General features: G+C 53.3%; 8 protein-coding genes across 12 annotated transcripts; 4 read left to right on the top strand and 4 right to left on the bottom strand.

Annotated features, from left to right (window-relative positions):
* Nucleotides 1-6,040: 6,040 nt before the first annotated feature.
* On the top strand, nt 6,041-51,023 carry LOC144933012 (clathrin heavy chain 1). Of its 2 annotated transcripts, XM_078857439.1 has the most exons (33): nt 6,041-6,211; nt 14,755-14,962; nt 17,066-17,334; nt 18,988-19,149; nt 19,597-19,710; nt 20,327-20,500; nt 21,646-21,843; nt 22,455-22,655; nt 23,355-23,507; nt 27,117-27,239; nt 27,388-27,525; nt 28,221-28,385; nt 29,030-29,210; nt 29,449-29,612; nt 30,725-30,850; nt 31,847-31,989; nt 32,814-33,048; nt 35,215-35,337; nt 35,784-35,929; nt 36,766-36,949; nt 38,238-38,430; nt 39,494-39,651; nt 40,724-40,888; nt 41,648-41,755; nt 42,392-42,559; nt 43,290-43,439; nt 44,094-44,225; nt 44,669-44,779; nt 44,992-45,162; nt 45,931-46,152; nt 47,112-47,132; nt 49,185-49,260; nt 50,547-51,023. In XM_078857439.1, exons 1-33 carry the CDS (start codon nt 6,170-6,172, stop codon nt 50,681-50,683), a joined length of 5,061 nt encoding a protein of 1,686 aa, XP_078713565.1. In that variant the 5' UTR covers nt 6,041-6,169; the 3' UTR covers nt 50,684-51,023. The 2 variants fall into 2 exon arrangements, with proteins under 2 accessions (XP_078713565.1, XP_078713566.1); XM_078857440.1 differs by lacking the exon at nt 47,112-47,132.
* A 6,415-nt stretch (nt 51,024-57,438) lies between these two features.
* LOC144932884 (tricarboxylate transport protein, mitochondrial) lies at nt 57,439-71,491 on the top strand. Its single transcript, XM_078857273.1, has 9 exons — nt 57,439-57,716; nt 61,553-61,660; nt 62,206-62,305; nt 62,784-62,922; nt 66,944-67,028; nt 67,255-67,359; nt 67,818-67,933; nt 69,450-69,523; nt 69,983-71,491. The coding sequence occupies exons 1-9, from the start codon at nt 57,521-57,523 to the stop codon at nt 70,095-70,097; spliced, it is 1,038 nt and encodes a 345-aa protein (XP_078713399.1). The 5' UTR covers nt 57,439-57,520; the 3' UTR covers nt 70,098-71,491.
* A 14,143-nt stretch (nt 71,492-85,634) lies between these two features.
* SNAP29 (synaptosome associated protein 29) lies at nt 85,635-99,472 on the bottom strand. Its single transcript, XM_078857437.1, has 5 exons — nt 99,131-99,472; nt 96,836-97,032; nt 94,779-94,864; nt 94,125-94,238; nt 85,635-90,418 (listed from the first exon to the last, which is right to left on the bottom strand). The coding sequence occupies exons 1-5, from the start codon at nt 99,371-99,373 to the stop codon at nt 90,261-90,263; spliced, it is 798 nt and encodes a 265-aa protein (XP_078713563.1). The 5' UTR covers nt 99,374-99,472; the 3' UTR covers nt 85,635-90,260.
* A 2,240-nt stretch (nt 99,473-101,712) lies between these two features.
* On the bottom strand, nt 101,713-116,941 carry LOC144932883 (replication protein A 70 kDa DNA-binding subunit-like). Its single transcript, XM_078857271.1, has 16 exons — nt 116,909-116,941; nt 113,116-113,166; nt 112,262-112,340; nt 111,896-112,004; nt 111,181-111,257; nt 110,405-110,606; nt 109,239-109,341; nt 108,067-108,135; nt 107,037-107,229; nt 105,990-106,129; nt 105,125-105,273; nt 103,621-103,759; nt 103,106-103,282; nt 102,599-102,709; nt 102,069-102,155; nt 101,713-101,834 (listed from the first exon to the last, which is right to left on the bottom strand). The coding sequence occupies exons 1-16, from the start codon at nt 116,939-116,941 to the stop codon at nt 101,724-101,726; spliced, it is 1,830 nt and encodes a 609-aa protein (XP_078713397.1). The 3' UTR covers nt 101,713-101,723.
* A 5,246-nt stretch (nt 116,942-122,187) lies between these two features.
* Nucleotides 122,188-139,263, top strand: SLC47A1 (solute carrier family 47 member 1). Its single transcript, XM_078857270.1, has 18 exons — nt 122,188-122,277; nt 122,954-123,354; nt 124,995-125,096; nt 125,966-126,034; nt 127,020-127,168; nt 127,400-127,442; nt 128,466-128,510; nt 129,243-129,340; nt 130,171-130,268; nt 130,717-130,830; nt 132,630-132,697; nt 133,527-133,635; nt 134,663-134,738; nt 135,736-135,805; nt 136,749-136,881; nt 137,747-137,841; nt 138,258-138,360; nt 138,962-139,263. The coding sequence occupies exons 2-18, from the start codon at nt 123,238-123,240 to the stop codon at nt 139,261-139,263; spliced, it is 1,791 nt and encodes a 596-aa protein (XP_078713396.1). The 5' UTR covers nt 122,188-122,277; nt 122,954-123,237.
* Nucleotides 139,264-145,195: 5,932 nt separating this feature from the next.
* PRPF8 (pre-mRNA processing factor 8) lies at nt 145,196-172,069 on the top strand. The gene is made up of 43 exons (XM_078857436.1): nt 145,196-145,318; nt 145,933-146,039; nt 146,805-146,973; nt 147,510-147,674; nt 148,255-148,473; nt 148,925-149,137; nt 149,595-149,720; nt 150,245-150,350; nt 150,467-150,657; nt 151,364-151,483; nt 152,242-152,431; nt 152,612-152,731; nt 153,181-153,315; nt 153,858-153,987; nt 154,162-154,358; nt 154,995-155,201; nt 155,731-155,894; nt 156,351-156,477; nt 156,646-156,838; nt 157,364-157,551; nt 158,288-158,526; nt 158,976-159,122; nt 159,628-159,838; nt 160,192-160,308; nt 160,440-160,687; nt 161,223-161,402; nt 161,869-162,004; nt 162,244-162,413; nt 162,559-162,688; nt 162,830-162,976; nt 163,346-163,506; nt 163,965-164,156; nt 164,623-164,860; nt 165,230-165,358; nt 165,729-165,917; nt 166,690-166,788; nt 167,442-167,635; nt 168,472-168,711; nt 168,856-168,997; nt 169,410-169,550; nt 170,049-170,188; nt 170,797-170,999; nt 171,460-172,069. The coding sequence occupies exons 2-43, from the start codon at nt 145,946-145,948 to the stop codon at nt 171,612-171,614; spliced, it is 7,002 nt and encodes a 2,333-aa protein (XP_078713562.1). The 5' UTR covers nt 145,196-145,318; nt 145,933-145,945; the 3' UTR covers nt 171,615-172,069.
* A 9,928-nt stretch (nt 172,070-181,997) lies between these two features.
* Nucleotides 181,998-231,052, bottom strand: LOC144933009 (small G protein signaling modulator 2-like). 4 transcript variants are annotated; one of them, XM_078857432.1, is made up of 25 exons: nt 230,931-231,052; nt 228,471-228,514; nt 214,275-214,350; nt 210,802-211,030; nt 208,964-209,131; nt 207,777-207,844; nt 207,214-207,374; nt 206,605-206,745; nt 205,988-206,112; nt 202,945-203,001; nt 199,412-199,479; nt 198,206-198,369; nt 197,449-197,572; nt 196,898-197,054; nt 196,200-196,264; nt 190,714-190,850; nt 190,260-190,388; nt 189,605-189,787; nt 188,037-189,182; nt 187,221-187,345; nt 186,221-186,303; nt 184,487-184,596; nt 184,206-184,302; nt 183,236-183,403; nt 181,998-182,463 (listed from the first exon to the last, which is right to left on the bottom strand). In XM_078857432.1, exons 1-25 carry the CDS (start codon nt 230,944-230,946, stop codon nt 182,375-182,377), a joined length of 3,930 nt encoding a protein of 1,309 aa, XP_078713558.1. In that variant the 5' UTR covers nt 230,947-231,052; the 3' UTR covers nt 181,998-182,374. The 4 variants fall into 4 exon arrangements, with proteins under 4 accessions (XP_078713558.1, XP_078713560.1, XP_078713559.1 ...); XM_078857434.1 differs by having other exon boundaries at nt 210,871-211,030; nt 230,931-231,051; XM_078857433.1 differs by lacking the exon at nt 202,945-203,001.
* A 12,771-nt stretch (nt 231,053-243,823) lies between these two features.
* LOC144932944 (uncharacterized) lies at nt 243,824-267,374 on the bottom strand. The gene is made up of 23 exons (XM_078857344.1): nt 267,332-267,374; nt 266,790-266,917; nt 264,833-264,897; nt 263,997-264,113; nt 261,927-261,997; nt 261,501-261,587; nt 260,048-260,175; nt 259,798-259,935; nt 259,130-259,342; nt 258,515-258,579; nt 258,021-258,077; nt 256,997-257,370; nt 256,790-256,860; nt 255,197-255,610; nt 254,290-254,340; nt 253,941-254,033; nt 252,845-252,922; nt 252,286-252,315; nt 252,054-252,125; nt 251,149-251,371; nt 250,559-250,741; nt 248,005-248,839; nt 243,824-247,834 (listed from the first exon to the last, which is right to left on the bottom strand). Exons 1-23 carry the CDS (start codon nt 267,372-267,374, stop codon nt 246,154-246,156), a joined length of 5,217 nt encoding a protein of 1,738 aa, XP_078713470.1. The 3' UTR covers nt 243,824-246,153.
* Between the last annotated feature and the right edge of the window lie 19,571 nt (nt 267,375-286,945).

Below are 286,945 nucleotides of genomic sequence, written 5' to 3'. Positions count from 1 at the left end.
ATTTTTTTTCAAATCACAGTGCAATGCCAGCAATAACCTTGTATCGTTTTTGCTCGTGGAATAACGCCACGACGTGTGGGCGTTAGACCTGAGTGTCACGATCCAGTAATGCCCGCTGTGTTGGTACCAAGCTACGAATCGCTGAGCCTCGAGGATATTTTTCGGGAGGATATTGCAATTGAGATGTTTAACCAAGTCCAGTCATAAGAACGGTAGGGCATTCTGAGAAACCTCACCAACGTGTACGAAGAAGTAACACTCAACAAGCTCGGCGCAGAACGATTGAACGATGGATCATCGCCGTACTGACATCTCCTGGCCACCTCAAAGGGATTTTTTCTAATATGACAAATTCGTTGCGCTGAGGATTCAGCAAATATCATAGACATCGGGCTATCGCCCTATGAAACTAGTTGTAATTAAAACTTTATTTGAAGCTTTCGTGACTGCAGGAATTACTCTTTGGTTCTTTCGGGATAGTCACGTAGAAAGAAAATAATTCAATAATAATAAATTATTTTTACGTGACTTTACCGAAAGACCCAAAGAATAGTTGTTATTACCAGCGAAACGTCGTCCTCGAAACGTAAATGTTGTGGGTTTACTCTCCAGCACACCGGTGTGCTGAACTAGTAACGAATTGGTATGTTCTGTTTGCGTGACACACCTTACTAATTGGCTGTGTCGGGTGGTGGTGGGTTTAACGACACATTTATATATTTACGCGATCTAACCCAAAACATCCTCTATTATGTATCATAAGCCTATGATGATGTTTTATATGAACCAGGAGCCAAGGGCTGTGGCCCAACGCGACGTATCTGCTGCCATCTGCTGGAGGGCCCAACATGCTGTGTTAAATAAATTATCTCGTGATGCCGCAGCTGCTGCTGCTGCGTTGTCAGTTGTGTGCACAGGCGCACGTAACAATAAACACAACACACTCATCAATAACAACACCACGTGACCTTGAAAGAAAAACACATATTGTACTAGGTGACGTTTCGCGCAATGGCCCTCCTTCATGGCACACCTACATTTATCTCGGTGAGGCTTTAAGTGCCACGGTGGCTAGGAGATGTTAACTACCTCGCCTGGTATACAGAAAATCATGGGTTCGACCCCGATCCAGACGCGTATATATTTGAAGTTTGCGGTCTCTCTCTCTCTCCCCGTGGTCACGTGGGTTTTTCTCCGCGACCTCTGGTTTTCCTCTCCACATTTAGAATCAACGTCACGCGTGGAAAGTATTTGGCTGCTTTAAATTTCCACGCGATTACCCATTTCGTCGAACTATAATTTGTGTCCAGGTCGCTTCTGCAAAAGAGCTATACAGCTCAGTGGACCCTTACCTGGTAAAGTAACAAGACACATAGTTTAAATAGTAGTTTACATCTTCGCCTGCCCCACCAAAGAGGCGTTAATCATTTTTCGCGTCCTTCATCGTCTTCTTCCCACAAACGGCGACTTTAGAGCTCGTCCTTGGCACGGACGCCATGAGCTGTCGTATTGACCACCCCACTGATTCGCTTGCACGCGTTCGAAAGCATCGACTCCTCTCATCGCCCCGCCGTCGTAACGCCGTCCGATTTGTATGATTATCAGGATCAGAAAGGGTGGTGCATCAGTGGATTGACCCATGTTGACAGAAGCCTAAAAAAGCTTCGCTTGTAACTTGTCGAGGTTTGCAGAGAGGATCATTCACGGCTTCCGGTCACTGTCCATTATGAATGTTTTCTTGTCTGCGGTCACAATGAATTCATGGCCCAGCCTCTGCCTAACCACATCCCGGACAGCCCAGTTGTAACGAATGGCTCATAACCCAGCTTCACACAGTCCAATCCCAACCGCAGACTCTTCTATTTTGTGTTTAATCCCAGTTGCATTCCACTGGAATTACTTGGATCCCACTGGGATTTTTGCACAACGTTGGTGTACGGTGCTTTTTTTCTGGAAGACTTTGCAGTTTTTTTCTGGATTTTTCTGTTTTCGCATAGTCACTTAAAGATATTTTTCTTGTTCATGTTTTTATGTTTTGTTTGTTGCGGTTGCACCCGATTCAAGAGCCGAATGGCTCACAGGGCTATACCAAACCCCATCTCAGAATTGCATTTCATCCCTGTCACATCGCAGATTTCCATACTAGTCCCATGGGAATAATTTTCCAGATTCCCAGCTCATTCTAGTTAGGTATCAAAAACCCGGCTCTGCTCCAAAAGTCTGATCCCAAAATATCACCTTCACCTGAATCACATTCCAATCCCATCGCTTTTCACACTCCCAATAGCAATCCCATTCGACATTCCCATCCAATATCCCAGAATCAGAATCTCTATTTATCCTGGAGAAATCCGCTAAGCTGTGAAGCTCTTTTGCACAGATGTCCAGCGCAATCCCATCCCAACATTGTCAGCTCAACCCTTCACGAGCCCCATCAACAGATGACCCCTTCAGCATGACAGCTCGTCCTTGCGATGTCCCCAGGTCCCCTCCGTACACAATCCCCCCACTCCATTCCCTGCTTGTGTGTGTGCATCGTAATGTTGAACTTCTTTCGCACCGTACATAGCCGACCGCGCTAATCGGAGGTGTGCAATAGAGCATCGGAGTTGGACGGGAATCACAAATCTGATGAGATTGTGCCCGGCGTCTGTGTCGTATTGGTTGATCTGTGCCGTATATTTGTGATTTAGTGGGGGCTGGATCTGCTTCTGCCGCAGTGCGCGTGTGGAGGTGGGGGGGGGGAATGGTGGCGCAGCGGTTAGCGCGCTGCGCTACGAACCCGGTGATCTCGAGTTCGACTCCCGCTCACGGCCAACATCGGTGACGATTATCCGAACCAATCCTGAGCCTTCACTACGCCGACTTAGCCGCAAATGAGTTACCTGGTCAGAGCCGAATGGCTCACAGGGCTATACCTAATCAATGAACTTGAATGTGTAAACATCGCCACCGGCAAGACAAAGGCGGCCGGGCGTGGTCCTGGCCACCCACCCGTGTGCCGTGCCGGCCTTCATAGGTCTCGCTAACAGCACTTGCCCCTTCAGTCTGTGAAGGCTACACGTGTGTTTGGGGTGTCTTTGTCTTTATCTTACGTGTGTGAGAAGCGGCCTAAATAAACTTGAAGAGTGTGGAACTTGAATGACTCGGCAGCCTTTGCGACTCATGGTTCTGCGTTCGGCAGATGTGACCCGCGGTCTCAGGGTGAGCGTCAGAGCGAGTTGTTGAGCCTGCAGTTTGTTAGAACTAAAACAAACAAACAAACGCCGTGCTCGCGTTTCTAGCCGCAGATTGTGGGCAACTTCCACGATCGAGGGGGGGGGCGACGTGAAGGACAAATGAATGACTGGGGAACGACGCGTCGTTCAACATCGAAGGAAGGAGCGAAGATCGCTCGCCGAAGCGAACGAAATGAGCCGCGAAGCCCTCAGAGTTGGGCCCCCCCTAGCAACGACGTCGCCAGTAGCAACCGAGCGGAAGTGACGAGGCGCCGGCAGATGCGGGGGGGGGGGGCCCGCGGGTGTGGCGGAGAGGGGGGGGCGCCCCGGACGTGACGTAGGTTGGTGCAGCGGAAGCGAGCGGCGCGAACCACTCACGCGCCGTGATGTGGCAGGTCGAGGCCTCATCACCGCTTGCGGAAGAAGCGGACGGTTCCGCTGCCGCCGCCTTTACGCCGCCAAAAAAAAATAAACACGCAAATATTACAACGCCGGGAAATTCAGAGATATCTGTTGAACCTTGCCCACGACGTTGCAGATAAACGCTGAAACTACAAAGCTAAAATACCTTAAGGGTGTCGAATCATAAAATGTGCGATCGATGCAGACCGAAAGAAGAAAATAAATAAAAAGTTTGTGATTTTTTGGGATGTAGTAGATAAATATTTAAATAACGCCGGCCGGGGCATCGAGCTGTAACGATTCGCCCTTCCGTGAATCAATGAGCTGTGACGACTCAATTCAACTCGATTCGATTCAAGAATCGATGCCACCACTAATTTTGCAAGCTTAAGCGAAATAAATCGGCGGGCAGGCGTCTTCCTGCACAACATCCACGTCTCCGCATGACGAATGAAACGACCCTTCTTTGCACAAGCCTACGACAAACACGACCTTGTGGGAGGGCATCGTTTAGGCAGCATGGAGTGAGCACGAAGCAACCCTTTTGGAGCCGGTTTCGATGTTCAGTGTAATCATCAGTTGGGCAAGGCTTGCTTGAACCCAGTGCCAAAATTACATAAAATGTTTATTGGCAACGGACACTCTTCGAGGTGTGGGGCCCCGAATTCAGTGCAAAAAAATTGATCGTGCACAACACAAAATCATGTTGCGGATAATTGAGGATGCACTCAATACGTTTCTTAAATACATTGCCGAAAATCAAACGCATAAAGATAAACTAATTGTCATGACGTATCCTTCATATGTCCAACTACTCTATTAATCGTGTTGTGTATTATATATATTTTGGTCAGTCTGTAGGTTCCTATATGTGTGGGTCTCTATGTAAGTCTATGGGTTTCTATGAATATCCTGGACAGTCGTATATGTTGGTATCGTAGGTGTGGGTCTCTGTGAGTCTACGGGCCTCTGTATAAATGCACGGATCTGGCTATAAATATGTGGATCTGTCAAAATCTAACAAGAGAAACACGCAGTCTCAATTTGCCCGGCATACTCTATAGACCATGAGCACACTTTGGTGATTTAAATTCCTCTATGGAGCCAACAACAGTGAATATTGTTATAGCCACTTGAAATTAGCGAGTTCTCCAACAATCCACTGTTATTAGTCATGAAACAGCGAATATAAAGCGGTGTTACTCAAGTTGTGCTTATCTTAGGTGGTACTAATTTCTCTCCTGGTTCATCGTGGACTAATATCAACTTGAAACTCAACACATTCGTCTATGACACTGTGTGTGGCCTTAAAAGGAGAAAAAAATGCATAAACAGCGACGTTTCGGGCAATGGCCCTTCTTAATAGCACATATGTGGGGCAATTTAAGGACGTTATGTGTTGGGTTTTTTGTTAATTGTTGCTTCTGCATCAGTGCCAACGCAGCTGCAGCACCATCACTCGATCATGAGTTTAATTCCTTACTCGGATGATTACACGTCTCCCGAACGAATATGACATCTATATTTATGTTTGGATTGGCTTGCTTAACTTTTCTCTATATTACTCTTGTATAATGTCTCGTGTTGTTTTTGGTTGTTGATGTAACTTGCTGATCCCTAAACCAAATATTGGACATGTATAAAAAAAATCTTTATAGCTCATCAGATTCATTCTCGTGGAGGAGTTCAAATTCTTACAAACGCCCAACTTACGAACATCCGCATTTACGAACGACTTTCCACAAGATATTTATTTTTAACCAATCCAACTTGCAAACGTGAATTCGCAATTGCGAACCGAACGGGAAACTATTTGGTTCGGCAAATGTACAACATCCCTTCTAATTTATGAGTTTAACTATGCGTTCCTTGTTTTTTTAACCGTAACACATTATTATAACACTGACCGTATTGTGCATTTAAATACGGTACCATTATTGTGTCCCGACTTACGAACCGTTCAATTTACGAACGAGCGAGGTTCGTAAGTCCGGGGACTGCCAGTCCTGTATTATTTGTGATCCGACGACTTCTGAAAAAGAGCCACATATCTCAGTGAGCCTCACCTGGTCAAATAAAGAAAAAAAATAAGTTTTTATAAAGAGTTTAACATTATTAAGTTTTGATTTAAAGCTTTCGTGACTGCAGGGATTCATATTATTGGTTCTTTCGGTAAAATCACGTAGAAGGGAGAAAATAAAATAATAAAAATCTAAAACAATAAAAATTCTCACGACGTTTCGACTGCAACACAAACAATCATCATCAGGTGTGAAATCCACAGCATAGTTTACTATGACCAAAACTTCTAGAGTCGATTCGGCGCATCGAATTGCGAATTCTTTACCGCGGAATCGCTCCGCGTGGATCGCTCCGCGTGGAGGTGGGAGGGCTGTGGAGGAGGGGGGTGGGGTGGGGGGTTTTGCGCAGGGACTACTTGACGCGGTCGCCATCTCCGGGACGCGGAGCCGCAGAGCCGCGACCCCGGGCCTCGTCTCATCCCGATCTTTCCTCCTCCATCGCCGCCGCCTTCTCCTCCTCCTCTCGCCATGGCGCAGATCCTGCCCATACGCTTCCAGGAGCACATCCAGGTGAGCCCGTGCTTGCTGATGAGTGACGGTGGTGGTGGTGATTGTAATGAAGACGTGGTTGAGAGTGAGTGACGGCCAAGGTAATGGCGCTTGCTGCCGGGCGCGGTCAGGACTATATTGGCGAACGCCTCGACGCTGGTTTGAGGCATCGTTGTTGCGATGTTATCTGTTTGCGATGGTTATTGCGGTTATAATAGTGGTTGGTTGGTGGTGGTGATGGTGGTGTTGCTACGTTGTTTGAAGTGTTTGGCGTCCGGGTTGTTGAAAGGTTTGTCCGGGGCGGCCTTGCCAGGGCGGGCGGGGTCCGGCCCTCGATCTCTTGAAATAAAATGTTTTAATTAACGATTGTAACGATGAATAACTGATTTATGTTTGTAACGACGATGCTGTGTGTGTGTGTGATTCTGTTTTAATGTTGTGCTGCTCGACGCCACGTACATGCGAGCGCTGTGTTCGCTTGAAGGCGAGAGGCTTGCGAGAGATGAGTGGAGTTCATACAAACCCCGTTTATTTCTCCTCAATAGAACATTAAGTCCATGATGTTTCTTTATGACAACTCAACTAATGTCGCAGTGTTGCCACGTTTAATGTTTCGTTGTGGCTGGTGGTGAGGTGAGTGCGAGGCGAGGTTTGGGAGATTTGATGTGATGGCTCCGAACAGGAAATGAAGGCCCCGGGGCCCAGCTCATTCAGACTTTGACGGGGAAATTATTAATACAAAATTTTAATCTTTGATTCTTGCCTAATGCTGATCCTTCTAAGGTGCCAACGCCTTATAGTGTCTTAACTCGTACGCCAGCCGGTGTCTTGTGAAAGAATTCGCGGGCTTGTCATTGCCCATACGAGTCTGTCATTGAATTATTTTTCTTTCATTTAGAATTTTATTCGCTTAAGCGTCAGTACCTTATCCTGTTTAGTAATTTGACCATCCTCTCTCTCTCTCTTCTTCTGGATCTGAGTTACCACTTTACGGACAGGTAAGCAGAGCTCTGTAATGTGCGGGTTTGCCTCGCCCTTGCCATGACTGGAATTTCCACCAACTGGCTGGCGCTTTCGACGGTGCGTTTGCCATTTCCTTCCAACACTCCGTAGGAGAAATGGGGCCCAAACATCGCAATGCAGCACTGTGGGCAACGTTCCCCCGACTCCTTTACGTCGTTTTTGCACTGTATTGCCACGTTTGGTGGATGTGTAAGGGCAGGTGCGTGTCACCTTGCCACATCTAAGGGTGTGTGTCTTGTAGATGTGTGTATACTACCTACGTGACTTTACCGAAAGAACCAAAGAGTATGGATTCCTGCAGTCACGAAAGCTTCAAATCAAGACGAAAAAGAACAATTTTTATTTGTTAGCAGGTAAGGCCCACCGAGCTACGTATCTCTTATTCGGAAGTGACCTGGCCACGAATGAGATGGCTCAACGAAGTGGCTTATCATTTGGATATGTATTGCGGCCAAATACGCGTGTTTCTAAACGTGGAGGGGACACCCGAAAGAAACCCGGAGAAAAATCTACGCGACCACCGGGAGAGAGACATGCATACTCCACATATACAGCAGGTGTCAGGGTCTAGGTCAAACCCACGACCCCCTGTATACCAGGCGAAGTAGTTAACATCTCGCCACCATGGCACCCGTACGTCTCAGGTTCAATAATTGTTCGTTTTGCTGTGGTTTTTTTCCGGGAGACAATTTCCATTTCATCAGGTTAGTCTGCGATTGTGTGTATTGTGGTTATTCGTGTACCTCAGGTGATTGTGTTATGGTTGTTGTGAGTGTGTGTGTTTCAGATGCTGTGTTTTGTGTACTAGTTTTCCAGATGAGTTGTGGTTGGTGAGAATTTATGTCTTCTCACCTACAAGACGCATTCATTCTCAGCTGGGCAAGGCTCCTCCAACTCACCCCCAACGCACCTGCAGGGCGCGTCGGGTGTCATCATTTAATATTGCCCTTAAGCCGCGATGGCCCCCATTGAAACTGTCGGGAGACCTGACCTAAATACAACAATTTAAGACTATATAAATGAATGGAACAGGTGCCCATTCATAAACTGCCCTAATTGGCAGTGTATATTGTGTACATTCGAGGCTGTATAATATGGTAACTTAACCCTATTTGACATGGTGAGTCAGCTTGTGTCTGTTTGATGGGAGGTCGTGATATACTCGGGCTACGACGGCTTGTGTGCGTGTATACTGTATGTGTTATATTGTACACTTTCAATGCTATATTATCCTGTTCATACTGATATGCACACGTATTATACTCGTTTGTTTGTATTGAATGTGGTCAACATCTTATCATCCCTTGAGGACTGCTAAAGTGAGTACCTTTGGTCAGGGCCTGTATGAGTCATGTATGCAATACACGGTATTCTGTGTGTGTCGTTGGGGGAGATTTGGAAGAGATTAGGAAAACATTCACTCGATTGCAGTCATTTTCAGGACAGTAGCATGAATTGTTATTAATATTTTATGATCACAGTAGTTGGTGCATGGAGATAAGGTTTCAAAGCGCAACAGTACTGGGGGGTACGTTTCTGCAACTTTGTGTGATGACTTTGACAGCCATTGATATATAAACTGCCGAACTACATTACGTACAATATTTTTTTTACACCAGCGCGTGGACAAATTGTGCAGAACATTGATTGAGAGCCTATGGGCCAATAGACCCAAATACCTTTAGCTTTTGAAACTGACTAATCTGTAAAAAAAAAATGTTATGACTATAATAACGCCTACCCAGTATTCTTTGATGGTTATGGTTGCTCCTGTGGAATTTACAGGTTTTGTGCCGCAGTCCCACACCTACCACTGCACGCTGGGTAGAAAGTCATTAGTCGGCCGGATTTACCAGTAGAGTGGCTTGCGTGGCTTGTTCTGTCCCAGGGCACGTGTGCAGCCCTCGTAGTTTGACCGGTCAAGGTACATGCTGTTGAATAATCCACGTGCCCAGAGTGCACCCAGGCTGTAGCCCTGGCTTGACAGACGTGACACAGTAATCTGCTTAACGCTGACGGCGTTAATGTTTCTTAGTTTCCTCGGTGCTCATGGTAAAGGTGGAGGGGGGGGTTAGTTCAAGTCAATTAAAAAAAACAGGTATTGCACGTTTTGTTGAAAAACTATATTCGGAATGAATTTGTGTGGAAAGACTACCGTATATTTGGTGTGGTGGCAGAGTGTAAATCAACCCAATGAAAAACATTTTAACGTTTCACTCGCATATGTGCACACACGAAAAAAATCTACTCGTATTTTGTCTGGGTTAGTTGGAGCACACACGTATGGTGATTTCAGGTCGAAGGCTCACTGTTTCCTATAAAACCCAGAGATTAAAGAACAAGGACAGCCATAATAAAATGTTATTCAATAATCCAGGTGCGTCATCTGACTTGGTGATGGTTTACCAAGTGCATCGGCAGGCCGTAGCTCCCCTCATACTCCCGTGTGCATGTGTCTGTGTGTGTCTGTGCAGTGGGGAGCGGTAGTGTAGTGGTTAGCACACTACGCCATGAACCCGGCGACCCGAGTCGGATTCCCGCTCACGGCCACCAACACAAGTGACGATTATCTGAATCCGTCCTGGGGCCTCTGCTAGGTCGACTCAGTCTCAAATTCGTACCTGGTGTGGTGTGTAAAAACATCGCCAGTGGGGGGGGGACAATGGCAGCCGGGCGTGTGCTGCCCACCCACCCCCCCCATGCTGTGCTGGCCTTAATCGGTGCTGCTCGCTAAAGGCACTTGCCCCAACAGTCTGTTAAGTCGATACTGGGGATCTTTGTCTTTTGTACAAACTGTGTGGCAGGGGCAGTTGTGGTTACTGGTCAGTACGCCCCGCACGCTCTTTAATAACGCCTGTCATCCACGCCACGGTTGTTAACCTTTGACTTGATGCATGACACTGGGGAGGAGACCCCTGGGAACAAGTTGCTCATTGAAACATTAGTCCTGTAAATGATGGAACACGTTGGCCATTCTCTATCTGCTGCTTAATGTAGACCTTGGTTACGTAATAATCATTTATTTTAATAATGGGTACATTGGTGACTTTCATAACCAGGTAAGAGCCAGCGTTATTTAAGGGAGATTATATAATAACATAGTATCAGAGTTTTTACCATTACAGCATAGAAAGGAATAGAATTACAAGTTTTAGATGTTAGAAATCAAACAAACGTTATTTTATTTGTGGATACAATGGCTTAAGAATGGTGACAATGTAACTATATGCACACAAACATAAAGAAAATCGCTGCCTTTTAACGAAACATTTCTTGATTCGCCATTTTAGAGGTTTCACTGATTTATTGATTGGGTATATCGTGACGTGCCAGTGCAATGACTATAAATAGTCGTCCACGGTTTCTGTGATCGGGGCAACCTTTTCTTCCATGGGCACTCTTAATTGCCTGTTGAGATGTTTTACGTGTGTGTGTGTTCTCTGAAGGTTATGTACAATTTTGGCAGTGACCAAAACAAGTGATAGATTATACATTTAAAAAAATGTTCTCCTGCATGCCTCCCCTGCTTTCCAATTTGTTTGTTCTAGCAATTCGGACCCGTGCCAGTTCTCCGATTGTTCTCCGATTAAAATTGAAATGAGGCAGATGGGGCGTAGGTGGTGTTGGGAGGAAAGGCCTGGGCAGTGTGCTGGGTCCCCTGGGGGTGCTTGCTATGCAGTGCAAGCAAGGCTTCATAACCAGCAGCAGCCTCTGGCTCTGCAACCAGTAACATTTGGTGATGCAGATCGTGCTGGGATATGCTGAGATTACCAGCGAGTGGTTGAGCCCGACCGGAGGGTGGATTTTCACGAGTGGACGGTGTCCGCCATTAATCAGTCGAGGAAAGAGTCTCCATAGAGTGCAGCCTTTACCGATGACCTTAATCAAGAACGCGTTGGGATATTACGTGCTGTCATCTTTGTGCCTGACCGTGCTTGCGTGACGCAAGAGCTGGGCGGATTCGTCTTTTATTCTTTTTTTATTTCCTTCCCTCTTTACGCATTTTTTTAAACGTTTGTTTATGACGTTATGTGGTTATTTTTTCTTTGAATGTTTTTTTTTGGCTTGGGGATTTTGGCAAGCACAGCTGAACAACTCAATCTTTTTTACATTAATCTTTGAATCGTGATTTATTTTCTCCTCTCTGCATGCCTAGCGGATGAAATATTATAATTCGGGATATTAATTGGGTTGTTTCACTGTGAGTCTAGGTGGCTTGTGGGGAAACACTGATCTTACACTGACACATTTTAATTGAAGCCATCGGTGTGTGTGTATTTCTGGATTTTCATAATTTAACGTGTAAAACAGCCAAGCACGCCTCATCTCGGATGGGGTACTTTTTGTGCAGCTGTAGCTGAGGGGTGGGTAGGGCTGCGATGACATGTCCGCTTGTGACGTGGATTTCGCAAAGGAGTGGCACTGCCCTCCAGCATTTTTAAATGTCTGCTGGTGCTGAGAGCCTTTGTTTCAAGATGGCAATATAAATATCCCTTAAATAGCCACGTCATTTGTCAATTAAGATTGTTGTGTGTTATCGATTTACTCTTGGTTTAGCATATGGGTGATTGTCAACCGCTGGTTGGTATATCCTTTTAAGGCTGGATGAGTCATGGCGACACAGATCACGTGTCTGGGAAATTAACAGCCAGCACCCACGCAGGGAGGGGAATCGGGTAGCTTTGCCGTTCACCATTTATCGTCGTCTTCGGTGCGTTGCATTCCTGCCGCTCTGCGGAGCTCGCCGCTTTCCCTCCGCCCATTCTATCTGCTCCACTCTCTCTCTCCCCCTGTAGCCGCAAGGCTCTGGGTAAAGAGAACACGAAGTGACCTTGGTGATGCTTGATGCTGGGATGTGTGTGTGTGTTTGTGCACACGCCGAGCGCAAACGCAAACAAGACGTTGACGATTAATGATGGCGGAATGTTCTGGCCAGGGTAGGGAGTGGGTTTGAGTGCTTATATAATTTGCAAATACCACCATTTTATTAAGAAACGTGGATGCAGTGGAGGCATTTGTTTAAGCCACCGGTGATCTGACCTGACTTTAATGTGCAGTGTTGCATCTGAGTGAAATGTGTGATGCTAAATTCAAGGTACATTGGTTACCGCTTACCAGTTGGGATTTACTTACTGCGGTTTAATGTTGGAGATCTATCAAATTATAAATGTGACCATGTATGAAGTAAATTACCTAAATTTCCTCTTAAATGTTAGACCTAACCAAGCTTAATCGCCTGGATCAAGTTGGATCGATTCATTTTTTCTGCATACATTTAATGATTTTTTTTAAATGGGAGAAATAAAGTAACAAAGACACGTAACATTCCTGTAGTTGTTGGGCATGGATGACCCAGAGTTTTTGTTCCAAGCTATCTTGTGTAATTGACAGGCAGTGGCCTCAATTGGATGCCAGTGTCGTGAATTGAACACAATGTGAAACGGATTGTGTTCGCGTCCGTTTTCACCGCTGCGTCCCCTTAATTGGACCGCATCGCACTGCACGAAGGCCTCACTTTTGAGACCTGTTAATTCCAGTGAACAAAAATCCACATTGTGCTTTCTAAATAGTACACGGCGATTCTCCAGTCGGTGACTCGTGTTTCATGTAAGTGTACATAACAGATAGCTGGCTGGCAGAAATCCACAGCAGTGCATGGTTGATGTATTTTTTTCTCGGTGGCAGTAATTTTTCGAAAGCTGGAAATGAGGCAGGAAGCTAGCGTCAGACATTTTCTCTCTTCAGCAGAATTGAAAACCTGCCCTGCGTGCCTTTTTTATTTGTTGCGCTTCCGAAATGTAAAAAAAACCCAACATTCTCATTCTACAAGCTGGCTTTCTGCTGATGTTTTCGTTGGCCGAGCGATAAAGCCCTCTCCGGTGCCATGGAGAGGAAAGTACTTGAGGTGCTGAGGTGGCACGGCGCCGGCACTGCCATGCGGCAGCCAGGGGCCGACTTAAGTGTGTCATGTGAGCGTGCTGCCCTTTCAGCACCGGGGCATTTTTTTACCCTCTGGGTTTCGGAACAAATAACATCGTGCTAAGCCTCGTCCGTCGCCCCTTTCCTGCTCCTTCTCCTGCGTCCCTTCGCCTAAATGAATACTCTTGCCATCAATAATACATGGGGGCCCCAGTAAGCCACCGTCGGCAGTTTTGCTTAACGTCGCTTGGTTTAGAAAGCTGAAACGTCACATCGTTACCCGTTTTTTTCTTCGCGTACCTCCATAAACTTGGAATGCAGCAAAAGGAGGTGGTGGTGGCACACTGCTGCTTACTGTCGCAATCTCCTCCGTCCCTGGCAAACATGTATAGTTTGTTCCTCCGTACAGTGGGCCCGACTTTGCTTTGGATAAGCAGCCGAGCTCAAACGAGAGCCTCATTACCGGCTGCCCTCCTGCGGGGGACTCGGTTGGCTGCGAGGGATTATACAGTGGGTGCAGATGGCTCGTGTGTCTGCACACCCACACCACCCCGGTAAATTATTAATGGTGCTGCACGATACCCGTTGCCAAACATTATTCGGTTTAATGAACCTCTCATTCAGACTGTGCCCATCATCCTTAAGAATGCAACATTTGCAGCGAATATAAATTGGAAATGAAGGCCATGTGACCTTTATCGGAGGGTGAGGTTCTGTAGATGAAAAGGAATTTCATTTAGAATGTATGGAGTAATACCCAATACAATCTCAGGTTTTATAAGTGGAAGTTGCAGGTTTATCTGTTAATTTAACCGGGACCCCCCCCCCCACCAGCCAAAAGACACCTCAACCACATTACCATCTTGGCACAGAAAACCAACGCAATGCTACGATGTGCATTGTTGTGGAGCATATAGGTTAAAGGTGTTATGTGGGTGATATGATGATGGTTGGGTTCTAATGCAAAACCAGTGAACCATTGTTGACAAGTACCTAAGCTGTCTCCCAGGCTGTCCGATAAGAGGTTTGAAGTTTATTTCATGAAAATGGAGCCTTTAAAATCATGGTCAGGTGTGCGCTCATAACTGCCTGTGCTCTTTAAGATATCTGCATTGGCGATACTAAAACTTTACACGTTTTTTCTTTAAATTATTGTTGGACAGACAGCACACAGCCTGGATGCAGATGTATCCATTTGAACCTTATGGTGGGACCCCGGGGTCCCATAAGCCCACCCAGCATTCGCATAAACTGCGTTGTGACGTAATATTATGTCTGAAGGCGAACGATACAGCAATCTATTCCTCTCGACGAGCTCTACACGATGCGCTAATCAAAGTTTTGTTAATGACTACAGCAATTTTGGCAACGACGGGTGCTTGTTGTAGAACGAGAGGATTGATTTCTGGTGGGTCACGGCTTTTATGTACGCGGTGGACGGAGTTGCCAAAAGTAAAGTAATTAATTACGCTTTAGACTTGTGTTTATTCGGGACCCCGGGGTCCCGCCATGAGGTTAATTTGTTTATTTTTTAGATTGCGTCTTGAGCAGAAAACGGTCGTTACGTTTGTTTTAATAGAAGGCCTGCCTGTCTGTCTGCCTGTGTGTGCGTGTGCCGACAGCTCCAAAATGTGGGCATCAACCCGGCGAACATCGGGTTCAGCACCCTCACGATGGAGTCCGACAAGTTCATCTGCGTGCGCGAGAAGGTGGCGGAGCAGGCGCAGGTGGTCATCATCGACATGAACGACACCGCCAACCCCATCCGAAGGCCCATCTCCGCCGACTCGGCCATTATGAACCCCGCCAGCAAGGTCATCGCGCTCAAAGGTGGGCGCCCCGTGTCCGTTCCCGCGTGCGCTCGCCCAGCCGGTCGTTATGCAGACCCATCCCCCGTGTTTTATTTGAAGCCGGGAAATGTAGGAGCAGTTGACTAGTCTTGTTTTGCGAACACCCAGTTTGTTAATTAGTGGAGTAGTTTTTTTAGTTCAGATAAACCACAACAGTTTTTGTTTGGTTGCTGTCGCTGCTTTGCCTTGCCTCTCGCTTCTAAAACCGAGCGTTCTGTTAAGTGAGTGCAGTCGATGGTTCCGCAAGTTTATGCTGCTGCTGCCACCGCTACTGCTCATGCGTGCTCATCCCCTCACCACCTCCCTCCCACACCATGAGTGTGCCTGCACGTGTTCTCTCTGCTGTGTGCATGCTGTCGCTTGTGTATGCGAGCGTGGCCGCTTTGTGTGCTGCGATGCTCTCTTGTGTGCATTTGTGTCGTCTTGGGGCCCCGTGTGCGTGTCGCCATCGTCCGCTGCACTGCCGAGTACGCTCAGGTGCAGGCAAACTTAGAGAGGAGAGATGTTGCACTGCACCTTCGTACGCTACGCTCCTTTAAAAAATGAGTTGGGTCTCATTGCATAGTTGTAGTGGGAGCGCAAGCTGCCTCGGAGGGCATGACAAGCAAAGGGTGCATTGCCAAGTTGCCCGCATATGCATTGCATGGCCCTTGAAAGGTAAGCCCCACTGACAAACCTCTGTTTGCTGTACAGGTAGCACATTTTTTCCAATGAGCTGTATTTATGGCTTTGTTAACCTTCCTGCTTCCACCAGATTGCGATCTGCATCAACGTTCCTCCCTCGGCATGTACAGCCATTGTTGTGCACTTTTTTGCTTTGGAACTTGTTTGGCGTGAAGCCAAAATGTCAGCGCTAGGTTTATCTTATAAACGAGGCAGCAGTCTCCTTGATCCGCTGCTGTTATGCTGTAAACAGTTGTCAATGTGCCTGGAAAAATTGGCCTCCCAAAACTTGCTTTCTTTGTTTTGTGATGTTCATAATTGTCTCTCTCTCTCTCTCCTATATATAACATGACAGCCTGGTAGGAATAAACTGAGAAAGTTAGCAGCCTGTCTGTGCATGCTTGCTCTCCATGTGCATTGCATCTCTTGTGCCGTATACCCAGGGCCAGTAGAACTTGGCAGGGTCTCTAACTAACTAACTAACCCCCCGTTCAAAAAGTTCCTTTTTTGAGCAGGAACAAAGTCTCGGAGCAGGTAAATAGAGCACTGTGGTGTCTTTTTTTTCCTCCCTTCCGCAATTTTACCCAAATACACAGCAACGTGATTTTAATTGATGTTGGCTCTTGGCCAGTTTTTGCTGTTGGCTCTGCGTATATTCTGACCGCAGCCAAAGGTGCTGGTGTGACGTTTTAAGTTTTTTGCCGCTGCCTCCTGTGTGTCACTGACTGTACACTTTCTTTCTTGCTCTCTTTTTGTTTAATTGTATCAGAGGGTGAGTCCTTTATTAAAACATATTCTTCGGTGCTGTGTGTCCTAGCCGGCCTTGCTTTCACACGTGGGTTATAGTATTGATAAAAAACAGAATATGATAATGATTAACGATGTAATTCGTTATTATTCGTCTTGAGAGCCCACTTTTAAAGCATGGCTAGAGGCCCGTTGTGAGCATGTGTGTTGTACGGTGTACCCCCCTTGTCAAGTTTTGTTTTTTGCGCGCAGCTTCACAGTCATTGTAGCTGTTTTTCATAGGAATAAAGATAAGGCTTTTCACTTTTGCTTATCTTTAATTCTATATTAAATGTGTTGGATGGCTTCATGAAATATAATGTGTAGCGTAACATTCTAAGTTCCGACCGAAACGTGAATTTTGTTGAATTTTTGGAAATGCGTAAAGATATTCTGACATCGTCATAATCTGATGCATTACTTAGTTCATTCACTGAAAGCCGTGTTGCTTTAGTGTGAGCGGGGTCAAAAGTAAAATCTAAAAATATTTCACGGGCTCCATTCACGAGGGCATCGCTTTCATCGCGCGGCGTCGCTTCATCGCAAGCGTTGCGTCGCGACCACCAGCGCTGCTGTCCCGCTCTCTTCAACCGGTTTCTCTTCCGCCCCGCTTCCCTCCCCCCGTCGACGACAGCCGGCAAGACTTTGCAGATTTTCAACATCGAGATGAAGAGCAAGATGAAGGCGCACAACATGACGGACGACGTCCTTTTCTGGAAGTGGATCTCCCTCAACACCATCGCCCTGGTCACCGAGACGGCTGTCTACCACTGGAGCATGGAGGGCGACTCGCAGCCCGCCAAGGCCTTTGACCGCCACCCCAGCCTCGCCGGCTGCCAGATCATCAACTACCGCACCGACGTCAAGCAGAAGTGGCTGCTGCTCGTTGGGATTTCCGCGCAGGTTTGTAATTTTTTGCCCCGTAGCATGTATGTATTTTGAACTTCTTTCACACCGTACGTAGCCAACCGTGCTATAATTGGAGGTGCTGCCTCCTTGCGGCGCGGCAGTCGCCAAAGTACCCGCTTGACTTGGAAACGTAAAGTTTCTATCACGGGTTTGGGGATGACCTTTCTTCACAAAGGCCGAACTCGGATGTTCAAACTCCTTTTGCTGACCACGCATTAACTCATGCCTCCTGTTGCTTATGGCGCGGCTAAAGGCCACCGAAGTGACGGAGCGTTGCTAAAATGACTCGTAGTGTTGCCTGGTCACAAAAACAGTCACTTCTGCTAACCCTTTTTAGTGTGGCTAAGATGCTTGCGTTTACTGATAAATATTTCTTCACAGGCTGTTTTGATGTGGAAGGCCTCGTGTCGTTGTAGGCCGTACGAAATCTAAGTCGTGGACCGTATTTCACAGGTCGGCCATTTAGGGTCCCCCTCCCCTGCTCTAAACGAATGATGGCAACCAAAATACTCTTTGTGATGCTAATTGTGGCCTGAATTCATTTGTGCTCATTCGGTTAGCACTTATAATCGTGGCTACTGTGAGTCATTGCCTGCCCTACTCGGATTACAATGATTAATTTGTTAGAAATCGATTCTTAGGCTAACGACACTTGCATTTAATCACTCACGCCTTGTGCAAAAGTCGGGTTTTTCCCCTTCGTACGTTCATTGTGTTTCGTTTGTGGAAACTGCAGCGAAAGGGGTGGAGGCCAGTGTGCTTGTCAAAGCATACAACACAGTAGTAGAAGCGATATAACAATTCGGCGGTTTAAAATATTCTTCACGCTCGCAATGTACGCATCGAATTGTCCATCTAATCTGATCCGTGTACTTTCTTACACATACCTCGGTGAACAAATGGATGAATCGTCATGATGCCGCATCATGATGATTCATCCAAACGTTACATCCCTACACTGTGCCGCTCCACATCCTCCCTTCTAAGCGGCCTCCTGCTGTAGTCTAGCATCAGACGTTAGCTCTATAATTGATGCCTAGTGCGCCCCACTGGGCTCACAGTAGTCAAGCCAATGTATGTTTCCTCTCATTGTTTTATCTTGCCTTTTATGTCAGCTTTTTTTATTCTCCTCCTGAAGCATGGTAATATAATATGCAAATGTTAGTTTCGACGTTTGTGTTGCAGCAGTGATAAGATTGTGTAAAAAAAATTAGCAGTGATTTATAAATTGACTTCTCACCTTTGGCTCCCAGTGTGTGACCAATCTAAGACTGTCGTCCTTAGATTTACGTTGTGGAGTATTGCATTTGGTGGTCACGTGACATGATGCCGATGGCACAATTTGCATTGGTACAATTGGGGAAGAGTGATAAAAGCTGGAGCCTTAAAAATTAAAGATGAGTTCTTGCCCATGAACCAAAACTGCATTGTTAATAATTAACACTTATCAAACTGACGTTGAAAGCGTTCACGCATTAACTCACCGTCTACGACTGGTACGTCTGAAGTGGGGTGCATCTACGGTATGTATCTTTAACTTTTTCACACCCTACCTAGCCAATCATGTTAATCGGGGGTGGAATGCAACACAGATTCTGTGCGTATGTATGATTTTTCTTCCTCGTGTTTTTGTTTTGCCGGGTGCAGCAAAACCGTGTCGTGGGCGCGATGCAGCTCTACTCGGTCGAGCGCAAAGTCTCGCAGCCCATCGAAGGGCACGCTGCTGCCTTCAGCGAGTTCAAGATGGAGGGCAACGCAGAGTCCTCCACCCTCTTCACGTTCGCCGTCCGCAGCCAGGCCGGGGGAAAGGTGCTTGCCCTCTCACCCCCCGGCGCTCTCATCATTGGCCTTCCTCGTTTGCCTCAACTCGAGCGCTGAAAATCTTTCCTTTTCCATCTCTGCAAATGCTTCTCTTTTCTTGTTTACTCCGATGTCCGATGGCAGCTTCTTGGGTCAAAAAGCCCTCCATCCTGCCTAATCTTGAGTTTTGTTCTTAATTTCACTGTACGGCCGCCCCTTCCTTGAAGTATTCAAAGAGCAGCATCTTTCTTTTTCGGCTGCTTTGCCGACATCCTTCGAGAACTTCCTTCGTCAAGCTTTCACCTCTGAATGAGTGCCCCCAATCCACCTCCTCTCGCCTCTTCTGAATCGTCCGGTCATTTCATGGTTGGCTCACGAGTCGACCGCCTGCTGATTGCGGTATTTTTGGGAACACAAAACCTGAAGTTGTTGTTTCTGTATCGATGTCTCCCGCAGCTGCACATCATCGAGGTTGGGCAGCCACCTGCGGGGAACCAGGCGTTCACCAAGAAGGCGGTGGACGTGTTTTTCCCTCCCGAGGCTCAGAACGACTTCCCGGTGGCCATGCAGGTTCGTGTCCCAGCGCACACGTCATGCCCCATCGCTGCCCGCCCCGCCTTGCCCTCTCTCTCTCTTACCACATGCATTGAGCATTTACTAACAGCTAGATTTTATTAGAACTTCTCACCGACAAGGTCAATGCTCGATGGAAAGCCGTTTTAAATGGTTAAGTATATGAGAGGTTAATTTTGAAACAGTTGCACTTTGATTATTAGTGACTTTCCAGGGCATTAACGAGCTGTGAGGTATTAAATTACAAGGCACAATGATGCATTAATTTGCAACTCTTAAGTCGATCTATTTGCCCTCTTTCTGCTCTGAAGAAGGGCTATTGTCTAAAACATTAATCTTTGAAAATGTTCTGTTTTAATCCAGTGTTACAAATGAGCTTAGGTGAATTGTATTTCATAGTTGCACACCGCTGCCAACACACTTTTGTTTTCCACCTCTCCTCCTGCTGCTTGTAAAAAATGATCCGTAAACTGCAAACAAAACTCCTTGTTTTAGCGACTTGACATCATAGTTGACTTTCGAGGCGTCGATCATTATTCCGAGTATGAAACTACTTTTGTTGGCGTGATGTGTATTGTGTTTTAATAATCATTGTAAATTAACCGCTGCTCAGGTGAGCCAGAAGCACGGCGTGATCTACCTGATCACCAAGTACGGCTACATCCACCTGTACGACCTGGAGAGCGGTGTGTGCATCTACATGAACCGCATCAGTGGCGAGACCATCTTCGTCACGGCCGCTCACGAGGCCACCTGCGGCATCATCGGCGTCAACCGCAAGGGGCAGGTGCGTGGCCAAAGCTGTAGGGTAGGGTTTGCACCGTGGGTGGTAGCACTTGCCTTACGGTTACTTAAAACTGTTTTTTTTTTATCTTTTGGCTTCTGCGAAGCTTTAGACTCATGTCGGATAGCCTGGGAGAAACGCAGTCCTAGGTGTGTATCTACATGTCAGTCGACTACGGGATGAGGTTGCCGTTTAGAATTGTGGGGGTTATTTGGCCATGTTTTACCGTGCTGCGTTGATGAAGGCGGAGCATAGATGTGGAAGTATGGAATACAATACAACAGTGGATATTGCTGCAGTCTCCTCTGCTACCAACCACAGAGCACCATGGCCTAGAACGTTGTAATGAGTGGTGGTCGCCCATCCAACCACTATCCAGGCTTAACCCTTCTCAACAGAATTGGTGGTTGACTTATGACCATGGGCCAATGTCTATGCTAGATTTGTCTTGGATTTCATCGACTATTGGGCAAGGCCTCCCACCTCTCTGAATGAATGAGTTAACAAAGCTGCAACTGGTGCGCCAGCAGACACGTATCAAATGTATCAACACAAGTATCATTACTTGCGTTGGCCTTTGTGTGGTTAGGCCCCAAAGCAAGAACATTAAATAACGTCTGTATATTCGTGCGTGGGACAGAAGCCAATTGAATGAATCTTCGGCGGTTGCTCTGCGACATCTACTTCCGCAGACCGTTCTCCTAACATGAACGACCGCGTTACTCTGCGCGTGCATCGAATCGATTCTTCGCCTCGCAGCACAACGCCGACATAGCACGGTCGGGGTTATGTTTAGCGATGTTTAAAAACAAAAATAGTTGGATACTGTCCAAGTGAAGGGGAGCAGGCAAAACGGGGGGGGGCTATTTATTTGTATTGGGGGGACGGGGATGTCGTGAGGGAGAAGAGAGCGATGAGTGTGATAGAGGTACAAAGACATGCAAATGCAGGAATTTATGTATTTATGCAATTTGTACTTGATTTATTTTTACGTATTTATTTTTAGTGACTTGCTTACCTTTCCGTTGTTTTTTTTTTAGCATTGTTGGACATCTACGGTCGGAAGAGCTTTATCGCTCATTGGATTCCTCCTCTAAATAAAGATTCTGATTCTGTTTCCCTGCACGCGCATGTGTCTCCATTCGCAGGTGCTGTCGGTGTGCGTGGAGGAGGAGAATCTCATCCCGTACATCACCAACGTGCTGCAGAACCCCGACCTGGCGCTGCGCCTCGCCGTGCGCAACAACATGGCCGGCGCCGAGGAGCTGTTTGCGCGCAAGTTCAACACGCTCTTTGCGCAGGCCAACTTCTCCGAGGCCGCCAAGGTGGCTGCCAGCGCGCCCAAGGTACGTGCCCGCATACTGCCCGAGTGTGTGCGCTCGCGTGGATGTGCATAAGTAACAATTAATCAAATCGCTATGTGTGAATTGTCATAGGCATACAACATGGAAGGGTTAGCTCGCAGTGAATTAATGCGTTTGTGTTAGTATTGCACGTACCGCAATTTCAACTTTTTGTACCTCCACAATACAATGCAACCACGTATCAACATGTTGTACAGAGGCGGGGGGGGGGGGAAGCGCAAAGAGGCGACTTGGAATATAGGAGGGGTGGGAGAGGTATTTATTATTTAAAGGGAAGAGACTAATGCAGTGCACAGGACAGATGAAGATGGTACGCTAATGTATAAATGAAGATGCTTCATGGGGAAGAGGCAACCGGTCATAAAATCTAACCACGTATCTTTTAAGCCAGAGAAAAAAAAAAGTCGTCTTCCACCCTTTCAACTTGTAGGCCTCGACTAATTTAACCCTGCGCAAATAAACGAAATTCCATCTCGACTCTGCTTTTTCCTGAGTAATAACAAACTGCTTCCCCCCCCCACTGCCTCAACCCCTCCCCGAACCAAAACACCACCCCTCCCCCTGCCTGCCGCCCCCTTCGTCAACTCGCCCAGGGGATCCTGCGCACGCCTGACACGATCCGCAAGTTCCAGTCGGTGCCAGCCCAGCAGGGCCAGACGTCTCCGCTGCTGCAGTACTTTGGCATCCTGCTGGACCAGGGTCAGCTCAATAAGTACGAGTCCCTGGAGTTGTGCCGCCCTGTCCTGCAGCAGGGTCGCAAGCAGCTCCTCGAGAAGTGGCTCAAGGAGGACAAGGTAGGTGTGGCAGTGGGGGTGCCGTCTGCAATTGGCACTGTTGGCTACGTACGGTGGGAAAGAATTTAAATGTACGTACAAATGAACTCTTGGCAAGGGGAAAATGTTGTAGAAGGAACGGTGTACTCGGGGGGGGGGGGGGGGGGGAAATAAGGTCATTCTATTTAATAAAGGTGAATAAAAAGTTGTTACTTGAATTGATGTGTTGAGAACATTTCGTAGCGGAAGATTGAGTCGGTAGTATTTTACAGGCGATTGGCATAGGCAGGTTTATGGGTGCAAGTGACAAATTTCGAATGTTGAAAATCCAGAGAATATCGGCGCATCCATTTTAGATTCTACGAAAACCTCTTTTCACCAGACATGGCTCCCAGTTACTTCCACGTTTCTGTCGTTTCAGAGAAAACAAATTCCTGGTAATATTTGAGTTGCGTGTCCTGTGAAGTAGGGGTTTGAGGAACAAATTAAACAGGTCATTTAGGCCATTTAATATTAAGGTCCTGAGGCTACCACTGGACAATTTGCATTGCATGTGTAGGAAACTGTATGCAATTAGTTTCATGGTTAGTGTACATTCTTTGTCATACCGTAGACTTTGTAATGACCCCCTCACAAGCAGAGCGTCATCCATTTCCAAAACGAGAGGTGTGTTTCGCTGTCACTGAAGCGGAGTTTTTTCCTTTTTTTGTTCGTGATCAGCTGGAGTGCTCTGAGGAGCTGGGAGACCTGGTGCGCACAGCTGACCCCACCTTGGCGCTCAGCGTGTACCTCCGCGCCAACGTGCCCAACAAGGTCATCCAGTGCTTTGCCGAGACCGGGCAGTTCCAGAAAATCGTCCTCTACGCCAAGAAGGTGAGCAAGCGATCACCCATTGTCGTAATCAATCCTCTTGAGATAATGGAACGCATTCGCCCTCTGTCGAGTGAATTCTAGCTTTTCGAGAGATTTTTTACAACATCTGCCGCTGCGGTAACGCCTGCGTTTTTAAGATACATGTTCGTTTAGACCTATTCACAAATGGGTCTTCCCCAGCCAAGGCTTAGTGCAGGGGTCCTCAAACTTTTTAAACAGGGGGCCAGTTCACTGTCCCTCAGACCGTTGGAGGGCCGGACTATAGTTAAAAAAAACTATGAACAAATTCCTATGCACACTGCATATATCTTATTTTGAAGTGAAGAAACAAAACGGGAACAAATACAATATTTAAAATGAAGAACAAGTAAAGTTAAATCAACAAACTTGCCAGTATTTCAATGGGAACTATGGGCCTGCTTTTGGCTAATGAGATGGTCAATGTCCGGTTCCATATTTGTCACTGCTAGTCGTAACAAGTGATGCAAGTGTGCATCCGTTAGTCTAGATCTGGTTGGAGATTTCAAATGTTTCATTCTGGAAAAAGTTTGTTCACAGACATAAGCGCTGCCAAAGATGGTTGCCATTTTGAGTGCATGGTTCCTGAGATGAGGATATGTCTCAGAGGGGAGAAATGCATAGAAATTATGAAGGCTGCTTGACTTGAATGCGTCTTTCAGAGAGTCACAATTCTGCAGTTCAGCCAGTTCTATTTGGTAAATTGTATCCACATTTTCAATGTCAATAGAAAATGGGTTACGGAAAAGCTGTATGTCCTGTTCATGGAGATGAAGCTCTTTAAATCTAAATTGGAACTCCTTTTGCAATTTTTCCAGTGAATCCACACATGTTTTGTTTGGGAATGCAACCAATGGTTTTTCCGCTAACAGATTTTGAGTTGTGGGGAGATGGCAGAAGTTTTCCTCCTTCACTTGTTTGATGAGGAGGCCTAATTTTACTTCAAATGCTTTGACATGTGATTGCATATCACAGATGAGCTTCCCCTTTCCTTGAAGTTGCACATTGAAACTGTTGAGTAGCTCTGTTACATTTGTCAGAAAGGCAAGGTGCCATTTCCATTCTGCATCATTGAGCTCTGGTACTTCTTTGTTTTTTGAAAACAGAAAAGCTGTAATCTGTGGAAGTAATTCATAGAAACGTTTCAAAACTCTCCCTCGACTCAGCCAACGGACGTCTGTGTGGTACAGAACATCTTCATAGTCAACATTTAGCTCAGACAGAAATTCCTGAAATTGTCTGTGGTTTAGTGCATGAGCTCTAATGAGTTAACAGAGTCCCACTTCAGTGATTTACTACACAGCGCTTGTTGGTGGATGAGGCAGTGTATGGCTATTGGATGAGAATGGTTATGTTTGTCCATCTCTTGGTTAATGCGAGCAAGTACTCCTTTCTTAGACCCCACCATGCTAGGAGCACCATCAGTTGTCACACTGGCTAGTTTAGCCCAGTTCAGCTCCAAACCATTCAGTTTGGCAAACCTTTGCATAGATATCCTCTCCTGTAGTTGTTCCTTTGATGCTTTGCAGTGCAGCAAGCTCTTCTGTGACTTTGAAATAGTCATTCGTCCCACGAATAAAAATTAGAAGTTGTGCAGAATCACGAATATCATTGCTTTCGTCGAGTGCCAAGGAAAAATAGGAAAGTTTTTTTTGTGGAGTTTTGCAAATGCTGATGGAAATTGTCTCCCATTTCTTCAATCCTCCGTGTAATTGTAGGTCCTGAAAGACTCACTGTACTAAATAAATCGGCCTTCTCTGGACACATCTCTTTGGCAACAGAAAGAAGGCATTCTTTAACAAATTCTCCCTCAACGAATGGTCTGCCAGTGCACACTATTAGCTTGGCAACTTGAAAACTTGCTCGCAGTGATGAAATATTTAGCTGCTTCTGCTTCACAAAAGTATTTTGCTGAGTTGTTAATGTATTTTTCAGTTTTAATATTTTATCTTTTCTCACTTCTCCGACCAAACAATCATATTTATCTTTATGTTGAGTTTCATAGTGTCGACGTAAATTGTATTCTTTGAACACAGACACTATATTCTGGCATATCAGACACACAGCTCTTTCCTTGTACTGCATGAAAAAGTAATCATAAGTCCACTGTTTTTTTAATATCCTACACTCCGAGTAAATGTTTCTCTTTCTTGACATCATTGTGTCCTAGGGAGTCAAAATTGCTATTAGTAAAATACCAATATATATACAGCGCTACAAAAACAATATACAGTACCAGCAATAACTTTGCCCACACAGAGACATACAGACTGCACTGCCCATCAATGCAGTCTGATTGGGGGAACTCCGCTTTTACCCCAGGCTCACACTGGTGCGGGTGCCATTAAAAAGTTAATTACACCTGCAGATTTGTTCACAGATCGCAGCCCAATGAGTGCTCACCAGTGCAGCCCAACGAGTGCTCACCAGCGCAGCCCATTTAGTGCTCACAAGCGCAGCCCAATGAGTGCTCACCAGCGCAGCCCATTTAGTGCTCACAAGCGCAGCCCAACGAGTGCTCACCAGCGCAGCCCATTTAGTGCTCACCAGCGCAGCCCATTTAGTGCTCACCAGCGCAGCCCATTTAGTGCTCACCAGCGCAGCCCAATGAGTGCTCACCAGCGCAGCCCAATTAGTGCTCACCAGCGCAGCCCAATTAGTGCTCACAAGCGCAGCCCAATTAGTGACCATGGGCCGGATAAATGCCCTCGGTGGGCCGCATGGGGCCCGCGGGCCGTAGTTTGAGGACCCCTGGCTTAGTGTCTCAAAGGTTTTTGAGGTGGCTGGTAGATTGGCGTAGGCACGTGACGTGTAGCCACAGCCTCAGCGAGAGGCATACTTGATGTGGTGTGCCAGGTATCGATACATTTTCTGGATCGTAGACCCGGCTGAAATTAAGCCCCTATTTGGTAAGCTCGCTGAAATTTACTGAGGTTCAAATTCCTTAGAGTCCACTTGTTACTCAAAGTTACTGTTTTAACTGTTTATGGGTTTTCCGGCAGCAGCGCACATACTCATTTCAATGCTGGTATTAGTATTTTCGGCGGTTTCCTAAATTTTTTGTGAGCTTGCCATGGTGCATACTGAGAATGAAATTTGAAACAAGGCCAAGAGCAACTCTGTGTCTGGAAACACGACTCATTTGCATCAGTCGCAGTCTTTATTCAGTTGGTAAAATAATCAAATCAGAATTGTTTCAATATGAATGGACCTCGCAATACTGGTTTAACGCGAGCGGCGTCACCAATCTACCCAGGAGATGACATCAGAGAAATTGGGTTCATAGAGCTGACTGCAGACGTGTAAATATTATTGCCTCTTGTGTGGTGGGGTTTCTACAGGTGCTGCAGTTTCCTCCCATGCAAGAAGTGCTCTTAATAAAAAATAATATTTGCCTTCAAATTTAGAAACATGCGTTTAGAGTTTTTGGCTGCTATACATTTCCACATGGTAAGCCACTTCGTTGAGCTATCATTTGTGGCCAGGTCGCTTCTGAAAAAGAGCTCTAAAGCTCATTGGGCCTTTCCTGGTGAAATAAAAATGGTTTAGTTAGTTTAAGACTTTACGGCGGATCTTTGTCTTTGCGTGCAGGTGGGCTACACCCCGGACTGGGTGTTCCTGCTGCGTAACGTGATGCGCGTCAACCCCGAGCAGGGCACCCAGTTTGCCCAGATGCTTGTGCAGGACGAGGAGCCTCTTGCTGACATCAACCAGGTTGGACTCCCACCACTTCCTTCTCCCTCCACCCCAGCTTCCTTCCTCCCATATCCCCCCCCCCCCCACACCTTTGCCAAGCATTCATTGTTACAGCTCTCCCGCTCTTGGTAACGTGGAAACGTATTATGCTCTCTTGTTGTTGCAGATTGTGGACGTGTTCATGGAGGGCAACCTCATCCAACAGTGCACCTCCTTCCTGCTCGATGCCCTCAAGAACAACCGCCCATCTGAGGGCCACCTGCAAACTCGGCTGCTGGAGATGAACCTGATGCACGCCCCACAGGTGCCTGCCACAGCGCCTGCTGGCAGTCAGACTTTTCAACCGAGCCGCACTCGTCCTAATGATTCTTCTTGAGTCCTTTGCCCAAAGGCAGGGTCGCAGACTCAAGCTCCCTCCATCCTATCAGACCCCCCCCCCCCTTCACCATGAATGACCATACACCAAAGTTTCCTTAATCCTCCCAACAAGCTCCCGATTGAAATAATTGTATTCGTTTTTTTACATTTTCTCTTAAGCCTCTCTTGCTTCTCCCCCTCAATCAGCTGTGACCACCGTGCTGCCTCCTGACCCATGCATCTACCATGCTTCCACCTCCTTGCACCTTCTCACCGTTTCCTCCAGTCGTCTCTCCTTGGCCCCCCGGTCTGCCCCTGGATCTCGTTGGCGCTAGGTCCCGGCGCCCCTGGGACTCGTTGGCGCCGGCCTCCATTGGCACCGATTCCTCTCGGACTCCCCAGGGACTCGTTTGCACCGTGCGTTGTGCTGCTACATTGTCTCCCCCCCTTCTCTCTCCCTCTTCCCCTGCGCCCCCACGCTCACTCCATTCCCTGGGTCACCTTAAAATTCCCCGTAATTTCCACTTTTCAGTGTTCACTCTCCACCGCTCTGTACGGAATCTTGAGGCGCACTTGCGCATGGCTGGATGTCTACATCCAACGTCATTGTCGTCGTTATCGTTTTTATGATACCGCCTCCAGGTGGCGGACGCTATCCTAGGCAACCAGATGTTCTCGCACTACGACCGTGCCCATGTGGCGCAGCTGTGCGAGAAGGCGGGGCTCCTGCAGCGTGCCCTGGAGCACTACACGGACCTGTACGACATCAAGCGCGCCGTGGTGCACACGCACCTGCTCAACCCGGAGGTGAGCGAGTGTCCCCGCTCCGCCCATTGCTCAAACTCGGCAAACGAAATGATGATGGGTGCGTCGTTGGGATGAGACTTTTATTAAGTGAATCAGAATGTGTATTTATACTGGAGGAATCCAATGAGCTATAAAGCTCTTCTTCACAGAAGTTCAGTAGAAGGTCGGAACATTACAACAAAAAATACAAAAACTGATAGGAGTGCAAAGTATAGGCAAGGTAAGGTAAACAAATTACTTAAAAAAAAATCTATACAAATATGTTTATCGTACCAGGTAAAGCCCACTGAGCTATTAGATTCTCTTTCATAAGCGACCTGGCCACAAATGAGCACGAGGGTTCAGGACTACAAATGTAAAGGAGGAAGAATGCACAATAACAAAAGTGGCAGGATGGAGGACTTTTTTTTCAGCCATCCCTTTGCATTGCTAAAGAAAGTCAATCACAAACGATGGTTTTTATTATGTAAATATTTGCAGATGCTCTGTGTCCTGGGCTGACCGACACAAGTTTTAAGCTTCCTTAATGAAAATTAATGTTTTGTAATTTTAAACTCGGGCGGATGCATGTATCGAGAGCGGTGTTACTTTGCCATTTAATAACGTGCCTCTATGTCCCCTCCACCCGTGCTCGCCGTGTGCAGTGGCTCGTGAACTACTTTGGCTCGCTGTCGGTGGAGGACTCGTTGGAGTGCCTGCGAGCCATGCTGTCGGCCAACATCCGCCAGAACCTGCAGATCTGTGTACAGGTGGCCTCCAAGTACCACGAGCAACTGGGCACCCAGGCCCTCATCGACCTCTTTGAGTCTTTCAAGAGCTTCGAAGGTGAGGTCACAGGAAGCTTGCAAGATTGAGGAGGGAGCGGAAGGGAGGGAGGAGGGAGGGAGGAAGGGGGAGGGAAGGAGGTGGGAGGGAAGCTGCTCTACCACATCGACTTCCATTTGAAGGCTTTTGGGCCTAATCTGTGTGCCGCCCACTTTACCGGGGCGACTCTGCGGGAATATCTCAAGATGCGTGGTTGCGTGACACCGGGTATTCTGTGCTCCCCCGCCCCCCACCGCAGGTCTCTTCTACTTCTTGGGCTCCATTGTGAACTTCAGCCAGGATCCTGACGTGCACTTCAAGTACATCCAGGCGGCCTGCAAGACCGGCCAGATCAAGGAGGTGGAGCGAATCTGCCGCGAGAGCAATTGCTACGACCCTGAGCGCGTCAAAAACTTCCTCAAGGTGCGCGCATCGTGTCTCTCTTGGCGGGGTGGGGTTTTTTCCAGAGATGGGAGCTGTCAAGGTTCTTCTGTTAGTTTCGTGGAATGGGCATGGAATAGTGCGGTCTTTTTTTTTTACAGCCTTGAACCGGCGGTGTAAATTATTTGTTCTAATTGCAGGAAGTGGGTCGATCGCATACGAAAACGAAAGGTAAATGTAAAAATATACAAAAAAAAATTGCGCAATAAAAAAAAACCTTGCCGTATTTTGTCGTTAAAACCGTCTTGAAACAGAAAATATATTCAATAGGCTGATTTCACAAATTTTGCTCTTCTCTAATGGCGGGAGGGATGGATACCACAGTCGGTGTGTATGAAGGCAATGAGTTGTATCATTACGTTTTGTCCAGCCACCCTGTAATGTCTCCTAAAAATAACCAAAGCCTAACAACCGCTCTGAAGTGTAGATGAAACAAACCGCACCGCCATCACACGTCCGAGTGTGCTCCATTTTGAAAATTGTAATGCCTAAAATCTCCACTCTGAAAATTACTCTGAACCCAATTGCCTCCGTCTACCGTTATGGACATTTCATTTGCGTAATGGCTCTTAATATTTAATCCAGGCAAGGGAAGGACATTGATTTTTTTATACACATATATACAACCACACTCTGAAGCACACCGCAGCACCCACCCGTGTGTTATGTAGCCGAGTTCTGTTTGGCCAGTCCTCACTGCTGTGCTTTGCCTCGCTTCTCCGACAATCAGGACCTACACAAGGTAAACAGAAACTCCACTGCGGTAGCCTCTTAGAACCTGCTCCCTCTGTCTTCCCTGCATCTAGACGTAGGTGATTATATCCCCCGCGGCGTCTTGCTGGATGGGATATAATGCACGTGTCGATTTTGTCCCGTCTGCGAGAGTTTTGCTGATTTAGTAACCGCAGTTTCCTCCAATTGTGCCCGTCGTTTGAAAAAAATATCTCCCAGCGTGTAGAGTACCTTGCATAGCTCACCGGTAACGTGTGCTCACTTCTTACAGCGCACGCTTGATTTTAAAACGGGACGGGTGGCGGGGCGTCGCTCACCGTGGTTGGGGGTGCCGTGCGCGCGTGGTTGTGTTGTCCCGCCAGGAGGCGAAGCTGACGGATCAGCTGCCGCTCATCATCGTGTGCGACCGCTTCGACTTCGTCCACGACTTGGTCCTCTACCTGTACCGCAACAACCTGCAGAAGTACATTGAGATCTACGTGCAGAAGGTGCGCCCTTTGCTGCACAGGTCGGCGTGTTACGCGCGCGTTCGTGTTTTTGTGTTCCTGTAACGACAGTATTAAAATAACGGCGACTTGTGTAACGCACACCAAATTTCACGTGAGTGGGCGAACATATGGACACGACTCGGGAGGTGCGTTTTGCGTTACACCCTCAGGCTTTTGTGTGAATTAACTGTTTTCTTAAATATATCGTTGCATGCTGAACATCCAAATTTAATTAATATTAACACAGGTATATATAGATATTCATCTTGTGTTTTGGAGAAATATTCTATTAGGGTACCTATGAGATGGTTCAAAAACAAATTTAACCTGATGGATGTTCTATGCAGTCTTTATTGGGTGATTTGAGACCATTAACGGATCACTTTTGAAAACCCAGGATCTCAGTGTTCCAGCTAAATGCTAGGGCATGGTATTTTGCCACCTGAGCTCCCTTGGAAGAAGAGGTTTCTTTTTTATTGGTCATTTGACAATAACTGACATTCTTTGCTGATCATTTCAAAATTGTGTCCCATGTGGGTGAATTAGGCCGCTTTTTTTAATGTGACTTCACAAGAGTTTGTGACGTCACCTTTCGGACGCTATTCCAGGACAATGCGGTGTGCATTGTTCAGCTGTAGCAGTTTCCAAATGCAAACGTCTTCATGCATCACATGACGTTAATATAAAGCATTGGAGGGAGGAAGCAAATGGGGAATAACTAAAACAACTGCACCGGACCGTGACTTTTGAGATTGCGCGAAGCTGCACTTTACGGTAATCCTGTGTGTGTGTGTGTGCATGCGTGGCCCAAGTTAGTGTTCCGCTCACGGCCAACAATCGGTGACGATTATCTGAACTGGTGCTGGGCCTCGCCTAGGTCGACTCGGCCTCAAATGAGTGCCATTACTTCATAGGTGCTCCCAAACAGCACTTGCCTGTAACAGTCTGATAAAAGCTTCTACGGTGGGGGGGGGGGGATCTTTGTCATTGGTTCAGGTGAACCCGAGCCGTCTCCCCGTGGTGATCGGAGGGCTGCTGGATGTCGACTGCTCCGAGGACATCATCAAGAACCTCATCATGGTGGTGCGGGGCCAGTTCTCCACGGACGAGCTCGTGGCCGAGGTGGAGAAGAGAAACAGGTGTGCGGTTTCGCTCGCGGCCGACTCGTTTCTCACCCTCCCCAGGGTCGTTTATAGTTTCCTTGGCATTGAATTAAGCTTTTGCTGTTTTCCACTCTTTATAATGTTAGAGACCTGTAAGTGCCTTGTAATATGTTTGCATGTATATGCGAACTTGTAAAGTTATATAAAGCGGTCGTTGCATTCCTCAAGAATACCGCGCTATGAAGACATCTCGTTATAATGAATAATATAGGGTAAAGCATCGTCTGCCATGACACGTGAGATGCGTATGCAGGCTGAACAAAGACTGAGGCGCGTGGGTAGCATCTAGAAGCGATGCTTTGCCAAGACAGCAACCACTTATTCCCACTCGCGCGACGTAGTTCTGCTCAATCAAACGCTTTATATATATTCACTTTATGAAAACACATTATAGAGGAGAATGGACTGTAATTGAGATCTCAAATGAATGCTATAAATCGGTGAGCAGAGTTTAATTCCCAGTCGTGGTTAATGTCGGTTCGAGTGATATGCTGTTGTAACTTGCTGAACCGCCCATCCTCGGCATCTGTGAAAAGAGCTTCATAGCTGATCGGATTCCTCCAGGCTAAATAAAGATTCTGATTTCTGAACTGATCCTAGGTGCCTCTTTCCCCAACCAGCGTCGTGAAGTATGGTCAAACAGCATCAATGATCGACAGCGTGGGGAATTTTTTAAATATATTATTGGATTGGAAGCTGTAAAAAATTAATGTTTAAGGAGAATACCCCCCTCCACTCAATATGCACCTGCAGTGGGAGCCACCGTTTGACCTCTGTTGTGACGCCACGTTGTGTCGCAGGCTGAAGCTACTGCTGCCCTGGCTGGAGTCGCGCATCCACGAGGGCTGCGACGAGCCGGCGACGCACAACGCCCTCGCCAAGATCTACATCGACAGCAACAACAACCCCGAGCGCTTCCTGCGCGAGAACCCCTTCTACGACAGCCGCGTGGTCGGCAAGTACTGCGAGAAGCGCGACCCGCACCTCGCCTGCGTCGCCTACGAGCGCGGCACCTGCGACCGGGAGCTCATCAACGTACGTGGTTTGCGCGTGTTACGTATGTGTGCGTGTGCGCGTGGCCACCGACACCAGTGACAATCATCTGAACCGGTCTTAGGGCTTCCCCAAGGTCGACACGGCCTCGAATGAGTCCCTGGTGCGCTATGTAAACATCACCACTGGGGAGAGAAAAGCGACCGGGCGTGGCGCCAGCCCGGTTTCTCTAGGTGCCCGCTAACAGCACTATCCCCAAAAGTCTGTTAAACCTAGACGGGGGATATTTGTCTTCATTGTGAAGTAGGTTGTGGGCATAAAACGACAGATCGATTTTAAAACCGATTCTTAGGCTCACAATACATGTGCTGAATATTCCATGTGAGGATTATGATGTATGCAAATGTTATGCTGTTGCTGTCATGTTGGAATGGTTAGCACACTGGCCTTGGGAATCCCGGAGCGGCATGTGAATCGATGGGTTATTTTCTTAACTCCCCCGCCCCCCCCAATCGCCTCTGTCCATCCAGCAGTATAAATGATTACACAGTCGATTGCCAGGTCGCACGTGGTGGGATAAAGTGCGAGTTCTCCTACCTTGCAAGACGTCTAGCCAGCGTGGAAGAGTAGGCCAAGTACCAGCTTAAAGGGGCTCTCTAGAGCTCCCTGTAGTGGAAGCCCTTCCTCAAGCAGTGGTGTGAGCGAGCATTTGCAAGGCTGCATCTTTACATTTAGGCTAATTGAACGTAACGGTACGAATGAGATGAATTACGACAATACCCACGAGATGCTAAAATTGAAACTGTTGCTTACCTTGAATGGTGACCCTGAAATACTTTAACGGGGTCATGGTGAATCTTTGTGTCCCAGTACTTTGTGTGGTGATGTATGTCATGATGGTGTCGGGTGTTGACGTACAAATGTGTATGACGGATTGCCAGATTTTATCCGAGCGTGGCTCATGAACTGGCGTGCGGGTTGCATGCACCTCGGAGACCGTTTGTGGGACTGCGTGTTTGGATGAACAAGGTTAAGACTATGATTATCTCTAATCCTAACGCCAGTGCTGAAAAGTCGCCTTAATCCCGTTTTACAATTTGACCTCTTATTCACTTCACAGGGTTGCCTAACCTCGTTTTTAATGTGTGGAAGCCAACTTCGGCCTTGCCTTAGGAACATCGCTACGTTGTGGATTTTATTCCCAACCAGGGGCGGTTTCTTCATTAGGGCGATTGGGCGACGCACCACCAATGTCATTCAACCACAGAGTCACGCTAGCCGTCACTGTGCCTCTGGATATAGTCCAATCAGCGTCATGCTACGTTCTGTGGAGTACCGCCTCTTTTTGGGCGATTTCCCTCCAGCTGAGAATCGCCCCGAGTGGTCCCATAGACTTACATTCAAAGATGTTTTTTTTCGAACGGGGGCGCTGCAATGCATTCTCTATGGCTTCCGGGAGGGCTCGCCCTAACGTGCTTACGTCATCATACGTGCTTACGTCATCATACGTAAGCACGTTTCATCCAACAATATAATTTGTCGCCACCTAGTGGAATCTTTAATAAAAGAAACTTGAGTGGTTTGTTTTAATAGTGAGTATAGAAACAAACAAGATGTATTGTAAGAGTCACTTTATTTTTCATTAATATTAAAGAAGTGAAGTTGCCTTTACATGCTTAAGCTGTTAATTTATCCATTGCATGGGTGGACCTTATCAATCATCCAGACATTTGCCCCCCCTGAGAGATTTTGCAGGAGCCGCCACTGCTCCCAACTGTTTATTTTTAACGGCTCATTGGTGTAATTCAGCCCAAATAACAAATAACAAACTATATTATAATGCAACCCTACTGCTAAATAAAGGCCTTTCCATACCGTATGCTAGGTCATGGGGTTTATTTGATCGTCGTTCTAGCATGCTTGCCAGAGCAGCGAGCGTGCGAAGGGAGTGCCCACGGCACGGCTGGTTGAGAATATCGCTCGCCGCTGACGCTACCCGTCGATGCTGGGAATCGATCTCCGGCCTCCGGCTTCGTTAGCGCAAGCGTGCGAACCAACGCGCGCCGCTGCTCTTCGTACTCGTTACCACGAAACCGACCTGTCGATCGGACCACAAGTTTCTAGCCGTCGCCTTTTGACCATAGTCGTCCCGCCCGTACCCTGACGGTTCGGTGCCATTCGGTGCTGCCTCCCGCTGATGTTTGACAGGTGTGCAACGAGAACTCGCTGTTCAAGAGCGAGGCGCGCTACCTGGTTCGGCGTAAAGACCCGGACCTGTGGGCCGAGGTGCTCCAGGAGTCCAATCCCTTCCGGCGGCAGCTCATTGATCAGGTTTGCCCCGCGCCGCCACGCCACACACCACCACCACCCACCCCCATTGCTCCGTGCTCCCACTGGCGAATGGTAGCACCTCCAGTGGTCCACAGGGGGGGGGAGGGATCCCACCAACTCTGCTCTACAAACGCTGGATCGACCTCCCCCCCCCCCACACTGACAATGGCTCAAACCCCCCCCCCCCACCGCGCACACACACCCAAAGTGCTTAGTGTGTTTGCGCTAAATGTGATCGCCGTTCATTTTCGCCCCCCATTGAGTTGCGTCTGTGTGATCACAGCAACAACAACAACCGCCGTTCGCCACTAAGTGGTGGTGACATTACCAGGGCGCTTGTGCCACGCTGGGCGCGCACGCACGGTGTCCCTTGCTTGGATTCATTTGTGTGTGCTCACAATGCCGATGGGGCCACCCCCATGGCTCCGCTACTGTGCTCCGATCAGGTGGTGCAGACCGCCCTGTCTGAAACACAAGATCCGGAGGAGGTGTCCGTCACCGTCAAGTCCTTCATGACGGCCGACCTGCCCAACGAGCTGATCGAGCTCCTGGAGAAGATTGTGCTCGACAACTCCGTGTTCAGCGAGCACCGGTTCGTGCCGACCTTGTCCAAGGAGGCGGGGTGGGGGTGGCAGGGAGGGGTTGGTGCGAAAGCTTCGAGCCGAGAGTCGTGTGCTCATGGTGACGTGTGATGCACAAGAGGAGCAGTTTCGTGGTGATCGTTGCCAGCAATCGTCACCGACAAATGGTTGTTTTACCGGTTTCTGTTGGGTATCTGTCTGAGTAAAATAAAAGTGAGTTTCCCATGAGTGGACAAATCTGATCGCTGCTGCCCCCTAGTGGGCAACTGGGATGGCAACTTTTAATCTGTACTCCTAGGTTTTTTCGGTAAAGTCACGTAGGTTAAAAATTTAAATTAATAAAAGTAAAATAAAACAAAATAAAACATTTCACGACGTTTCGGAAGCAACACAAGCCTCCGTCTTCAGGTGGAACCGTCACAGCCACGACAGCTGTATATTTTACTTTTATTAATTTAAATGTTTTACCTACGTGACTTTACCGAAAAAACCTAAGAGTATGAATCCTTGCAGTCACGAAAGCTTCAAATCTAGAACTTTTAATCTGGTCATTGAGAGATCACGTGACGACGCAAGGTTGCATGCCACAAACCAATCGGTGTTCATCAAACGCAAGTAATGCGTGTTATAATGCATAACTTTACAGATGCATTTCTAAAATAATTTCCCTTCAAATCTTGAGGCTAATGCTATAAAGTCACATCGGCTAATGCTGCTCACTAAAGGGCAGGAAGAGATTTACAGTGGCACCTATTCCTCTGCATTGAAAACGGACTTTAAATTCGGTGTCCTCTGGTCGTACGTAAACAAGCAACGCTTTTGTTGTTATTATTTGCAACACTTTCAGAAACCTGCAGAACCTCCTGATCCTGACGGCCATCAAGGCTGACCGCTCGCGTGTCATGGAGTACATCAACCGCCTGGACAACTATGACGCTCCCGACATCGCCAACATCGCCATCAGCAGCGAGCTCTACGAGGAGGCCTTTGCCATCTTCCGCAAGTTCGACGTCAACACCTCTGCCGTGCAGGTGCGGCGGTGTCGGCGTCTCTGTGTGTGTGCTTGTGTACATGTGGGGAGCGGTAGTGCAGCGGTGCACTACGAACCCGGGGACCCGAGTTCGATTCCTGCTCACGGCCAACATGAGTGACGAATATCTGAACTGGTCCTGGGCCTCCCCTAGGTAAATTCAGCCTAGTACCTTGTGCGGTGTGTAAATCTAGCCACTGGGGAAACAAAGGCAAGTTGGGAGTGTGCTGGCCACCCACCCCCACGTGTGCCGTGCCGGCCATCATAGGTGCTCACTTAACAGCACTTGCCCCAACAGTCTGTAAAGGGTAGATGGGAGATCTTTATTTTTGTACATGTGCGCAGCGGTTGTGGCACAGTGGAGAGCACAGGTGGTGAAGTTGCAGATCACCTCATTCGGTTTACCCTCAACACCTGAGTCTCTTCTTTAACCTCCTTTGACACGTCACGTGGCCTCAGTGCATTTAGCATGGCACGCATTAACTTTTAATAGAGCATGGTGGCAGTCGTTGCAATTGTGCATTTGCACATATCTTTATTCATAATTCATTTATATTTTTTGTAACTGCAAAGTGCCATTTTTAATGTAAGCAGAATTATTTATAACCGGATAAATATGGATTTTCATGATGTCCCTTAACGTACATTGTTACTACTGCAGCAATTGTTGCAGTAGTTTGAGTCCTTGGGCCAGAGTGGCAACTGATGGCACCAGTGGTGACAGAGCTTTAGTGACACCAATCTTTTCTATATACAAAGTACTTAAAAAACATGTGAACACTTCTGAAAATTTGCAACAATACCACAAGAAATGTGCCTCCGGGCTCTGGAGACCACCTGGAGAAGATTCCAGACACTTGTTGACAATGATGGCGAACAAGTGGAGACTCTTTGACTTTTTGAAGCTATTAACAAACATTTGTTATCATGTTACAGTATATTATCTGTTCTTTTTACATAAAAAAACGATTGTGCCATCTCAATAAATGTTACAAAAATGTTGAAGCACCCTGTATATAGGGTGGCGACATGGCCTCGTGGTAGCGCCTCCGCCGCCCTTTGCAGGAAGTTAAATGCCCCGTTTAAATTTCTATTTAAAGCTTTCACGACTGCAGGGATTCATCTTCTTGGTTCTTTCGGTAAAGTCATGTAGAAGGGAAATTATAATAAAAATAAAACCTAAAATAAAATTATCTTATTTCCCTTCTATGTGACTTTACCGAAAGAACCAAGAAGATGAACCCCGTTTAAGCTTTGTGATAACCAGAGGTACTTGCCCGCTCGCTCAGGTGCTGATTGACCACATCGGTAACTTGGACCGCGCCTACGAGTTTGCGGAGCGCTGCAACGAGCCGGCGGTCTGGTCCCAGCTGGCGCGCGCACAGCTGCAGAAGGGCCTCATCAAGGAGGCCGTGGACTCGTACATCAAGGCCGATGACCCCTCGGCTTACATGGACGTCGTGCAGGCGGCCAACCAGAGCGGTCCGTCTGCCAACCCGCACATTGCCGACCCCCCCCCACCCTACCCCACCCCCCGTGCCTCTTAGTTATGTTGGGTGCCACAGTGGCGAGATGTTGACGACCTTGCATGGTACGCAGGAGGTTGTGGGTTCGAACCTGACCCTGACATCTGTATATTTGGAGTTTTCATGTTCTCCCCATTGTTGCATGGATGTTTTTCCCCGGGTTCTCCGATTTTCCCCTCCACATTTAGAATCGACGTGCATTCAGTATTTGGCTGCTATATATTTCCGCATGATAAGCCGTTGTTGGGCTATCATTTGTGGTCAGGTCGCTTCTGAAAGAGAGCTATGTAGCTCAAGGGGCCTTATCTGGTAAAAAAAAAGTTAGTTTATCATTTCTCATTTTTAACTTATTTTGCACCATACGTAGCCAACTATGTTAATTGGAGGTGCAGAGGAGAGAGACAACTAACTGAACACAAAGCAGTCCTAAAGAAATTAGTTTTCAATCTGCTAAATTTATAACTGCATACCTCCGGTGGCTTCCTGATATCGGAACGAAGAGCGTTCCAGACGGCCGCCGAAGCGCACCTGAAAGCTCGCGATGATATGGCCGTCTTTGTTCGATGGCTTGGTCCATAAGCCCAAGGCCAGATATTTCATTGGTCGGTACCATCGGAGGTGCCATAACTTTACTGATTCCAATTTCTTTGTGGCCAATAACAGTGAATAATGTGATCACCATTGCAAATGAGTGTGTTATAAAATAATTTGCTCTTATTGGCCATATAGTTTGTTGTTGTAATGTTCTGACCTGCCCCTCCTGGACATCTATGAAAACGAGCTTTGTAGCTCATCGTATTCCTGCAGGATAAATACATATTTAGATTCTTATTCATAAATCTGTATGACTGGGATTTTTGCTACCTGCAGATGGTTCCAGTTTTTGCTTTGACTGCCCCATGTAAAAAGTGTTTTCCGCTGTCTTTAAAAACACCTTGGAACAATCTCTTATTCATACTCGTTCCTTTCCCCCTCTCATCTCCCTACCACTTACACCGTGTGTGCTTGCGCGTGCGAAGATGACTGGGAGGACCTGGTGAAGTACCTGCAGATGGCGCGCAAGAAGGCACGCGAGTCGTACGTGGAGACGGAGCTCATATTCGCGCTCGCCAAGACCAACCGTCTGGCCGAGCTGGAGGAGTTCATCAGCGGACCCAACAATGCGCACATCCAGCAGGTGCGAGCAACGCTCCCAAATACCATTCTTTAATTGCAAGACAACAACAACAACCGCCATTCGTCACTAAGTGGCGGTGACGTCACCACAACGCTTGTGCCAGGCTATGTGCACCTTGAGGCCACGAAGTGTCTAACGCCCGCTGGCATGAGTTCACGGGTCAGACCCAGATGCCACAGGTCGACTGACTGAGACGACTGGCTGATGCGCACCACTTGTGCCCCCTACTGTGCCAGAAGATGGAACCCACAACACAAACAACCCTCATCTTGATCCATATGGATCATTGTCTCCGCTATGAAAACATGAGCTTTAAGTTGACGCTTGTCTTGTAGATAGCTCAGCTGCCTGACGCCCTGTGTTGTCCGACACGACTTTGAAGATCCCTTGGTGAGAACAAAGACTTTATGTCTTACAGCCAAGTGCAGAATTATGGCACTGCAGTGACGCTACTCCGATACAAATGCTTGTGTGTTCACCGCGAGAAATTTTTTTATTATTGTTAACCAAGCCCTAAGCTTATATTGGACAGCCCAGGATGCCGCTTATATGCATGTACACAAGGTAAGATAATTGTTTTTGGATGTGTATATTCCTTTAAATGAAGACCACAGGACAGACCATGGCTCAATGGAAATGGGACCACCTGAGGTGGGAAAACATCAGTGGAACTGATCTCTTTATACGCCGAATCGTAACGAATTATACGGTGTAGTCCATTATTTGAAACTGTCGTTTCAAATGAATTGCCCTTTAATTGAAATTGTGGAACGAAATCTGTAGCGCTACATTTTTCCAACAGGTGGAACAAACAAGCAAAATGTCGTGGACTAGTATAACACTGCCAATTTGTTCATTTAAGCCTCCTCCCTGTTTGGAAATGGTGAAGGATGGGGGGAATAACAACCTCAATAAAAAAACAACCCTACAGCCCAGCTGCAACAAATGTGTGCTTCCACTTGAGGAGCGATAGAGATCGAAGGGAACGTTGCAGTGCTCACGATGACCGTTAGACGAGCAGTCGTTACTCCACCGCTGCTCCTACAGAGCCCCTCTGTGTTTGCGACCACAGGTGGGAGACCGATGCTACGACGAGAAAATGTACGACGCGGCCAAGCTCCTCTACAACAACGTGTCCAACTTCGGGCGGCTGGCCTCCACGCTGGTGCTGCTCGGGGAGTACCAGGCGGCCGTGGACAGTGCACGCAAGGCCAACTCCACGCGCACTTGGAAGGAGGTAGGGTGGTGGTGCTCTGGCCTGCCTCTGCATTGCGATTGTTGTCGTCTGTCGAGAAACGAGGAGGAGAAGAAAGCGGACCCTGCCCGTCGTCGATGCCTTCTGTGATGCACCCAGCCCGTTTTGAAGCAGACTTAAAATTCAAAGCTTGGCATAGTTTCAAAATAAAAATTCCTTCGGAGTTTTCCTTAAGATGAAAGTAAAAGCTGAGGTTTATTTGGTTATTATATACATCTGGTTTAAAATAGGTTAAACATTTCTAAGGACAAAAGCAGGTAACTATTTGGTGGAGTGCTGCACGCCTGTAATCCAGAGCTTTAAAGGCAAAGGTTTGATGAATGCATAATTAGTAAAACCCGCTGGACTACAAGATGGCCAGGAGATGCAGTACAGCAAGTGGGTTCTTGAACCCATCTGTTTACCTTAGTGTTGTCGCCTCATGCCTGGTGAAAATTTCCAGGTATTCTAATTTCCTTCCATGCGTAAAACAGTAATTAAATAGGAATAGGTCACCCATCCCAATCCAGATCCCTAATCCAGGTCTTGTGCCTTTGAGCATTTCCTGGATTACGTTATAATTATCATTATTTATGATAAATAAATTGTCCCAACATTACAACGGTATTAGACCGAATTCCTTTTTCCATTGATAACTTGTCCTTTCACACCTTGCTATGTCTTCCGTGCATTGCCATCGTTCTGATGCGCGCGTGTGTGTGTGCGCGCGCGCGTGCGTGCGCCGACACTTGTCCCCCCCAGGTGTGCTTCAGCTGCGTGGACGGGCGCGAGTTCCGCCTCGCGCAGATGTGCGGCCTGCACATCGTAGTACACGCCGACGAGCTGGAGGAGCTCATCAACTACTACCAGGCAAGGATTCCCATCCGTGCACTCGGCGGTGTCAATCTCGGCGTCGGTCACGAGAAAAATCCCCGTCGGCACAGGGGGAAGGGTCACTGGAAAGCCTTCCCCCGAAACAAACGCACGGGGGCTGGACAGCCTTGCACGTGGCAAATGTGGTGGTCACCCGTAACTTGCACACGCAAGGCTTTGATGGGAGCTATCACGCCTTGATGTGTGTTATTATTATATCCAGCAGTTAAGGGCAGGTACCTGTTTTACTGTCCTCAGAAACTTGTGGAGATTTCACATACCGATGGCGAGCATTAGTTAAACCTTTAAAACAACTACTGGTAACGTCCCACAAACTGGTAGTCCTTTTATACGCCCCCTGCTCCCCTGAAAGGCGTGGGTAATCATTGGGAATTGAAAAGTGCTCAATCTACCGCACCACTCTGCTGAAGTGATACACATCATACAACATATTTATTGTTATGTGTATATAATTGCATCTACTTCAATTTCTCTCCTCCTAGACTCTCAAGTTCATCGTTTGCTTAAGGCGAGCACAAACTTCTTGCCGCTTGGATGCCGGACGCTTTGCTTTGTAACGTATAAAAATGTTGTGCGCCGTGCACATTCGCACACACACACATGTACACGCAGGACCGCGGCTACTTCGAGGAGTTGATCTCCTTGCTGGAGGCCGCGCTGGGCCTGGAGCGCGCTCACATGGGCATGTTCACAGAGCTCGCCATCCTCTACTCCAAGTTCAAGCCGCAGAAGATGCGCGAGCATCTCGAGCTGTTCTGGTCCCGCGTCAACATTCCCAAGGTTCGTGCGAATGAATGCATGTTTGTGTGTACGTTGAACTTCTTTAGCACTGTTCGTAGCCAACCGCGCTAATCGGAGGTGCGGGGGAAGGACAATAAACTGAATGCAACAAAAACGGTGCTTGCTCAGCCGACGGTTCGGGGGAGAACGTGCGACGTTTTCTCAACGTGACGTGAAATTGGGCCGCATTTGCAATTTGTACTTTATTCTAACTTGCTTAACTTTTTTCTCTGCTTTGCACTTCCGTTTTTTTTGTGGTGTTGTAACTCTCTAACCCACCCCGACTGGGACATCTGTGTAAAGGAGCTTCATAGCTCATCGGATTCCTCCTGGATAAATACATATTCTCATTCTGATCGACAATGTGGTGCAGCGTTTGGAAGTGCACTGAGTTCATAGTTTCAGCCCCGATTTGCCAGAGATTATCCCAAAAAAAATCGACGTAAAATTTAGTTTTTTACTGAATTCGACTCATTCCAGCGCCGGGAATAACTCAAATTTTAATGACATGCAATGAACGCTGCTTACAGGGCTTAAAAAGATGTTCCTCTCTTCTGGATAGCGATACCAATTTTCGATGTAGCCACTGGAATGCACTAACTTACCAGATTGTTCACTTCGCCTTGCTACAGACGTCTCCTTGAATCTTGTTTCTCTTTTTGGCTGTGTTGAATTATTGCGTGTGTGTGTGCATCTGCGATTGCTCCCCACCACGTTTGCTTGTCTGCAGGTGCTGCGAGCCGCAGAACAGGCGCACCTGTGGGGCGAGCTGGTGTTCTTGTACGACAAGTACGAAGAGTTTGACAACGCCATCCTCACCATGATGAACCACCCCACCGACGCGTGGAAGGAGAGCCAGTTCAAGGACATCATCACCAAGGTGGGGAAGGGCGCCAGCGGACCAGTCCGCCAAATCCACAGCGATCTTTGAGTTGAACCGCACTGCCGAGATCTCAACGAACCGGTCGCACTGCAAGTCCTGTCTAGTGTTGAACCACGTCTCGTGGGGTTGCTGAAATAGGATGGAAATATCTAACGACCGGAGCATTTGGTTTTAAGGCCCGTTTATCAGTTGTTTGAATGACATGAGCTAGACCTTTTGGGTTACTTTAAATCACCTTAAACATCTTTTGTGTCTAGATCTTTTTCCCCAATAAAGATTGAACGTTTTACTTAATTGTAACTATATATATTTTTTTCAACTTAATTACGTAGTGTCTTTTTTATACTATATCTTATTTTTGTTGTTCGTAGCAAGTTTTTAGAGCGAACAATTTGCACAAGTCCACCGCTAAAGGTACACGATATAATAACACCCTGAACATTAAGACAAACGTGCTTTAAAAGTGCTGACGTTTCTACTATGGCCGTTTCCCGCGTCGACGTTGGCCATCTTCCCCACATCACGCGGTTCTAACACCGCCGCTCAGTCGACGCGGGGTAACCGATGCTGAGTGTGGCACTTGTCACCATGGCGTCGCGTGCCGGTACCGTCGCCGCGTCCTGACTCGTTGGTTTGCACGTCCGGCGGCAGGTGGCCAACGTGGAGCTCTACTACAAAGCGACGCACTTCTACCTGGAGTACAGGCCGCTGCTGCTCAACGACCTGCTCTTGGTGTTGTCGCCACGTCTTGACCACACGCGCTCCGTCGCCTACTTCAGCAAGGTGCGTGTGCGGCTGCTCGGCCACCTGGGGGTGGTGGGTGAGTTGTGGGGGGCAGCGGTGCTAGTAAATGTCTACGGCTGTACGTGCGAGTCTGTCCTGTGTGTTGATGTGGCATTCGCGTCGTTTTAAAAGTGGAAAGAAATGTGTATTATTGGGGGGTTTTAGAGCCTCCATAAGATTTAATTGTTTCAACAAAAAAATCGCCCTTTAGACTTTGCTCATAACGTACAGTTTTTACGTGAGATTACTGTTCAAAATATTGAATTATCTACAGTGTAGCATCACTTCACGATCCTGCACCCAGGTTTTAGAGCGTTGTGTATTTCCGCAACACAAAACGGAAGTGAACGTGAGGATTCATCCTGCTCGCTCCGGGTCACGTGTATAGACTGTCGGTTGTCTTGTCTCTCGCTCAACGATGGCTCCCTGCCATCGTCCCGTAGGTGAACCAGTTGCCGCTGGTCAAGCCATACTTGCGCTCGGTGCAAAACCACAACAACAAGGCTGTGAACGAGGCCCTCAACAACCTGCTCATAGAGGAGGAGGACTACCAGGTAAGGCGGCCACATTCACGTACCTGGGCCCGTTCACCTGTATGCCCCATGTCTCTGTCCGTGCCCCGTGAAAATTAATAATTCGTAATGTGTAAGTTGAACTATTTGCATTGTACAAGTCGGAGGTGCGGGAGTGAAGGACAACGGACTAAACACAAAGTAGTTCTAAAGAAATAAGTTTTCGATCAAGATTTGTGACTTGCCTCTCCCAGGGCCTGCGTGCTTCGATCGACGCGTACGACAACTTCGACAACATCAGCCTGGCTCAGCGCCTGGAGAAGCACGAACTCATCGAGTTCCGCCGCATCGCTGCCTACCTCTACAAGGGCAACAACCGCTGGAAGCAGAGCGTCGACCTGTGCAAGAAGGACCGCCTCTACAAGGTGCTGCTGCGCGTGCCTTCTGCGATTCCCGCAGGATCGTGGGGTGTTGAGGGTGTGCGCAAGGCTTTAGATGGGCGGTTGCCGCTAGTGCCTGAGAAGAGCACGTACGACGTTACTGGATCTGTGTGTGTGTGGGGAGCACTGGTGGAGCGGTTGGCGCGCTGCACTACGAACCCAGCGACCCGAGTTTTGTGCGCCCGTGCCACCGCCCATAGGTTCTCGATAACAGCACTTGCCCCAATAGGCTGTGTGGTCATACGGGGGATATTTATCTTTTAGGTGTCTGTGTGGAGGAGTGTTAAAGTGCGCGTGTTGATTAGAATCTGGGGAGCGGGCGTGCAGTGGTTTGCGCGCTGCGCTACGATTCCGGCGACTCGAGGGTTGATTCCTGCTCACGGCCAACACTAGTGACGATTATCTCAACTGATCCTGGGTCTCCCCTAGGTCGACTCGGCATCAAATGAGTACCTGGTGCGATGCGCTAACATCTCCACTCGGGAGACAAAGGTGGCCGGGCATGGTGCTGGCCACCCACCCCCTCGTGTGCCGTGCCGGCCTTCGTAGGTGCTCACGAACAGCACTTGCCTTCAACAGTCTGTTAAGGCTTTAACGGGGGGGGGAGTCCTTGTCATTTGTGCACCCCACCAGAGTACACACAACGTCACACGTGGGGAGATAACGATGGGCTTACTTGTCGGTACAGCTGTAACGATTCAAACAAACACCTCCGCCACTACCCTTTCCCCGGCCCCGCGTGCGTGCAATCAGGACGCCATGCAGTACGCGGCCGAGTCGAAGGACACGGAGCTGGCGGAGGACCTGCTCGCGTGGTTCCTGGGCGAGGGCAAGCACGAGTGCTTCGCCGGGTGCCTCTTCTCCTGCTACGACCTGCTGCGGCCGGATGTCATTCTGGAGCAGGCGTGGAGGCACAACATCATGGACTTCGCCATGCCCTACTTCATCCAGGTCGTGAGGGAGTACCTGTCAAAGGTGAGCGGGCGGGCGGGCAAGCGAGCGCTCGTGCATGCATGTATTTGTCTGCCCGCATAGTCGCCGGGCAGGCGCCTTAACCAGATAGCCGCACGTGCCGATGATGGCTCCACTGAATGGACGTTGCCTCCGAAGAAAGGGGAATCGTGTGAAGTACTGCTACCCTGAAATGAGTCAATCGATGGCCGCCATAATAACCCTCCAGTCCTGTGTTTGTCTCGTCACGTATGGGCCAGCCCAAGGCCAGTCGACACTCCCAATTGCTCGCCCTGCTGGGCGCGTTCACAAACCTTCACGATTTGTTGCCTGCACTGATTTCTATTCAGAGCGGCAGTATTTTACACCACAGCAGCAACAAGTTCGATTGAATTAGGCCTTTTTCACTGTTGGATTCCTCATGGTCAACCGATTGGACCAATCCGTTGTGAAGTCTTGGAGTCTGAAGCCAACATTCGGTGTTTCGGCATGCATTACTTTTCACTTGCAATCGACACATTAATGTGTACATTACTTTAGTGCGTTGAATAAAGTAGAAAAAGGGGTGATATAATCCTGTGATTAATCATTTCTAGTCTCCACCACACTGACAAAAGCTTTGTTAAAATAACGATCACTTCAGCAACGGATCTAACGAGCATTAACACAGCTTGGAGAGGGCGTCGTCAAATGCTGTTTCCTGAAATAATACCGCCGTGGCAACCCCTAATTCTCACTCGCTCTTTTTCGCTCAATGATTTTGATTGTCATTCACGGGAACTTAAAAATACTTTTTCGCTTGGGTTTTGTTTCTCGGCTTAAATCAGTTTTTACTCTCGGATTGCTTATCCCCCCCCCCCCCCCCCACCTGTACGATGAGAAATCTAGTACACACTTGCTTGTCTTCTACCTGTTTTGCTTTGCACCGTGAAGTCGGGCCCTGCGTTCGATCCTTGAGCATTTCCTCTGGCCTCTCCTTGCAGGTGGATGAGATGAAGGCAAAGGTGAACGGTTTATCTCCCTTTGCTCTGTGTTCTGCCCCCGGCACTGTCCACAACACTCTGCCAAGTTGACCCTTCGCGGCATCTGCCACAAGCGTGAATACACCGCGCCCCCCCTGTTCCCTCCTATTATCCAGTGCTGCAAACGAAAAAAAAAACTGAAAATTGACACGTCGAATGGCAACTTAAGTTTGCGTTTGCATTGCTGAGATCCGTGGCCTTGTGGCTGCTTCAGTGGAATGACTTTTCCCAGCACCCACAAGGCAGGAAGCCATTTTGGTCACGCAAACAAATATCTTTTCCACATTCGCAATAGCAAAAGTCACATTCTGTCGTCTTAGGTTTTTTCGGTAAAGTCACGTAGAAAGTAAAATAAAATAAAAACAAAAAAAAACAAAAATCACAAAAAAAGTGATTTTAGTTTTTTATTTTATTTTACTTTCTACGTGACTTTACCGAAAAAACCTAAGAAGATGATTCCTTGCAGTCACGAAAGCTTCAAATCTAGAATCCTCACATTCTGTCCACGAGTGATTTCGCTTGAATTTGAGTGGGTTAGAGTAGGTGAACGATGCTGCTGATCATTGGTATTCTGGAAGCTTGTATTGTTGTCACCCTTTGGTGGCACTGCCCAAGCAAGGCACATCAGATTGTATAGGACATAACACGGGGTAACAATTGTAGTAGTAATGCAATGGAAGGCTGCAGTGGTAGCGATGTGTATGATGAAGGTGTCACAGTGCTGGGCAGAGTGTTTGGAAACTTGTGCCGGTGGCTACCGTAGCGCCCCTGCATTTTGCCTGGCTGCTTGCCCTTCCCTTGTAGAGGCGGACTAACCCATTAACTCCCCAGGAAGGAGTGATGATGTTGATGACGACGACGATGATGACGACAATTAACCCGGGCATTCTTGCCGCTAACTCCTCCTTTGTGTAGTCTCCTCCCAGATGTAACTTGTTCCGTCTCTACCAGACTGGATCACTGCGCCCTCCTCGCTTTAGATTTCCATACCATTTAGACGTCCAGTAGGTGGATGGCTTCCCATTCAGTCGCAGTTTTTCCAGTAAAAAATGTCCTGAATGGGTTATGCTTAGTGGTGACGGACGTTCTCCCACTGACATTATTAGCCGCACATTTCATCCCAAACAGCAACACTGAATGAGCACATGTGTTGAAAAGAAAAAAAAAAATGCTGTTTCAATTAAGGTCCCTAAATGTTTATTTTATATATATAAACATTGATAATGCCAGTGATTCAACTGAAACTTCTTGCGTTTACAAAGGTGGATTGTGGCCTGTCGGCAATATGCCAGATTTTATCCGTAAAATTTAGAAACAACCGTGAAGCCATCCTTGGATAGTTTGGCGACGGGGTTTTGAGCGCGGTAATCTGAGAGCGGTCTTTGAGCCGCGCCCCGCAGGCATCCTTGGACACGGGGTGGCAGTGCTCGCATCGCGGCACCACCGGTACCGGGGTCCGCCTTCCAGTCGTCGGCAATCGCAAGCCAGCCGGGAGAGGCTTTAGCAGAAATCGCGTGGTACTGTCGTGTTCTCTCTCCCACAGAAGCAGACGGCAAGGAAGCCACTAGTCTGCATCCCTCCCCCCAGATTCACTAGAATCCCTGTCCATTTTTCATATTTGGGGAGGAAATAAAATAAAATAAAATCATACGGGGGGGGAGGGTGGCGAAAAGAAATTGGCGGCCTAAGAATCACGATCTTTAAAAGAGAAAAAAACCTTCCCAGTTAAATAACTTGTTTTTAAAACGTTCATCAAAGTGTTAATTTTAAATGGGGAGACCCTTTTTGTTGTTCTACAGCAGCTCTCCTTGTTGTGACTGGATGGTGTGCGGCCACCAATAGGGGCGTTACACATTCAGGAAGAGGAGCATGTTTGTGGTCTGGGAGGGCTGAGGTTCATCGCACAGAGAATGGCTGTTGGCTGCAAAAGCTGCGCTTTCCCGTTTTTCTCCACGGAGCCCCCCCACCAAGGGTTTTCGTCCACGTGACGGGATGTGTGTGTGCGTACGTGCGCGTGCGTGCCTGACCGAAAAGGTGGACAAGCTGGACGCGTCGGAGAGCGTGCGCAAGGAGGAGGAGCAGGCCGCTGAGGCTACTCCCATTGTATACGGTGAGCACTAACCGCCTGTGTCAGATGCTCATCCTTGATTTGAAGCTTTCGTGACTTCAAGTATTCATATTCTTAGGTTTTTTCGGTAAAGTCACGTAGGTAAAAAATTAAAATTAATAAAAGTAAAATATAAAATAAAAATCACGACGTGATTCTGTTCCTGGCCCATCCCCCCCCCCCCTCAACCAGTATATATACGGGGTAGTATCTCTTGGAATCTCTCATTTACTTGATACAGCAAGCGTGCTGTGACGGTTCCACCTGAAGACGGAAGCTTGTGTTGCCTCCGAAACGTCGTGATTTTTTATTTAATTTTTTATTTTACTTTTATTAATTTTTTTACCTACGTGACTTTACCGAAAAAACCTAAGAATATGCTCATCCTCCCCTCCACGGTGTGCTTCTGCAGTCTATTCATACGCCCTATTTATCCCCTTCCATCTGCGTGGACTCGCGACCGATGGGCGTGCAACGATGACGCTGATTTATTCGGTTCAGATCGACTTGAGCTTGAAGGCACCGAGTTGCGTGTGCAAAGAAAAAAAGTCCGCGCGTCATTGCAAAAGTTAATTGCAATCGTGTAACTCCAAAAGAACAAAGGCTTGTCATGATTCGTCAATCAAAATGTATTCGTATGCTGATGATGCGTGCATTGGGGTCACGTTTCTCACAATCGGTTCTATATTAATTTTGCTAAAATTATAAAAAAAAAATTATATGAACGTTAGCTGTATGCGAACAATAGTCATGATACATTAGAAACTAAAGAAATATGAACAAATGTATCCTTAAATTGTGAACCATTACCCTCTGTCAATTTATTCGGCGGAGATGAGAGGTTGGCGCAGAATCGTTCAATGCTTGACCCTTTCCCGTTCCAAGATATCTCCGAGTTGCAGGATGGGTCCCGTTCACTGCTGAATCTCAGAACGTTCAAGCGCTTCAGCGTTAATTTTATTTAGAGGCATATCGCCATTGTTTTTAAAAGACATTTTTACTCGCCGCAGATTACTGTCGCGTCACGACCGCACTCTACCATAGCTGGCGGCAAACTGTGCCACAAGACCCTCCCGTATGGCCTTGTGGGAGCCTCGGTACGTCTTCCGATCTGAAGGCGTACCGATGAAGTACATGTCCGCCATCCGTATGGGAAAGTGTTAAAATGAACTTGATAATCTTCTCCTCGCCAACAACCCCACACGGGGGTTCCCGTTCACCACGCGTTAACCCCCCCCGGCGTTATAACTCCTGGCCCTCTCTTCCTTTGTCCCTTCCCCTCCCCACAGGTCAGCAGCAGCTGATGATCACCGCCGGCCCCGCCACGGTGGTGCCGCCCCCTCCGCAGGCCGGATTCGGTTATGCCGCATACCCGCCCGGCGCCCCTGGCGCCTACGGCCAACCGCCGTACGGATACGGCATGTGAAGAGGCCCTCCGATCCAGTGCTGCCCCGTCCTATCCCGTCTTGCCCTGCCCAGCCCTGCCCAGCTCGGCCCGGCCCAGCCCTCGACCCCGGGGCCCCCATTCCCCCCCCACCGCCCGCGAGTCTCCTACGACACTACACGAGAGAATTCCCGCGAGGCGGCAGCGGTGGCGTCGTTCGTTCTTGCCCTGGCGACCTCCCCCTCCTCTCCCGCCACCCCCGAGTGTCTCCGTAGCTCCTCCTGTCCACTGGTGGCGACAGCACGGGGGACCACGACCAACCGCCCCAACCCCCACGACCCTCTGCTGGAGCGCGAAATAAACGTGGCCGCGTCGGAGGGGTTCCGCGTTTTTCGTTTGTTTTATTCGTTAAGTGCGACGACGGCGGCTCGGGGATATGTATGCCACACTCCGTTATAAGCTTTCTTTAGTGGGTGGTGTTTTGGGGGAGGGGCAGGTATCGGGGGAGGGGGGGGGGAGAAACGTGTGTCTCGTGTGAGGGCAAATCGGCTGGAGGTTGTGATTCGTGCTTGTTTGGGTTGGGTTGGGGGGCCGGTGGGGGGCAGGGGGGGCGAGGACTATACTGCGGCAGATCCGCCGGTGGGCGACGAGTTACTGCTACACCAGCGCCGCGTGTTTTGTGAAATTTACATTTTCACGTTGCAGACGCGTGGGGGATGCTTGCTCGGCCACGATCTTTCCTACCGTTTTGAGAATGTAATGTTGTAATCTCCCTTTCCTTTTTTTTCCAGTTTCTCAAACCCCTCCTGCCCTAAACCGAAGAAAAGTGTGTGATTGTGTTGATTTTATTTGTTGGCATACATGGGTTTTTTTGTTTGCTTTATTTTTATTGATATTATTATTAGTGGCCTGCTGTGGAAAAATCTGCATTTCAGGCATGCGGAGGGCTTTCACTAAAGTATAACGAGCTGTAATGGGACTCCTCCAACGGGCCCCGTGCTGGCTCCTTCGGCAGACATATCGCCGGCTTGACGGCTCGTCGCCCCTCGCCCTCCGGGGGTGACAAACCGCGAGCAGTCCGACAGACGTGACACCGCCGTCGTCCGGGCGTTCACACGCAGGATGGAGAGTGACAACGAAATGCCAACGGGGGGCGGGGGGGTGGGGGTTCTGTTGTGAACGCGCGTCGTCAGCTACGCTTGGCGTTGTCGCGAACCTCGTGCGTGCTGCCGCGGTGCACCTTGGCTCATTCTTTGCCACCCGTTTTTGTTTTGTGTAAGTCGGCTGCTTGCGCCAGTAAAAGAAGAGGGCCCCCGGCCATGCCACACGTCCTACTGGTTCACCAAACAACTGTACAGCGGGCAGGCGAGTGTGGGGGGGGGGCAGGCCCCCCATTGCGAGCACGAATTCCCAACTTGATCAATTTGACTTCCTGGCCACGGTGCGCTGCTACCGCCGTCTCGCTCGGTTCACCCTGTCCACCCCCCCCCCCCCCCCCCCCAATGCTATTTTATATTTTCTGACTCAGCAGCAGAGCAACGTGTCTGATCCAGCATTATCTGCGATCGCGTCCGGTTTCTGGCGCGTCTGTTAACGGCGCGCTTGTACGAGTTTTGCTCTCTCGATTTTGCTCACGGGAACAATTTTGCCACCGCAAGCGTCGTTGATTTAAGCCTGGAGTGCGGCACAAGCCATGTCCCATTACCAAAAGAAATGATCTAAATAATACAAATTTACAGCAGAAAAATGAATAAAATTAGCAAATTATATATGTACTTAGTACGCTCGGTGTAAGATTTGAGGATTGTTCACAAAATACGGTATAGCTAGTGTAACTGTCTTTGCGCGTTTAATTTGTGCGGACTAGATAATTAATAATAATACTCTCTCGTCGCTGGTGATTTTTTTTATTTCTCTTTTCCTCTCCGTTGCGTGTGTAGTCGATTGCTGTAATCGCCGCCCCCCCCCCCCCCCCCTGTTTTATTGCGTGTAGCTGCCGAGGAATTTTTGGGTGGTCGTGGGGCCTGGCGATAGATCAGTATTGCCATGTCCCGTCCCCCCCCCCCCTTGGGCTCTGATTTGGGACCAGGTGTGTGGTGCGGTGGGTGGTGGGTGGGGGGGAGGGCCCCCCCCCAGCCATGGTAAACGTGGAGTCGGCTTTGAGTTCCTTCAGGTGCCCTCTTGTTTTGTTATCCAAAACACTGAAGCTAATTCATTCCCCAACCCCCTCCCAGCCCTCTTTTGCCACATTTCTTATTACGATTCCCACCTTGATCATAAACCTAACCACAAACCTAGCCGATGCTAGAATTGTTGTTCGGCCAAAGAACGCCGCCGTATTGTAGTGAACACCGCGCAATACCATATTGTGGTTTATTCCACGAACTCTAACCCAGTCTCAGCCTTAACCCCCCCCAGCCCTATTCACAGTTGCAGCCCAATTCCACATGCCTAGCCTTGAGAACATATAACCACCACTGGCCCTGTAGCCAGAATGGTCCTAACCATATCCTAGTTTTAAAATCACTCATCGTCCCGCCCCCCAAACGCCCTCCTACATGATTTCGTGTATGTAAATTTTTACTTCGAGCAGTTGGAAATTTCAGTTTTACTGGACGTTTACCATGATGGCGGATGACGAGCGATGGTACATTCACCACCCCGCGTTGCTGTGGTAGAAAGCGTTCAGCTATGCGGCACACACAATTGCTGAACCCCCCCCTGCCCCCGCTGCTCCCTCCAGCCGTCGGCTCCATTCCCCGCGTGCTGTACATTGAGTCAGTCGTGGCACCAGTGCTGTTTGCTTCTTCACGTGAAAAGAAACGCATATTGGAAGTAAAAAAAAAATAAAGCAAAAAATTATAAAGGACAAAAAAACCCCCAAAACGGCGCCGGCCCCCCCCCCACCCCTTGTCGCTTGCCCCCGCGTATCTGTGACGCTTTGGTCTCAGTTTGGCCACGGCAGTAAAAGGGATCAAAATTCCCTCATCCGAAACACCGCCGACATTTTTGCAACACTTTGGAAGCGCGTGGGCCGCGCTTCCACGCTCGACAAACCCCAAAATCCAGTTCGCCCCCTCGCTTGTCCGCTCTGGCTACTTTACGCTCCTCTGTCCAGGTCGACTGCAGTCGACGTAGAACATATTAAGCGACAAACTTAAGCCCCGCGTATGAACTGCACGTGCAGTCCTCGACCTCGCATTGCCAGGGCATGGAAAGGCTGCACATTTTAGACGTTTGGCCAATTCCGGTTTAAACGGCAAGTGGGAGGAAACTGAATGGATCTGGAGGAAAAACTTGCCCTCAAGAGCGGATAACATTTACAGGTCCACACACACGTGGGTTCATTAAACCACTTGCTGCTGTACCACAATCTGCTGGTTGGCCCGCAGCCACCAGTTTCATAGCTGGGTAATTCCTCTCGGCCCTTTTACCTCTGAATTGCCGGGTCACGAGGCGTGTGCTCACCGCACCTGAGAACGCTTAGTCAGGACCGGTCGCCATTCCACGTGTCCAGGCCCGAGTCCTTTTTGTGACGTCCACCCGAGATGACGCCACAAAAGTCCATAAACTTCGGCGATCGTCACCGGCCGTCCTGGCCCCCACTATTTTACGATCGTAAAGAGGGGCGGGGAGGAGTGTCGGTTTGGACCAATGTCAGTTTAACACGTAGTAGGCTTTCGCGACCCAATATCAATAATATAGGTTGGGTCGCGTAAATGTGTCGTTAAACCCGCCACCACCTGGCCGCCAATTAGTAAGGTTTGTCGCGTGAACATAACGTGCCAATTCGTGACTAGTGTAGTGGGTTCAACTGAGTCGCAGACGTAGACTTTGGAGACGGCGCATTTATTTAGTTCCAACACACGGGGTAACGTCCCCTTAACAGAAAAACAACCTCGGGTGGTTACCACCCGGCTCGCTACACTAGTTACCGCGTGACTGTTACGGCGGACCCGGGACCAACAGCATCTGCCCGGGTCCACATGCTGTGTGTAAGACTCCCAGATCGGAGAGAAGGGTCCTGTTCCCAGGATAAACAACCCCGGTCCCTCTCGGGACTCCACCTTCCAGAACCATCGGGAAGGACCTGGGTCCCAATCACGTGACCCCCCCCCCCAGCCCCCTCTTGGGGGCCCCTCTATCATCTTAACCGGTCACGTGTGCTCCCGGGTCATCCAGAGTGCCATGGCCTCACGACCTTCCCCTTTGGTCGGCACCCACACACCGTGTCCTGTAGGGCCGGCACGGCACTTACAGCCTGGTGCCATCCAGCGCTGTTACTCAACGCACACCGTGCCCCTCTAGGGCCGGTACTGCAACCACAGCATGGTGACATCCAGCGATGTCGAGACACGAGTACAGCAAAGCCACAACATTTACAAGTACTAGGATTGTAAATGTTGTGGCTTTGCTCTTCACACCGATGTGCTATCCTAATAACGAATTGGCATGTTCTGTTTACGTGACGAGCCTTACTAATTGGCTGTGGCGGGTTTAGCGACATTTATGTATGCGATCTAATCCCAAAAACACCTACATTTTGGACAAATGTGATCTCTGCACCTTCCCCCCCACCCCATGAATGTGCAATTGCAACTTTACAATCCTCGCAGGCAAAGGTCGCTCGCACGCATGCAAAATCGAGATTGTGCTGTGCTTTGAGCGGCTGGACACACCTCTGGGTCACTATGCCCAGCGTGTGCCAAACCCCTTTCTCTCCCGGGGCGTTCCCAGCACGGGTCCGTAGAGACGGACACCGCTAATGTTTTACTTTTAAATCGAATTCAAATTGGCACGGAAATAAATAAATAAACTTGTGCGGAAGCAGGAGCGGCCCTTGCCCCGCCCCCCGGCAGCAGAGCCAGACACGAGTACGGCACCTTTCGTGCTTCCGCAGATTTCTAAATGGAAAACTCCACAGCGAACCGGCGGCCGCGTGACCGCCCCAAGTGACCCGGCTGAAGCCCGTGTGACCGACTCTGCCATACCGAATATAATCACCCAGGAATGTCTGTCCTTAACGCTCGTGACGTCACTCCACATCGACCAGCCCCCCCCTCATTAATATTCATGAGCAGGTGACGTCCTCCAAATGGACACCCCCGTTAATCGCTACTATGAGCCAAGAATGTCTGTGCAACGCTCGTGACGTCACTCCACGTCGACCAGCCCCCCTCAATAATTAACAGGTGACGTCATTCCACAAGGAGCACCCTCCCCCCTCATTAATAATCATGAGGTGGCGTCACTCCACATCGACCAGCCCCCCTTATTAATAATGATAAGCACGTAACGTCCTCCAAATGGACACCCCCCCCCCCATTCATAATAATTAGCGGGTGACGTCACTCCACATGGGGGGCAAGGCGCCTCCTCCCCCCTCCTCGGCGTCAACTTACAACCCTCACTACAAAGGCAGAACCCTCACGTCACGTGATCTCTGTAACGCTGTTGAGACATCGAAGTAAAAAGGACGTCATGATGAACAAGGTATTATAACCTTGAAATGAAATAGGTCCGTGTCACCGCGCCCTTACTAATTGCACACGCACTAATGCAATGAATATATCCCGTCGCGCTCTGCTTTTCGCTTGCAAGCTTCAGATTTACTGCAACACACCCGTCCTTGGACGGGCAAAAGGCGAGTGTGTTAATATTTGGGGTCGCAGCTTTTTCGGTCAGAAAGTTTAGCCGGGGACACTGGCCGTAATTGATCACGGTAAACAGTGTGGATTTTTTTGCCGGCGGCAGCTGACAGCAACACTTGAATTTGTGGAATTAATGCCGGTTGCAGCTTTTGCAACGGCCCGAGACAAAGTTTTCGTAAGGGCCATGTGGGGTCGGCCCACGCACATGTAAAGTCAACATTTTTTGCTGAGAAAAAATAACTCTGAAGTCCCCGTCAAGCGTATGTCCTCTGCACTAACGAGCGTGGTGTGGCTCTCACTTACGGTTCACGTCCCCGACTCAACGGCGTCAACTCCACATTCTTATGGCAGGAGGAAATTAGTCCACAGTACAGCGAATGACCCGCGAGCCACTGAACGCGTGACGCGGTCATGACGCCCGCGTGTGTGGATTCCACCTTGACCACTACTACTACTACAAAAACCACCACTACAAAAACCACAATCACGACACCCACAACCGCCACCAACAACAATACGACTTAATTCGCCACCAATTGGCGGTGACGTCACCGTGGCGCTTGTGCCGGTCTCGATGCACATTGACGTCACGTGGAGCGTGGACGGCTCTCGGTCGCGAAGGTCACGGGACGGTTAACCCAGAGCACATGTGTGTGCTGTGGGTTAACATGCGTGTGCTGGGCTCGCATGACGGGCTACTGCTGGTCGAACCACTGCCACCCTCGCCACTTCAAAGACCCCCTCCCACCCCTTATATCCCTTTCCGACTGTTGGGGCAAGTATTGTAAGTGAGCACCTATTAAAGCCGAAATGGCGTACGAAGGGGTGAATGGCCAGCACCACTCACGGCCGCCTTTGTCTCCCCATTGCTCACGTTTTAGACTCCAAGGAGGTTCGCGTCCCGGTTTCAGGGTCATCGTCACCACCCGCGTTGGTTTGACGTGAGCGCGAATCAAACTCGGGGTCGCCGGGTTCGTAGCGCGGCGCGCTAACCGCTGCACTACCGCGCCCCCCCCCCCCACTTCCAACAACCACTACCAACCACCCCCTTCACTACAACCCGGCCCCCATACTGCTGCTGGAATGGAGGCGGGGTCCAGGGAGGGTGGTGTGGGTGGTGGGGGGGAGGCTGATCCGGCCACGCACGCAAAGTCTCGACGGCTTCATCGGCGGCACCGGGCCAGAGAGGGAAGCGCGCGAGACCCCGCGACCCGGAGGAGCGCGCCACATGTCTCGGGAGGCGAGCGGCGCTGTTGGAAGGAGTTTGGAGGCGACGGGGCCCCCGCAGGGAGCGAGGGCTGTCGCGGTCATGGGGGAGGAGGGTGCCCGGCACCGGGACCCCTTCGCGAGGCCGCGGTGTCTGGCGGCGGCGGCTCCCGCTGGGAAAGCGAAGCTCACGCACCCGGGGAAAGCAATTCTTGCAGGTGTGTGTGTGCAGGTGTGTGTATCTGCAGGTGTGTGTATCTGCAGGTGTGTGCAGGTGTGTGAGTGTCTACAGGTGTATGGGTTTCTGCAGATGTGTGTGTATCTGAAGGTGTGTGTCTGCAGTTGTATGAGTGTGCAGGTGTGCGTGTATATGAAGGTGAGTGTGGGTGTCACTGCAGGTGCGCGTGTCTTTGCAGGTGTGCTGTGTGTCTGAAGGTGTGTGTGTCTGCAGGTGTGTGTGTGTCTCTACAGGCTCGTGTGTGAGTGCAGGTGTGTGTGTACCTGAAGGTGAGTGGGTGTTGCTGCAAGTGTGTATGTAGGGGAGCGGTAGTGTAGTTGTTAGCGCGCTGCGCTATGAACCCGGCGACCTGGGTTCGATTCCTGCTCACGGCCAACACCGGTGACGATTATCTGAACCGGTCCTGGGTCTCCCCTAGGTCGACTCAGCCTCAAATGAGTATCTGGTGCGGTGTGTAAACATCGCCACTGGGGAGACAAAGGCGATCGGGTATGGTGCTTGCCACAGCACTTGCCCCTACAGTCTGTTAAGGCTATACGGGGGATCTTTTTTTTGTATGAGTGTCTCTACAGGTGCGTGTGTGAGTGTCTTGCAGGTGTGTGTGTATCTGAAGGTGAGTGTGTCTGTCTATACGTACGTGGCTGTGCATGTCTCTGTGTGTGCCTGACACACATGTGTGTCTCTGCGCCCACGTGTCTGTGTCTATCTTTGTGTGTGTCCGAGTATCTGTGTCCAATGTATGTTCGTGTTTGTGTACTATGAGTCTGAATGTGTCTTTGTATATGTGTGCGTGTCTGTGTCTATAAGTCGAGTGCATGTGCCAGCCATCTCCGGCATTTAACCCATACCACCTAGGCCTGCCCCGTGACGGCCTCAAAGTGCACCTAGCCTGGCACTAGCGCCGCGGTGACGGGACTGCCACACTTAGTGGTTGCTGTTGTGCTGTTTGTGAGGAGCGGTGGCGCAACGGTTAGCGCGCTGCGCTACAAACCCGGCGACGCGAGTACCTGGTGCGATGTGTAAGCATCGCCACAAGGGAGACAAAGACGGCCGTGCCTGGTGTTGGGTACCCCCCCCCCCCCCCCCATCGTGTGCTTTTCCGGACTTCATAGGTGCTGATCGTTAACAGCACTTGCCTGTTAAGTCTAGACGGGGGGTCTTTGTCGTCGGCACAGCAGGTAAACTGCTCGCGCTCAGAGTGAAAGTGTCAGAACAGGTGACGTGACGCACAGGGCCACGTCACGTGGGGTGCTAACCTGTGCCGGTATTTGCATTGATGGGGGTGGAGGGTCGGGGGTTGGAGGGGCGGGATGGAATCTCAGTCGGGGTCGCGTGAGCGTCGCCCGATCGCGGTCAAAGGTCATCAGCGAGAACAAAAACCGCGGACCACATGGGGTGTGCGCGCGAGACGCGACAACCACCAGACCGCCACGCACTCGCAACACCCCAACACGACAACACGCAGGGGCGGTGACGTCACCACAGCGCTTGTGGTGCCAGGCTAGGTGTGCGCTTTTGAGTGCCAAGTGTCGAGGGTGACGGGGACAGACATAGACACACTCATGCACAAACACACCGACACACGCCGCTACACACACAACAAAACATAGATAAAGCCCCCTCCCCCCCCCCCGGTATAGCCTTAAGAGACTGCTGGGACAAGTGCTGTTCGCGAGCACCGGCACGACATACGGGGTGGGGAGGGGGTGGTGGGCAGCACCCGCGTCCCTCCACACACACAGCACCCACACACACACACCCCACAACGCACTCCCCCTGCAGAATAAGACCCACCTCGCCACAGCATACCGAATCACGCAGCCGCTGCTGATTCGACGACGCAGAACCGTCGGCACCCTCCTAATGGCAGCCGCGAAACCACCGCCACAATCCCCCGAAGCACGGAATGTGACCCGCAGAACCTGTCCCGACGGCAGGGGCTCGGCACCGAGTCTGACGCAGCGAATGTAACCCCCAAATCCGCAACCCTTTCCCCACCGCTCCCTATCCCGCCGCGTTTCGGGGGAACTCGCCCGGGGCTCAACGAGCTGAGCTGGCGACACGCGGAGGCGAGGGAGGCAGGGGAGGGAGGGGGAAGGAGGGGGAGGGAACGAGTGAGTTAGGGAGGTGTGGAGGCCGCGGGGAGGGAGGGAGGACAGGAAGAGGGGGGGTGGTGAAGGAGGGGAGTAAAAGATGGGGACATATGAAGGGAGGTTGGGGAGAAAGTGGGCGAGGGAAGATGGAGAGATGGAGGGAGAGATAGGGAAGACGGGAAGGTGATAGGGATAGATGGGAGGCAAGGGAGGGAGTGAGAGAGAGGGCCGAGGGAGGGGAGGGGAGGGGGGGAGGTGATAGGGTCATCCTAGGGCAGCTGCCACACGGAGCCAGAGCCTCCCGGTCTCCGGAGCCGGCGGCCACGGGCGCGAACCGGGACCCCGGCTCCAGTCTCCTTCTCACTCAGGGGTCCAACCGAAGCTGAACTCCCTGCTGGCAGCCCTGAGCTGCGCCACGCCGAGTGAACGAGTTGTGTGCCCGGGCCGACCCACGCAACGGTGGATGATTGACGGGCCAGAAATTGGTTTATTAATCGTATTAGTAAACATTAAATGCACACGCGTGTAAGCCTACAGTTTTACTTTGTGCGCGCGTGTGTGAACGCTCACGGCCAACGCCGATCCTGGGCGCCCCCTAGATCGACTCAGCCTCAAATGAGTACCTGCAGCGGTGTGTAAACATCGCCACTCGGGAGACAAAGGCGGCCGGGCGTGGTACTTGCCGCCCACACACTCGTGTGTCGTGCCGGCCTTCATAGGCGCGCGCTAACAGCACTTGCCTCATCAGTCTGTTAAGGTTATACGTATGATATTTGTCTTTTACATATATCGGGAGCGGTGGCGCAGTGGTTAATGCTCTGCGTTACCAAACCTGCTACCTGAGTTGGATTCCCAGTCACGGCTAGGTTCAGTGGCGAGTGGCCCCTGGATCAGCCTAAAATTAGTACATGGTGTAATGCATAGCCACTGGGGAGACAAAGGCGACCGGGCGTCGTTCTGGCACTTGCCCCCCCCGCCCCTCCCACTTCCTATCCACCCCCCTCCCCCAACAGTTCGAGGCTGTGCGGGGAATATTTGAGGTGCGCTCCAAGTGCAGATGCGAATGTCTTCTGCACTGACTTCAGTTGTAGTTCTACGGTGTCATCTTCCGGGGAAGCTGCTTGACACGACCCTGTGCGCTGCTCGCTCGCCGGGCGCGAGGGCCCCACGTGGCGAATCTCTCCGTCTCGCGAGAAACTCGACGCCGAACAGGAAACTTGGAATTCGCACGTGGGAAAGTAGAGAGAGAGAGAAAAAAAATAAAAAAATTCATTATTTCGTTCGTATCGGTGGGTCACCGTCACTCCCCCTTTACAGACAATTCATTTGGTGGCGTGTCCACTCTGCCTTGCCGCATTGCCCCATACGAGGTCTACGGGACCTTTTTGCCGGTATCAATAGATATGGTCCCACACCGGCGAGCCAAGGCCAAGAAGAAGGCTGTAGGCCAATCAGTTTCAAATACAATGGATATCCGTTATTATAATCAGAGCATGTTTGTTTGCAGACTTGATTCCTTGAAAAAGCTAATTATTTTGTGTCTGAACATCTTATAACGCCTCCTGTGTTATTGCCAGAAAGGATAAACCCTCTTCTTATTTTTCATGCCATACTATGGTTCATTAATTGATTGAAGTCACGTGGCTGACAAGGGTGATGGGGGTTAATCGAGGTCACGTTGTCCCCCCTCCTCCCCTGCCCCGCCACTCCGCTGGCATCGCAGGTGGCCTCGCGGGGGGCATCGAGATCTGCATCACGTTCCCCACGGAGTACGTGAAGACGCAGCTCCAGCTGGACGAGAAGGCGAACCCCCCGCGGTACCGGGGCATCGGTGGGGCCCCACACGCCTTCGCTTAGCGCGCACACTCTTAGCACGGATCGTGCACACCTTGCACTCAACATCACACTGAACGTGCACCGAGAACCCTGGACGGAATCGCACTCGGCGAGTGTGATGCGCTGACGCTTAACGCACGCTTGACGCTGAACGCACACACGTGCGATTAAGCACCGAGAGCGCGTTTTGCACGCGGTCCATTTGCGCTTGGCGCGCGCGCTTGCGCGAGCACTCACCGCGAGCGTTGCGCCTTGTCACTTAACGCGCGCGTTCTTTAAAAACAACAAGAACGCGCGCGCACACTTGACAAGCAACACCGTGACGCACGCGTGCGCTGACCTCAACACGAGGAGTGTGCGCCGTTGAGGGCACGTGTGTGCACTTACGCTGAACACACACGTGCACGTGTCGCACACAAGTGCGCCTACAGGTAAACTCACTTTTACAAGTGCATGAACATACTCCCCCTACCCTGACCCCCGACCCCTCCCCTCCTCTCTATTCCCCCCCCCCCCCACGTCATACATGCTATGCCGCAGGCGACTGCGTGGGTCAGACGGTTCGGGGTCATGGGGTCAAAGGTCTCTACCGGGGGCTCAGCTCCCTCCTCTACGGCTCCATCCCCAAGGCGGCGGTCAGGTGAGTGTCCACGGGGGACCCCCTCCCGCACACCCCCGCGACCCCGAGACCCCCTGAGATCAGGCGCTGGGAAACATTTCCCTGAGGGCCGATCCGCACATTGACGCACACCTGCGGTCTCCGCAAGAAGCCCTGCGGGGGAGGCCTTCATCCAGCAGTAGATAGACCACGGCTAATCGTTGATGATAATGAATCAATATCAGAAGATGGTGATGGTAACGATGAGTCGATATGCATGATGAATCATCACTTGACAACGATGAATCCATATTCAATCACGGACAAATCACGGCCGACGATGATAATGGTGATGACTACGATGATTAAAAGTTTGTGATAATCGATCATCGATACGGGAGGATCACGATGATGACCTCCATGATTGCCACCCTCTCTCCGAACCCTTTCCCTGCATCCCCCCCCTCTCCCCCCCCTCACCGCCCCCCCCCCCCCCCCCCGCTCGACCACCGCCCCCCAGGTTCGGGATGTTCGAGTTCCTGAGCAACCACATGCGGGATGAGAACGGGACCCTGAACAGCACGCGGAGCCTCCTGTGTGGACTCGGGGCCGGCGTGGCCGAGGCCGTGGTGGTCGTGTGCCCCATGGAGACCGTCAAGGTGAGGGCGGGCTCGGTGGCCGCGACGTGGCCAAGGCGCTCGGTGCCAGGCTGGGTGCACCTTGAGACGCGCGTGTAAGCCGTGGCCAGGTGAAGCGTGCCGGGTGGGGCGACGCTAAAGGTGACAGTTCGCAGATTGTCGGGGTGAATTTACGTAACGAAGCACTTCGTTTTGGTGGGTGGGCGGAGAGGGGGGCAGTAGGGGGCTGGCCAGCACCACCCGGCCGCTTTTGTCTTCCCAGCGCTGCTGACGTTGTACCACACCGTGACATGTGTTCATTGGAGGCTGAGCCGACCTAGGGGGAAGGAGGCTTGGGGCTGGCCGTGACTAGGTCAGATACCACTCGCCACTTCGCCCCAGTGCGGTAGGCCCCCTGCGCCACAGCCGCCCTCCAATTTCGCCGAGCCGCCCTCAAGAGGTGCTCGCTAACAGCGCTTGACCCAACAGTTCGTGGTGGCTACACGAGGCCGTCTTTGTGGCCCCCCTCCCCGTGCTAGCGAAAGCATGGGGCTGCCACAGTCCAGCGTCCACGCCTCTGGAATGTCGCCCCCGTGCCAACACTCGGATGAAATTTGACCCCGGCCCTCATCGCATCGCTGATCATTAACGAGTGGCATAAGGACGAGCTCAGTCGTATCTGTTGTGGTTAAAGAACTGATAGTAGAACATAAACTTTTACCCATGGCCACGGCAGCTGAGAAGGGGAGTATTATGTCAAGGATGTAATGTTTGGGGAAAAGAGAAAGGAGAGGGAAAGGGAAGGGATGGCCTGGACGGAAGTCCCCAAGACGGACAAAGATGAGGGCACGGCTCTGGATGAGGAGAGAGGAGGAGGAGAGAACGAGGGAGGGAGGGAGGGATGACCAGGCCAAGATGGCAAAGGGGATGATGAGAGGGGAGGGAAGGAACGAGGATAAAGCAGGAAGGAGCGAGCAGCAGTAAGCAGCACGGAGGAGCAGCGGCGTCTGTTTCCAGAGTGGGCGGGGAGAGGAGGGATTCAGAGTGGGCGTGGCTTGAGCTGTTTTACATATAGATCTATATAGGGGCATATCCAACCGGAGATTAGACGATGTGCTACATTTTCTTGGTTCTTTCGGTAAAGTCACGTAGAAGGGAAGTAATAAAATAATAAAAATAAAACACATTACTTCCCTTCTACGTGACTTTAGCGAATGAACCAAGAAGATGAATCCCTGCAGTCACGAAAGCTTTAAATCGAAAAAGATGTGCTACATTGCTTATGATCCGGGCCAGGGGCTGGCTAATTGGTTAGGGCTGGCGTCTGGCTGGCTGGTCGCGTGGCTGGCACCACTCACGTGCCGTGGGTTTATTTCATTGCCACGTTGGCGTGGCCGCTGTTGACGGCGCCCGGGTCTCACTTTCTGTCCGAGTGACCTCCACGCGCGCTGTGTGGCTCTGATTATCAGGCGGGGGAGGCGGCGGCGGTGGCTTTGTGGGTTGCGCAAGAAGCGGCCGGAGCAAAAACTCCAGAGAGTTGGAGAGAGAGGGGGCGGGGGGGGCTGAGGGGGTGGGGTGATACGTACATTAGCCCCCCCCACCCCTCCCCCCCACGTGGCGCGGCCACTGTTGTGACGTAGGGAGCCGTGCGCCACTCTCTGCCGATTTGGGCGATGAGGTCACCCTCGGGGTCGTCGGTTCAGTTCGTACCGCGCGCCGTGCCGGCAATGATGGAACTTCCCGGATGAGCTCCCCCTAGCACGAGGAGGAGCGAAACGTCGGACATCGTGCCCAACTCTAAATATACCGCGGGCGTCAGGGTCGGGATCGAACCTACGACCTCCTGCATACCAGGCGATGTAGTTAACATCTCCTAGCCACCGTGGTGATGATGATGAGAGAGAGACACGCAAACTCCAAATACACAGCAGGCGTCAGGGTCGGTATCAAACCCACGACCTCCTGTACACCAGGCGAGGTAGTTAACATCTCGACGGCGCGGTGACGACCCGACAAACAAACAACATCGGAGAGCCCACGCGGCGCGGATCCCTTGGTCGTAATTTGTGGGGTTAAATAGGCTCCTGCCCCTTTTGATAAAAGAGAGAAATCGACCAAACATCCCAAATGTTAAGCACCGAGCCTCCTCTAAACCAGACTCGAGACTCGGGAGCGGGGCCTTCCCGCTGATGCTGCTGCTGCTGATAGATGAAAGCCTCCCCGATGCCACACCGGTCACAGGAGGTTGTGTGTCTATACTTCACCACGCCCGTCGTTACGGATTGGTGAAGCTGTTGTGGTGGGGAGTGGACGCGTTCAGGACCCGTTCAGATTTCGCTCGAGCGCCCCTAGGTTTAGCCGGAAATCAAACTCGGGTCGCCGGGTTCACAACGCGGCGCGCTAATCTCTGTAAACCACCAAAAGACAAAGATCCCCCGTGTAGCCTTAACCGACTGTTGGGGCAAGTGCTGTTAGCGAGCACCTATGAAGCCCGGCACTGCACACGAGGGGGTGGCCGGACACCACCACGCCCGGCCGCTTTTATCTCCCTAGCGGCGATGTTTACACACCGCACCAGGTACTCAATTGAGGCCGAGTCGACCTAGGGGAGGCCCAGGACCGGTTCAGATAATCGTCACCGGTGTTGGCCGTGAGCGAGAATCAAACTCCGGTCATAGCCGGGTTCGTAGCGCTAACCGCTACGCCACCGCTCCCCACCGCATCAGCAACCACTCACTCGCTCGCTCCTCCATGGCATAACGATCAGGGCACTGAGGTGGTGCTTAGGGGTGCGACAAGAGCTGAGGCAGAGGTTGAGGAGTCACGGTGCGGTGGCGTTGATAGCTGCGGGACTTTGGATCCTGTGGCGGTGTGAAGCAGTGGAGGCTCTTTGGACCTGGCCACAGTAGGTTCGGTTCTTCATCGCGGGTGTTCTTTTATTTAAAAAAAAAAATGTTATAAAGTCATACTGGCAGGAACCTCTGGTTATTACACCAGCCCACAGGGGATTCTTGTGTCCGCCCGTCCGTCGTGCAGGGAGGAGCTGGGTCGGGAGGGAGGGGCTGGGTGGGGAGGGGAGGGAGGGGTGGGAAGGGGCTGGGTGGGGAGGGTGAGGCTGGGGTGGAGAAGCCCCCCCCCCCCGCTCGGAGCTCGCGAGGGTCGCCACTCGTCCCGTAGAGCGAGCGCCCTCCCCCCCCTCCTCCTGCGCCCCCCCCACCTCCTCCAGCGCCCTCCATCCCTCCTCCTGCGCCCCCCCTCCTCCTCCTGCGCCCTCCCTCTCCCCCTCCTCCCTCCTCCTGCGCCCGCCGCTGCTGAGTGACCTTGCTGCTGTTTTAGCTGACACAGGCCCCCTCCTCCCCCCATCCCTCCTACTCTCCCTGCCCCCCCTATCACCTCCAAATCCTCACTCTCCACACTCCTCCTCCTCCTGTGTCCTCCGTATCGCTCCTCATCGTCATCATCGTCCTTCTCGTTCCTCTTCCTCACACTCGGCACAAATCTCCTCCAAATCCGTTCCTCCTCCTCCTCGCTCCACCTCCTCCTCTTGCACCGCTCGCCATCCCAGTTCCCGCCACCCACCCCGCTCGCACCCCCCCCCCCCCCACCGCTTTCGCTTGACTCCATTCATTCATTCCGTCCGTTCGTTCATTCGTTCGTTCGTTCCCCCGCGACTTCTCGCCGCCGTCACCGCGCAGTCGACGGTCTCGCGTCGTTGGGGTCTCCCCACACAGCTCGAGACGAGGCCGCACATTTGTGCATTCAGAGGCGCGGCAATCCACAGACGAACGCCAACGCAGCCAGAACGCGCGCTACCAACGAGTGCCCAAGCTCTGTACTCCTACACATACATTGTGCTGTTTGCTGCTGATGATGACTAAGATGCTGCAGCTAATGACGATGATGCTGCTGTTAGTGGTGATTGCTCGTAAATCTGTTCTCTGTGTGTGTACACATGCGCGTGCGTCTCTGTTGTATACGTGTGTACACGTGTGTACACATGTGTACACATGCACGGGTCATTGTACACGTGTGTGTACACGTGTGTGTACTTTCCGCCCCGCAGGTCAAATTTATCCACGACCAGTGCTCACCCAACCCCAAGTACAGGGGCTTTTTCCACGGCGTGCGGGAGATCGTGCGCCAAGAGGGTGAGAATACGCTCGCCACTGACCCCCCTCGAGCACACCTGTACACTCACCTGTACGCTCACCTGTACACTCACCTGTGCACTCACCCGTACTCTCACCCGCAGCCCCACCCGTTGGCTACTCTGAGCCTATCTTCTCACCTGTGCACTCACCTGTATATTCGTCTGTATACTCACCTGCGCGCTCACCTGTACCCCCCCCCCCCCCGCACCTGTGTGCTCACCAGGTGTGCGGGGCACCTATCAGGGCCTCACCGCCACGGTGCTCAAGCAGGGCAGCAACCAGGCGATCCGCTTCTACGTCATGACGTCACTACGCAACTGGTACCGAGGTGGGCGGAGCTCGGTGGGGGCGGGGGGGGGGGCCGGGGGGCGGGGGGGTCACTCACGCAGAGACCCGACGACTCTTCAGCCTAACCCCAACATCAACCCCAACACTGATATTGACCCGAATACTGGCCCCAAGTCTAACTATCGCCACAGCTCTAATCCCTCATCCTAACCCGAACCCCAACGATAATTCCAACCTCCAATCCCAAGCAGAACTTTGACCTCAACTCTAGCCATAGGCCGAACTCTCTCCCGAACCCCAACGCCACGTGCAGTTGTTGTTGTTGTTGTTTCTTTGCATCGCTTTCATCATTTTGGGTGGCCCAGGTCACTCGTTCAAAACCGACGACCGCTCCCTCCTCGACCGCTCCACCTCGTTCAACAAAACTCGAACTTCCTCTCCCCCTTTCCCCCTCCCTCTCCTCCCCCCACCCCCGCCCCGCCTCCGAACCCCGTCCAGGTGATGACCCCAATCGCCCCATGAACCCCCTGGTGACGGGGGTCTTCGGGGCCACAGCGGGAGCTGCGAGCGTGTTCGGCAACACCCCCCTCGACGTCGTCAAAACCAGGATGCAGGTGAGGCCCCCCACGCACTCCACCGGGCTCCCCTAGGGGGCTCCCCCGTTACCCCAGACTCCCCCAGGGACCCCCACTTCCCCAGGGTCCCTTAGAATTAGCCATGAATAAAGACTTGCTGCTGCTGATGATGATGGTGGTGCCTATCATGATGATGGTGCTGCTGATGGTGCTGCTGCGGATTAGGATGATGCTGATGATGAGGATGGTACCGATGGTGCTTATAAAGACGCCCAAACTGATGATGGTCACTTCTAGATGTGAAGCTTTCGTGACTGCAAGGATTCTTATTCTTGGGTTTTTTCGGTAAAGTCACCATGTAGGTAAAAAATTTAAATTAAAATTAATGTTATTTTATTTTACTTTTATTAATTTAAATTTTTTTACCTACGTGACTTTACCGAAAAAACCCAAGAATATGATGGTCACGTTGATGATGATGATGATGATAACGATGGTTCTGATGCTGCTGATTATGATAACGGTGATTATAATAGTGCTGTTGATTGCTGCTGATGATGATGACAATGATGCAAATGATGGTGCTTATAATGCTAATGCTGCTGCTGCTGATGATGCTGACGATGGTGCTGATGATGATCATTGACTTCGCGGTGTCGCGGTTACTCCTTTGGCCGCCAGGGGGCCCCGTTGCGCTGCGAGGTGAACCGCGTGGTTGGGGTCGGTTAAGTTTAGGGGTTCGAGATTCAAGGTCAGAGTTTGATGTCCCTTTAGGCGTTAGGGTTAGCGAGTAGGGTTATGGTTTAGAGTTTCGATGTTAGGGTTAAGCGTTAGGTGTACCGTTAGGGCTCGTGGTTAAGGTTAGAGACAGATTAATTATTTAGGATCAAGGTTAAGAAATGGGGTTAGGATTTGAGGTTAGAGTTTAGGATTTTAGACAAGGGTTAGAGGTTATGGCTTCGGGTTAGAATTAGGATTTAGGATTGGGGTCAGAATTCACAGTCAGTTCAGGGTTATTGGTTTAGATTTAGAGCTAAGGTCAGAGTTTGGGGTGCAGCGGGAGACCAAGCCCTTCGCGGCCAGGCGTACATCGCTCGACCGCTGCTGTGGGATCCGGCAGGAGGAAGGAAGCGATGGCCCCGGGGCGTGGTGGTGGAGTGCATCGGTGACATCGGGCACCGCGGTGGCTAGGAGATGTTAACTACCTCGCCTGGTATACAGAAGGGCGTGGCTTCTATCCCGGCCATGACGCATGCTGCTGTATATTTGGAGTCTGTGCGTGTCTCCACGTGGTCGCGTGGATTTTTTTCGGGGTCCCCCAGTTTTTCCCTCTACATTTAGAATCAACGTCACGCGTTCATAGTATTTGCCGGCTCTACATTCCCGCACGATAAGCCACTTCGTTAGCTTGCGGCCAGGTCGCTTCTGAAAAAGAGCCGTGCAGCTCAATGTGCCCTTACTTGGTAAAATTTAAAAAGACATTGTCCGCGGTGACCTGTTGGTGACCTGTTGATGACCTGTTTTTGACCTGTTGGTGACCGTGACCCCTTGGCAGGGCCTGGATGCGCACAAGTACAAGAGCACGTGGGACTGCGCTTACCAGATCGCCACCAAGGAGGGAGCCAAGGCGTGAGTTTACGCATCGCACCCAGGGGGAGTCGTCAGCGGGAACCGACCAATCGATTACGAATCGATCTTCTTGCGCTCACGGTTTACCCGTCGAGTGTTTGCGACTCGTCGCACGAAATTGTCACGCGTCGCGTTCGCACGGGATTCATGAATGGGACGCTTTTGGAAGAGATCTGCGCAGCGGCGAGCGGTCACCACCCCGGAGCGGTTGACGACGCGGCCACCGCCACGGCCTCCGTGGCAGGACAGAGACGCGTGGCCCGCGTGCCCTCCCGGTGAAGGGCGCGTTGGAAGTGTCGAACTTGACATTAGTATGTTGCGGGTTGGAGTTTATGGGTCTAGCCAAGGGTTAGAGGTTATGACTTGAGCTCCTTCCGCCAGCAGTCACACGATCGGGCAATTGCAGGGCTGCGCCTTTAACCCCCCCCTGTCGCGTCCCGCTCTGCCCCCCCCCCCCAGGTTCTACAAGGGCACTGTGCCGCGCCTGGGCCGCGTGTGCTTGGATGTTGCCATCGTCTTCATCATCTACGACGAGGTGGTCAAGGTCCTCAACCGCGTCTGGAAAACCGACTGAGTCCCCGGCACTGGAACGTTCCTTTTCCTCCCTCCCCCTTCCCTACCTCCCCCTCCCACCACAACCCCCGCCCTCCACCGCTCCCGCTTCCAACATGCGAGCCCCACGTCTTCACAGGCATTGCACTTGGATCCTCAGCCTCGCACCCTCCCCACCACCACCACCACCAGGGGGATGTTGGACCCAGCGCGGTGCGCCCGTCCTCGTCCACGGGGTTTCTATGACACGAGACAAAGAGGGGGGGGGGGGGCAACCATTTCGTATGGGGGGCAAGACCCACACACACCCACACACCCACACCCCCACACCCCCACACACACACACCCACAGACCCACACACACCCACACACACACCCACAGACCCACACACACCCACACACACCCACAGACCCACACCCACACACACCCACAGACCCACACACACACCTACACACCCACACACACACCCACAGACCCACACCCACACACACACACACACACCCACAGACCCACACACTCCGTGAGTATTCACTGCTGCAGGATCTGGCAGAAGGAAGGGAGCGATAGCGTGGTGTGTGATGGTGGTGGTCGTGGTGACAGTGGTATTAGCTGGGCTGACCTCTTGACCTTTAACGTGAGTGCCCCCCTCCTCCCCCGAATCACCCGGCAAAGCTGCTTCCGACAGGGGGCAGAGTTCGTGTGTTGAGGCAGAGGGGGGAGGGGGGGTATTTTAAAACCACCGTTGCCGAGCAAAGGCAACAAAACGCCAAGCGGACAGCAACAAACAGCGCGATTGTTAATTCGCCCCCCGCCCCCACCACGCTAAGTCTCATATAAACTCGCCACTGCTCTGTAGCACACCTGGACAGATCCCACAGGTCCAAGCCAGGTCCCCTCGATCCCCCTTCTTGTCCCCCCCAGCCCACCCCCTGGCCCCCAGCTCGAGGGAGGATGTCCCCATGTGATTGATTCGCGAGTCGAGCAGGAGAATGGGGGTGAGGGATTGATGCGGTTCAGCGTGGTGAATGTTTAACCGCACGTGGTGTGGTTTTGGTGCTGGGATTAAACGGGCTGCGACCGTAGGTTAGAAAGAGGCGTGCCAGGATGGGTATTGTCAGGGGCGCAAAGGTAACGGGTACGGGTAACGAGGTGCAAGTAACAGGTAACGAGGTATAAGTAACGGGTGGATGATTTATTTGCATGGTGGGAAATTGAACCAATGCGATTACGCGTGTGCAATGCATGAGTCGAAGACTTTTAAAGATGTTCATCGATTGACACTGAATTTTAATAATTACGCGAATAGAAAATGATGGTGGAGATTATGATGATGGTGGTAATGCTAGTGGTTGTAATTACGTTAATTAATTTGCTTGAAACAGTGGAACATTCGCGTGTTGTACACTATTAAAAACACACGTGGATTTAAAAATCCGCGGAAGTGACCCACCTGCGTGTGCGATGCCGCGTGCTTCCTCCACTTAGGCCACCGATGCATCCGCACATCTCTCATTTCCCAAACACCTCAAGTGATTATCACCACCCCGCCCCTCACATTGATGGGTGGCGCGCTGCTCTTACCACTTCATCGAGCCGAGTTCCATTCCCGACCACGGCTAATCAGCGGCGAGTGATATATCTGCACGGGCTCTGCCCGACCTCCGTCTTCCTCATGAACCCGCAAGAACCGGCGTGGTGAAGTATGGTCACACCCCCCCCCCCGCCCCATGACCGACACCAGCGTGCGCGGGGAGGCCTTCATCCAGCAGTGGAATCGCTCGGGCCTGAACGTTACTCTAGAATCCATGACCCCCCCCTCCACTCCTCTCTACTCTCTCATCCACCGTCCCCATTCACAACAATGATTGACGCTGAGCTTCACCTCCAAGTGGAGCGAGCGGCCCTGCGGGGGGTTAAGTCCGGCGAGGGGCACCCGGGTCAGAGACCCCCACGCGTCCACGTGGTTGACTTTTCACTCTGCGCCCCCTCCACCCCCTGTACACGAGCTGACCCCCCCCTCCTCGCCCTCCTACCGCTGCCCGTAGCCGTCACCTCCCTGGCCACCCACCCAGGCGGGATCGCAGTTTTTTGTTGTTTTGTGTTTTTTGTATTTTTGCGCAAAAAAGTCAAACCGCGCCGCCTCCCTTCCTCCCTCCACTTGCTCCCCCCCCACCCGCCTTGCCTCCTCCCACCCACCCACCCTGCCTCCCCCTCGCACTCACTTCTTACATCAATCTCGTGAAAGTCCACACGCAGGAGCGACCCCGCTTGTCCCGGGGTCCCGCGATCCGTCGCCGGTAAATCTCAGAGCAGCGCAGTGCGCCGAGTCAACATCCACGGCACAATTCTTCAAGATCTTTCTTCCGTCTTCCATCCCTGAAGAGTGACAGCGCCCACCCCAACGCTCCCCCCCCCCCCCCCCAAAGGACCCCGTTTCTCTCCCGGATCTGTGATCGCCGCTCCTCCCTTCGATCCCCTCTCCTCCTTCTTCTGTCCGACTCCGCGCCACACCTCGGCGCCACCGCTCATCTCGAATTGTCGCCTGCATCCGCTCGGCTCGCTCACTTCTCCGGCGTCGCCACGATGCCTGCCAATGTGCTTCGTCCCTCTTCATCCTCCTCTACATTCCCATCATCCTCCTCCTCCTCTGCATCATCCCCATCATCATCATCCCGTCCGCCGACGAGGATGCTGCTGCTGCTTCTGCTGCTGTTGAGCGGTGCGCGTTTCGCCACCGCCGCGGGTTCCTGCCGAGCCCGAGACGCAGCCGCCGCCGCAGCCGCAGCCGCCGCTCTCGACGCCGGGCCGGACGCCGTCGGCCCGCGCTGCTGCCCGGGCCGCGACAACTCGTGCCGCGGCCTCGACGACGACGCGGGGGGTCCTGTCCCGCGAGCCCGCGAGGCGCTCTGCTACTGCGACGCGCACTGCGAGAGGACGGGAGACTGCTGCCCCGACCACGCGCGCGTCTGCCGGGAGAGCGGTGAGCCCCCACCTCTCCCTCACCTGACCCCCCCCCATCTCCCCTACCTGTGACCCCCCCCCTGCCACCTCTCCCCCCCACCTTACCATGTCCACGATGCCCCCCATCCTGTGGTGGTGCGTGGGGTTGAGGAAGGGCGCGTGTGTGGGGAGTCAACTCCGGGCCAAGTTGTTTCGGTAGAATGTGTGGCCTCAACTCTCCCACGTAGGCGTGGAAAGATAGTGGGGGGGGGGCTGACAGTTGCCCCCACCATCAATCCGTGGACAAAGAAGAAGGGGGCAGGCTTGATGTTGTCAGGAGCCCCCCCCCCTCAATATCGCTAGTTACCCAGCTCTCACCGCCCCCCCCCCCCCAAAAAAATCTAATTTCCCAGGGTTCTACTCAACAGTGTCTAAACTGTAGTCTACAAATCGAGTCTCTAACAACCGTGTTGAGGTACATAGATCGAAAGATAGATGATGGCAACGTGAAAGTTATTGATAATGGCCATGTCAGAGCAGCCACCCAGCTGACACGGCCACCCTGTGTGTCCACGCGAACCGGGGGGAGGGCGAGGGGGGGGGGACAGTTCATCAGTGAGCAGCATCGCCTTGCTAAGGCGGGCGGATTCAGCCGACTCCCACGCCCGGGTGTGTGTGAGATGTTGACTACTTCGCCAGGTATACAGGAGGTCATGGGTTCGATCCCGACCCTGACGCCTGCGGTATATTTGGAGTTTGCCCCTTTCATCATCATCACGGTGGCTATGAGATGTTCACTACCTCGCTAGGTGTACAGGAGGTCGTGGATTCGATCCAGATCCTGAAGCCTGCGGTATATTCGGAGTTTGCCTCTATCATCATCACGGTGGCGAGGAGATGTTCACTACCTCGCCAGGTATACAGGAGGTCGTGGGTTCGACCCCGACGGGAGTTTGCGTGTCTCTCTCCCCGCGGCCGTGTGGATTTTTCTCCGGGTCCTCCGGTTTTTCCCGTGCACATTTAGAATCGGCGTGCGTTCAGAGCATTTGGCTGCGATACATTTCCACACGATGATGGTGATGATAATAATAATAAACAGTTTAATAGTTGTAGTTGTTTTTATTCCGATAGATTACAATTCCGAGATTTACAGATTCCTTGCGCTTTGAACGAACGCCTCGATATCGGAGCGAGGTGCAGGGCCACTACCTCGAGTGGTGGTGCAGAGGCCACTGAAGGGGTCGTCAGCAGTCGCGTAACTAGCTTAACTAGCGTAACTAGCTTAACTAGCTTAACTAGCTTAACTAGATTAACTAGCGTAACTAGCTTAACTAGATTAACTAGCGTATCTAGTGTAACTAGTTTAACTATATTAACTCGCTTAACTAGCGTATCTATCTTAACTAGATTAACTAGTGTATCTAGCGTATATAGCTTAACTAAATTAACTAGTGTATCTAGCGTATATAGCTTAACTAGATTAACTAGATTAACTAGCGTATCTAGATTAACTCGCTTAACTAGCTTAACTCGCTTAACTAGCGTAACTAGCTTAACTACACAAGAAGCAACACGCTCACTGTTTCCAAATTAATTGGCCAAACAACTCCAATGTAGCAGGACTCTCCTGAAAACGAGCCTTGGGACTCAGTGAGATTGGACGAGCAATGAATCGTCCCCCTGTGAGTATGTCCTCTCCCTTCAGCAACCGTCTCCACCATCGCTGCATCCTCCCCTCCCCGTTCCAGCCATCCCATCCACCCATGCCATGTGACCCATCCCATCCATCCATCACGTGCACCCATCCCATGTCACCCATCCCATCCACCTATGCCATCCATCCCATCCCACGCCATCCATCCATACCATCCACCCTATCCCATCACGTGCCCCCATCCCATCCACTCATCCCATCCCATCCACCCACGACCACCCCCCTCCCCCTCGCCACTCTCCCCCCAGGGTCTTGGTGTGTGTGGTCGAAGTTTGGTGTTTGGGAGTTCAGTGTTTGTGGACACGGGGACCACAGAGGTCAGGTTTGGGTCTCGCTGACCTCTCCGTGGACCCGGGCTTGAGCGGCGTGTTCCATTGTTGGCCGTGGCTACGCTGCTGCACGTGACTGCCCGTAGGCCCGCGCCGTGGAGGCAGCAGCGAGGGTTGGTGGATCACCGCACGGATGTTGTGAAACTCCCTGGGCATCGAGGAGGTTGCCACATACCCTGGGCTCGCCAGGGGAAGGCGGTACAGCAAGTGGACTGATCGCCACCTATTGCCATCTGTATGGGGATAGAGTGTTGTTTCCGCCTCGTGCAAGCCGTGAGGTTTCTCCGGGTGCTCCGGTTTCCTCGTTCCACGTGGTACAATAATAATAATGCGAGTGTGATAATAAACACAACTCATCATTCATTGGGGGCCGAAAACTTCTTGAAATAAACCACAATGTGGCGGCAGCAGGACCCTCTGAGCGCTGCTGAGCAGGGGCGTCTCTCACTACTGAACCCCTCTCCGTGTCTCTCTCTCCGCGTCTCTCTGTGTCCGCCTGTCTCTCTCTCTCTCTCCGCGTGTCTTTCTCTCCGCGTCTCTCTGTGTCCGCCTGTCTCGCTCTCTCCACGTCTCTCTCTCTCCGCGTCTCTCTGTGTCCGCTTGTCTCTCTCTCTCCACGTCTCTCTCTCTACACGTGTGTCTATGTTCGTTTCTCTCTCAACGTGTCTCTCTCTCTGTTCGTGTCTCTCTGTGTCCGCCTGTCTCTCTGTCCGCGTGTCTCTCCATGTGTCTCTCTGTTCGTGTGTGTGTCTCTCTCTCTCAACGTGTCTCTCTGTCTGCGTGTCTCTCTCTCTGTCTCTCCCCGCGTGTCTCTTGTCCGCGTGTCCCGGCGTCTCCCCCCCCCCCCCCCACAGCGGTGGACTGCGCCGTGGGCCCGTGGGGCGCCTGGTCTCCGTGCGACTCCGCGTGCGCCCAGGGCAAGCAGAGCCGCGCCCGTGACGTCCTCGTGCCCCCGAGGAACGGGGGCCGGGGCTGCCCGGACCTGAGGCAGCGGCGCGGCTGCTACAGCCCCCAGGGCAACGCCTGCCGCGGCGCGGAGGGTAACTAACGTGCGCCCGTAATCGAGGGTTTTTGGGTTAGATCGCGTTATTTATGAATGTGTCGCAACCTTCCACCAGCCGACACGGCCAATCACGTTAACATAACGCCAATTAGTTACTTCTTCAGCCTTAAACGAGTACGTGGTGCGGTGCGTGGACAGCGTCAACACTGATGGGGGGGGGTGGGGGTGCCTGGGTGAGGTGCTGACCCCCGAATTCGCCGTGCCGACCTTAATAGGTGCTCGCTAACCGTCTGATAGAGGCGCCACGTATATCCCGTAGAGTATTTGGCCACTGCTATCATTAATTGTCCACACGTGATAAGCCACTTTGTTGAGCTATCATTTGTAACCAGGTCGCTTCTGATTTTCTTTTTGCTACATAGCTCAGTGGGCCTTACCTGGTAAAATAAAATGTATTTTTTTTATCGTGGTATGCTCTGTCTGTCTGCCCTCTAGAGATGGCCAGCTTGCTACCCGAATTCTACCGGCAGGAGCAGAAGGACCCCTGGAGGAGACCCCACGTGGTGCTCATGGAGGAGGGACCCAGGTGAGTGTGGTCTTGGCGATGGTGGTGATGGTGGAGGCGCGGGGTGATGGTGACGATGATGGTGGTGGTGGAGGCGTCAGGTTGGTAGTATGTATGTTGAACTTCTTTCGCAATCGGACATAGCCAACAGTGCTCGTGGGCTATGCGTGGCGGTCGCCCCATCCAAACGCCGTCCAATCTCAACGCCGCGTTGAGCCTCCCAGATTGAGACGGGGCCCATTCCGCGTGATTCGCGCTCGGCTGTCTCCGCTTGACAGGAGACACACAACGCAGACGCAAGCTTCACCTGATGGTGTGACAATCAAATGGGGAACACCATGCCGACAATACAACCACCCACCCATCCACCCACCACCAACCCCACTCACCTATCCACCAACCACCAACCCCACCCACCCATCCACCCACCAGCAATCCCCCCCACCCATCCACCGACCCATCCACCCACCACCAACCCCACTCACCCATCCACCAACCACCAACCCCACCCACCCATCCACCCACCAGCAATCCCACCCACCCATCCACCGACCCATCCACCCACCACCAACCCCACTCACCCACCACCAACCCCACCCACCCACCACCAACCCCACCCACCCATCCACCCACCAACAACCCCACTCACCAATCCACTAACCCCACCCACCCATTCACCCACCCACCACCAACCCCATCCACCCACCACCAACCCCACCCACCCATCCACCCACCACCCACCCCACCCACCACTAACCCCACCCACCCACCACCACCCCTCCCCTCACCAGGAATTCTCCGTTTCTCTGCCCCCCCCGCCAAACAAACTCCGCACCGCGTGAGTTTTTACAAATTGCACCCCCCCCCCCCCATTCGCTTGGCTCTCTGCAGAGAGACCACGTGGTGAAGCGAAATGCAACAGTGACCACGTGAATCGAGCTGTGTGACCACGTGACCACGCGGGCAAACAGCTCAACCGTCACTGCAGCCTTGCACCCCTTTGGTTCGCAATGGTGTAAACATGTAGCATGTTAATCACTACACTGGGGTTTGATGGAACAAAGCAGTGGTTGTGCGTATGTGCCCGTGCTTAATTTCTGTTTCTGATGATTTACCTTCTAAACAAGATCTGCCCATGTCTCGCACCCCCAGAAAGGGCATCTCGCACCCCCAGGTGCTGCTCGATACGTATAGCTCGGCAATAATAAATGTGCCGATGGACTAAAGCGTCATTGGCCTCGCACTCCCCCATCCCCCCACCTCATCAAATTCATGCCTCTTTCATCATCATCAGCAGCAGCATCAACCATCGCACGTACTGCGGTCACCCTCGCACCGCCGGCTTCTGGCTAACCATCGCACAAAGGCGGTGGTCACCGCGTCGCGCGCTTTCAGACGCGCTTCTGCGGCCGTCTGGAACGCTCTTCCTTCCGATATCAGGAAGCCACATTAGCCATGAACTTTGAAATCATCATATAGATTGACAAACGCATTCCTTTATAACTGCTTTTTGTGTTTAGTTTGCTGACCTTCCCCCGCACCTCCGATTAGCTCGGCTGGCTATGTGCTGTGCTAAAGAAGTTCGGCCTACACACAGCAGCAGCCACGGTAGAGCAAATTCCGCCCGCTACCCCGAGCCTCTCGACAATCTCATGGCACGCGCCGCAACGGTGACATTCTCTCCTCCCTCCTCTCGTTTTTTTACGATCAGAGGAAACAAGAAGATGCTCGGTGTAGTCGGCACTTTGCTTCGTTGATCATTTCGTTTTTTTAATGCTTTGCTTTATGTAAACCCCCCCACCCCCCTTTTTAAATGAAATATTTCACAATCGATTTCACGCTCTGCTCTCCTCCTCCCTCCCTCCTCCTCCTCCAATGCCGCCGTCGTTCTCAGCCACTGCGTCTACTTTCGCGTGGACCACGTGAGCAGCGGCTGTCAACTCCCGGGGCCGGTGTCGAACCAGGCCCTCTCCTACCCGCCACCGCCGGGGCAGGCCGCGGCGCTCTGGGCCAATCGCCTGCGCCGCGGGCACCGCGTGTGCGCCGAGTGCAGGGGCGGGGCGGCGAGGGGCGGGGCTCGCGGGGGGTGTCCGGGGGAGGGGGTGCATGCGATCACGTGAGGAGCCCCCCCCCCCCACACTTCCCCCCCCCACACTCAATGCTTACACTCATCATGTGTGTGTGATGGTTGATGTTGAGGAGTGTGTGGGTTGTTGTCACCCATGATAGAGGTTTTTGTTGGGGAAGATCTCGTAGATATATATAAGATGTGGTGTCGTTAAACCCGCCACCACCAATTCGTAAGGGGTTGTCACGTCAACAGAACGTGACGATTCGTTACCAGTACAGTGTGCCTGTTGTGTGTTGGTGAGTAAACCCACAACATTGACAATTCGAGTACGACGTTTCGCCAGTAAGTACAACTAGCTTCATCAGGCGACAGCCAGGTTTGTGGAGAAATCCTCCGTGTTAAACGGATCATTGTCATGTTGAGAAGATGATTGTGGGATGTTCAGTTCATAGTCATCATTAACATCAGGATCATCATCAGTAGCAGCAGCAGCGGCGGCGGCTTCATCATCAGTTGTATTGTCATCAGTGTCATCATCGTATTAATCGAGACCAGGATGATGATCATGAACACCAGATTACAATCATCATGTCGTCATCATCACAGACAACCGAAACATTATCATCATAACATACTCATCACAAGCGTGAGATCATCATCATCACGAATACCAACCACAGCACGCTACATAATGACAATTTATATCTTTATTTTTTCATCCATAAATCAGAATCAGAATATGTATTTATACTCGAGGAATCCGATGCGCTATAAAGCTCTTTTTTACACAGATGTCCAGTAGGGGCACGGGGTAAGAACGTTACAACAACACAACAACACACACATAATACAACACACACAACACACACAACACAATACAACACACACAATACAACACACACACAATACAACACACACACACAATACAACAACACACACAATACAACACACACACACAATACAACAACACACACAATACAACACACACACACAATACAACAACACACACAATACAACACACACACACAATACAACAACACACACAATACAACACACACAATACAACACACACACACAATACAACACACACACAATACAACACACACACACAATACAACAACACACACAATACAACACACACACACAACACACACAACACAATACAACACACACAATACAACACACACACAATACAACACACACACACAATACAACAACACACACAATACAACACACACACACAATACAACAACACACACAATACAACACACACACACAATACAACAACACACACAATACAACACACACACACAATACAACAACACACACAATACAACACACACAATACAACACACACACACAATACAACACACACACAATACAACACACACACACAATACAACAACACACACAATACAACACACACACACAACACACACAACACAATACAACACACACAATACAACACACACACAATACAACACACACACACAATACAACAACACACACAATACAACACACACACACAATACAACAACACACACAATACAACACACACACACAATACAACAACACACACAATACAACACACACACACAATACAACACACACACAATACAACACACACACACAATACAACAACACACACAATACAACACACACACACAATACAACAACACACACAATACAACACACACACACAATACAACAACACACACAATACAACACACACACACAATACAACACACACACAATACAACACACACACACAATACAACAACACACACAATACAAAAAGTACCCTAACACCGTAAACCATTGACAGGACACAGTGGGGGGGGGGGGGGGAGTTGGCGGTGGGTGGCTTCTCCGTCAACGGGACTCATCAGCAGGGTGCTTGCGCTGCTGCCATTGTCTCCGTGCGCCCCAGGACGTTCTGGGAGGCTGCCTGGGTGCCCGGCTGCCGGGGCTCGTGGGTGCGGGAGGAGCGGCGGGAGCGGTGTCGGTGCCGCGGCGAGAGCCACGCGGCTCTGCTCGTGTGACCCCCCCCCCGGCCCCCCACCACGCACCGGGGGGCCTTGGGAGGACGGAGGGGGTGGGGTGAGGAGGGGTCAAGGAACGCGCTCCGGCCTCACCGCGCTGGTCACTCGCCGACGTCTCCGTGAGACCCACGTGGCCACGCGCGCGTGCGTGGCCACGTGAACGCTCTCTGTTGTGTCGCACCGGGAAGAGATGTACTCTTGGATTTTTATTCGGTAAAGTCACGTAGGTAAATTTTGTAAAAAATAAATTAAATCACGACGTTTCGGGCGCAACACAAGCGTCCTTCTTCAGGTGGGGACAACTTAGCGAAAGCAGACCGCTTAAGTGTGTCACACACACTTAGACACACACACTTAGACACACACACTTAGACACACACACTTAGACACACACACTTAGACACACTTAAGCGGTTGTGCTTTCACTAAGTTGTCCCCACCTGAAGGAGGACGCTGGTGTTGTGCCCGAAACGTCGTGATTTAATTTATTTTTAAAAAATTTACCTACGTGACTTTACCGTAAAAACCAAAGAGTATGAATCCTTGTTGTCACGAAAACTTCAGATCTAGAAGGGAAGAGATGTAAAGCCAGCCTCGGCGGGGGGGGCGTGTTGTTACACAAGATCTCGCTCAGCCTTGTCCACACCGCCAGCTCAAAGGAACTGGATGCGTCTGCCGGGTTGTCCACCAAGACCGAGTCGAAGATTTGATGGGGAAAAAATGTGTCCATCGCAATATTGTCTCGCCCGTCAAGTTTGGTGCTTCTAAACGACATTCTGGCCACACGTGCAGTTCGTTTAACCTGGTGGTTTGGATAAGGCTGAGCGCTCTTGGTGTGTTGTTAAATCTGTTTCCGGACGGCTTTCAAGTTGTTGGGGTCGTTGTTTTTTTGTTGGGTTTTCAGTTACAGATTTGAATTATTGAACCAGGTGTGGGCTGAGCGAGGGAACTGAGGTCACTGTCCATTCATTCTCTCACCTTGACCCGCAATGCCCTCTGTGGGACCACGTGTCGCCTGCGTGGGCACACGACCAGCATCGCTCTTCGTGTCAATTGTTTTGTTTTAATCGAACCACGCGTGAGACGAGTTGGCTCAGCGAGATCGCTACTCATCTCATCATCACCACCACCACCACCACCCACTCACCCTTCACCACCACCCTCCTCCTCACCGCGACCCCGTGCCACATTCCTCACCACGACGCGAGCGGCGGGTGGCGACTGCGTGGGATCGAAACAGCGCGTGGTGGGGACGTGGAGTGAGTACAGTGAGAGGACAGGGAGACACGGGGGGGGGGGGGCTAGGGAGACACGGGGGGGTAGGGAGACACGGAGGGGGGGTATGGAGACATGGGAGGGGGGGTAGGGAGACACGGGGGGGGGTAGGGAGACACGGGGGGGGAGGTGGTTGGGTGGGGGGTCCCTGTACGCCGCTGGGAGCCACGCGCGCCAATTAGCGCCCCCCCACCCCGCGAGTCCCCGCGGGAGCATCCCGGATTATCCCGGGGAGACGACGATGATGGAGGTGGCGGTAATGGAGACAGCTCTGCGTGTGGCGTCAGACGACGTGGGCTGTTCAACCGCGGGGGTGATGATGATGATAATGGTGGTGATGATGATGATGGTGATGATGATAATGGTGATGATGATGGTAATGATGATGATGATAATGGTGATGATGATGGATAGGACGGTAGTAGATATGAGATGATGTTGTTGCTGTTGATGATCATGATGGATGTGATGGTAATGATTTGCGTATTTTTTGCTGCTGTTGATGTGTGTGGCGGGGTGATGCTGATGGAATGTGCCGATGATGATGATGATGATGCTGGTGACATGTTATGCGAATTAATGGAGATTTGCGTTCACGGATGTCGATGTTGTTTGGGGTGATGAGGATGATAAAGCTGAGGGTGATGATTAGGGTGGTGAGGGTAGTGGTGGTGGTAATGGTGGTGGTAGTGATGGTGGTGATGGTGGTGGTGATGGTGGTGATGATGATGGTGATGGTGGTGATGATGATGATGGTGGTGATGATGATGGTGGTGATGGTGGTGATGATGATGGTGGTGGTGATGATGATGATGGTGGTGATGGTGGTGATGATGATGGTGGTGGTGATGATGATGATGATGATGGTGGTGGTGATGATGATGATGGTGGTGATGGTGGTGATGATGATGGTGGTGGTGATGATGATGATGGTGGTGATGGTGGTGATGATGGTGGTGGTGGTGATGATGATGGTGGTGATGATGATGATGATGGTGGTGATGGTGGTGGTGATGGTGGTGATGGTGATGGTGGTGGTGATGGTGGTGGTGATGATGATGGTGGTTGTCTCCTGGGCACTCACTTCGACCTACCTCGACCAGTGGAAGTTTATAAAAAGCAGGTATATATATTTATTGTGATATCCATTACCAACATTGTACCTTTATACCGTGTACCCTTGTGGTGTGATGCTTTGTAAAATCCTTTGTGTGTTTTTATTTCGTGTTTGTAACTTTGTCAGTCCACTGCGGGATGAGGTGGGGGTGTGGGGGTGTGTTTGACCATACTTCACCGCCCTGGTCAATGCGAGTTGGTGAAGGGGTGGGAGCGAGGTGGGCAGACAGCGTTCGGATATCGCCTGCCCAAGGCTCGCCCGGGAATCGAACTCCGCTGGCGGGGGTCCGTAGGTCAGTGTGCTAACCGATGCGCCACCGCTGCCCGTGTGAAACCATGAGACTTGAATGGTAAGGGCTGAATATTTGACAGTGTAGACAAAGATCCCTCGTGTTGCCTTTGAACAGGCTGTTGGGGAAAGTGCTCTGAGCGAGCACCTATTGTTAAGACCGGCACGGCACACGAGGGAGGATCTGTGTGGCCAAACTACGCCCGACCGCCTTTGTCTTCCCCTGGCGATGTCTACACACCGCATCAGTTACTCATTTAAGGCCGAGTCGACCTAGGGGAGGCCCAGAATGGGTTCAGTTCATTATCGTCACTGGTGTTATTGTCCGTGGCCGGGTTCGTAGTGCTGCGCGCAAAACGCTACACTACCGCTCCCCTACACAGGCGCACACAAACCTGCATGTCCACCCGAACCTCCAACCATTCTACCCACACCTGCCCCTCCACCTTCACCCGCACCTGCCCACCCCCCGCCTCCACCTGCATCTTCACCCACCTCTGCATCTCCACCCGCATCACCAACCACTCCCCCACCCACACATGCCCTTCCACCTCCACCCGCATCTCCACTCACACCTCCACCCACAACTGCCCCGCCTCCACCTGCCCCTCCACCCACACCTCCAGCTCCACCTGCCACCCCACACCTGCCCCTCCACCCACACCTGAACAAAAGGCCCCGCCCTCTGAATCCCCCCCCCACCCACGTGTCTCGTGCCACCCCGCCCGACTCTTCACGCGCTCAAGTCTGCGTCGAGAACGTCCGCAGGGAATCGACTCCACCGCCAGTGTGGAGGTACGTGGGGAGGTACGTGCCGGGGCCGTGGGGAGGTACGTGGGGAGGTACGCGGGGAGGTACGTGCCGGGGCCGTGTATATGAATTCACGCGCACAGGGATGGGGGTGCTGGCCTCGGCTCCTCGCTAACACACTTGCCCCCAAAAGTCTGTTAAGGTTCTACAGGGGACCTTTGTCTTGGTGAGCTCGTGACACACACCCATTAGCACGTGGATAGACGGATATGTGAGACATTCTGTGCTTCTCCAGTTTGATGCTTATATTCCATTATTACGTTGTTAAACGGGTAACCGCATGAAAACCGATAAAACCGGTTCGCCACCCATAGAATAGCCTGGCATTGAAGGTACCGTGACATTGGTTGCAGCCATTTAACTTGAGCAACGAAGGCAGCTGCCACAGTGGTGCCGTCTCCCGAACTGGGCTCGCAATCCGGAGGTGGCCGGGTTCAAACCCCGTTCACCGGCGGCGCGGTCACTGACTGAAAAGGGTTATCGGTTCACAACGACATTCACTTCGCATTTCCCTGGAGCGGTGGGTCACCCGGATGGCAAAGCAGCCCCACCGATACTGTGCACGACATCACGTGGTACTTCATACACCGTTTACAACACACATGCACGCCACACACACATACACGCGCCGTCGTTTAAAGATACATTAATGTATTCGATTATAATTCATACCAGCAAAATTTTACACGTCACCCCAAAAGACAAATATCCACAACACACACAATCCACAGCGCGTATGCCGACCATACTTTAAACACGCATACTAATGTGACGTTACGCTGCATACCAGAGACAGAGATCGCCCGTATAGCCTCAACAGACTGTTGGGGCAAGTGCCGTTAGCGAGCACCTATGAAGGTCAGTACGGCGCACAAGGTGGATGGCCAGCACTACGCCCGACCGCCTTTGTCTCCCTAGTGGCGATGTTAACACATAGCACCGGGTACCCATTTGAGGCTGAGTCGACCTAGGTAATACTCAGAACCGATTCAGATAATCGTCACTGGTGTTGGCCGTGAGCGCGAATCGAGCTCGGGTCGCCGGTTTCGGAGCGCAGCGTAGTGCTGACCGTTGCACCACCGCTCCACACCAGCCGTACATACTCCATGCTCGCGTGCGCCAGGAACCCCTTCTCACTGGAACACCCTCGAGGCTCCTCCACACTCACCCCACGCTACACACCTGCCCAGGTATCGGGGCGGGGGGGGGCTCACACGAGCACCTGGCGCGTGGAAGGCGACCCAGCGTCGCCCGCTTTTGTGCCGAGACGGAGAGAGCGGGGGAGATACAAGGACGGACATTCTTTTTTGTACGAGCGTGGAGCTTTGCCGACGAGAGGATTTTAAGCCCCGACAGATCGCAACACATCGCGTGGGAAAGACGAGGCGACCGCATTCGTCAAGATTTTGTCTCTCGGTCTCTTTATTTACATAAATCACAGCTCGTCACTGGAAATCACAAACAAAAAAATAACGTTCACGGCGCGTGAGGTTACTCCGAGTTCGGGTGGTTCAAACGATGAGAGTGAAAAGCAAGGCTTAGACTGGAGGTGGTGACACGTGACTCGTTAGGCACAGCCATAGCGAGCGGTATACATGACGTGGTGTGCCAGGTACAGACATATTTCCCGGGTCGTCCAGCAGGAACCTGTTGTAATTAAGCCCCGGTTAAATCTACCGTGGTTTAAGCAACATTGTCCATTCAGATCGACTTGAGATATTGACGCGTGCTTCTCGCGTGCGGTTTTATTTTCTCGGTGCCATCCGCTCTCCCGTCTCAGTTTTTTGGGAAGAATATGGTGGCGTGTGACGCGTCTTGGATCGATCGATCGTTTAGGGAAGGAGACGTGGCGAGGGTGGGGGAGATTATCAATGTTGAGCTGAATTAACCAGCGTTGTTTATTAAACACGCCAATACGTTTAGTCATTCTCAAGCGTCGATTCGTGCCTTTTAGAGATTCAAGTTCATTTACCGAATTGGAAAGGCACTGCGACCCTAACACCGTGAACGGAAATTAGCACATGGTGAAAAATTATAACCATAATAGATTTGTCTTTCTTGGAATAGCCAAACCTATGGATCAAAAACATAAACATTTACAAGGAAAATGGAACAAAAGCTGAAGGCGCACAAAAATGTAATGTAGCAGTACATGCTTCATGTAGCTGTACAAAATCATGTAGCGGTATACCTCCGATTAGCGTGGTTGGCTACATACGGTGCGAAATAAGTGAAACGTGAAAACAAAACTTGGTCTGCTTGTCGAGTCCAAGGTGGGGGGGGGCGAGCGTTAGAGGTTGGGGGATAGCTTGAACTGAGTGGGCTAATGCCAGAGGCTGATTGACTCTCTAGTCCGTGTTAGCGGTCAACACTAAAGTGAGAATCCAAACTCCTTAATGGAGGCACCGACTGAAATGGGAGTGGGGCACACACCAGCCATACAGTCTATCCCTACCCCTAACCACACGAAGCCAACTAGCTTCCCGTATGTGCAACATCCATCAAGTATTTCCATTGAATATCACGTAAACATGTCTAATAGTTACAAGAAAATTATTCTGGCGTTTTTATGCCATTGGCAATGGACCACAACCCTCTACCGGCACCTCCACCAACGCCGTTTCACTCCCAGAATCCCCCTTTTCACTTTTCGTCCACTTTTGGGGCGCCCACAGCACCAGTCGGTGCAGCGCTGTGCGGCTCCCTCTTCAAAGGCATCGCTGGGGCCGCCGTCTCCCGGCCACTCGTCAAAGTTCCACACAAAGGGCATCCTTGTGAATGCAAATGTGAAACGACAACAACTGTGAGAGAGATTTCGCCCCCACCCCTTGTGGCTCTTCGCAAGCATTCACCTGCTCCATCCAAATCTCACTCCCAACAAAGGGCCACAGTGTGTGGCCGGGTGAATGCCGTGGCCGCACGCTGCCCGCTTCCCCCCCCTCGCCTCGCAAGCCGCTGCCGCGATGGTCCAGAAAACCCAGGGCCTCCTCCCTCCCTTGCTGCAAAAAGAGAGACCCCCTTTCTCATCAATGGAAGGAGTCGCTCACCTGCATTAAAAAATGCACGTGAATAAAGTCGAAGCTGGTTATACACAGGCGCAGTTAATATTTAAGCAACGCGTCATTACGTTAAGCTGGCCTTGTGTGATACAGGTGTGCACTTTGGATAGAAGCACGGTGGGACTTGCCACCAAGCGATGTGCTTGTATCCAGCCTGGCGAGCCACGGGGACAAGCCGATGCTCGCGCGCAACGGAAAGGGCGCGCAACCGCTCACATTAACACTGTCTTGTGAAATTATAAATTACGCTACGGTTTTGGAGAAGTTGCTCAACTTCAGACGAGAAAGAGAGAATCCAGAATATTTTAATATAGTTAGGAAATGTTTGTATGGGCCGTGCTTTGAATAAAACACTGATATCAGTTTTTTTAAGACGATACGTTTCGTAGAGTTGATCAATAGTTTTCTCCGTTGTCAGTTTTAGCGCAACATTCGTGTTTTCGAGAACGTTCAAATCAGTCCGATTTTTTGGCAAAATCTCGCCGACGACCCCACCGCCGACCCCATCGCCGACCCCACCGCCAGCAGCGGGCGACGCATTCACCCCCCACCCCCAGCGAGTTTCGCCAAGCGGGGTGGGTCTGGCCCAAACGTGCAACGGAGCGACTTCAAAACGGCAGAATGAACAATATTTGCAGGCCCTTACTTTAAACACAGCCGCCAAACAATCCCACGGAACACGCACTCGCTCCGGCCCATACCGTTCCCAAGACAGCGAGCGAGCGTGCATGCGGGCTGCATGGCCGCTATTCCACAATGGGGCCCAGCTGTCAGGCAGGGATAACCTCCCCCCCCGCCCCGAGGGCACGTGATGACAACCGGCTGTCATCGGCCTCTCAGCTCGCCGCCGAGGGTCTGTGGTCACCGAGGGCCCATTACGGAGATAGACGGACGCCCCCCCACCCCCCCCATCATGGCTCCGCAAGCGAGGTTCCCGTCAGCGATCGCTTGCATGCCCCCCACCCCGGCATGGTGCAGGTATGCGTCCCTTTATTTCGTCGAGGTGAGGACTCTTGATGAGAAACGGTTTGAATTCAGTTTATTTTCAGCGTGAACGAGCAAAATTATCGTTGAACAGGGATGTTTTTTGCTATACGTCATTTTACGCAATATAGATTAAGCTGCTGCATTTTCGTGATATTTGGTTACTCTTGCAAACTATGGCAGAGGGCCTCTTAAAATCGAATCTATAGAAGAGACTAATTCCCAATAAGAATTCAACGGCATTAGCAGGAATCCAACAATACAATCTGTGCCAAGCGGAAGTCAGTCGTAGGCGCATGACGCATTTACAATAATCGAGTCGCACCCCGGTAACACCTCAACCAGCGCGGCCGTTTCCACCGCGTGAGTTTCCTTCTCGCAAACCCGAGCCGCGCGCGCCGAGCGACGGTGGAATGCTGCGGGTTCGGGTGAAAGGAGAAAGAGCGGCACGAGAGTGAAAGGCGGCACGGGCGGTTACAGCAGCGCGGTCTCAGAGGTGAGTTGTGCTGGTGGGGTGGGGGTCCCGTGGGCTCAAGCCCCCAAATTCCTCGCATTCCCACGAGCCACAGTTTGCACAGGGACCAAAGGCAAGGAGAAGCGAGCGTGAGAGCCCATACATTAAGGTTTCCATAGTGACAAACGACACGGGAGTGCGCCACGGCACGGCCAGAATTAGGTGTTAACGCGCAAATGAGGCGTTTCATTAGTGTAAGGAAAGCGATGGCGGGCTGTGTGATTTAAGGCGGTGAAGGTGTCGAGGTCTTTGTGCGCGCGTGCCATCTTGGAGAGCGGTGGTGTCACGGTTAGCGCGCCGCACTCTGAACGGACAACACCAGCTACAATTATCTGAACTGGTCCTGGGGCCTCCACTAGGTCTACTCGGCCTCAAATCAGTACCCGGTGTGCTGTGTAAACATGACACACTCAGGGAGATAAAGGCAGCCGGACACGGTGCTCGCCACTCGCCCCGTCATCTGCCGTGCCGACCTTCATAGGTCCTCGCTAACAGCACTTGCCCCAACAGTCTAATAACGCCTATATGCGATGGGGGGGGTCCTTGTGTGCCGTCTTGGTGTGCACGTTTGCACATTGCGTGCTTACGCTGCCTCGCTCCCCGTTCGCGCTGCGTTCCATGTGTGGGGAGCATGCACGCACGCACACGCGATGGCGAGCGTATTCGCATGCCTGCGTGCGTCCGTGCCAAGAGCCGATTTCAGGGAAATAAGAAACGCATGGCGGGAGTAGCGGCAGCCCCAGCAGTGCGCGAGTGCGGCACGTGGGCCGAAGGCCGTCACGCATGTGCTGCGCGAGTCTCCTTGCATGCATGCGTGCTTACTTTATATGGCGAGCGTTATTGTTTGACCAGTCAACACACAGGTTGTGTAAACAAAAAAAACACAAAAATACAATCATTTTGCCGGGAAGAGAAACAAGCCGACAAAAAAGGTGAAACGATCCCAGCTCTTGTGGTCGTTCGTCAATACAAGGACACCAGGCATGGAACGATCCGCCATCTCCAATCGATTAATCGTCGAGATGGATAGATTTTTTTGTTGCCACATGGGTGCAATTAGCGTTTAAGGGGTCACGCGAACCCATGCCGTACAACACACGATTCTAAAATAACAAACCCTCTCCAGCCGTGATTCGACGCAAGTATCGGGGGCGTATCGTTACATGCCTCGCACACGGCAACCACAACAACAACATTAGCCGACATTCGCCACTAAGCTGACGGTGACCTCGCCACATTACTTGCGCCAAGCAAGGCGCATGCTTTGAGGTCACGTGACATGTCGGAGACTCGCTGGGAAGACGTTACAAAACAGACCCAGGCGTTAACCTGGGTTAACTGACCGAGGTAAATCGCGCATTTCGCACGACTTCATCCACACGAAGGCCCTCGCGAGTGTCGTTTGCGAGTTGCCGTCCCAGCTGCCACCGCCATTGTCGTCGTCGTCGTCGTCGTCTTCGTCGCTAGCGCTGGCTAGAGCTTGCGGACCTGCTGGTTGGTGCTCCTGACCCGGTTGTCCACCTTGTCGACCCGCGACGCCAAACGGTCGATGACCTCGTCCTGCTCGCCGATCTCCGTCTGCAGTCCCAGCGCCAGGCCCTTGAGGCGTCCGAGGCCCATCCCGATGTCCTCTGTCGGGGTACGGCACAGGCGCACGCGACGCGGCTATGAGCGGGGGTCGCCGTGACATGACGACGCTTTTAATTGGTCGTTAACTGCTTTTGGTGTTCGCTGTATTCTTATAGCGCAAGGCTATTGGTAAGGAAGGGGGCTACGTTTCACGGACAATTGTAGTCGGCAGTATTTTCACAGAAAGGGCGCAATTTTGCGATGTGGCTTTAACCAATTGGGTAATTTGCGAGTAAATTTATAATCAAGTTTTTATCGTGATGCTGGCGCACGTGACTCGGAGACTTGTGGCAGGCTGAGGTTGAGTGATCTGCAGCTTAAAGTAATCTCCGTTCGCAATGGAAGTACAGCAAAGCACAGAAACAAAACAATTTAAGTATAAAAGATACAGGGAAACTGATATCGTGATAATCATCACATCGTGAAAATCGTATCAAAGAGCAAAATCGTATCGAAGAGCAAGTCCGCCCTCCTGCACGTCCCGTAAACACGCACTGCTGCGATCAGGAGACAAACACGGGACTCCCACACGTGTGGCGTCACGGTGTGAAAGTAAATTAATTATCTCAAACATTTTTATGGATGCGAGCAAACTTTCCCAAGTCTAATAGGGTGGAGCGAGGCCCTCCCCACGCCACGCGGGGTCGAGCAGATTGTGTGATCGTACCTCACCACGCAGCTCAGCACGGCCTGGTGAGGGCGAGGAGCGTAGACGTGGGAGCGTAGCGGAGTACAACAAAGGATTTAGCAGTAAGGCTCTTTTGCTGCCCCACAACGTAGCCCTACAGCAGCCTACAATACCTGCTGAATGAACGGTGGTAACTCATCCAAGCACTGTCCAGCTCAAACCTCCGTTTACTTTCTGAGGTCGGGCACATTTGTGGGAGATTTGATCATCAAGTACAAGTTGAAAATCCCTGAATTTCCAGATTTAAATGTATCATTATTCTGCTATATGCGGTGCGTCGTACAGACGCTACGCGCGAAACGCTCCACCATTTAGCCGAGCTCGCGTTCAACGAAGCAAGAAAACATTGTGGGGATGCGGCCGGTCTGACCTGCAGGCCAGAAGATTACCGGCCAGAAACATTTGTGTCGCAAGGTAGAAAAGGGGATTTTTAAAAAATATAATAATTATAGCATTTCCTAGCCGGAGCTGTCACTGGAGGGGCGGCAGACGCGTCGGCGCCCATCAGCTGTGTAAACACGCCGAGCGATTCGGTGGATCGCACCACATAGTTACTCTCTCGCGACGACAACGCAGATGCACTCTGCCTCGGGCCCCACCGTGGGCGTGTGCTGCGCTACACTCGAGCCAGCCTCTCGCCACACGCGTCAGGTGGGCTTTTCAAAATGCATTTCACTTTAAAACCACGAAAAATAAAAATAAAATTGATTGTACGTTTGTAGTCCAAAAGAATTCCGATGACGCGTTCTGCGCCGAGGAATGTCCACCAAAGTAAGTCTGGGCTGCCCTCCACTGTTTTTAAGGCGGTGTGTGTTCAGGAACGTGCCCCCCCCCCCCCCGCTGAGAAGGATTGCTTAAGGGTGCTTTATAATTTAAATTATTATTTTTATTACATCGCAGGATCGTGAGAGGTGGTGGTGGCTTGGGGGGTGGCCTTCATCCAGCAGCGGATTGTCCACGTCTGATGTTGATCAAAAGTTATGAGAATTTACTTTTCGCGGTTGTTTTTTATTTTTTTCTTCTTGTTTTTCTTCTTCCCCATCCCGTGAAGGTTTTTTTTTATCCACGTAGCAGCGCAGGTATTTACGTTGATCAATGAGCTTTTCCCAGGGATAACTCGTAGCACGTGCGATTCTATGCACGCCATAAATTTAATCCACACGCGATGACACGTGCGGGGGGCGGGGGTAGGGTGGGGGTAGGGGGGGGCAGCGGCCCTTAGTGCATTCCCGGGCAGACACACCAAGTAAATCTCAACAGAGTCGATGCTCGTCGCACACCCCTCACTCCCCGCGTGCATTCCATCGCAAATCCCCTGCCATCGGATCCCCCGCGGATCCCCTGCGGATCCCCCGTGCACATACATAAGGGGGTGGTGGGGGTGGGCAATTGCTACCCCATAAAGAAAAAAATGTAAATAAACGACTTGACCTGAAATCCACGCTTGTAAACTCCACTTAAAGGAAATAAAAACACGCAAGGCCGGACCCTGCAAGCGCTCGAACGAAAATATGCGCGACGACAAACGGAACGCGTCTTGTCTTGACAGCGGACGGGAAGGGGGGGGTGACCGCCAAAGGTGCACGGTTTCACAAATGCCGCGACAGGTATGGAGATACGATACGCGTCTCCTGGACCTGCTGGCTGGCGGTAAATAACAGAATCTTTTGAGCTTCGTCCATAGGGTTTCTCCCGGAGAGGGATACTTACATACTTGGTGGGATCACCTCTATTAATTATCTGTATCCCGATTTTCCCCCCATCAACATTATGTATAAATGCAAGGTTTATAGCGGTCATAATCTCGTGACCTCGAGCTGCGACGTGGTAACTCAGTCTCAAAATCCCTTATTTAGAATGGCAGAATGAGAATGCCAAAAGCAGTGCACAAGTTTCACACTACATTGAAATATATTCTGTCATTTCAACGAGTGTGTTTTGCATGTGGTAGAGACCCGAAATCCATTGGCGCACTTCGGGTACAAATGGACATCATCACTCATCAGTTGATAAGTTGCACGTGTGTGAATATTTGCAACGAGCGCACACGCCGAGAGAACTGTGGCTCTTGTGGCGAATTCCTGGTGTAGCCCACGTTGCCCGTCGGCAAGCACAAGCTGGGTGTCACAAACTTCAGTCCTGACGAGCCACCAGGGTACACACGCCCTTACCCACGCCGACCAATTTGCCTCCATTCAAATCGAACCCAAGTGGCCACAAGCTGCACACGCCCGATGACGTCAAAACACGTTCCGCGTGACGTGGATTGCGGTCCTGTGTGTGTGTGCGTGCCTGCGTGTACATGGCACCTGGGTCTGTCCCGTGACCTCCTGTCAGCGAGCCTTCGATACTTCATGTGGCCTCAAAGTGCACCTGGCCTGGCACAGGCGCCGTAGCGACGTCACCGCCACTTAGTGGCGAATGGCAGGTGTTGCCATTGTTGTTGTACGTGCGTGCCACGTGTTTTGCGCAAAGAGCTCGTTCAAATTAAATTAAGATGGGGACCTTGTGATTGAGCGCGTGTTCCAGGCGATGTGTTGCATGCCGATTACGAAACGCTCATGCAGTGCATAACCACTCATTGTATATTATAATTCACTTATATTTGAATGGCAGAGACCGATAGGACTGGAGTTTGGGAAACTAGCATAGAGAACCCTGTACAGCTGCTGCAGTGCCCCCTAGTGCCTCGGTCTTGTGATAGTCAAAGATCCCCCCGTATAGCCTTTAACAGACTGTTGAGGCAAGTGCTGTTCGCGAGTAGCACCTATGAAGGCTGACACGGCACACGAGGGGGTGGGTGACCAGCACCACGACTGGCCGACTTTGTATCCCCAGTGGCGATGTTTACACACCACACCAGCTACACATTTGTGGCCGAGTCAACCTAGGAAAGGCCCAGGACCAGTTCAGATAATCATCACCGGTGTTGGCTCGTAGGGCAATGTGCTAACCACTACACTACCGCTCCCCACTGTGTTGGCGTCACACATACGCACGCACGCACACGCGTGTCTCACCCAGGTCATTGTCCATTTTCTGGTGGTACGCCTGCAGCACCGGGTTTTTCTTGGAACCGTCAACCTTGGCAGCACCACCCGGCACCGTCTCCGATCCGATGTCGTCATAAAAACCTGCGCATGCCATCGCAGCACAGGCGTGGGTCACAACACACGTGCGAATAATGCCACCTCCGTGTGTTCTTTGTCAATCACTAATATGTTTACCGAGCGTAAACTGAATCGCTTTAAACCCCCTGTGTTTTATTACACAGTGGAGTGTATGAGCGGGGCATAAAAAATATATATAAACAAAAACAAAGAGCCCTTTATAGTCATGAAGACTGTTGGGGCCAGTGTTGTTGGTGAGCGCCTATTAAGGCCGGCACAGTGCAAGAGGCGGTTCGGTAGCCAGGACCATGCCCAACCACTTCATCTCGCCAGTGCTGATGTTTATACACCAGCTACTCATTCAATGCTGAAGAGACCTGGCGAGGCCCAGGACTGGTTCAGATACCACCTGCCGGGAATTGAACTCGGGAAACTGCGTTCAGTTGTGCAGTGTACACTAACCACTACTAAAGGATCTTTAACAGTTTGGCCGTCCCTGGATCGGCGAATAAGAGACGCTGGTTTGCGCGGTTTGGAATACTAAACAGGGCGACTGGTCCTTACCAGCCATCTCTTGTTTCCTAAGCACGGGGTGGCGGTCCTCATACTGACTCTGAGTTTCTTTACTTTTGTCTAGCGCCTCCTGCAGCCTGAACAGAGCACGCACAGCAGGGACGTCAACACTCGGCACATCGCGCAAAACAATTTATACAAACACTGCAGCATTATTTTGCATGTTCAGTTTGGTGTCCTTCCCCTGCACCTCCGAGTAGCACGATTGGCTACTTACGGTGCCAAATATGTTCAACATACATACATCTAGTTTCTAAACGCGAGAGCAGTTAGAATGCTGCATTGACCCAATTGATTCAAATAAATTATTACGCTCGCGATAAAATCGTGCGTGTAAAAATCTATTGTTGTAGGCAGTCGTTACATTTAGTTAGGGTAACGGAGCGAACCGAGCTGCTATACAACATGAGCGTGAGAAGCTATGCAAAATGTAATAAAAACAAGGCAAAAAGAATACTGTAGATTCTTGAGTCAAATAATGGCCCTGAATCATGACAATTCATCACATCGATATGGAAGTGACTGCGTTACATGCAAACTGAAAACACACATATTAAACACACTGGCACACTGCAGTCAGTAGCCAGTGGCGTGTATTCATTCCAAAAACTTGTGCCCCCCATCTAATGTACTAAAATGGCATTACTCTCTGCAACAAGAGAATCTTTATAGAGCTACACGTGTTCGTCGCGCTCATTTACATCCAATCCGAGGCACCGTGCTGCGGTCTGCATCAAATTTGTATTTACTCGGGTTTGTAGGGCACTGCCCTACACTCACTAGTGAACAAGTCACATGCCCGTGCTCATGTGACGGGAGGAAACGGATTGAGTGATCGATTGCACAATGCACAGTGTGCAGTACCCATCCTCCTATCAAAGCCTCTCGAGTTAGTGGCTAAATGGTGTCCTTGTGTTGCAGTTTTGAGCTGCCCATAACGACTTCGTATGTATGTTTGTTGAATTTATTTCGCGCCGTACATAGCCAACCATGCTAATCAGAGGTGCGGGGGAAGGACAACAAACTCAACACAAAAAGGAGTTCTAAAGAAATGAGTTTTAATACTAGATTTAAGAGTGGATAGCTCCAGTGGCTTCCTAATATCGGAAGAACGTTCCATATGGCCGCAGAAGCGCATCTGCAAGCGTGCGATGAGGTGACTGTCTTTGTTTGATGGTTAAGCAAAAGACGCTGCGAGGTTGACCGGAGGCTGACCGGAGTTCGCGTGATGGTTTATGCTCCTTGACAAGATCAACAAGGTATCGTGGTTCATTTGTGGCAAGCACTTTGTGTGTAATAAGTGCGACCTTATAATATATTGTTCAGCAACAGGAACGACTTGCATTGTCAGCCAAACTTGTAACAAGAACAATCCATATTACATTTTAGTAGGTCCACCACACCCCCACCACCACTAATTATATAATTGTGTTCACAGTATTATCGTCAGGATATATACATTTCCATTTGGAACGTTTTTAGAAATCGGTATCACGTCACACGATGTGAGCAAATGGGTCTCTGGAAGAGGACATAACAGAGCTACTTCTGAGGTCGTTTCAAATGCCTCTTATCAGCACCAGGCAGTGCAGCATCTCACGTGCCGTGCCCCAGAAATATTCGTGGCATTTAAATGAAACAAAAAATGTTTCATGTTTAGCCTTCAGAGTTGGTATATGCCAAAGTGAACACCCTATTTTTGTAATTACTGGTGACCAGGCTGAGGCCAACAACTCACTACAATTGAGAACCCAGTTTCACCACAAGAAAGCCAAAACCCCCATTTCAAACCAAGGATCTGAGCAGTGCTGGCGGGAAACTACAACCCGATACTAGTGCCCTTTTTAATTTTCTTTCTTTCGTACGGCCGATTTAGATGCAGAGCAACAACTACAATTTGACATTCAGGTGCTACTCCTCGTGCCCTGTGACAATTTTATTCCACACACAGCTTGGTCACAGTCACGGGGGGTGGTTTTCGAGACAGAAATTCCGTACAGAGCTCCGACTCGGTGGGGTTGGTACCCCCCCCCCCCCCTGTTACGTACCTGGCGTTCCCACGGGCGATGTCTTCTACGGGGGGCTCTGCTTTGGGGGGCTCTGGTTTGGAGCGGAAGTAATTGGCCAGGCCCCCGAACACGCTCTTGATGCTGCTGATGTGCCTCTGGCTGATGGAGAGGTCGCCGTCCATTTTGTCCAGGGTCTTTTCGGTGCGCCGCAGAGCCTCGCCCTGGCGAATCAGCTCCTGCATTTGGTCAGGGAGAAGTGGGCACCATGGTGGCGAGATGTTAACAACTTCGCCTGGTATACAGGAGGTCGTGGGTTCGATCCCGACCCCGACGCCTGCTGTATATTTGGAGTTTGTATGTCTCTCTCCCCGTGGTCGTGTGGATTTTACTCCAGGTCCTCCGGTATGTCCCTCCACATTTGGAATCAACATCACGCTGCTCTAAATTTGCACAATGATTAAGCCACTGCACTGAGCCATCATTTGTGGCCAGGTCGATTCTGAAAAAGAGCTATGGAGCTCAGTGGCCTTTATCAATCTAAGGAGCATGGTGCCTTAAGATTGGATGTAAAATTTTAAATAGTTTGTATTTTATTATATAGAACTTATAGAGGCAAAACACAACGTATTTTTAACACAACAATTCCTTCATCTGCCTGCCTTTTCCCACTTTGTCAGCCCAGCCTCCTCCAACCCTCAGGTTCTTCCTCGGCCACGCACCCAGTGTTGCCAAACTTAGCGAATTCGTCGGTAGATCTTGTGGACTTTTTTGGGTCTTCGAAGTGGCTAACATTTCGTCAAGCGGCATACGTAGAGTGGCTTTCTGGGACGAGGATATGAAGCGTAATCAATTGAATCGACGTCTGCGGTAAGGATCCTGTGTCCTTTTAACCATATTTAGCCACTTCATAAATTGGCAAGCCGAAAGCGGCACAAGACGAGTGAGACATTGCGTGAGGTGTTGTTACGCAGCTCCCCTCTGCTACGAAGGAGACAGAAAAAGTCTCCAGGCCCCCTACTCCCCTAGCCTTCCTGTCCATCTGTCCCACAGCTTCTTTGTGACCGTGTCTCTCCCCCTCCCTGACTCCCCATGTCTCTGTGTGTCTCCTCATGTCCCTGTGTGTCTCCCCATGTCCCTGTCTCCCCATGTCTCTGTGTGTCCCCATGTCTCTGTGTGTCTCCCCATCTCCCCATGTCCCTGTGTGTCTCCCCATGTCCCTGTCTCCCCATGTCCCTGTGTGTCTCCCCATGTCCCTGTGTGTCTCCCATGTCCCTGTGTGTCTCCCATGTCCCTGTGTGTCTCCCATGTCCCTGTGTGTCTCCCCATGTCCCTGTGTGTCTCCCCATGTCCCTGTGTGTCTCCCCATGTCCCTGTGTGTCTCCCCATGTCCCTGTGTGTCTCCCCATGTCCCTGTGTGTCTCCCCATGTCCCTGTGTGTCTCCCCATGTCCCTGTGTGTCTCCCCATGTCCCTGTGTGTCTCCCCATGTCCCTGTGTGTCTCCCCATGTCCCTGTGTGTCTCCCCATGTCCCTGTGTGTCTCCCCATGTCCCTGTGTGTCTCCCCATGTCCCTGTGTGTCTCCCCATGTCCCTGTGTGTCTCCCCATGTCCCTGTGTGTCTCCCCATGTCCCTGTGTGTCTCCCCATGTCCCTGTGTGTCTCCCCATGTCCCTGTGTGTCCCCCCATGTCCCTGTGTGTCCCCCCATGTCCCTGTCTCCCCATGTCCCTGTGTGTCTCCCCATGTCCAAATCCGATTGTCACACCGTGTCAACCCGTACGGTTTAGCGCCGTATTCTTGTACAAGGGAAATTGAGTTTTCAGATTCCAAAAAAATGTTTGTCTAATTGTTTACGTTTCTCCCTTGCGATGGGACTTTGTAGGAGGAACGTTGAGATGTATAACGACCACGGGGTGGCCAATAAAGGTCTGGATTGCTCTGTAATAAGCTAGGGCACTAGACAAGCGGTTGACAGCGATGACTTTGTCAGTATCCCAACAAATAAAAGTTCCCGATGCAGTCCACCCCGTGTCTCTCAGTCCACCCCGTGTCTCTCAGTCCACCCCGTGTCTCTCAGTCCACCCCGTGTCTCTCAGTCCACCCCGTGTCTCTCAGTCCACCCCGTGTCTCTCAGTCCACCCCGTGTCTCTCAGTCCACCCCGTGTCTCTCAGTCCACCCCGTGTCTCTCAGTCCACCCCGTGTCTCTCAATCCACCCCGCGTCTCACAGTCCACCCGTCCCCAGCCACTTCACGCCGCTCGTCTCTCGCCGTCGTCCCCCCGATGCTCCCCGTAACCCGCCGGGGTCTCCACGACGGGGTTCTACCCCTCGCGTACCTGAGCCGTCTCCACTCCGACTTTCTCCGAGTCGGCGATGAGGCCCGCGGAGCGGCCCGTGCTTTGCGCCATCGCGCGCTGCCGCCTCAGCACCTCCTGCCTCAGCTCTTCTTGCCGGGTTCGCGGCGCCCCGAACTCCTCCTCATCATCATCCTCATCATCCTCCTTGTCTGCCCTCATCCTCCTCATCGCCGCATCGTCATCGTCGTCGAAGGGGTTGATGCTGCCTGCTCGCGCCGTCATCGCGGAGAAATAAGACGGACGGAGAGACGGAGGTGGTTTTGTAATGGCGGAGCGAGGGGGGGGTGGTGGATTTGATTTCGTAGTCGGGATAAGCGGCACTGGGCGAGGGCAGGGGGGGCCTAGGCCGGGGCGGGGCCGCCCAAGCCACTAGGCCCGGCCCCCAACAGACGCGGCGAGGATTTGTCTGTTCGTCAACGGCGACCGACTGCGAGGTCACGAACTCGAGATTTGAAGCTTTCGTGACTGCAAGGATTCATACTCGTAGGGTTTTTTTCGGTAAAGTCACGTAGGTCAAAATAAAAAAAATAGAAATAAAATAATAAATCAAATAATAATAGAAATAACATAATAAATCACGTCGTGATTTCTTGTTTTATTTCTATTATTATTTTTGTTATTTTTATTATTTATTTTTACCTACGTGACTTTACCGAAAAAAACCTAAGAGTAGGTCACTAACTACTGCTGTATTCGCATGCAAATTTGCAAACTTGTCATCATTAAAACTTTTAGTGCGGTCTCCAGCTCGTATTGGATATCGGTGAAACGATTTATTGGAATTCAGGACGTCTGTGGGAAAGAGCTTTATGGCTTTTCGGGTTTTCTTCGTACAAATAAATACTCTGATTATTATTGCCTGGCCTCTCGTGTTGTGAATGTTGAGGGCTTTCGTTAGAAACGTGGCCTATGACGGTGCAATTTGATATTTTTTTCATTTTAAAGGCCACAGCGTTATTAACGAACGCGTTGAGTTGTTTTTTTTCACACATTGTTGGTTGCATACAACTGAATTGCTTACGTGTGGACGTCTCTGCAACCAGTTGCACGACCAATTTCTTACACGAGAGGGATGAAACCCCGACTGATGTATGATGGAGACGTATTATTGTCTGCGAATTTGTTTCTACATTGAAGTGACGTATCTTCTTAGGTTTTTTCGGTAAAGTCACGTAGAAAGTAAAATAAAATAAAAACAAAAATCACGACGTTTCGGATTTTTGTTTTTATTTTATTTTACTTTCTACGTGACTTTACCGAAAAAACCTAAGAAGATGATTCCTTGCAGTCACGAAAGCTTCAAATCTAGAATGAAGTGACGTATCGTATTGTCGTGTGAACTTATTAGGGCTTGGTCGTTACGATCCTGAGGAATGGCAGGATTGAAGAGTGATCTCGACCGCCCTTAAGTCTCCTCTTAACTTAATATTTTTAATTCACATGGGATGACGTTCCTCAAGAGTTATCTCGCCACCTCGGCATTACACACGGAGAGCGCTCGCGACTTTAGTTGGAAAGCGTTAAAAACTGAGAACGGAGCAAACGAGACGGTGAACAAAACGGGGCGAAGAATCGGAGTTTTTGATTCAAAAATCTCTACCCGAATTGAGTAACGCGGTTCGTGGGTACTAAATATGTGGTCAGAGTAGGTGATACAAACTCAGTCGCTCAAGCACACTCGGCAATATTTTTATTATTCAAAACACCAAACTGCAATAACTCAAATCAACAAACCACTCAAGCCTTAAATATGCCATTGATGTTTACTGTATTTGTCCAGGAAAGGCCAGTCTCACTGATTGTTCATTAGGGCCGTCTAATGGGAGGTGTTGCCAATCCCGTAATAATGAGTGTTTTTGTTCGTGTGGAAAGAAAGCAGAGTAATTGGGAGAAAACCCACTGCACACAGGAGGGGAGAATGCTCAAAAAGGTCCACGCGAATGGCTTCACAAGCCCACTTGCTGCACTGCCACCTCTCAGCACGTCGGAGCCCAAGGAGTTTGGAAGTCTCAAATCTCTTTGTGATCCACCAACCCCGTCCTCCAAAGCGCTGGGGGCCTCAGGTGTGCACCACCACACCTTCAGTAGGTGGCGTGTGACATTTTTGCCTTAAAATCAACACAAAACGATACACGGTGAAACCCAATATTTCCCACTTTGTGTCACGCGGTCGCTCACATTTCGAACGCGTGATCTCAACATTGCCAGCTCAGCGCTCTGACCTCTGAGCCACCCGGGCACCCCACACTCGCCAAAATTAAATCGCCACCAGCTGATTGGAATTGGGGTTGAATACGATTAATCAGTTAATATATTCAAATCGGTCACTAAGTCCAGGTAGCCTGAATCAGATACCGGTGACTTAACGGGTTCTCAAGTGTGATGAGTTGATGGTCTTAACCCAATCACTGCACAAAAAAAACACCTTCATATAAAATTTGTTTCTGGAATTTATTTGGAGAAATGTTATCCCTGAAAATAAAAATGCCAATCCGGAGTGATCTCTACCCACAGTGGCCGGGCCAGACCAGCTGTTGCCTGGGTGGTGAAGGTCCCGCATTGCCACCCATCATCACGCCGTGGTCTGCGTCATGCGACGGATGTCGGCGATGAGTTTGGAGGCGAAGGTGCGGTGGTCGAGAGGTCGCGTGTCCATCATCACGGCCTTGAGGCGCATCTCATCCTGCGAGCGTGTGCACGCGAGGGCAAAGGGGTAGGAGCAGGAGAAAATCAGAGCCACCACAGGCGTCAATTCGATACAATACTGTGCAATTTGAAGATAGAAACACACATAGCGTTTACATGCGAGCACATGTCAATACACTGCATAGAAAACTGGGCGTGTTAATGTCACAGAGGAAGTCGCTATAGAGATACGGATGAGAGGGAGAGGCCGTCGCGATGGTGATGATCTCACGTTGTAGTGCTCGGCCTTGACTCGCAGGCGGAACATGTACGAGCGGAACGTAGCCTCGTGAAAGATGCGGTCGATGGCTTCGTCATCCTGCAAATTCGCGCAGCACACGGGGAGCGCTCTCAGTGCCTGGTGTCGGGGGCGCTCCGGATCGCGCAGAGCAGCGGCAACCCCCTCGCTTCTCTGCTCGCCGAGATCCCTTAAAGCGACCACTGGGTCGCAGGGCAGGGGGCAGCACTTTGCCACCTGAGTCTGCTACGCAGAGTAACGGTCGTCGCGTGACAATGAAATACCTCCGAGGACAAAATGCATGTTGGAGAACTTTATAGAATCGACGCGCACGCGTGACCTTTCCTTCCTGGTTTAAATGCAACCAGCCGCTGGTGTTGTTTTGTGCAGCCCTCGTCCGTTTTCGGACTGTGCCAGACATTCCACCGTACCCCCCCCCCCCCGACCGTGGCCAACGTTGGCCAAACAGTGGCACGTGATGCGGCACAATGGCAGCTTGCGGGCGCTTTGCGTGAGGCTCGCACCCCTTGCGCCTTGAGAGCGCCCAGCCGCTCGGCCGTGTCTCCCAGCAGCACCTCGGACGTCTCGTGGAAGCACGTGACCCACTGGTTGTCCGAGAAGTCTGCCAGGTTGGCCTGCAGGTGGGCACAGATGGGAACAGGTGGACGCAGGTGGGCATGAGTAATGTGCCAGGGGTGGGGAAGCTATAGTGAGCAGGCCGTATCTGACCCACGACTTCATTTCATACGGCCCACGGCCACAGGAAGGGTTACTTTTTCGAAACGGCCCGCAAAACCGAAATGTACCCCTCACTGCAGGCATCTTAGTCGCACTAATCAGCCACTGGAGGGGATTCATTTGAAACCCCGGGTGTACTTTTCGCATGCTCCGTCAATTCCGTTACTGATGGAGCCTCTTGCAGTGGTGTATTTGTTCATGTTTGGCCTGCTAGAGATATTTTAAAGTCCTCTTGGGCACTAAGTGAGGAAAGGGTCTCCCCGAGCCTGAGGCAGGAGAAGCGCGTGCTGCACCTGCAGGAAGAGGCGGAATTTGAAGTTCGTGGTTTCCCGGTCGCAGCGCTCGCACCGGAACTTCCCGCTGCTCATCGTCACCACCTTTTTGCTGCAGTCAGCGGAGGGACACGCCTGGTACAGGTAGTTCTCCTTCTTCACGAAGAGCACGGTGCCCTTCACCGTGAAGTAGTCCGGCTGCCAGATATCAAAGGACAACCAAACACAGCGGACCCGACTCGTGGACTGTAGGCGGCTGTGGCTTCTCATCCGATTTAATTTTTATTTGTTGTTGAAATTTCGGTTGTTGTATTCGTCGCTCACAATGAGGCAAATCGCCACGGTGAGTTGTTATTTCAGCTGTTTTGTAAATCTGGATGAGGAAGAGCTGGGTAGATATTGGATGATGCTTGCATACCACACTCGCTCAATAGCAGAAATGTGCACACCAGTGCACTCTCCACCGTGCAGTCCAACGTCTTCACCTGCTCACCTTATCTCAGATCCTCACCTGCTCACCCTGGCCAGGCCCTCACCTGCTCGCCTTGTCCCAGGTTCTCGTCCTTGCTCTCAGCGAAGGTCTTCCAGGTTGGTGCGGCGCTGCTCCACCCGGACATGGAGCTCCTCCTGTCGGAGATGGACTCGCCCTGCGTGTGCGCGCCCACGCGATCGTACCTGCGACACACACGGGTGGCAATGATTTAAAAAATAGTGGCTTCTCGGGGGGGGGGAGTGGGGAGGGCGGGGAGTGGAGGTTGAAGCATGGGTGGTGGCGAGATGTTAACTACCTCGCCTGGTATACAGGAGGTCGTGGGGTTCGATCCCGACCCTGACACCTGCTGTATATTTGGAGTTTGCATGTCTTTCTCCCCGTGGTTGCATATATTTTTCTCCGGGCCCTCCGATTTTTCCCTCCACATTTAGAAACGTGATTTTTTAGAGTGTTTGGCTGCTATAAATATCCACACGATAAGCCACTTCGTTGAGCAATTATTTGTGACCAGACGCTTTTGAAAAGAGCTACATAGCTCACTGGGCATTCCCAGTTCAAATAAAAACATTGTTTAGTTCACCATTTCTGTTTGACATTAACTGGAGAGAATGATCCGGAAAGTAATCACAACGGGGAGATGGAGCGATGAAATAATCGTGTGTGCGAATGCCGGGTGGATTGTGACATCGCAGGATTATAGAGGATGGTGGACATGTTAGGGACGCCTTCACCCAGCAGTGGATAGATCATGGCCGATGATGATGATTTGCCTTACGTCACATATCCGACTCGGGTCGGTTATGTGAACATCGATAAAAAATATATATCAGGTACATCGTGCACAAACACCACGCTGGGCATGGGCAGTATATTGTCCAGGGCACATTACGTGACATTTCACTGTCATTCATATTTCTCTTCACGCATTAAACAGCCAGCACGCAGCCTATCCGGAGCACTGTCCATGGCACCACGTGGGGCCGAAGGGCTGAAGGATCATCAGGTGGTGGTGCTAATGACTTAGATGACTGAGTCAGTCAACCCATGGCACTTGGGTCTGTTCTGTGACCTCCTGCCAGAGGGCCTTCAACACTTCACGTGGCCTCAAAGTGCACCTTGCATGGCACAAGCCCTGCGGTGACGTCACCGCCACTTTGTGGTCAATGGAAGTTGTTGTTGGTGGTGGTGATGGGAGTGGTGGTGGAGCGGTCAGTGCGCTGCGCCACGAACCCCACGAGCCCGAGTTCGATTCCCACTCACGGCCAACGTCGGTGGCGAATATGTGAACCGGGCCTAGGCCTCCCCTAGGTCTACTCAGCATCAAAATGAGTACCTGGTGCAGTGTGTAAACATCGCCACTAGGGATACAAAGACAGCCGGGCATGGTGTTGGCCATCCACCCCCCCATCGTGTGCCGCCGTTCCGGCCTTCACAGGTGCTCGCTAAAATACCACTTGCCCCGACAGTCTATTAAAGGGCTACACGGGGGATCTTTGTCTTATTTTGGTGGTGATAGTGACGATGGGTGGAGGAGGCAGACTCCGAACCAGGAGCGCAGCTGGAAGGCGGGCGGCATGTCCGGGTTGAGCTGAACGCTGCTAGACGTGAGCACGGAGAGCGAGCAGCCCCCGAAATCCGACACGCGCGCACCCCGGATCGCCACCACGGGCTGCCTGTCTCCAACAAACTTCAGTGCCTGGGGGGGGGGGGTAAGGGGCCGTCCATAAATGACGTCACGCGATTTTGGACGATTTTTGACCCCCCCCCCCCCCTTCGTCACACGTCGTCACAAAAAGTCAGACCCCTCTCAAATATGACGTCACAAAGCTCTGCCCCCCCCCCCAAAAAAATGCTTCAAATCGATTTAAACTATTGTCATTGTAGTGCGTATTTAATGTGGCGCTGCACTCTGATGTTGTAGGAGAAAACATTTATTAAAACGTTTATTTAATTAAGTAGAACGTGTTGTCTATATTTATTTAAAGTTGCGCATTTTGATGTGACGTCACATTTATCAAACCCCCCCCCCTCGTCACACATCGTCACAAATGTCTGAACCCCCCCCCTAGGTGCGTGACGTAATATATGGACGGCCCCGTAAAGGGGACAAATGTCACGATCAATCGGAGGACGAGGGGCGCGGTGGATGGTGGGATGAGTGGACGGAAACGGCGACGGTGCGGCCAATGTATGAACGTTGGACTTCTTTCGCACCGTACGTAGCCGCCCGTGCTAATCGGAGGTGCGAAATGTTACACCGGCGTGGCCGGACTGGCTAATGTGGCTGGGTTGACGGGTCTGACTGGCGTGGCCGATGCCGCTCAGTCCGCTTGTTTGATTCCGAAGTGCGTGGCAACGGTGTACTGGATGTGGTGCGCCGGGAGTTTGGCGTCTGTGCGAGGGTCCACCAACCTCCTGGCCCCACAGGGTGACCGTCACCACCTTCCCCGACGCGTCCACGAGGCGTATGTTGCGCCGAGCCAACTCGCGACTCGAGTTGCGCAGCTGCACCATGGAGACCTCGTCAAGGCTCTGACACACGCCGATCACGTCTGCGCAACACAAAGACAAAGATCCCCCGTGTAGCCTTGACAAGGCAGTTGGGGCAAGTGCTGTAAACGAGCACCTATGAAGGCCGGCACGGCACACGAGGGGGTCGGTGGCCAGCACCACGCCCGGCCGCCTTTGTCTTCCCGGTGGCGATGTTTACACACCGCACCAGCTACTCATTTGAGCCAGCGACAGCACACGGACACACGCACGCGCATTCCTAATACAGAACCCGAGCACGTCAACATTTTGCGTGTGTTTTTAGTATGTGTTGCTGCGGCTGCTGCTACTGCTGCAGATGTAGCTGTGGCTGTGGCTGCTGATACTGCTGCAGATGTAGCTACTGCTGCGGCTGTGGCTGCTGCTACTGCTGCAGATGTAGCTACTGCTGCGGCTGTGGCTGCTGCTACTGCTGCGGCTGCTACTACTGCTGCAGATGTAGCTACTGCTGCGGCTGTGGCTGCTGCTACTGCTGCAGATGTAGCTACTGCTGCGGCTGTGGCTGCTGCTACTGCTGCAGATGTAGCTACTGCTGCGGCTGTGGCTGCTGCTACTGCTGCAGATGTAGCTACTGCTGCGGCTGTGGCTGCTGCTACTGCTGCAGATGTAGCTACTGCTGCGGCTGTGGCTGCTGCTACTGCTGCAGATGTAGCTGCGGCTGTGGCTGCTGCTACTGCTGCAGATGTAGCTGCGGCTGTGGCTGCTGATACTGCTGCAGATGTAGCTACTGCTGCGGCTGTGGCTGCTGCTACTGCTGCAGATGTGGCTACTGCTGCGGCTGTGGCTGCTGCTACTGCTGCAGATGTGGCTACTGCTGCGGCTGTGGCTGCTGATACTGCTGCAGATGTAGCTACTGCTGCGGCTGCGGCTGCTGCTACTGCTGCAGATGTGGCTACTGTTGCTCCGCACCCACGAGCGCGTTCTTGGCGAGGCTGGGCAGCTCGGCGATGGAGGTGTAGGTGGGGATGGTGACGGGGATCTCCACAGCCTCGTCACACGCCCTGATCACCGTGTGCGTCGCGATGGACACCTCGTAGTCGTGGCGCACCGTGCTGAACTGCTTGTTGGCGGCCTTGAGCACTCCCCTGCTCAGGTAGTACACCTGGGCAAGGGCGGATACGCAACATCATCATTCTTCCTTCCTCCCTTAAGGCTCATCTTCTTTCAATAGCATATCCATCCACTACTCCCTGTCCGCATCCGTAAAACCTTGACCATCCTCCCCCTTCTCCCTCTCGTTGCCCTTCCTTGCCAAGCCTTCCCCTCCCCAACAATCATACCCCATCCCTTTTCCCCATCGACCAATAACTAAGGTACCATTTATCATTCTGGTAAAGCGCTTCGAAAAACGCGCTGTATAAAATCCTCGATAAGATAAAGATAAAATCGTCGCTTATCTGATATCGTGCGGGAGAGTAATCCGGTGATCCTCGCTAACAGCAGCAGCAGCGGCTTCTGGCTGGCCATCGAACAAAGGCGGCGGTCACCGCATCATCGCGCGTTTTTCAGATGCGCTTCTGCGGCCGTCTGGAAAGCTCTTCCCTCCGATATTAGGAAGCCACTAAAGCTCTGCACCCATACATCTAGATTTAAAACTCATTTATTTACAACGGTTGACTACGTACGCTGCGAAAGATGTTCAACACCCGTACATCATCATTGTTCTGGTAATTATCGGTGGTGCGGGAAACCGCCTCCGACTGCCCAGAAGCGTCCTTCACGAGCCTCCTCCATCACACCCCCACTCGGAGACCCGCACACGCCCGCCAGTCTATGCACCCGCATATCATGACAACTGCTGCCCTCTCTGTGACCCGAACCGCCGCCAAATCTGCGCCCCGCCATTGCAGCCTGGCTGACCCTCGGCATCTCCCGAGTGCTGAGCGCAGCCTGGAACAAGGTTCAGTGGACGAGGTTCGATGCCGGGATGGGCTCCCACCTGGTTGACCTGGAGCTGCTCGTAGTATTTGTCACATTCCTCGTTGAACGCGATGGCCCGGATCTCCCCCTGCTCGCCGCGCCAGATGATAATTACACAGACATGCGTCAAGGGAGGGTGGGGGGCTATGGGTGGGGGATGAGCTGAATCCGCGTTCCACGTTTCTCATGGTCATATTCGAAAAATGTTGCTACAATATTTAGCAGCCGATTAGCACCGTTGGTCACGTACGGTACGAAAGAAGTTCAACAAACACACATACGCAGGTCGTGAGAGCAGAGCTAGAGCAGAATGCACGATCGACCAATGAAGATTGTATCATTATTACCAATTCTGTGTTCAACACGTGTTTTACAGTTTGGTTAGGCATCATCAGCCCTAACGATGTTTGGAAAGCCGACTGGAGTCCACAAGAAGTCACAAACACCTCCCGCGAAAGATCATTAGTTTATGCGACGGAGGGATCATCATTACAGCGATGATGATGATGCACCACCACCCCGCTACTCCTGACGCAATTATCTGGCTCGTGAACCACCTCGATGTCAAAGTACAGCTGTGGCTCTACGGCAACATTAGCCACGCGACTAATGTGTTTAGCATTGAATGATGGGTTGTGATCCCCCTCCCCCACCAGCCCCTCTGGAGAGAAGGGAGAGAGGGGGGACCATATAAGCGAGGAGAGTCAGGCTCACACACACTCGATTATTCAGAAGTTTAGAAGTGTATGTCCCGAGTAAAGCCCGCAGAGCTAATAATTCCTTGTTCAAGGGGCGACTCAGCCGGCAAACATTAAATCATTCGACAATTACAGATAAAAAAAACAATAATAGCAATTGCGTTGTAAAGTCACATTCACACTTAAACTTTTGTGGGTTTTAATAGAAACAGTTTCAATGAGGACAGAGATAGCAGAATGGAAGATGCCAAGAGGCGAAACTTCTTAGTTGGTTCCTAGACGTTGGGGTCGGCAAAACATCGTATGGTTCTGATCGCAAAATTACGTGCGAAATCTGGGGAAATGTTCACAAACAATCCAGGTGCTTTTGATTGTCTAGTAATGTTGTTATTATTATTATTATTATTTAATTGGCATATCGATTAAACTTGAGTTCTGCGTTTTGTGATTATTGTTGTTGTTGCTGCTATCGGTTCGTTGAGCCGTCTCTCACGCTCTCATCCTGGAGATCGATGCTGAAGAATCGACCCTCCCCGCGGGAGTTGCTCCATCGACGAATGTCCGACTTGGAGGTGATGCGGGCACGGATCGTCCACCTTCAGTGGGGGGGTCAGACAGCGGGGGGGGGGGGGGGGTTAGGGGGCGGGGGGGAGGAGGTCGCGGGGGAGGAGCTTGTCACGTGTAGGCGAGAGAAAGATCGCGGGGTCAGCTCTTGCTCGCCGAGTGAGGTTCACGTTAACATTTAAAGGAAAACGCGACCCAGCAACAAACGCAAGCGAATCATTAACGTCCTTGCGGAGAACGCAAACAACGCAATAGACGCGCAGTCAATGCCTCGCCCTCGTATCTGTCCCTCGTTCTAGAACGTGAAGAATGTTGTACACAGCCCTTTGACCCCACGGCCTTCTGGGGGTGCATCATTTCGGCGGCATTGATTCGGTACAAACAAAAACTCTGTGCCACTTTCAGCGCGCAGCGTCTCATCAGCAGAGTCGAGCTTCGCTTGAATGAGTGCCGATGACCTGCCACATGTAACAGCCGAGGACTCTCTCTCTCTCTCTTAGAGATGTGGCTTCCAGAAATATATTTAACGTCACAAAACAATCACGAGGGTGGTTGTAGAGAACATCAATAGCAACGGATAAGCACAACAATGTCTCCCTCATATACCCGCGTGCAATATATAACATTTATTTTGACTCAACCCAACAGCCCCACGGCCTTTTGGGAGTGCATCTTAATATAAATATCGACCCACTCCGCCTGTGGTGAACAATACACAGGAAGACAATGATCCCCCGTCAAGCCTGTAGCAGACTGTTGGGACAAGTGCTGTGAGCGAGCACGCGTGAAGATCGCGGGTGTTATGGCCAGCACCACGCCGGCCCGCCTGTGGGCTCTGTACTGGCAATGTTTACAAATCGCACCAGGTACTCGTTTGATGCTGAGTCGACCTCGGGGAAACCCAGGACCGTTACAGATAGTTGCCACCGATGTTGTACGTATGTATGCATGTTGAACTTCTTTCGCACCCTACGTAGCCAACCGTGCCAATCGGAGGTGCTGTGAGTGGGCCGGGTTCGTAGCGCAGCGCGCTCACCACTGCGCCACCGCTCCTCCACGCCCCCTCCCCCCCAGACACACGTCGTCGAGACGTACCTGTTCTGGTACGGGTTGAGGTTGGATATGGGGAACGTGCGAGCCGGGGACCCCGTTAAGGGGGTCCCGGGGGTTCCCGTGGGCCCCCGGCCCGAGAACGTCGGACTCCCGATGGCCTCCCTGACCGGGGGACGCGGTTGGGGGGTCGAGGGAGGTGCTGAAGGGGCAGCCAACCCCTCTGTGCTGGATCCGGGCTGACACTCTGCGGAGACACCGCGCGTCAATCACCTGCGACGTGAGTGGCGACTGCTGTATCCCTGCGGATTTGTGTCCAATCCCAGACATCCCTTGCGCGGTATTCACCTATTCGATGAGTTGTGAAGGGGATGGTTCTTTTTGGGGTGGTGTTTTTTGTGTGTAGGACCAGGGGTTTGGGTTCAGGATAGGGGTTAGGGTAACCGGGTTAGAGCTCAGAGCAGGGAAGAATGTATTGAGGGCCGAATGGAACTTTCAGTACCTTTTGACGGGCAGGTTACACATTCACACGCATCTTAGCGATGTCAAAGAATGCAACCCCAATGTGCGTGTCAGCAAGAGTACAGAGGTGACAGAGGGCGTTTAGAATGATAAACCCCGTGTGGCCAGCTGACAGGACGGACGGATAGGCAGATGGAGAGACAGGCGAACGGAAAGATAACCCCACAGACAGGTAGCTGGATAGACATGTGAATGGGCGTACAGGTGCATGGACAGGCTGGTGGGTGGACAGATGGACAGAGATGGACGGACAGGCAAATGGACCGAGAAGCCCCGGGCCTTCGTGGCGGCGGCCTCACCCTGGGTCCCGAAGGGCTCCCCTCCGCCCCCATCCCCCGGGCGCAGAACCTCCAGGGCCAGCAGCAGCACGAGTCGCCTGTGGAGGGACAGGGCGCGTGAGCCTCGCAAGCTCCGGGTGGGGAGCGAAGCGATGAAGTTGGGAGCGGGTGGGTGGGTGCGAAGGGTGGGGGGTGAGTACTCGGGCTGAACGAGTAATCGATTTCAAATCGAAATCGCAATTTGAAACAATGCGATTAGCACATCGCAAAGGCTGCGATTGTTTGCGATTTGAAAAGTCCTATTATTTTCTTATTTGAATTGTTTTATTTTTTATTATTATAACTTTTTTTTAATAATGCTGCTCGCTAACAGCACGGTCTGTGAAGGCCACGTAGTGGATCGTTGTCTTGTTTGCGTGGGTGAGGATAGGTGAGTGGTGCGTGAGGATGGGTGAGTGGTGGGTGAGTGGTGCGTGAGGATGGGTGGGGTGGTGGGTGAGGATGGGTGTGGTGGTGGGTGAGGATGGGTGAGTGGTGGGTGGGGTGGTGGGTGAGGATGGGTGAGTGGTGGGTGAGTGGTGGGTGAGGATGGGTGAGTGGTGGGTGAGTGGTGGGTGAGGATGGGTGAGTGGTGGATGAGTGGTGGGTGAGTGGTGGGTGAGGATGGGTGAGTGGTGGGTGAGTGGTGGGTGAGGATGGGTAAGGGTGGTGGGTGAGTGGTGGGTGAGTGGTGGACCTGCCGTCCCGCAGCTCCGTGCTGCTGTACGAGTCGACCCGCACCACGCAGCCGGCGCTCACGCGGCCATCGCTCACCAGGGAGTTCAGCTGCGTGGCCAGCATCACGGCTGTGACACACGACATGTGACACACGACATGTCACACACGACACGTGAACCACGACACCCTGACACACGACATGAATGTGCGTGATGTCAGCCTTCGTCCCCCTCGTCGCTTTATTTCGGCCCTGGACATCGGGCGCGATACTCGAAGCTTCATCCCTGGAACCCCTCCACCCCGGAACCCCTGTAGGGACCCCTGTAGGGACCCCTGTAGGGACCCCTGTAGGGACCCCTGTAGGGACCCTTGTAGCGACCCTTACACGAGCTCTTGGTGACCCCGTCAGTCAGCATGAGCCGGTATCTCTCACTGCCGCTCTGCGCCTGGAGCAGCCGGTAGCCCTGCAGCACAGGGACAGGCAGAGAGACAGGCAGTGAGACAGAGACAGGCAGAGACACAGGCAGAGAGACAGCCAAGCAGGGAGACAGGCAGAGACACAGGCAGTGAGACAGATACACAGGCAGGGAGACAGAGACACAGGCAGGCAGAGAGACAGAAGGTTAGAAATGCACACAGGCAGAGAGACAGACAGGCAGGGAGACAGGCAAACTGGCGGACAGGCATTTAGACGGACGGGCAGACGGGTAACGTCGAGGGAAAGACGTCGAACCAGGCGAGAGCTGGACTGAACCACGATGGAGTCTCAGCACCGAGCCAAATTAGACATCGGTGCCGAAACGACGGTGCCTCACGAGACATCGAATATAGTGCACGCGCGGACAACGACGTGAAACAACATAGCTGTTGTCGCGTTAGTCGGCTCGGACAGATACATGTTTAGACTGATCATAGCGCAACTACAGACTCAATTTACAGAAACAATACACGGATATCGGGTGACTTGTGCTGATATGTGAACTGAAAAGTACATGTGAGTCAAATGCAAGTGAAGTTATCACAGACAGATGGGCAGCCTCACACCACGTGTTTCCTACTCCCATCGCCACGCAAGCTGGAGTGGAGAGTGTGTGTAGGGGTCACGGGGAGCGTGTGTAGAGGTCACGGGGAGTGAGTGTAGGGGTCACGGGGAGTGTGTGTAGGGGTCACGGGGAGTGTGTGTAGGGGTGGTAATGGAGTGGAGGGAGTTGTGGGTGCGAGGCGAGCAGGGCGTCTCACCTGCACCTGCAGCACGGGTGCAGAGGGCTTCTCTCCCCGCGCGCAGATCGCCTGCAGGGACATTTCACATCGCACAGACGCAAGACGCACAACACACAGGGACGCAGAGCGGTGGCGCAATGGTTAGCGCACTCCACTATCAATTGGGCAATCTGGAATTTCGATTTCCGGCCGTGACCGTAGCGTGAGCTGGCGAGTGACATCTGAACTGGTCCGGGTAATTGGGGGAGGGATGAGCCAGACGATGCTCCCGCTTCTGCAATGCTCGGTTCGGGATTTGCTGATGCTGACGATGATGATGGATGATGATGTTGTAGGGAACTTGAGTGGCACGCGTGGATGATCTCCCATCGCGGTGCTCAGTTGTGCCGTGACCCCACGTGGTCGGGCGCGTGGGTCCTGTTTGTGTCGTGGGTTTGGGGAACATGGGGGAGCACCCACTCCCCTCTGCCCCCCCTTCCCCCTCTCAACCCCCCTCCCTCCCCCCGCACGCCTCGCTTATCTCTCGGTATCGAGGGTATCAGGAGAGGGCGCGAGTCGCGGTTTGCGGTGGCTGCGATCTCCCGCCATCTCCCACCACCACCCCCCCCCTTCCCCCCATAGGGAAGGGACAAGGCCAGGCAGTTGGAGGGTTAATGGAACCGGGAAGGGGTTAGGGTTGGGGTTGGAGTTCGGGGGGGTAGGAATAGAGTGCGGAGAAGGTGGGGGGTGTGGTGTGATGATGGAAAGAGGGCGGTTAGTGGCTACGGTGTCTTTACTGGAATTATAACCGAGAGGTGTTTGACACACACACAGGTGTTTGACACACACACAGTTATTATTTGGGTCTTTCGGTAAAGTCACATAGATAGGTTCAAAGAAAATAACAAAAAATTACGACGTTTCGATCGCAACACAAGCGGTCGTCATCAGGAAAAGGGGGTTAGCTTCTAAAAGCAAACTGTTTATAAAGGTTTAAAATGGGCGTAACCCAAATATCAGCAGCATGGGTGTGAGCAGCCAATGTCAATGTAAGCAGTGGACAGCGACCGCGATTGGCGGTGGGTTTCCACCAATAAAAGGACTGCCAGGTAAAGATTAGCGTGTTAATGTAAGATCGGTTAGCGGCCTCCACGGCGAGCACGCTGAGGTGGCTATGTTAATGTGAGAGATTAGCATGTTAATGTGAGAGATTAGCATGTTAATGTGAGAGATTAGCATGCTAATGGTAGATCGCAGAGCCAACGCTACGTCGAGATACGGCGCGCAAAGGTGGCTGTGTTGGTGTGAGAAATTGAACCTGCATTACTACGTTTGTTTTCTCATTCATTCGTACCTGATGATGATTGCTTGTGTTGCAATCGAAACGTCGTATGCTATTATTTAATTAATTTTCTTTCTACGTGACTTTACCGAAAGAACCAAAGAGTAATTCCTGCAGTCACGAAAGCTCCAAATCAAATTTAACCTGCTAATGTAAAATCGGAGAGCCGAAAATAACAACTAACATTGGAAGTTAATGGTAGGTTTTTACCCTTTTAACTGGTACAAAACTGACACCTTTATTCAAGGCATCATGTTTGCAATGACCACAACACAAGTAGTCAATAAAGCAAACAAAAAGAAGCAACTCTGATAAGGATAATAATATGCACTGTCCTTGAAGTTGATTGGCCCACACCCGAGACGGCTTTCTTTAGAGCCTAGTCCCCATTGGTGTAGGGCCAGATGACACCAGAAGGCGTATGAATAAAGGTGTCAGTTTTGTACCAGTTAAAAGGGTAAAAACCTACCATTATATTTTGCCACTGGTAAAAGAGATCTCATAGTGTAACATTGGAAGGTGTCATGATGGAAACATCACAGCCAGTTATGACTTAAACTGGTTTATAACGTCTTTCCAATTATTGCTAAATTTGTACCCATCTTCTCGGTTGAAATTGTGTCTGTATATATGGATGGCTTCATGAACGAATCTTTGTTGATAGTCCCTTCGTATTCGAGAAATCAATATCGTGTGAGCCCACCGCATTAAAACAATGATCAGCCACGGCCGAGGTATTGGTCCTACAATGTTTCAGATCTGCCTTGTGTTAACGAACACGGTCCGAGACATGTCACTTAGTTTCCCCAATCTAACTACTGCCGCAGACACAGCTTAGTTTGTAGACGCCGGGGTATGGCATGTCAGGGATCACATCGTCTTTTTCTCCGAGTTGACGTTTTTTTTACATCGGCTTGGAGGGGTGGCGCAGCGGTTAGCGCGCTGCGACCGCCCAGTTCTGTTTCCCGGCGAACGCTGACAACAGCGGCGAGTGATATCCGAACGCGGTCCCTGGCTAATTCGCTTCACCAATCCTCACTTACCAGCGCGGTGAAGTATGGTCAAAATTAACCCCCATAACCGACAGGGCATGCGGAGGCCTTCATCCAGCAGTGGATTTATCAAAGGGCTGTGCATACAATTAGGATTACTGTATATACAGGGGTGGGGTCGATTTAGTCTTTCATCCCTACCCGGGGGTCGATAAAAACGAGTACCACTTTGTGGAAAATTCGGCACTGAGTGTCCCACGGAAAGACTCGCCCTCGTCATGAGAATGTGGAATTTCCACGACTGGTTTAAGGCTGCAAACAGTGAAAATTACGGCCACGCGCTCCATTAGCCCGCGCCGGTGATACGCGGTGCCACTCATTTTCTCGATTGAAAATGAATTTCTTTAAGAGCTGCTGTTTGTGTGTTTGTTTATTGTCCTTGCGCCGCACCTCCGTTGGCTATGTACGGTGCGCAAGAAGTTCAACATTCATACATTACTCGTGCCGAGTGACCCCAACGGAGCGAGCGCGATGATGGGGGCGCGCATGTTCCTAACTTGATGGACCGTAACTTTAATGTCTTTATAGACTCTAGATATAGAATCCTTATTTAAGTAGCAGTTACGTGTTGACAACGTTGGTCACTCTCATTAACCCCCCCCCGCAACGCCGATAATCCACTCACACCACCACCACGACGCTCACGCAGTAGCGATAGAGGCCAGATTTTATTTTGTGCATTTTAAATTACGCGCATCGCAAACGCTTGGAAATTTCATCACGAGACGCTACGGGGTCATCGGTTAAACTTTCCGAGCACTTGACCCCGTTTGGGTTCAGCTTTTCTTCTGTTATCACTAACGCTTTTGTTGTTTTAATTACACACTATACTTAACGTTCAAAGGCTGGCCCTTTACCAGGACATTGGCCCTGTAGAAGGGGCATTGTTCGACACGTCAGCCTGCCCTATATAAGTGTCGTGGATTTTTCCTCCGGGTCCTCCGTTTCTTTCCCCTCCACACTTAGAGACACGCGTTTAGAGCATTTTAGCTGCGATAAATGTCCACGCGATAAGCCTCTTCGTTGAGCGATCATTTGTGGCCAGGTCTCGTCTGCGAAATATATATCTGCAGAGCTCACTTGGGCTTCTTTAGCTGCTAAAATAAAACAATAAAATAGTTAAGTTTATCGTCCCCTTGTAAGTGACGATGGTGATGGTGGCCGCGTGACGTCTGCAGTCGGGCAACACTCACAACGCGATCCCCCCGTAAGTTTGTTTGTGTTTACACAGTGGAACTCGGCACCTGCTTGGGGTTGAGCGGGCGATGTTCACCTACCCGCGTTAATCTGCACTGTGTGTGCACGACGCGGACATTAGCGATACGTTAATCTGCACTGTGTGTGCACGAAGCGGACTGTCGCCATACGCGCGCGGCTGCGAGAATAGCGACAGAGAATACGAGATAGAGAGAGCGAGCGAGCGAGACGTCGTTCTCACCTCCAGGGTGCCCTCGGATAGACCCAGGTCCATGTCAGTCTCTGTTCGCTGCTGGCTGAGTGCGACTGAGTTATGGGACTGAGCTTTGGGACTGAGCTATGGGACTGAGTTATGGGACTGAGCCAAATCAGCGCTCTACCCAGACCTCAAGAGCCCAAAACCGCATCAGCTTCCTTGCAGCTGCGCTCGCCTCCCCGTACACGTGCCCATGTCTGCGTCAACAATTGTAATGATGATTATTTTCATAATTGCAATGTCCTTACTTATCCAGGAGGGCAACGCTGAGTCGCTGTGCTCTCTGTGAGGAAGGTCCAGCCACCTTCACTGTTTATTCTAAGATATTTCTTTTATACCTGATGACGATTGCTTGTGTTGCAATCGAAACGTCGTAATATGTTATTTTAATTTATTATTTTATTTTTAGACGTGACTTAACCGAAAAGAACCAAAGAATAATTCCTGCAGTCACGAAAGCTCCTAAATTAAGATTATTCTAAGATGTTTCCAGCCCCAAATTAATGATGAGTTGTGTTTATTGAAAAACGAGATAAAAAAAGAAAAACGGAGCGCCCGGAGAAAACCACCCGCTTTCGAGGGGGCAACACTCGATCCCCCGTACAGATGTCAACAGATTGAGATTAGTCCACACTTTGCTGTGCTCCCTTCTCCTGGCGAGCCTGGGTATGGCACCTCTTCATGTTTCAAAACATCCGTGCGTGATCCACCAACCCTCTTTGCTGCCTGCACGGTGCTGGGTTACAGTCGGCCACGTGGAGCAGCAGAGCCACCACGACCCGGCTAACACTCATGACTGGCTACACATACGGACATAGTAGACTCCCTTTTCACCTCTGACTGTGCAAAGACAAAGATCGTCCATGTAGTCTTTGACAGACTGCTGGGGCAAGTGCTGTTAGCGGCACCTAATGAAGGCCGGCACGGCGCACGAGGGGGTGGGTGACCAGCACCAAGCATCCAGCAGTGGAATGATCACGGCTGCTGATGATGATGATGATTGCCAGATAATTATGGGCCAATATAATGTTTTGCTCAGTGGCCACCGTGGTGCTGGCGCAGCGATGGCATTGATTCAGAAACGATGACCGACTTTCACAACTGACGAGATACATTTAGAGAAGAAGTGATCCTCCCCCCTCCCCCCAATCCCCATATCTCTCGCACAAAGATAAAAATCCCTCGTTTATAAAGCCTTGGAGACTGCTGGGGAAAGTGCCGGCAGCGTGCACCTATTATTACGACAAGGGCACGTCACGCAAAGGGCGTCGGGTGGTGTGTGGCCGCCGACACACCCCCAGCCGCCTTCATCTCCCCACTGCTGACGTTCACAACAACAACAACAATAACAACAACAATAACAACAACAACGCACCAAGTACTCTACTCATTTAAAACCGAGAGTCATCAGCCTCGGGGAGGAGCCGGGGGCAGGCTGAGACCGCCGCACCGCTCGCCACTTGCGACGCTCCCCGCCCCTGGGAATTGAGCCCCGGGTCGGGGAACATTGTCCGTGAACACGCTCATGTGATCGCCATGTGGGCAAGACGCATTTGGGGGCGGAGGGGGAGAGAAGGACTGCTGCTCACAGGGAAGGACATTGTCTTGGGGAACGAGAGTGCAATGGTTAGCGCCACGCTGCGCTACGAACACGGCGGAAACCCGAGTTCGATTCCCGCTCACGGCCAACACCGGTGACGACGATCTTGAACCGGGTCCAAGGGCATCCTTCCCTCGGTCGACTCAGTCTCCAATTAGTACCGTGTGAGATGCGTACACATCGCTAGTGGGGAGACAAAGGGGGCCGGGAGTGGCGTGTGCCACCAACCCCCTCGTGTGGTGTTCCGACCTTCATAGGTGGCTACTCGCTAACAGCACTTGCCCCAACAGTCCGTCACAGGCTACACGGGGGATCTTTGTCTTTATTGTCTTGCGCTCTCCCCCCCCCCACATCGCCAGTTACAAGAGGCCACGTGACGTCCCCCACTAACGGCAGCTGCTGCCCACCCCCCTTCTCGACGCCTAACCGACGTTTAAGACGAGCTACCAACATCAGTGGCCCATGCGCTTCGCGGGCAAACGTGTGCGAGTGGGGGAGGGGCCGCCAGTAGCCCGCGGGCCGAGCAACGGTGTTGAGAATTGTGAACCCACCACCACCCCCCCCAGCCCCCAGCCCTCAGTAAAACATCGCTGCTGCGTTGCGAGGTGGCCAGGAGATGGGAGCACAGCAAGTGGTTCGTCAATTCCTCTGCGCGTGGACCCTCGGAGTGTTATTCGGCGTGGGGGGGGCGGGGAGTCGTGACGTCGGCACGCACGAGCCGGCCCAACGCTGTGACGTCACCGTCGTCCCACGTGCCAGAGCCAGCCAGGCAGCCATGGGACGCGAGCCAGGCAGCCAGCAAAACTTTACATTGTTTTACACGGTGTAAATCCAACCACCCACATCACTGTGTGATGTGGGTGGTTGGATTGCTATCTGGACACCACCGAGCGACAAAACGTGGAAAACCAAATCCAGAATCTGTGTTTATATCGGAGGAATCCCATGAGCTATAAAGCTATTCTTGCACAGATGTACAGTCGGAACGGGTCACATAATAAGAGAACGAAGGTTGTTGAGTGGGCGTGACGACTCAATGTTCGAGATTTATTGACAGCACCGTGGGTCAACGTCTGTAAATGGTGACATATTACAGTGAATGGCATCCTGAGAAAAGCAGAATCAGCATAGGAGGTGTGAGTGGACATGTAATCATCACCAGCACCACCATCATTATCACCAGCGTCATCATCACGACCACAATCATCACCATCGTTATCATCACCCTCACCAACAATATAACCACCATCATTACGATCAGCAACAGCATTATTATCACCACCACCATGACCATTATCACCACAATTATCTCCATCACCAACATCACCACCACCACCATCATTATTATCATCATCATCACCAGAATCGTCACCACCACTACAATCATCACTAACAGCCATTATCGCTTCGTTTAAGATTGAGAATGTTCTTTTCTTACTTATCAACCCAATGCACATACACGATTGTAAGAGTCCATCAGTGTTGGCAGGGAACCGTGAGCGGCATTCGTTAATGACAAACGCGCACACACATTGTGTCACAAAGACAAAGACAGACTGTTAGGGCAAGTGCTGCTGGCGAGTAGCACCCTATGAAGGCCCGCAAGGCACACGAAGGGGGGTTGGGGTGGCCAGCACCACGCACGGCCGCCTTTGTCTCCCCACTAACCATGTTTGCACATCGCACCCAGGTACTCATTTAAGGCTGAGTCGTCACTGCTTATCGCGCGTGAGCGCGGAAATCGAACTCGAGTCGCCGCGCGGATTCGGAGCGCGACGCGCCCTAACCGCTGCGCCACCACTCCCCCCGTATATAAGGCACAGTCCTGGTGTTGCGACATCGCTCAGGTACAAACATCCACGCCGGGTGGGCCGTTGCTGGCTCTTTACGGGCAGACGTCAGTTCACAGCAGAGCACTCACGGTTGGCAGGGTGAACGCTATCGCGGCTCAGCTAATCTCGAGGCTGAAGATGAATCGCCCCTAGGGGTACGGCAAATCGGGGCGACCGCCCTGGGCCCCGCGCTTTGGGGAGGGGGGGTGTGAGGGGGGCACGCTTTCGTCGTCGCGCTGTCAGATGTAACACTTTCCGTTTTAGTTTGAAGTCGTCGGAGGCCCCACACAGGAGGAGAGGGGGGGGGGGTGCCCCGGGCCCCGCACCCCTCCCCCTGTTGACGAACCTGCTCATGCGCTCATGATCTGTCTATCCATGGGTGTCACGGGGCTTCCTTGGGCGCAGATCCATCTTGCTCCGAGCACAGTTTGGCATTCCAATGCTGGATGAGGCGCCACGGTGGCTATGAGATGTTAACTACCTCGCCTGGTATACAGGGGGTCGTGGGCTCGATCCCGACCCTGACGCCTGCTGTATATTGGGAGTTTGCGTGTCTCTCTCCCCGTGGTCGCGTGGATTTTTCTCCGGGTCCTCCGGGTTTTCCCACTCCATATTTAGCAACATCGCCACGCGTTCAGAGTATTCGGCTGCTGTACATGTCCACGTGATGATGATGATGACGACGACGAGCGACTTCGTCGAGCGATCACTTGTGATGGCGAGGTCGCTTCTGAAAAAACAGCCACTTAGCTCAGCGGGGCCTTTCACCTGGTAGCACAATAAGTAGCTTAATGGTTTTAAAGTGAGCTGATGACCTCACAGCTCCATCACTGTCCGCCCGTGGTCACCTCCACGGGGCGGTTCCTTCCATCATTTGGCTGCCATTCCGTCACCAATCGTCCATGGGCCCGTGCACCGAAGGGGATGTGTATCATTAACCGATGCTTATCAATGCACGCACGGACACATATTCGCGTGTAAATTAATTACATCCCATCTTAATTTTATATTGATGTAGAGCGCCGTAGCTCAAGGCGCCCTATAACAACAGAGTTTAAAAGCGGTGAGAAAAAAAAACCAGACAGATTTAGATGGTCAAGGGTCGGTGCAAGGGCCGAGAAATGAGTGAATGAGTGACCGTAACAAGGGGGGGGGGGCACGTGGGGTCACGTTGAGAGCAGGGGGGGCACGTGGGGTCACGTTGATAGCAGGGGGGGGCACGGAGTAGAGGGGCGAGGGGAGGGAAGAGAGTAGAGAGAGATGACGAGGGAAATAGGAACACGTGCGTGAGAGAACAATACTCATCAAGGTTAAAAGGCGATTGGGATTTTGTTGAGAAAGGTAAGAGATGGGGGGGGGGGGTGGCCTTTGGCCGAGACGTCAACCCCCGCAATGGTCAAGGGTCGTGGCGGAGCGGAACCCGCCCGATGAGACGACGGGCCGAGGAATAACATCCCCTCGATTGCAGGCGACACGTGTGTTGTTGCATCACAGAGCCGTGTTGGGAGGGGGGCGTTCATCCAGCAGTAGATTGATGAAGACCGATGATGAGGAGGAAGGGGATGATGTAATGTGCGTCCAACAGCCGCTGCTGTTAAAAAAAAACATAAACCTGAGTCACCCCGAACAGGTTGGGCTCCCAGCCCGGGCGCTCTGCCTGGTCGGCGGTGGTCATTTAAACGGCACCCCCACAACCCCCGCTTTACATGACCCCCACCCCGGGGGAACTTACACAATCGCCCCAAAGCTCCATCCCTCTACACCGCCCCCCAGCCTGGTTGGAGGCCACGCAGATAAAAGCGTGGGGGGGGTGGTGGTGCTGGTGGTGGTTGGGGTTGTGTTCGAGAGGAGCAGAGAGAGAGAGAGTTGGCGCTGCGACGCTCTGGTCCAGCTGCCGGTAACGGCACCGAGGGTGCGTGGAGGTGAGAGCGCGCGCGCGTGTGTGTTCGTGTGTGAGACAGTGTGTTCTGGGCCTCCCCTAGGTCGACTCAGCCTCAAATGAGTACCCGGCGCGGCGTGTAAACATCGCCACTGGGGAGACAAAGGCGGCCGGGCGTGTTACTAGTCACCCCCTCTCGTGTGCCGTGCCGGCCTTCATCGATGTTCGCTAGCAGCACTTGCCCCAACAGTGTGTTAAGGCTATACGGGGGATCCTTGTCTCTATCTGTGTCTATATCTGTGTCTTTGAGTGGGGAGCGGTAGGTCAGTGGTTCGAGCGCTGCACTACGAAGCCGGCGACCCGAGTTTGATTCCCGGCCACAGAAAACATTCGGAGCGAGTGGCATCTCTCTACCTGCCTCGGGCCTCTCTCTTAGCACTGGGGAGACAAAGGCGGCCGGGCGTGTTGCTGGTCACACCACCCTAAGTCGCGCCTCAATGAGTGTTCGCGAACAGCACGTGATCCCATCGTGTCTGCGTGCCACACAGAGGAACTTTGTCTTTCCCTGTGGTTTCCCCAAACTGTATTTGGCCTCTTCTAGGTCTACTCGGCCTAAAATGAGTACAGTACCTAGTACTGCGTGTAAACATCAGCACTGTCGCACTTGCCCCAACAGTCGATACAATGAAAATGGGGGCGGTATCTTTGTCTTTGTGTAGGGCATCCGGTGTGAAGAGAAACGGAGACACGCAGAGAGAGAGAGAGAGACACACACAAGGGGACAAGAGACACGGAGATACAGGGAGAGAGTGACACGCAGAGACACAGAGAAACACATTGCGACACGCGTGGTCTGACACAGAGACACACATTGAGACGCGCGGGGTCTGACACAGAGACACACATTGAGACACGCGGGGTCTGACACAGAGACACACACACGTGGTTTGACACAGAGACACACATTGAGACACGGGAGGGTTTGCTGCTGCTGCTGCTGCCCATGGCTCGCCTCTGCGGGAATCTGTGCGGCGGGGAGAGATGCAGGGCGCTCTCCCAGTTCATTCCCGTCAACTGGAAGAGCGAACTCCGGGAGGTGGCCATGCTCGCCGTGCCAGTGGTAAGAACAATCATCATCAGCAGCAGCATCATCACTTCCACCACCACTGGAATCACCATCATCAGCATCACCACCACCAACACTGCCACTGTAATCACCATCAGCGTTATCATCTTGCGCTTTGCCTACAGAGATCTAAGCCCTGTCGGGAGTTCCATCGAGGTTTAGATTTCTTTATTTTAAAATAATTATCGCGGAATCACGCGGAGAGTCCTTTGGAAGGGATGGACGGGCAGAGAATTCCTCCTCCCCCCCGGAATGAGGAACGAGAGCCGCCCGGTGGAACTCGCGACGCATCGCCCCTGCACGGCCCACGAGATGGCTCGCAGGGGCTGCTGTTTATGAGTGCAAAGTCGGGGCCCGATTTCGTGAGTTTCGTTGCCACCTTGTTCCTCCTCTCTTCCTCCACGTCCATACTTTTGGTGAAATGCCACCGCAGGAAAGGCTTCAATAGAAGCCTAGGGAGGGGGCCCTCCTGGTAACCCCCCCTTCCCCACCGCCACCCCAAGAGAACCCGCTTCGTATCCCCGCGTCCCGACAGCACCACTCAATGTGATGCAGCCACTAGGTTATCCGGCTCACAGGGGCTGGAAGGAGTCAACCGAGCGGGAGGCGAGCACGGTGCCACTGTGCCCAAAAGTTCCCTTCAACAAAGATACCACGATGGACCCCTAGGCCAGCGGGGAGACGAAGGCGGCCGAGCGTGGCGCTGCCGGCATGCATCGGTGCTGCTCGCTAACAGCTGTTGCCCCCACAGGCCGTTGAAGGGGACACGGGGAGGGGATCTTTGTTGCAGGCACTTTGGGCACAGTGGCTGCGCGCTCGCTCTCCCCTCGGTTGACCCCTTCCAGCCCCTGTGAGCCGATAACCTCGTGGCTGGAGGAGGCCGCGGGGGCAGCGAAAGCCTCGTGGCTGCATCACATTGCGTGGTGCTGTTGAGACGCGGGGATACGAAGGGGGTTCTCTTGGCGGGGGAGGGGGGTGGGGCCGGAAGGGAGCCCTAGGAAGGCGGCTCACCTGGGGGGGGGGGGGGTCGGCGTAGTTGCTTGGCGCTCCCACGCCACGTGCCCCCTGACACTTGACCCCGTCGCCAGGACTGGGGCTCGATCCTCAGCGGCGATGCGGTCAGTTCGGGTCGCCCCGAAGCAACAAAGAGTTCGAATTTGGCTCAAAAGTACCGTGGACTTCTTTCGCACTCACCGCGCGTGGCCGACCTCGCTCATCGGAGGCGCGGGCGACGGACAAACAAACTGAACATACTCTTTGGTAAAGTCACGTAGGTAGAAAAAAAAAATTCACGTAGGTAGAAAAAGAAAAGAAAAAATATTATTTTATTTTTCTACCTACGTGACTTTACCGAAAGAACCAAAGAGTATGGATTCCTGCAGTCACGAAAGCTTCAAATCAAAACTAAACACAAAAAAGCAGTTCTCAAGAAAGCATTCCGCGTTGCGGGGTCCTCAACTGCCCAACTTCTGAGCCAGTGGTGGGATGTGTCCACATTGCTATGGGGGTAGAGGGGGGGGGGCCTTGTACGTTCCACAGTACGTCCGCGTGAGCGTGCCGTGGCGCGGATGGCCGGGTTGATGCCACGTGTTGCCCCCCCCCCCCCCCCCGTGTGTTCTCCTCGCCCCTCGGAGACCGTGTCCAGCTTCCTCATCTTCTGCATCAGCATGGTGAGCACCATCTTCTGCGGCCACCTGGGGAAGATCGAGTTGGACTCCGTGATGCTGGCGTCGGCGGTGAGACAATTCACATTTTGTATTATTATTGTTGTTGTTGTTACCGTCGTCGTCATCGGCAGCCTTAGTCTACCTAATGCTGGATGAAGACCTTCGCAATCCTTTGCGATCGGAATATTTTGCCCACCCCATATAAGCGCCTGTGAATTTCTATATAGATTTACGCGTGTGTGTGTGTGTGTGTATACCACCGTGTGTGTGGCCTGAAAATGAAAAAGAGATGACGTTTCGGGCAATGACCCATCTCCATGGCAGACATGATCTGTGTGTGCAATGAAAAAGGGTTCATATTACGAAGCGTGATTTGCACACCAGCGCCAACGCAACAGCGTTTACCAAATCATGTGATGAGTGATACAGACGTAGAGTACATTGCTTCTGAAACGCCCTCGCCAATTGCAGCTTCAAGCAAGGCGATTAAACGAGACAAAAACAATTACAATCTATTTTTGAGATTAAAATGAGGCCCTCAATTGTAAAAGTTCAACAAATCGCCAGGATGGGAGGTTGCACACGTTGTGCAGCACAGAGCATTCCCTTGTTGTGCCGTGTTGATGTGCTCTCCGCCTTCAGCTCCCGCTGACCAGCTCGGTGCAGTACGGTCAGTTGGCCTCCATGACCCGCACGGCGTGGGCAGGCCCTCATCCAGCAGTGGATCGACAGAGCGGCTGCTTGTATAGATGCACCAATGAGCAACAGGTCTCCACATTCAGAGCCGGCTGCGTCTGCTGCGCCAGGCGCTCAAGGTCAAGTTCAAGAGGTCGTCACGGACTACGCCGCCAATGCCACACGCGCACACACGCACGTCGCCATCGCTTCCTTCCCCCTGCCCGTCGCGTTGACCCTCGCTGCGTCCGTTCCGCTCGCAGGTTCTCAACATAACGGCGATCGCCGTGGGCGTTGGGATGTCCCTGGCGTGCGACACGCTCATGTCACAGGTAGGAGGGGGTCACGGGGTCGGTGGCGAGAGGGCACGGGGGTCGCGTCAGCGCTCTGGGGGACGGAAAGCGTGATTTTAGTTGTTTGAACACGCGGCCCTTTGTCCACTCTGGATGTTAACTACCTCCCCTGGTATACAGGAGGTCGTGGGTTCGAACCCGACTCTGACGCCTGTTGTATATTTGGAGTTTGCGTGTCTCTCTCCCCGTGGTCACGTGGATTAATTTGCATTGACCCAGGTCATCCTTGTGAATGACACTTAACCCATAACGGCTCCTCACCTCGGGCGAGATAGAACGAACGAATCAAATGGAGACCACGGGCGTCAGCGATCCACTACTCATTCCTAAGCGGCGAGCTCGCGAGGTTAACCAGTAACCCTCGCCTCGAGGCCGCAACGCGAGCATGGCGCTTTGAACCCCCGTCCGTGGACGATGGTCGAGGGGGGGGCGGTGACTTCGCTCGTGAATTGTCCACGTGCGAGGGTGGTGGTGGGAGTGGTGATCTCGTGAAGGAGCATAAACCACCATCGCCCAAACTCCATGCAACCAGGGGCACTGACAAGGGGTTGACGGGTATGCATTACCATGGGACACGTTGAGTCGGGGAGCCCCGTGCAACGTCCACATTAGCGCTGGGTGCCCCCTGCACTTGTGGCAGTCGTTGCCAGGAGCGGCACCGCACTTGCGTGGCGTGGGTCAGAGCGCGCATGTCGCATGACCAGCAGCTGAAGTTGGAGCGCGAGTGGCCTGACACAGTCGCCTCGCACGCCACACACACAAAGAACCCCATTGTCGCCTACTACACAGACACACACACAGACACACACACACACACAGCGGCGGTCACTCGTCTCCTCGTCGCTATTCTATTGCTGCTTCCACGGTCACTGTTCCCGTGAACTTCGTCGATTCCTCAACCAGAGGGGGACACACAAACCACCACCACCACCACGCCGCCACCCGCTGCGCGTTCTCTCTCCAGGCGTACGGAGCCAAGAACCTGCACGAGGTGGGCGTGATCCTGCAGAGAGGCATCATCATCCTCATGCTCTCCTGCTGCCCCTGCTGGGCCCTCTTCCTCAACATCCGCCCCTTCCTGCTCATCATCGGCCAGGACCCCGAGGTGGCAAGGTGCGTGCCTGCTCCCCGCGCCACGCAGGTGCCGCTTGGCGCCGTGCCCCCCGCACCGTGGGGGGCACGGCCGTCTCGGGCACAGCTGCAACCCGACGGGCGGCGTCGGCGCGTTTCCACTCCCGGCTCAACCAGTTTCCGTCTTGAGTTGGAGGTCGTTCGAAAAAATTCGTGGACGCGGCCCGCGAGGCGACCTCCGTTTAACCCGCCGCTCGTTTGCTTGACCCGCAGGCTCGCGAGCCTCTACGTGCTGATCTGCATCCCGGCTCTGCCCGTGAGTGCACCCCCTCCCCCCCCATCACGCTCCCACGTGCACCGATTTCGCTTAAACGTCGACGATGGCGAAAGCGTTTGGCAACACCGCCGTTGGCAGCGGTGCACAATCAACAGAAACGCAAATTCATCAATGATACGAAATTAATCAATTACACTAACTTCATCAATTACACTGAATTCATCAGTGACATTGCCCTACAAGGAAAACATTCACACTCAATCACGCGCGCATATATAATTGGAAATATTTTGGCCAATGGGACCAGGCCTTCTTTGTAGCCGAGAACCGGAGCGGCCAGAGAGGCAGAGGAAACAGTGGCAGCTTGAGGATGCAGCCTGGGGCCCCGATAGAAATCCTATTCTACAAGTTTCTCGGGTCCTGTGGTGCATGGCGCAGTCTCCGACTGTTATGAAGAGGGCCCATTGCCCTGAAACGTCACCAACCTGTCAGACGTTTTATTTTCTCAGTTTAACACGTAGGCTTTCGCGACCAATATTGTTCATAATCAACGATTTTTGGGTTTAGATCGCGTTATTTATAAATGTGTCGTAACCCTCCACCACCCGACACGGCCAATCAGTAAAAAAAGTGTCACGTTGACAAAAGACAAATAGTTCACTGCTTTAGCCCACCGGTGTGTTGAAGCGTGAAACCAATTGTAAATGTTGTGGTTTCACGCTTCAACACACCGGTGGGCTAAAGCAGTGAACTATTTGTCTTTTGTCAACGTGACACTTTTTTTACTGATTGGCCGTGTCGGGTGGTGGAGGGTTACGACACATTTATAAATAACGCGATCTAAACCCAAAAATCGTTTTATTTTCTCTTTCCCTCATAGGGCCACAGTGGTTCCTGACGAATGTGTATCGATCGCTGCTGTTCAGTGTTAACGGTGTTGCATGTCACGTGATAGTTTCTATTGCACACAGCTTTTGTTTGCTGCTGATTCGGGAGGTTGTTGTGTTGTGTAACAATGTGTGTTTTTGTGTGTGTGTGTGGTGCTGTTTTGATTTCACACAGGCCATATTTTTGCACCAACTGGAGAGCAAGTATCTTCAGAACCAGGTCAGCGCGTTGGTGGCGATTAGGTACACGCACACAAGTGTAACAAAGATGCCCCGTCTTGACTTGGAAGCCTGTGGTGGAAAGTGCTGTTGGCAGGCATCTATTAAGGGTCACGCATACATACATCTGTGCTTGATCATAACGATAACAATGCACCATCTACCAATCTCGTTTTTACTCTTAAAATCAAGGTATTGTACGTGTGTAAGCCAACCGTGCTAACCGGAGGTGCGGGGGAAGGACAGAAAACTAAACACAAAAAGGAGTTCTAAAGAAATTAGATTGTCAATTTAGATGCTTTAAAAGTGCAGAGCTCCCCGTGGCTTTCCAATTTCGGAAAGAAGAGCGTTCCAGACGGCCGCAGAAGCGCAGATGAAGGCGCGCGATGCGGTGACCACCGCCTTTGTTCGATGGTTAGCCAAAGGCCCCTGCGAGGATGAACAGAGTTTGCGAGATGGTTTATGCTCCTTGCCGAGATGAGCAAGGAATTGTTGTGGTCCATTTGTGGCGAGCACTTTGTGCGTCATGAGTGCGACCGTGTGACGTATATTCGTTCCGTTTAACTCCTCGAATCGGACAACTCGGTCTCCATTGCTGTTAAAATCATCCTGAGTAAATTTTACTCGATTCTGCGAGGTTGAGTTCCGCTTGAGAACTCCGATCCCATGCCGAGGCTCGTGGGGCCATCAACTGCGGCACGGCGCGTGTGCGCTGCCTGCGTGTGGAGTGCAGAGCATCACGATGCCACAGGTGTACACGGGCCTGCTGATGAATGGCTTCAACGCACTCTTCAACTACATCTTCATCTACGTTATGGACATGGGTGTACCGTGAGTCACGCGCTCGATTAAAACTATAGCAGCCAAATACTCTTGACTGCAACTTGATTCTAAATACGGAGTGAGGACCCGGATAGAAATCCACGTAACCACGGGGAGAGAGACACGCAAACTCCAAATATACAGCAGGCGTCAGGGTCGGGATCGAGCCCACGACCTCCTGCGTACCAGGCGAGGTAGTGAACATCTCCTAGCCACCGTGGCACACGCGGAGACAGCGAGCCGCCCCCATATACCCCGCGCAGGCTGTTGAGGCGAGCGCTGTCGGCGAGGACCTGTACGAAGGCCGCCACGTCACACGAGGGTGGTGTGGCCGGAAATGCACCCGGCCGTCTTTGTCTCCCCAATGCCGACGTTTGCACACTGCACCAGGTCCTCATTTAAGGCTGAGCCGACCTAGCTGAGGCCCATGACCGGTTCGGATAAACGCCACTGATGTTGGCAGTAGGCAGGAATCGAACTCAGGCCGCCGGGTTCATAGTGCAGTGTGCTAACCACGATGCTACCGCTCCCGCGCACACACACAGGTACGCATGCACACAAGCACACTTGCCGTCTGGCACGCCTTGCCAATCCACAGGCACTCAACCCGTTCATCATGCCAGACTTGGATAGGTCAGAGGTCGGGGTGGTCAGAGTGGTCGCTCAGGATGTAGAGCTGCAATGGGGGTACCTACAGTTCACAGCACGGCATGTTTTTACGTCTCTCTTTCTGTATGTACGTACGTTGAACTTCTTTCGCACCATACACAGCCAACCGCGCTAATCGGAGGTGTGTGCGATCTTGAACGTTCTCGTGCGTGCGTGCGTGCGTGCGACAGGGGCTCGGCGGTGGCGTACGTGATCTCCACCTACAGCCAAACCACCTTGCTCTTCATCTACATCCGAGTGAAAGGCCTGCACCGCAACACCTGGGCAGGTGATGGACACACACGTGCACACGCACACACGTGCAAACACACGCGCGCGCGCGTGCACGAGAAGAATAGCAGTGGGGGCCCATCAATCTAAAGAGATACTTTTCAAGGATGTTTGTATGCATGTTGAATTTCTTTTGCACCGTACATAGCTAGCCGTGCTAATCGGAGGTGCGGACAAAACTCTGGAGGTGAGGGGAGGGAGGGAGGGGAGGGGAGGGAGGGGTAAAAGGATGCTACTGAAAATTTTAAATATTGATCATCGAAAATATAACAGCCAAACGATTTGAAGAGGAAACTCTACCACGGCAGCATTGCAAATCGTAGAGCTGTTTAGACGAGTGATCTATTGGGCAGTGAATTAAAAACTCCAACTTGGAGGACCTTTTAACTTTACACAGCCGACTGTGTAAGCTACATGGGGGATCTTTGCCTTATGTGTGTGTGTAGGTTGGTCCTGGGATTGCCTGCAGAACTGGGGGGTGTTCATGCGTCTGGCTCTGCCCAGCCTCGTCATGGTGTGCATGGAGTGGTGGGCCTACGAGGTCGGCATCTTCCTGACCGGTCAGCCTCCCACCCACCCCTCCCCCTCCCGGCTCCAACCGCCCACCAAAAAACGAAGATGTCACGGCGACCAAAGCCGTTGGTGCCACCGCAACCTCATTACCACCTCCGAGATTGTCCCCTCAGTCTCCAAGCCATTGGCTCCGAGGTCTTCCCCCGTGATCACCGCGCTCGTGGAGACCCACCCTAAGGCCGTGGGAGCGAGATGTTAACTCCCTCGCCTGCTGTGCAGGAGTCTGCGTGTCTCTCTCTCTCCCCATGGTTGCGTGGATTTTTCTTCGGGTCCTCCGGTTTTTCCCTCCACACTTAGAACCAGTCACGTGTTTAGAGTCTTTGGCTGCTGGAAATCCCCACATGACCTGGTCACAAATGACAGCTCAACGAAGATGGCTTATCATGTGGAAATGTACAGCAGCCCAATTCTCTAAACGCGTGATGTTGATTCTTAATGCGGAGGGAAAACCCGGAGGACCCAGAGAAAAATCCGTGCCACCATGGAGAGAGAGAGACATGCAATCTCCAAATATACAGGCGTCAGGGTCAGGATCGAACCCATGACTTCCTGCATACCAAGCAAGGAAGTTAACATCTCGCCACTGCGAGATGTTTCTGAAATGTCTCCCGACCAACATACAACACAAACAGATGAACTACTTCACGGTAGATTAACGATCAGCTCCGCTCGTTACACATCGCAAGCATCCTGCCGATTGGTTAACAATTGAAATCTAAGCGAGGGTCAAAACATGTCTTACATGACGCGTTCGTTGTGTTGTAACAACCTCACCGGGCTGTCAATCAGCACGGGCGTGCACATTCGATATCGCAAACTCTTGAGTGGGAACGATGCGTCGATCCGTCGATCATCGTAGATTATTATGGGCACGATGCAGGTGTAAAGGAGAGCCGACACAAGATTGCAGGGGGTTCGTCTTTTAATACTTTTCTCCCATCCACACCTGTCCCCAGCCGTCCCAATCTCGTTCCCGCCAAAAGGCCCCTTCTTCCCGCCCGTTCTCCCCTTATATCTCCTCGATTACCCCTCCCACTAACCCTCCTATTGGTGGGAATCCTTCCCCTAACACCCCTACACAAGCAAATGGAACCGCGTGCGAAAAAAATCACGTGCGTCAGTGTGCAATGGGTTTGCGTCACCCCTGCAGCCACTAGAGGCGCTACTATTAACGCCACTGTGAATCGGTCCAAACCAAACGTAAACATATGTCTCCATGTGACCGGGTTATCTTGGTTGGAATCCAAGTCCAGACACAGGACTGCCCATCGGTATCAGAACTTGCCCTGGGTCTCGCCTAGCTTGGCCTTAAATGTGTAGTGCCGGGCGCGGTGTGTAAGCATCAGCACTGGGGATACAAAGGGGGCCGGGCGTGACTATATTGTCCACTTCACCTGTCATGAGCCATTCCAGCTTTAATAGGCGCTCGCTAACAGCACCTGGCAGCACGTTGTATAAGGCTGAGAGGTTGCTTGTGTACATGTTATACATGGGGAGCAGTGGTGTTGCACTATGAATGTGGTGACCCGAGGTCGATTCCTGCTCACGGCCAACACCAGTGACAATTATCTGAAATGATGCTGGGCCTTCCCTAGGTCGTCTCAGCCTCAAATGAGTACCTGGTGCGGTGTGTGAACATCGCTACTGGGGAGACAAAGGCGGTCGGGCGTGGTGCTGACCCGTGGCGGCCTTCATAGGTGCTCGCTCAGCAGCACTTGCCCCAACAGTTGGTGAAAGGCTATACGGGGGATCTTTGTCTTTTTGTGTGCTACGCACGTGCGTGCAGGTGTCCTCGGAGTGCTTGAGCAGGCGTCCCAGGCTGTCACCTATCAGCTGATCACCATCACGTACATGGTAAAGCCACGCCCACGTGTGCCCACGTTGTCGTTCAACTTTGCCACGTGTGTCGTTTATTCCCGGCAAGTTAGTCAACTTGCAGACACGGCGAATTGCCCCCCTTCCCGAAAAAGAGTCTTGAGGCTCAGTCAGGCTGTCCTGGGTTAACGAATACAAATAAAAACCTCAGCGCTGTCCCACCGATCCGATCACCCTGCGAAAGAAGCTCAACGTGCATACGTACTTACAATGGGACAGCTCTCTTCTGCAATGACAACGGAGAGCCAGACCCAAGGCTCCTTAAGGATTCTTAGGGTTCAGTGTTTATTGCCCAAGGCTAACAGAGGCATGCGAAGGCACTTTTAGGACTATTTAGGGTAAAATGTTAAATCCTGAAACTCGGAAAGCCAATAAACAAGTTTGACACTGCTGTCGGACACCACCAAGAATCTGTCCACATCAAAGACACAATAACGGTTTAGTCGATGAGCCTTTGGGCCTCCTGGAGCAGTGTTGTCCAGCAGCGTCTACTTCGATCAGAAACGTTCAATTGAGCCGATAATTGTGTTGCCAGTGTACGAACGATTAATGCCAAAACTGTACCGCAGACCATACCTCTTCGTGTGTTTTTTGGGAGTAATTTATTTTTTAGGCCCGAGAATCAAATCATCGTGGCTATTCCAGTTTCCTGCCACATGAAGCCAGACGTGACATTGCCAAACGTTCGAATGCGGGACCCTCCAGACCAAGAGGTTCGAGACTCGCTGATGCTTGCAGTGAAAATAGAGGCCTTATTATTGCTCTTGTTGCTGGTATTTTCTCGTATTTTCTCTCTGCGCCGCCGTAGATTCCCCTGGGGCTCTCTGTGGCGGTGAACGTTCGCGTTGGAAATGCTCTTGGCGCTGGGCGGCCGGAACAAGCCAAAAACTCTGCCAAAGTGGTCATGATCTGCATCGGTCAGTGCTTCTGGGATCGCTTCATAACATCTGCGCTACAAATACACACGCACTAGCAAACCCTCGGCCCTGTACAATGTCCTGTCAGGTACTGCCAGCATTGTGAAGCCACTACACCTCCCGATTTCCTTCCCCCGCACCTCCGATTAGCACGGTTGGCTACGTACGGTGCGAAAGAAGTTTATCGTACGTACATACATACTGGAGATTCTCTGCGGGCCCCTAGCGCGGCTGGGCAAGACCTGCTGGGGTGCAGGGGGTGTGAAATATGCCATGCTTACTAAGGATCAACAGTGCCACCCCCTCGCTCCCAGTCAGGGGCAGCTCCTCGGCATGAGGTCAAGAGGTCATCACCCACAATGCAGTTAGCTGCCACCCACTGTGGTCTATGGACTAAGTGGATTACTACGGCATGTTAGTCTTTGTGTAATATTTATCATTTGTGCATCTATTGTAAAAGCCCGTCGTCCCGTTTGTCCGTCAAATAAATTATGAGAGCCTTTCCAAAGGCCTGAATCTAAAAGTTATAGAAAGTGACCCCCCCCCCCTCCCAGATGTGGGGGTAAATAGTTGATCCAACAGGTTTCCAAAAATTGTAGACCAAATAATTTCACTCCCCACCCCCGGCCCCACAAACGAATCCCTACACAGCCTACATACAACAGGCAGCAGCATCTGCACACCATAACACTCTGTGGCCTAAAAAGACTAGAAATATACGACAGCCGTCGTTGTGGGCACCTTCATTGAACACACATCGTACATTCACGTGTTGAGCACATCGATGTGCTATGGAGGGCAACTTGCTGAAGCCTTGCCTCATGTATGAACGTAACGGGTGTTGTGCTCTTGACGCCACCGCCAAACCGCGGGCACTCTGTGGTGAGCAGAGCTTGTATTGCCCTTCCTCTACGATCGCGGAGGCCGAGTTGAATCGATTCCACGGCAAGATCGTCGGGGGAGGAGAGTGCCACCCAGTGAGCACCGCAGTGTACACGCTCGTGCACGTGCGCTGTTCTCTCCGCAGGCTTCATGGAGTTGCTGAACGCCGTCATCCTGGTGGCGGGCCGTCATGTCGTGTCCTACGTGTTCACCACTGCGCAGTAAGCACCTCGCCACCATGACGTCACCGCCAGTAAGCACGTCGCCACCATGACAACCCCAGTAAGCACGTCGCCCCGTGACGTCACCAGTAAGCACCTCGCCCCCGTGACGTCACCAGTAAACACCTCGCCCCGTGACGTCACCAGTAAGCACATCGCCCCGTCACACCGTCAGTAAGCACGCCGCCCCGTGACGTCACCAGTAAGCACGCCGCCCCGTGACGTCACCAGTAAGCACGTCGCCCCATGACGTCACCAGTAAGCACGTCGCCCCGTGACGTCACCAGTAAGCACGTCGCCCCGTGAGGCCACCAGTAAGCACGCCGCCCCATGACGTCACCAGTAAGCACGTCGCCCCGTGAGGCCACCAGTAAGCACGCCGCCCCATGACGTCACCAGTAAGCACGTCGCCCCGTGACGTCACCAGTAAGCACGCCGCCCCATGACGTCACCAGTAAGCACGTCGCCCCGTGCGGCCGCCGTCGCCGCCTCCGCCAGGTGGATTAAACCACAGCACTTGAAACTTGCCGACCAGGGCTGGAGAACCTTGTTCTCACAGAAGGGCCTTCAAACACCTTTGGCGGGCCACTCGTTATGCAATAATCACGGGAAAGGAATAACTCGGCTCGCTTACCGCACTCAAGCGGCTGCTTTTCTCTCGCTCGGGGCACGATGGGCACTCGTGCGAGCCCCGTGCATACACGCTAAGGGTCTTGCCAGGCCGGAACTATTCCCCTCAAGTACCCGATTAGTGCAGCTAAGATGCTTTCAGTGTTGGATAATCATTGTTTGCCAGCCGTTTTTAAGTGGCAGGCCTCATGGTGCCATGCCTGGTGTGTAGCCCATAGGCTCACCTACACTGCTGCAGGCAAGCAATGAGTGGCAACGTACGTCTGCGCCAGGTGCGAACGATGCCCCCCCTTCTGTGCCCCACTGCCCGCGCCCTCTCCCACTCCCGTCCCTTTCCCGGTCGCCGTTGACGTTTGACCGCGTGCAGCGACGTCATCGACATGGTGGCGGCCATCATACCGGTGTGCGCCGCCTATCAGCTGTTCGAGGGGATTGTGGTGAGTGCCGCGTGGAGCCGACGGGAGAGGGGAGAATGGATTCATGAGAGTGCCCTCCCCCCGTCGCCAGTGAGGGTTTTCTCCGTATGCTTTAGTGTTTTTTTGGGGTCAGTGGACATGTACTCAAAGAGGAATTGATGAAAGCGTCTGAGACTCAATATTTAGCAGACAAATTTTTAAGAATTAAAATGGCTACAGGAATAATAATCGTTTCCCATCGTGTCTGCCTCCCAACAGGTGAATCGTGATTCCAAAGGAAATAAAATTATCTTTAACAATATCATAGTCATAACTTACAGCATTTTATCAATCCACTGCTTGATGAGGGCCACCCTCAGCCATGTCGGTCAACGGGGTTGTTTTGATGATACTTCACCACGTTGTTGGCTGTGGCTTGGTTAAGGGTTGGAGGGGGGCCAGAGTCAATTCAGATATCAATAATAATGTTATTTTATTCTTGTATTCTTGTGCTGTGTTGCCCATACTCAACAAGGGATGTTAACCACTTAATGTGTGCGTCGTGGATACTCTCCTCGCCCACAGGCTGAGACCAGGCAAGGGCCCCATCCTGTTTACTGCACCTCCATCACACACAGCTCCCTCCTTCATACACCGCTCTCTCCTCTCGCCACTCCTCCGACGCCCCCTCTTATCCTCACGGTCCCCTCTCCCGTCACGTCCCGCCTCCCCTCATCCCTGTCACCTCATCCCCAACGACCAATCCGGAATCGTCACCTCGTCTACCGCCACCAGTCACAGATCGTCACAATGCGGAGGTTACGCCAGGTCCACTCGCTGCAGGGATTGACGTCAGATTGTAAGGGGGTAGGGAATGCTGATGTTGTGGGGACCGTTACATGTGGTTGCATTGAAATGTGAAATGAATCAAAATTATATTTCCATCTGTCATTCCACATCGCTCCCTTTCTCCCCCTCCCTTTAGGTTGTGAGCGGCGGGATCCTGCGTGGTGGAGGGAGGCAGAAGGTCGGTGCCGTCGCCAACTTCATGGGTTACAACGTATTCTCCCTTCCCATCGGCATCAGCCTCATGTTCTGCACCTCGCTACGCGTCATCGGTGAGGCAGGCCTAATTTGTGCCGAAGTTTGTTTTTATGAGTTTTTTTGGGCACATCTCGACAGCGCAACTCCTGGTTTACCACAAACGTCGCCAATTGCAACCTGGTGGTAAGTGACTCCGAGCGGTGAAGTACCAGGGCTCCAACCTTCCACGGAAAACTTGGATATACCCTCGACCTCTTGAAGACAGGGGCAGGGAAGATGCGGCCCACTTGCTCCACGAGTGGAGCGTGAGGAGCAGAACAAATGATGACTGGAGCCACCACCCAAGTCAGACGATCGCCCACTCACTGAAGCCGTTGAATGGAGCACTAACCTCGACATGAAACTACAACGGCTTCCCCAGCCATACGAAGAAGTACAGTTGTTTAACACGGTAGTAGTAATAGATGCATTCCTGAAAAGTGCTGCGTTAAGCGAAAACACGTTAAGCGAGGAATTACTAAACATACATACATACAGGGCATGAATAAATAAGTTAACAATGCTATTTTTGTCACATTTTGCACCTCCGATTAGCACGGTTGGCTACATACGGTGCGAAAGAAGTTCAACACACATACGTGCATACAAACCTATCCAAAACCACCCTGCAAGGCAAGAAGGCCTGGGGGGTCCAGCACATCGCAGACTGGATGGGCTTAATCTACGAGCTGCGGATCTGTGAGGGTGAGCACCGGCAAAGGTGGAGGGAGTGCCAGGATGGTGGCCCAAGAGCCGCAGTGACTAGGCCGGTCATGGGGAGATGGAATATATTTCGTAACAGAATCGTTGGTGGATTTTAACGTCCAATGCTGCGGCCTACGGTAAAGGAGACTGCCCAATGGCGTATTCACGAGCCGGAGATGTGGTGGTGTGTGCTAGGTCTCTGGATCGGCATGCTGGTCGGCCTCATGACGCTGTGCATCTTCATGATTTTCTACGTGTGCCGGTTGGACTGGAAGGCCATGGCCAATGAGGTAAGGCTCAAATAATCCATTCTCAGTTCCCTGAACACTTCATTGCTGCACCAATGCATTGATCGTTGCTCTTGGTCATGACTAATGCACACTTGGTTATATTAGCTCGTGGCCCAGGCCTAAGTCTGCCTGCTCCTTAATTACCTTCTCGCCCTTACTGCGTCACCTCAGTGACGTCACCATCGAGCGTGTAGGAAGCACAGCTGCACAGGGGCCCACGGGCCGTAAGGGGGTCCCAAGTGCGGGGCTACGATGGGCATTGGGACGTTGGGGTAGTTGGAGGCCCCATGTCATTCCTGGGACCATGGCCCATGCCAACCGCGCTACCTCCCACCGCTTCAGCTCCCACCAATCCCTTTCCGACATCGCTCTGGTTTAATTCTGCTGGCGCACCTGAATAATTATGCCTGCTGCAGGCCCAAGAGAGATCCGGCATTGGGGTGAAACCACCGAATGTGGAGGAGCAACAGGATGCCGACAAGGATATCATCGGACTCTCCGGGCTACCTGCAGAACACGGTAAGGGTGACTTGACATTGGTGAAAATTGTTAAGTCTCATCCTGCCATTTGCATCGTTTCAGTGATAAATGCCTCTATAGGTAACCAATATCTCTTTTGTGGAGCTGACGAGGGCTCTTGCATATTCCGTAGACAACAATAAAAAACAATAAAAGCATGTTGTCTCACAAGAGACCGAAGAGAGACAGTATACAAAAATTTAAATAAGAGAACACGAATCCTTATTTTCGACACATAGCTAGTGGTGTGACGGGGAAAAACAAGATCAACTATTGCTCTTCGGTGAAATGTAAGGAAGAATTAACAGAACTGGACAGAGGCTAATATGGATAGTTTTGTAAATATAACCAGGATAATAGTTTATCAACGTGTTAGCAAAAGGCCAACATAATAGAGAGTGGAATAGCTTCATCACTGAGGTCACATCCTCAGTGATGAGTAGAAATACAAAGATAGATGGAAGATAATTTATCACCCTTCCCTGGATGTCTTAGAATGCACTGGCCCTGATTCTACTTCATCTCATTGTCTCCTGTTCTATCTGCCCCCCCTCCTCCTCCTCCACACCCGCCGATCGCTCCTGACCGTGCTGCTACTCAGACTCCAGCGAAATGTCACCCGAAGTCATTGTGCTGCCTTTAAACGGCACCGACTCGAACGCGGATATGGAGGGACTCGAGGAGCTGAATGCACCCGGACATCCGCTGTCGACCCTCACCCTGTGCCAGCTGCTGCTGCGCCGTTCCCTGGCCGCGCTGCTGTCGCTGGCGGTCCTGGCGGCCGGCATCACTGTGAGGATGATGACGCAGGTGGAGGACTCGCCGGCGCGGCCGACGCCGACGCTGTTCAACAGCACCGTCAGTAGCGCCGTCACGGAGGGCTCGCGGTTATTACCGGTGTAGCGAACGGGCCAATCGGTCGACCGTTTTGGCCTGGCACGCAACAGTGTGGTCTCATTGGCAGTGCTTGGAGCTGCTGGTGGTGATGACGATGATGGATAGGTACCCATGATGAAGTGGGGCTCCCTAAGAGTGGAGTGGCTCAGACAGCACGACGATGCAGTGCAGTGGGAGGGCTCGCCAGTGCAGGTGACCGACAGTCCCATACAGAGGATGTCCCTGGCCATTTTTGGCCCAAAAATAAGAACTCTTGGATTTCAAGCCAGGTTGAACCTTGCTTTCGTTTGTTTTTTATTCTCTCACTTCAATGACCATTTAGTACCCTGTGAGAGACTCATGCCTGTCCGTGAGTCAGAGCACTAACGGGACTCGAGAAATCTGAGCCCATGACCAAAGTTCAATGGGACCCAGAGGCAGTAAGGTGTAATTTATTTTTCATGAAAGGCACGTTAATTTACGTTTTTTAATTGATTTTTTTTGGACCAAATATATTATCTTGACTTGTAATTCCACTTGAATCTCGAGCCGTGTTCCGGTGTTGAATTATTAAAACGTGCAAGGACGCCTCGTAATGAATAGACGTACGGCGTGCATGAGCATGGGCGCCACTGGGTGATGGAGCGTGCATGAACAAAGCTGTGGTAAGAGAGAGTTCAGTGAAATTCTACGGTGCCCTCGGAATAGCGATCATGAGACGCGTAGTACAGGACATGGGGAGTTTCTGGTTGTCAGCAAAATCACAATGATTTCCATCGGTGCTATGCACAGCGTGCATCTTCTGCCGAGCTATCTTGACATTGCATTATGGTGATGTTTTAGACGTATATACTGTAAAGCCACGTGTGGGAGTGGTGGTGCAGTGGTTAGCATGCTTCGTTATAAACCCGGTGAACAAAGTTCGATTCCCGTCCGTGGCATATGTGGCGAACGATGTATGTACCGGTCCTAGGCTGGCCCCCTTCACAACCCAGCACTGACTACCATGGTGAAGTATGGTCAAACAACCCCCACAAACTGACGGTGTGGGGAAGCCTTCATTCAGCAGTGGATTGACAAAGGGCGATTAATATACTAATCTGATACATACTGTACTGTATATGAATGTGCGACACTGTCGAGGTTTAATTTTACTGTGCTTTAACGTAATTATATACTGTATATGCTGTGTGCAAGACGAGGCATAAAACCTCTGAAGGCTTACAATTAATACAGGTAGGAACAACAGGTTCCACACTGCCCACCAGGGATTATTTGTCTGTCTGTCGTGCATATTTGTCTGTTGTGCACAAATGCGCTGTCCAACCAAGTCCCTACCTGCCCACTCCGAAGGAACGTGTTATATTGCACCTGTGGTGAGCCCACGCATTATGGTCGAGGCAGGCCTCACGTGAGAGTGGCAACATCTTGTCTTCATCGGGCAAAGAGAAAGGTGCAGCCATGCAATATCTTGCTGATGTCCGCTACTGCTGGCTGTAAACGCTGCCCACGTCCTACAATGAATTGGGGGCAGCTGAATGAACGGGGGCAGCGGTCACCATACCTGCTCACCGTTGTATATGTCGGGTCTTGAAAAATTAATACAATTAATAAAAATTAAATGAAAATGGGAAAATCTGTAATTATCCGAAAGCATGCTAATTTATGTAAGTATGGACATAATGTATGCTAATTAGGGAGGTGTACTTGTGCTAAGTTATGCAAGTGTATGTAATTATGCTAATGTGTGCTATTATGATAATTAGGTTCTGCCTCGTTTACTAGGGTCGTATTATCAATCGGGATAATACAATGAATGGTATGAAGTTATGCAAGTTATGCAAGTGTGATGTCAGTATACAACACCACCAATCGGCAGTATTTTTAATCTCACCATTTTTTATATGACAATTTTAAACGGGTAGTTTCATTATATATGAAATATATTACTCTACACTGAGAGGAGAATTCGCAGCAGTGCAAGCCTCTGTCAACTGTCCTGTTCAACTCCAGGGAGCAAAACACGTTGTTATTCATCTGCCTTTGGCTGCCTCTCTCTATTAAATGAATACACCCAACACGTAGGCTTTCGCGACCAATATTATTCATAATAAAGGTTTTTGGGTTAGATCGCGTTATTTATAAATGTGTCGTAACCCTCCACCACCCGACACGGCCAAACAGTAAAAAATGTGTCACGTTTACAAAAGACAAATAATTCACTACTTTAGCCCACCGGTGTGTTGAAGAGTGAATCAACATGATTTAAAATTTGAGTACGACGTTTCGCTGGAAATTACATCCAGCTTCATCGGGCAATTTGCCAGAATGGTGAGGCTCTCCACATTTATAAATCACGCGAACTAACCCAACAACCTTTATTATAAATACACCCAACCACTGCTTTTGCACAGCATCTTAAGGCGCCCTATAAATCCACGTCGCGCCGTAATTTGTGCATGTGTCGCGGCGAATTCCGCTTGACGTGAATCTCCGCATTCGTGTTGGGCCATCGGTGGCCACCTTCGTGAAAGTACCTTCGTTGAAAATTGTTTTTCGTTGATATTTATTTAGATAGAAAACGCAGGGAAATTGTCCACACGGGTTTAACGTGAACGTCGCCGATCGCCACGTGTGTCACGTGTGCGTACGAGTGCACGTACCCAGTAAGTACGGAACGTTGTTCCAACGTCGAGTCAACGTTCTCTCATCAGTTTCAACCACATGCCGACGTTCGCCCAACGTTACATGTTTCCAGGGGGGTCTGTGCATCTGTGCACGTATGTGCTGCACCAAATATCACGGCTACATGCACTGCTCCGTAATTGTGTTGATGAAATTCTATTCAGCCTGGAATAAAGCACCGTAATGCTGAACAATGATATCGTAATGTGTGCAATATCTGGATATATATCGTGGCCAGTAGATGGCAGTCCAGCAAGCCGGTTGTTGAAGCTGGAGCTCTTTGAAAGGGAGTTTCGACATCGCCAATTACTTTTTTAAATGTTATCTCCTCCAATTAGTGGGGTTTCTCCCGATAATCTGGTTTTCTTCAAGTATGCAACATCAAGAAATTGGCTAAATATCACAGGTCCTGGCTGTGTGACCAATTAGTTCGGTATATGAGCCCTAAAACTCTATGTTTCACTTGTTTGAACCACCAGAGGGGGCATATACTTTGAGGGGTTCTAGTTTGTGAATGGCAGGGAGTAACAACTCCAGCCACTAGAGGCCGGTAAATTCGGATTTTTATAAATCGATATTTTTGTAATTAAATCGCGACGCCGAGACGTCAAAAGGCACTGCATATCGAGACGGGGGTATAATCGTCACACGTATAAAATGTAAACCATGATTGTTTCAGCATAAACCTAAGATACATGGAATGGGATTTTTGTTTAGGGGCCGTCCATAAATGACGTCACGCGATTTTGACGATTTTTGACCCCCCCCCCTTCGTCACACGGCGTCACAAAAAGTCAGACCCCCCCCTCAAATATGACGTCACAAATCTCTGCCCCCCCCAAGCGAAAAACATGCTTCAAATCTCTTTAAACTATTGTCATTGTAGTGCGTATTTAATGTGCCGCTGCACTCTGATGTTGTAGGAGAAAACATTTATTAAAAAGTCTATTTAATTAAGTAGAACGTGTTGTCTATATTTATTTAAAGTTTCGCATTTTGATGTGACGTCACATTTATCACCCCCCCCCCTCGTCACACATCGTCACAAATGTCTGACCCCCCCTCCCCTACGTGCGTGACGTCATTTATGGACGGCACCTTAACTTTTTATAGGAGTGGAGTATTTCTCCCCCACCCCCACCCACTTAAATACCAGTCGATAAGACTTCCTGTATTTGTTTACATATATAACTTCGCATTAATTGTATAACGCCCCTTATTTGTCAATCTCGGTTCGGGGTGCGTTTCTAAAAACCAAAAAAACCCCGAAACGCTTCGCGGGCATCTTTGTAAGGGAAGCGGACGGCCAGCTAATGAAGTCCGATCATCATCACGATCCATCTCGCAGGTGTCCACTGCACATCTCGTAAATTGTTTTCCACTTTCTCTGTATTTCGGTGCCAATATGGGCTCCAGTAGTGGCCACATCTTTCTGCCAGGTCCATGCGGAGTACAGCCGTTTCAATACGAACGACACAAAGTCTGTGTCTCACCATGCGATGGGACTTTGTGGGATGAACGTTGAGATTTGTAAGGTGCACGGGGTGATGATCAATAAGGTCTGAATTGGTCTGTAATCAGGTAGGCAGCACTGATAAGGGGTTGACAGATATGTAGAAGACAAACCTGACGATGGCAGGCAGTGATGAGAAGGACACTTGGCACTATTTGGACACATTTTAGGATGAACAACAGGAGCATTTAAAGTGCTGTTCGGGATAATGGAAGGAACTAGATAGAGAGGAAGACTCTGATCATAAGAAGAGATAGGTGGCAGAAAGATGTGGCCACTCGAGCGCATATTGGCACCACAATACAGAGAGAGGAAAGTGGAAAACAATTTACGAGATGCGCAGTGGACACCTGCGAGGTGGATCGTGGTGATGATGATGAGTGGGCTCCATTGGCTGGCCGTCCGCTCCCCTTACAAAGATGCCCGCGGAGCGTTTGGGGTTTTTGTAAACGCACCCCGAGCCGAGATTGACAACTGAAGAGCTTTATACAATTAATGATAAGTTATATTTATTTAAAAATACGGCATTATATAACGATGTACGAACCGGCCCTAGGCGCTCCCCTTCGCAAAACAGCACCGACTACCACGGTGAAGTATGGGCAAACAACCCCCACAACTGACAGTGTGGAAAAGCCTTTTATTCAGCAGTGTATTGACAAATGGGCTATTAATATACCCCATCTCATATAAACATATAGTACTGTATATATTAATGTACACCGCTGTAGAGGTGCACATTTAATCACGGGACCTCAGTATAAAAAACACAAGAATAGGTTTGACCGTTTCTGGCAATAAAACAGTTGTGTTAAAATGTTAACACACCAAACTGAAACATTTTTCGAGGAATCATGTCTGCGTTAACCACAACACTTGTGGTGAACATGCAAACAAAAAAAAAACATGCTTTGGGAGTATATGATGCATTCTCTTTGAAACTGATTGGTCCACACCAGAGACAACTTTTCTTTAGAGCCTAGTCTCTGCTCACCACGAACTCTCAATGTCCTGCTAGTGGCACTGTTTTTGGGCTGTTCGCCATTTGGCGTTGCCCTCTGGTCCAACGCCGTTTGAGACGAGGCTCTAAAGAAAGCTGATGTCTCTGATCAGTTTCAAAGACAATGCAGCAACAGCATCATCATATGCTACCAGAGAATGATTTTTTGTTAGCATGTTCACCACAAGTGTATGTGGTTAATGCAGACATGACTCCTCGCAAAAAGGTTTCAGTTTGGTGTTATAACATCTTAACGCGACCGTTTTATCGCCAGAAAGGGTCAAAACCTATTCTTATGGGTTTAATGTCACTCTACTTTTAGATTTAAAGCTTTCGTGACTGCAGGGATTCATATTCCTGGTTCTTTTGGTAATTTCACGTAGAAGATAAATAATAAAATAATAAATAATAACCTAATTTAACAATACAATTATCACGACGTTTCGATTGCAACACAAGCAGCAATCGTCATCAGGTGTGAAAACCACAGCAAGACAATTTCTCTCTTATTACCGAAATAACCAAGAATATGTCATATATTTTATTACTATTATTATTTCTAATAATATTTTTTTTATTTTTTACCTACGTGACTTTACCGAAAAAAACCTAAGAGTATGAATCCTTGCAGTCACGAAAGCTTCAAATCTAGAAAGAATGTCACTCTACTTATTAAATACCCCTAGGTAAGATGGCCGCCGTCAAGCCGTAGGTCGTCGATGGGAGGGGCGAGAGGGGGTGTCAGGGGGAGGGGCGCTCCTCGCCCCGCCCCCTCCCCCCGCTCGCCATCTTGTATCGCGGTGCCCCACGATGTTGGGCTACTCGACTCGAGTTTGAGCCTCCGTGGCGTCGGAGAGAAGGGAAAGTTCGCCTCTCAACCCCCGGTGAGCGTCTCTGCGAAGCGGCGGCTCCTGCAGAGCTCCCGGTGCGTCCACTTGCCACCAGCAGCGGCTCGGACGGACCCGTCCCGGGGTTGCAAGTGGCCAGGCCTGGGGCCCTCATGGCCCTGGCCCGGGCACGTCGCCCGAGACGTCGGGCCTCCCCCGCTCCGTCTTCATCGGAGCTGCGTGGCAAAGCCGCGGCTTCAAAAGAGACTCAGCGAATGCGTCTGCGGGAGTCGTCCACGTGTTTCGTTTGGTTTTGGGCATCGTTTTATACGCGCCGATTACGCAGGCGAAGCGGAGTTTTATTTTTATTTTTTTGTTCAATTAGCGTTTGTGAAGTTGCGCCTGGCCTCCTCCCGCGCGTTTCCTCTCGACACGCAGAGCTGATCAATGTGCATGGCTCGAAACGTCGCCTATTACAGTATATAACGTGTTTTATACATTGGAAGCAGCGTTATTGACGATTGTTTTTTTGTCATTTGCGCTCGTGCACGGCTGCCAAAGTCGTGCACGGTATTTAATTTAGCGAAGAGAACGCCAGTTTCTCTTTGTGATGTTCTGTTGTTCAGTTTACGAATGTATTGTTGACGTGTTGTTTTATGTTTCTGTGCTAGAGCGGAGGTGACCATGGCGGGTTTCGGTTTCGCCGGAGTGCGAGGCCAAATCCCTGGGCCAGGCAACGCCACAGAGTTCATGAGCGAAGAGCAGCTGCAGGAGAAGGGTGAGCCACTGTTTTCCCCATTTACAGCCCCGAACCACTGGTGGAAATTCCACGTTCCTATGGCGGGGAGCGGGTGGGAGGGCGAGTCTCTAATATGTGACAATCACTGTTGACTAAGCAAACTAGTTATTAATGTATCGACCCCCATGGGGGAGGGGGATTATGTGCTGAGTAAAACCACCCCCCCCCCCCAAACAGGATTTGAATTCGCAACCTTGCGATCGGGAGCCGCTCAGTCTGCCGCTGATTTGATGTAGTTTCAGTCTGAGTTAAAGCAGCATCAGCCACCGCCACAGTAATCGTAGTAGCGGCAACAGCAGTAGAAGCTGTAAGCACGGCAGGCTGCAGCAGTAGCAGCAGAAAGTAGTAGGAGTAGCAGAAGTTTCCGCAGCAGCAGCTCTTGCAACAACAGTTTTGGATGCAACATTTTATAACTGCCCCAATGCAGCAAAAAAACGGGTTTCAAGATTAGGGTTAGCTCCAATGCTGAACTATATTTTATGATGATCCTGAACACTTTATTAAAACTGAGCTAGGTTAGGGTTCTCCTTAACTTGGACATCGGTGCAGTTGGGTTGTGTCATCCAAAAACACGTTTGTCTCGTTTGGTTAAAACATGTAAGGAGGCCTCTGCTTTAGACATGTATAATAAACCACACTCAGCCCCTTGAGCATGTTTGTTTCCCTTGAGCAGTGGGGTGCAACGAAATTGAAGTGTTTCAAACACCCTGCACGTGTCTTTTTCCCCCCCTCGCTTTGTATCAGCCCGAAAATGGCAGCAGCTGCAGACGAAGCGCTACTCGGAGAAGCGAAAGTTCGGCTTCGTTGACATGCAGAAGGAGGACATGCCTCCGGAGCACGTGCGGAAGATCATCCGTGATCACGGCGACATGACCAACCGCAAGTTCCGCCACGACAAGCGCGTGTACCTTGGGTGAGTCCCGAGTGATGACTGGCAAGGAATTGTTGGCCTGCGACGTACACTCAAGGTTGGCCTTATCATGGGACCTTATAAGTCAAAAGCGCAGTCATCCAATGAATGGAGTCCTGTATAAGCAGATGAATGCCCATTGAGAAAAACACCTATCTCTACCAAGATGTTATTAAATAACAAACTACAAAAGAGCAAAGGAAAAATATGAACTGAATATACAAGTTAATTTAAGCACGATTTGAGAAACACAAAATTCTAGCAGACACATAACAATCCACTTCTGCATGAAGGCCTCCTGATATTTTCAGTCAAGGAGGTTTGAGCACTTGATTTTGATCGCTGAGGGTTGATAAAAGGTGGGGATCCCAGACCGGTTGAAATATCACTTGGCACTGATGTTGGCCGTGGCAGGGAATTGTCAAAGGTTTGTCAATTTGTGGAGGGAATTTTTTTTATGGAGTTTGGTTAACGTGGTTAGATGTAAGGGTTGGGATTTTGGAAACCCTACAGTAGTGTGGTGGCGTGTCCTGTTGCAGCGCCCTCAAGTACATGCCTCACGCGGTGCTCAAGCTGCTGGAGAACATGCCCATGCCGTGGGAGCAGCTACGTGACGTGTCGGTGCTCTACCACATCACGGGCGCCATCTCTTTCATCAATGAAATCCCCTGGATCATCGAGCCCGTCTACATCTCACAGTGGGGGTAGGTGAACACACGCCTGCTGATGACCACTGCTCTGAGCACGGCTGAATGAGTTGGCCTCGTGTCGTTAGCAGGACTGCCAAAAATCGTTTTAATTGGGCACATGACGAGTCATTTAAATTTCGATTTAAAGCTTTCGTGACTGCAGGGATTCATCTTCTTGGTTCTTTCGGCAAAGTCACGTAGAATTGAAACAATAAAATAATAAAAATAAAACATAATTCTACGTGACTTTACCGAAAGAACCAAGAAGAGTCGTTTACATTTATATGCTCATGATGTATGCATTGATACGTGCATCAAACAGAATCGATCTCGTTATGATATTTGTAGGCAAGTTTTAACTTTAGCGTAAAGTGTTTACGTACCATGCATTACCTTTACCTGAGAAATATGAACGCCAGAAATCTGAAACATCCGCACTTCAAGTTCCTTGTCCAGAATGGCCAGCAGCGGGCCCCATAATCTCTAGCGGCAGCATATCCACACCGTTCAGACATTAAAATTTGCTCACAGCCGGTTCGGATCGTGGTCTTTTGAACTGCACGTGCGCTGACGTGTTTGCGTGCTCACCGTGCAGCACGATGTGGATCATGATGCGGCGTGAGAAGCGCGATCGACGGCACTTCAAGCGCATGCGCTTCCCGCCGTTCGACGACGAGGAGCCGCCGCTGGACTACGCCGACAACGTGATGGACGTGGAGCCGCTGGAGGCCGTGCAGATGGAGCTGGACATGGAGGAGGACTCTGCCGTGAGGGAGTGGTTCTACGACCATCAGCCACTAAGGGACAGCCGCAAGTATGTCCCGCCGTGCGAGAATGGCACATTAACAGATGGCAAAACACTCATAGCCATTATTTTGTAGGTGCATAGCTAGGCTGTGTCCCATACTATATCGCACAAGTTGTAAGTCCCGTTCGGAAAAATGGAGACTTTAAAACTAAGGGTAAGCATGTGTTAACGTCGCACTAGTAAAGACACTGATTTCACTTGCATATCGTCATGCAGGGATGTCACAAGAAGCCTCTTACACAGTGCATGAGCACGATTTTAAAGGATAAGGAGGCTTCAAACTTTTAAGGGAAGCACAAACACTGCGCTTGATTACAAGATCAGGGCTGTTTTTTTCGTTTCATAGTTTCCCTTGACTGCTCATAGTTGTAGCTGATGTGGAGAAACGTTTGTGTTGTGAATACTTACGTGGCTAAACACTTTCTGTGGTGCTGTGTGTCGTCGTCGTCCCCATCAGGTTTGTGAATGGCACCACGTACCGGCGGTGGCAGTTCACACTCCCCATCATGTCGACGCTGTACCGGCTCGCCAACCAGCTTCTCACCGATCTGGTGGACGGAAACTATTTCTACCTGTTCGACTTGAAGGCATTCTTCACCTCCAAGGCCCTGAACCTGGCCATCCCTGGAGGGCCCAAGTTTGAGCCACTTGTGCGTGACGTCAACCTGCAGTGAGTTGTGGACTCTTTATTAAACTAGTGTTATGGCACTTGCTATGACTTCAAGTTGATTTCAGAATAAAGTTGGATTTTTTTGTAAACATCCGTGTTAACGTGGAGTGAATGAGGAAAGGTCGGGATGAAGGGTTAACACATCGCAGAAAAAGATGTTTCAACAAATTAGGAGGCGTTTCCTGATAAAATGAGCATGGAGCAGTTTTTATCTCATGTTTATAGCTCTGAGCCAGTGGTGTAAATGCCACGTACCTATGATGGGAGCCAATCTGACCACTGGACAGCCACTGTTGGCCTCACACAAAGTTGTACTCTTCATCCCAAATAGAATTTGAATTCTTAACCACCTGCTTGCAGGCCACATGGTGTGGTGAAACCGTGGCGAAGGTTACGTCCGTGTTGTTTGCGCTGTAAGCTCTGACAATTTTTTTCTGATCCCCATTTTTTGTAACAGGGACGAGGATTGGAACGAGTTTAATGACATCAACAAGATCATCATCCGGCAACAGGTCCGCACCGAGTACAAGATCGCGTTCCCCTACCTCTACAACAACCTGCCGCACCACGTGCACCTCACCTGGTACGCTCGGAGATGGAGGCTGCAAACAACTATCTTGTGCCAGTGTCTCATAATTATATTCACGTTCAATTATGTATGAGGTGTGCAATGATGTACGAGTTGTAAATTATTAATCTCTCGATATATGCATGGGAGAGTAGATTTTTTTGTTAATGTATGTGGGGTTTTCTAAATCCCCGTAGTATCGAGAATGTCTTATTTTACCATAAAATATTTTTTTTATTTCGAACTTTGTATACATTATAGTCAATCAACACAAAACAAATATGCACAGAACAATCTGAGCGTCTGTGCTTTGAAAATGGTGGACAGCATATGGAAACAGTGATATATGTTATATTAAAGAGGGGTGTTTCACATTTGCCTTCTGAAGGTATTGTAGAAATCGCAAAGCTAAAACTTTAGTAATACTTGGAAGGAGGCTAGGTGTGTGTTTCTGGCTGATGGAAATATTTTTATAACAGATTGTAGCCCTGCAATGCTTTTAGATTGTGACTGCAGCTCTGTATTCCATTTCCGTGCAGGTACCACACACCTAATGTGGTGTTCATCAAGACGGAAGACCCGGACTTGCCCGCCTTCTACTTTGATCCTCTGATCAACCCGATCTCGCACAGGCATGCTACCAAGGTACCCTGACCGTTCTTTACTCTGTCTCGCGTTCAGCCAGCAGCCCTATTGGTTGACCATCACCAACGTTTACCCCCGGCGGCAGTCACACAACCGTTGTCTTGTCCCGGCCGCAGAACCTAGACCCCGTGCTGGACGACGAAGAGGACTTTGAGTTGCCGGATTATGTGGAGCCGCTGCTGAAGGAGACGCCGCTGTACTCTGACAACACGGCCAACGGCATCGCGCTGCTGTGGGCCCCGCGCCCCTTCAACCTGCGCTCGGGGCGTATGCGCCGCGCCGTGGATGTCCCTCTCGTCAAAACCTGGCACGTTCCCAACCCCCACGTATTGCGTCGTGTCGTTACTGCTCGTTATAGCGCGTCGTCCTGCGGTACTGTTTGCGTGCAGAGTAATCGTTAAGAATAGTCTACGCGGCGATTTGAAATAGATTTTTATGGCCGCATTACATATGGAATCGTGTGCGCGTGTGTGTAAAAATATTTTTTTATTTGTATGTGTTTGTAATTGGTTAACAAACACTATAGTCTAAGAATAGTTTTTTACGCATTTTTCTGGCAACAAAACTGAAACCTTTTTGCAAGGAATCATGTTTGCATTAACCACAATACTTGTGGTCAGAATGCAAACTAAAAACATGCTCTGATAATATATGCGTTGTCCTATGCATTGTTTCAAGGACAATGCATATATTATCAGAGTATGTGGATTGGGTAAATAAGTATGTGCCTAAAGGTTGTGCTGACGTGACTTCTGCTTGGCAAGATTGCATTTTGATATTCCTTTGGTGGATGGAAAACCAAAGTATGCTAATAATACAGGCGTTTTGCACGTACCTTTTTATCTCTGCGTGGGTTTTGCCGTGGCCGTTCATGATGACCAATGTCTAAGTGCTATTCGAATGCACACCATGTGACAAATATTAAATGCCTGAACGATGGCCACGTCGTATCGTGTAGAAGGCCAGTTCGCTGATACGTCGCCGTAAACCATTTCACGTCTGGTTGCCCGCAGGTACCGAGAGCACTGCCCCGCTGGGCAGCCCGTGAAGGTGAGGGTTTCCTACCAGAAGCTTCTCAAGTACTACGTGCTCAACGCACTCAAGCACAAGCCACCCAAAGCTCAGAAGAAGAGGTAAGCAAGTGCGCAATCCGCAAAGTCTAGGGAGTTATTAATTCGTTTTTTGCCGCCACATTCAGTGTAGCAGGTTGTTGTGCTTTTTTTTCTCAACACGGGACTTCATAGTGAAAAAGCAACATGCCAAGGTGCCGAGATAAGAGATTGTTTACTCGCTGTTTACGTGATCTGCTTTGAGATGTGGATTATTGACTAAGAAAACAAGTAGTCTGTAAATAAACGTGGAGAAGTGTGTCTTTAGAATTACTGATATAGATAAAGGGGAACACGTGGATCGTAGAACATGCACAAGATAGAGACATTGTTGAGATATGTGGACTTGGGCAGGATACGTCGCTCGAAGAGAGATTATGGCTTTTGGCCGAGACTAATAACAGTAGCAGCCAAAGGTTGGAACATGTCTGAAAGTATGTCCACCACGGTGATGGGAGGCGATGAAGCCTGCGTGTTGTTTGCAGGTGCTGGATCAGGGGTCGGAAACTAAAATAATAAAAGCCTTTTTTTCGAATTCGGTACAAAACTCAATATTTCAAGAGCCGCAATGCACTGGGAATACATGCATAATGTCACGAAGCAGTCCGTACAGAGCCGCAGGTTGCCAACCCCTGGGCTAGATGGATTGTTACATTGCCAGACCGTGACAAGAAGGCGACGGCTTGAAAGGGAGGCCGTCACCTAGTGATGGATTGATCTTGACCGACGTCGATTCAGGGTATCGCAGGTTTTTTATTTTTTTACTCCCCTTGCTGTTTCAGGTACCTCTTCCGCTCTTTCAAGGCGACCAAGTTTTTCCAGTCGACCAAGCTGGACTGGGTGGAGGTGGGTCTGCAGGTGTGCAGGCAGGGCTACAACATGCTCAACCTGCTCATCCACCGCAAGAACCTCAATTACCTGCATCTGGACTACAACTTCAACCTCAAGCCCGTCAAGACGCTCACCACCAAGGTGCGCACGGGTTCTCTAATCGTCCCACTTCATTATTGCATTCTTCGTTCAGAAAAAAATTACATCCCAAGTAGCTGTTTGTTTAGACGGCTGCACTCGTGTTTAAAGCTTTCACAATCTGCTCGCCGGTCAAGTTTTGGCGTTGCTGATTTTGCCTCGTGCTCCTGTTGTGTTTTACAGGAGAGAAAGAAGTCTCGTTTTGGCAATGCGTTCCATCTGTGCCGTGAGGTCCTGCGTCTCACCAAGCTGATCGTGGACAGCCACGTGCAGTACCGCCTCGGCAACGTGGACGCCTTCCAGGTTCGTTCCTCCTCGCCTAGAGACGCCGCTCCGTACCATTTTGAGTGCGCGTGCAAATAAACCATGTGCATGCCCGTGTGCAGCCTGGTTTGTCAATCTACTGCAACACCGTGTGGGCTGTGAGAGTTATTTGACATTACTTCACGCTTATGGGTGCGGATTGGTGACTGGGGGCAGTACAGAACAACAGTGGATGCTGTTGCACTGCCATCTACTCTCCACAATGCCTCCTGCACCCTATTTATGTCTACGGTTGTCACCTGTTCAAACACTATCCAGGCTCCAGCCTGCTCACCTTCCGAGGACTCGCAGAATCTGGCATGCTTCAGGTGATAAGGGCATAGGCCCACGTATTCCAAAACGTGCCAAATGGACTTTTTCCAACGTGTACTATAAAGAGACGATTGCGTTCCTGTTTAACCCAGAGCCACCACTCCCTTCTCACTCAGCTGGCGGACGGCCTGCAGTACATCTTCGCCCACGTGGGCCAGCTGACCGGCATGTACCGCTACAAGTACAAGCTGATGCGGCAGATCCGCATGTGCAAGGACCTCAAGCACCTCATCTACTACCGCTTCAACACGGTGAGCGCGGGGATGCCTTGTGTGTCCACATGGGCAGGGGATGAGCCGCCCTCTGTGAATGGTGTCAATCTACTGCTGGATGAGTGATGTCCTTCCCCCACGCACCTCTGTTTAGCACGGTTGGCTTCGTACAGAGCGAAAAGTTCTACATACAATGATGGAAATTCATTGTATGTATGGATGTGGCCTTCTGCAAGGCACCAGTGGTGCATTGGCTTTTGTTTCCTTTGGAATTATTCATCAATATGACATTAAAATATCAATAACTATATAGTCTGGACAAAACAACAACCAGTCCTGAGCTGTCACTGAATATTTTCTAGGTAGCTGTTAGACTGGAGTAGATGGCATGTGACTAGTAGCCATAGCCGGACGGACCCGGCTGAAATTAATTGTGCCTTGCACGTAATCGTACATTTTTTTCGATATATCAATGGAAACCAATATCCATTGTGACCTTTGCCTTGCATATTTGTGATAGGTAGTATCCGTAATGGTGTGTGTGTATATCCCTGCGTGTGTCCCTGTGTATGTGTGTTCAGGGTCCAGTGGGAAAGGGCCCTGGATGCGGCTTCTGGGCACCAGGGTGGCGCGTGTGGTTGTTCTTCATGCGCGGCATCACCCCGCTGCTGGAGAGGTGGCTGGGAAACCTGCTCGCCCGACAGTTCGAGGGTAAATATCCTAAAAGTGTCTGTTCGTTCTGCAAAACCAATTATCACACATTCCACCATCGGCGCACAATGTTCAACGCCATTTCGTATGGAATAGTCGTGATTACTACTTTTGTACTTGCACTAACCGGGCGTTAACTTTGCTCGCCGCTTGTTCTCTGCCGGTTGCTCGCAGGGCGGCACTCCAAGGGCGTTGCCAAGACGGTGACGAAACAGCGCGTGGAGTCGCACTTCGACCTGGAGCTGCGTGCCGCGGTCATGCACGACATCCTGGACATGATGCCTGAGGGCATCAAACAGAACAAGGCGCGCACCATCCTGCAGCACCTGGGCGAGGCCTGGCGCTGCTGGAAGGCCAACATCCCGTGGAAGGTAACACTTGCCGTGTGGTATGTGCCGCGCTGTGAGAACGGGCACCGTCCGCTTCTTGTCTTTCTCGATCGCCACGTGATCACGTTCAATCGGCCTCTTCATTCCACCTTGTCGCCGCTTGCTATAAGATGCTCCCGAGACCGATGGCCGTTTGTTGGGCGATTGCACATGAAAATGCAACGTGAGCATACCAAATTGACGATCGTCACACAGCAGTCTTTACTCTGAACCAAAACAATTTTCCTGGCTGCGGTCTATGTACCGTGAAGGGTACTGTAATGATATATTGATTCTTCTATGAAAATCGATTGTTAGACTCAGGATATATATATACATTGAATCGTGTGTGAGAATCAATTTGAAATGTATGCAAATTAACTACCAAGCAGTAGGCTGATGGAATAAACAAAACTACAAATGAGGGATAGAAAAAAAACATCATTTGAAGGAGATAATCAAAACAAGACCATAATATCTATTATTTTAATCGGGACTCCAAATTGTTACGATTCCTGCAATCACTGTAGCGGGAGGCATGGAATTATTGCATGCCAGCCCGTCTCTCGTTCCTCTAGTAGCCAAATAACTTTATCACCCTGTCTCTAATATGCGACCCATCTTTCCTGCCGCCTCCAGGTGCCTGGCCTGCCAGCGCCCATCGAGAGCATGATCCTGCGCTACGTGAAGGCCAAGGCGGACTGGTGGACCAACGCAGCGCACTACAACCGCGAGCGCATCCGTCGCGGCGCCACCGTCGACAAGACCGTCTGCAAGAAGAACCTGGGCCGTCTCACTCGCCTCTACCTCAAGGCCGAGCAGGAGCGGCAGCACAACTACCTCAAGGTGCCTAAAGAGGGATTGGCTTTGCCTACTGTGCCTATATGTGTATGTATGTACAGCCCTTTGGCAATCCTTTTTTGCAGTGTCCTTCATTGCAAGGCCCATGGGCCAATGGCGTTCCCTAGATGGCCTTTAGGGCGGCCCCTGATTTCAGTTCAGTTTCATTTATTTGGTATAGCCCTGTGAGCCATTCGGCTCTTTAATCGGGTGCAACCGCAACAAACAAAAAACATGAACAAGAAAACATCTTAAAGTGACTGCGCAAACAGAAAAATCCAGAAAAAAACTGCAAAATCTTCCAGAAAAAGCACCGTACACCAACACTGATGTGCGGCCCCCGACAATACACAAATGTGAAAACGACATAGTATGACTTTGTCAGAGGCATTAGCTACAGTAGTTGTATACAGAAACAGTTAAATATAGAATACTGGTTGTTAGAGCATGATGTTGTCGACATGAACGAAACGCTGTCCCTGGAGATCGCTAACTTGCACCGCTAACTCTGCTCGCTCTTCGTGTGCGTGGTTAGGATGGACCGTACATCACGGCGGAGGAGGCAGTGGCCATCTACACCACGACGGTGCACTGGCTGGAGAGCCGGCGCTTTTCGCCCATCCCCTTCCCTCCGCTGTCGTACAAGCACGACACCAAGCTGCTCATCCTGGCGCTGGAGCGGCTCAAGGAGGCCTACAGGTAATGGCAGCTGTCCGGCGGTGCGCACGGTGGAGACGTAAACTGCGCCCGGGGCGCTTAGGAACTTCGGAAGACTTAAAACTGGGGGGCTCCACGTTGGCAATATGTTAACCACCTCGCCTGGTAAACAGGAGAGGTTGCGGGCTCGATTTCGACACTGTCACTTGCATGTTCTCCCCGTGGTCTCATAGAATTTTCTCTGGATCCTCCGGTTTTTCCCTCCACATTTAGAAACAAGCGTATAGAGTATTTGGCTGATATAATTTCCACGTGATAAGATACTTCGTTGAACGTTCATTTGTGGCCAGGTCACTTCTGAAAAAGCTGTATAGTTCAGTGGGCCTTACCTGGTAAAAAAAATCGTTTTAGTTTAATGTTGTTATATTGAATGCGGGCATAGAGTAATTTCTGGATGTTTTTGTTCTCGTTGCATTCCTCCCCACTACCCCTGCTCAGCGTGAAGTCGCGTCTGAACCAGTCTCAGCGCGAGGAGTTGGGTCTGATCGAGCAGGCTTACGACAACCCTCACGAGGCTCTGTCTCGCATCAAGCGTCACCTGCTCACACAGCGAGCCTTCAAGGAGGTGAGAATGTGAACTGTTTACGTCGTCTCGGCCGCTCGCCCGTCCTCCCTCGTAACTTTGTACTCGCAGCTCCTGCAGGTGCCTGCGCGCTTGTCTCCTCTCTACCAGTTCTCTTTGGAGACGTCGAGCAGTTTGTGCAGCCTGCGTGTTTAATCTCTCGCGGCGCAGGTGGGCATCGAGTTCATGGACCTCTACTCCCACCTGGTACCCGTGTACGACGTGGAGCCGCTGGAGAAGATCACGGACGCCTACCTGGACCAGTACCTTTGGTACGAGGCCGACAAGCGCCGCCTCTTCCCACCCTGGATCAAGCCGTCCGACTCGGAGCCACCCCCTCTGCTCGTCTACAAGTGGTGCCAGGGTGAGTAGGGAGGGGGTCCCTGCCTCTGTACTTGGGTGATTTTTTTATAATTGTATTTGTGTAATTATTTTATAATTGTCTTCGCAACGTAATTGTAATTTTCATCATCCAAGGTGTGGTTAATTGAGTTGGCCAGGTGGTACGTGTACATGTGCACCCCTACTTTTGTCAGTCCACTGCTGGATGAGGGCTGCCCCATGCGGCTTGGGTAATTAGCATTATTTCACCATACTTCACCGCGCTGGTCAACAGTTTAGGTTGGTGAAGGAATGGGCGTGGAGGAGGGTGTGCCCAGCACCGGGTCAGATATAATTCGCCACTGAAGTTAGCCCTGGCTGGGAACATCACTTGGGCTATCGGATTCAAAGTACACGATGCTAACCGCTGCGCGACCGTTCAGCCCACGATTATACTACAATCAGGGTTAAGGACAAAGCAATCGGCCTGGTAGTTAACTTGCATAGCATTATAATTTTTTTCCTTGCGAGCGTAAAAACTTTCACTCAATGCTGTCGCCCTTCGCAGGCATCAACAACCTGCAGGATGTGTGGGACACGGCAGAAGGGGAGTGCAACGTGATGCTGGAGTCTCGCTTCGAAAAGATGTACGAGAAGATCGACCTGACGCTGCTCAACAGGCTGCTGCGCCTTATCGTGGACCACAACATCGCCGATTACATGACGGCCAAGAACAACGTCGTCATCAACTACAAGGTGCCCTCGCTTTGGTCATCATGAGTGACCCAGGTCACACTTGAAATACGAGACTCTCCTAATCTCTAGAATTCTCTCCTGGCTAATCGAAATAAACGTGAAACCTGAACCAGCCATGACGGGACAACCTTCTTCATTCACCCACTAAGATCGCTGACTGCCGGTGCTTTCGGTTGATTGTAGTGGTGTGCGCATGAATGTCTTGTGACGTGCCTTTGTGACTTGACTTCCTGCTGTTAACGCAGCTTTCTGGCTGACTTGGGACCCTCCTGCACAAATAAATTTGTCAACTCTACATTTGTCATTGGGTTTCCACTTAATAAATAGGAGAAATGCACTGGTGCCTTTGTGAATCCATGCCAGGTTCTGGAGGGGGGAGTGGAGGCAGGATCGCTATGTAATTATAATATCCCACTGCATACATAGTGCAGTGGGCTATTATAATTACTGTGCAACTGCTCCAGTCTCGGAGAAATAACACCATTTGAATTCATGAAAAAAATATTAAATACAGTTTGTTTAAATATACTGAAATTTTAGTTGGGCTATTATAAATATACAAACAAGAAACAAGACGGGGAAATAGGAGATCAGACACCTTTTCAAAAATAATATATTTTTTTAGTTGAATCCTGACTCCAAATTGTGTGCTGAAATCGCTGGCAGAGGTTAAACTGTTTCATGCCGGGTTGTGTTAACCCGTGGTTCTTTCTCTTCCGACTTTTATTCCCGCCAGGACATGAACCACACGAACTCGTACGGCATCATCCGCGGGCTCCAGTTCGCCTCCTTCGTGGTGCAGTACTACGGGCTGGTGCTGGACCTGCTGGTGCTGGGCCTGCACCGCGCCAGCGAGATGACGGGGCCGCCGCAGATGCCCAACGACTTCCTGTCCTTCCAGGACGTGGTCACCGAGTGCGCCCACCCCATCCGCCTCTTCTGCCGATACATCGAGAAGATCCACATATTCTTCCGGTCAGTGCGAGACGTGCGAGCCACACGCATCTCGCTCGCCTCTTACCCGTGCTGCGTTATAGGATTGAGCGCGAGAGGGTTCTGACATTAGCGATATATTTTTTATGTATGTGCCATTCATCCATTCCACACCTCCGATTAGCACGGTTGGCTACGTACGGTGCGAAAGAAGTTCGGCATGAATCAGAATATTTATACTGGAGGCATCCGATGGGCTATGAAGCTCTTTTTCACAGATGTCCAGTAGGGGGGTGCCTAAGAACGTTACAACAACAAACTATAAAAACACGATATCAGTACAAATGGAGTGCAACTGTGGTACGGCAAAAGTAGCAAGGAAGCACTGCAAAATCTAGTCTACAGGATGACTTTGTTTTGTGCTTTGCGAGTTTTTCTGGAGCGTGCGGTGACGATGCGTGCGCGCGTGCTTTTGCCATCGACTCGCGCAGGTTCACAGCGGAAGAGGCGCGCGACCTGATCCAGCGCTACCTCACGGAGCACCCCGACCCCAACAACGAGAACATCGTCGGCTACAACAACAAGAAGTGCTGGCCGCGCGACGCCAGGATGCGTCTCATGAAGCACGACGTCAACCTGTGAGTGTCTGGCCGTCTCGGCGCGTGCGATTTTTAGCGCGGTGCATTGGACCAGGGGACCAGGTTTTTGGTGGCAGGGCTGTTCAGAATGGGTCGAGCCCATGTCCCCCCAACCCTTGGGTTTGTCTTCTTCTTTGGTGACAAAAGCTTTGCTTCACTCATTAAAGTGGTATAAAATAAAATGTATGTACTGCAGGAATGGAAAAATGTGTAAGGCTTAATTCAAATATAAAACATAACCGTTGGCAGTGATTCACCTGCACCGATATAAAATACTTGCCACTCTTCGATTACTACTGCCTTGGAACAGATTAATCTGTAATATACAATATTAAATTCAGACCTTTTCGTTCCCAATTGTAAGAAATTCTTCATGACAATTGTCATAAGTTTATTTTTGTGATGACATTTGTCTCCAATGGTTTTTGTGCCCCAGTTCACGCCGTCGCACTTTGCTGTAATTATCTGCGCCGCTGAGTTTTACCCTCTCTCTGCACCGCGTCAGGGGCCGGGCTGTGTTCTGGGACATCAAGAACCGTCTGCCACGCTCCGTCACCACGGTGCTGTGGGAGAACAGCTTCGTGTCGGTGTACAGCAAGGACAACCCCAACCTGCTGTTCAACATGTGCGGCTTCGAGTGCCGCATCCTGCCCAAGTGCCGCACCTCCTACGAGGAGTTTACGCATCGCGACGGCGTCTGGAACCTGCAAAATGAGGTTCCCCGCCTCACCCCCCCCATGTGATCCACACGTCCCACTGGGTTATAACGTCGCATATACAACACGGCAAATTAACCGTCCTCCACCCAGTGCGGTGTTTGTGCTCTGTATGCGAGTGGCGTTTTCTACAGATGTTAATATATTTGACCATTCCACAGATCCGTCTAAACCTCGGTCCCCGGCGATATGAATAACCTCTCCTTCTGTGGCGTATCGTGTTGTTAACTATTCCTTTTTTTGGATTGTCACAAGTGGTGTGATGAGTCATTGCCTTCCGCGACGAGTCACTCGCACCCTTCGGTAAACTAACCACGTGTCTGCTGCGCGCGTTGCGTGTGTGCTGTGCACAGATCACAAAGGAGCGCACGGCACAATGCTTCCTGCGCGTCGACGACGAGTCGATGCAACGGTTCCACAACCGCGTACGCCAGATCCTCATGGCTTCGGGCTCCACCACCTTCACCAAGGTGCCTGACCGCAACCATTGAGTTTCACGTGCCGCTCTTCTGCCGAGCCCCACTTTTCTCACTTCCTCTTGTTAGCGGAACTTGCGTCAACCTGAGCGCATGTTTCAATCGGACGTTTTTCTCTCTCTCAGATCGTGAACAAGTGGAACACAGCCCTGATCGGGCTGATGACATACTTCCGCGAGGCGGTGGTCAACACGCAGGAGCTGCTCGACCTGCTCGTCAAGTGCGAGAACAAGATCCAGACGCGCATCAAGATCGGCCTCAACTCCAAGATGCCCAGTCGCTTCCCGCCTGTCGTCTTCTACACGCCCAAGGAGCTGGGAGGCCTGGGCATGCTCTCCATGGGGCACGTGCTCATCCCGCAGTCTGATTTGAGGTGCGTAACGTTGGAACGCCCTGGGTTTTGCCGTGGTTCGCGTGAGTCGTGGGACGTGGGTCGGTCTAGCACCTGGACGTGGCAGAATTGGTTGCTCTGCGTGGGGGGATGTGGGGTAGTGTTTTATGTTTCTTTTGGTTAGTGGATTGGATGATGTTAGGGAATGTTTGGTACAGCCTGAAAACGTACAAATTAGACGGTAGGGATGAACGCAGACAATACAGATGGTACAAACAAAACTAAACATGCATTCATAAATTGAACCATGAACCCCTTAATTGTGACACTTCATTAAATTGCACAGTGGCAAGGGTGAATTGTTACTTGCCTAGCACCGAATGGTTACAAGCCCTGCTTCAGCTTTGGCTCAAGCGAAGAGCTTTTGTTGGCCAGCACTCAAAAACAGGTGTGGAGCAGATCTCTTGGTCCGTGCGTGTGTGTATCGGGAGATGGAACGACCGTGGATCGTGTGACTCTGTGGAATTGTGCGGCGATCACGTAACGACGTGCTGGCGGCGTTCTTTGTCCGTGGCAGGTGGTCGAAGCAGACGGACGTGGGCATCACCCATTTCCGCTCGGGCATGAGTCACGAGGAGGACCAACTGATCCCCAACTTGTACCGCTACATCCAGCCGTGGGAAAGCGAGTTCATCGACTCGCAGCGCGTGTGGGCCGAGTACGCCCTCAAGCGACAGGAGGCCATGGCGCAGAACAGGTGCGTTGTTTGTGTCAGTGGAGCGGTAGTGGAGCGGTTAGCGCACTGCGCTACAAACCCGGCGACCCGAGATCGATTCCCGCTCACGACCACTACCTGTGACGATTATTTTAACTGGTCCTGGGCCTCTGCTAGGTCGACTCGGCCTCAAATAAGTACCTGGTGCAGTGTGTAAACATCATCACTAGGGAGACAAAGGCGACCGGGCTTTATACAGGCCACCCACCCCCTTGTGTGCCATTCAGGTCTTCATAGGTGCTCACTAACAGCACTTGCCCCTACAGTCTGTTCAGGCTATACGGGGGATCATTGTCTTTATTTTTGTCGGTGGGTAGAGTTGCGTGTATTTTGACCGCATCGTAGATTTAGCTGTGTACTTGCGAGTTTGCGCGGGTGCGTTGTAATATACCCAGAAATGTTTATGCGAGGGATGTCGTGGTGACGGTGGTGGTGTTACCATGCACAGGCGTCTGACACTGGAAGATCTGGAGGACTCGTGGGACCGCGGCATCCCGCGCATCAACACACTCTTCCAGAAGGACCGGCACACGCTCGCCTATGACAAGGGCTGGAGGGTGCGCACAGACTTCAAGCAGTACCAGGTAATGCTCGTGTGCAGCGTCTGCGGATGCCTATTGATTGCTAGTTATCCAACTCGATGATTATGTCGACGAGTGTAAGAATTAATTTTGAGTCTGAACCGGTGAACACCTTCTGTATGGGATGCAAAGTCTTGGTTCGTATGCAAAGTTATTTTGCTCTTGTTTTTTATTATTATTGTTGAGTGATCTAACCGTACGCTGTTCCACCACTCTGCTCCGCCCGGTGATGGCTAATTCAGGTGCTGAAGCAGAACCCCTTCTGGTGGACGCACCAGCGGCACGACGGCAAGCTGTGGAACCTCAACAACTACCGCACGGACATGATCCAGGCCCTGGGCGGTGTGGAGGGCATCCTGGAGCACACGCTCTTCAAGGGGACATACTTCCCCACCTGGGAGGGTCTCTTCTGGTAAACGCTCGCATTGCCTATGCGCATCCCGCCGCAGCTGCACCACATGCCTGTGCTGCTGCGCGTTTGATCTTTGTGTGTGCGCGTGTGCACCGTTGCGCTCGCCAAGTCGGTGTTAACTCGAGTCGTTTTCGCTGCCGTCCAGGGAGAAGGCGAGCGGCTTTGAGGAGTCGATGAAGTACAAGAAGCTGACCAACGCCCAGCGCTCCGGTCTCAACCAGATCCCCAACCGACGCTTCACTCTCTGGTGGTCACCCACCATCAACCGAGCCAACGTACGTCCATCGGCAGCCGGTGCACGTTTTCGCGTGGGGTTCGATCGTCGCCGTTTGGTGGGATTTGGTTGTGGCGGTAACTTGATCGCACTGCTGGTGTGTGCCCTACATCCCCTCCCGCCCCCCCCCCCCCCCTCCCAGGTGTACGTGGGCTTCCAGGTGCAGCTTGACCTGACCGGCATCTTCATGCACGGCAAGATTCCCACGCTCAAGATCTCGCTCATTCAGATTTTCCGCGCCCATTTGTGGCAGAAGATCCACGAGAGCGTGGTGATGGACCTCTGTCAGGTAACGTGACGACGCGCGTGTTGCAGATGCGTCGTGTTTGCAACGTTTGTCCGCGTGTCTTGTGACCCTTTTTGAGAACTGTCGTGGCTTTTGTGCTTGGATTTTCACGTGAGCGGCGCCTACACAAATTATACATTCGCATACATGAAATCTGACCAGTTGAAACCCCAATGAGTAACCCTTTTGCTAAATATAGCTCCACATTACGTGTTGTAGCACATGCCCCCCAGGCCACATTCCACGTTTACGCAGTATTGTGTTAAAGAGTTCGATATCCGCTATTAGTTATTTTCTTTCCAACAACACGGCACCGTCGGCCTCGCAGCTAGTTCATCGCCGTGCCATGCGTGCGTGCTCCGGTGGAAACAGGTTTTCGACCAGGAGCTGGACGCGCTGGAGATAGAGACGGTGCAGAAGGAGACAATCCACCCGCGCAAGTCCTACAAGATGAACTCGTCGTGCGCCGACATCCTGCTGTTCGCCGCCTACAAGTGGAACGTGTCCCGGCCCTCGCTGCTCGCCGACTCCAAGTGAGGACTGCCGCGCTTCTCAACGAATACGAGAAACACTCTCATCATAGCCGTCAAATTATAGAACAGACATTACCCGTTCTGGCATAAATACGGCAGGTGTTAAGATGCACAAACACCAGTTAGTAGACACCTATTACAAGTCGTGAAGTCTGTATCAACCACATATACTTTTGGTAAAACATGCAAACAAATATGCTTTGATAATGTGTGCACTGTCCTTGAGACTGATTGGCCTACACCAGATATGGCTTTTTTTGGCAGCCTTGAGTCTGGCACTGGTGAGACAAAGCCATCGATACCATTGCCGCTGGGCCTTGCTGAATAATGGGTAAAAATGTTACAATCTATGCGTGAGACTCATTTGAAGAGTTATCAGAAGCCACTGAGACGATGCTGTTGTGACTTCGTCCGTGCCCACCTTGAATAAAAACCCTCTCTTTGTGTGTACCTCGCAGGGACGTGATGGACAGCTCGACCACGCAGAAGTACTGGCTGGACATCCAGTTGCGCTGGGGCGACTACGACTCTCACGACATTGAGCGCTACGCACGCGCCAAGTTCCTGGACTACACCACGGACAACATGAGTATCTACCCGTCCCCCACCGGCCTGCTCATTGCCATCGACCTGGCCTACAACCTGCACAGGTGTGTGGCCGACGCAGCTCGCGCTGGATGCTCCAAACGTTGTCCCCAGTTGAAAAAACTTGCACCCGTCTCCCAACTTCCCACCGATATGCGAGCAGCTCGTGTGCCGGTGTGTGTGTGTCAAGTTGTTCTGCTCTTTGGGAATTGCCCAAGAGAAAACTAGCCGAATTGATCAGGAGGTTACCAAAACCTGGCAATAAAGAAACCGGCCAAGGGACGATATAATTACACGGCCCTCTGCGACGTAATGTACGCGCGACTTCACCTTGCGACGTCACGTGCCGTGCACGCACCTCTCGTCCCTGACTGCATCGTGAGTGCCGACATCTCGCGTGTAACACGCACGTTGGGGGGCAGCGTTACGGGCGTGACTTGTTCCTGCTCGTGTTTTTACGTTTACGTTGTGTGCTGTCGTTACAAAGATCCGCTGCTGCCTGTTCCCCCTCCCCCCCACTCAATTCCGCAGTGGCTACGGCAACTGGTTCCCGGGCAGCAAGCCGCTCATCCAGCAGGCGATGGCCAAGATCATGAAGGCGAACCCGGCCCTGTACGTTCTGCGCGAGCGCATCCGCAAGGGCCTGCAGCTGTACTCGTCCGAGCCCACTGAGCCGTACCTCTCCTCGCAGAACTACGGGGAGCTCTTCTCCAACCAGATCATCTGGTTCGTGGATGATACCAACGTCTACAGAGTCACCATCCACAAGGTAATCGATCGCTCGTAACAAATTCTTTTGTAAAAGGGGGGGAAAGTCTTGTGCCTAGGTGTAGATGCCGTGCGGGATAGATGGGTGACAGTAGTGAAACCAGATATCACTTTCAAGAAAAACCTGGATGAGAGGCCTAGAGTTCATATGCGCATCTCCATTTAGCATGGTTGGCTACATACGGTGCGAAAAAAGTTCAACATACTGATGTTCATTTTATCTTTTGAGTTGCTAGCTTCGATGCTCCATCGCAATCAGTTAATGCTGGCAGGGCAGCGTTATGATCCCTTCGCACTGAGTGACGCTGCTCCACTTTGTATTCTGCGTGTATTGCTGTTGTATTGACGGCTCACACTTGAACCCCCACAGACGTTTGAGGGTAATTTGACCACGAAGCCCATCAACGGAGCCATCTTCATCTTCAACCCGAGAACCGGACAGCTCTTCCTCAAGATCATCCACACGTCCGTGTGGGCCGGACAGAAGCGTCTCGGTCAGGTGAGTGAATCGCATCTAAACATCTCGCAATGTCCATCATGTCCACACTACCTTTTTTTATAGCTGTGGCCAAAAATTCCAGCGTTCAGTTTGCTACCATGCTCATCCAAACCTTTGTAAACACCCGACCTCACCGTGGGAAAGTGCTTCCCGCCACCCCACCCACCCCCCCTCCCCCTAATCTGTGGACCATAGGTCACGTTGAAAGTGATCTCGGAGGTAACTCCCTGATATCCACTTCTGTAGGCTGTCCTCTACCATGAAGGGTTGCTCTGCTCCTCCTGGAGAGATCCGAAAAAATTTGTGGCAGAATTTTTTTCTCAAATAAAACCTAACCATCATTCCCGGTCACTCGTCACTCCCCATGCAGCTGGCCAAGTGGAAGACGGCCGAGGAGGTGGCTGCGTTGATTCGTTCACTGCCCGTGGAGGAGCAGCCGAAGCAGATCATCGTGACGCGCAAGGGCATGCTGGACCCGCTCGAGGTGCATCTCCTCGACTTCCCCAACATCGTCATCAAGGGCTCCGAGCTGCAGCTGCCCTTCCAGGCCTGCCTCAAGGTAGGGCCTCCTGCGCTGGAGTTGCGCTTCGCCATCACGAGCGGTACATTGGCACCCCTGATCGGCATGGATGGCTTCCGTACGATGCCAAAGACGTTCAACGTACATGCGTACGTTAGCGTTGCTGTTGCAACGCTCACATAATGAGATAAGTTTGATCTCATTAAGTTTAGCACATAATAAAAAAGCCTATCCCGCTTGCGACCAGAATAAAAATGCATTGAAATAAATGTGTGTAGGATGCAACAGATAAGACGTATTGATGATATACACGTGTACAATTAGATCCAGTTGCAGGCAGCTATAATGAAGTGAGTATTTAATTTCTTAAGTGAAAACGTAATTTCATCTTTGAAAACTTGCTCCGTGTGTGCAAATGAAAAGAGAGCAACGGTGTTTTTAGTCTCGTTCTCCCGCTTTTGAATTTAAGCGCAGTGGTTTAGAACGTGGGGAGACCTCGAGGGCCTGTCCTTGTGTTTACCATGAGGTGGCGCCTTCTGTGGCAGTGAGCAAATGTTTGTTCGCCTTAAGTGGCGATATCGCCAAGCTGTCTGAAAAGCACTATATTTACTCTAACACGGGCATGAAACATTTAAGATATTACTGCAGCAGGTACCTTTAAGAGCCTAATGAATGTGTGTGTGTGCGTATAGCACATAGAACAATCAGTGCATGAATTATTAATGTGTGTGTCAGTGGCAGCATCGGTAAAACGCCACTGTAAGCGTGCCACGCCATTCTGAACTGCACTGTGAAACTCCTTGCTCTGCAGGTGGAGAAGTTTGGTGACCTCATCCTGAAGGCCACCGAGCCTCAGATGGTTCTGTTCAACCTCTACGACGACTGGCTGAAGACCATCTCGTCGTACACGGTGCGTGTCCTTCGTTACAGCGGCCACGTTCGCACGTCAGCGAATTGACGGAAACGCACAAATACGGAAATTTGCCGTTTTGTTGATGGTGGAGACACGGAAAGGTTTTTTTGGCGAGGAAAGTCTACATTGGTCAAGATGCCTGTCTTGTCCTTTAGGTGGCTGGCTGCCTTTCAGAGCACTCCGCTGGCACCATTGAGATCCTGGGTTCGAATCCCGGCAGCTGTATGTGATTTAAACCAGGTCTTCAAGTGGAGGGAGTTGATGGTCTTGGACCAAATTGCAACTCTGAGAATTAAAAATACGTGACTTGTCATCCAACAAACATTACTCTGTGCAGCAGATTAAGCCAGAGAGTGCTGCCCCCTACTCTGTGAACCAGAGGTCACTTTAAGGTATCTCAGAGTTGGCTCAGTGGTATCCGCTTCATCGGGCTGTTCTCTATCACGTATTGTTGGACTCTTGAGAGGTCCGTATGGATACCATGTCTCTTGACATGGCACTGATAGTAGAGTCCAGATCGAATTGGGGACATTTTTTATTTCATAAGATGTGATTCTGGCCCCAGGAGCACGCGGGTATCTGACCGTGCCATCGACGTTCTGTGGTTGCCGGCTAACTAAGGGTGCGTGTGGTCCCCTTGTCGTGCGCAGGCGTTCTCCCGTCTCATCCTGATCCTGCGCGCGCTGCACGTCAACAACGACCGCACCAAGGTGATCCTGAAGCCGGACAAGACTACGGTCACTGAGCCGCACCACATCTGGCCTACGCTCACAGACGAGGAGTGGATCAAGGTGGAGGTGGCCCTCAAGGACCTCATCCTCGCCGACTACGGAAAGAAAAACAAGTGAGTCGGACGTGGGAGTGGTGGGAGGGTTGGAATGAGAAACTTAACTATTTTACTTTTTTTTATTTTACCAGATGAGGCCCATTGAACTATGTAGCTCCTCTTTTAGAAGCGACCTGGCTATCACAAATGATTGTTCAATGAAGTGGCTTAATATGTGGACATTTATAGCAGCCAAATACTCTAAACGCACGTTTCTAAATGTGGATGGGATAAACCGGAGGACCCGGATAACAATCCACGGTTCTGCTGGTGTTTCGATTGTCTTGGCTTGGCCACATGTTCTCAGCTCTTTTATTTGGTGGGTTAAATTGCAAGATGACCACACATTTGGTTCTTTTGAGCCGGTGGTCTGGATAAAAAAATGTGTGTGTTGTTAAATCTCTCTTGTGGTGTGCTGTTGAAATGGGTGGTTTTAGCATGATCCGGTGTGGATAGTAATTTTATTCTTCACTCCCAGTGCCAAACGTACCAATCGTCTTCTCATCCCTGCGACTTTTACCTACTTCTGCAAAAGTCACCCATCACGGTGTTATAATGCATTTCATCCACATTTACTAGATGGGTAACATTCCTCGTACGTTTGGCCCAATCCAAGCACTCTTGTCGCTAGTTAAAACATTTGAGCTGCAACAGCGAGCCTAATCTCCCCACCTCCTCTAAACACAGCATTTGAGACTTATGTCTATGGAATTTCTGTACCCCCCCCCCACACCACGTTGCGGTTTGTGCTCTGCACTGGGCTCCTGAAATCTAAAATCATAAAAAAAAATTGAGTCGCTGATCACACTCGCATTTTTACCCTCTCCGCCCTCTCCGTTGTCGCCACTGCGCAGCGTGAACGTGGCGTCGCTCACACAGTCGGAAATCCGTGACATCATCTTGGGCATGGAGATCTCGGCGCCGTCTCAGCAGCGGCAGCAGATCGCCGAGATCGAGAAGCAGACGAAGGAGCAGTCGCAGCTCACGGCCACGCAGACGCGCACCGTCAACAAGCACGGCGACGAGATCATCACGTCCACCACAAGCAACTACGAGACGCAGACCTTCGCCTCCAAGACTGAGTGGCGTGTCCGGTCAGTAGCTTCACGACGGAGCACGACGACCCAGACACGTCGGCTTCGTTTACTCGGATGCAAGTGCTGCCCTGCACCCCCCATCTTGCCTTAATCGGCGTAACCGACCCGTGTTCGTTCTCCTGTCCTCGTTTGTTTCGGCAGCGCCATCTCCGCCACGAACTTGCACCTCCGCACGAACCACATCTACGTGTCGTCGGATGACATCAAGGAGACCGGCTTCACCTACATCCTGCCCAAGAACGTCCTCAAGAAGTTCATCTGCATCTCGGACCTGCGCGCCCAGGTGCAGCGAGTGGCACAGTCCCTTTGTCTATCCATAACTTAAATTTACGAGTGTCTTTATATTGGCGTAGCTGGTAACGACTAGGCCTGTAACAATTCATCCATTCAGGTAAATTCTTCATCTTAGAAGAATATATTTACCGTGTATGCATTTTATGAGCTAATGATGCATCTTTAGGGAAATAAAAGCATCGAGGAGGAACAAACAGACGATGCGAGACAAACAAAATTTTTTTATTGAATTCAACTGACAGCCCACATTTTGACAGTTCATCGCATTGCTCGCGTGATAAACCCGTTACAAGCTCGTTGCTTAGGTCGTCTAAAACTGGTCTTGAATCACGAGCAGGAATCTGTCGTCGCCCGTGGCGAGAGACTGACGTAGTCGTGTGTCCGTATGTACGTGTGTGCAGATCGCTGGATACCTGTACGGGACGAGCCCTCCCGACAATCCGCAGGTCAAGGAGATCCGCTGCATCGTCATGGTGCCGCAGTGGGGCACTCATCAGACCGTGCACCTGCCCAACCAGCTCCCACAGCACGAGTACCTCAAGGTGGGCACGTGGCGCCACGTGGTGGCACGTAGTGGCACGCAGTGTGACATACGGTTGCGCGGCGGTACCCAGCAATAGTTTGGGGCTCTGCAGTGGCGAGATGTTAACTGCCTCGCCTGGTATACAGGAGGACGTAGGGTTCGATCCTGACCCTGACGGCTGCTATATCTTTGGCGTTTGCGTGTCTGTTTCCCGTGGTCGCGTGGATTTTTCTCCAGGTCCTTCGTTTTTTTCCTCCACATTTAGAAATGTGCGTTTAGAGTATTTGGCTGCTAAAGATTTCCACATGATAGGTCACTTTATTGAGCTATCATTGGTGGCCAGGTCACTTCTGCAAAAGAGATATATAGCTCAGTGGGGGGGACTTATGAAATAAAAAATTGTTTTAGTTTGTGTGAACAACAGCCGTTAGTTAGAATTCGGTGAAGTTTGCTGTATTGACCGTTCCCTCCTCCCCCCCTTGCGTTTTCTCCTCCATCCTGGTACACCACCCCGCAGGAGATGGAGCCTCTGGGCTGGATCCACACTCAGCCCAACGAGTCGCCACAGCTCTCACCGCAGGACATCACCACGCACGCTAAGATCATGGCCGACAATCCGTCGTGGGACGGCGAGAAGACCATCGTCATCACGTGCAGGTGCCGCCCCTTGTCTCATCTTGAATACCATCAACAATGTTGTGCCTATTGCAAAGGTTATTTCTTCTTGTGGATATCTAACAGGGCTTTGTCCCCAGACTGGTCAACTTGAGTTTGAAGTGTAGTTCGTGAGAAAAAAAATTGCCCTTTTCAGCACTGGTGGCATTGTTTATGTATTGAAATGTACCAAAGTAATGTGGTGTTGACGATGCTACATTGCTGCGACACGTGTGCATGTAACAGTTCTCTGTTCAATCGATTGCTGGATAAAGCCCCTTCCTCACGACATACGGGTCGTAGAGGCGATTTTACCATGCTTCACCCTGCCGGTCAGTGCAGTTGGTGAAGGTGGAGGCACTTTCTCCTGCTGCTGACAATGTGCATCTTGTTAAATGTAGATTGAAAACTCAATTTCTTTAGATTGGAAAGTAGTTATTTTTTCGTCTTTTAGTTTGTTGGCCTTCTCCTGCATCTCCAATTAGCATGGTCAGCTACGTACGGTGCAAAAGAAGTTAAACATACGTACAAAGCAAAATAAGCGTGGGTTTTTTGTTCTACCGACGCTGATCCTTCTGCTCACTCCGGTTTGCGACGTTGTGCGATGGCAGCTTCACGCCGGGCTCCTGCAGCCTCACTGCGTACAAGCTGACGCCCAGTGGCTACGAGTGGGGCCGCTCCAACACGGACAAGGGGAACAACCCAAAGGGATACCTCCCCTCGCACTACGAGCGCGTGCAGATGCTGCTGTCCGACCGCTTTCTCGCATTCTTCATGGTACCGTCGCAGGGCTCCTGGAACTACAACTTTATGGGTGAGTGGTGTCGCGTTGATGCCGGCGGCGTGCCATCGTTGCCCAGAGGGGGGTGGGAGGGGAGCCCAACCGCATGAATAACACGACGCTCGGCTGTCTGCGCCGTGAGTTGGCTCGCCGTGTCAGAGGAGCCAGGCCTCTCGCAACTTGACTGCCCTTGCCCTTGGTGCCAGTGTTCTCATTGCATGATTCGATTGCCCTTATTTGAGTTCACGGTTTTATTTACCAGTTGATTATTGGTTTTTGCTATGTTAATTCATGTCGAATCCATACCGGCTGCTTGCTTTGCATGACCCAGTCACAACACGTGTGAAATGAAACCGATGGATTCTTACACACACGCACACGTCGGTTTAATCTTGAGTTGCTACATCATGGGTCGTGGGGTGGGGGTTGGAGTCTTGCTTTCTTCTATTTAATATCTCGTTTGGTTTTGACGGCGACTGCGTTTCCGTTCCAGGCGTGCGTCACGATGCGAACATGAAGTACGACCTGCAGCTGGCGAACCCTCGCGAGTTCTACCACGAAGTGCACCGTCCCTCCCACTTCCTCAACTTCGCCTCCATCCAGGACGGAGAGACATTCAACGCCGACCGCGAGGACGCCTACGCCTAGTTGGGGGTTGTTGGTGGGCCCCATCTTACCCCAGTTCGCCCAGCCACCTGAAGAGGCGACCGCTCCATGAATTGCTCGGCCAGGTTTTGGCGGTCCGTTTTACCGCATGGGTTGGCCCCGATGGCTGACGGGACGCCACGCGTGATCGTTAAAAATCAGGATGTACATAACCATCAAGTCCACACAGCAATGTGGTGTGGTGCTTTGCTTAGATTAGAACGTTTTGTTATTTCGTTCCATTGTTATTGTTCTCTTATCAGCCGTGGCTTTTCCAAGATCGTAGAGCGGAAGTGAATTAAACTCTGCTTTGGCTCGAGTGTAGTAGTGGTTTCATTTTTACCTAAGGTTGGCGTATCGACGTACGTTTTAAGATGTGAGTACTTGCCGGTGGCTTATTAAAGCGCAACGTGTATTTTCTTCACACAATGACAAATAAAATTATGATAATGAACGTTTCAAGTCTGTTTTATAAAATGTTTAGCTAGTGCACTGAAGATCTGGAAAAAGAGTTGGTGTTGATTGTCATCAAATTAAAATGAATTTTCACGTGATGCTTTTACACAAGTGAGTTCCCTCATTGCATTAGGGCTGAGCATGCTGTAAATGAAAGCAAAAGTGGGACATTTTGCTTGACATTACATGTAATATGTGCAGCAAAAATGGCCAGAATAAATGCAGTTTATTTTTCTATTAAAATTGAGTTCCCTCATCACATTATGGCTTAGGAAGCTGTAAATGAAAGAAAAAGTGGGAAATTTAACCTATAATTTTTACACGAAAAATCTACATACTAGCCTATGTCGATTTTGAGAAAGAAGGGTCAGAAAAAATGGACTTTATTTTTTTATAAAAAGTGAGTTCCCTCATCGCATTAGGGCTTACTCTGCTGTAAATGAAAGAAAAAGTGGGAAATTTCACCTATAATTTTTACGCGAAGAATCGACAGATTTTGAGTAAAAAATGGCCATAAATAACACACTTTGTTTTGCTATAAAAAGTGAATTCCCTCGTCGGATTAGGGCTTACTCTGCTGTAAATGAAAGAAAAAGTGGGAAATTTTACCGAAAATTTTTATACGAAGAACCGACATACCTATGTCGATTTTGAGAAAAAATGGCCAGAAAAGTATGTATTTTTTAAAATAAAAAGTGAGTTCCCTCATCACATTAGGGCTTAGGAAGCGGTAAATGAAAGACAAAGTGGCAAATTTAACCTATAATTTTGACACGAAAAATCGACATACCTACGTCGATTTTGAGAAAAAATGGCCAGAAAATGTATTTTTTAAAATAAAAAGTGAGTTCCCTCATCGCATTAGGGCTTACACTGCTGTAAATGAAAGAAAAAGTGGGAAATTTTACCGAAAATTTTTACACCAAAAACCGACATACTAACCTATGTCAATTTTGAGAAAAAATGGCCAGAAAAACATGTATTTTTTAAAAATAAAAAGTGAGTTCCCTCATCACATTAGGGCTTAGGAAGCTGTAAATGAAAGAAAAAGTGGGAAATTTAACCTATAATTTTTACGCGAAGAATCGACAGATTTTGAGTCAAAATGGCCAGAAATAACACACTTTGTTTTGCTATAAAAAGTGAATTCCCTCGTCGCATTAGGGCTTACTCTGCTGTAAATTAAAGAAAAAGTGGGAAATTTTACCGAAAATTTTTATACGAAAAACCGACATACGAACCTATGTCGATTTTGAGAAAAAATGGCCAGAAAAAAAATATGTATTTTTTTAAAAATAAAAAGCGAGTTCCCTCATCACATTATGGCTTAGGAAGATGTAAATGAAAGAAAAAGTGGGAAATTTAACCTATAATTTTTACACGAAAAATCTACATACTAGCCTATGTCGATTTTGAGAAAGAAGGGTCAGAAAAAATGGACTTTATTTTTTTATACAAAGTGAGTTCACTCATCGCATTAGGGCTTACACTGCTGTAAATGAAAGAAAAAGTGGGAAATTTTACCCAAAAATTTTACACTAAAAACTGACATACTAACCTATGTCAATTTTGAGAAAAAATGGCCAGAAAAAAATCTATTTTTTGTAAAAAAAAGTGAGTTCCCTCATCACATTATGGCTTAGGAAGCTGTAAATGAAAGAAAAAGTGGGAAATTTAACCTATAATTTTTACACGAAAAATCTACATACTAGCCTATGTCGATTTTGAGAAAGAAGGGTCAGAAAAAATTGACTTTATTTTTTTGATTAAAAGTGAGTTCCCTCATCGCATTAGGGCTTACTCTGCTGTAAATGAAAAAAAAAGTGGGAAATTTTACCAAAAATTTTTACATGAAAAACCGACAGATTTTGAGCAAGAATGGCCAGAAATAACACACTTTGTTTTGCTATAAAAAGTGAATTCCCTCGTCGCATTAGGGCTTACTCTGCTGTAAATTAAAGAAAAAGTGGGAAATTTTACCGAAAATTTTTATACGAAAAACCGACATACGAACCTATGTCGATTTTGAGAAAAAATGGCCAGAAAAAATGGACTTTATTTTTTTATAAAAAGTGAGTTCACTCATCGCATTAGGGCTTACACTGCTGTAAATGAAAGAAAAAGTGGGAAATTTTACCCAAAAATTTTACACCAAAAACTGACATACTAACCTATGTCAATTTTGAGAAAAAATGGCCAGAAAAAAATCTATTTTTTGTAAAAAAAAAGTGAGTTCCCTCATCACATTATGGCTTAGGAAGCGGTAAATGAAAGAAAAAGTTGGAAATTTAACCTTTAATTTTTACGCGAAGAATCGACAGATTTTGAGTCAAAATGGCCAGAAATAACACACTTTGTTTTGCGATAAAAAGTGAATTCCCTCGTCGCATTAGGGCTTACTCTGCTATAAATGAAAGAAAAGTGGGAAATTTTACCGAAAATTTTTATACGAAAAACCGACATACCTATGTCGATTTTGAGAAAAAATGGCCAGAAAAGTATGTATTTTTTAAAATAAAAAGCGAGTTCCCCCATCACATTAGGGCTTAGCAAGCGGTAAATGAAAGAAAAAGTGGGAAATTTAACCTATAATTTTTACACGAAAAATCGACATACTAGTTTATGTCGATTTTGAGAAAGAAGGGTCAGAAAAAATGGACTTTATTTTTTTATAAAAAGTGAGTTCACTCATCGCATTAGGGCTTACACTGCTGTAAATGAAAGAAAAAGTAGGATATTTTACCAAAAATTTTTACACGTAAATCCGACATACTAACCTATGTCAATTTTGAGAAAAAATGGCCAGAAAAAAATCTCTTTTTTGTAAAAAAAAAGTGAGTTCCCTCATCACATTATGGCTTAGGAAGCTGTAAATGAAAGAAAAAGTGGGAAATTTAACCTATAATTTTTACACGAAAAATCTACATACTAGCCTATGTCGATTTTGAGAAAGAAGGGTCAGAAAAAATGGACTTTATTTTTTTATAAAAAGTGAGTTCCCTCATCGCATTAGGGCTTACTCTGCTGTAAATGAAAGAAAAAGTGGGAAATTTCACCTATAATTTTTACGCGAAGAATCGACAGATTTTGAGTAAAAAATGGCCATAAATAACACACTTTGTTTTGCTATAAAAAGTGAATTCCCTCGTCGGATTAGGGCTTACTCTGCTGTAAATGAAAGAAAAAGTGGGAAATTTTACCGAAAATTTTTATACGAAGAACCGACATACCTATGTCGATTTTGAGAAAAAATGGCCAGAAAAGTATGTATTTTTTAAAATAAAAAGTGAGTTCCCTCATCACATTAGGGCTTAGGAAGCGGTAAATGAAAGACAAAGTGGCAAATTTAACCTATAATTTTGACACGAAAAATCGACATACCTACGTCGATTTTGAGAAAAAATGGCCAGAAAATGTATTTTTTAAAATAAAAAGTGAGTTCCCTCATCGCATTAGGGCTTACACTGCTGTAAATGAAAGAAAAAGTGGGAAATTTTACCGAAAATTTTTACACCAAAAACCGACATACTAACCTATGTCAATTTTGAGAAAAAATGGCCAGAAAAACATGTATTTTTTAAAAATAAAAAGTGAGTTCCCTCATCACATTAGGGCTTAGGAAGCTGTAAATGAAAGAAAAAGTGGGAAATTTAACCTATAATTTTTACGCGAAGAATCGACAGATTTTGAGTCAAAATGGCCAGAAATAACACACTTTGTTTTGCTATAAAAAGTGAATTCCCTCGTCGCATTAGGGCTTACTCTGCTGTAAATTAAAGAAAAAGTGGGAAATTTTACCGAAAATTTTTATACGAAAAACCGACATACGAACCTATGTCGATTTTGAGAAAAAATGGCCAGAAAAAAAATATGTATTTTTTTAAAAATAAAAAGCGAGTTCCCTCATCACATTATGGCTTAGGAAGATGTAAATGAAAGAAAAAGTGGGAAATTTAACCTATAATTTTTACACGAAAAATCTACATACTAGCCTATGTCGATTTTGAGAAAGAAGGGTCAGAAAAAATGGACTTTATTTTTTTATAAAAAGTGAGTTCACTCATCGCATTAGGGCTTACACTGCTGTAAATGAAAGAAAAAGTGGGAAATTTTACCCAAAAATTTTACACTAAAAACTGACATACTAACCTATGTCAATTTTGAGAAAAAATGGCCAGAAAAAAATCTATTTTTTGTAAAAAAAAGTGAGTTCCCTCATCACATTATGGCTTAGGAAGCTGTAAATGAAAGAAAAAGTGGGAAATTTAACCTATAATTTTTACACGAAAAATCTACATACTAGCCTATGTCGATTTTGAGAAAGAAGGGTCAGAAAAAATTGACTTTATTTTTTTGATTAAAAGTGAGTTCCCTCATCGCATTAGGGCTTACTCTGCTGTAAATGAAAAAAAAAGTGGGAAATTTTACCAAAAATTTTTACATGAAAAACCGACAGATTTTGAGCAAGAATGGCCAGAAATAACACACTTTGTTTTGCTATAAAAAGTTAATTCCCTCGTCGCATTAGGGCTTACTCTGCTGTAAATTAAAGAAAAAGTGGGAAATTTTACCGAAAATTTTTATACGAAAAACCGACATACGAACCTATGTCGATTTTGAGAAAAAATGGCCAGAAAAAATGGACTTTATTTTTTTATAAAAAGTGAGTTCACTCATCGCATTAGGGCTTACACTGCTGTAAATGAAAGAAAAAGTGGGATATTTTACCAAAAATTTTTACACGTAAATCCGACATACTAACCTATGTCAATTTTGAGAAAAAATGGCCAGAAAAAAATCTCTTTTTTTGTAAAAAAAAAGTGAGTTCCCTCATCACATTATGGCTTAGGAAGCTGTAAATGAAAGAAAAAGTGGGAAATTTTACCAAAAATTTTTACACGAAAAACCGACAGATTTTGAGCAAAAATGGCCAGAAATAACACACTTTGTTTTGCTATAAAAAGTGAGTTCCCTCGTCGCATTAGGGCTTAGTATGCTGTAAATGAAAGAAAAAGTGGGAAATGTCACGTTGCATATGGCATAAAAAATCGACTTCCTAACCATTGTCGATTTTGACCAAAAATGTCTGGAAAAATAATCACTATTTTTCTATAGAAAGTGAGTTCCCTCATCGCATTAGGGCATAGTATGCTATAGATGAGAGACAATGTGGAAAATTTCGCATTACATTTTCATGGCCAAATAGAAATCACTTTGCTTTTCTCTAACATTATTTCCTTCATAACGCTTAGGCTTACTTAGGAAGAAGATGTCTCCATGGCCAAAGCCGTTGGTGCCACCACAACCTCATGACCAACAACGCTCTCCACCCTCTGCTGCTGCACGGTGGACACGTGGTCACCTCCGAGATGTCCCCCCTCAACCTCCCGCCATCCACTCTGAGGTCTTCTCCGTGGTCACTAGGCTCGGCCATTGCCCCCCCCCCCCCATCCAGTGCCGGCTTATCCTCGTAGCAAAAGTAGCTACATATGCTACAGACCCCGCACGAGCTTAATCCGGCACTGCCACCATCGTAGCCACGGCTCCCTTCTCAGCGCAAATCTTTCTGTCGCAACCGCATCTCCGGTAGCACTCGCCCTGCCATGTCCTCTTGCCGACTTACCAACCTCGTTCCTGTCCGCACCATGTGTAACCGTGCCATAGCCGCCGTTTTCTTTTCTCTTCCAAATGTCCCTTTGGTTCGGCACCGTGTCAAGGAGGGCTCAAAGATTCGGAGCATTGCCCGATTGTGCTCCGTTACGACGCGTTGAGCATTTATGGACCTCGGAACAGGTTGCTGCCCCATGATGGTCAACGGCAACTGGATTCATTCTCTTAGAGCTTTTATCTCATCTTATATTACATCTTAAATTTACATCCAAGCCGCTTTACACGGGTTATAAATGGTACGATGAGGTTAGCTAAAGGTGATATGGTGGCATATGAGAAGATGAGGGGAAAGAGGGGAGGGGGACAGGGTTGGGTAAGGGGAGAGAGGCATAAGGCAGATTTGAAACACGGTAGGACCAATACTTCTGCCGTGACTGATCATTATTTTAATGCGGCTGGCTCACACGAAATTGATTTCTCTAAGAGGATGGTACTTTGCAAGCCTACTGGCTATCAACAAAGATTAGTTCACGAAGCCATCCATATATACAGACACAGACACAATGTCAACCGGGAGGATGGTTATAAACTCAGCAATCATTGTAAATATGTCATCAACCACTTTGGGTCATGACTTGATTTGTGTTTTTTTTGTCAAACTCCACCGTCAGCAGTGTGGGTGTGTGGAGCGAGGTGCAATGATTGCCGGGCGGCCCTTTGATTGGTGGAGATCCACTGCGTTGGCGTTGCTTCCTCCCACATTAACATTAGCTGCCCCGCCCATGCTGCGGACACACTTGGGCTACGCCCATTTCTAAACCTTTATAAACAGTTTGCCTTTAGAGGCTAACCCCCCTTTTCCTGATGACGACCGCTTGTGTTGCGACCGAAATGTCGTGGTTTTAGTTTTTATTTTCATTTTATTTTATGCAGGTTAAGAACCAGGCTACAGTATACATTATAGATTGCCAGTACGCTCACTCAGTTTAATAACCATTGCCACAGTCTACATCATAGACTGCCAATATGCTCATCATCTTAAAAACCAGGCTACAGTCTACATTATAGACTGCCAGTACACTCACCGAGGTTAGGAAACAGGCTACAGTCTACATTAAGACTACCAGTACGCTCACTTAGTTTAATAACCATTGCTACAGTCTGCATTATAGACTGCTAGTACACTCACCAAACTTAAATACCAGGCTACAGTCTACATTATAGACTGCCAGTACGCTCACCAAGGTTAAGAACCAGGCTACAGTCTACATTATAGACTGCCAGTACACTCACCCAGCTTAATAACCAGGCTACAGTCTACATTATAGACTGCCAGTACACTCACTCCGATTTAGAACTAGGCTACAGTCTACATTAGTTTTTTATTTTTATTCACTTTCTTTTTATTATTTTTCTCTCTACGTGACCTTACCGAATGAACCAAAGCATAACACTTCAAAGAAGACAAGTGCACGGTGGAGGGGAGTGTACATACAGTCATCTGTATTATAATTAACAAAACAAGAGACACTGTTTTAGGTTTGGTTGAGTACAGCATTGACAAAACGACACGAAGAGGGGTGGGAGGGAGAGAGGAGGAGAAAGAGATCGCTGGGAGGAGGAGGAGGAAGAGCGGAACGAGAAGGGGACGTCACGGGAAGAATCCCACAGCTCTCACGCTGGCGAGGGCCGCAATCTGGGCTCGCGTTACACAAACACGACACTGAACGCGCGGAGAATGAGATCGGGGGGAAAGAGAGAGAAATATATCGCCACGTTCGTCTGCGGCGGCGGCGACGAATTCAACGCGTGACCGAAGCTGATGGAATGAGTTACAAATAAAAAAAAACAGCACACACTCAACACACACACACATTGCTCAAGGTATCCACAAGTACCCACGCTCACACACACACACACGAGTCACGGTATCCACAAGTTACACACGCTCACGGCCACTGCCTGTAACGATGATACCAGTGTATTAAATCACCGCACAAACACCATGGCATCAGGGAGCGTCAATAAGCAGAAGCAGCAGCAGCCGCTGATGGCAGCAGTGGACAGCAGCAGCAGCCCCCACAACGTCAGGGGCTCTGCCACCACCCCGCGCATTGTAACCTCAACGTGAACCCCACGGTATCAGGTAAGCTGGGGCTCGCTAAGGTGTCGGACAGAATCACGGGGGCTGGGTGGGGTAACACGGCGGCCTCGTGAAGAAGCGAGGATCCAAGCAAGCCCAGGGAGGATTCTCATCGCCGCTCAACACCGGGTGGACGTGTGCCCGCTACCGTCACGGCTAGCAGTGGAGAAGCCTTACACCCGTGCTGCAGCTGGCCTACTGAACGGGGGGGGAGGGTGTAGGGGCAGAGAACGACCCTCTGCCACCTCGGGAAGCGAATCGCGGCTGTCGGGACCCAAGTGACCCCTTTGCAGCGAAGTCGGGCGGCGCGTCATCGCCCCAGTCTCGTCCCCACGGAGCTTTCGCGCAACGGGGGCGGCAGTGGTTTATGTTTTCAACAATGTTCCACTTAAAAAAAACATCATCTGCTTTGGATCAAAGTATTCAGTCGAAGGACGACAACGGGCGACGATAATAATGACGCGACGATAGGACAGCTTTAAAGGTCGACACAATTTTGATTATAAAGCGGTTGTAATGCCTCGTCAAGGTTTAGAGAATCACAGCAGGACTCACCGCAACCCTCCCCATCCACCACGTCGCACGTGGGCCACGCCACGGGTCAGGGGTCATGGCAGGGTCAGGGGTCATGCCAGGGTCAGGTCATCCATGGCAGGGCTCGACGCACAGCTCCCAGCTCGGCCACAGATGCAGCTCAGAGTCGCTGCTGGTGGCGGCAGCTGGAAGTAGCACGGGACTGCGGATAATTCGCAATTAGGCTCGTCATTACTGCAGCTCGGAGAGTCAATATAACCGTAATTAATTAAATTTGCGGCAAAGGTAAACAATTGTTTTTTTTACCAGAAGCAATTTGTCAGAGCAGTTGCAATTTGACCAAAATACAAATAACTATAATTACCAACTTTTATCATTATTCCGAAACATCGGCATTCCTAATTGAGGTCTCTAATTTAATTACGGGACTGCAAATGAGGTTTGCACCAAAACATGTGGGCCCGGGTATCGGGACTGGTGAAGGGCGACGCGGTTTTGTTGTTTAAATCCACGCAGCGCTGCGTCTTCACCGCTGCTCTGCAAACGTTTTCTTTTTGCAGCCACCAAACTCCGATCTGAAGCCAACAGCTGACACCAACCGAGCCTCCGGTTTCCATCACGCATCGTTCAATTTTGCACCCACTAATATACCCGACGCACGCAGCGCCACAGCGGCTGTTCCATGGCACGGCGGTCGCCCAATCCAAGCACTATCCCGGCTCGATTCCAAGACCATCCCGTGTGAGTTGGGTCACAGACTACGTCGGCGACAGGCAGCGGAGGGCAGCACGGCAACTATCCATTGCTGCACCGTCCGACGACGCGCCAATGTCCGTGCTCCACGCCTTCACCGGACCCGCGCGAACCGGCGCGGTGAAGTACGGTCGAATAACCAGCCACGATCCGTGCGGCACGGGGGAGGCCCTCGTTCGGCAATGGACAGATACAAAGATAGGCCTTGCGCATATTCTTGCAAATACCAAGATTTGCCAGCTCCAAAACGGACTCTGCGCGTGCGTTGGTGGCACAGCGGTGGCTTGGAGGGCGGCCGCGTTCGTCACCGCAGCTGCGCTCCGATCGGCTCCACGCGAATCGGTTACCGGGGTCAGGTGAGGCCGTTCCCCATCTGCCGGCGCCTCGTTTGTGAATATTCGTTCCCTCCGGCGAGCAGAGCCTCCCGACTGCCACCCGACGTCGAGTGCTTGGGGTGCCGACGTGATGGGCCTGTCAGTCGCTGCTGTGATTCGTTATTGGCCGTGGCGTTTTGGCTCGTACGAGCTGTTGTCGCTGGGCGTCACCGCGCGATCACAAATGTAATCACCGGGACTCGAACACCGAGAGCCATCGTGAGCCGAACGAGCCGCAGGTTACAATATGCGTATTGGCTAGGGACATTCAACGACCTTGTCATCAAAGCATCATTTAAAAATCTAAAACTCAAACTCCACTCTTCTAACAATGTACAATAACCTAATAAAGCACTTTGAATTATTTTGAAAAATAAATATGCCATATATATTGTATTATATATAGTATTTATCAACATTTATATAAGTAATTGACAACTGGTTATAATTTACATAAAATACATTCAATCACGGCAAACTCACAGCTTGTTTTTGTGTTTTTTGTGTTCCCCACCGCCCCCCCCCCCTCTCTCCACTTTCTTTCATGGGGGTTTGAAAAAAGTGGAATTACAACGAAAATGAATAAATACGTCTGGAAATCTGACCCGAACACTGCAGGGCACAACACACGCACGCACACGCACTCCTCAGCCACAAGTACACACACGCACTGCTGAGCCACACGCACGCACACACTACTCAGCCACACGTACACACGCACGTGCACGCACGTGCACGCACGCACACGCAGTCCCATCTCCTGTACCGCCGAGGTGCACAAACTTAGAGCTTTAGGGGGGGGGGACTGGACGCTCCCCCCCCCCCGCCCCCCACACCCCACCACTCCCCACAACTCAGCTCCGCGGGTGCCGCCAGGTCGGGAGGTCACCGGGTCACTTGTTGACGACCAGCGTCTGCACCTGGTTGACGAGTTCGCGCGCGGTCCTGAGCACCACCTGCGCGTCGTGGTGCTCGGCCATTTCTGTTTGTGAAACGAGAGCCAAAAGGGGGGGGGGGAGCGGGGGGGGAGCACAGACGGCACGCGGAACAGTGGGGACGGTTACACAGCGGGGGCGGTTGCACAGCGGGGGCGGTTGCACAGCGGGGGCGGTTGCACAGCGGGGGCGGTTGCACAGCGGGGGCGGTTGCACACCGCCGAGGTGACACACCACGGAGGTGACACACCACTGCGACACGCCGAAGGGTCTGCTACTGCGTGGCTCAACACCGGGTAAGCGTCCGGAAGGGGTCAACCACTGCAGGTTGTATTATTGTTGTTATTGTTGTTGTTGTTATTATTGTTAGTGTTGTTATTGTTATGCACGCGGCTGCAGGTGTTGGTAAACAGGCCGTGCGTCTCCAAGACCGAGAATTCACTCTCCTGACAACGTACAGCAACCCAGTAGTGGTCGGCAAGCGGACGATCCAAGTGGCCTTGCAACAACTTCGCGTGTCCGGCATGAGCGAGGGGAGCGAGGGCAAGGTGCAGTACCAATCGATGAGTAACCATCATGACTTCTTGACCTTTGAAGAAGGGCCACGATCCAAAACATGAACATTTAGCGTCACAGAGCATCGTTAACGATGCAGACCGTTACCCACGTACAAATTCGTGCGTGCAGACCACTTCCCTGCGCGACGATCTGCTCAATTATTAATTAAGAGTTTTATTTTTAAACACGGAGGCCGGGCGAGATGGGTGGTGTGAAGGTGGGGGGGAGGGAGCGATTGGCGGGTGGGGAGTGCACGCGCACCGTTGAAGAACTTGATGATGTCAGTGAAGTCCATGCTGTTGTGCAGGATGATGTCGCGGTACAGCTCCACCATGGCCAGCGCGATGAAGAGCACGAAGTGAGCGGAGGAGACGCGGCGCGCCGCCCAGATCACCTCCCACACAGCGAACACGTCGTCGTACAACAGCTCTGCGCACCACCACCGCCACCACCGCGGAGAGACGGAGGGAGGCAGGGTGAGAGGCAGGGAGGGAGCATTAGGTTGAGGGTTACAGGGAAGTTCACGGTTAGCGTTAGCGTGAGCGTTATGCCGAGTGCTCGGGCTATAGGTTAGGGCTTCAGGCTGTAAGTTAGGGTCTAGGTCAGGGGTCAACAGCCTGCGTCTCCGGAGCCGCGTGCGTCTCTTCAAGGACTGATTTCCTGACGTTATTTATTAAGGAACCACCGTCTTGTATTCACCACACAGTGCATTGTGGCTTTTGAAATATTGAGGGTTTCTTTTTTTACCGAATTCGAAAAAAAATGGCTCTTCTTGTTGTTTTGGTTGCCGACCCCTGGGTTAGCGTGAGCATTAGGCCTTGTTCTAGGCCTGTAGGATAGGTCCTCGGACTCTAAATTAGGGTCTAGGGCTAAAGTTTAGAGGTTATAGACATAGGTTATGGGTTAGGGCTATTGGTTAGGAGTTAGGACTAGAGGGTAGGGGTTATGGATATAGGTTATGGGTTACAGCTAAAAATGAGGAGCCTATAAGTCAAACTCCTAACCTATCGCCTACAGGTCAGAGGTGAGGGTTAGGCGCTGTGGGTTTGGATGAAGGTTAGGGATTTAAGTCATGGTTAGGCCTAAATCGGCTCAGGTGCAGAAGCGAGGTGGATGGTCAATGAATTGGTGAGAGACAGCGACAGCTTTGGTAGGCCTGGTGATGGCGACAGGGTGAGTGCTCTGAGCGGGGTGAAGCGTGAGGCTGTGAGTGGACCCGCCAGTTGCTCACCGCGTTTGAAGTCGAGCAGGAACCAGCGGTAGCAGAAGTAGAAGTGCGTGTAGTCACCATTCTGCACCATCAGCTCGAACATCTCGGGGTCCAGGATCTGGGAACGATGTTACCACCATCGACCATCACCGCCATCAACATCAACACCACCACAATCAACACCATCAACATCAACACCACCATCACCACCACTCTCATCATCAACGCCACCATCACCAAACACTCCCGCCATGAACATCACCGCCACCACGAACATCACCATCACGCCCGCTGCTCCGCACCTGGATGAGGGACCTCATGTTGGCGAAGTGCGTGTCCATGACGCCGCCGTGCGGGAAGTTGAGCGTCATTCTCTTCATCATCTCTGTGAAGCAGCTGTAAGCCAGCGCCTCTGTGTGTGTGCATGTGTGTACATGGTGTGTGCGTGTGTGTGTACATGGTGTGTGCGTGTGTGTATACATGGTGTGTGCGTGTGTGTGTACATGGTGTGTGTGTGTACATGGTGCGTGCGTGTACATGGTGTGTGCGTGTGTGTGTACATGATGTGTGCGTGTGTGTATACATGGTGTGTGCGTGTGTGTACATGGTGTGTGCGTGTGTGTGTACATGGTGTGTGTGTGTGTACATGGTGCGTGTGTGTACATGGTGCGTGTGTGTACATGGTGCGTGCGTGTACATGGTGTGTGCGTGTGTGTGTACATGGTGTGTGCGTGTGTGTGTACATGGTGTGTGCGTGTGTGTATACATGGTGTGTGCGTGTGTGTGTACATGGTGTGTGTGTGTACATGGTGCGTGTGTGTACATGGTGCGTGCGTGTACATGGTGTGTGCGTGTGTGTGTACATGGTGTGTGCGTGTGTGTGTACATGGTGTGTGCATGTGTGTGTACATGGTGTGTGCGTGTGTGTGTACATGGTGTGTGCGTGTGTGTGTACATGGTGTGTGTGTGTACATGGTGCGTGTGTGTACATGGTGCGTGCGTGTACATGATGTGTGCGTGTGTGTGTACATGGTGTGTGCGTGTGTGCATGGTGTGTGCATGGTGTGTGCGTGTGTGTGCACGCGTCCGTGTGCGCAGAGGGTAGCGGTCATGCAGTGGTTAGCGTTGCACTGTGCCGAGTTCGATTCCCGCTCACGACCAATAACAGTGGCGAATATATGAACCTGTCCTGAGTCTCCCCTAGGTCGACTCAGCAGTAAATTTACACCTGGTGCGGTGTGTAAAGATCGCCACTGGGGAGACAAAGGTGTCCGGGCGTGGAGCTGGCCAGCGAGCCCTTTGTGTTGCCAGGCCAGCCTTCATAGGCGCTCGCTAGTTGCCACGCGGCCCAAGCAGTCCGTTACAAGTCAGGCCCGTGGTGGAAACATGGCGCAATTAAAGCGAAAGGAGATGAGAGAATTGGGCTCAGACCGGTCGTCTCGTTCTTAAGCAACGACAGCAAAGCAGCAAAACTCCAGTATGAGAAATAAGAAGATGTTTTACACCCTTTCTGGCAATAAAACAGGAGTTGTGTTAAGATGTTCAAACACCAAATAGAAACCTTTTGCAAGGAATCAAATACTGCATTAACCGCACAGACAGTACTTGTGGTGACTGCAAACAAACATGCCTCTGGTGGTTCAATCTTAATTTGAAGCTTTCGTGACCACAGGAATCCATGCTCTTTGGTTCTTTCGGTAAAGTCACGTGGGTATCAAATAAAATAAATCACGACGTTTTCTGGGCGCAACACAAGCGTCCGTCATCAGGTGATTGCGCCCAAAACGTCGTGATATATTCTATTTTATACCTACCTGACCAAAGAAGGGGGGCTGGGGGGGCTCTTCCGATAACCCGGGAGGGGGGGGGGCGCCAACACAGTCGGTGTCAAAGACACTTGGATCTCGGGATGAGTCACGACACGATCCCCTTCTGCCCTTTGTGCATTCTGCCTCCCGCCCTCGCCCCCACCCTCTGACCCCCCGCCCGTCCCCCACAGCCCCGGCAGCGCCACAGGGCCGGCGTGCCGCACGTACCGTCGTCCAGGATGACGAGCAGCGGCGCGAGGATGTCGCACATGCCCTGCACGTAGCCCACCTCCAGGTGCTCCCACACGTAGCTGCAGGCGGCACAGCACACGCCGGGGGGGGGAGGGGGGAGCGGGGAGCAGCGGGGAGTGGGGGGAGCAGGGAGCGGGGTTGGGTTGGGGTCAGCGGGGAGCGACGTTTCTAACGGCAACAACAAAACACTCGCGGGTGATTTTACTTTTCCCCCCAAGCTGATCCCCCCCAATGACCAAGTCGCCTGACCTCGCCTGACCTCGCCTGACCCTCGGAAGCGAAGCAGGGTCGAGCGTGGATGGCCGAGCGCGTGTCTGCGCTACGCGCTGTTGAGCAGAGGGCAGCGCAGCAAAAGCCGCTGTTGTACTGCACTCGTATGCTCCCGTGTCCCAGCCCTCACCGCCCCGCAACGAGCAGTGCGGAGGGGTTTGGTGAAAATACCCCCGTGAGGCCCGCACGGTGTGCGGAGGCCCTCACCCAGCAACGGATCGAGACAAGGGGATGTCCGCGTGCAATCTGTACTTTACAATTTGGCCCCGCGGAAGTTGCTACCACTGAACTTCTTCCGAGGTCCATTTAAGTGGCCTCTTGTTATCCGCACGCACGCACGTAACAAAGATCCCCCGTGTAGCCTTAACAGACTGTTGAAGCAAGTTCTATTAGCGAGTAGCACCTATGAAGGCACCACGCCCGGCCGCCTTTGTCTCCCCAGTGGGGATGTCTACACACCGCACCAGGCACTCATTTGAGGTCGAGTCGACCTAGGGGATGCCCAGGACCGGTTCAGACAATGGTCACCGGCGTTGGTAGCCGTGAGCGGGAATCGAACTCGCGTCGTCGGGTTCGCAGCGCAGCGCGCCGATCGCTGTGCCACCGCTCCCCGCCGCCTCGAGTGGAAACGTGGGGGCGCCTGCGGGCCGAGGCGCCCCCCCTCCCCCTGGGGTTGCTGAGCCGGAAGTGCCCCCCCCCCCCTCACCTGCACATGATGTTGCGGAGCTTGTCGAGGTTGGCGGCCGTGAAGTACCAGAAGTTGCGGTCACAGCGCTGCACGTCCTTCTCAATGCGGTGCAGGTTCAGCGCGTACGTGTCCAGCAGCTCCGTCTGCCGGGGTCACGGGGGGTCACGGGGGGTCGTGATGAGAGCTTTATTGATACGTCGACAGATGGATGGACTTTTATAACAAACTCATTCCTATCGAACTGCTTTTTGTGTTCACACCTCCCGATTTCCTTCCCCCGCACCTCCGACTAGCGCGGTTGGCTACGTACGGTGCGAAAGAAGTTCAACATTCCCCGCACATATTGGACGTCTTTGAAAAAGAGCTTCACGGCTCATCGGATTCCTCCAGTCTCGAGAAAGATTCTGATGATGATTCTGACGCACGACTAGCTTAGAGCCCGTGGGGAGTCCAGGTGACTCTTTTTGACCGAGGTCAAAATAAACGGACCGTTAATCACCAACGCGTTCCGTCGTGTGAACATTTCGCAATGCGGACGCGACAACCAAATGGATCGCCGAGCAGTGGGGACGAACGCCACCTCCCATCGCTCGCTCGAGCACAGAGACGCTTAAACGTTTGACTTTTTGTTTTGTTTCTGGTGCCACCCCCACCGTGACCCAACACCGGGACGAGTCGCCACCGCCGCCCGGCGACGCTGCCGCCGATTGGCGCCTCCAGACGCACCGCGCGGGGAGCCGTGGTACGAGCGACGACTGACAAACGACGATGGCGGTGTGACGATGACGATTTTGGTGGCGCGGTTCGGCACGGCGACGCCGAGGTGGAACCAACCGTGTACGTGGCGCCCGTGGACGACGCCGGTGACACGGCGTCGCACGGCAGCACGCCCGGCGCGTCCAGGTTGTTGGACGTCGAGGCGCCTGCGGCCGGCGCCGGCGCCGCCACGGCCTCTCCCGTCGCCGGCGGCGTCGACGAACCCCCGGCCTCCCCCGCGACCAACTCCACCACGACGACGTCACGGGTGAACGCGTCATCCTGCGGCTCCTCCCGCCCCTCCTCCTCCTCCTCCTCGCCCTGGGACACCTGCCTCTGCAGGCGCGGGACCTCGCCGAGGCCCCTCGCTCTCTGCTCCTCGCCGCCCGATCCCTCCCGGCCTGCGGCCCGGTTCATGGCGTCGCCGGCCGGGGCCGCGCCCGTCGACGCAAGCTCCTCGGTGTCCTCCGCCATGGTTTTGTCCACCGCTGCCGCCAACTCGGAGCCTCCCGCGACGGCCTTCGCCGCCGCGTCGCGCTCCGCCAACGCTTCACCGCCGCCGCTCCCTGCTTCCACCGCACCGACGCCGTCTGCCGCTTCTTCTTCTACCTCTTCGGTCATCGCCTCCATGATGATGTCCTCGATGTCCCTCGACTCGTCCCATCCCGCTACGTTACCGTCGAGGAGCGCGCCACCACCGCCACCGGCGACGGCCTCGCCGCTTGCTCCCCCCGGCGTCTTCGGCGCCGCTTCCTCTCGGTCCGCGCCGGCGCCGTCCCCCGCTCGGAGCGAAGCATCGCCCCCGTCGGCCGCCTCGGCCTCACCCGCCGCTTCCATCGCGCTCTTGGCGTCATCCCGAGCGGCCGCCTCCTCCTCCTCCGTCTTCGCTCCCTCGCGCAGCCGTCCGTCCCCGCCGCTCCCCGCGCCGTCAGCACAGTCGGGCGCAGGCTCCTTGTCTTTGTCGGCGGCCGGGTCCCGGCTTCCTCCTCCCCCTCCGCCGCTCTCAGTGCCGTTGTCGTCCAGGCTGAAGCTGCCGGCCGTGGTGCCGCGGGAGGACGAGGCGAGCGAGAAGTTGCGCGAGGACGGGAGGCCCGAGTCCGGCGAGTCCGGCACCCGCTTCACGCCCAGCTTCACCGCGCCGCCCGCCTTCGTGCCGGCGGCGGCCGCGGCGGCGGCGGCATCACGGCCCGCCGAGCCCTCCACCTCGTCCACCGACTCAAACACCTGCGCGTACACGTGTGTGTGTGCACGTGTGTGTGTGTGCACGTGTGTGTGTGTGCACGTGTGTGTGTACATGTGTGTGTACGTGTGTGTGTGTGCACGTGTGTGTGTACGTGTGTGTGTGTGCACGTGTGTGTGTGTGAACGTGTGTGAACGTGTGTGTGTGCACGTGTGTGAACGTGTGTGTGTGCACGTGTGTGTGTGTGAACGTGTGCGTGGGGAGCGGTGGCATAGCGGTTAGCACGCCGCGCTACGAACCCGGCGACCCGAGTTCGATTCCCGCTCTCGGCCAACATCGGGTGACGATTATCTGAACCGGCTCTGGGCCTCCACTAGGTCGACTCGGCCTCGAACGAGTACCCGGTGCGGCGTGCAAACATCGCCACCGGGGGAGACAAAGTGACGGTGGCGCCGGCGGCGGGCACCTCGTTGCTGATGCTCGAGTCGCGGTGGATGAGCTGGCGCACGTGGCTGTCGATGCTGCTGCCGGAGCTGAGCTTGGCCAGGGCGGCGGCGTGCGACTCGCGCTCGCGCTGCCGCACGATGGCCTCGCACGCCAGCCACTCCGCCATCGTGTGCTCGTAGAGCGCACGCGTCACCTCGTCCGTCTGGGGGGCGGCGGGGGCCGGGGGCAGGGGGTGGGGTCGGGGATTCGAGTTAGAGGGGGAGCAGCGGTGAGAGTAGAAGGGTGAGCAGAGGAGAGAGGGTGGTGGTGAGTGGAGTGATGGATAGTGAGGATACTGGTGAGGGTAGCGGTGAGGATAAGTAGTAAGGGTAACAGTGAGTGTAGTGGTGAGGATGGTGGTGAGGGTAGTGGCGGGGATAGTGGTGAGAGTAGCGATGAGTGTAGTGATGAGGGTAGTGGTGAGGATACTGGTGAGGTAGTGGTGAGGATAAGTAGTAAGGGTAACAATGCGGGTAGTGGTGGGGGTAGTGGTGGGGGTAGTGGCGGGGATAGTGGTGAGGGTAGCGGTGAGTGTACTGATAAGGGTAATGGTGAGTGTCGTGGTGAGTGTAGTGGTGAGGGCAGCGCCGAACCAAAACCCCCGCGAGCGCCGCCCGTCACAGTGGGTACCGCACCTCTCTCCGCTCGCGCTCCGTCATCCCGAACTTGTAGTGGCCGAGCAGGTAGGGCCACACCTGGTGACGCAGGCTGTGGTCCACTCCGCCGTAGTAAACCAGGCGCAGGAGCTCCTCCTCGCTGATGCTCTGTCGAGGGGGTGGTGGTGGTGGTGGTGGCGGGGAAAGAGAGAGGGGGAGGAGAGACGCTGTAGCTGAGTGTGAATGTTTGTTTTCCCATTATTATCCGAACCGGCTTCATTTTGCCGCGTTCAACCCGGGCTGCCTTGTGCCCCTGACCCCCTCGGGTACAGCTCCCCCCACGGTCAGACCAAAGCCACGGTCGAGCCGGGCTGCCCAGCGCCGCCAACGGCGACGTTCGTGCGCCCCTTGAACCTGCGTGGCGCTCGCGACGCCCGGCACGCCGCTGGCCCGTGCCGGCCGCGTCCCTTGGCAGGATCGACGTGAGTGGTACCTTGCTGTCGGACATGTACTGCTGCCACACGAGAGGCGTGAGTCCCTCCCGGGCGCCCGCCGCCGGGATCATGTCGTGGTTGATGAGCGCCGACAGGTGCGTGCGCACCGTGGAAAGGTGGCGGCAGTAGGCCAGCCCTGCGGCACAGGACACGGCAGTCCGGGTCAGCCCGGAGCCGGCGCCGGGGGACGGTGCTCGGTCACCCGCCGCGCTGACGCAACCGTATTCCACGGCTAGCACGGGTGAGCGCGCGTTAATGACTCTAACGATTGTAATATAATTATAGGAATAATCGCGCAGCATTCGCTCGCAGCGAGCGGGAGGACGACTCAGAGGGGCGCGACGAGGAATCGCAGGGAGGCAGCAGCAGCCGGGCGGTGAGTTGTGGCCCAATTGTTCCCCTCTATGTATTAGGATGTTATTGGCCAACTAATGAGTGCTTACATGTGAGAGGAAACCGGAGCGGCCAGAGAAAACCCACGCGTGTGAGGGGGAAACACTCTATCCCATACAGACGGAGCAGGTGGGATCTCATCGATGGGAGGCAGTTTCACAACATCTAACAAAGGCGGTGGTCACCGCATCACGGCGCTTTCAGATGCGCTTTTGCAGCCGTCTGGAACGCTCTTCCTTCCGATATCGGGAAGCCACTGGAGCGATGCACTTTCAAATAATCTCGATTGAAAACTCATTTCATTAGAACTGCTTTTTGTGTTTATTTTGTTGTCCTTCCCCGCACCTCCGAATAGCGCGGTTGGCTACGTACGGTGCGAAAGAAGTTCAACATCCCCGTAAATTCATCTGTGCGATGATTCACCAACCATCGCCTCGACACAGTGCGTGTGTAGCCACCACGTGGCACAGCGTGTAGCCACTACATGGCACAGCGTGTAGCCACCACGTGGCACAGCGTGTAGCCACCACGTGGCACAGCGTGTAGCCACCACGTGGCACAGCGTGTAGCCACCACGTGGCACAGCGTGTAGCCACCACGTGGCACAGCGTGTAGCCACCACGTGGCACAGCGTGTAGCCACCACGTGGCACAGCGTGTAGCCACCACGTGGCACAGCGTGTAGCCACCACGTGGCACAGCGTGTAGCCACCACGTGGCACAGCGTGTAGCCACCACGTGGCACAGCGTGTAGCCACCACGTGGCACAGCGTGTAGCCACCACGTGGCACAGCGTGTAGCCACCACGTGGCACAGCGTGTAGCCACCACGTGGCACAGCGTGTAGCCACCACGTGGCACAGCGTGTCGCCACCACGTGGCACAGCGTGTAGCCACCACGTGGCACAGCGTGTCACCACCACGTGGCACAGTGTGTAGCCACCACGTGGCACAGTGTGTAGCCACCACGTGGCACAGCGTGTCGCCACTAGTGCCCAGCTGAGAGATATCTACGAACTTCCTTGAGGAAGCCAGTTGTGGGGGGGACCGTGCGTGCGTGCATGTGTGAATGCGTGTGTGTGTGAATGCGTGTGTGCGTGCGTGCGTGTGCGTGCATGCATGTGTGAATGCGTGTGTGTGTGAATGCGTGTGTGTGTGAATGCGTGTGTGTGCGTGCGTGCATGTGTGAATGCGTGTGTGTGTGAATGGTCCGGCAAAACAACCTCCTACCTCCTCGCGGTGCCGGACGGGCAACACTGTCGTGGGCAGTGCTGTGGGGGGAGGGCCAATGCCCATTGGCCTCTCCCCTCATGGCGTCTGTGACCACCACAGTGGCTAAACGGGGGCTCTGGACGGGTGCGAGGGGCTGGTAACCCCTCCACCTTCAATTAACCACCACTAAACTACGAATTAAACATAAACCTGTAATTAATAAGCTTGTGCCGGAGGCCCCGGGGGGTCAGGCTTTTATGACGTCTCCTGGCCAAACCCCATTTGGCGGAGCCAGGAGATTGAATTTTAACCCTCGGGGCTCCTCCAGAAACAACGAAAAACCATTGCGGATGGCCACGTGGAATGTTCGAACGCTCACTGCGGAGGAGAGGCTGCCACTCCTCTGTCGGGAGCTGGACCGGTACCGCCTGGATCTCTGTGGCATTCAGGAGGTCCGGTGGACCGGTTCTGGCTCCTGCCACCATGAGGGGTGGACAGTCCTCTACTCGGGGCAGGAGACTGCCAAACAACAGGGTGTGGCTCTTCTTCTGAACAAAAGAATGAAGGGGGCGTGGGAGCGTGGCGGTGAGGTGTGGGAAGCTGTAAGCCCCAGGATACTTTGGGCTCGCCTTCCCATCAACCAGAGGCGAGGAGTGGTGGTCGTGGTTACTTATGCCCCCACCGAAGACGAACATCCGTGGAGGGATGCAGGCAAAGCCGATGAGTCGGACGCTTTCTATGACCTCCTGTCACAGGTGCTGGCTAAAGTGGCCACTCGGGACAGAGTCATCTTGTTGGGTGACTTCAATGCCCGAGTTGGTCATGATGCTGGCACCTGGTCTGGAGTGATTGGAAGGCATGGGCCAGATCAGCTCAATAATAACGGTAGGAGGCTGCTAGATTTCTGTGCAGCCCATGGGCTTGTAATTACCAACACGCTCTTCCGGCATCGGCGCATCCACACAACATCATGAATGCATGCCGGGTCCAAGCAAGAACATCTGCTGGACTACGTAGTGACGGACCAGCGGATGCGAGCCCATGTCCTTGACACCAGGACCTACCGTGGAGCTGATCTGCCCTCTGACCATCGACTAGTCATCTGTAAGATGCGCCTGCCATTCTTCCACTCCGGTGGTGGGTGTACACCCAGGATCCCATTCCAACCAAAAGTGGCCTGGTCTAAGTTAGCTGATGAAAGTTGCAAGCGAGAATTTCATCATCGCTTGCAGCTGGGGTTGGCATCGTCCCCCACTCCACCTGATGTCGAGGGTAAATGGGCGAGGTTTAAGACTGTGACTCATGCAGCTGCAATGGCTGCTTTGGGTACGCGGTCCAGACCTCCCCGGGAACCCTGGCTGACGGAGGAGGTGTTCAGGTTAATTGAGAAAAAGCGACAGGCCCACTCTCATCGCCTACAGCATCCCACGTCAGAGAATGAGGAGGTTTACCGCAGTCTTCGCTCGGAGGTTCGGAGAGCCGTGAGGCGCTGCAAGGATGGGTGGTGGTCGCGGGTTGCTGAGGAGATGGAGTCTGCCTCAGTAGCCCGCGATCACAAATCACTATTTAACTCCATCAAAAAAGTAACCTGCAGCGCCACACCTATTACCATCATTAGAGGAAAAAACGGTGATCCAATCTCCGACCCCCAGGAACAGGTTTGCAGATTTGCTGAGCATTTCTGTGAGGTCCTGGGGGAGGGAAAATCTCTCAGCCAGGAAAACATCATGGCACAAAGTGGGGATAACCCTGCTGAGGCTGCGGTGCCTCAAATATTGGAAGAGGTCACCCCCTGTGAGTGGCTGGCTGAGGTTCCAGCTGTTGAGGAAGTACTGAGGGCGATCCGGAGTCTGAGACCAGGGAAGGCACCGGGCAGAGATGATCTCCCAGGCGAAATGCTGAGGGAGGGTGGCGTTTGTGCACAGACTGCTCTATATGACATCATAACAACAGTCTGGACCACTGGACGGGTTCCGCAGGACTGGAAGGATGCCCTGGTGGTCCCCCTCTTTAAGAAGGGGGACCGTACCGACTGTAACAACTACAGGGGCATCTCACTCCTCAGTGTGCCGGGTAAGGTCCTGGCAAGGATTATTCAACATCGCCTTGCTAGGCATGCTGAGGAGAGGCTTGCGGAGCCCCAATGCGGTTTCAGGAAAGGGCGGTCCTGCACAGATGCCATATTTTCTGTCCGTCTGCTACAGCAGAGGTGTAGGGAATTCCAAAAAGACCTACATCTCTGCTTTATTGACCTGGTCAAGGCCTATGATACCATCAGTAGGACTGGGCTTTGGGTTGTTCTACGTTCTTTCGGAGTCCCTGACCCTCTGCTCACGATCATTAAGGACCTTCATGATGGTGAGCGGGCCCGGGTAAAACTACGTGGCCGGGAGTCGGAGCCTTTCCCTGTACACCTTGGGGTGCGACAGGGATGTCCTCTGGCTCCCACATTATTTAACATCTATTTCGACTGCGTAGTTCGTGAAGCCTTTAATAGCTGTACCGGGGGAATTACCATTTGGTACAGATATAATGGGAGGCTGATCGACGCCCGGGTGCGATCAAGGGATGGCTCCCTATTGGTCAACCACGTTATGTATGCCGATGATTTGGTAATAGCTGCTCATTCAGAAGAGGAGTTGGAGACGCTGCTGCTGAGACTGGAGTGTGCCACTAAGAGGTGGGGCCTTACCATCAGCCCCACCAAAACTAAGCACCTGCCTGGGTATTTTGTACCATCGGGCACTCCACCCCCACAACTCCCAATCGGTGATGGGGCAGTTGTGGAGAGAGTAGAGAGTTTCCCATACCTGGGCAGTGTGCTCATGACCGGCTCCAGTTTATCAGCAGAGGTCTCACTCCGAATCAGTCGAGCGGCAATATCTTTTCATCGGTTGCGTAACGCTGTGTGGAAGCTACCTGGTCTGTCGCTCCGCACGAAGCTTCAGGTCTTCTCGGCCACGGTCATTCCCTCCCTTCTCTACGCTTGCGAAACGTGGACCCCCCTAGTGGAGCATCTTCGCCGGTTGGAAACATTTAGGCTGGCCTGCCTACGATCCATCCTGGGTTTAACCAGGCTGGATTGTGTGAGGAGCTCACAAGTCCTTGAAAGATCTGGGCAAAGTCCCATCAGTGAGCTCCTCCGGCAGGCAAGGCTGCGTTGGCTGGGTCATGTAGCCCGCATGCCCAGCCACCGCATGCCTAAACAGCTTCTGTTCGGCCGGATCGAGGGGGCTAAACGGGCGCGGCACGGGCTAGAGAAGAGATGGAGTGATGTGGTACAGGAGGACGTGGAGCTGAGTGGACTTGCCGATGACTGGTACCAGCGGTGTCAAGATCGGCCTCAGTGGAGGAGGCTCGTGAAGGACGCTACTGGGCAGTTGGAGGCAGTTGCCCTCCAACAACAACGGAGGGCGGAGGAGCGACGCTCACAACAACGAGCGGAGCGCCGGGTGGTTAAAGCACAGCAAGTTGGCACAGTAGGGGGCACAGGTGGTGCATCAGCCAGTCATCTCAGTCATCTCGGTCATCTCGGTCAGTCGACCCTTGGCACCTGGGTCTGCCCCGTGACCTCCTGCCAGCGGGCGTTCGACACTTCACGTGGCCTCAGGGTGCACATGGCCTGGCACAAGCGTCGTGGTGACGTCACCGCCACTTAGTGGCGAATGGCGGTTGTTGTTGTTGTTGTGTGTGAATGCGTGTGTGTGTGAATGCGTGTGTGTGCGTGCGTGCGTGTGCATGCGTGTGCGTGCGTGTACGTGCGTGCATGCGTGTGTGAATGCGTGTCTGTGTGTGCGTGTGTGTGTGCGTGCGTGTGTGTGCGTGTGTGCGTGTGCGTGCTTTCCGGGTGACGACTTGGTGACTTGGTGCCGCCACACTCACATCCGTAGAACGCCCGCGAGAGGATCTGCCTCTTCATGGTCTCGCACAGCAGCTTCAGCGGGGCCCTGCGGGGCGGCACGGGCGGGACGTGCACGTCACGAAGTGGCCGCGACAACAATTTTACTCTGCGGGGAATTTGCCTCGATAATCCCACGATCAGCGTCATCCTCCAGAGAATGCTAAACCGAGTTAAGCGCAGAACCAAGTTTAAATGTAATAAATACATAAATACACACTCCTTGCCCCATCCCCCGCACCTCCGATGAGCACGGTTGGCCTCGCACGGTGCAAAAGACGTTCAACGTACATAGACAGAGATGGTGCGTCAACAATAACCATATGGTCGGTGATGTTTCGCGCAATGGCCCTTCTTTACAGCACATAATATATTTATTATTTTGAGATTCGCATGCTCTGAAAAAGGGCGACCACCCGAAACGTCGCCTATTACACATTCTTCCTTTAAAGGCCACCGCGCCGCGTTATTGACGAGCGTGCCGAGTTTTTGCGTTTGTTGATTTCGTCCGATCGCAGTTGGGCGGCTGAAACCCGGCCTCGGCGGTGCCAGCTCAGCAGTCTGACCTTTGACCCCCTCGCGCGGCAGCCCCTCTGCCCACGAGATACGATTGACCGGCAGTAAGCGTTCGTTGGACGGTAGATACATTTGGTTCAGCCCGGAGTGACCCGCCCCGAGGCACCTGTCGTGAGCGCAGGTGATGAGCGAGGAGGAGCGAGCGTCGGGGGGAGTGGCGGCCGGAGAACACGAACACGACCCCCGCCGAGTCGACCCCTCCAGTTGCCACGACAACACGGCCTGCATGCCGCCCCCATGCAGCTCCAGGAGGTCAGGGGGCACTGTTGGTGGAGTGGTGGGGGGGGGGGGGCGTGATGGGGGTGGATGCGAGAGTAGGCAGTTGGCGGTGGGTTTAAAAGCGTCGTGAAGGCTGGAATTCAATCGGCTGTTGTGTCAGCCACGCGACCGTGGTGTGTGTACGCGTGTGCGCATGTGTGTGTCTAGCGCAGTGTGTAAACATCAGCGCTGGGGAGACAAAGGCGGCCGGGCGTGGTGCTGGCCACACTACGGCTCCATGCACCATGCCAGCCTTCGTAGGTGCTCGTGAACTGCACTTTCCCAACTGCCTGTGGAAGGCTATTTGGGGGACCTTTCTATTTGTGTGTGTGTGTGCGTGTGTACGCGCGCGTGCGTGTGCGTGCGTGTGTACGCGCGCGTGCGTGAGTGTGCGCGTGCCGTTCTCGCTGCGCATGCTCGGGTAGGTGATGCGGAAGACGTAGTCCGTGGCCTCGTCCTCGCCTTCCCCGTCGGGCGGGCGGCCGCGGCACGATCGCCGCTTCAGCTTGGGGAACACCTTGCCCTGCGGGGGGGGGGGAGGGGGGGCGACGCTCGTTAGCCACACAAGCAATCGCATCCGAGCAACGAACGACATCCGAGCAGTTCACCTACGGAGCTCCCGACCCGCCGGGCGGCTGCGAGGTGGCCAGCGAACGGCCATACCGCCCATGAGTCCGTGGGCGCATATCCTAAGGGTGCTGTCCCCTCGTACGCCTGCTGGATATTCTCCCGGGTACTTCTGGTTCTCCCCCCCCCACCCCCCCCCACCCCCCCCACGTGGAGCAGATTTTCCAACGTTGCCACATAGCAGACGTCATTCCTAGATTCGTTATCCACTTTATTCACACCCCAGAAAAATACGAGCACGCCGCTCTCCCAATGTGCAGTTGCGCAAAGGCCGGTACCTGCGACCTGACCTCGGCGCGATTCATTCTACCACCTAAGCGGCAACATACCGCTGCCACGCACGAGTCCCGGGCTCCTCTAACCCCGAGCTCGTTCACCACTCCATTCATTCCCCGAAAGAGACGCTGGCACGGAGGGGCGGGGGTGGCGGGGTCACCGGGCAATCGCAGGACATCTCAGCAGAAACGCCCCGGGGAAGGAACGTGGGAGTGCAGCGTGCGGGCGGTCGGGCAGTCGGGCGGGCGGGCACCTTGCCACGCTGCGACCAGAGTGGCGGGTCGAGTTGCCCGCGGGGCAGGAGGCCGTTCTCCATGCACGAGAGGAAGGCCAGGAGGTGGCCGCCCTGCGGGAAGTGCAGCGGGGGTCTCTGCACGCCGTCCTGGCTCACCAGCACCACCGTGCCGCCGTTGTCGGCTGCGGTCCGGGCCCCGGGGCACAGGAGGATGGGGGGGATGCGGGGGAGTGGGGGGGGGATGCGGGGGAGTGGGGGGGGGGGGGTGCGGGGGGGGGGACAGGGGTGTCAGAGAATGTCAACGTGGGGGGGAGGGGGGGAGAGCAGATGTCCTGGAAGGCCACTGCTGGGACTACCCGTGCCCAGGTGATTCGATGAATTGTCAAGATTTGAGGTTTGCGATTATAATTGAGGAATTGGTCCTCGTCGCAAACATCTCGTTGGCATGTTCCGTTTTCCTTCTGTTTCTGTCTTGTTAGGTCCGTTAGCCAGTAGGCAACCTCCTGCCAGCGGGCATTGGACACTTCACGTGGCCTTAAAGTGTACATAGCCTGGCACAAGCGCCATGGTTACGTCACCGCCACTTAGTGGCGAATGGCGGTTGTTGTTGTTGTTATGGGTGCGTGTGTGCATCCACCCCCAGGTAGTGTCGCGGTTAGCGCTACGCTGCGCTACGAACCTGGCGACCCGGATTTGATTCCCGCTCACGGCCAACACCGGTGATGATTATCTGAACCGGACCTGGGCCTTCTATAGGTATACTCAGCCTAAAATTAGTACCTCGTGTGATGTGTAAGCATCGCCACTGGGGAGACAAAGGCGCCTGGGCGTGGTGCTAGCCACCCACCCCCTCGTGTGCCGTTCCAGCCTTCATAGGTGCTCGCAAACAGCACTTGCCCCTATAGTCTGCTAAAGACTATGCGGGAGATCTTTATCTTTGTGTTTTCTGCACCTTGGTGCTCGCGCTCACCAGCTGAACATTCACAACAGACATCAGCTGCGCTCTCTGGGAGCAAGTCTCAGCGAACGGGGTCAAGAGGAAGCAGAGCGCGAACACGTAGTGACACCTCGTCACACGGCTGCCTCCACGTGCGACGGCCCACACTATTTGCCGTGGGACGGGAGAAGGGTGCCGCTCGTGTGGGTACGTCCCCGTGTGTGTAGGTCCCTGTGTGTGCAGGTCCCCGTGTGTGTAGGTCCCTGTACACTCGCACGAGCACTCACGCTGCTGGTGGCAGTGCAGATACACGATATCCTCCATGTGAACGGTGATGGCATAGTCCCAGTACACACTGCGCACGCACACAGAGACAAAGATCCCACATAGAGTCTCAACAGTGAGCAGCTATGAAGGCCGGCACGGCACACGAGGGGGTCGCCGACCAGTACCACGCCCGTTCTGCCTTTGTCTCCCCAGTGGCGATGTTTACACACCGTACCAGGAACCCACTTGAGGCTGAGTCGACCTCGGGCAGCCCCAGGACCGGTTCAGATAATGGCCACCGGTGTTGGACGGGAGCGGGAATCAAACTCGGGTGGCCGGGTTCGTAGCGCGGCTCGCTAACCACTGCGCCACCGCTCTCCACACGCAAACGGCCGCAGAGGTCACAGAGTGACCTCCTGCTCAAACGAGCGCTGACGCATCGGTGCTCATCCCCTGCTTAAAGCCCTGCAAAGTCAGTGGTGGAAATTCCACATTACCATGACGGGGTTTAGTCTACCCATACGACAACCACCGTTGACGACGCCACAAAGGGGTGGTTATTTTATCGACCCTGGAGGGAAGAATGATCGGTTGAAACAACCCCTCAAGTCGGGATGTGCGACCGTCCGATTGCGAGCCGCTCGCTTCATTCCTCGTGGGGTGGGGGCTGAAACGAATTTTTTTCTATATAATTAAAACTAAAACTTGTAGCGACCAAAATATTGATTTGCGTGTTACAATTTCAATTAACGTCCGAAGACGAGAGAGCTCAAGGTTGTGGCGAGCAGAGCCGGGAGGTGGCCGAACGCGTCCAAGCGCACGGGCTGCCCGGGCCGCGGCCAGCCACGTCGGCCTTCAGGGGGCTCCGCTGGGAAGGCCGCGCCCGGACGCCGTGAGTTCGTCAGTCGCTCTGGCGGGGCCTGTGCCCTCTTAGCCCGAGCCACCTACGACGACGTCGTCAACAACAACATCAGCGGTGGCGTCATCGTCAACAACACGGGCACAAGCAAGCGCAAGCAGGAAGCACAATCACACACAACACGTGGGGGACGGCACAACCGGGCAGCTGACATCCGTAATCCAGGCAGACACGAAGTTCATTGTCAGCCAGCAGACGGTTCACTTTGTGACCCGAACGAGACGGAGCAGTCCCACAAACAACACAGTGCGTGGTCCTCCTCATTACACAAGGGTTGTGGGACTCGGTGAGGCTTTCCTGGATCAATAATTTACGTTGGGATGTTGGGTGCTATCGTCTTTTCAAGGAAATCGGAGTACTCCAGAGGAACCCGACACACACGCGCACACACACGGGGGTACAACCCTCGGTGGCTAACGGTGGTATGTTAGTAAACCGGCACTCTGTAAAGCCACCTCCTGGCCATCTCGCAGCTCAGCGGAGTCTAGGAGTCTCACAGATATCTACGTGATCCACCTACCCTCGTCTCGCCACCACCCTCCCCCCCCCTCCTCAAGCACGGTCCTGGAATCAGGCCGCCGCGCGTTCGACCCGACTCAAGAATCACAGCCGAGCGAGCGCCGGTGGCCCCGACTCCAGCGCCAGCCGGGTCAGCGGCACGCGGCCCGGTAGCGCGGCGGTGAAGTCCGAGCCGGCACGGGGCCCGAGCTCCCGTGGGCAGCGGCCACCCCCCCCCTCCCCCTTCGGCCCCAGCGCCGCCGTGTAAAGTAGAAAATTCATCACCGCCGAGCATCGACCCGCATGCGCCAACGCCGACCCTTGAAGGTCACCGCTGACGCAGGCGTCCCCACCGCCACGGGATTGGGGTGCGGGTGAAGAAGGGGGAAATGGCATCAAACGGAATCCCGGCCCCGTGCAAGAGCCGGTCAAATTAACACGAAATTTACTCCGCGGGGGATCGAGCGAACGTCCCGCGAACCAGGGCCGTCCCAGGAAACCCACAGAGACGAGGGGAAGCCCTAGGAGGGGGCGGAGGGGGACGAGAGCGGCCACGGGAACGCGCGATGAGGAGGGGGTCTCGCGGCAGCGTGAGCCCTGGGGGGTCCGTGGAAGCGAAGCCGCCCCCGAGTCCCCGCAAACTCCCCCCCCCCCTCCCTAACGAGGCCAGTGAACTCGTTAACTCAGGCTGAGGTCATCCCGGCACCCATTAAGGCATCGCTATTCAATTTGTTGACCTTTGTGCTACCGGGTGGAAGTGCGCTGGAAACCAATAATCAGGGCCTCATTGCTCACTGATTTTTTATTTCGGGCCGCTGGTAGACAGCAGTGGGTACGTGACGAGTAGACACAGCCACGGCGATGGGGTATACTCATGGAATTAAGTCCTGCTTACAAACGATGATGATTATGATGGTGTCCCTTATTACTCCAAGAAAGCCTCACAAACTCATTCCTTGTTAAGGGAGTCATCATTGTCATGTTTGGCCCAATTACTTTTTCCAAAACGCATTTATGTGACTGTGGGAGAAAAGCGGAGGGGCTGGTGGCAAGAACTCGAGGGAGATCCGGTGAATGCGCTCACAAGATGGTCCCACGGCAACAGGGGCACGTGTCGCGAGGGCACACTACCTCCTCGCTCGCTCGACCATTTTTGTCGTTAATGCGGCCATTTTCGGCAGGGGGCTTAATTAAATTCCCACGAGCAGGAATGCGAACGGCCATCACGGACGCTGACGCCGACGCTCGTCGCCACCATCGAGGCAACGTCCTGCCCCCCCCCCCATCCCGGGTGACGGCATGGGTTGGGGGGGGGGGGGCACGGGCGCATCGTCGTCACCGACAACGCTACGGCCTGGGGTGGCGACGTTAAATTTCGTCGGCGCACAGCCGCACGTTGCCGCGTGCCGATCAAGAGTCGGGAGGCCCTCGGTAGTGACGGAAGTGGCTGAGCGCCCCTCCAGCATCCGATTAGTATGGCCAAGATGCTTGCGTTCATGGATAAATATGATTTGTAGGCCATTTCGAGGCGGTAGGCTGCACGTGGTACACACCTGCCAATATCACTGATTCAAGGCAGTGTTCTTTCATTGCAAGGCCCGTGGGCCACTGCCGGTCCCAAGTGCCCTTTAGTGCGGCCCCCGACAATACACAAAGAGTGAAAACCCTATGGTGTTTCAAATATGGGGCGGCCCTCACACTGATGATGTCTTATTGGCGAAAGTGGCCACCCTCTGAAAGATTAGTGAAGAACACTGACTTAAGCGGTCGGCTGCCGATGTTGAAATTGTTCGACCGCAAACCCAATTTCAAAGTGAATCGCACCACTTGACGGAATTTTTTGAGAGTACATTATTTTTCTCCCACTCAACAGTTGCGGTGAAGGGTTTGCAAATCGCTGAAATTGGTCGGGTTCGAGATAAGTAACCGAAACACAAAGTTCCGCCGGGTCAAACGCATTCCCCTCTGGTACCCGGTCGGTGCGTCCCACACGCTTGGGCCGCGACGGACCGCAGTCAGCCCTGCGGGCCGGGCCGCGGCCTCCCGGGCCCCGTTCCGAGTGAAGAAATCAAACCCTCCGTCCCCCCCCCCCTCCCCGACAACGAAGGAGCGTCAGGGCCAGACTGGCGTACTCACAGTTTCTGGCAAGGGCTCTTGTCCAGCGACACGCTCCCGGGGGGACCCACGGCGGGGCTGCGAGCGAACGAGCGGTGCCGCCGCCGCCGCAGGATGGAAAACACGGCGCGGAACGGAGCGTGCGGCACGCGGCATGCACGCCACGACGCAGCATGCACGACATGAGGGGGCGGGGGGGCGAGAAGAGCGAGAGGGTGAGAGAGGCGACGGGGCAAGGGGACCCCCCCGCTCGCGGGGTGCACGCGCACTCGTAGACACGCGCCCGCTTCCACACAAAGGCAAAGATCCCCCGGTCCCCGTGGAGCCTGCAACGGGCTGCATGGGCAAGTGCTGTTAGCGAGCGCATATTAAAGCCGGCACGGCGCACGACGGGGCGGTGTCGATCGCACCACGCACGGCCGCTTTCGTCTCGACCAGTGCTGATGTTTACATGGTCACAGCAGGTGCTCATTTTAGGCCGAGTCAACCCAGGTGAGGCCCAGGACAGGTTTAGATGTTTGTCACTGATGTTAGCCGTAGCTGGTAGCTCCTTGCAGGTCGGCAGGTTCATAGCGCAGTGCGCTCACCGCTACGTCGCCGCCGCCGCTGCTGCGCACACACACACACCTCTCCTCCACTCTCACGCCCCAGGGACTCCCCCACCCCCCCACCACTTTGTCTCCGTCCCTCACGCCACCCCCCTCCCGCTCTCTCATCCCCCTCCAGCAGCGAGCGGTCGTGCATCACAATGTCACCCAGCAGACACGGCCACGGAACGACCGCCCGAGGGGCCGGCCGGCCGTCAGCTTCGGAGCGGACCACGGGACGAGCGCACGGCGAGGCGCTCCTGGAGCCGGGCTACTTCCACGCTCGGCTCAACTTGAAAAAAATCCCCGCTTCGATCGGCCGGCGAGGCCATTCGGGCAGAGTGCGGTGCGCGACACGGCGGCTGATTTCCGGGAACGGTACCGGAGAGTTCTAGATTTGAAGTTTTCGTGACTGCAAGGATTCATACTCTTTGGTTTTTCGGTGAAGGCACGTAGGTTACATTTATTTAACATTTTTTACCTACGTGACTTTACCGAAAAAACCAAAGAGTAGGTACCGGAGAGACTGCATGAGCCGGGATGAAAGGGACGGAGAAAGGGAAGGAGGGAGGGTGGGAGGGATGAAAGGGAGGGAGGGAGGGATGGGCGGCCCTCCCCCTCCGTGCCAGCACTCCTCCGTGCCAATTCGCGCCACCAGGCGACGGGTCGCCTCGGGCTCCGTTACTCAGCCACAAGAGAGATGGGTGGCGAGAGGTCTCTTGCCGCCAGTCGCCCGCTCGCCCTGTCGACCTCGGGGCGGGGGGAGGGGGCTGTGAATGACTCAGGCAAACAGAATGACTCAGGCAGAGGGAATTACTCAGGCAGAGGGAATTACTCAGGCAGAGGGAATGACTCAGGCAGAGGGAATGACTCAGGCAGAGGGAATGACTCAGGCAGAAGGAATGACTCAGGCAGAGGGAATGACTCAGGCAGAGGGAATGACTCAGGCAGAAGGAATGACTCAGGCAGACGGAATGGCTCAGGCAGATGGAATGACTCAGGCAGACGGAATGGCTCAGGCAGATGGAATAACTCAGGCTGAAGGAATGACTCAGGCAGAGGGAATGACTCAGGCAGACGGAATGACTCAGGCAGAACGAATGACTCGGGCAGAGAGAATGACTCGGGCAGAGGTAATGACTCTGGCAAAGGGAATGACTCAGGCAGACGGAATGACTCAGGCAGACGGAATGACTCAGACAGAGGGAATGACTCAGGCAGAAGGAATGACTCAGGCAGACGGAATGACTCAGGCAGAAGGAATGACTCAGGCAGAGGGAATGACTCAGGCAAAAGGAATGACTCAGGCAGAAGGAATGACTCAGGCAGAAGGAATGACTCAGGCAGAGGGAATGACTCAGGCAGATGGAATGACTCAGGCAGAGGTAATGACTCTGGCAAAGGGAATGACTCAGGCAGACGGAATGACTCAGGCAGAAGGAATGACTCAGGCAGAGGGAATGACTCAGGACTCAGGCAGAGGGAATGACTCAGGCAGAAGGAATGACTCAGGCAGACGGAATGACTCAGGCAGAAGGAATGACTCAGACAGAGGGAATGACTCAGGCAAAAGGAATGACTCAGGCAGAAGGAATGACTCAGGCAGACGGAATGACTCAGGCTGACGGAATGACTCAGGCAGAAGGAATGACTCAGGCAGAAGGAATGACTCAGGCAGAAGGAATGACTCAGGCAGAGGGAATGACTCAGGCAAAAGGAATGACTCAGGCAGAAGGAATGACTCAGGCAGAAGGAATGACTCAGGCAGACGGAATGACTCAGGCTGACGGAATGACTCAGGCAGAAGGAAGGACTCAGGCAGAAGGAATGACTCAGGCAGACGGAATGACTCAGGCTGACGGAATGACTCAGGCAGAAGGAATGACTCAGGCAGAGGGAATGACTCAGGCAGAAGGAATGACTCAGGCAGAGGGAATGACTCAGGCAGAAGGAATGACTCAGGCAGACGGAATGACTCAGGCAGAAGGAATGACTCAGGCAGACAGAATGACTCAGGCAGAAGGAATGACTCAGGCAGAGGGAATGACTCAGGCAGACGGAATGACTCAGGCATCGCAGGTCAAAGGGCACGTCCCCCTCGTTGGAGCGAGACCGCAATTTTTTAAAATTTTATTTTGACCTTTTTTCAGAGCCGAAACCAACGGAGGCTTCATCTGCGACGGCGCGGATGCGCGTGGGAGAACCACACGGGGAGCGGATGACTCGGAGTAAGGCGACGACCGCCCAGAGCCGGGCATTGTGCGTGCAACGGGACGTTGATGGGGCAGTGGGCGGTGGGGGGATAGGATTCAGTTCACCACGTCGGCTTTCACGACCAATCCCTTACTCGCTGGCCGTGTCGGGTGGTGGAGGGTTACGACGCATTCATACTTACGCGATCTCACCCAGAAACCTTTATCGTAGGGACAGGAGATGTTTGCGAGACGGGAAGGGAAGGGCAGAACTCGGCTCCTCACCTCTTTTCGAGCTCCCCGTCTCCCAGCGAGCCGTTCATCAGCTGGTTGGGCGTCCACTTGAGGGTGAGGTTCTCCGCCGTTTGGTGAAGGGACAGGTAGCCCGGGATCACCTCGGTGTCCTCCTTCTGCACACCGCCACGGCACAGCACCGGCAACATCCACCGCTACCGACGTCTCCACCGTTCGTCACCGGAGCGCTACCGGAGCGCTCGCTCGTCTACACCGACGCCGCCGAAACGTCACCTCTGCTGGCGACGTCGCCGCCATCACGCGTGTCAGCATCGCGAACACTTCACCGCCGTCACCGCACTCCGGATACGCGGAAGCACGTGCGTGCGTGTGTGAGGGTGCGTGTGTATGGGTGCGTGTGTATGGGTGCGTGTGTATGGGTGCGTGTGTGTATGGGTGCGTGTGTGTGGGTGCGTGTGTATGGGTGCGTGTGTGTGTGGGTGCGTGTGTGTGTGGGTGCGTGTGTGTGTGTATTGGCACACCCAGGCAAGCGTTCCGGCTTCTCGCTAACAGCACTTGCCCCAACAGTCTATTGCAGGCTATATGGGGGATCTTTGCCTTTGTTTCCCCCCCCTCAACCCTGCGCTGCCCCCCGCCCCCGCACGTACGGGCTGCACGAGGACGTTGTTCTTGCCGTAGAGGAGGGTCGCGCGCGAGTTCTGGTGGAGCGACTCGACGTAGTCCCGCGCCGACAGCAGCGTGGCGCGCTCGTCCGACACGCTGCCGCTCGAGTGCCGCTTGCGGATTTGCTGCGGGGGGGGGGGGGGCGTGAAACGCGGGGTGGGGGTGGGGAGTGCGGTGAACGCACGCACGCAGCGCACACACGCAGCGCACACACGCAGCGCACGCGTGTGGATAGCCACCGTGGTGCTGCAGCTGATCTCTGACAGTGCGCCAGAGCCAGGATGTTTTATTCATCCTGGAGGAATCCGATGAGCTACGAAGCTCTTCACGGATGTCCACTCTGCATGCCCCCCCCCCATTAAGGTCAGCACACTGGGGTGGCTGGGAAAGCATTAAAGAGGTCATCACGGCCGCACCGATAGATTCAAGGATCCATTGCTGCACTTCCAATCCCCGTGGTCACCCCTCCCCTCCGCGTCTCCCTCTTCACCACGACGCCCGGTGCCGGGCTGGCGCGGGGAGGTCGGTGTGGGGGGGGGGCGGGGGGGGGGTCGGTGCGAGGGGGGCGAGGGGGGCGGTGGCGGCGCCCTCACCTCGGTGAGGCTGATGTTGAGCGCCGGGCGCTTGGAGGGCGACTCGGCGCGGCTGTGCCCGCTGTGGATGCGGTGCCTCTGCACGAGCTCGTCGGCCGACGGGTCCGTCCAGAAGTGGTCGGCGGTCTTCATCTTGGTGTACTCGAGCGCGCACGGCCCCACTGCGCAGGTGGGGGGTGGGGTGGGGGGGGGAGGGGACGACACGGGCGGGTCCAGGCGGTGCCGTCACGTCGCGGAACGACGATCGATCGAGGCTCGAATTTACACGGCGCCCAAAAACGCGAGGAGGAGGAGGAGGGTGGGATTTCGTCGGCGGCCGTGCGTGCACGAGCGACGAACTTCTTTCGCACCGTACGTAGCCGGCCGTGCTAATCGGAGGTGCGGGGGGGGGGGGAAGGACAACAAACTAACACGCACAACACGTGTGCATTTGTGCACGGGCTTGCACACGCGATAAGCGTACAAACGTGAGGGCCCGTTGCGCGCGTGTGTGCTCTCGTACTTGTGCGTGTGTGCGTGCGTGCGTGTGTGCATGTGCGTGTGTGCATGTGCGTGTGCGTCACCGAGCAGCGAGGCAAGGATGGCTCCGTCAACAGGGTCCATGAGCAGCGCCTCCTTCTCGTAGTACTTGCTGTGGGTTCACGCACAGCGGTCACGGCGCAGTCAGGGAGAACGGGGAGAGAGCGCAAGGGGGGGGGGAAGAGAGGGATGGTGAGAAAGAGGGGCCAGAGAAAAAGAGAGAGCGAGAGAGCGAGCGAAAGTGAGATTGAGAGAGTGCGAGAGCATGGGAGAGCAAGAGAGAGAGAGAGCGAAAGTGAGATTGAGAGAGTGCGAGATTTAACGCGGTTAGGAAGCGGTTCGGGTGAGGGGTCCCGTGAGGACTGGCGATGGGTCACTAGCGGCAGCCGGAGGCTAAAGAGTGAAAATCGATTTCATAATTGCCTTATTATTTCTCCCCCCCCCCCCCATTTCAAGAATAACCGATGAAGTGACACGGCACGGCCGGATAATTAACCGAGCTGCTGACAAATGAGCGGGGTGGGATTTTTGTAATAAAAGGAGCGGAGTCCACAAACGCGGCGGTCGTTCGCTCCGCCCAGAGCCTCGCGACGCAGACGGCGCCACGGGCGGGGGATGCGCAAAGAGATCTCCGTGGAATTGAATCGCGGTCAATTTCAACTAAAACTATAAAATAAAATAAAGTGTTTTATTTTGCCAGGCAGGGCCCACTGAGCTATGATAATAGGGGACTGTGCTATGGTGAGTTGATGGTACGTGCAGAGCTGGAAGTCCTGTTCAGACATCGCTTTCCACCGAGAGTAGCGGTGGCCGAGATTCCAACTCACGTGGGCAGGTTAATAGCGCAGTGGGATCACCACAGCAATTAAACGAAATGATTGGACGATTTTTTTTCGTGGCTTTTTTTCAGAAGCGACCAGGCTATCACAAGTGATGGCCCAACGAAGTGGCTTATCATCATCATCATCACCACGTGGAAATCCTATAGCAGCCAAACACTCAAAACACGTGGATGTTGATTCTAAATGTGGACAGCGGTCACACAAAAAACAACCGATCCTCTCATTCAATCTTGATTTGAAGCTTTCGTGACTGCAGGAATCCATACTCTTAGAAATAAATAAAAAGTCTAACTACGCGACTTTACCGAAAGAACCAAATAGTATGGATCCTCTTATTCGTCAATGACGATGATCTCTCCCCTCCACCCCTCCACCCGAGCGGGTCTCACCACGCGTTGTCCACCAGGTACTGCGCGATCTTGTCCAGCACGCGCTCGAACAGCGCCGTGCGCACCCACACGTGCTTCAGCGTCGTCGGGGAGAGGCCCCCCCCGCCGCCCTTGCCGAGCCCCCCTCCCTTCTTCGAGCTGTCCTGGCTCAGGGACTGGTGGCCTCTCCTGCGCACGTTCACGTGGGCACGCAAGCACGCGGGCGGCGCGCGCTTAGACGAGCGGAAGACGAAACGATGGGGGGGGGTGTGGGGGGGGGCGGTCGACTGGCACCCTTCTGGCGTCCCTGACGGGGCTTTGGAGCAGGGGTGGGGAAGCTTTTTTCTGCCAAGGGCCATTTGAATATTTATAACATGATTCGCGGGCCATACAACATTATCAACTTCAAAATTAGCCTGTTATATTTGGTCAAACGTTTAATTAACTCGCCCCTAATTTGATGGCTGGAACCGCTTCTCTTTGGTGAGGCGTGTGATGATGGTAGCTGGTGTTGACGATGTTGCTACTCGCAACTGCTTTTCCAGGTTTGCTCCGAGATGTATTGAATTTCGAGTCCCGCCTGCGGTTGCCTTGGCAGGGCCACACCAAATGATTTTGCGGACCTCGTACGGCCCGCAGGCCGGACGTTCCCCACCCCTGCTTTGGAGGAAAGGGTTAGCGGGTCACGCAGAGAAAGGGGTTAGGGGGGGGCGACTATTTCCTCATCGTGTGGCGGGGGGCAGCGTCACGTTTCAAAGAAGCTCGCTTCATTTCCACAACCGCAAGAAATGCCCCCTATAGTACCGGCCTAGTGTGGCCCAGAGACGCTTTGCGGTGGTGGGATGCACGTTGAACTTCTTTCGCACCGTACGTAGCCAACCGTGCTCAGCGGAGGTGCGGGGGTAAGGCCCCAAGAGGCCGCAACTTCACGGCTCACAAACTCACGGCCCCGCCGGGCTGCGAGGTGGCCAAGCAGCACAGCAAGCAGCGTCACGTGAACCCTCACAGCGAGTGTCACGTGAACCCCCACAGCAAGCAGCACGTGAACCCTCACAGCAAGTGTCATGTGAACCCTCACAGCAAACAGCGTCACGTGAACCCTAACAGCAAGTGTCACGTGAACCCCCACAGCGTCATGTGAACCCTCACAGCAAGTGTCACGTGAACCCTCACAGCAAGTGTCACGTGACCCTCACAGCGAGTGTCACGTGACCCTCACAGCGTCACGTGAACCCTCACAGCAAATGTCACGTGAACCCTCACAGCAAGTGTCACGTGACCCTCACAGCGAGTATCACGTGACCCTCACAGCGTCACATGAACCTTCACAGCGAGTGTCACGTGACCCTCACAGCATCACATGAACCTTCACAGCAAGCGTCACGTGAACCCCCAGGGCCCCCTCCTGAAAGAAGGGTGTTGAGACTCAGTGAGGCTTTCCACGGCAAACAAAGTACTTGTACACGATCATTTTCGTTACGGTTGAATCTGGATATGAGCACACCGCTCGAGAGCAGGGCCAGGTGTGATTATATCCCGAGTGTGCTTGTATCAGAAGTTGTCCGTTGCCTTCCCGCCACCACTGTACACTAAGCACGTGTTGCTTAAATCAGAACGGTGCTTCAACAAGGTGTGCTTATATCCATTATTCTCGAAGGAGGCCCATCGAGAACGGCGGCTGGCAAAGCCGGAGCGAAGGCACACGGCAACTCACGCGCCCATCACGACGGCTGGGAGAGGGCGCCCACCTGGTTACCGGTACCCACGGTGACGGCCGCTAGGCCTACGGGGACAGCCGGCATAACCGCGGGACACCTTGCTCGCATAGCCCACCGTGATGGCTGGGAAGGGGTGCCCACCTGGTTACCAGTACCCACAGGACAGCCGGTACCCACGTCGCACCCGTGGCTGCGATGCCGCACCCGCACCTGTCGTTTCGCGACTCCACCTCGTGCACCTTGCGGCACAGTTCGGCCGCCGGCGGGAAGACCTTGCCCAGCTTGGTGAAGAGCGCCGCCGTCTTGTCGCTGCGCAGGAAGCCAGCGGCGCGGCGGCGCAAGCCGTGCAGGAGGCAGCCCTCCACCGCGCCTGGGCGTCGCGAGGAGGGGGGGCGCACGGGTTAAGGGGTCAAGGGGCCGGGGGCGGGGAGGGGGGGGCACACGGGGCGTAAACCAAAGGGGGGCGGCCGGTTCGTCGATTTAAAATCGATTGCGGTGATCGCGAGATGCGCACGGATTTGTGCGCGTGAGAATCGCTGACGTTGGATCTGCGCGACGCCGTGCCCGCACCGCGGTCGACGTTCCCACGTCGCCCGCCAAAGTAAAACAACAAACCCGCTGGTGGCGACGCGACCTCGGCCATCCAAAATGTAAGGCCGGGTCCCGCTTCTACGGTGACCGTGCCTCCAAGGGTCACGAGAGATTTATATCGGTAAAGCGACGTGACACCAGCAGCATCTCCAGACGCTGCACAGGAACGACCGCTCACATCAAATAATCATCATCATAATGCGGAGGAGACGTCAAATAACAGAGAATATCAACAGTGACCGACCACACACAAAGCGTTAAAGCAGCTTTCAAAATGGATGTGATATTCAAACCCAACAGCACCATTTGGTGGGACATTTCCTAAGAAATGTCATGATGGCAGCAGCAGCAGTGTGCTCAAGAGCTCGATGCCAACGTCAACATCTGCTGCTGCTGCTGCTCGGCACGACGAGAGGGCTCCAGCTCCTCCTTCGCTGAAGGAGCGCAGACTTCCACAGTGGTTCACGATATGGTCCGTGGTTTTTTTTCTCACATAAGACATTTTCATATCGACTGTATATGCAGCAAACTCGGCCATGCTTACAGACACGAAGTCACAAAACCACACGGAGTGGCCTCAAATCAAACGGAGACTCCAGCGCACCAGAGACAAGGGGCGAGGGGGGGGGCAGGAGGGGCTCTGGAGTGTGGATTTAAACTGGGCGCGCTCGCAGCCACGCGAGCGACACGGGGAAATATCTGAGCGAGAAAAACGGAGTCCCCAAACTCCGCCTATCTCTATAAGAAGTATATATATACAGTAGAGAGCACGCACGAGAGTGCACGCGCTGGCTCGCGATGACTCCGCGCGACCAGGGGAGTGGCAGTGTTCGTCCCGCCGCCACCGCCGCCACCGCCGCTGCGTCGTGAGAAGGGTTTGGAGACGCAGCGCGGTGAATGTGAAATCGGCACGGGGAGGCGAGTGGGTCGGAGTGCGGTGCTGGAGGGGGGGGCAGGCAGGGCCAGATCAAGGCGTGGGGGCTTTAGGGGCTGCAGCCCAGGGGCCTCCAGAGATGAAGTGAAAAGTTATTTCACTTGTGAATGCTGAATTTTATTTGTTGTTAGCCTTGTAAAAAAATATATATGTATTTTTCTTTAACTTTGTTTTCCTATTGAAAATATTACTGGGGGCCTCACAGTACCTGTAGTACCAGGGGCCTACACAATCTTAATCCGGCCCTGGGGGCAGGACACCGCGGGATCGTGTGTCGCGAGAGACGGACGCGGTGTTTGGTTGGCGGGGATTTGTTTGTTTTTTCGTAGTTTAATTTAAATTTAAAAGCGAACCTCTCCGCAAATTCCGGAGAATGCTCCACGACAAGCCGGCTCGCGTTATTGGATTTAAAGGCCAAAGGGCATCGCGCGCGTGCCGCTGCACCACAAAGTCGGCGGCGACTCTCGGCTCGGTGTCGACAGCTCAGCTGACGACGCGCGTGGAGGGGCGCGCGTTGTCAAAAAAATGTAAATAAATTTCACGGGGAATTCGCTTTGTCGCGGCGCCGAGCGCAACAAATTAAAAACGCGTTCTGCTCAGGATTAGTTTTTATTTCAAGAATTTTTTTTTTAAGAATTGACTCCGTCTAATTTGGACGCTATATATACACGTACATTCGGAGACACCGGTTGTATCGTACCGACAGTGATTAATACAACGACGAGGGACAAAGCGAACGGGAGCACAGTAACCTCTCTACGCCCGTGTTGTGCGCACACACAGAGACAGACCGCTGACTCCGTGAGCCAGACGAGTACACGTTGGTGCCGCTTGGTGCCACGTGGCTATCGGCCCCGTGGAACCTCGGCTGGGACCGACACGTGTGAGATATTTGGTGTGGGCTGCTCAGGGCAGACAGACAAAGCGAGTTCTCTCTCAAGAGTTCTCGCCGTCTGCTGTCGGGTTGTACCGCGTGTTGTTCAGTACGAACAACACACTGAAGAAAGCCCAATGCCAGAAACGTCAATTTTTTGTATAGTTTTCTGTTGTTAGGCAGAGTTAATGACACGCGGTGGTGAGTGATTTTAATTTGTACTTATCCACCACTGCAAATCAGTTCCATCAAACTACTGGTTTAAGGTTGGTCTACCAGACGTTCAGATTTCTACAGGGATATGTTTATGTGCAAACAAGTCTGTCTAGAATCTAGACGGACAGATACCAATACACATTGCTCTCCCGACGGTAGATCGGGGCTGGGAGTGTTGGTGCAGTGCTCAGCACACCGCGCTACGAACCCAGCGACCCGGGTTGGATTCCCGGCGACGACTAACGTCAGTGGCGAAAGTGATATCAGAGCCTGCCCTGGGCCTCCTCCTCCCCCCAATCCACACTGACCGGGTGAAGTACAACCGCCATCGCTTGGGATGACAAAGGGCTGACGGTTATCATCATTATAATTTAAAATTCACTCTGGACCGACAGGTCACGAGACATGACAGGTCAGTCTATCATCCAGGCAGGTCCCCAGGGAGATGAGCCACTCCGGGCAGCGTATCCGAGCCCCCGGCAGCAGAGAGGATCGCCGTTCCGCGATGGGAAATGCCCTCATTACTGCCGACGTCGGGATGGAGTGGTGTATGTAGGGGGGGGGAGGCCACGGTTATAAATACCGCGGTGAATCACGGCGTCGCGAATAGATGTCGGTGACGCATCAACCGCTGGCTCGCACGCTTCGCCGCCGACTGAGGGGGGGAGTGCCTTGGGGGTCACCGCGGCCACATGGGGGGTATGGGGGGGGGAGGTTGTTTTGGCATTCACACCACGGACTCATGAGAAATACAGAGACACGAGGGCCACGGGGAGACACGTGGGCTACAAGAACACGAACGAAGTCACTACCTTCATGAGTAAGGAGGTGATTAAGCGCTGTGAACCCGAGCCACCCAGCACGCACGACGGAGTCGCGACGCTGCGAGGTGAAGACGTGGCGATGGGATGGGATGGAGGGAGTTTGAGCCATGGGCCTTGCGCAGCAACTTGCGCAGACAACGTTTGTCTCCCTCTTGGGCTGTCCCGGGGCCCTTACCGCACAGCGAGATGATGTGGCTGCTGTCTTCATGCACAAACTTCCGAGTCACCGCCTCCTCCATGATTTGCTTCACCTACACACACATACACACGCACACATAGACACACATACATACACACATACATACACACACACATACACACACACAACGCACGCATTTGCTAAGAACCCACTCGTGAACTCACAGGAACCCACGCGTGTACTCACAGACTACTGCTGACTGTTAGCGAGCACCGATTAAGGCAGCAAGGAGCGCACGAGGCGGCGTCGACGTCAACGTGACAACGCACCACCGCGCACCACGTACTCGTTTTAGGCCGAGTCGACCTAGGGGAGTCCCAAATCATTTCTAAATATCACCCGCCACTGATGTTAGCCGTGACCGGGAATCGGACTCAGGCCACAAGTTACTGGACAGCGAAGAGAAAAGAGCTTGAAAGCTCATCGGATTTCTCCAGGACAAATGTTGGTATGCTAATCAAAGACAAATATCCCCCGTGTAGCCTTAACAGACTTTAGGGGCAAGTGCTGTTAGCGAGCACCTATGAAAGCCGGCACGGCATACGAGGGAGCAACCGATCCATTAGCACCTCGAATTTGGAAAAGCGGCCATTCAATGATGATCGATCAATCACACGCAACGGGCAGCCTTCTACCCCTGTCAACCGCTACATTGCCATGTAATGTTCAAAGAAGTCATTCCTATTCAGGGATATGTTAACACCTATATATATAAATACACCATCAGCTGCCCCTATTCAAATGTTAATTACTAAACGCGTGGACCGTAACAGCAACCGTTAAAACAAACAAATCACAACGTACCAGGGGGAATAACTTTCAACCGGTACATTGCCAAATTTGTAAAACAATGTAACTCCGCTTTAACCTGGAATTCTCCAAACAAAAAAAGCCCGCGACCGCCCACCCATTCCCCTTCCGCCGATATGATTTGCAGAGCGTTCGATCACAGCCATCCGCATTAACCAGAAGACCCAACGCAGAAGATGCCTGGGGTTTGATCTCCACCCTAAACCGCATCCACTGCACAAAGCACGGCGGCAGTGACTGCGGATACCTGGCGATGCCACAAATTGAAAAACTCTCCCAGTGGTGTCGTGGTGCGACTGTGCTCATCCAGAACAGAGGCCGTACGACGTGGAACGACGCAATGCCCCGATCCACAAATACGAAGGAGACATCGCAGCGATGACGATGATCCACTACGACCACTCCGCTTGCTCCTGACGCGGTTGTATCTGAGCTTGACCACATCAATGTGACATCGCAGTTGTTGATGCTCTGCATCTACATCAGCCGCCCTACTAAAGAAGATGAATGCTGTCGCTTGGCTCTCCAACACACTACCGCTGTGCTGGACTAGTGACGAATTGGCACGTTCTGTTTAAGTGACAACCTTACTAGTTGGCTGTGTCGGGTGGTGGCGGGTTTAACGACACATTTATATATTCACGCGATCTAACCCAACAAAACCACGATTATGGAAGATGAAGACCACCACCACCACCACCACCAGAGTGGCCATCGGTTTGTGGGGAGGCTGCAGAGACCCGCGTCTGTGAAGCTGGAGCGGCTTTGGTGGCGACGGTGGCGGCCGCCGACAATGCGGAGACTGCGTTCCGCCCTCTGACCCCGTTCGTTCACGGCCGTGTTCACCGTTTGGGGTGTGGAGGGGCTAGGGGGTGTGGAGGGAGGGGCTCGGGGTGTGGAGGGAGGGGCTAGGGGTGTGGAGGGAGGGGCTCGGGGTGTGGAGGGAGGGGCTAGGGGTGTGGAGGGAGGGGCTAGGGGTGTGGAGGGAGGGGCTAGGGGTGTGGAGGGAGGGGCTAGGGGTGTGTGGAGGGAGGGGCTAGGGGTGTGTGGAGGGAGGGGCTCGGGGTGTGCAGGGAGGGGCTAGGGGGGTGTAGAGGGAGGGGCTAGGGGTGTGGAGGGAGGGGCTAGGGGTGTGTGGAGGGAGGGGCTAGGGGTGTGTGCAGGGAGGGGCTAGGGGGGTGTAGAGGGAGGGGCTAGGGGTGTGGAGGGAGGGGCTAGGGGTGTGTGGAGGGAGGGGCTCGGGGTGTGCAGGGAGGGGCTAGGGAGGTGTAGAGGGAGGGGCTAGGGGTGTGTGGAGGGAGGGGGGTGCCGGCGTTTTGATTTTTCCATCGGCGAGCAAAAATGGGGGGAGACCGCCCCCCCCCAAAGCAGACGCGGGCGTCAAAGTAAAGTCCCTCTTGCGTATCGCGCCATGGACATCGGTCAAATGTCTTAATGGTGGGGGGGGGGGGCGGTGATATTTGAACCGGGTATCGTGCTAAATCTCGTTAATTAAATTACGATTTCACGGCGCCGGATTGTGTGGCGTGCAGACACCAGCGGGGTGAGAGAAGCGATGGGCGGCTGGGTTCGTCTCGAGGCTGTGAATCCATCACTCCTCATCACTCCAAACCAACTCATCACGTAACATCTCACATCCGTAACAATCCAACATCGTAATCGCATTTCTATTCATACCCCCCCCCCCCACCATCACATGTTTGTCCCATTCCCAATCGCTCACACCATACTTTATTTCCATCCCATCTTCGTGCGCATCACATCACGTCCGATTGCATTGTCTCAGCGTCCCGTCCACGTGGTGCATCATCATCATCATGAGCCACGATCGATCCGGCCGTGAGACGCAACGATCCATTCCGCTCCTGCACGCGAGCCGATTTAATCGCTCCATCTCCACACGACGCGCCCTGACATTTCAATCCCCCCCCCCCCCCCCCCGAAATAGTATCCCACCTCCATCACCATCGCAACCCGCCACCATGGCCACTGCAACCCACCTCACGTGAACTCCCACCGTCTAATTCCATCAAATCCTGATTTCCATCTCCTCCCATCACACCCCCACCCCACACCGCGCCCACCCACCCACCCACCCGCACTCCCCCTCTCATCACGTCTTCATCCCCCCCTCTCATCACGTCTCATCGCGCCCCATCTCACCCGAAGGAGCCTCCCCGTAATCCACCGTGAGACTCTCCCTTCACAATAAGGCTCGCGTGGGCGGCCACGTGCAAATTGTGTGTGAGAGAGGGGAGAGAGGGGGGGAGAGAGGGGGGAGAGAGGGGGGAGAGAGAGGGGAGAGAGGGAAGAGAGATGGGGTGGAGAGAGAGGGAGAGAGAGCGGGAGGTGAGAGACAGCTGGAGAGAGAGACGGAGACGGGAGCGGGTACAGATGTCCCAGGGAGTGCTCGGGGGTTATCGTGACTGCTCACAACAACGGCCGTTTCTCCTCATTGCCTCTGAAACTATCGCTCCCTCATCTCCCATCGCTCCCTCATCTCCCATGACTCCATCGTCTCCCATCACTCCATCGTCTCCCATCGCTCCCTCACCTCCCATCACTCCATCGTCTCCCATCACTCCATCGTCTCCCATCACTCCCTCACCTCCCATCCCACCCTCATCTCCCATCACTCCATCGTCTCCCATCACTCCATCGTTTCCCATCACTCCCTCACCTCCCATCCCACCCTCATCTCCCATCACTCCATCGTCTCCCATCACTCCATCATCTCCCATCACTCCCTCACCTCCCATCCCACCCTCATCTCCCATCTCACCCACCCTCACTCCCCCGCCTCGCAAAAAACAACAAAATCTTAATTTTAGAACTTTCGTGACTGCAGGAATTATTATTTGGTTCTTTCGGTTAAGTCACGTCTAAAGATAAAAGAATAAATAATAAATATATATTTAATTATTAATTATTTAATTTAATTAATTATTTTATCTTTAGACGTGACTTAACCGAAAGAACCAAATAATAAAACAACAAAAGACAAAGATCCCCCGTAGAGAGCTTCGGCTGTTGGGGCAAGTGCTGCGATAGCGAACCCCTTACTGAGGCGCACGAGAGCGTGGTTGTGGCCTGAGAACAACCGAGCCCGGCTACCTTTGACTCCCCAATGATGAATGTTTACTCACCGCAGCAGCAGCAGCAGCTACCCATTTGAGGCTGAGTCACACAACACACACGACGCGCGTGAAAGAAGACCGCCTTTAGCCAACAGAAGACCTCTGTTGGAGCTAAACGCCACCTGCAGAGCCTCTTATTCAATTACCCCATCGCCGCTACGCACAGAGTCGATTAACTCGTCCTCGTGTCGCCGGCAGAAGTAGAAAACGGGACGACGACGATGCTAATGAAACTCGCATCATCGCTGCGCTTACACAACACTCCATGCGTCGTGAGTGAGACGAACACGTTGAACACCCCCCCCCCCCCGCGACTCGGTGAGCCGCTCCACCTGCCCGCTGGAGACGCGAGTGAGTCGCATTGAACTCGGGCCGGTCCATTGGGGGGGGGGGGGGGAAGGTAAGGTCGATTTAGTAATTATGGATTTGGTTTTTAAAAGAAAAACACCTTCGGTTGCTGCCCTACCGGTGCGGATTGACCCATTTATATTCATCTCCTGAACGCGCCCACCTTTCAAGTTGAAATAATTCCGAGGAAAGGACGTTATTATATCAGGAAATGTAAAAGCGGGCCAGGGTTAACAGGCAGCTCATCCAATAAGTGATTCACTGGGACGCGAATTAACAGCCGCACGTGCCGCTCCATCAAGCGGCGCGGCTGGGGAATGAGCGGGGAGGTGCGGAGCGCGAATCCGTCTTCGCCGTCTTCGCCGTCTTCGCCGTCTTCGCCGTCTTCGCCGTCTTCGCCGTCTTCGCCGTCTTCGCCGTCTTCGCCGTCTTCGCCGTCTTCGCCGTCTTCGCCGTCTTCGCCGTCTTCGCCGTCTTCGCCGTCTTCGCCGTCTTCGCCGTCTTCGCCGTCTTCGCCGTCTTCGCCGTCTTCGCCGTCTTCGCCGTCTTCGCCGTCTTCGCCGTCTTCGCCGTCTTCGCCGTCTTCGCCGTCTTCGCCGTCTTCGCCGTCTTCGCCGTCTTCGCCGTCTTCGCCGTCTTCGCCGTCTTCGCCGTCTTCGCCGTCTTCGCCGTCTTCGCCGTCTTCGCCGTCTTCGCCGTCTTCGCCGTCTTCGCCGTCTTCGCCGTCTTCGCCGTCTTCGCCGTCTTCGCCGTCTTCGCCGTCTTCGCCGTCTTCGCCGTCTTCGCCGTCTTCGCCGTCTTCGCCGTCTTCGCCGTCTTCGCCGTCTTCGCCGTCTTCGCCGTCTTCGCCGTCTTCGCCGTCTTCGCCGTCTTCGCCGTCTTCGCCGTCTTCGCCGTCTTCGCCGTCTTCGCCGTCTTCGCCGTCTTCGCCGTCTTCGCCGTCTTCGCCGTCTTCGCCGTCTTCGCCGTCTTCGCCGTCTTCGCCGTCTTCGCCGTCTTCGCCGTCTTCGCCGTCTTCGCCGTCTTCGCCGTCTTCGCCGTCTTCGCCGTCTTCGCCGTCTTCGCCGTCTTCGCCGTCTTCGCCGTCTTCGCCGTCTTCGCCGTCTTCGCCGTCTTCGCCGTCTTCGCCGTCTTCGCCGTCTTCGCCGTCTTCGCCGTCTTCGCCGTCTTCGCCGTCTTCGCCGTCTTCGCCGTCTTCGCCGTCTTCGCCGTCTTCGCCGTCTTCGCCGTCTTCGCCGTCTTCGCCGTCTTCGCCGTCTTCGCCGTCTTCGCCGTCTTCGCCGTCTTCGCCGTCTTCGCCGTCTTCGCCGTCTTCGCCGTCTTCGCCGTCTTCGCCGTCTTCGCCGTCTTCGCCGTCTTCGCCGTCTTCGCCGTCTTCGCCGTCTTCGCCGTCTTCGCCGTCTTCGCCGTCTTCGCCGTCTTCGCCGTCTTCGCCGTCTTCGCCGTCTTCGCCGTCTTCGCCGTCTTCGCCGTCTTCGCCGTCTTCGCCGTCTTCGCCGTCTTCGCCGTCTTCGCCGTCTTCGCCGTCTTCGCCGTCTTCGCCGTCTTCGCCGTCTTCGCCGTCTTCGCCGTCTTCGCCGTCTTCGCCGTCTTCGCCGTCTTCGCCGTCTTCGCCGTCTTCGCCGTCTTCGCCGTCTTCGCCGTCTTCGCCGTCTTCGCCGTCTTCGCCGTCTTCGCCGTCTTCGCCGTCTTCGCCGTCTTCGCCGTCTTCGCCGTCTTCGCCGTCTTCGCCGTCTTCGCCGTCTTCGCCGTCTTCGCCGTCTTCGCCGTCTTCGCCGTCTTCGCCGTCTTCGCCGTCTTCGCCGTCTTCGCCGTCTTCGCCGTCTTCGCCGTCTTCGCCGTCTTCGCCGTCTTCGCCGTCTTCGCCGTCTTCGCCGTCTTCGCCGTCTTCGCCGTCTTCGCCGTCTTCGCCGTCTTCGCCGTCTTCGCCGTCTTCGCCGTCTTCGCCGTCTTCGCCGTCTTCGCCGTCTTCGCCGTCTTCGCCGTCTTCGCCGTCTTCGCCGTCTTCGCCGTCTTCGCCGTCTTCGCCGTCTTCGCCGTCTTCGCCGTCTTCGCCGTCTTCGCCGTCTTCGCCGTCTTCGCCGTCTTCGCCGTCTTCGCCGTCTTCGCCGTCTTCGCCGTCAAACAACCTCCAGGGTAGCCCAGCGACAGATGATTGCCGATGGAGGGAGATCGAGGAGAAGGGGAGGGGATGGAGGGAGGGAAGGGGGAGGTGGTGGTGGTGATGGTAGTGGTGGTGGAGGTGGTGGTGGAGGTGGTGGTGGTGGAGGTGGTGGTGGTGGTGGAGGTGGTGTAGGAGGTGGTGGAGGTGGAGGAGGTGGTGGTGGAGGTGGTGGTGGAGGTGGTGGTGGAGGTGGTGGAGGAGGTGGTGGTGGAGGTGGTGGTGGAGGTGGTGGTGGAGGTGGTGGTGGTGGTGAAGGTGGTGGTGGTGGTGGTGAAGGTGTTGGTGGTGGTGGAGGTGGTGGTGGTGGAGGTGGTGGAGGTGGTAAAGGTGGTAGATGGGGTGGAGGGTTGAAGGGAAGAGGGAGGTGGAGGTGGTGGTAGACGGGGTGGGGGATGGAGGAAAGGAGGGAGGGATGGGAATGTGTGCGGGAGAATTGAGGGATGAGTGATGGGGGGGGGGTGTGGAATCTTTGGATGTGCAATGTAAGGGGAGGGAGGGATGACACGGAAGACGGATGGAGGGATTCCATGGGAAAATGGACGGAGGGATGATGATGATGATGATGGATGGAATTGGGAGAGAGCGGAAGGGGGCGAGCGATAACAAAATCAAGTGAGGAATAGACGAAGAGGAGGAACGGTTGAGGTGCGAGGGAGAGAGGGACGAGGTGTAGGGCAGATGAAGATGATGGATGGAAGAGGTGAGGCACATCGGGTGGGATGGGAGGGATGAGAGCGCAGAGGGAGAGGGGGGAGGATGTCGGGCAGAGGAGAAACGGAGAGGGGGGGGGCGGTGCTGCTGTCACCACGGCAACCAGCTGGGCACGCGGTGTGCTCAGTGCAAGTGGAGGACGGTGGTGGGGGGGGGGTCGGAGCAGAAATCTGCGGAAGCCCCAAATGTTGAGACGTGAGCGAGCGGCCGCAGGTGGCGTGGGGAGGACGCGCCCGCGGTGCTGAATTAATAAATAAAAATAAAACATCGATTCATCATCGACCTCGTCACGTGCTCATCAACAATTCGGCACTCGATCCGTGATGATCCAAGCGTGAAGATGGGGATTTAAATAAATAAATATACCAACAAAACCTCCCCCTCACGCTGGGGCGACCGCTGCACATTCAGAATTGTGAGTGCGTGGTTCAGAGCATCGTAACTAAAACATAGAAACCTCACTTAATTACGCATTTAATCGTCTATGAATGATCGTGGGCCTGAACTAGTTTTACGTTTTCTTACCGAGACGACTGTTGCTCTTTGGTTCTTTCGGTAAAGTCACGTAGGAGGAAAAGTAAATAAATAAATAACCGGAATCACGACGTTTCGATTGCGACACAAGCAATCATCATCATCATCAGGTGTGACAACCACAGCAAGAAAATCTAGAACAGACTATTGTTGTTGTTGTTGTTGTCGTCACGGGTCCCCCCCCCCGCCCCCCCCCATTGTATTTTATTTGACGTCACGACCTAACGTCGGCCTAACGTTGGCCCAACCTGCTACTGGGATGCTTGGTGCTCGCTAACCGCGTGTGCAAAACTCTAAACGATTAAACTATAAAAATATATTTTTGTACCAGGTAAGGGCCGCTGAGCGATTGCGACCTGGCCGATCACAAACGATATCTCAACCAAGTGACCCATCATCATCATCACGTGGGAATTGTATAGCAGCCGAATTCTCTAAATCCATGTAAATTCTAAATGTGGAGGGGAAAACCTAGATAAACCGGAGACAAAATCCGCTCGGCCACGGGGAGAAAATGAGAGAGAGAGAGAGACACGCAAACTCCAAATATACAACAAGTGTCAGGGTCGGAATCGAACCCACGACCTCCTGTACACCAGGCGAGGGAGTTAACATCTCCTAGCCACCGCGGCTATACGGGGGAAGATGGAGAGAATTTGGGAATAAAAAAAATCGTTGTTGTTGCGACGAAGCTGACCACTTGCGATACATATCACCGCAACACGCGCCGCTTAAATTCCTCTTTTTACGCAGCTTGGAGAATTCGCGTCCATTATGAATGCCTCCCTCGGCCAGTAATCATCCTCCGTGGATGTCAGCGTCTGCGGGAGGAAATGGCCACTTTCTGCCTCTGCTAAATCGAGCTTTAATTGCCAGACGGGGTCGTGACGCCCGGGTGCCGCCTAAAAGCAGGGTCCGGTCTCGCCTCCGGGTCTATAGAGCAGCAGCAGCGGCATGGCCAAGTGATGTCAGCGAGCACCTATTAAGGAACGGCGAAGTGCATTGGACGATGAGTGGGGTGGCTGGCAACACGCCCCATCGACCGTCTTTGTCTCGCCCCAGTGCTGTTGCTTACACAACCGCACGGACGGAAAGACCCGGGGCATACATCGAGATACAAATGCAGACACCGCACAAAGATGTACAAAAAAACCTCTTATCGCCTTTTAGACTGTGGGGTCGCGAGCACTGTAAGCGTCGTCTATCAAGGCCTGCGCAAGCCGTATGAACCATCACCACGCCCGGCCGCCTTTGTCTTCCCCAGTGCATACGCACACATGCACACAAAGACCCCCCCACCACCCATTATAGCGTGAACAGACTTCTGGGCCAAGTGCTGTTAGCGAGCACTCATGAAGGTCGGCGCGGCAGCACCACACCCGGCCGCCTTTGTCTCCCCAGTGGCGACGTTCACACGCAGCACCAGGCTGACTCGACCTAGGGGAGGCCCAGAGTTCAGATAATCGCCACCGATGTTGTCAGTGAGCGGGAAATCGAACTCGGGTCGCCGGGTTCGTAGCGGCAGCGCGCGAACCACTCCCAATAACGAAAAAAAGACAAAGACCCCCCGTGTAGCCTTAACAGACTTTAGGGGCAAGTGCTGTTAGCGAGCACCTATGAAGGCCAGCACGGCACACGAGGGGGTGGGTGGCCAGCACCACGCCCGGCCGCCTTTGTCGCCCGAGTAGCGATCTTTTTACGCACCACACCAGCTACTAATTTTAGGTTGAGTCGACCCAGGGGAAGCCCAGGACCGGTTCAGATAAATCGTCACTGGTGTTGGCCGTGAGTGGGAATTGAACCCGTGTCGCCGGGTTCATAGCGTAGCGCGCTACCGCTCCCCCACTAATAACGAAACACACAGTCGCACGCCACTCATTACCCGTCTATTTGTTCTGCCCTGCCTCGTTTGCTTTGGGGCACAGCAGCAGCCCGTACCGCTCATTCAACCCGACAGAGGCGTTCCTCTGGCCACGCGCTCCAAGTGGCGTGCGAATGTATTGGGCATCGCCACGCATCAGCGGCTTTTGTAATGGGCCAGGGGGGTCCCAGGTCTCTCTCTTTGCAAGAGAGAGACCTGGGACCGAGATAGGAGGGTGGGAGAACACGATACAATATAGGACAACAAATACGCGATTTTTACCGCGGAAAACCAACCAAGAAAACCACCTTCCTCCTGTCCCATTGTCCCCACGCACGAATCAAGACGTCGACAAGATATTGGCCAAACGCCCCTGATAATTGAGCAGGACGCTCCTGAAAATGAGTCTTGAGACTCAAATGAGGCGTTCCTGGGCAAACAAAGGGCACGTCTTGCTCTGTCAAAGGCGGCATCGGTGTGTCAAGGAACGCGAGCAATCTAATTTGCCCAAGTTAAAACCCGGTCACGGACGGGAAGTTACAGAAATCCCTCGGATGACAGCGAAGGTCAGAGGCAGTGACGGATTAAGCTAGTGCGGGGCCTGTAGCATATGTTATAAAGGGGCCCTAAATGAAAATAAAACACTTAAATATTAAAACACACAATTTTTAACTTGCATAGTAAAGTAATTGTATGTTTTCATTGCCTATACAGCCAGATAATACGACAAATCTCTAACCTTAAACACCAAATCCTTCATAAAAGTTGAAGGTGGTATAGTACTATAGTAATAGAGCAAGTGCAGAATCACAGAACCGGAATTGATAGCTTGAAAGCATTTAGTGCGGGGCCCTTGAAAGTGCGGGGCCCATAGCTACTACATATGTAGCTACTTTTGCTACGAGGATAATACGGCACTGGTCAGATTTTAAAAAAACAATATCACGAGGAGTCGAAGAAGCCTGCCAATCCACTACACGGGAGTACAGCCCCGTTTGTCAATCCACTGCTGGATGAGGCTCCCCCATTGCCATGCGGGTTCTGGGGGTTATTGGACCACGGGGAAAGGAGGGAGAGGTCCAGGACCGGTTCAGACATCACTAGCCACTGATGTTAGCCGTGGGTGGGAATGGCATTCACGGTGGCCGGGTTCACAGCGCAGGGCACTCATCAAATGTGCCACCACTTGTGACATATTGGTATTAACTCTGATTTTACGATCTGTTGAGTGCATTCTGGGCATGAGGTTGACCTGCATCTGGTGGTGGTGGTGGTGGGGGTCACCCAAAACAACACTGGGAGGGAAAGCCACGGGAAGCCACCTCAGCAACCCGACCCAGTCGTAGACTCGCCGGAACCCCACAATACGGAGCGCGGTGATGCAAGGTGACCAGGGGGGGGGGGAGGGGAGTGAGATCAGCTTTATTCCTGCCCTTGATCTAACCATGACATGCCCCATTCGTATAGTTCGGTGTTCTTCATTGCAAGGTCACTTGGGGCCACGAGCGGCCCCTGGTGGCCTGTCGTACGGTCTCTGACGTGACGGCCCCCGACAACAGACAAACAGTGAAAACACCGCCCCCCATCATCACCATCATCATCATCGTTGTCCTGCTGCTGTCAACCCCCCAATGGTTTCAAATGTGTGGCGGCCCTCACACTGATGATGTCTTATCGGCGAAAGTGCCCCCCCACCCACCCCACTCTGAAAATGTGTGAAAACACTGGTAGATATTTATTATTTATTTAACCAATGTGACCATGTTTTCATGTCCACTACCCCAGGTCACTCGACCAAATGCGACTCTACGCTGGCTTCTTGGGGAGTTCTCACCACGTTGAAACAAAATGAACGTCAACACTTGAACCGACTCACCCCATCATCTCACCCAATCGTGTGCCCACTCACCCACCATATCAACCGACCCGCTCACTCATTCCCTCGCCCATTCATTCACTCGCCCGTTCACTCTCACGAATGATTCTACCCGGGTCTCTTGAGCAGTCCTCGCTTTGGTTCAACAAAATCAGAGTGGCTTTCACCCACCCGATAAAGCATTATTGAGATGTGTTGCTGTCGCAACATCCTGAATTGTATCGTTGATATATCGCTGTGATGCATGCTCCCGGCGTGTGCGTGCGCTCTCGCCCAGAGAGATGCATCACGGAATATTTGTCAATTACCTTTACTTAAGCATGCAAGGGACATCGGATTTCACGACGAAGTTAATGTCCTTTATTTAAGTGGTGAATGCAGAGGTGACCGGTTCAATTATATTTTCCGGCACGGCAGTCAGTTACAATCTACTCGGATGCCAACACAGATGCCACTTTTGCATTCGAAAGATGTACGTGCACTATACAGTCGGAGTATTATTATCATTCCACGAGTAAAGCCATGGGCTGCACGTTTGTACACAGGCTGCGTGCATACATCACTCATGTTACGTGCTGTGAGGAAGGGACATTGCCCAAAACGTCGCCTATTATATAGAGTGTTACGTTAATGGCACGGAACGTGCTGAGTTTGCATTAATTGTGCTTGTGGACAATTGCCAATGTAGCAGCAGCAGCATCATCATCACCCAATAAAGTATTTACCGGCTGTTTTTGTACACAGATGATTTGTCTTGGTGTGTACAAAGCTGTTCCTGATTACGGGCTGTTTGTGTATACGAGCTAACGTTGTGTACCGTACATGTTTGTGTGTACACAGGCTGTGATTATGTGCATGTTTGTGTGTGTACACAGGCTGTGATTATGTACATGTTTGTGTGTGCACACAGGCTGTGATTATGTGCATGTTTGTGTGTACACACGCTGTGATTATGTACATGTTTGTGTGTGTACACAGGCTGTGATGCTGTACATGTTTGTGTGTACATAGGCTGTGATTATGTGCATGTCTGTGTGTGTACACAGGCTGTGATGCTGCACATGTTTGTGTGTGTACACAGGCTGTGATGCTGTACATGTTTGTGTGTGTACACACGCTGTGATGCTGCACATGTTTGTGTGTACACAGGCTGCGATTATGTACATGTTTGTGTGTGTACACAGGCTGCGATTATGTACATGTTTGTGTGTGTACACAGGCTGTGATTATGTACATGTTTGTGTGTGTACACAGGCTGCGATTATGTACATGTTTGTGTGTGTACACAGGCTGTGATTATGTACATGTTTGTGTGTGTACACAGGCTGCGATTATGTACATGTTTGTGTGTGCACACAGGCTGTGATTATGTGCATGTTTGTGTGTGTACACAGGCTGTGATGCTGCACATGTTTGTGTGTGTACACAGGCTGTGATGCTGCACATGTTTGTGTGTGTACACAGGCTGTGATGCTGCACATGTTTGTGTGTACACAGGCTGTGATGCTGTACATGTTTGTGTGTGTACACAGGCTGCGATGCTGCACATGTTTGTGTGTGTACACAGGCTGTGATGCTGTACATGTTTGTGTGTACACAGGCTGTGATGCTGCACATGTTTGTGTGTGTACACAGGCTGCGATGCTGCACATGTTTGTGTGTGTACACAGGCTGTGATGCTGCACATGTTTGTGTGTACACAGGCTGTGATGCTGCACATGTTTGTGTGTGTACACAGGCTGCGATGCTGCACATGTTTGTGTGTGTACACAGGCTGTGATGCTGTACATGTTTGTGTGTGTACACAGGCTGTGATGCTGCACATGTTTGTGTGTGCACACAGGCTGTGATGCTGTACATGTTTGTGTGTGTACACAGGCTGTGATGCTGCACATGTTTGTGTGTGTACACAGGCTGTGATGCTGTACATGTTTGTGTGTGTACACACGCTGTGATGCTGCACATGTTTGTGTGTACACAGGCTGTGATGCTGTACATGTTTGTGTGTGCACACAGGCTGCGATGCTGTACATGTTTGTGTGTGTACACAGGCTGCGATGCTGCACATGTTTGTGTGTGTACACAGGCTGCGATTGTGTTAACAGGACGTTTGTTGGCCTCTCTCCAGCACTTGGTTCGTGCCGAGTCGATCTCTGGCCACCCCTCTCCCCGTGTGGTCCCCAGGACGTGAGATTCACGTCCCCAGGACGTGAGATTCACGTCCACTGGACGTGAGATTCACGTCCGCTCGGCGTTCGCTCCCCACACCACCACTCACGTCATTCAAATCGTACCTCAAGACGCAACGTATTTTTTTAACGGGTTTTTTTGTTCTATGCCTTGAATCCGTGATTTGATTTAGGCGTGGGCGTGATTTGATTTGGGTTTTAATGTGATCGCTATCGGCCAGTCCCTTGTGATTTCCGGGGTTAGAGGCGCTTTGGAAGTGTACATTGTGATGATTATTATCATTATACCTTATTATTGTAATTATACAACACTGCATACTGTATCCACGTGTTCTGAGCCACGCCGCCCTCACTGGCTTAAGAGGCGCTCGCAAACAGCAACCAGGAAGACAAAGGCGGTCGGGCATGGTGTTGGCCACCCACCCCCTCGTGTGGCATTCCGGCCTGAATAGGTGCTACTCGCTCGCAGCACTTGTCCCGACAGTCTGTTCAGGCTATACGGGGGATCTTTGTCTTTGTAAACAGCAACCACCACCGCTCACCTCTTTCTTGACGCTTCTCAGCAGCCGCTGACGAGTTTCCTCTTCTAGAGCACACCACGCACACCACACACACACCACACACATACACCATACACACCACACCACACACACACCACACACACCACATACACCACACACCACACACACCACACACACACACCACGCACACCACACACAACATGCACACCACACACACACACCACACACACTCCACGCACACCACACCACACACACCACACACACCACATACCACACCACACACCACACACACCACATACACCACACACACCACACACACACCACACACCTCACATACACCACACAACACACACCACGCACACCACATACAGCACACACACCACATACACCACACACACCACATACACCACACACCACACACACACCACACACCCCACATACACCACACACCACACACACACCATACACACACCATACACACCACAGATACACCACACACATACACCACATACACCACACACACCACATACACCACACACAACATACACACCACACACACAACGCACACCACACACACACCACATACACACCACACACACCATACACCACATACACACCACACACACACACCACATACACCACAGACACACCACATACACACCACGCACATCACATACACCACGCACACCACACACACACACACACCACACACACCACATACACCACACACACCGCACACCACATACACCACACACACCACATACACACCACGCACACCACACACACACACCACACACACCACGCACATACACCACGCACACCACATACACCACACACACCACATACACCACATACACCGCACACCACATACACACCACACACACCACACACACCACGCACAACACACACACACCACACACACCACATACACCACACCCCACACACCACGCACACACCCCACGCACACCACACACACCACATACACACACATCACATACACCACACACACACCACACACACACGCACACCACACACACCACGGCACGTGTTAGCAGCTTGAACACGACATTCTGCACTCAGGCAGCACGACGGTACACCCAAACCGCATCACGCGTGTGCACACAAACACATCACCTGTGTGTGTACACACAATACACACCACCTGTGTGTACACACACTACGGCACGTGTACACACACTACGGCTCGTGTACACACAATACATAACCTGTGTGTGTGTGTACACACACATCACACGTGTACACACAAACACATCACCTGTGTGTGTACACAGAAACACATCACCTGTGTGTACACACACATCACACGTGTACACACACATCACACGTGTACACACAATGTACGACACCTCTGTGTGTACACACAGTTCTTCTGCACGTGTGCACGTATCAGTGTGTGAACACGCGGGAACACCGCCGTGCAATCAGTGCATCTGTCGTCGCGGGAACGGAAATCAATCAACAGCCCGTGCCGTAGCGACGGGGGGAGGATGGAGGATGGCCGTGATGATGATGATGGTGGTGGACGCGGCGATGAACGTGAAGGTGGACGTGACGAAGTCGCGTGATGTCGGGCGTGATGATGGACGTGAGGTCAGCGACTGGCGCAGCGCAATGTTCGAACTTAGCGGGGCGATGTTCCACCTTAGCGGGGCGATGTTCCACCTTATCGGGGTGATTGTCCACCTTAGTGGGGCGATGTTCCACCTTAGTGGGGCAAAGTTCCACCTTAGCGGGGTGATTGTCCACCTTAGCGGGGCGATGTTCCACCTTAGTGGGGCGATGTTCCACCTTAGCGGGGCGATGTTCCACCTTAGCGGGGTGATTGTCCACCTTAGTGGGGCGATGTTCCACCTTAGCGGGGCGATGTTCCACCTTAGCGGGGTGATTGTCCACCTTAGCGGGGTGATTGTCCACCTTAGCGGGGTGATTGTCCACCTTAGCGGTGCCCCCTGTCGTGTCTGCGCGTGACGGCTGAGCGGGCCGGGAATGGGAGACATCTCGCCACGACGGCGATTCTGATGCCTTTGGTGGTGATCGCGTTGAAGCCCATTGATCTCAATCACCCGTGATGCAGAGGGAGGGCGGGCGAGGGGGGGGCAAGCCTCGATCGTGCTCGGGTGGCAGACCGCCACGCTTGGGGGGTTGTCAGAGCCTGGCTCTTCCCGAGCTGCGCGTTGGGCAGCGGAGGGCCAGCGCAGCAGCAGCAACCCCATCATCGGTGTTGTTGTTGTACCGTACCTCTACGACACTGGCACCGTCGATGGCAGCGTGGCGTGCCTGTGACCAAACCCGCCTTCACGGAGCCATCCAGCAGTGGAGTGGCAACAATAACGGGGCTCTCTAACGTGCACACCATTGTGGTGGTGGTGGATGATGGATGGATGATGATGATGGATGATTAGGCGGCACACGAGACGAGAGTGAACAGATGGACAGAGAGCGCGAGAGGCGTCGTCTCACCTGAAGCGGACCCCATGGCTCCGAGTCTGATGATCGCCGCCACCGACTCGCTGCTGCTGCTGCTGCTCCTCTTGCTGCTCCTAGCAGCAGCAGCAGCAGCTACTCTCTGACGTCACCTCCCATCCTCGCCCGTCTCCCAGCAACGCGCTCATCACGCCGTGACGTCAGCAGCCTGGGATGAGGGTGGGAGTCAATGGATGGAGATGATGATGGTGGTGGTGGTGATGATGGTGGTGGTGGTGGCGAGGTGACACTGCCCTCTCGCGGTAGCCCGACCAACCGTTCCATGTCACGTCTTGTTCAAACGAGCGTACCTCTGAAAGCCAGCGGAGGGAAATTCCACGTTCGTATGGCGGGGGGCGAGTATATGCACAGGACATTAAGCAAAACAACCGCCGGTGAATTTCCCATAACGTGGTAAATACTTTATCGACCCCGGAGGGATGATGAGCTGAGTCGAACACCCCCCCCCCCAACCGCGATTTGAACCCCTCAGGTACAGATGCTGGGTCTCGAGTTGGTATTTTTTGTCCAATAATTGAGGTTAATTCGAGTAGCGAGGGCATTCGGAAAAACAAACACCATTAAGAGGACACAAATCATATATGTTCTGAACAAGTACTTCCATTTCAACTTAAGTCCAGGGCGATTATTTACTGTCTTATGGAATTATCGGATTCATTCTTCAGGTGTTTTTTTTATCAATGATTTCGACCCCCTTCGAATTAGCCTATGTCCAAATTAGCCTGAAAGCGCCGATGCTAATCAGATCTCGAAACTTGAGAAGGGTTGAGCCTGGACAGTGCCTGGATGGGCGACCACCAAACACAACGAACATTGGCAATTATAATCTGACAAAACACATTCCTGCGGAGGGAGCTGGTAGTAACGTTGGGTTGCTCGGTCAATGGCCAGGGTCAACGGCGGCGTGGTGTATTCCGCAAATATGGCCGACTGTGAGGGCGGGCACAAGCCGGCGTGAGTAGGTTAAACGTTGAGTTTATAAGGGCACCACGGGGTGACCAGCCCCTCCCCACCCAGCCCCTCCCCACCCTACCCTCCCCACCCAGCCCCTCCCTCCCCACCCAGCCCCTCCCTGCACGACGGACACAATAATCCCCTGTGGGCTGGTGTAACCAGGAGGTTCCTACCAGTAAAAATCCCTCGCATGTCTGGCTGTCCGCATAGCACATCTATAAAACCATGATTTTTCCACGCCCCATTGGTTCCACGGCCTTCTGGGAGTGACTAATGTCACAGTGTCCCTTGCGATTCAGCACAGGCAACGCTGTGGGCCACTTATCGATGCACCGCGCCTCATCAGCAGGCAGCGATGATGCCCGTGAACTGTCAGACGTTCTAGGCAAGGACCCTCCCTTTGAGATACGGCTCCTCGTTTGACGCAGAGTTATAGACGGCACTGCATGCACCCAGCCAATTCGTGAGGCTTGTCACGTAAACAAAACGGCACACCGCTGTGTTGGAGAGTAAACCCCACGTTTACAATTTCAGTACCGATTGTGGATTTACTCTCCAACACAACCGGTGTGCTGAGGTAGTAACCAATTAGCACGTTTTGCGTCCGTGACAAACATTACTAATGTGTCTGTATCGGGTGGCGGTGGGTTCACGACGCATGCATATTTACGCGATCAAACCCAACAGACCTTCATTATGAATATATAATAACAACATTGGTCACGGCAACCTCCGTGTGAAAACGCACGTGGCAGGCTGCCGCGTGGCTGGGCAGCGCGCTGGGCAGCAGAGGGCGACGTGAAGCGAACAGCCGGGCCGACTTGGACTCGACGTCTCTGCTGCTCGAGTCGACGCTCCGGTCACTGACCGGCGCGGTGAAGTATGGCCGAATGACGGGCCCACGGACACGTGGGAAGCCCCCTCCTCCAGCAGCGGAGGTCGCGGCCTTTCTCGCACGGAGCGGCCTCCCTACTGTGGGATTCATTAGGCGATTCCTGCACGCAGCTTCCCCAAGAAATGAACGGCTTCATCGGGCAGAGCGGCGGCGCATGTGGCTCGGGCGCTCGCTTAATGAAGCCGCCCACCTGAGTTCAATTCCCGGCCACGGCTGACCAGGACAGCCGACAGAGACAAGCGGGGATGGCGCCATGTCCCCACGAGCGCCGTCGCTGACGACGCTTCCATGAGTCGTGACATGGCGAGGCGCTGTGCCGCGCCGGATGAAGGTTCTTGTCGGCCCTTAGGCCCTTTGTGTGTTCTCGTTACGCCTGGGACACGACATTCTGCACTTAGGCAGCACGGCACGACGGTACACACACACCGCTTCACACGTGTACACACACACACCGCATCACACCGCATCACACGTGTACACACACACCGCATCACACCGCATCACACGTGTACACACACACACCGCATCACATGTGTACACACACACACACCGCATCACACCGCATCACACGTGTACACACATACACCGCATCACATGTGTACACACATACACCGCATCACACGTGTACACACACACACCGCATCACACGTGTACACACATACACCGCATCACACGTGTACACACACACACCGCATCACACGTGTACACACACACACACCGCATCACACGTGTACACACACACACACCGCATCACACGTGTACACACATACACCGCATCACACGTGTACACACACACACCGCATCACACGTGTACACACACACACACCGCATCACACGTGTACACACATACACCGCATCACACGTGTACACACACACACCGCATCACACGTGTACACACACACACCGCATCACACGTGTACACACACACACACCGCATCACACGTGTACACACATACACCGCATCACACGTGTACACACACACACCGCATCACACGTGTACACACACACACACCGCATCACACGTGTACACACACACACACCGCATCACACGTGTACACACATACACCGCATCACACGTGTACACACACACACCGCATCACACGTGTACACACACACACACCGCATCACACGTGTACACACATACACCGCATCACACGTGTACACACACACACCGCATCACACGTGTACACACACACACACCGCATCACACGTGTACACACACACACACCGCATCACACGTGTACACACATACACCGCATCACACGTGTACACACATACACCGCATCACACGTGTACACACACACACACCGCATCACACGTGTACACACACACACACCGCATCACATGTGTACACACATACACCGCATCACACGTGTACACACACACACCGCATCACACGTGTACACACACACACACCGCATCACACCGCATCACACGTGTACACACACACCGCATCACACGTGTACACACACACACCGCATCACACGTGTACACACACACCGCATCACATGTGTACACACATACACCGCATCACACGTGTACACACACACACCGCATCACACGTGTACACACACATACACCGCATCACACCGCATCACACGTGTACACACACACCGCATCACACGTGTACACACACACACCGCATCACACGTGTACACACACACACCGCATCACACGTGTACACACATACACCGCATCACACCGCATCACACGTGTACACACACACCGCATCACACCGCATCACACGTGTACACACACACACCGCATCACACGTGTACACACACACACACCGCATCACACCGCATCACACGTGTACACACATACACCGCATCACATGTGTACACACACACACACCGCATCACACGTGTACACACACACACACCGCATCACACCGCATCACACGTGTACACACATACACCGCATCACACGTGTACACACACACACACCGCATCACACGTGTACACACATACACCGCATCACACGTGTACACACACACACCGCATCACACGTGTACACACACACACACCGCATCACACGTGTACACACACACACACCGCATCACACGTGTACACACATACACCGCATCACACGTGTACACACACACACCGCATCACACGTGTACACACATACACCGCATCACACGTGTACACACATACACCGCATCACACGTGTACACACATACACCGCATCACATGTGTACACACACACACACCGCATCACACGTGTACACACACACACCGCATCACACGTGTACACACACACACCGCATCACACGTGTACACACATACACCGCATCACATGTGTACACACACACACACCGCATCACACGTGTACACACACACACCGCATCACACGTGTACACACATACACCGCATCACATGTGTACACACACACACACCGCATCACACGTGTACACACACACACCGCATCACACGTGTACACACATACACCGCATCACACGTGTACACACACACACCGCATCACACGTGTACACACATACACCGCATCACATGTGTACACACACACACACCGCATCACACGTGTACACACACACACACACCGCATCACACGTGTACACACACACCGCATCACATGTGTACACACACACCGCTTCACACCGCATCACACGTGTACACACACACCGCTTCACACGTGTACACACACACCGCATCACACCGCATCACACGTGTACACACACACACCGCATCACACGTGTACACACACACCGCATCACACCGCATCACACGTGTACACACACACCGCATCACACCGCATCACACGTGTACACACACACACCGCATCACACGTGTACACACACACCGCTTCACACCGCATCACACGTGTACACACACACACCGCATCACACGTGTACACACACACCGCATCACACCGCATCACACGTGTACACACACACACCGCATCACACGTGTACACACACACCGCATCACACCGCATCACACGTGTACACACACACCGCATCACACGTGTACACACACACCGCTTCACACCGCATCACACGTGTACACACACACCGCATCACACGTGTACACACACACCGCATCACACGTGTACACACACACCGCATCACACGTGTACACACACACACACCGCATCACACGTGTACACACACACACACCGCATCACACGTGTACACACACACCGCATCACACGTGTACACACACACCGCATCACACCGCATCACACGTGTACACACACACACCGCATCACATGTGTACACACACACCGCATCACATGTGTACACACACACCGCATCACACCGCATCACACGTGTACACACACACACCGCATCACACGTGTACACACACACACACCGCATCACACGTGTACACACACACACACACACCGCATCACACGTGTACACACACACCGCATCACACGTGTACACACACACCGCATCACACGTGTACACACACACACCGCATCACACGTGTACACACACACACACCGCATCACACGTGTACACACACACACACCGCATCACACGTGTACACACACACACCGCATCACACGTGTACACACACACACCGCATCACACGTGTACACACACACCGCATCACACGTGTACACACACACACACCGCATCACACGTGTACACACACACACACCGCATCACACGTGTACACACACACACACCGCATCACACGTGTACACACACACCGCATCACACGTGTACACACACACACCCAGCGCATCACACGTGTACACACACACCGCATCACACGTGTACACACACACACCGCATCACACGTGTACACACACACACACCGCATCACACGTGTACACACACACACCGCATCACACGTGTACACACACACCGCATCACACGTGTACACACACACACACCGCATCACACGTGTACACACACACACAGCGCATCACACGTGTACACACACACACCGCATCACACGTGTACACACACACCGCATCACACGTGTACACACACACACACCGCATCACACGTGTACACACACACACACCGCATCACACGTGTACACACACACACACCGCATCACACGTGTACACACACACCGCATCACACGTGTACACACACACACACCGCATCACACGTGTACACACACACACACCGCATCACACGTGTACACACACACACCGCATCACACGTGTACACACACACCGCATCACATGTGTACACACACACACCGCATCACACGTGTACACACACACACACCGCATCACACGTGTACACACACACCGCATCACACGTGTACACACACACACACCGCATCACACGTGTACACACACACACAGCGCATCACACGTGTACACACACACCGCATCACACGTGTACACACACACACACCGCATCACACGTGTACACACACACCGCATCACACGTGTACACACACACACACAGCGCATCACGCCTGTAGGTAATGAGTTACCTGTACACACACAATACACACCACCTGTGTGTCACTACGATAATCATCATCATATCGGATGACGCGGCTTCAAAGGATGCCGTTGATTTTCATCGAAAACAAACGTCTCGAACAGTTAATCTCCGGTGTTCATTGCACTCGCGACTTATGAAAACAAAAAAACAATCGACACGACTCTTCCTTTTTGTCTCTACACTGTTGCCTTTCCTTGCTATATAAATAAATTTAGTTATTTAAGAAGATATGTTGGTGACATTTTTTTATTTTTATCGCACAAGGGGCCGTCCATAAATGACGTCACGCACCTAGGGGGGAGGGGAGGATCAGACATTTGTGACGATGTGTGACGAGGGGGGGGGGTTTGAGAAATGTGACGTCACATCAAAATGCGCAACTTTAAATAAATATAGACAACACGTTCTACTTAATTAAATATACTTTTTTGATAAATGTTTTCTCCTACAAGATCAGAGTGCAGCGCCACATTAAATACACACTACAATGACAATAGTTTAAAGCGATTTGAAGCATGTTTTATTGTGGGGGGGGGCAGAGCTTTGTGATGTCATATTTGAGGGGGGGGGGTTTGACTTTTTGTGACGCCGTGTGACTAGAGGGGGGGGAGGTCAAAATCGTCTAAAACCGCGTGACGGGGAGGGGCTGGGTGGGGAGGGGAGGGTGGGGAGGGGCTGGGTGGGGAGGGTGGGGCTGGGTGGGGGGTGGGAGGGGTGGGGCTGGGTGGGGAGGGGCTGGTCACCCCGTGGTGCCCTTATAAAACTCAACGTTTAACCTACTCACGCCGGCTTGTGCCCGCCCTCACAGTCGGGCATATTTGCGGAATACACCACGCCGCCGTTGACCCTGGCCATTGACCGAGCAACCCAACGTTCCTACCAGCTCCCTCCGCAGGACAATGTGTTTTTGAAAGAAATGTCGACGGGTTTGTAGCGCGCGTGCCACGTTCGGGACGATGCCTACCTATCCCGCGCGTTTGAAGGGGAATGATGAACACCCAAAAGCTCCGCACAGGTGGATTCAAGAATCAGTGAGGCGGTCTCTCTCAGCCACGTCGCAGCCGCCAAGGATGCACGTGCTCCCGAGTTTATCCTGAAAATCCGAGAATCTTGGCCTAGGTAACGAAACGTCGGATGCCCCCCCCCCCCCATTGTTTCGGTTTCAGATTGGATCCGAAAACCCGAGGATGACGTCATCCGCAATAACGTCACAGAGGCGATTTTCCCATGACGTCACAGAGGCGATTACTTTAACGAGGCAAATAGTTCCGATGGAATCCGATTTCATTTTGTTTTATCCCAATCCCAAAACAAATCTCTCCAAGACCCCCCCCCCCACCCCCTAAACAAAATGAACAGGGCACTAATTGGGGTCAACGACTTAATAACCATGCGTCGAATGAAGGGGGGGGGGGGGAGGTCACGAGCATGACCGTCACCGCTGCGACGTGAGGTCACCGCGACTACGACAGCGCACGACGTGAAAGCCGCACGTCGTGTCGGCCCGTACGGTTCAGCGCCTGTGATCTTGTACGCAGGCAAGTTGAGTTTCCAGGTCCACGCGGCGTACAGCCGTTTCAATAAGGGCAACAAACGTTGTTGTTGTCTAATTGTTTGCGTTCCTCACCTTGCGATGGGGACTTTGTAGGATGAACGTTGAGATTTTTAAGTGGCACGGGGTGACCGATACGGTCGGAGTTGCTCTGTGATAAGGTAGGGTACTGATGATAAAGGGTTGCCCGCTTTGAACCCGGTCGGCTACCTTCGTGATCAACCGCGCGATTAATCGCGACACTTTGTCCACTCCGTGGCGAATTGTTCGGCGTGGGTGACTCTTTGTGCGATTGGCCTTGACGGACAGCTGTAGCCACGCTGGCGAGATGTTAACTACCTCGCTAGGTATACAGGAGGTCGTGGGTTCGATACCGACCCTGATGCCTGCTGTATATTTAGTGTGTAGTGTACACTGTGTGTGTAGTGTACACTGTGTGTGTGTACACTGTGTGTGTGTAGTGTACACTGTGTGTGTGTGTGAGTCCCACCGCCAAACATCCACGCCGCCTTGAGCGTGGAGCCAGCCCTGGGAGAGCGAGGAGGCACCACAGTCTGCTTCGCAGTGGGAGCCAAGGATGCCCCTGGCGTCATTCGCAAGAGTTAAGCCATGGGTATTGTGCCAAGCGTCAGGACTCAGATTTTGCCAATTGCAAAATGACCCGCAAAGGCACCCAAATTGGTATTCCACTCCCACAGCAGCAGCAGCAGATGCCATGGTCGCCCCTACCGGCAGCAGACCGATGTCTCAGGTCCCTCCTGCAAATGTAATGACAGGGGAGTCAACCCGCGGTGTGAGTGGACTAGTGGCCACGGGAGGTAATGACAGGGGAGTCAGCTTGCAGTACGAATGGACTAGTGGCCACGGGAGGTAATGACAGGGGAGTCAGCTTGCAGTACAAATTGACTAGTGGCCACGGGAGGTAATGACAGGGGAGTCAGCTTGCAGTACAAATTGACTAGTGGCCACGGGAGGTAATGACAGGGGAGTCGGCCTGCAGTACGAATGGACTAGTGGCCACGGGAGGTAATGACAGGGGAGTCAGCCTGCAGTACGAATGGACTAGTGGCCACGGGAGGTAATGACAGGGGAGTCAGCCTGCAGTACGAGTGGACTGGTGGCCACGGGAGGTAATGACAGGGGAGTCAGCCTGCAGTACGAATGGACTAGTGGCCACGGGAGGTAATGACAGGGGAGTCAGCCTGCAGTACGAGTGGACTGGTGGCCACGGGAGGTAATGACAGGGGAGTCAGCCTGCAGTGTGCGAAAGGACTAGTGGCCACGGGAGGTAATGACAGGGGAATCAGCCTGCAGTGCGAATGGACTAGTGCCCACGGGAGGTAATGACAGGGGAGTCAGCCTGCAGTACGAATGGACTAGTGGCCACGGGAGGTAATGACAGGGGAGTCAGCCTGCAGTACGAGTGGACTGGTGGCCACGGGAGGTAATGACAGGGGAGTCAGCCTCCAGTGCGAATGGACTAGTGGCCACGGGAGGTAATGACAGGGGAATCAGCCTGCAGTGCGAATGGACTAGTGGCCACGGGAGGTAATGACAGGGGAGTCAGCCTGCAGTGCGAATGGACTAGTGGCCACGGGAGGTAATGACAGGGGAGTCAGCCTGCAGTGTGCAAAAGGACTAGTGGCCACGGGAGGTAAAGACAGGAGAGTCAGCTGTGAGTGCACATGGACTGGTGGCTACGGGAATGATCGAGAATAGGAGTGTGGCCAGGTGATGGTAGAGTCTGCTGGTAGAGTGAGCGGTCTAGAGCCAGCGAGAAGGGTCGGGAATGGGGGCGTGGCCTCGGACCGTATATAAGGGAGATGCGTGGGAGACTCAGGGCTGTTGCAGTGGGGTCTTCGCCGGTTCGAGTGAACGTGTTTCTTCAATAAAGAAACCATCTCAAGACAAGTATGTCAAGTCGTCATTACACAAATAACAACTCATCCAGGCGCCTTCCCTTCTCACCTTTGTTCAACAAAACCAGCTTTTAGACTTCATATTCACTCGCAATCCAGAGGTCCCCGGTTCGATGTCACCGCCCGGCCAGTTGTATTCAATGGACAGATTTTCTAACCACTCCCGCCGCATCTCTGTCCACCCGGCGGCAGGTTAAATGGGTACGGCACTCTGATGTCGAGCAGGTGGCCCGCGTTTGGTGGGGTAAACAGTGGCCACTCCCACCTCTTTTAAGACGTCTGATCAGCGTGGAGGAATAGGCAAAAATACCCTCCGAGAGATGGCCCTCCAGGAGGCGCATCGAGTGCAGGCTCCCACCTTCCGCCAGCGGTGGCGGGAGCGAGCACTTCCGGGGCTGCGCCTTTACTGTGAGACCAGATGTCCGTACGGCAGTTTTAGTCACGTGAGCTCGGTTTCCTGAGCAAGCGTTTAACATGCTCCCTGCTCAGAGCACCAACCGATATGCAAAAGGCTTTGAGTTTTTCGAGTCTCCACGACCCGATTTAGCGAGACTTGTTATGCTTTGCCGGAAAACATTTGTGCCAAAAGGCCGAACAGGCGGATGGAATAACGTCGTGCTTTTACCCGACTTGCGTGTGGTTAAACTCTCAAACGGTTTGATATTTGCCAACTAAACAATTTTATATTTTACCAGGTAAGTCCCACCGAGCTTAATGCCTCTTTTTCATAAGCGACCTCGCCACACATGACATCTCGACGAAGTGGCTTATCACGTGGAAATATAGAGCAGCCAAATACTAGTGAAGCATATTGGTTCAAAATGTGGAGGGGGAAACCGGAGGACCTGGAGAAAAATCCACGAGACTGCTTGGAGAGACACGCAGACTCCAAATATACAGCAAGTGACGGGGTTTGTGCTCGAACCCACGACCTCCTGTATACCAGGCGAGGGAGTTAACATCTCGCCACCGTGGCGCCCAATATGTATTGAGTTGTCCATAATGCACGGTGATTTATTTTGTTTGTTACGCAATTAAAAACATTCTAAACATATTTAAATTTAAATAAATACACAATACCGTTTTTAAGATAAACTTTATAGGACCGTCCTGAAAATAATATAGTCACGAGACTCTGTGGGGCTTTCCCAGGTAAACGAATGGAAAACATAACACCGACAACCTGCTGATTCGATACCATCATCACAATGTCTTCAATTCTATTTGATCGCTCAGGTAAAGCCACCACGATCGCCAATCCCGAGGGTGGCGAGGATGTCGAGGTGCGATGCTCCACGTGCGTCCTGAGTTGTGGTGCCTTACCTGCGGTTACCTGAACACCTGCTCGCATGGACACACGATGGCACCGATACTTGCAATAACATGGACGCATGTTATTGCATGTGGCCATGTTGTTGCATTGGATACATGGTTATTAGCTGATCAAATTCACAAAAGAACACCGTATTCGTTAATGTCGCCATAAAATGAAAAATATATTGGAGGCGACGTTTCAGGCAACTTAACTTTCTTATCTTTTTACAGCACATGAAACACACTTTTTTTCTTTAAGGCCACGGCGTTGTAATTGACGAATGTGTTGAGTTGGTTGTTAGTTGTGCACGTTGCAGCATCGTTCGTAAACACCCGTGAACATCGCTTCGTTTCTCGCAGTCACGACGTGGTTCAGATCAACCCACCACTCAGCACCTCCGCTCTTTGCCGTTCAACTTCACTTTGTCGCGATGGACGAGGTTGTGATTTACACTTTCAGGTATCGATCGCTATTTGCGTTTATTCGTAACTCGTTGCCCCCCCCCCCCCCGCGTCCACCACTCCAGCACACCTGGCTGTGAGCGCGCGCTTAGCGATGGACTCTCAGCTGGGTGACGTCACAGCTGGTGACGACACAGCTGGTGACGACACCAAGCCTGGTGATGCCAGTCACAACTTGATACCTGGTGATGTCACGTATGGTCACGACATCACACCTGATGACTCACCGGATTATGACGTCACACCTGGTCATGCCCCCATCCCTCCCCCGTTACAAAGTTGGTGACGGTGCTGCGTGAGTAGCGATGCACAAAGTCAAAACATTCGTCAACAGTGTGTGGCCTTCAAGGGAAAACAATTATAGGTGACGTTTCGGGCACTGGGCCTTTTACACATCTGTGCCCTTGCCCGAAACACTACCAATTGTGCACTTTTCCTTTAAAGGCCACGTGAAAATTGACGAATGTGTCAAGTTTGTGGTTCTAAAGTCTGGTGGGTGGTGTTGGGGGGGATAGGAAATCAGCTGCCCCCACCCTGCGTGCTTCCAGGCCCATAGCTGCAACTCTTCATCAGCACGCGAGCTGGGGGTGGGGGGGAGTTAACCTGTCACTCACCTGTCACTCACCTGTCACTTGACAGCGGGCCTCGGGGTAGCGCGCTGACCGGTGGGACGCTCACAACCAGTGGATGCACCACACACTCACGCACCGTCACCACCGCACACGCACGCACCGTCACAACTGCACACACACGCACCGTCACAACCGCACACACACGCACCATCATCACCGCACACCCGCACCGTCACAGCTACGCACATGCGCCTACCAAACCAGAGCAATCGTGCACACACACACACGTGCTTTGCGTTGAACCACCCTGAAATGCATGATTGTGAAATTCGAATGTTTTGATTAACACGCTGGTATCGCATTTCAGTTGTCTTGCGATGGGCAGAATGGTGATGCCACCCTGGCTCCCAGGATCCCTACTCACGTGGACACGCGGTTACTTGGCACTGAAGCCTGCCTGGATGCAATATTGCCTGGTTACATGATCATCCAGCCACCTAATCACGTGGCCGCACGTTTACACGAATATACAGCCGCCCCATGTACCTGCCTGCTTATCTCTCTCCGCGTGAACACCTGGCCCCACGTGGAACTAAATAACCCGGGGGGTTGCTTGGCTACCCTGGCCGGGTGTTCGGTCGTCAAAGGGCGCAGCAACAAACACGCGAGTAGGGTGGGACCGGGGGGGGGGGGCACCAAACAAAGCATGCACGAGCCAAGCGTCAGTTTCAAAACGTACTTGTATTTATCCTCAGTATTTCTATAAGACAGTGATTCTTTACAGAAACGGTGGGGGGCAGAGAGAGAGAGAAGGGACAGACTCTTAGAGGGTGTGGGTGTTAAGGTGGGAGGCGGGTTAGTGGGATTATGGGTAAAGTATATTTACACAGCACATTGGGAGATTTGACGAAGGTCAGATTGCATATAAAATAGCAGAGTGTACAGAGTGGGGATGTGGGCATCGGGCACGCAGGCGACACAGAATTCGCCCGCCCACCTCCTGGTATAAATGTTCAACTTTACAGACATCCTTGAAAGACTTTGAGAAATACACATGATGATAAATAATAGCGATTTTAAATACAGGAAATACATTTTTTTTTCGTATTTTTTTGTGTCTCCTCGTTTTTTGTTTCTTTAACCCACCCCCCCCGCCACTCGCTCCTCCCTCTCCCCAATTTTTACGCTTCACACTTGGGTAACACTTCTTCTCACCTTAGCGTACAAACGAGAAAAGAAAAGCGCTGCAACAGTTACAGTGAAATTCACAATTAACCCGAGAGCCGGCGTGCGTATAATGAAGCCACGCACTCCGCTTCGAAAAATACTCCCGTGTCGGAGATTGAAGCGGGCGAGGAGAGCCAGGGCTTGCCCGTGCGGGCAACGATCCGCGCACCGTCAATCCACCCGTTCGTCGTGTGCGTTGCTATCCGGTGACTTCCCGCCGTGGCCTCGCTCAAGGAATCTCACACAGATGCAGTAGATTCAAACAATCTGCCCCATGATGCTCCCAGCAGTCACAAAAGCCAGATCCAGACTAGATTCAATCCACCCCCCCCACCCCTTTTCCCATCAGACACTGGCCAAACAAGACCCAGGCCAAACCCAGGCCAGATATAAGACCCCCACCACCAGACCAGACCGGACCCAGGCCAGACTCGGATAGACCCATAGCCCGACCCAAGCCAAGACTAGACCCCACAATGCCCCCCCCCCCCCGACCCCAACTGGAGTAGACAAGGCCGCAACCGACCGACCCTCGGGGCCCCGTGTAGAGTGTGACGCCGCGCCTCGTGTCTCCCTTCCCGCCAAAGCGCGTGATGTTTTGCCATGGGTAATTAATTGATAATTATAGTATCGATAACAATAGCGACAACAAAAAGAAAAAAAAGAAACTAAAGCCACGTGTGTCGACTGCGGCAGACTCCGGCGGGACCACAGCCGCGTTGCAGGGACGAAGCCAGTTCCTGCCGTCGTGACGAAGCGAGAATGGCGCCGCACGGCATCGGAGAAGACAAAACAACATCCGCTCGTTTCTGAAATCCGTGGTGGGGGGAGGCAGCCGCCGCCACGGTCACGGCCGTCGCGCGCTCCGCTCATTCCTCCGCGCCGCGCCCTGGCGACCAGACCCACCCCCGCCGCCCGTGTTCCCGACAGACGGCCGATTATTCACGCCCTCCGCCGCTCGGGTTCACCGCGCGCGTCGCCACGGGGCTCGAGAAGCTTCAGCCCATCGCCGTTGGGGAGGCCCCAGAGACGCCCCTCGCAACGACTCGATAATCGCCGCGCAAAACGCATTCAATCTCTCTCCTCGCGCGACGAATTCCCACGCGGGCCGTCGTGGTTTTTGTTTTTTCTTTCTTTCTTCAAAATAAATATACGCTTCCATTTGTTGTAGATTTTTTTTCGTTTGTTTGTTTTGTTTCTCATGGGGCCGAGAGGGTCTCTCTCTCTCTCCGGAGGCGATCGTCCCACAGCTTTGCGAACGTTCCTCCCCGGACTCCGTCGGACTTGCTCTCGAGTTCACCATCTCGGAATCTTCCCCCGCGGTTGCGTGCCCGTGGGGGTGGGGGGGGGATGAGAGGCGTGCGCGGGATGTGTCGTCTCCAATTGGCCGTGCGATGTCCGGAAAAAATTCCGCGGGACGGGGGGAGACCGCACCTCTCGGCAGTCCCGAGGGCTCCCCACCCCCCGCTCCATCGTCGCGTCTCCACATCCGCCGAGACGTGCACGTTATTATTATCCTTATTAAAATGATATTATTCCTAACGGTATTAATTTTATATCATCATCATCACCACCATCATTTTTGCTTGCCGCCAAAGTGCACAAATAATTCCTGTCGGATGTGTAACTTATCAAGAGCTGAGCGTTCCTTAAATTAAAAGTCACGGATCTAGTTCCAACTTTGATGAACCTCACCGGCCTGCATCTGTTGCCGAGCGGGGCCCGGCCCGCCCGCCGGCCGGCCGCTCGCACGGCAAAGCCGGCCGGCTGTGCCGGCCCAAGGCGAAGTTGGTGCGACGATCGTTATCCATTACACACGAAACTAAAACCTAACTGGCTCCGCTGGCGGCGGCAGCCGAGCGGCGCTCACCGCGCCTCCACCTCCTTGCGCGAAGGCGAGCGGTCGCTGGGCTCCCCCAGGGGCGTGAGCGCCGCGGGCTGCCGCGGGGACATCGGGTGTGACACCCCCGTGGGGATGAGCGGCGGGGGCCCCCCCATGGCGGCCGCCGACGCCGACGGCGGCTGCGGCGGCATCGGCGGCGCGAGCGAGGCGGGCTTGCCCCCTCCCGGCACACCGCCGGGTCCGCTCAGGAAGCCGTTGTGCATGCCGTGCGGCAGGCCGGGCCTGGAGCCGGGGTAGTGCAGCGGGCCGAGCGGCGACAGGAAGCCCTGGTGGTGGTGCGGGTGGTAATGCGCGCCGGCGAGAGGGTCCATGCCGGCCGCGGCCACCGCCGCCGCAGCTGCGGCCGCCGCGGACGGGTTGCGCAGCGCGTGCTGGGTGGCGCGCGCCCGCTCCAGGTCGTCGCGGAACGACTGCAGCCTCTCCCGCTCGTCGCGCTCCGCCTCGCCCCGCCGCACCTCCAGCAGGTTGTTGTAGTCGTGCGGCTCGCGGTCCCGGTAGCTCTCGGCGCCGTAGAAGCCGCCGGCGGCCGCCGCCGCCGCGGCCGCCACCGCCGCCGCGTGCGACGGCCCGGGGAAACGGTGCGCGCCCGGCAGGCCCGAGAGGTCGAGGCCCAGCCTGTAGGGGTCGCGGAACGCGCTGGCGTCCACCCAGGGCGGCGGCGGGTTCATCATGGGGTGGTGCTGCTGCTGGTGCTGGGGGGGCTGCTGCGGGTGGTGGTTGTGGTTGTGGTGCTGCGCATGCTGCGGCGGGAACCGCGGGTCGCGGCTCTGGAGGCCCAGGTGGGGCATGCCCAGGTAGTGGCCCTGGCCCACGCCCGTGGCCGCCGACAGCAGGCGCGTGCGGTCGAGCAGCGCCAGGTTGGAGGAGTGCGAGCCGCTCAGCATGCCGGAGCTGGGCGGCAGCGGGTGAGACTGTGGGGGCAGCCCGGCCGCCAGGTGGTGGTACGGGTCGCCGGGACGGGCGCCCACGAAGGAGGCGACGCCGGGCCCCGCGCCGCCGCTGCTGGTGATGATGGCCGCGGCGCCCAGCGAGTGCTGCGTCTCGCTCTCCTCCTTGCGCTCCTCCTTGACGCGCTGCAGCTCGCCCAGTCCCGACACGAACGGCTGCGCCCGCCTCTCAGCGCCGCCGCTCTGCCGCCCGGACGCCGCCGCCGCGGCCGCGGCGTCTGGCCCGCTCGGCCCGGGCAGCGCGGCCCCGTGGGGGCGGCAGAACGGCGAGATGCAGCGGGCGCGGCCGCCGAGCGCGGCGCCGCCGCCGCCGTCGTCCCCGTTGCGCTTGTCGCCGTGGCTCTCGCGCGAGGACGGCGCCGCCATCGTCGCCTCCTTGGCCCGCGACTCGGCCGGGCCGACTCTCCCCTCCGTGGGCGACGTCGCCTCCTCCTTGGGCCGCGTCTCAAGGGACGGAGCGGCGGACGCCACGGCGGCGGTGAGGCCGTCTTTCCGGATGTCGGGGGGCGCCTCCCGGTCGCCGCCACCGCGGCCCGAGGGCCTGTCGGGCGGCTCGGGAACGCCGCCCTGGCGCTCGGGCAGGTCGGCGCGCGGCCGCTCGGCCTCCCGCAGTCCGTCGTAGCCGGGGAAGGGAGGCGTCCGCGACGTCGCCATCGGCGACGGCCGGCTCGGGATGCGGCCGCGCTCGCAAGCGTCCCTGCCGGGGTGGGGCGGGGGAGGTGAGGGGGTAGGGCAAACGACGCCATGCCATCACTCGCCGTGCATCACATACTCATCACTGCAGTTATATTTACATCAGCGATTTAATTTAGATTCAAATCAATTGAACCACATCACCATTTCTGAAGTAACGGCCATTATTTTTACCTTTCTCTCTCCTTGTCATCCTTGCTGAAGCCAAGGTCACGTTTTTCGACGTCTCCTCTCTCCTGATTGGCCAGCGTGGGCAGGCCGATTCTCTCCCTCTCCGGGAGGGCCATGGGCGGCGGCGCCGACCCACGTTCCCTCTCCTGATTGGCCAGCGAAGGGCGCTCCCTGTCGTGATTGGGCACGGCGGACGACCTTTCCCTGTCGTGATTGGCCGGCTGCGAGCAGCGCTCCTTCTCGTGACCGCGTTCCCTCTCCTGGCCGTGCTCCCTCTCTCCGTGGCCGGGGAACGGCCGCTCCCTCGCCTGCGCGGGGATCATCTGGCCTCTCTCGCGCTCGGCGTTGGCCGAAGAGCTGCGCTCCCTGTCCGGCGCGCCGGCCGGCTGCGCCCTCTCCCTGTCCGCGCCGGCGAGGTGGCCTCCCCGATCTCTGTCCGCGCTCGCCGAGTGGCTGCGCTCCCTCTCGTGGCCCGACAGGCCGCCGTTGCGCTCCCTCTCGTGAGCCGTGCTGCTCGCCGCCGCCGCCGCGGCCGCCGCGGCCGCCGCGGCCGCCGCCACGGCCGCCGCGTTGCTGCGCTCGCGATCCTGGCTCCGCTCCCGCTCTCTCTCGCGCTCCCTCTCGCGCTCCCGCTCCCTCTCGCGCTCCCTGTCCCGCTCGCGCTCCCGCTCTTGGCTCGCCGAAGAGCTGCGCTCGGGCGCGTCGCCCGGCTTGGGCCAGGGCGGCGGCGTGGGGAAGGAGGGCGGCGTGCGGTGCAGCCGGTTCCACGGCTCGTGGGGGTTCGAGAAGCCCGGGAACGGCGGGCCCTCCTTGGCGCCGAACAGCGCGCTGCTGGAGGCTACGGGAGGCCACAGAGGAAGGGACGGAGAGACACGCACGTGATGGGGATTTCTCTTAGCGATGAGCAAGCGGTGATGCGTGCTTCATCTTTACTCGGATTGAAAGTCGGTGCGCTGGTGCAGGAGTTTGGCGACAGCGTCGAGCATATCGTGTGGTGCGCTGCGGTAGGGTGTGGTGCGGTGTGTGCCGAGGTGTGGTGTGATGCCGTGCGGTGTATTATCACGTGTTGTGCTGTGTCAATGTGTAGTGCGACATTGTGTGGTGTGATCCTCTGCCATGTGTTGCTGTGTACATCGTAATGCTGTGCGATGTGTTGCTGTGTACGGTGTGATGCTGAGCGATTGTTGTGTTGTACGTACATTGTGTGTGGTGTGTGTCGTGTTAATGTGTGTACGGTGTATTGTGTGTGGTGTGTGTCGTGTTAATGTGTGTACGGTGTATTGTGTGTGGTGTGTGTCGTGTTAATGTGTGTCCGGTGTATTGTGTGTGGTGTGTGATGTGTTAATGTGTGTACGGTGTATTGTGTGTGGTGTGTGATGTGTTAATGTGTGTACGGTGTATTGTGTGTGGTGTGAAACGTGTTAATGTGTGTACGGTGTGGTGTGTGTGGTGTGTGACGTGTTAATGTGTGTACGGTGTATTGTGTGTGGTGTGTGATGTGTTAATGTGTGTACGGTGTATTGTGTGTGGTGTGTGATGTGTTAATGTGTGTACGGTGTATTGTGTGTGGTGTGAAACGTGTTAATGTGTGTACGGTGTGGTGTGTGTGGTGTGTGACGTGTTAATGTGTGTACGGTGTATTGTGTGTGGTGTGTTAATGTGTGTACGGTGTATTGTGTGTGGTGTGTGATGTGTTAATGTGTGTACGGTGTATTGTGTGTGGTGTGTGATGTGTTAATGTGTGTAGGGTGTGTTGTGTGTTGTGCGTGACGTGTTAATGTGTGTACGGTGTATTGTGTGTGGTGTGTGTCGTGTTGATGTGTGTACGGTGTATTGTGTGTGGTGTGTGTCGTGTTAATGTGTGTATGCTGTATTGTGTGTGGTGTGTGATGTGTTAATGTGTGTACGGTGTATTGTGTGTTGTGCGTGACGTGTTAAGGTGTCATCTTCTTAGGTTTTTTTCGGTAAAGTCACGTAGAAAGTAAAATAAAATAAAAACAAAAATCACGACGTTTCGGAGGCAACACAAGTCTCCGTCATCAGGTGGGACCGTCACAGCCAGATTAGCTGTATCAAGTGAGGCAATGATTCAAGATGTAATCCCTTAAAAGCGAGTTGAGGGGGGAGGGAGAGGGAGGGGGGAGCTCATCAGACTATGGTAGCCAATGAAAGGAACGTATCGGGAGGGAGGGGGGGCGAGGCCAAAAGGGTGGGCGATGGACGTGTTGATGGACGTGTTGCTGAGTATAGCGTGATGCTGTGTAGTGTATGGTGTGTTGTTTGGTGTGTGGTGTGGTGTGTGCGGTGTGGTGTGTGGGGTGTTGCTGTCTGTATAATGTGCTGCTGCTGAGTGCGGCGTGATGGTGCACCCGTGTGACGCATTGCTGTGTGCGTGGCGTATTGTGTACGGCGTGCTGTGCGCGCGCGCTGTGACGCTGATGCTGCTGTGTTGCCGTACGCACGGCATGACCCAGCGTGGCGTACTGCCGTGTGCGCGCGTGCGTGGGGTGTGCGTGCGCGCGGTGTGTGGTGCGTTTGCCGCGCGGTGCGTCATTACCGAACGTGTTTTGGAACGGTGTTGCCCTATGTAGTGCAGCTCTGTGCAGCGCGGCACTTTGCAACCACAACGACGGAAAGAAGGCGTTCTCACCCAGCGTGGGGTTCCCCAGGCCCCCGAACGCGCTCGTGCTCAGGTTGCCGAGTCCAGTGAATCCGCTCGGCCGGCCGAAGGGGTCCACCGCTGGTGGTGGGGTTGGGGGGGTGAGGGGGGGGTGGGGGTGGTGAGGGCGGGGACAGGCGCGGGGGCGGCGAATCACACAGACGCGAGCGCGGCTACCGCGGCGACGCCCGAGAGAGTGGGCCACGTGTTGCCGGCGTCGCGCTCCGAATTTGCCATCGTTTGAAAAATGACCCCGAGATTCCGCAATTGGGTAAAACAAAGAGCGACATCGGCTCCTACTGGCCGACTACACCCGCCCGTGAAATACAGCGCCGACGTGGCCTCCCCTCGCGAGAGAATTGCTGCTGTGAGAACGGCACGAACAACAAACGTTCCCGACGGTCGCTGTCCTTGTCGTTGCTGCTACTGCAGTAGTTGTTGTTGTTATTACCACCGGGCGACACAGGGAGGTGGCGGGCTGCACTCACCGAGGTGACCGGGTGGGCTGAGGAAGCTGTTGTGTTGCGGGGGCGGCACACCAAAGGGGTTCGCCGGAGGCCCGCCGGGCGTGGAGAAGAGAGCGCCGGGCCGTGCCAGGTCGGCAGGGTGCGGGTACCCGGGGAAGAGCCCAGGGATGCCGGGCCGGCCGGCGGGGCCCAGCAGCTCAGGCTTGAGGCCCAGGTCCAGCTTGTGAGGGTCGCTGTGCAGCGCCTGCACGACGGGTCAAGAGGTCGAAGGTCAGGCAGGACTCGGCACGAAACGTTCCGACTCGTTTGCTGCAATGGCCCCTTAATACTAGGTGTGAACGTAACGTACGAGCGTAACATAACGTCCGCATGCGATAAGGTTTTGCGGCAAGGGGGGCAACGAGAAGCGTACGTCTCGGAATGGCGCTGGCTCTGCGTGCGTCGCGGCTCCCTCGTTAATAATTATTCAACTCGCGCGCTTTATTTGGAAGTAAAAGACAGCCCGCGGACGCACGACGTCACCCAGGCAGGGCTTGGCCGTGCGGGGGAAGGGACCGCCGTTATCATTCGTCGTATCATTCGTCGTCCAGCCGCAACGCCGGCCGGAGGCGCGTCGGTAATTTTCCCCACAGGGATCGCGCGGCACGGCGAGTGTCAAGCGATCTGTTACCTCGTGCCGGTCGGTGCGGCGAGTACACGGAACGCTCCCGGCTACCCACAACCCTGCGTCGTGCGAACACAGCACAACAACGCAGCGCCGCGCGGATTTCTATACGCCGTCTAAACATAGCCTGGACTTGAACATGGGCAGGGAGTGCTCGTGGGGAGAGGGGGGGTAAGAGCGAGGAGAGGGCATGGGCAGGGGTGTAGAGACTCTGGGGACAGCGGCGTCAAATCGAGACGTCTATTTAAACGGCTGCGCTGACCTTGGCTTTCTGCTGCTGGTGGTAAATGAGCCAGGCGATATGCACGTGGGCAGCGCACCACTTGCCGGGCTTCTGCAGGCGACACGTACCCACACACACACACAGCAAGACGAGCAACGTTAAACCTCAACTCGACAATGGTGGGCGCGTGCACTCCCCCCTCCCCCCACCGCGTGGCGCGAGAGTCGCGTGAGCGAGCGGTGTGGTGCACAGCGACGCGAGAGCGGCTCACCTTGAGCGTTTGTCTAAACGGATCCGTCAGCTGTCGGGGGGTGGAGGGGGGTGGGGGAACGTAGGGGTGGGAGGAGAGAAAAGGCGACGCTTAAAGCACATCAGCCGCTCCGGTTGGCCCGGTGCGGGCGTTGTAATTCGTGAGGCTCGTGCGTGCAAGTACGTGGGGGAGAGGTGTAGCAGCGGTTAGCGCGCTGCGCTACGAACCCGGCGACCCGAATCCGATTCCCGCTCACGACCAACAACAGCGACGATCTGAACCGGTCCTGGGCCTCCCCCCCAAGGTCGACTCATCCTTTAAAGGTTATACACTTGGTGCGGTGTGTATGTTGAACTTCTTTCACACCGTACATAGCCAACCGTGCTTATCGTCTCTTGTTGAGACAAAGGCAGCCAGGCACGGTGTTGGCAACCCACCACCCTTGCCCCCTCCTGTGCTGTGCCGGCCTTCACAGGTGCTCGCAAATAGCATTTTCCCCAAGAGTCTGTTAAGGCTTCAGGGGGGATCTTTGTCTGTATTCTGTGCGTGCTGTCACCCCGTGCGGGCTGCGAACTGTTACCCGCGGGTCCTTGGTCAGCAGGCTGTGTGATGGCAGCGACCCCGCCCGGCCCGGGCCTACGTCCATCGGACTTGCCGTCTGCAGAGGGGTCACACACGGGGTCACACACGGGGTCACGTGGTTGGTTCTGGGCTGCGCATCGTCCGTCTCCTCCTGGGTCAGGGTGTGCGTGCGGGAGCCGCGAGGCCGCGAACGAGAACCCCGCTAACCGCAGCCGCGCACAACCGGGGGCAGCAAACTCGCACCGCCCGACAAATAGCAAGAGGTGGGCAAACAACATTCACATTACTAATTACCGGAGGAAATGTAATTTAGATACGAATGACCAATTACTTTGCGCTGTGTAATTCGGATACCAATTATAAATTACAAACGTAATGAAATTACGTGTAATTGAGATACCGTCCGTCTACGCAACCAATCAGGAAACGGGTAACCCGACCCAAGCAGACAATCGGGGTGCGTTTTGCTCGGCTGCTGCCGACGCAAGGCGCTCCCCGAGTGGCCGACCGAATGATGCGGTCGCAGCAGCGGGGGCGGCCCTGCTTTCGTTTGTTTTTTGTATTCATTTAAAACCAAAAAAAACGGGTTTCCGTGTTTTTCCGCCGCAGACCCTGGGTCTTGAATGCATTTATTTGAGACGTCGCGTGGCGGCAGCCGGCGGCCGAGGGGGCGGGAGGGGCGGGGGGGTTGGTGATTACGGAAGGGAAGGAAGGAAGGAGATTTCACTCGGTATTGATTTTTCTAAAATTGCGTCGAGCCCGGGGCGCGGCAAATGCAGCGTGCGCGCCGCCGAGCGGCGAGGGGGCCCCTAGGACGGGAGGCTGAGCGCGGAGTGGCTCGTAAGCAATGGCCCCGGTAGGGCAGAAAATCGCGTCTCCTCCGTGAAACATAAAAAACTGAAAACAACTCAAGGGGGAAAAGAGACCGCAGAAGCGCGCAGCTCGCGGCGAGCGGGGCGGTCGGCGTGCGGGATCACGGTTGTCGGGACGGCGATTCGGAAAGCCAAGACGGAACCAAACAAAGGGAAGGGGCGGTAGAGCGGAGGGAGAAGGGGGGGGGGGGCGTGACAAGGGGAGGGTGAGAGACCCCGCACCTTGGGCTGGAAGGCACCCTGCAGCGAGCCGAAGTGAGCAGGCGGGAAGAGCGGTGGCATCGCAGGGATGCTTGAGTGGTAGGGCGGGAAAAACTGCGAAACACAGGGAGACGGCGGCAGCAGCGGCGGTTAACCAACCCGCCCGCGCCGGCGCAAAACCACGGACGGACTCGCGGCGGCCGCCGCCAGCGCCGCCCGCCGCGGCCGCCGCCGCCCACGGCGCCACCGCCGCTTCCACGTGCCGTGCGCCGGCACGCGCGGGGGGAAGAGGGAACGTTTTTTGGTCCGAGCGATCGAGTTCAGAGTTCAAACGTTGGCGTCGGCAGGGATGGGAACAAGGCGAACTTACGCTCGACGGTCGGTAGAAGGGGCTGTCCAACTTGGCGGGGTACTTGTCGAACTGCAACGAGACGCAGAGAGGGACAACACACGGGTCAGCGTCCGCCGGCGCGTTGCGTTTAAAGGGAATACGTTCATTACAGATTAACTATATATATAAAAAACGACAAATAGATGCTTTATTGGAATTGAAACGGCAGTTAATCCTCAAGTATATTTTTCCATGAGCAAAACAAGAGAGCGCACTTGCAGCTAATGAGCAAATTTCAAAAACAGCGGCGGTGACGAGTGCCATGCCGGTCGAACCGTCAGGACGCAACAAGTGACCCGGCGACTCGGACACACACAGACACACACAGACACACACAGACACACACAGACACACACAGACACACACAGACACACACAGACACACACAGACACACGCACTAACACGCACTAACACGCACTAACACGGACTAACACGGACACACCACACACACTCACTCGTATAACCACTGACTCACACCCTGCCTTAAACCCAGACGGCAGAGACACACACACACAAAGATACACAGACACTGACACAAACCCAGACACACACACACACTGACATAAACCCAAAACACACAGACACACACACAAAGGTAGACGCAGACAAACCCACACGCACACACACAAACACCAACACCACTAAGCAGTCTCTTTCACAGCATCAGCAGCAGTCACGTGGGCCACACGCGGCCACGCTCACAGTTTCACTCAGGGGCTGCCCCTCGCACGCCAGCGAGAGGAGGGAACCAGAAGATGGGGGCAATGGGGCGGTTGGGGGGGAGGGCAGGTAGGGAATGGGCTAGGGGGGGCGGAGGGAGCGGAGGGAGCAGAGGGAGCGGAGGGAGGGGTGTTTTACTTATCCAGCCCAGACAGGGGGCACACACCAGCGTCGGGATGGGCGGGGGAGGGGGCATGGGGCCCCCCGGCAGCAAAGCGGCGGCCGTGGCGCCTGGCGCGGGGGCGGGCGGGATGGCGCCCGGGAATGGGGTGAACGTGTGCTGGTGGGTGTGCTGGTGCGTGTGCTGGTGCTGGTGAAACTCGGCGCGGTAGTACGGCGGCGGCGGCACCGGCAACGCGGAGGCCGGGTGCTGCGACGGCGGAGGGGGGGGCGTTGGCCCCCCCCGGTTGCCCGCCGAGCCGGCGCCGCCGCCGCCGTGCGCCGCCAGAAAGCGGCTGTTGAGCTCCTGGCGGAGGAGCTCTGGGTCTGCAACAACAAGAGGCACACACGGGGCGCCCCGCGCGGGCACACGGGCACCGGCAGCCGTGAGCAGCGGCGACCGCGACGGTAGAGAGTAAAACTAAGAAGGGCATTCACCTTGCACTCCCGATCCGGGCAGCTAAGGCCCAGCTGAGGAGGAGGCAGGTGTGATGCGATTGGTGGAGGTGGAGGAGGAGGAGGAGGAGTCGGGAAATAGCCAATCAGAGTCTCCAACTGGCGCTGGTAGTACACGATTGGCTGGAGGTAGGCTAGTGGCAGGCTGGCGTGATCTGAAGACACAACAAGACGCGCAGCAGCAGCAGCAGGCAGCAGCGGTTACTCCTCCACGCGCGCTCGCTGGCCCACGCCGCCAGCGCTCAGCATGCCCGGCGAGCCTGCAATTTCGGCGCCCGCCCGCTCGCTCGTTCCGTCGGTTCCAAATTCTTGGTTCGTCTTAAAACATTTAAGCGTTGTTATTATCAGAGGGCTTCGCGTGGCCACGTTGGCATTGGAAATTTGCACAAAGGGACGGACCGGCGGGACGGTGGGTGGGGGGCCTTGGTTCGAATAGAGAGATAACAGTCGCACCGCGATATGGTGGCGGCAGCAGCGTCGTGCGCCGTGGTTGCAGGCTCTCCGGCGGTGGTGTGTGTGATCACTCCGGCACGCGGTATATATATATGTTGATATGTTCTCATGGTGTCATTACCATCGCTTCTTGATACTTCTTATCAACATTTAAAATGCACGATCAAAACACTGCCCAATCAAAAATCCAAACTCGTTCAACGACTTAGGCCGAGATTATTCGGTTGTTCTCTTCCGTAAACGGTGAAGGTTATTATTCTTTTTTAAATGTCTCTGTTACATATTTTACGTTTTATGCATGCGGCCTCCTCCTCTCCTCCACCGACACGATTCGAGCCAAAAACGTGAAATACCGAGGTTCAATTAGAGCGGCGCGTGGCTCGTGGCTCGTGTGCCGAGTTCACGGCAGTGTCTTTAAACGCTAGGCGACCGCACGCTCCCGCAAGGGAGACACGCTACTCACACACAAGGCATCGTAAAATCACAACCGTGGCATCGCATCCAACAACAGCCCGCTACATCGGTACATTTAATCACATATTGGATAATCGGGCATGCGCTAAAATTGCGCTCTTAAAATGACGGCAATCTCACAAACGACTTCTGCAATAAACTAAACGTAAAGAAATTTTCCTCGCCAAATATCAAGCACCCACCCCCCCTGCCTCCCTCCTTCGCCCCCCCCCCCCACCCGGAGCCGTCGCTCACACAGCGCGAGCACCCGCAGCAGCTTGCGCGCGAGCGCAGCGGCGGCTCGGACAGCTGTGGCACGAAAATACAATTATCTCGGGAGAACCCCGCGCTCTCTCGCCCAGCATCCCGGCCACGCAGCCGCCCCCTAAACGCGCGTCCGCAACCTCCGCCCCGGGCCTCGCTCGGCCCGCTCGGGGAGACTCACCTGGCGAGTAGGTGGCCGGGTTGGAGGGGTGACCGGGCACGGGCAGGGCGGGCGACGGGAGCGGGGCCGTGGGGGGCGGCGCGAACATTGCCGCCGCGGGGTGAGGCGCGTGAGGGTGCCTGAGCGGGGGCGTCGGGCAGCTGTGCGGCGAGAAGTCGGCCAGGTGCGGGTGGCCGTGGGGGTGGCCGTGCGGGTGCTGGTGGGCGTGCTGGCGCGTGGGCGGAGCGGCGTAGCCCTGCGCCAGCCCCGGGGGGTAGCCCGGGTAAGGCAGCGAGAGGGAGGGCGTGGGCGTGTGGCTCGGCGTGGGCGTGCGGTGGTGCGCGTGGGCGTGCGCCGGCGGGGTCAGGTACTTGAGCGGGGTGCTGCTCCGGCTGCTGCGCAGACGCACGGGTGGGGGGAGGGGTGGGGGGGGGTCAGGCAGCACAAGCGTGGCTCTCACGGACTCGTACGCACCCACACGCGCTCATCCACCCACACGCGCTCGGGATACGAGCGAGTGTGCGTGCAGGTACACGCGCACATCGCGCGAGACGTTATTCAAAGCAAAACACCCTCACCACTTTCATCGTCAGCTTCACGGTCATCGTCGTCGTCGCCATCCGCGCAGCCTGGTAACATCACACTGCGTGCTCACGTTTCGACAACCGCCCAGAGCAAAGACGGCGCTGCACGTTCAGTCACGGCGGCGGAGCCCCGAACACAACTGGGAAATCTCACCGAGATGTCTCGCGCAAGCCGGTGGCGGCCAATCACGGCGCACTGACGCATCTTCCCAGCAACCTAAGCCGCCCCCCACCCCGCCCCCCACCACTTAAACATCGTTTTAGTAAAACCGACACCGTGAGAGAACGTCGTTTTGCGGCGCACGGCGAGGAGGGGGGGGACGGAGGGCCGGGGACACAGGGGTGTTGGGGGGGGGGCGGCTGTCGTGCGGCATGACGTTCCGCTTCTCGGACGGCGAGCCTCTAACGCGGGGGGGGGGGGGGGCGGCGAAGCGGGGGGCCGCTGGGCTCTTAGCGGAGACGGCTCGGGAGGGCCCGCCCCCCGCGGCATGAATCCGATCGCTCGTCGCTCGTTAAAGCTGCACGAGCGCCGACGAGGACACGCGACAGACCACGTCGCATGCAAGCACGCAAGCATGCAAGCACGCGCGTGGCGGCGGCACTGACGCTGGGAGGGAGGTGGGAGGACTCTCGCGAGGGCATCTGCCAGGGCTGTTTGAGCAAAAGCGGCTCTCGATTGCGAGAGCGAGCGCGTACGTGTAACAATCCTGCTCTCCCAAGTCGCCCGCACACCCGCCCGCGCGCGCTGGCACGCGAGAGGGAGAGAGGCGGCCGCCGTTTTCCCCTCCGCGGTTTGCAGATTTAGTTAGAGGCCGCCTTTTCAAGTGAAGAGCCGACTGCACCGAGAACTGAGAACTCAACGAGGAAGACGTGAAGCAGATTACGACGACGATGCATAAAACGTCTGCGCTGGGCTGGGAGCCGCTGGGCAGGGTGGGGAAGGAGGGCCGATTACCGGCGAGGGGACATCTCGGAGGTGGCCGTGTGTTTACCGTGCAGCAGCAGCAGCAGCCGTGGGATCTGGCGGAGGGTGGAGGGAGTTGGCAGCAAGGGGATGGCGCTCGCAGCGAGAGAGGCGCTGCGCACTGTACGCGTTCTCTTTACTTATTCCTCTCGTGGAGGGCCATGCCACCAGCAGCAGTTGCGCAAGCAAGCAACTGCAGGGCTGCGCCTTTACCCTTTTTCTCAATTTTAAACGGCCACGCAAGAAGAGCCCATAACGTGTACACCTGTGTTCTTCGTTGCAAGGCCCGCGGGGCCACTGGTGGCCCCTGGTGGCCTTCAGCGCGGGCCTTGACGTGGCAGCCCCCAAAACACCCCCCATCGTCGTGCTGCCGTCAAACCCCCAATGGTTTCAAATGTGCGGCGGCCCTCCCACTGATGATGTCTTATTGGCGAAAGTGCCACCCCCGCTCCCCACCGCTCCCCACCGCCCCTCCCCCAGCCCCCATCTCCCCCCCCCCACCGCCCCCCCGAAAATTAGTGAAGAATAATACTGGACTGGTGTACACCCAAAACCATCACCCTCGCCCGCTAGGCTTAAGGGCCGACTGAGCGACGGGCTGCTGACGTCACCGAAGTCAGCGTCGGCGGGGCACAGCCCCGGGGCGCACCTCTTGGAGTTGACGCTGCTGATGCCGCTGCTGTACGCCGGCTGCAGCCTGGACTGCGCCTGCGGCTGGGGGTTGCTGGACGGCCTCGACTGAGGCCGCGGCTGCGGCGGAGTGGCGAGGCGGGCGGGGGTGCTGGCTGCCGACTGGGGCACCGCGCTGGCCGTCTGTGTCTGCGAGGAAGGGGGCGGACGACGGGGGTTGGGGGGGTTGAGGGTGACCGTCAGGAGAGAAGGAAGGAACGCTCACCGGCTCACTGGCTCAACGGCTCACCGACTCGCAGGTGAGTGTGTGCAGAAATAAGCGCAAGGCCAAATATAACGCGACAGTTTTTTTTTTCGTGCAGTCATTGGCGACCGGGTCGAGACCACTCTGTTTAATCACAAGTCAATGACTCCGCCTACGTGTGAATCTATCGGCGACTATGCGAGCGTACGAACCTACGGGTTTCTGCGCAAGCCCATGGAGAGATTTCTAATATGGGAGCCTGCGGTTGTCAGCGTAAGGTCTGCGAGTCCGTGTGAGACTGCGAAGTCTCCACTGCTTGGGGTTTACGGGTCTCTGTTGGCCAAAACCATCGACTCAATGGGGGGGGGAGGGGGCGGCTGCTCGCTGACGGGATCTTAACCCGAGCCCTCGGCGGCGGCGATAGCGCCGCCCCCCCCAGGCCGCACGAGGGCCAGGACCAGGGCGACGAGTCGGCGGAGGGCCTCACCGGCGTGAGCGAGGGCTGCCGAAGCTGCGGCGGAGGCAGCTGGGGCTTGGGCTGCGGCGTGCGCCGTTCGGCGCCGGCGTGGCGCGGCGTCGCCGGGGCCCCGGAAGGGGGGGCGGCGGCGGCGGCGGCGACGGCGGCGGCGGCGGCGCTGGCGGGGGGGGGCCGGGGGGCTCGGCAGGCTCTCCTTGCTCTGCTCCTGGCTGCGCGCGAGGCCGGACACGTGGGGCCTCGCGAGCCTCAGCGGCTCCCCGGCTCCACCGGCGGCCCCCGACAGGCCGTTGACGCACCCATCTGCAGACAAAGACAAAGGTCCCGTACCCCGCCCTGCGGCCTTGAGAGACCGCTCGTGGCGAGTGCCGTCATGGCGCGCGGAGGGGTAGGGTGGCCAGCACCACGCGCGGCCGCGTCTCCCTAGCGGCGATGTTTACGCAGCGCGCCGGGTACTCGTCTAAGGTCGAGCCGACCTAGAGGAGGCCCTGGACCGATTGAGATATTTGCCACTATTATTGGTCGTGAGCGGGAACCGAATTGGATGGTCAACGCGTGTCAGCAGAGTATTTTGACCTCCGTAGAATGCTATCAATTGTGTTGACCCACCTCCCATTGTTTAACCCACCAGCCCAACTGGAGTGAAAACCGAGACCTTGGCTGTGTGAGCATGGAGGGGGGGGGGGTAGGGAGGAGTCGTTTTTCCTTGCACGGTAATTGTACCCTTGGGTTCAGAATCAGAATCATTATTTCGACTGGAGGAATCCAATGAGCTTTTGCACAGATGTGCAGTAGGGTCGGGTAAGAACGTTGCAAAAACAAACAGTACAAAAACACGATAGGAGTCCAAGAAAGGTAAACAAATTACCCGAACACACACAAAGATGACACTAAACCATCCCCATCATACCAGGCAATGCCCACTGAGGTATTAACTTATTTTTCAGATGCGACCTGGCCACATATTGATAGCTCAACAACAAAGTGACTTATCAATCGAAATAATCTCAATGCACGTTCCGAAATAATAACAACAATATTAACATCAAAACACCCTCGCCGTAATCCCAAAGCCATCATCCGAACCGCGACTGGTCGTCATGTCCGGTAGTCTAGCTGGCTTCTCCTCATCTCGCAGACACCAGACGGCACACGTGGCCGCGTTCGAACACCGCACGACGGGGAGGGAGATCACGAGGTGATGACCTCCTCTACGAGCGGGCAATGACGGAGCCGTCGCCCTTCACGTACGCCGATGCTGCTGCAGCGGGGAGGGACGGACGGTAACGCGTCCGGCGGCTCCAGACGGCTCTCGGAACTCAACTCACGCTCCGCACTAAAGAATAATGCCCCGCGGAGATTATGACGATGAGGTTCGCTTTCGCAGAACCTGGCTGGCCCTGCCAGAGACGAGATCGTCGGTGGAGCCTGTGATCGCCACTGGGAATCGGGGGGCCACTAATTCCAAGCAAACCGGCCTGGCGGGGCGCGCTGTGCCCACCGGGCTACCCGGCGGTGGATCTTTCGTGTTCCGCCCGTCAACCTCTGCCCATTGTCTGCATCCAAGACACTTAAGCTGAAGAGATCCGCCAACAAACAACGCCGCCGGCGGGGAGAAGTGTAAACACGCGGCAGCCCCACGGCGGCAGCCCCACGCGAGCGTCCATCGCTACCGCAGCGCCCCCCGACAAGGGGCCCAAACGCGGAGCGAGCAGCTGCCCCCCGGCCGGCGTGCGGGCGCACCGGCAGAACGCGCCCGCGTGTGACCGCGCCGCGTCGACATTGCGGCCGGGCACGCTTTCCTTCTCCGCTCGTTTAGCGAACACGGAAACCAAATAATTCTACCGCTCGCCCGCCGCGGCGTGTCGTCTACATTTTTAATACTGAACTCGCCGCCTGGGAAACACGACCCCCCTCGCCGGCGCGAGCACGGCCCGCCGGCGATTCGGGGACGGGGCGAGCCATGGAGACGAGCTCGTGAGTCGCGCCGTTTGCCGACTGACTACCCGTCAAAATATTCGCCCGAGCAAAATATCCGGCGGGCGGTAGCGTACCCCGAAACCCGACTTGCCGCGGGCGCGGAATGCGATCCGGTATTGTCGCCACGAACAAAGGCGACGGGATCCTGGAGCGCAGACAAACGCGGGCGCGCGGGGCGACTCGGGGAAGCTTTGATATCCCCGTAACGAGCGCCGGACTGCGGCGCAAACGCGACCGGCGAGGGCCTCTGTGCTGGCGTCTGAGCCCATGCTCCACCCCTCCCCCCCCACCGTGCACGCTCTGTCCTCCCCCTGCTCTTGATTTGCGCTCCTTTTGCCTCGGTGCTGCGAGCAGTCAGGTGGAGAGAGGGAGGGAGGCGGCGGGGGCAGACGGCGGGTGCAATCGCGACCTCTGAACTCGGATGAAAGGTGGCAGTTTTTCTTCGATTTTCTCCGCTGTTCCGCATTCGTCAAGGGCGGCCGTCCGTGTTGTCTCAGCGGACAGCACGGCTCACGGAAATCGATCTCGCCAATCCCCGACCCGATCTTTATGTCCGCAAGATTTTTTTGGTTTGTTAATTATACTTTTTGACTTTAACTCTGGAGTGTAACATAAAAAAAACATTTTCTTTCCGAACTCCGCTCGTCGATCCCTTAACGGCCGTGGACCGTGGGATGTTCACGCTCCCGGGGGCAAGTGAACGAGCAAAAACGACCGTACAAAAACACAGAACCATACCTCAATAAATAAATAACGCTGCCGCCTGCTATTAAAAGCGGCGCTGGGTCTCTTAGGTCCTTGTTTGTTTGCGGGAGAACAGCTAAGCAGCCATGTTTGCTACATCAATTTGTTTGAACAACTGACTCGAGCAGACCTCAATTAGCTTTTAGCAAATATTGATTTTCCCATCAGAAGTGGTGCTCGCCGCACGCACCACACGGACGGGCGAGAAAACGAACGGCCCCAGCGAGCGGTCGCCCTGCCACTCGGCGCTTGCTCGCCCGCCCACTCGCCCGCCCAATAGCCCCACTCGCCCGCCCCGGCTGAGACCCAGGGGAGTCGGGGGAGATTTGAGAGAGACAGGAAGGAGACGGGGTAACTGGAGATAGACTGGAGAGAAAGATGAGAGGGAGAGCCTCAACCAAGACTGGAGACTGTGGGGGAGACTTGAAGGAGACAGAGCGAGAGAGAGTGGAGCAAGAGAAAACAACAAGAGGGGAGGACCAGAGAGAGATGGGAGGGAGAGACAACGCAGAATGGAGACTTCAAGAAGACTGACGACGTTTTAGGGGAGGAGGCTCAGGGGAAAAGAAACTGGAAAGAGACTGTGGTGAGATTCCAGCGAGACCGGACGGGAATTTCCACAGGAGGCTGGGAGCTGGCCAGAATCCGGGGGGAGCCACGCAAGGACCACCCCCCCCACCCCCCCCAGCTTGTCTCCTGAACAATGCCCAGACTGGGGGGGGGGGGGTGGATGTCTGTGAGAAGCCAATTACACGACGTCTGAACGTCGAGCGGGCAGCAGACCCCCGCTCGATGGCGGTCGGTCGAGAGGATTACACGCGGCTAATCCCGGCGATGAAGCGACCACCGCTGCAAACGCTGAAAAGGCCCTTTCAGAAGGGAACGAGATAAACGGCCTTGGCTAAACACAAGTAATGTCATTACAATGAAGCCTGCGGTTCTTGGAGAGAGAAGAGAGAGAAAGAGAGAGAGAGCGGGGGGAGGGGGGGGAAGTGGGAGTGGGATCGGCGGACAACGAGGAGGGACACGGAGACAGACAAAACGAGACGGAGGGGGAGTTGCGGAGGAGAGCGAGGGGCTTTAGAGAGCGAGCAGCAGCCACAGTGAATGGCTCCATTGTTGTCCCGGTGAAAGAGAATTCCCCCCTCGCCCGCCTCCCTGAGAAAAAGAAAAGAAAATTAAAAGCAACCAGCCAGCCTTGGCGGCAAGCAGGGGGCAGCGCGATCGTTGCGAGCTGCGGTTTTTGCTCGTTCGCTTCATCGTGTGCCACTTCCCAAGAGTAAAAATAAAACAAGGGCCAGTGCTAGGCACGGCCGTGACTCCCTGGAGAACAAGGCTGGGTGGCGTCATTGGCGAGGGCCCGATCCTCCGCTCACGCAATCTCCACCTTTCGCCGTCACATCGCTCGTACGAGCCCCTGCCCGCGGCGACCCCTGTTTAATCGCCGGGCGATGCAGGAGCTCAGCCGAGCCATCTCCATGAGCTCCGAGCCAGCCGACCACCTCCGCTTATAAGAACTGCAATGGTAACGGCCCCGGCGGTTAATTGCCCATCGCCACCAACCGTGCGATCGAAGCCGACGGACGGGAGTCCCCAGCCCCTGTAGCGTCACGGCGCACGGCCGGCGCGGTGCGAGCGGTGCACGCGCAACAAGCAAGCGACGTGCGGCGTGGGGTCGGTGGGGTCGGGGGGACCGCGTTTTCACCGGAGGTGGTGTAAACAAAAAAAAACCACGGCACGAGCGGTGGCGTGCAGTCGGTACGTGCGCGGCGAGATGCCACAACGGCGGCTGCTGCCTTCGTCACCGGGCTGGGTCCCCCCCATCTGTTACTAATTGCTTTGTTTCCGTAAATGTGCTCGTTGGCCTAACCCAGAAATGGCACGATAATTAGCCCCGGCCGTGCCTAGAATCCATCCCGTGTCTCCCGCTGATGGTGCCTGCACCGCGCGCCTTTGATCAACACAGGCCGCGCTAATTATTTACAACGCAACCGCCAATTAATTGTTCAAGGCTCATTACGATTAAATTAGAGGAGTAATTAGGCATGCCAGCCTTGTTTTGGGCCGCAGTGCGGTGCTTACCAAAGCCATTACCATCGCCTTTGATGTGGAAATAACGCATGCCACAGGAATTTCAATCAGACCCGCGCCGTGGTGACATCATTACCCAGGGGGAGGAGAGCGAGGCCGGTGGTGGCACCGGCTAGAGTCCCCCCACCCCCAAAACGCGCCGCACGGCACGGCAGCCGCCACCGTGTGGCACCACGGGGCAAGCTGCACAATGACCCCACCGTAAATTCGCTGTGGTACAAACACGCAGCTGGATAAGCAGCGAGCGGCACAGGAAGATATTTGCAGCATCGCACAACTTACGGTGGCCGCCCCCAAGCGCACGGCCATCCCAACGCACAGTGCCGGAAGAACCCAACTCCGAGCTATGAAACCAACACAGTACCGGATCTAACACACAGACACACAGCTCTGGACCTAACACACAGCACAGACCCAACACACAGCACCGGACCCAACACGGGGGGGGGGGGGGGGGTGTTTTCCCTGCCGCAGAGCAGTGCGGCCACGCGCCCACCGCTCTTCCCTCTAAGAGGTGCGAGCGCGAGTAGCAATAACAACAACGGGGCAGTCGATGCGTCACGCCGTTCGTGTTTACGCCGCCATTAATCGTGGCGCGGGGGGCGGCTGCACACCGCCCCACGATGTGCTGAACAAGAGCTTTCCGCTAAAGTGACCGTGCCGGAAAATGCAAAATGCAATAAATAAATAAATCCAATGCTCCAATCGACCGGCGGGTATCGACCGGCGCCACATTAAGCTGCTCGGACGTGGAGTGCGCGAGAATCTCGCCGTGATGAAGGTGGTAGCGGTCCGGACCGCATCGCGATGTCTGACGATGAATAATAATAATAATCACGATGATGACGCTGCTGCTGCTGCCCATTGTTTCCTCACCGCCCCCCCCCCCATCCGGCAAAGCCTCTCTTGGAGGGCTTGCCTCGGGATGTTTCGCCAATTCCACGACCGAGTGCTTTGGCTTCGTGAGCACGGAAACGCGAGAACCTGGAGAAACCCCACACAACGCACGAGGCTGTCACAACGCCGGGAGCTCTGCACGGTCACTTTCAGGGTTGCTGTAACCGCTATCTCCTGGGCACTTGGCAACACGCGGCTATCATACAACACACGGCAAGCCCTGGAGGTCACCCATCCAAGTCCTAATTCCTAACCAGGCTTAAAACCTGCATGCTTTTTGACATCTATGCAAGATCGGGCTCATTAGGGGCACCTTGGCCACGTTATCGTTAGAAACCGTTGCAGAAAATGCGCTGCAGTGCCTCTTCACCAGCATCCACGCGGCACGCACGCATCAGAATATTTATTTACACTGGAAGAATCCGATGAGCAATAAAGCTCTTTTTCGCAGATGTCCAGATCTTCTCATGGACGTAAACTCCACGCCGCCACCGCCGGCAGCAACAGCGGCTCCAGGAGGGCACGTTCAGGATGAGAACGCCGGCAGACCGAGGACGACACCACGTTCACAGATCCGTAAACGTGACTCACCCCGCAGGCTACGCGTTTTGGGCCACATTGCTACCCTGCCCGGTGGGTGGCAAAACAAAAACCAAACCCCACCGCAGGCACAGAACAGAGGGCACGGAATGGAGGGCACGGAACGGAGGACACGGAACGGAGGGCACGACTCCCGCGGGGGGGGACGAGGCGGGCAGATGACGCCCGGTCGCTGGTCGACTTTCGCGATCGCCAAATCTCGCCGCGCCACCCGGGATAAGATAATAATAAAGATACAAACACGTGTGCCCGGTCCGCCTGGCACCGGCTCAGGAATTATGGATTGTCATTAGCGGCAGGGTGGCGGAGGAGGAGAAGGGAGCGTGGTTTATTTGGCACGGCCAAGGACGATGGATGTGCGGCGGCAGCGGCGTTATTACTGTCATTACCCTTGTTCTTGTTGTGCCGATGGTGGCGAGGATTATACATTTTTTTATTCATAGCCCGTAACAAGAGCTGGCCATGGCGTGCGTGCCTCGGTTCTCGCCAAGGCTTGGCCGGGCACGAGCCCCCGTTGCCCAACTCGGGACCTAACGCCTGGCAAAATTTTACTTTTGAAAATATGCCCCCCCCCCGCCACCCTGTCAGCACCACCCCTCCCCCACCAGAAGATCCCCGAGCCAAATCCCCGTCCCAGGAATGAGTGCAACGCGAGTCGTGCGGGGCGCCACGGGGGCCGGCAGCGGCGTCACGGTGCCGTGCGCTCGCGACGGCGGGGGAGGGGAGTCCTCGGCTTCACACGCACGGCGTCCCCTGCCGCAAACGACGAGCCGTTCAATTACAAATCACGCTTCACAATTAAAGAGCACCATATTTCTGTTCCGCGATAGATAAATGGCGTCGCATTTGAAGCCGTCTTTGTTTCCGTGCCTGTATTACATTGTGTGCGCGTGTTGGCTGTGTGCGTGTGTTGGCTGTGTGCGTGTGTTGACTGTGTGCGTGTGTTGACTGTGTGCGTGTGTTGACTGTGTGCGTGTGTTGACTGTGTGCGTGTGTTGGCTGTGTGCGTATGTTGACTGTGTGAATGTATTAACTGTGTGTTGCCCGTGCGTGATAACTGAATAAAAAACATCAACTGCTCTAGAAATCTGAAAGTTCGGAGAAAACTCAAAGAGAAATTTGAACAAGGCCCTGACGGCAATCGCACCGCTCACCAGCACGGGCCCCGGGTGAGGTCCACGGAGCGACATTCTAGCGACGCTGAAGCCACGCGAGCTGCGAGCGAGCGTTACGAGGAGTGAGGCAGAGAGTTCCTCCGGGGCGTGCATCGAGAGGGCCAGAGGAGAAAGGCGGCAGCGTCGTGACGCTCCCTCGTTGTGCCTTACTCCGCGAGGACGCAGACTTCTCAATCAGGGACGCGCTCAGTTGTCACCGCGCGAGCTCGCCCAGGGACAGCCTCACCGAGTCTCAAGTGCGCTCCACTGTGGCGAGATGTTAACTACCTCGCCTGGTATACACCAGAGCGTGGGTTCGACCCCAACCCTGGTGTATTTGTAGTTTGCGTGTGTCACTCGCTCTCTCCCTGTGGTCGGTGTGTATCTTTCTCCGGGTCCTCCGTTTTTTCCCTCCACATTTACAATCAACATCAAGCGTTAAGGGTATTTCACGTTATAATAAGACACTTCGTTGAGCGATAATTAGTTGTGGTAGCCAAGTCACTTCTGAAAAAAGAGCCATATAGCTTAGTGGGCCCTTACTAGCACTGTAACAGGAGGTTCCTGCTTCCAAACACAGCAAGCGGCGACGCTTTCTGTGTTTTTTTTCTCAATTGAGCATTTCCCAGGACACCCTTGGGGGGAACGTGACGTTCCATCTCCAGGGATGGTGCAGGGTGGAATATTTCGATGGAGCGACAACAACAACAAACGACGACGACGAAAATAACAACCACGTCTTCGTTGAATCGGCAGCGGGCGGCGAGACAACTCACCTTTCGTGAGCGACGCGGTGTGGAAGAGCTTCTCCGAGCCGGCGTCCGAGGCCTGGCGTGACATCACACAGGAGACACGCACGCACACAGACACGACGGACGGTTAGTCGACGGCAACGCCGAGGCGGACGCACACATGCACGCAATCGTCACGCAATCTACGACGGCAAAATTTTCTGCCGCGTGCGAAAAAATCGAGACGGCCAAGCGGCGGTCAGCGGGGGGAGGGAATCGTGCGGCACTGCAGCCGCTGTGGGAGGAGGAGATCAACAGCTGCGGAGGCAAAAAAACCACGCAAACCAAACCAAAGGTCAGCAGGGTAATGGTAGTTCTATAAATAACAGCGCTGGTGGGGATAAAAAAAAATCAAAGAGGCGAGGAGCCGCGTGTTGGGCTGCTGGACCGCGCGTGGGGTTTCTCCGCAAGGGGGCGCTACGACACAGCAGCAGCGGCAGCAGCAGACGTCGTCGGCTGTTCCCCGGCAACTCCCACCACGCCAACAACACCACGCGGCAGGCACTCTGCGAGCAGGGCCCCCCCACCACCCCCCCACCACCCCCCCCCTCTTTGACACGCGGGTTACACCAAATCATCCAACACCCTGACCGCTTTACTGAATTAACACAGACGCGCGTTCGTGTGTTGCCACCCACGCCGCATGCTACCGCGCCAGCCAGACCGCCGATCGGACAAACGCCCCCCCCCCTCTTGAGAGCGATCACTCGCGGCCCTAATTTAGACACACGCACACACAAACACACCGACACACGCACGCATGCAAACAACAACAATCGTTCCCCACTAAGTGGCGGTGACGCCACCCCGGCGCTTGTGCCGTTTGCGGCCGAAGGCTCGCTGCTGACAGGAGGTCAAGGGGCAGACCCAGGTGCCATGGGTTGACCGACTGAGACGACTGGCTGATGCACCACCTGTGCCCCCTACTGCGCCAACTTGCTGTGCTTTAGCTGCCCGGCGCTCCGCTCCAAAACACACACGCGCGCGCACACAAACACACACACGCACGTGCACACAAAACACACGCGCGTCAGGTTTCACACGCGCAGAGCGCGCCGTTGCCGGCGGCGTGGAACATATTTGAGTGAGACGTACTTGGCGTTACAAAGTGTACTTTTTAAGGCATGTGCGACCCGCGCGTGTGCGTTTATTTTTTTTATTTCTGCGTAGTTGTGTCTTCGCCTCTCAGTGATGAGAGACAGCGGGAGGGGAGGGATGGGGGTGGAGGGGGGGCGGCACAGAGCTCATAACCTCCCAATTTCTCCGCTCTCGCCTTGGGATTATCCCTCAATCAGACCGCTGGCACGGCGCTTTGATCCCGGCCAGTTCTTGGCACCGGGGGCTACGCCTTTCTCAGAGGTAAACGCTCCGCACAAAACTCGCTGTAATTCCGTGGGGCTTTGATCGCAGGCGCGTTCGCTCTCTCCCTCCCTCGCGCCTGCGCACGAGCGCCCGACGACCGCTAAAAACAAAAAATAACCGCGGCACAAGCCTCTGATTCCTCCTCCAACTGCCAACTCCCTCTCCGGGAGGAGGGCCGCCGCCTTCGGACTCGGGCCGGCGACACCGTTCGGACCGTGGCACTTGCACGCAACGGCGGCGACCGTCGATCGTCCGGCGGCGACGGTCGCAGAGGAAAACCCGTCACGTGGTAATGCAGTACAACATTAATCCGAGCGCCATGTCTTCTGACACAGTGACCCGAAGAGAGACGTCTAAGCACGTGCACGCACGTGACTGGAGAGAAAATCATTGCTGAATCAAAATCGCGCGCGAATTCTATCGTTCTGCATGTGCCTCGGGAAATAACAAACTGTGGTCTCAACAAGTTCCCGTCGGATTCAATACAGGGCGTCCACAGCGCTGAGACGGAGCGATGACATCTGGCTCGTGTGCAGCGGCGCGCCGACAGATCGTTGCGTCTCGAGTTCGCCGTGAGAGGCAGACTTGCGGGGGGAGGGGACTTCATGGCTGCTGATGATGATGATGAGATCTGCTGTCAGCCACGGGACTGCTCCGTGTCGCTTGCTGGCGAGTTTTGCCGGGCTTAGGTCTTCGGTGTGCCGTGGACTGGGATTCTGTACGCAAAGTTCATCTTACACAGCGAGCTCATATCCCGGTCGGAGGTCAACTCAGCCCTTCATCCATCCGCGGCCGATGCGGCGAGTTCCACTTTGCGGGAAGGGCACAAGCGAGCGAGCCATTCCCAGGATGATCCGGTGCTCCGTCACGGGAGCGTGGAATTACCGCCACCGGCGGAGCAGAGTCAGCGATGGCGATTGAGCATCGTCCCCCATTGCGTCAGAGAAGCTGGGCTCACGCTTCGACTTTGTCAAGCACTTGTCAAGCTGTTGTTTGACACCCTCTCCATCCCGCCTGGCCACCATCTCCGCCTCAGCAAACAATCTGGGCTGTGTCAACAACAGCCTGGGCCCAACTTGACGATCACGTTGCGCGAAACGAAAAGGCACCACGAAAAGGCACCACGAGCGGCGATCGTTTTCATCACGCAAGCACCGCCGCCAGACGTCGTCTCGGTGACTATAAACGCACGCGTCTAAGAATAACCACCCGCTATCGTTCGCAATTACAGATTTGAAGTAAAACAAAAAATGGGTTTTGGGCCAAAAGAAGAGGCCATCAATCCATCGCTGGACGAGAAATGGTGATGGAATGGCAGCCGTGCGGGCGGGGGTGGAGAGAAACGTGCGCTTGGGAACAGGGACGACCCAGCGTGGAGATGGAGCGGCGAAATCGGTTCTGGTGCGGCAAACGAGGATGGATTTGCGGGGGTGCCTTTCATCCAGCAGTGGACGATGACACAACACCTCTCACAACGGAGGCTATTCGTTAGCAAATACTGCACAGTGCAATGCGAAACGTGGTGACCAGCACGCAGCCACAGTGCAAGTTGACACGTGCGTCCTGGTTACGCAACACCCGGGAGGTGGAGGGGAGTGGTGGGGGGGAGCGGGCAGACGAGGGGGGCGTTAAGAGTCGGGGGGGAGGGAGGGAGGGTGCAAGGAGTGGGCATTCTCAGAACGGAGCCAGTCGGTTCAGCTGCGCGTCTGGCGCAAGCTCAACAGGGGAGGAGGCATTGGGGGGAGGAGGCATGGGGGGAGGGGGGGTTCATTACCTCCAGCTGTTAATTATCCTCGCAAATTAACACCAAACGCCCGTGGGCTGCCACAAGGCATCCAAGAGAGCGAGCGAGCGTGCAGACAGATGCGCGGATAAACACAGATCGAGCACAGACTCATCACACACACACGTACACATGTGTGTACGTGTGTGTGTGAATATACACACGTACACATGTGTGTGTGAATATACACACGTACACATGTGTGTGTGAATATACACACACACACCCGAGTCACACTTGCTCACGCATGAACGAGTGTGAAATGAACAAAACCCGATGGACACCCCGGTGAACATCACATGCGCAGGTGAACACGTGGCCGAATCGCGCCTACGAACGCAGCCAAAACAACAACACGGCCATCGCACGCTTGCGAACAAAGACAAAGGTTCCCCGTATAGCTTTAACAGACTGTTGGGGCAAGTGCTGTTAGCGAGAAGCATCTATGAAGGCCGCCACAGCACACGAGGGGGTGGGTGGCCAGCACCACGCCCTGCCGCCTTTGTCTCCCCAGTGGCGATGTTTAAACACCGCACCAGGTACTCATTTGAAGCTGAGTCGACCTAGGGGAGGCCCCTTCCCGGTTCAAATAATTTTAACCGGTATTAGCCGTGAGCGGGAATCGAACTTGGATCGTCGGGTTCGGAGCGCAGCGCACTAACCGCTACGCCGCCGCCGCTCTGCATTGCCGTACACTCTTGTGACACACACACACGTGAACACACACACGTGAACACACACACACGTGTGTGCATCACAACCGATCAACACTCGTTAATGTGCTTCCGCCACACGTGAACACGTACGCCGCGGATCTTCGTGCGTGTGTGTGATCGTATGTGTCTTGTAGGTGTTGACTATGCAGGAGGCTCGTGAAGGACGCCGCTGTTACTGGGCAGTTGGAGGCAGTCGCCCTCCAGCAACAACGGAGGGCAGAGGAGCGACGCTCACAACAACGAGCGGAGCGGCTAAAACGCAGCAAGTTGGCACAGTAGGGGGTACAGCTGGTGCGCATCTACCGGTCATCTCAACCAACCCATGACACCTGCTGGGTCTGTTCCGAGTCCTCCTCCTGTCAGCAGCGAGCCCTCGACACTTCACGTGGCCTCAAAGTGCACCTGGCCTGGCACAGGCGCCGTGGTGACGTCACCGTCACGTAGTGGCGAATGGTGGATATTGGCATTGGTTGGTGTGCCTGAGCATGCGCGTATATATATGCCTGTTTGGTCATTTAACTACGATTATATTACTAGCAACTAATTTTAATTCACCAGGCAAAGCCCACTGAGCTATGAGTTATTTTCCAGAGGCGGCGACCTGGCCTACACGTGATGACAGCTCATCATCGAAGTGGCCGGTTTCATCATCATCATCACCACCACCACCACACACGTGGGAATTCATAGCAGCAGCCAAATCATCTAGAACGTCGCGCGTTGATTCTAAATGTGGAGGGGGAAGGCAGAAAAAGCCGGGGAAGGAAGCCGGAGAAAAATAATCTACGCGACAACCACGGGGAGAGAGAGAGACCCATGCATCATTGCCAGGGGGCCGGGATCGAACCCCTGTGTATGTCTGGAGCTAACAACACTTGCCCCAAAAGTACGGGGAGGCTATACGGGGGATCTTTGGCATTAATGTGATTGTGTGTGTTAAGACTTGTCCATGCAGGGTGTGCGTCTGTTAACGCTTGTCCTAACAGCCTGTATAGGCTGATTGGGATTTGTGTAGGTGATCGAGAACAGCACTTGCCCCAGCAGTCTGTTAAGGCTATACAGGGGATCTTTGTCTTTGTGTAGGTGCTCGAGAACAGCACTTGCCCCAGCAGTCTGTTAAGGCTATACGGGGCATCTTTGTTGTGTGTGTGTGATGAGTAGCTGGTGTAGCGGTGTGTGGTAAACATCGCCACTGGGGAGACAAAGGCGGCGGGACGTGGTGCTGGCCACCCACCCCCTCGTGTGCTGTGGCGGCCTTCATAGATGCTTCTCGCTAACAACACTTGCCCCAGCAGTCTGCTAAGGCTATACGGGGGGGGGGTCCTTCATCTTTGTTTCGTGTGCGTGCGTGTCCTGACGGGGGGGGGAGGGGTCCTGCTCACAACCTCCAATCCTCACCCCTCACCCCAACGCGGCGGGCCCCCCAGATAACAGACAACGCGGCCGCTTCAATTGCGACCTGCGTGCACGCACGGGGGGGGGGGAAGCTTCATCCAATGAGACACGCGCCGACAGCTCCTGCCACAAACCCACACGACTGGAACGGATTTTTATCAGCGCTGGGGAGATGGTGGAGGGGAGCGAGGGGAGGGGAGGGGCAGAGCTGGGCTGGGTGATGGCTCGTGATGCGGGGCTGGGTAAGCGGGTGCCGTGCTCTGGGGAGTGCTCTGGGGGAGTGCTCAGGGGGAGTGCTCTGGGGAGTGCTCTGGGGGAGTGCTCAGGGGGAGTGCTCGGGGGAGTGCTCTGGGGGAGTGCTCTGGGGAGTGCTCAGGGGGAGTGCTCTGGGGAGTGCTCAGGGGGAGTGCTCTGGGGAGTGCTCTGGGGAGTGCTCTGGGGGAGTGCTCTGGGGAGTGCTCTGGGGGAGTGCTCTGGGGAGTGCTCTGGGGAGTGCTCTGGGGAGTGCTCAGGGGGAGTGCTCTGGGGAGTGCTCTGGGGGAGTGCTCTGGGGAGTGCTCTGGGGGAGTGCTCTGGGGAGTGCTCTGGGGAGTGCTCTGGGGAGTGCTCTGGGGAGTGCTCTGGGGGAGTGCTCGGGGGAGTGCTCTGGGGGAGTGCTCTGGGGAGTGCTCAGGGGGAGTGCTCTGGGGAGTGCTCTGGGGAGTGCTCTGGGGAGTGCTCTGGGGGAGTGCTCTGGGGAGTGCTCTGGGGAGTGCTCTGGGGAGTGCTCTGGGGAGTGCTCAGGGGGAGTGCTCTGGGGAGTGCTAGGGGGAGTGCTCTGGGGAGTGCTCTGGGGAGTGCTCTGGGGAGTGCTCTGGGGAGTGCTCTGGGGGAGTGCTCTGGGGAGTGCTCTGGGGAGTGCTCTGGGGGAGTGCTCTGGGGAGTGCTCAGGGGGAATGCTCTGGGGAGTGCTCTGGGGAGTGCTCTGGGGAGTGCTCTGGGGGAGTGCTCTGGGGAGTGCTCAGGGGGAATGCTCTGGGGAGTGCTCTGGGGAGCGCTCTGGGGGAGTGCTCAGGGGGAATGCTCTGGGGAGTGCTCTGGGGAGTGCTCTGGGGAGTGCTCTGGGGGAGTGCTCTGGGGAGTGCTCTGGGGAGTGCTCTGGGGAGTACTCTGGGGAGTGCTCTGGGGGAGTGCTCTGGGGAGTGCTCTGGGGGAGTGCTCTGGGGAGTGCTCTGGGAAGTGCTCTGGGGAGTGCTCTGGGGAGTGCTCTGGGGAGTGCTCTGGGGGAGTGCTCTGGGGAGTGCTCTGGGGGAGTGCTCCTAGCTGGGCGCTGGGTGGTGGCCCACGTGTGTGCTGGCCACCTTGCTGGCCCCTGGCAGGAGTGATTTAAACTCGCTCGCGGTCGTTGGGGCCTATAAATACTGGGACAATAACGTGGCCCCCACACAACACAGCGAAGAGGCAGGCAAATAGATTGCGATGAGAGGGGACAGCGAGCAGTGTGGCGGTGGAGAACGCCAGCCAGGCAATTGCCAATCCTCTACCCCTGGCCAGCAGGACAACTGTTAGCTCTCTCCATCAGTCCCTCGACAACTAGCCACTCGTACCCGAACCATCACCAACTATCCACTAGTAGCAGCCCTTTCCACAGACGCTAACCGTACCACCACCTTCACGACGCCACCCGTGCCCCCCCCCTTTTCCTTCCATTCGCTTGTAAGTTTTTGGGTTGCTCCCAGCCGTCACACACTTCACCTTGCAACGCTGCACCTCCCCAAAAACAAACAGCTCTTTATCTCCGCCGCACGCACACACGCACTGAACGCCCACATCCTACACACACACACGACTACAGAGGACAGAGGTCACCAGCCACATGCACCGTATCCCAGTGCCCCAGATGATGCGACGAAACGTCATTTGCACCTCCGGTTAAGCACGCCGTCCACGCACAGTGCCAAAGAAGTCGAACACGCGTCGACATCGAGGCAGACGAGGGCACGTGGGTAGCATTACCGGGGGTCAGGGTGAGCGGCCAAGGCTCGCACACGGCCAGGCGGAGGCACATTGAGGGTTCTCATGGCGCAGCGTTCCCAACACTCACCGAGTCCAAACTAAGGCGTGTTAGGGCGGAGCGCAGAGGTCGCAAACGGGTTTTGATTCCTTACCCGTACCAGTACCCGGCCACACCAGGGTCGCAAACGGGTACCCGTACCCGTACCAGGCCGGGTACGGGTAGCCGGGTATCGGGTAGGGTACGGGTATCGGGTACCCGATTGCGACCTCTGGCGGAGCGGGATATCAGTGCTGAAGGCTCACAGCACCGGAGGAGGAGACGCCTCGGGGCGCAGACTACGGTGGCATGGCCACAGTCGCAACGACTGCGGCTTTGTCCTTCGTTTTCCATTGACGAAGAAGCTGTGCGTGCTGGCCTGCTGCTGATGTTCTGATGCAGTCGATGGTTCCACCGCCGGTGTCTTCGAGGAGGAGGCAAGTTTGTTGTCCTTCCCCCACAGCTCCAATTAGTACGGTTGGCTACGTACGGTGCGAAAGAAGTTCAATGCACGTGCATGCGTGATGTTTGGGTTTCGAATGAGTTGTCTATTATTCTGGACGTGCGACTTGTTTCCACTCTGTACTGCACATCAGCAGCAGCTGCAGCGTTCTTCCAAATCTGGGTGTTGAGATTCCAGGATGGACACAGGATCAGCAGCATTGTTCTAGATCTGGGTGTTGAGATTCCAGAATGGATAAAGCAGCAACAGCATTGTTCCAGATCTGGGTGTTGAGATTCCAGAATGGATAAAGCAGCAGCATCATTGTTCCAGATCTGGGTGTTGAGATTCCAGGATGGACACAGGATCAGCAGCATTGTTCTAGATCTGGGTGTTGAGATTCCAGAATGGATAAAGCAACAGCAGCATTGTTCTAGATCTGGGTGTTGAGATTCCAGAATGGATAAAGCAACAGCAGCATTGTTCTAGATCTGGGTGTTGAGATTCCAGAATGGATAAAGCAACAGCAGCATTGTTCCAGATCTGGGTGTTGAGATTCCAGGATGGACAGCAGCATCATTGTTCCAGATCTGGGTGTTGAGATTCCAGAATGGATAAAGCAACAGCAGCATTGTTCCAGATCTGGGTGTTGAGATTCCAGGATGAATAAAGCAGCAACAGCATTGTTCCAGATCTGGGTGTTGAGATTCCAGAATGGACAGCAGCATCATTGTTCCAGATCTGGGTGTTGAGATTCCAGAATGGACACAGCAACAGCACCAGCGCGATCCCAGAAGGGATTGGTGATCGGGACTCGGCAGTTGGCGGCGGCGAAGTGACATTGTTTGAGGTCTCGGGGTTCATGGTTGGCGTTGGCAATAAAACGCGTGGCAATCGGCTCCTGAACTTATTGCCACGCGCAATAAAATATAATCTTTCGTTGACCGTCAACGCCTGAGGCACCGTCAGCTCTTGATTCCACGAACCCCCCTCCCTCACCGCACCCCTGAAAGCCCCGCAGTAGTAAAACCGAAAGGAATTAAGATGTGATTTATGACCACCGGACCTTGGCACCCTGACAGGGCTGTGCCGTACGCCGACGTCCGAGTGCGTGACTTGACAATCAGCGGCAGCGCGTGGCCGCGTCACGCCAACGATTGGCACGCAACTCGACATGGATACGCGGGCCGCGCAGACACCCACGCACGCACGGACACAAAGATCCCCCGTGTAGCCTCAACAAGAAAGTTCGGGGGGGGGGGGAAGTGCTGTTAGCGAGCACCTATTTAGACCGGCGGGTGGCCAGGTATCACACCAGGCCGCCTTTGTCTCCCCAGTGCTGATTTTATACACACCAAAGCAGGTGATCATTTTAATGCCGAGTCGACCTAGTGGAGGCCCAAGGCCGATTCAGATCATCGTCACTGGTGTTGACGGCGAGCGGGAATCGAACTCGGGTCGCCGCGACACCACCACCGTTCCCCACGTACACACACACCAGCAGTCACAAGCACGCAGCCTACCGCACACCGCCACGTGCAGCGTAGACACACCGCGCCTTTAGGCACACACGGGCACACAAGCGGCGCAGCGCGCGGACGCACAAAGACACCACGTAAACATCGCCACTGCGCACCGCGTAAACGTCGCAACGCACACACAGCCGCACACACACACAGAGCGACACCACACACACACAGCCGCACAATCACACAGTCGCACACACACACACAGCCGCACACACGCGTACAGCGATGCGCACACCCCAGGCTGGGTTCCTATCGGCCCCATGAAGCGCGCCGCTCGCCCGCCATTTCACGGCTGTAACGACTTCTTGCCTGGAGACGAGAGCCGCGTTTAACGAGACAGCCCCCCCAACGCCCCCACTCCCCCACCACCCCCCCACTGACTTCCACCACCCATTCCCCCCCACCAACCACCCCGCACTCTTCCTCCCCCTGTCCCCCGGTACCAAATTTATCCGCGGCTGCCTCCAATTATCTCCCTCCCACCCCGGATTCTCTTCCCCCTCCCTCCCCCACCTCCTCCTCCTCCAGACATCCCTCCCTCCCCACCTCCTCCAAACCTCCATCCCTACCGACCACCACCTCCTCCCTCCCTCCCCACCTCCTCCAGACCTCCCCCTCTCTCCTCTTCCTGCGACTCCCGTCGACCGCATCTCCCGCGCAACCTCCCGAGATTCAATTCGTGGCCCACGGTACCGTTTAATTATTACTACCACCACCACCATCATCACCATCGTCGTCGTTGTTATAACAACAGTCCTGTTGTTTGTGTTTGACGGCAGCTGCGGGTTGTGCAAATGCCTCGTCAGGGAGGAGACGGACAAGACACCAACGGGAAGCTCGCTCACATCGACTCCTCTACCCGCCTTAACCGACCCGCATACCTAAATAAATACCCAGCCGACTCAACGGTGTCGGATAGCACCGGCCAATCTACCCATCTGCCAAGGTAGGTGCGGGGATGGATAGGACGGTAGTGTAGCGGTCAGCGCGCTGCGCTGCCAACCTGGCGACCCGAGTTCGATTCCCGCTCACGGCACAACGCCAGTGACGATTATCTGAACCCGGTCCTGGGCCACCCCTAGGTCGACTCAGCCTCAAATGAGTACCCGGTACGGTGTGGGGAGACAAAGGCGGCCGGGGGTGGTGCTGGCCCACCCACCCCCTCGTGTACCATTCCGGCCTTCATAGGCGCTACTCGCTAACAGCGCTTGTCCCAACAGTCGGTGAAGGCTACACGGGAGATCTTTGTCTTTGGATGGGTGGGTGGTTAGGTGGTTAGGTGGTTAGGTGGTTAGGTGGGTAGGTGGGTAGGTGAGCAGGTGAATATTCTCAAATGGAATGCAATGGCCAGCCACGATGAACGAGGACGCGTCCCTCCAGTAGAGGAGACCCGGGTTGCGGTACCCGTGCGGGAGCCGCCCCCCGACAACCTCCCATCCCCCCCACCCCCCACCCCTCACTCGGCCACTCCGCACGCTGGAGGCTCCACCGAGAACCAAGCGGCACCCCGGGTCTGCTTCGTCCCCACGTGTCAACGCCGAGCCCAGCGCGCGCACACACACACGCACACAACACACACGCCGCGCACACATGCGCGCGCACACACACGCGCGCACACACACACACCGCCTCAAAAGGCCACAACACCGCGTGTGCGCTCCCTCTGGCCATTGTTATTATCTGAATCGAAATGACGCCGCGACATCAGAGACCTTCAAAGAGGAAGCAGCATCTCGTTGTGGACGCGAGCAGAGGCCATCGTGTCAATCAACCCCAAACTGTATTTTTATTTCACCAGGTAAGGCCCCGCTGTGCTGCGTAGCTCTTTCTCAGAAGTGACCTGGCCACGCAAATGACCGCTCAACGAAGTGGCTCATCACGTGGACATTGACAGCGGCCAAACACTCTAAACGCACGGCGATGTTGATTCTAAATGTGGAGGGGAAAAACCTGAGGGCCGGAGAAAAATCCACGGGACCACGGGGAGAGAGACACCGCAAACTCCAAATCTACAGCAGGCGTCACGGTCGGGATCCAACCCACGACCTCCTGTAGACCAGGCGAGGTAGTTAACACCTCGCCTGCCCCATGCCCGCGCAAGTCACAGGCATTCTTTGACCATGCTCTACCACGCTGGTTCAGTGGAGGTTGGTGAATGCAGGTAGCATGTACGGGGGAGCACGGAAGTAAGGACAAGCGCAGCCCCCATCTGCTACCCACAATTTAGCCCGTGGGTCTCATTAGTGAAGGGGAATCCTCGCGTGGGTCAGCCCGGGACACAGGTGCACAGCAGGCGGCGCGCGGTCGCTACAAAACGTTCCGTCCTGTTTTTTTGGTTGCGTCTTTTTGAAGATATAACAATATGAACTTGCGTAGCACGCCGCCACCACCGCACGCCATCAGCTCGCTCTCGTAGAGAGGGAGGGAGGAGGACTCGAGGAGGAACCACGGACGAGCGGGAAAGCAGCAGCAGCAGCCGAGCGGTAATGAGCCGCCACCAAATTCCCTCCACCAAGCTCTGCGGTCCTCTATATATGAAGGTGTTGCCGGGAGAATTAACGGGTGCTGATATACGTGGGAGGAGACCGGAGTGCCCGGCGAAAATCCACGCGTGCGAGGGGGAGACTCTCTATCATGCAGAGACAGGTGGAGCCCACGTTCGTGTGCCGCCTTCCCCTGGCGAGCCGGGGGCCATGGCTCCTCCGAGTCTCACAACACCATCTGTGTAGTGAGCCACCAACCCTGGGCGCTGTCTCCACGGCACTGGACCGCCGCGGTCGCCCGGCCGAGACTCGCGTGGTAGTAGCGCTCTGGATGACTGCGTTAAGACCTCGGCGCTCGGAACGGCTGGACGGGGGAGGGGGGCGTCGTGGGGGTTGGTTGGGGTAGGAAGGCAGAGAGGTGAACGCTGCCCTGTGCCGGGCCGCCTGGGAGCCGGGGATTGGCAGAGGCGCCCGCACTGACACGACGGGGAGACGTGCCACGGTGATGGTGGTGGGGATGGTGATGATGAGGGCATCCCCCGAGGCGGTGGGCGGCGAGCCATGAACGCACGTGCGCTCCTGCTGAGCCACGAGCAATAACACGGCCCTTGTTTACTGATGATCCGGCTGCTGCTGCTGCTGCTTTCTCAAGTAACACGGCCGCAGTGTCGACGCGGTTCAGTTGGTTGGTCTGCAATGAGGCTGTGCGGTGCCGCGTGCCGTGCCGTCCATGACGGGAATGTTGATCCCGTGGCCACAATTGCACCTTTTTCTGTCAAGAATTCACCTTTGGCACGTGCTGTTGCGTGTTATTGCCGTAACCCATGTGTGTAGGTGTGTGTGTTCGAGTGGTGAATGGCGGCTGTTGTTTGTTGTTGTGTTCAAGTTGTCTGTGAATGTGCTTTTGTGCATATGGAGAGTGGTGGCGGAGTGGTGTGAACCGTGTGACCCGAGTTCGATTCTCGCTCATGACCAATAACAGTGGCGAATATCTGAACCAGTCCTGGGCCTCCCGTAGGTCGATTCAGCCCTTGGTGCGGTGTGTAAACATCAACACTGGGAAGACAAAGGCGGCTGGGCGCGGTGCTGGCCATCCTCCCCTTGTGTGTCTTGCCGACCTTCATAGGTGCTACTCGCAAAGGCTATACGGGGATCTTTGTCTTTGTGTATTTGTGGATGTTTATGTATTAAAATACGTATTTGTATGCAACGTGTGTGTATTTCTGTGTACATGTGTATTTGTGTGTGTGGCAATACAGGGTAAATCCTTTCTCTTTGAATGGGGCTTGTGGGCATGCCCCTCTGTGCGTGTAGTTTCCGTTTAGTTCATAGTTTCAGTTAGCGTGTGTCGCTGTTTGTGAATGTCTCTATAGCCACCGAGGAGCAATTGTGCTAACAAAACTACGTCCCATATAGTAAATCCATAGAGACACATCGACCAACAGAAGCCCATAGATATACTTTAAAGACAAGCCACAGAGGAGTGCGATTGTGGCCATGCAAGCCACACTACGGAGCACACACACTAAACCCACTGTGGTAGTCTGCACTCCTTCAACGGATGAGGAGGAAGAGCAAAACCACACGAACGAACTCTCTGCTGAAGCCCTCTCCGACCTTAACATTGATGTTTAGCCCCGGAACATATTACAGCTGCTGCTGCTGCTGCTGCCATCGTACGCAAAGATAGAACGTGTCCTTTAAATCTTTATGTATTTACGTGAGTGTGTGTGTGTGCCGCTCGACACACACACTCACAATGCCGCAGCACTCCGAGACCCCCCATCTACCAGCACGATACCGGGACCTAACTCTCCCTCTTGGCCGACTTCATCATCCGGCACGGCAGAGGAGGTGGTGGGGGAGGGGGTGTTGGAATGTCGAACCAATTTAAAGAAAGAAAAAAAACGCCACACAGATGGAAACGGTTACAATCTCAGCAATACACAACAACACATTTTCAGCCAATAGCGCTCCGTCAAAATCGGGCCGCGCGGAAAGATGTGTCCGTGCAACGGAACAGCATCTCATTAACATATAGCAGCTTCTGCCATTTCAATAGCGGAGCGAACCTCAGGGGGCTCCGTTAATTTAAACTCCAATTTCTCTTGATGGTCTCCCGGGGACACAATTAGTTTGCCGGCGGGCGGGAACGGAGGGCGGGCGGGCGGACGAGGAGGACGGGGAGGGTGGGAGCGATGGGGAGGGAGGCGGTGTAGCGGAGAGAGGGGCAGGGAGAGGGAGACAGCGGGAGGGAGGAGGGGAGAGGCGAGGGGGAATGGAAGCGGAGGAGTTGTGGTGAGCGACGGACGTTGGGAGGCAGAGCTGGACGGGCTGGAGAGTTTGGCGGAGGCGAAGGGTGGAACGGCGTGCCGAGGGTGAACGCGAGAAAGGCGGCGGCGGTGGTGGTGGTGGTGGTGGCACTGCCTGGCGCGCTCGCGGCCTAATCACACGCGGCGGGGCGACGGCACGCAGCGGGGAGTGCAGCACTCGTACTACCACAACCATCACCACCACCACAACCATCACCACCACTACCCACCACAACCATCGACACCACCCACCACCACCACACTGGTTACAGCCACACCAATGAAACCCTAAAAGCAAATCGACGCAGGTCGCAGGGGCTTGCACGCTGGCCAACACAGCCCAGGCTAGCCGCCTCTCCCAAGACGACGGGCCCAGCTCCTGGCTCTCAGTCGCTGCGAGCTGCGCACGCAGAGTCCACAAGGAACGAGGAGGAGGAGTCCACAAGGAACTCCCCCTCCGAGCGTGCCGCGTTCTACCCGAGGGCTCCAAAAAACATCCGCTGCCCCCCCCCCTCCGCCCTGTGCTCCTCGCGCGCGTGCTCCGCTTAAATCCGAAATCTCACGATTGTAAATCGCTTGGTACAAGACAAACACCAATAATCGTAATATCTTCGGCATCTGCGGCTTAACCGGCAACAGCTGCGGCTCTCCGCCCTCCAAAAACACTGGCCCCCAAAACAAAAAAAATGGCCAGCTGCTGCTCGCTGCTGCTGCTGCTCGCTCCATTTTCTTTTTGTAATAAACGACCTCAACTCTGGGAACTCCTGCACCGGGCCCCCCCCTCACCTCCTTCCTTCCCCACCGACCGCGAGCTCCGGGACACTCGGGGTAGAACGATCCTCGCTCAGCCCCTACACCACCATTGACGGCATCGTCGCAGTCCGACGTGTTGATTCGATTAAAAAAATAAAGACATACACAGCATCTACTATTGTTCTACATTGTGCATGTAGGCAGCCTCTAGTGGCTGCAGCAGGGGGGGAAGGGCTCCACCGCGTGGACCGGCACACTGTGCGGTCACCCTTGCAGTGCGCCGGTCGACGCTTCCAACCACATGCCAACGTTGTTCCTCACGTTGGCATTGTTTACTGGGGGGGGTGACGGGGAAGGAGTGGGGCCCGGGCGACGGACGTGGGGCCCGGTGATGGCGTTGGGGAATATTTATCGCTTCTCTGCCTGTCCAATGCAGCCGTGGCGGCCGACAGGAATCAATCCGCTGTGAAAAGAGCGGCGTCCGTCACGTTTGTGTGCGCGACGGCCACGGTGGTGGTGGCGGCGGCGGCGCAAGTTGTGGGTCGCGCGGAGAGAGAGAGGAGGACTGGGGGGGGGGGCAGTGAGAGGTGGGTTTGGGGAGGGATGCCGTGTGTGTGGTGTGTCAGTGCGAGCGTGTCGGTGCTTGCGTGGGAGAGGGTTGATGCATCGGGGATCTGCTCTCTGAGCTCCGAGCTGCTGCTGCTGCTGCTTATGCCCCCACCACCACACCACCTCCCCCACCACTTCCCCAACCGCCTCCTTCAACGGCACAATTCCCCGGGAGTGGTAAGTAGTGCCTCTTGATGGACTGACATTTCGGATAACAAGCACCTCTGGGGCCAGCTCAAACCCAGGGAAAGCTCGCAGCAAGCAATCACTGTCAAGATGAGCACGGATGGCAGCAGCCAGAAACAAAAAAAAGAAGAATAAGAGAGAGGGAGAGAGCCCCCACACACGTGGCAGACAGACGAGGCAGCTGTAGTCACAGTGGAATAGCGGGGATTGTAAGGCGACTTGGAAGCCGCGTTGATAATGATACCTGCGGTGCCTGCCAGCGCGCGCTCACGCCGGGTTCAAAAGGTGTTCTCCGGGTCTCCCGAGGGGGGGCACACGGGGGCGGGTGGAGGGGAGAAGGGGGGGGGGCGGCGGCGGCGACGTGGGGAGCAGAGACGGAGAGAGAGAGAAGCGAGGATTCGCGCTCAGAGGAATCGTCGTGTGCACGCGTGTCCGTGCGTGTCGGTGCGTGTCCGTGCGGCGCTTGAAGAATCGCGTGTAAAAGAGGGCTTCAATGTGTTCGTTTTCTAATTTGAAAACTCATTTCTTTCGAACTGTTTTTTGTGTTTAGTTTGTTGTCCTTACCCCCACACCTCCGAGGGAAGGTGCGAAAGAAGTGCAACACACAACGTACGTACGTAGTGTTTAGCGTGAACACAACATGGGGCCACAGCGCCGCAAGTCCACCTGCCAGCAAGTCGTCTGACCACTGCACGTGCAAGTTGCATATAAGACGATAAGCCAGTGGCATTGGACGCCCATGAAACTGAGCCTCACAGCTTTGGGCGAAAATCCCCAGGCCGGCCCAGGACACGGTGCTGGTGGGACTATGCCGCTCGGCCGGCCTGGGAACGCCTGGGAATTCTCCAGGAAGGGGCTAGAGTCCGTCGTGAGGGAAAGGGACGTCTGGGCCGCCCAATTCAACACGCTGCTACCGCCGCAATCCTCAGCAGGACAAGCGGAGCGAGAAAAGAATGAGCAAGTGAACGAGCTTTTTGGGCCCTTCCTGCTGAAACGAATCAAATCGAATTCGTCAGTTGAGATGCAACCTGAATCGTAATAGAATTTCACCCGGGCTCTTGGGCTACATGGCATTCCAAGTCAAAGGTGTGCTCTCATCCGAGCATTGGGCAGTGCCGTGTTTTGACCGTGGTCTAGAAATTCCACATTCCTATGGCTGGACCGTACGGTATTAAAAGGCTGACTCCAGGCCGTACAGTAGTATCTGGGGACTGAGAGGACCAAATTTTTTTTTTTTTTAAACTCAGCACGTTCGTCAATAGCATCGGGTGGGCAATAGCCCTTCTTCACAGCAGATGACGAGGGAGGCAAATTCGTAAATATGCAGGTCAAATTTTCAAGTGTACAATTTGGCAGTATTTATTAACTAAGTACGCTTGAACATACTGTTTACACAATCACACACAAACACGCGCGTTTACACGCACACACGTACGCAAGCACACACGCGCACACACATACAAACGTACACACGCATTAATGTAAATACGCACACACAACAATATCACACTGAGGGCGCGTTGCTCGCGTAAACAACAACGAGCCGAATGCGCCAACGAAGTCAGGGCCGGTATGGGGGCTCTGCCCTGACATGGCAACAAAGCCGGCGTTGTCGGGGTCTGCCCGTGGTCAGGGCTGTTATTGTAAAGAACCCGAACCCGTTCCGATCACAAAAACCCATTAGCGCGAGCAGGTGCCCCTTTCAAGGCCCCGGTAACGAGAGGTCGCGCCCACGCCGGCGTCGCCAGGCCGTGGGTAATAAAGCATTAGCCGGGGTTTGGGACCTTTGTGCGTTTATTTTTAAAGGGACATTCCGCCCGCCCGCCAACTCGCCCGCTCGCGACGTACGCGCGTACACCGGCGAGGCGCGAGCCGGTTGGCGGGCCGCTGGAGGAGGCGCGCGTGCACGCTGGGTGCTCGCTGCGCGTGCACGCTCGCTGCTCGCTGCAAGCGTGCAGGTGTTCACACCTGCTGTTGCGCCGATTTATGAATTATGCGTGCCACGAACAGACGCGCGCCACTGAATTGGTTGTGGCCGCGTGTTCGTATGCACACGCGTACAGACGCACGCGCACAGACACACGTGCACAGGCACGCACGGACACACGCACAGAGACACAGACACAAAGATCCACCGCCCCCCCCCTGTATAGCCTTTAACAGACTGCTGAGGCAAGTGCTGGTAGCGAGCCACACACAAGAATACATACATACATACACATATCCCAATTTACCTATACAGGTTGTTAGGACAATTGTTTACAGACACACCCACACACTGGTCTCAATAAAACCATACTGGCTGCATGGACAAGTGTTAACACGTACACAATCACATTTATGGCAAAGATCCCACGTACAACCTTTAACAGACTGTTGGCGCAAGTGCTGTTCGCGAGCACCGATGCACACCACCATTGCATGGCGTACACACGCACGCCTACACACACACACGTCGACGCATGCATGTACACACAGAGACCCTCCGTGCAGCCTTATGCTGCGTTGGGGTAGATGCAGTCAGCCAGCGCTTAGCGGGCAGGGGGGTTGCGTGAGGATTAGTTTGCCCCGTACGGCGCCTGGCAGCCTTCGTCTCCCCACCGCTTATATTTACGCGCCCCACCGGGTGCTCGTTTAAGGCCGTGTCAACCTAGGGGAATCCCGGTACAGCTCCAAGTATCACTGGCCGTCGTACGTCACCGTAACGCCGTTTGGCACGTCGCAAAAAAAAAAACCCTTCGAAGAAATCTTTAAAAGAGGTGGAATCCAAAATCCCGTTTCACGTTTTGTGTCGCGCGTAGAGCAGAGGGAGCCAGAGTCAGCGGTGGTCAGGTTGCCTGCTCCACTAACCCAACACTGGAGCAGCCTGCTCCACGAACCACCTACACCACGAACCCAACACTGGAGCAGCCTGCTCCACGAACCGCCTACACCACGAACCCAACACTGGAGCAACCTGCTCCACGAACCACCTACACCATGAACCCAACACTGGAGCAGCCTGCTCCACGAACCACCTACACCATGAACCCAACACTGGAGCAGCCTGCTCCACGAACCACCTACACCATGAACCCAACACTGGAGCAGCCTGCTCCACGAACCACCTACACCATGAACCCAACACTGGAGCAGCCTGCTCCACGAACCACCTACACCACGAACCCAACACTGGAGCAGCCTACTCCACGAACCACCTGCTCCACGAACCCAA

Source organism: Lampetra fluviatilis, chromosome 6 (genome assembly GCF_964198595.1).
Source record: "Lampetra fluviatilis chromosome 6, kcLamFluv1.1, whole genome shotgun sequence".
Classification (NCBI taxonomy): Eukaryota; Metazoa; Chordata; class Hyperoartia; order Petromyzontiformes; family Petromyzontidae; genus Lampetra; species Lampetra fluviatilis.
Note: the sequence above shows the minus strand (reverse complement) of the source record. Positions and strands in the feature narration are given on the sequence as shown.

Coding starts and splice junctions, on each gene's coding strand:
- LOC144933012 (XM_078857439.1), top strand. CDS start 6,170: ATGGCGCAGATCCTGCCCATACGCTTCCAGGAGCACATCCAG. Junction 29,211..29,448: donor GTCTTTCAAGAGCTTCGAAG/GTGAGGTCACAG, acceptor CCCCCACCGCAG/GTCTCTTCTACTTCTTGGGC. Junction 39,652..40,723: donor ACAATGCGCACATCCAGCAG/GTGCGAGCAACG, acceptor TTGCGACCACAG/GTGGGAGACCGATGCTACGA.
- LOC144932884 (XM_078857273.1), top strand. CDS start 57,521: ATGTCTCGGGAGGCGAGCGGCGCTGTTGGAAGGAGTTTGGAGGCGACG. Junction 61,661..62,205: donor CCCGCGGTACCGGGGCATCG/GTGGGGCCCCAC, acceptor GCTATGCCGCAG/GCGACTGCGTGGGTCAGACG. Junction 69,524..69,982: donor ACCAAGGAGGGAGCCAAGGC/GTGAGTTTACGC, acceptor CCCCCCCCCCAG/GTTCTACAAGGGCACTGTGC.
- SNAP29 (XM_078857437.1), bottom strand. CDS start 99,373: ATGACGGCGCGAGCAGGCAGCATCAACCCCTTCGACGACGATGACGAT. Junction 97,033..99,130: donor TCGGAGTGGAGACGGCTCAG/GTACGCGAGGGG, acceptor GACCAAATGCAG/GAGCTGATTCGCCAGGGCGA. Junction 94,865..96,835: donor ATCGCCCGTGGGAACGCCAG/GTACGTAACAGG, acceptor TGCTCTGTTCAG/GCTGCAGGAGGCGCTAGACA.
- LOC144932883 (XM_078857271.1), bottom strand. CDS start 116,941: ATGGACCTGGGTCTATCCGAGGGCACCCTGGAG. Junction 112,341..113,115: donor CACCCGTGCTGCAGGTGCAG/GTGAGACGCCCT, acceptor CCTGTGCTGCAG/GGCTACCGGCTGCTCCAGGC. Junction 109,342..110,404: donor CTCAACCCGTACCAGAACAG/GTACGTCTCGAC, acceptor CCCCCACTGAAG/GTGGACGATCCGTGCCCGCA.
- SLC47A1 (XM_078857270.1), top strand. CDS start 123,238: ATGGCTCGCCTCTGCGGGAATCTGTGCGGCGGGGAGAGATGCAGGGCG. Junction 127,169..127,399: donor CAGGACCCCGAGGTGGCAAG/GTGCGTGCCTGC, acceptor CTTGACCCGCAG/GCTCGCGAGCCTCTACGTGC. Junction 136,882..137,746: donor CACCTCGCTACGCGTCATCG/GTGAGGCAGGCC, acceptor GGTGTGTGCTAG/GTCTCTGGATCGGCATGCTG.
- PRPF8 (XM_078857436.1), top strand. CDS start 145,946: ATGGCGGGTTTCGGTTTCGCCGGAGTGCGAGGCCAAATCCCTGGGCCA. Junction 149,721..150,244: donor CACCACGTGCACCTCACCTG/GTACGCTCGGAG, acceptor ATTTCCGTGCAG/GTACCACACACCTAATGTGG. Junction 162,414..162,558: donor ACCTGGGAGGGTCTCTTCTG/GTAAACGCTCGC, acceptor GCTGCCGTCCAG/GGAGAAGGCGAGCGGCTTTG.
- LOC144933009 (XM_078857432.1), bottom strand. Junction 209,132..210,801: donor CTGTGGGTACTGGTAACCAG/GTGGGCACCCCT, acceptor GAACGTGCGCAG/GAGAGGCCACCAGTCCCTGA. Junction 187,346..188,036: donor CCACGGGCGCCACGTACACG/GTTGGTTCCACC, acceptor TGACCCCGGCAG/ACGGAGCTGCTGGACACGTA.
- LOC144932944 (XM_078857344.1), bottom strand. CDS start 267,374: ATGTCGCTCCGTGGACCTCACCCGGGGCCCGTGCTGGTGAGCG. Junction 258,078..258,514: donor TCCGAGATGTCCCCTCGCCG/GTAATCGGCCCT, acceptor GCGCTCGTGCAG/CTTTAACGAGCGACGAGCGA. Junction 252,316..252,844: donor TGCTGACCAAGGACCCGCGG/GTAACAGTTCGC, acceptor ACCCCCCGACAG/CTGACGGATCCGTTTAGACA.